The sequence below is a fragment of the Xenopus laevis genome, chromosome 3L (assembly GCF_017654675.1).
Source record: "Xenopus laevis strain J_2021 chromosome 3L, Xenopus_laevis_v10.1, whole genome shotgun sequence".
NCBI lineage: Eukaryota > Metazoa > Chordata > Amphibia > Anura > Pipidae > Xenopus > Xenopus laevis.
This window is the reverse complement of record NC_054375.1, coordinates 19867361-20155718: the sequence shown is the minus strand read 5'-3', so window position 1 is coordinate 20155718 and position 288358 is coordinate 19867361. Positions and strand designations below refer to the sequence as shown.

The 288358-nt window shown below is 40.7% G+C and overlaps 1 protein-coding gene across 1 annotated transcript; it reads right to left on the bottom strand.

The window, feature by feature from the left end:
- Positions 1-50083: 50083 nt before the first annotated feature.
- On the bottom strand, positions 50084-190642 carry tspan9.L (tetraspanin 9 L homeolog). Its single transcript, XM_041586028.1, has 7 exons — positions 189894-190642; positions 88289-88480; positions 81299-81373; positions 73545-73646; positions 61684-61815; positions 61084-61167; positions 50084-53903 (listed from the first exon to the last, which is right to left on the bottom strand). The coding sequence occupies exons 1-7, from the start codon at positions 190215-190217 to the stop codon at positions 53832-53834; spliced, it is 981 nt and encodes a 326-aa protein (XP_041441962.1). The 5' UTR covers positions 190218-190642; the 3' UTR covers positions 50084-53831.
- Positions 190643-288358: the final 97716 nt, after the last annotated feature.

The window sequence follows — 288358 nt, the reverse complement described above, 5'->3', positions numbered from 1 at the left end:
AAAAATTGGTGCCCAGGGCCCCCCCCAAACAACAGGGATCATAAAGGGTTAGCTTTAGGGGGGCCTACCATGTTGCACTTACTTGATTAGTAGGTCCCACCTGCTGTCAGTGAGCTGCCAACTTCAGAAGGGAGGAGGGTAGCACAGCTGGCTGCATCTTCTTCCAGTGACAGCATTCTTCCCTTACTGGTCACAGAATTTTAATTCCCAGTTAAGCTGTATGGCGATTGGATGAGCTGGAGGGGAAGTTCAAACCTCAGCTATCCAATCCCTGAGCAGCTCAACCTGGACTTAAACTCTGTGACCAATAACGGAAAGGAATGGACAGAAGATACCTCCCCCTGTGCTCCCGCCCTCCCTTCCAAAGTTGGCAGCTCTGAGAAAGCAGAGGGGGCCCTGCTAATCAAGTAAGTGCAGCTCTGTCGGGCCCCCTTACCCTACGCCCAGTACAACTCCCCCCTGATGGCCGCCCTGGTCAGGGGGGTAATGCAGGAAGCAGACCCTGTAGCAACAGGAGGGGGCATGATTGTTCTGATTGTCCCAATGTCTCCTGTGCAAGGTCCTGTCACCTGTGTAGTTTGGAATTTTTCTGAAGATCCCAGTGATTTTTTTTCCCTTCTCAATAAGCTTATTACGTGTTCTCTTTAACACAGGATTGTGAGTTGCCTGGCTTTTCATAATCCTGCTTTAAACAAAATTGTCCTTGGTGCACCCTTGAGTCTTGGTCCCGAGCACCCTTACACAACCATAAGAAAAGGTTTTGAAATCCTACAGAAGTCTTCAAAGCTGGACAGCAGAAAAGAGCATAACTCCCTATCCACATAGCCAGCCATGGGCAGAAAATCCTAACCCATGCATTTCTGAATTGTAAATCCTCCTATACCCTTAGACACTGCTTTCCTCTTTCCTTTGCAAAGGCAAAACTATAAATCCTTTACTATATTAGAGTCAGCATTTATATTCAATATAAATGGCTGCAAAATCAGCACAAGAACTAGGAACTCAGAGAATACAGTATTAACTTTTATGCATATCCATCTGTTAACAGAGCATCATAGAGCTTTTCTATGTACAGTATTGACTTATCCGAAATGAAAAGACTCACTGCTCCTTAATGAAAGGTCTATCTATGCACCCTTTGGCCTCCTCTTTCCCTCCCAGGACTATGTGCTCTCTTATTATTTATAAGATATTGACTATAAATGCCAGGGGAGATAAAGGTTAGCCTCCTGGAGTTGTTTCTTCTTTACCATTGGTAATTCAAGGAGTAAAGAAAAAAGAAAATCTCACAATATTTTTTAGTCAAAGGCATGTAGGTCTCAGTATTTGTGTGTATTGATGTTCCTTGAAACAAAAGGTAGAGTTACCTATTTGGTCACCAGGTTAGTCCTTCTCAGATTACCTCCCATGTATAAACCAATTACCGTAAACCATTTGACCCACTCTGTCCCAGTAAGAAATTCTCTGATCGCTATGATAGAGAACAAAATCAAAAACCGAGCCAAACGTGGTGCCATACAACTAGCTGAGCAGGTAAAAGATTCCAATTTATTTCTCTTACTTCAATTATATTACTTTTCCTGTGCATAGGTACTTGTTTATTCAATGTGCAGAAATCAAATTCAATTTCTTTCAGAACAAAAGCGTGCTCAATGAATTCTGTCTATGTTACAGAATGCAAACAAGATACAGGCTAAATTGTGTTAAATTAATACAATAAAATCAAGGGAAGCGCAACAAGAGAACCATGCAAATGCACACAATGATTTTACCATAGTACTGGAAAGAATGAACCCATAATGTGTGATTGAAGGATGGAAAACATCACTGAGGCTGCAGGACAAGCACCACTCATAGGATAATATGCCCCCTACTGTAAATTATAATGATATTAGAAGTCACTGAGAGGGGGTACTATGACCATATAAAGGCACAAGGCTGAGTTATACAGAGAACTCTGAGTATCACTCATGTATTATAAGGAATAATGTACTAAGTTAGCGAGGAGTTCCATGACCATATAAAAGCACGAGCTCATGCAGGTCATGGAACTCTGAGGTGATTTCTAATATCCTTATATTTTGCAGCAGGGGGTACTTTATAATAATACACAAGTCATGTGACATCACTAAGCTCCGATTATAAGCAATGACATCACTAAGCACCATTTATAAGGATATAATTTACAGGATATTCATTCTCTTGTGTATTATAAGAATATTAGAAGTCAATGAAGGGTTATGTGACCTTATAAAGGCATAAGGCTGCAGGCTGAGTTATACAGGGAGCCCTGAATATCATTTATGTATTATAAGGGATAATCTACCCCCTATAGGGATATTAGAAGTCACTGAGGTGTTCTATGATCATATAAAGCCACAAGGTAGCAGGCTGAGTTATACAGGGAATTCTGAGCATCACTCATGTTTTCTAAGGTATAATGTACCTCCTGTTGTAAATTATAAGGATATTTAATGTCACTGAGGGTATATGTGACCATATAAAGGCACAAGGCTGCAGGCTGAGTTATACAGGGAACTTTGAATATCACTTATGTATTAAAAGGGATAATGTACTCCCTACTGTAAATTATAAGGATATTAGAAAAGAAGTCCCGCTTAATTACACTATAAGAATCAGACTTTGAGACTACATTGTAGTGGTTGAGGAATTTTATTTATACAGTAAATATTTTCCTTCTAGACCTCAAAATTAACCATTGCCTTTTCTTACAATAACACTCGCATATGTTTTCTCTCCCTACCGTCTGTGGCTTTTATCATGTGAAAAACAAACCTGGTATGGTTGCATAGAGCTGAACACGTGTCAGTTTTATAAAGAACCTTATATGATTGGTTCTATTCTCTGTTCTTGGGCTAGCTGACAGTCAGAGATATTGCGTTTGATGTAAAATCTATTAAGAATCTTGGTTATTCCCTATTGCCCAGGGTTTGATGGCCAATATCAAGTCTGATTTTAAAGGGCATTTAGGCAAAAAGTACTTACTTTCAAACAAATTTAGCCTTACAGTAAATTTTTGCAGTCTTATGTTTAAAATATACAGGCTGATATTTAAAATGTCCTCAAACCTAAGTAAGTGGCCCAAAGCAAGTGCTTACAGAAGGAAACAGAATGGAATGCACAAACATTAGTATGCAGAAACCTGGGTGCTAGTCTGAGAAGTTCAAATTAAAGTAAAGATTTATTGGTGATCCAACGTTTCAGCTCCGCACAGGAGCCTTCTTCAGGGAAAGAAAAACTTTCTTTCCCTGACGAAGGCTCCTTTGCAGAGCCAAAGGTATTTATAATTTTCTTGTATAAATTTGCCTTAATAGTATTTGAGGCACTGTTCAAGAACAGGTGTAACGCTTTCTTGGCCTATCCCGCCAATTAGGGGTTAAGGGGTCCAGCTAGTGTATGAGCATGGGTTACACTATGATACTACACTCAGGGCGGAGCCTTCGCTAAATGGAAGCTTCCCCTTTAAGATGGTGTAAAACTACAACCCACAGGCTAATTAGTGTGAAAGATAGAATAATGGACGCCAGGAGGTTCTTAGATAGTGAAAACAAGTGAGATGGTTTATTAGCACACAAATATGCAAAGGCAATTGACCACAGGTTTACTCACGCAGGAGTTGTAGTAGGAGTTAGCATATCACAGAGGAGAAAGGATAGCATGATGATGATGCAGTATGTACAGATGTCACTCCTCAAGTCAAACAATAGGAAGAATATCTCACTCTCAAAGACCAGCGACCAATGTGAAACAGGATCGATCAAGTAGGGGTCAGGCAGTGCTCTGCTAAACTGAATTCCCTATCACTGAGTTCCCTACACTAAAGGCACCGTAGAAGCCTTTGGGAGGCTACCCCCTGCTATTCTTCTTGATGGAGCATACAACTGCTCATACTACATAAATCTGGCTCTCTCTCCTAGAGAGACTATTACAGAATCTTCCCTAATGATAACTAATCCTCGTTCACGGGATTGCCTGGTTCCTGACTTCAGCACCAAAGGTACAGGTCCCTTTGGGGTAAATGGCTTACTGGGGCCTTGGTGATCCCAGGCTCAATGGGAAACACCTAGCAGCACAAACACCAGGAGCCAAAGAGGAAGAGGCCACTCCCTACACAGCACTAGCAGTGTGGCAGGGGAGTGGTATTGCACCCTTTGGCCTATAGCTATAACTGTTACACAAACAGGTCATAAAGGCTTTTGCCCAATAAACAACAGCTATAGAGAAAGATACAAGAAAGGTAGGGGATTAACTCTATAGGAGCCTAATAGATCCTATAGGTCCCTACACAGGTTTCCTATATACAGTATACAGTGAACCAGTCTTTTCTGGTTTTAAATAATGAACTTTTCATTTATTTTTTGCACATGTTATATAAAATTAAAGGAGCCATTTTATATAACCTTCATATTCAGATATATTACTCATCCTTCCTCAAAACATGTAATGATGCTGAGTTGCAGAAAGATGTTTACAGGTCACAAGCTAGGCTGAAATGAAGAGTGGCAGTGTCTTTTCATTCTCCCACAATAAGTGGTCACAATACTGACTGACAGGCTGAAATCAGTAGCAGACAAACTCCTCCCCTACCACCCTCTCTCCTGTGTGTTTCCAGCCTGCACTTAGCCGTCTTATGCTGCTGCTGCCTGATCATTCACTTATAACAACATACCTTAAATGTTCAACACAAAGCAATAAATGTGAAGACTAATGCAAACTGTAATATTTATTTTAAAGTACAGCAGTATGCTCCTGAGTTGCAAGGTAAAAATGCAGCTGTTATGGAACAATATATGTTTAGGTGCATGGAGTTGCAAGGGAATACATTTAGCTGATGTTCTGGAATTGTATAACACACTATAATAACAGATGTAGGAAAACCGAAAAGATGTTGATTGCTTTTTTTATACAACATAATATTGTGTAGAAAATGACTATGGTATTTACACTAACTGCTGATACACATTGCCCCCAGAAAAGAATAAAATACTTTTAGTAGCAGATTATGTTTTATTTATACAGAAGTTTGCTGCAGAAGTTTGCTTTTCTTTTTTCCCCCAGTTATTGCAGGGCAAGGGAAAGGAACAAGCAGTGAAGGGAGGGGGGAGGAGAGAGGAAAACTAACAGGGCAGAGAGGGGGTTAAGTCCAGGGCCGGGCCAAGCCGACCAGGTGCCCTAGGCAACCTGGCCAGCCAGCCTGCTACCCACTCTGCGAGCACCCAAATGCACCAGAAAAAGGCGCAAATTCACTAAAGCGTGAATCAGCTAACGGTAGCGCAAATTCGCCAGCGTGACGTCATTTCGTTACTTCGCCGATTTACTAACGGGTGCTACCTTTCGCCTTCCTGAGCGCAACTTTGGATTTTAGTGAATTAGCGGCGCCCTGGCGAAGTGCGACGGTGTGGTGAAGCCAACGCTGGCGCAACTTCGGAGGAGGTAAGTAAATTTGCCCCAAAAAGCGTGCGCATGTGCTGTAACAGAGTGGCTGGTGAGGGAGGGGAGGGAGGGCAAGAGGAAGGAGGGGGAGAAGGTAGGGAAGGAGAGGGGACAAGGGAGGGAAGAGGTAGAGAGGGCAGCGAACCGGACTAGGGATAGGCAGAAGACGCTTAATAGGTACCTGCCAAGTGCCACCCTTATCGCTGCACCCTAGGCAGGTGCCTCTTCTGCCTACCCCTAGTTCCGGCTCTGGTTAAATGAACAGGGTAGAGAGGGAGAGAAAGGAACAGGGCAGGGAAGGGAGAGGGGGGAGGAACAGGGCAGAGAGGGAGAGAAAAGAGCAGTTCAGGGAAGGGAAAAAAAGCAGTAAGGGTTAACAGATGTCTGCAGGGAAGGACTGAGTGTGACATCACAAACACACCCACAAAAGGGGCTTTTGCTCTGTAGCTTAGGTAGAAAGCTGGTGGCTCTACAGTCAGATTGTGGAAAGTCTTGGACAGGAAGTTGCAAAGGGAGAGGGCTGAGCACAGTTTCCAAGCAAATACAGATGTTTTTGCCCCAAAAGGTATTAGAATAAAAACTATTTCTTCTATTTTACATTATTTTACATGGTTTGATTCATTGTAAAAATGTATGTTATATGTCCCCTTGTTTTGTGAAAATCCTTACTGTGAATAAAAGCAAATGCTTGTTTGAAGTTACTGTGGGTGTAGTTGTCTTATTTATTATTACCTCTTTTACCATTATAGTACCGATATGGGAAACCAGTTATTCAGAAAGCTCCAATTTAGGGGATGGCAGTCTCCCATAGACTCCATTGTAATCAAATAACTAAAATTTGTAAAAATGATTTCCCTTTTCTCTGTAATAAAACAGTACATTGTACTTGATCCCAAATAAGATAAAATGATTCATTATTTGCGGCAAAACAATAAGAATATTTGTTAGTAGAATTAAGGTATGGAGATCAAAATTACGGAAAGATCCCTTTTCTGGGAAAACCTAGGTTTCAAGCATTCTGGATAGCAGGTCCCATACCTGTTACACTTTATTTTTAATTATTGTACCAGAAACTAAAGCAACGCCCAGGAAGGCTTCTTTTGCCAACAAAATGGTATGGTAATGTAACAAATGTTATTATATTCTTATATTGTTTACTTTTTTTTCATCTATGAGTTAACTTTTAGTATGGTGTAGAGAGTGATATTCTGAGACAATTTGTAATTGGTTTTAATTTTTTATTATTCGTTGTTTTTGAGTTATTTAGTTTTTTATTTAGCAGCTCTTCAGTTTGCAATTTCAGCAGTTTGGTTGCTATGGTCCAAATTCCCCTAGCAACCATGCACTGATTTGAATAAGAGACTGAAATATGAATAGAAGATGGTCTAAAGACACAAATTTAAATTTAAATTAAAAAGTAGCAACAATAGATTTGTAAAATAAATACTTATGCTACCTCAGTTTATGGGATCTCTCTGTACAGGCTATGAGCAAACTTAGGGGCTAATGTCACTATGGGAAGAACAAGCCAAATCCAGGGGAGTGGAAGTGCATTGTAAAAATGTCAGGAAGAACAAGTAATAAAAACAGATGTAGAAGTCCTTACCAGTATTCTACCTGCGCTGAGACATTGGGGGGGGGGGGAATTGAAAAGTAGCCATCAACTTGCCTTGCCTTCAGCTGAAATTCTTTCCTGTCCCTCATGAAAAGGAGCCATAGTGTGGGAGGGAAGTTCAAAGTACTGTCAGGGCCAGAGAGCAGGGACTGACCACTGTTGCTGCTGGCTGTCGACGCAGCCTGGAGACAGGAGATCACAAGCAGGAGCTGAAGATCGGAGCCACTATCTGGTGGAGTAGGAACAACAGAGCTTCCTGGTTCCTTCCTTGTCATGCAGAATTGCTGGGGTCCCTTTGGGAGTGGTCTCACTCTGCATCTCTCCAGTTCTTGTTGAACTACTGAGGTTCTTCGCACAACTGCTAATATATACCTGGCTGTTATACTACTGTATATAATACGTCCCCTCTAATCTAAAGCCGCCTCGGTACAAATCAAGCAGATACAGACCCACACTTGTCTCACCTGGCAGAGCTAAGCACCTCACTGCCCACACTCATTCACTAAAAGCACTTGCTTCTTGCTAACATATCTGTATACTGGCCTTTACTGGTGCAGACTTGTTTCCAAACTCATGCTCTCAGACGTTGTATGTGAGTGACAATGTCGGGGTCCAAGAACAGAGCATGGCTGCTATGGTTGTGTATGTATGTGTGGTTGTGTGTGGGTGGGTGTGTATGACAGGCACAAGGAACTGTGCACCACTCCACTCCCCCTTTCCCTGTACTTCCTCTCTTGTGTTTCCGGAGGTTACCGCTGACCTGTCATAGTGTAGGCCCAGCCCACATACAATGTAACTTTATTAAACATTATTGCTGGGTTCCTTTCTTTCGTTACAGTGTCAGCACAACCAGGTCATGTGAATTGCTGGTTACCATTTCTTTCCTGGGACAGCGGGCCCCACAAAGGGTGCACGGCCATGGACCCTGGTGCAGCTGCAGCCCTAGTAGTTCCACCACTGGAAGATCATATATCCTCCTATGTCTTTGGACAAGATTAATTAAGACCATTGTAATATAATGTGGTGCACACTTGGTATCACTATACCATGATACTACTTTATACATAAAAGAGTGTAACTTGTTGATGTGGGAGGTCCTGCAGCCATATTGAAGTGTGCTTGAATGATAGAAATGCAGATCGCTTACAGCAAGAATATCTCCTGTGTTTTTATGAATAGTTTAAACCTCACAGTCAGAAACATTATATGGTGTCAGAAGCTGGTGATTTTACAGACCACGGCACTGAACACTGAGCAGGGAGAAGACTGCAATAAAGAGAAGAATGGAGTTTACAGGTATGCAGCCACTCAGCATGGACTGGAACAGCATTAATCTCTCAAAGGAATGGAAAAGGTTTAAACAGCATGCAGAACTAGTATTTAAGGGTCCTCTCAAGGCAAAAGAAGAGGAAGACAAATGCTGTTATTTGTTGTTGTGGGTTGGAGAGAAAGGAAGGGACATATACAACTCATGGGGAGACATGTCTGCAGAGGAGAACAAACAGCTCAGAGCTTATTATAAAATATACAGTGATTATATAACCCCAAAAGCAAACCCAATCTTTGCAAGATATAGATTTCTATAAGAGGGTTCAAGATGCAAATGAACTTGTGGGACAATTTGTCACAGATCTGAAATTGCTAGCCAGGGACTGTGCATTCACTGATGCTGATGAAATGAACAAATTCTCCAAAAGTGCAAGAGAAATTAATAAATCAAGATGCTGATCTTAATATAAGCAAAGCAATTGATATTGCAAGATCTTATGAAGCAGCTCAGGCACAACTAAAAGTAATGGCAGCCTCAGATAAAGTACAAAACTCTCACTCCCTGCAAAAAGTCACATACAAATAAAAGTGCAGAAAAACCCCCACAAAATAAATGCAGCAGATGTGGGAGATCATACACAGTGTAAAACTGTCCTGCAAAAGACCAAACATGTCACAAATGTAAAAAGAACTTTGCCAGAATGTGTAAAACACAGGATGTGCAGAATATTGATGTAGTTTTAAATGAGGATGCATGTGACTTATCCATAGAAATGGTAACTACAACTAGCCGATCTGCACTCATAAATGCAATTGCAAAATTGACCAGGTTTTCACTGAAATAGGAATAGGAAGCAAACATTCACTGGTAAAATTCAAACTGGCTACAGGTGCACAAGTAAATGTGATACCTTTGAATATATTTGAACAGAAAAGGTTTTCAGAACCACTCAGAGAAACCAATCACAAGCTGTGTGGAGAACAACTAGATGTGAAAGGTATTTGCACTTTATACTGTACCTATGAAGATAATAAACAGAAGCTGCAATTTTTAAGTTATCAAGACTATGACTAATCCTGTTTTGGGGCTCAGGGCCTGTCTAGATTTAAGCTAATTCAGCTGGTAATGTCTGTGGTAGATTCACAGAATACAGGGACACCTGCTAAAAATTGTTGTGATATTCTTAACAAATACAAAAATGTCTTCCATGGACTTGGACATTTTCCTAGGGAGTACAAAATTCAGGTGGATAAAACAATCAGTCCAACTGTACATGCTCCTTTGCAGAGTCCCAGTAGCTCTTAAGGAAAGACTTTCCAAAGAGACTGACAGAATGCAAAAACTGGGTGTCATTGTTGAAGTTGATGAGCCCACTGAATGTGTAAATTCAATGGTCATTGTAGAAAAACCTCACATGGGAGAGCTATGGATTTGTCTAGACCCCAAGACCTAAATAAAGCAGTGAAACAAGAGCACTATAAAATGCCTACCCTAGAAGACATTACTACTAGACTAGCAGGAGCAAAGTATTTCAGTGTCCTAAATGCCAGGTCAGTGTACTGGCAAATAAAAATAAGACCAGAATAGCTCTATGTTAACAACATTTAACACACCACAAGGAAGGTACCGCTTTACACATCTTTCTTTTGGTATTCACTCTGCTTAGGAAGTTTTCCAAAGAAAAGTTGATGAAACATATGCAGGTCTTCAGGGTGTTGCTGCTTATGTGGATGACCGTCTGGTTTATGGTAAAACTCTGGAAGAACATGATTCCAACTTAGAAGCCATGCTTCAGAGGTCCAGGGAAAAAGGAGTTAAATTCAATGTGGACAAATGTACTCTGAGAAAAGAGGAAGTAAAATACTTTGGCTATTTCCTGTAAGCGGAAGGCCTAAAACCTGATCCAAACAAAATTGCAGCAATTGCTAATATGAGACCACCTAACAGTCAGTCAAAGCTTGAAACGGTTTTAGGACTGGCTAATTACCTGGCAACATATATTCCACATCTTGCTGATGTTCTGTCACCCCTAAGAGAACTTTTGAAGGAACACTCTGATTTTCAATGGGTATCTCAGCAGAATGAGGCATTTAACAACATGAAACAGGTCATTTCCACTTTAACATATTATGACACTAAAAAAGAGGGAACAATTCAAGTGGATGCATCCAAACAAGGCCTTGAGCAGTACTGCCGCAGGAAGGGAAACCTGTTGTCTATGCATCCAAGTCACTCACAGACGTGAATTCTGCCCAAATAGAAATGGAGATGTATGCAATTGGTCGGAAAGTGAACGTGGAATCAGATCACAAGCCTTTGGAAATAATCATGGAAAAGAGCCTGGCATCTGCCCCAGCCAGGCTACAAAGGACGATGTTGCGTCTGCAAAAATATAAAATTCAGGTGATATACAAACCAAGAAACATGATTCCTGTGGCAGATACTGTAAGCAGATTGCCCCTTCTAGAAAAAAGTACTACAGAAGAGGTTTGTGAAACACAAGTACATTCAGTTATGTCAAGCCTTCCCATTTCATACCAGAAAATGAAACAGCTCATAAGAGCAACTGCGGAGGACCCTCAACTAGCAACAGTGAGGAAAGTCATATTAAATGGATGGCCAAGGTCAAAACATGCCTGTCCTCCAGCAGCAGCAGAGTTTTGGAATTTCCGCAAAAAACTGGTTCTTATGGACAACATCATTTGCAAAAGGTAGTACCAAAATCCATGAGAACAGAATTGATAAAACAAATACATCAAGGACACATGGGAGCTGAAAAATTTAAAAACAGAGAACTGGATATATTCTACTGGCCAGGTATGAATGCACAAATAGAGAATATTGTACTCACATGTCCACTTTGTTTACGGTGCAGCAAACGGCAAAGAACCAATGATTCCGTATGGTGTACCATCAAGACCATGGCAAAAAGATCTATTTCTGTTAGACAATGTAAACTATATTCTTTTGGTGGATTATTACAGTTGATTCTTTGAACTAGAATGTTTGAAAAACACTTATAATTCTAATGTCATAGAAGAACTAAAAGCAATATTTGCTAGACATGGAATTCCAGATGAGTTTGTGTCAGATAATGGCCCTCAGTTTGCATCAGCAGAGTTTGCATGGTTCACTAAAGCCTATGACTTTCACCACACGACTTCTAGTTCAAATTGAGAAAACAGTTCAGACTGTTAAGCATCTGCTCTCAAAGGCAAAAAAAGTGGTGGGGATCCCTACATCGCCATACTGGAATACAGAAACATACCAATTGATGGAATTGGGTCACCAGCTGAACTGCTCATGAGCCGCTGTCTGCACTCCACACACCATCAGATCTTGTGAGCATAAAACTGCAGAATAAACAACAAAGACAATCCATATACGTACTACAACAGAGGTGCCAGGCCATTATCTGTCCTGCAGGAGGGAGATCAGGTCATGAAACAAAAGCCTGTAGGATAATGGCAACCAGGACATGTGACTTCTAAGTTACAAATTCCAAGATCATACCTGGTAGAAACTGATGATGGTGGTATATACAGAAGGAACCGTAGACATTTGATCAAAAAATTCGCACCACTGTCTACAAACATTTTAGATGAGGATTTTGAAGGGTCATAGGTTGCAAGTTCCTTCATCAGACACTGAGTCGACAAATACTGGTGCAGGAGCACTGCCACAGAACAGAAACATCAAAACTATAAGATGTTGTCGAAAGGTGAAGCCATCCCAACGACTGAACTTATAAATATGCTTATTTACATTTTCATTAATGTTTCTCTATGCTTTAATACTTCCATGGTTATGCTTTTTTAAAAGAAGGGAGATATAATATAATGTGGCGCACACTAGGGGGCAGATTTATCAAGGGTCGAATTTCGAAGTACAAAAAACTTCGAAATTCAACCATCGAATTGAAAAACGTTGAATTCTAATATCGAATTCAAAGTTTTTTCACTGAATTTGGCAATCCTACGATCGAATAAAAATTGCTCGATCGAACGATTACCTCGTACGATCTAAGGATTTTTATTTGATGTGTAAAGAAAGCGTTTGTAGAAGTTTAGCAAAAAAAAAGTTTGTAGGCTAACATAGCAATTCGGCAGGTTTAATTTGGCGAAGTATTGAAGTCGAAGTTTTTTTAAAGGACATTATCGAATGGTCGAATATTCGAACGATTTTTACTTCGAATCGAAGTCAAAGTAAATTCTTAGTATCCTATTCGATGGTCAAAGTATCCAAAAAATTACACTGAATTTCAAACTTTTTGTACTTCGAAAATTCACTCGAACCTTAGTAAATCTGCCCCTAGATGTCGCTATAATATGATAATGCTTTATACATAAAAGAGTGTAACTTGTTGATGTGGGAGGTCCTGCAGCCATCTTGAAGTTTGCTTGACTGATAGAAATAAAACCTCACAGTCAGAAACATTACAACCATGTCCATCTAAAACACTCCACGTCAATGTTTTATTAAGAACTGTCCTGTCTATCTTATTTTGCACTAACAGTTTGAACATCACACAGTAAATCAATGTGTTGCTCTTATCAGTGTACAACTACAATTACAACTCAATTACATTGATCATTCAGGCTCAGATTGGTAATTAAGTGATATATCACGGTGAAGGGGGTCCTGGTCACATTAGTCGGTAAATAGCAGGGATGAAATAAAATTAAGAGATTCTATAATAGATAGCTTGATTACCATGTATTTACAGGTATCATGCTCTTATTTAACATAGGGAGAATACTGCTCAATTTTCTCAGACATCAGGAGGACAGTCTGACTGGTAAAATGGGAGAGCTGGAGCTGCTGGTGTTGGAAGGAAAATATGATGTGATTAGTGTGGCCGAAACATGGCTGAATGAGTTGCATGACTGGGCAGTAAATATCAGTGGCTATACTTTGTTTCGGAGGGATAGAGGCAATAGAAAAGGAGGAGGGGTATGTCTGTATGTTAGGCAGGATTTAAAAGCTCATATAAAGGAGGAGGTTATGTTAGAAAATGAGGGGGCAGAAATCGTATGGGTGGAGTTCTTCACCAATTGTAAAAGGATCCAGCAAATTAATCGTAGGAGTATGCTATAGACCCCCTAATGTAAGTGAGGAGGAAGAGACAAAGCTCCTAATGCAAATAGAAAAGGCTGCTAGTTTAGGTAAAGTAATGATAATGGGGGATTTTAATTACCCAGATATTGACTGGAGCAACGGTACTGCTAGATCAGTTAATGGGAACAAGTTAATGGGAACTTATTGCACGACAATTTTTTAGCCCAGGTTGTTGAGGAGCCTACCAGAAAAAATGCTATTCTTGATTTAGTGATCTCAAATGACCCAGAACTTATAGCAAATGGGCAAGTCATTGAACCCCTGGGTAATAGTGACCATAATGTTGTATCTTTTAATGTCTGGTGCAAAAAACAAAAATATACTGGCGCAACAAAAACCATGAATTTTGGAAAAGCTCATTTTAGTGCCTTGAGGGCTGTCCTACAGAGTATTGATTGGGGGCGGGGCATTAGGTTTTCAGCTAAAAACACAGAACAGAAATGGTTGTCCTTTAAAATGATATTACCAGGGGCGGATTTTCATTAAGGCTTGGGGAGGCTAAGCCTCCCCAAACCTATTGGTTAAAAAAATAATAATAAAGGGTTTTAAAAAGAGAAAGAAATCCTCAGCTAACGAGTGAATGCAGTGACGTCATTGCGAGATTTCGCACTGAAAATCTTGCGAGATTTCAGATGAGAAGCTCAGGAGCAGGTTTAACACACCAAGCACTGTATGCAGGAGTAGGTGAGAGTGAGCAGTATCTAGGCTAGTTGTTTGTGCTGATGATTAGGGCTAAAAGACACAGAAGCTGCTGATCCGACTTGTTTGGTATGTGGAGTTTGATTTTTACACTACATCTTCTGACACAGTAGTATCTGAACTTCTGGATAGGTGGTTTGGGCTTTTTAGTTTCAAGGAATTATTGGCACCAAAACAAATATGGGGGCTCCTAATGTAAAATAGTACAGCAGCCAACAGTGTATTTGGGAGTGTGTATTTGGGAGTTTTGGGGGTTTTATTATTAAAAGTAGCAGCAAAAAATCAGGTTGAAAGGGATATAGCAACAGGCAGTATGTGTGAAGCCCTTGTTAAAGTTGCCATCAAAGGTGCCTGTCATAATATTGCATATAGCAGTCCCTGTGGTAATGTAGATGGGATGAAAAAACAAAAATTATAATGGGATGAAAATAGCAGGCAGTTTGTGTGGGTTTGCCTATTTTAAATGGAAGGCACTAGCCGCCAGTGTCTACAGGTCCCTTATTTTGGTAGCATCAGGCAGTATGTGGCAGCATAAAACAAAAAGCAAAAACAGAATGTGTATGTGTGTCCTACAGTGTCAGACAAACTGAGCCCTTAAAAATAACTATATATCAAGATTTTCATTAATCCAGGTCATGATGTAAATTTCTAGTAGAAATAAATCTGAATTAGGGTCTCCTTCAGTTTAACTAAATGGTAGGTATTAGCTGAAACTCAGAGGTGTGAAAGTGTGACCAAGTGACATTGTTACCTTAGTGAATGGATCACACCTTTAACCTCAGAGTTTCAGCTAACACCTACCAATAAATTTAACCATAACCATTGTTCTTGAACGTTTGTAACTGTAATACCCTTAAAGGTTTAAAGGCATTGTATTATTGGCGTCCCGCTAAATAAACATGCAGTTTATTCTTATTGAAGTGCTTGCTTTAATTAGTATATTTGTATTCCCTAACGCTGAGTTGGTTAAACTGAAGAAGCCACAAGATGAGGGTGGCACCCTTGCACAGTTTAGCTTGCAGCATATGTGTACTTTGATTCAGGAGTTGTTCTAATTACTCTCTTGGAGTCAGGAAGGGATTTTTCGCTATATAGGGCGATTTTAGCAGATCAGGGCAGATTTACTAAGCTCGAGTAAATTATTCGAATGCAAAAATATTCGAATTTCGAAGGTTTTTTTGGGTACTTCGACCATCGAATTGGTCAAATTCGAAACGATTCGAAGTAAAAATCATTCGACCATTCGTTAATCGAAGTACTGTCTCTTTAAAAAAAACTTAGACTTCATACTTCGCCACTTTAAACCTACCGAAGTTCAATGTTAGCCTTTGGGGACCTTCCCCAGCACTTTTCTAATCGTTAGTTTAGAAGGATTTTATCGAACAATTTTTATTCGATTGTTCGACCGAATGTTTTGCGCCAAAATCCTTCTAATTCTTCAAATTCGATATTGAGGGTCGAATTTGAGGGTTTTTTAACCCTCGACATTCGACCCTTGATAAATCTGCCCCTTAGACTAACTTCAGTTGGACAAAAATTTTAATTTAAGGTTGGACGCATGTCTGTTTTCAAACTCATCTATGATTATATGTATTACTTTGAAACTTCAGTAAAAAGGCAGCTACTGTGTTTTTTTTGTTAATGAGACGTTTTTCTGCCAATGGAAATCACTGTGGAAGAAACTGTTCATGTGACATTAGCCTACCCAAATTAAAAAATCACCCTCCGCCTATGCATATTACATCATTACTGTTCTCAATTTATTCCCTTAAAGGCTAAACGTAGAAGCTCTAAGAATCATCCTGTGTGGCTTAATACAGAAGTAAAGAAGTTAATGGGAAAGAAAAGAAAGGCATTTAAAAACTACAAATCTGTAGGGACAGAAGCTGCATTTAATGAATATAAACACTTTAATAAATGTTGTAAATCAGCAATCCGGAATGCTAAGAAAAGAAATGAAGAGTTAATTGCGGTGGAGGTGAAATCTAACCCTATAAAGTTTTTTAAATATATTAATAGTAAAAAGATGCAGGTTGAGAGTGTTGCTCCATTAAATAATGGTACCAGTATGGTTTTAATAGCTACAGATAAGGCAAATGTGTTAAATCAGTTCTTTTCTTCAGTGTATACAATAGAGGAGTCTGGGTTCATAGGCTCACTTAATAACTGCACAAATGGTTCAGCTCAATCTAGTCAGTGGCTGACTCAGGATATGATTCAAAAAGCTTTAATACAAATTAATGTAAACAAGGCTCCAGGGCCTGATGGCATACACCCCCGGGTTCTAAGAGAGCTTAGTTCAGTTTAAGACCAGCCCTTATTTCTGATTTTCTCAGATTCACTGTCATCTGGTATGGTTACATAGTTAAATTGGGTTGAAAAAAGACAAAGTCCATCAAGTTCAACCCCTCCAAATGAAAACCCAGCATCCATACACACACCCCTCCCTACTTTTAATTAAAATTCTATATACCCATACCTATACTAACTATAGAGTTTAGTATCACAATAGCCTTTGATATTATGTCTGTCCAAAAAATCATCCAAGCCATTCTTAAAGGCATTAACTGAATCAGCCATCACAACATCACCCGGCAGTGCATTCCACAACCTCACTGTCCTGACTGTGAAGAACCCTCTACGTTGCTTCAAATGAAAGTTCTTTTCTTCTAGTCTAAAGGGGTGGCCTCTGGTACGGTTATCCTCTTTATGGGTAAAAAGGTCCCCTGCCATTTGTCTATAATGTCCTCTAATGTACTTGTAAAGTGTAATCATGTCCCCTCGCAAGCGCCTTTTTTCCAGAGAAAACAACCCCAATCTTGACAGTCTACCCTCATAATTTAAGTCTTCCGTCCCTCTAACCAATTTAGTTGCACGTCTCTGCACTCTCTCCAGCTCATTTATATCCCTCTTAAGGGACTGGAGTCCAAAACTGAACTGCATACTCCAGATGAGGCCTTACCAGGGACCTATAAAGAGGCATAATTATGTTTTCATCCCTTGAGTTAATGCCCTTTTTTATGCAAGACAGAACTTTATTTGCTTTAGTAGCCACAGAATGACACTGCCCAGAATTAGACAACGTGTTATCTACAAAGACCCCTAGATCCTTTTCATTTAAGGAAACTCCCAACACATTGCCATTTAGTGTATAACTTGCATTTATATTATTTTTGCCAAAGTGCATAACCTTGCATTTATCAACATTGAACCTCATTTTCCAGTTTGCTGCCCAGTTTTCCAGTTTAGACAAATCACTTTGCAAAGTGGCAGCATCCTGCATGGAACCTATAGTTCTGCACAATTTAGTATCATCTGCAAAAATAGAAACAGTACTTTCAATGCCCACCTCCAGGTCATTAATAAACAAGTTGAAAAGCAAGGGACCTAGTACAGAGCCCTGCGGTACTCCACTAACAACACTGGTCCAATTAGAAAATGTTCCATTTACCACCACTCTTTGTAGTCTATCTTTTAGCCAGTTCTCTATCCAGGTACAAATACTATGTTCCAGGCCAACATTCCTTAATTTAACCAGTAACCTTTTGTGTGGCACTGTATCAAATGCTTTAGCAAAGTCTAAGTAAATCACATCCACTGCCATCCCAGAATCGAGGTCTCTACTGGATTGGAGAAAAGCTGATGTTATTCCAATATTTAAAAAGGGATTACGATCTCAGCCTGGCAATTATAGGCCAGTAAGCTTGACATCTGTGGTAGGCAAATTATTTAAAGGCTTGTTAAGGGATCACATTCAAAATTTTGTCCTAATGAATGGCATTATGAGCAACAATCAGCATGGCTTTATGAAGGATAGGTCATGTCAGATGAATTTGATTGCATTTTATGATGTGGTAAGTAAGATTCTGGACAGTGGGGGGGGCAGTAGATGTGATCTATTTGGATTTTGCCAAAGCGTTTGATACTGTGCCCCACAAACGACTGCTTTCTAAACTAAGGTCCGTTGGGCTTAATGAAGGCGTTTGCACGTGGATAGGAAACTGGCTACAGGATCGGGTACAGAGGGTGGTTGTTAATGGGACATTCTCTACTTGGAGTAAGGTCCTTAGTGGGGTCCCCCAGGGCTCAGTATTGGGTCCACTTTTACTTAACTTGTTCATTAATGACTTAGGGGAGGGTGTTGTAAGTAATGTATCAGTGTTTGCAGATGACACAAAATTATCCAGCCCAATTAATTCCATCCAGGATGTGGAATCCTTGCAACATGATCTTGACAAACTGGCAATCTGGGCAGCTAAGTGGCAAATGAGATTCAATGTTGATAAATGTAAAGTCATGCACCTGGGATGTAAAAATATCCAAGCCACTTATACCCTTAATGGGACTGCACTAGGCAAATCCATTATGGAAAAGGACCTTGGAGTCCTTGTAGATGATAAACTTGGCTGTAGCAAGCAATGCCAGTCGGCAGCATCAAGGGCAAATAAGGTCTTGAGCTGTATTAAAAGGGGCATAGAGTCAAGGGAGGAGGGGGTCATTCTTCCACTGTATAGAGCACTTGTAAGGCCCCATCTAGAATATGCCGTACAGTTTTGGTCTCCATCACTCAAACAGGACATTATTGTATTAGAGAGGGTACAGAGAAGGGCAACTAAGCTGGTAAAAGGTATTGAAAATCTTAGCTATGAGGAAAGACTGGTCAAATTGGGGATGTTCACGCTGGAGAAGAGGCACTTAAGGGGTGATATGATGACTATGTATAAATATATAAGGGGATCATATAATAATCTCTCTAATGCTTTATTTACCAGTAGGTCTTTCCATCTGACACGAGGTCACCCATTCCGATTAGAAGAAAAGAGGTTCCGCCTAAATATTCGGAAGGGGTTTTTTACAGTGAGAGCTGTGAAGATGTGGAATTCTCTCCCTGAATCAGTTGTACAGGCTGATATATTAGATAGCTTTAAGAAGGGGTTGGATAGCTTTTTAGCAAGTAAGGGAATACAGGGTTATGGGAAATAGCTCATAGTCCAAGTTGATCCAGGGACTAGTCCGATTGCCATTTTGGAGTCAGGAAGGAATTTTTCCCCCTCTAAGGCAAATTGGAGAGGCTTCAGATGGGTTTTTTTGCCTTCCTCTGGATCAACTGGCAGATAGGTAGTTAATAAAAAAAAAAAAAAAAAAAAAAAGGTTGAACTCGATGGACATGTGTCTTTTTTCAACCTTACTTACTATGTTACTATGTTACTATGAGGACAGATATAGTGATTTTCAGGCATTCTGTTTATAGGAGTATGTTTAATACCTTTACCTCCAGGTGCAGAAAAAGGAACAGGGAGCTGGGTGTACAAGTGGCCAGGTAGGATTCTTATTGGTGGAGACTTTTGAATGAATTAGTCCTGAAAAGCTGCAACTTGCTGCTAACCTGTATTCACTTTGATGTAGTGGGTGCAATTCTAGCTATGGCCACAATTAACCTGAAATGATGGTAAAAAAAGTAATTTCGCCCCCTGTATGGCTCATCCATGTAGCTACAAAACATAATTCATAAAACAATTTAGGTGATATATGTAGGTATATTAATATATTTATTGAATTACTGTATACATTTCAAAATGTTAATTTAAAAAAAAAAAAAGAGAGAGACCCTCTAGTTTTTTTCCTTTCCTTCCGAGTGGGCTGGGGGGTGCTTGTTTGATTTAAATACCATTGGCGAGTGTGTTCTCTGTTTTTTGATGCTGGAATCCTTTCCTGTAAAGGTTAAGTTCTGTATCTCTGCAGTGATTTACATAGAAATCTGCCTTTGCAAAACTTTAAGTGAGAAATTAAGGCTCCTTCAGGCAGTAAACATACACCTGTTAAAATGGATTTGCATAGAGCTGGGAGACATTCTGCTTGTTTGTTACTATATTGTGACCTAATTATTCTGTTCAGATTCCTTTTTTCGTTCACTTCATTACAATAGATATTGCTTTTCCCTATAAATACATAACAGGGGACATATCGTTCTGATAGCACTATTGCTCCACAAAAAAGTACAGTAGTACCGTCTGTACTGCTCTGGTCACACATTACTCAGTTGTTGCTGGACTATAGCTCCCAGCATACTTTTTACATATTGTCAAGGGCAAGGAATGCTGGTAGCTACAGTCCAGCAACATTAAGTTTGTATTCATACGCCGATATTGCTCACTTAAAAGTGCCCCAAGCTCTCCAGGGCAAGCGGCTGCATGAAAATGCAAAGTAATCCTCTAACAAGAATCCCAGCTGATCTGTGTAAATCTTGCTCCCTGTTCATTGTTCCTGCAACTGGAAATGGAAGCATTGAGCACAGTTTCCCAGAAATAAACAAGTCTGTCATTTATCCCCATGTTTGATTTTAGCAGGGTTGGACTGGGCTGGCGGAACACCGGGGAAAAACTGGGTGGGCCCCATCGACCCAGGTAGCAGCTAGGCTGGGGGGTCTATGTGGGCTGGGGGTAAGGGTTTTTTTTAATAAGGGGTTTGTTTCTCCTTTAATGATCATTCTCTACAGTTGCCAGACAACTGCTCCCATCGTGCTTTTACTCTTCATTATTAGCAGTAGAATGCTGCTATGGAAGGTATATGTCCCCCTTTAATGAAAGAGAATCCTATAATAAGAAGCCCTCCCCAGCTCTATGCTCTTTGCATTTGTGATCAGTTCTTCTATCACCATACACATATGTGGCTTTTTGCATATAGCAGCACAAATAGCCAGGACTTTCATTGGAGAAGAATGATTGGCACTTATTACATGAAACTTTTGAAGAATTATTATGATACTGTATTATAACTATGAGACAGGACCTGTCTATGATGTTAAATATTCTGAATTCACAATATGCAATACATTATTCTCTATCTAGGAGAGAATATTTTTCCTTTAATCTTACCTGGTTCATGGACACTTTGCCTATGGGCTTGCTAATTACCCAGGGAAAATTTCCAGGGAAAATGTGACGTTTAGAACAAGTCCCGTCCTTTATAATAATCAAAAGAAAAAAAAAATTAATTTTGAGCATCTGCAAATTAAAAGGGACATGTACCTTATTTATATACAAAACCTGACTCCAATCCCAAAAAGTGAAAAGCTGACCAATTTAAATTTTTAGCATGGAAACATAAAAACTCAGAGCATTAAATATAGAACAGCAAAATAAGTTTGACTGCAGCTCACCAATGGAGAGCACTACCTGGGTGTATAAACCCCAGGTCCGTCACCTTTGGACACAGTTTAAACAGTGAAATGAATTTAGGTAAAATCAGCTTTTTTCGCACTCACCAATAACAACAGGTGGCGCATGAATGATATAAGCATCAATTCTGCAACACATTTAACATAACATAGCTGCCAAACAAATAAAACCTCCACCGTCCAAGATCAAAAGTTCTTTGGTATCAAGTCCATTATGAAAATAGCATACCCCTCATATTTACAACTGTGATATGGTAAAAGGAAAATGCATGTTAGTTCAGGGGTTAAGGGCCCTGGATGAAGGATATGGCAGTTAAGAAACTGCATTATTATTCTTCTTTAGGGTATCCAGGGCTGGAATGGAGGGAAGGATCTGGACGGCCTTCCATTCCACTCCAGACTGACCTGGGTGTGGTGTTAGCTACCTGCTCATAAATTAATCAGGTGTCTAATTTCAGTGTGTGTGAGGGGCTGAGGAGCCTGCTGTGAACTCAAGCTGAGAGTGACACAGAGATCATTACAGATTTGCCTGTTTAAAACTACAAGCCTGTAGCCATTGCTTTGCACACCAGACACTGAGGAAACTGAGCTGAATCAGTAAGTGCTGGACTGTGATACATTTTATTTGCTTTATTTCAACCTGCTGAAACCTTCTGTTTATGCTGTCTGTGTGAATGGCTTCAAATAAAGCAGCCCAGGCTGAATTGGACTGAACTAAGGCTCTGTGTGCTGATTCTGTGCTACAAAAGTGCCGTGGTCAAGATTCCTGCTACCTGAAATCTCACACAACATATACATAATATTTACATAGATTACAAAATATTGCAAAAACACATTATAATTTGGCTTGAAATACACCACACATCAAGTTAAATATAGATAATCAATTGCAAATAGAAAAAGAATAACAACCATTTATCAAATAAAGAATTTCTTTTTATTAAGGCACAAGCCTAGGACTGCGCCGTTCAAGTAGAAGATCTAGTCACTGCTTTTATGAGCGACGACAAACTTTTCATCTATAACCATTTCTCATGGCATATTTTTCATAATCACTTGACTTTTTTCTTTTTTTCTTTGTTTTTTGCCACTTTTACAGGCCACTACACCTACTGTACAGTATTGCCACTTTTACAGGCAATAAAGTATACAAAACTCCCCATAAAATAAAATAGAATAAAAATAAAAGACAAGAAGACAAAGGATTGGGCTACTCACCTATAACTGCATGAGCCCAATAATAAAAAAGGTTCTACAGAAAAATCTAAGGGGGTGAAAGAAAACATCAGCCCACCACCTGAGAAACATCAGAAAAAGCAAGATGACTATGGAGGTTCGAAGCAAATGCCTCGTCACAAAAAACTCCACTTTGCTTCTTCCATCCTCTGCTTCTCTAGAGAGCATATTTTCATGCCTAATGGTAGCCTGGCACCGTGCACTCCAAGTGTAAAAGCGGACAACAGCACTAGAACTAGAGAAAAAGAGTGCCCAAATTAAGACTCCTATGCCCTTTAAATGCCCAGTAGGCGCACTCTTGGTAATTACAACCAGAAAGGCAGGAAATCTTCAAAGCGCTGGATACCTGCTTATATACATCTACATTAAAGGGGCAATGAAGTAAGAAGTGGTCCATGGTCTCCACCTCCCATGCGCATTCCTCACGTGGGCAACCACAATCATCAGCACACCTATACTTCAAATTCCCGTTAACGTCGAGTTTCCCGTGAAAGGAGCGCCAAAGGGGGACATCAGTCCCTGGACTTATTGGAACCCTTTGGGAATTAACTAGGGATAGCCCTGCTCTCATAAGCTCTTTTGGGCAATCCCTCAGGGCCAGTGGTACCTGAAAGTAAGTAGACAAGAGCCTCCTGTCCATCACCCTCCTAGGAGCTGTTGCACACCACCGCCTCAACACTTTTAGGCCCATCATAACATAAGGCGGTAGAGCACCATGAGGAGCACGCAATCTCTTTACCAAGCTGCCTCTTAGCCAGTCTTTTAGGTAAGGAGAGACCCATACCCCCCACAAGGAGGCTTCTCTGCTAGGATGTTCTAAAAGTTGTACTTAACAAATGTGTTCACAAAGAACACCACAGGGTTTATCATACTAAGACCCCCCTCCCGCTCCCTTTGTAAGTAGGTAACATTGTTCTTGATGAGGTTGGTTCTGTTCCCCCATAACAGTTGAAAGAACAGACCACTGATCGTACCATAGAAAGCCTCTGGCAGAAGGCACACATATGACATATAAAAATATTGGAACCAGGTCTTGATAAAGTCAACTCTTTCTCTGAGGGTATATTTTAACCCCTTCCACTGGTTGTCCAGGACAGTAGCAGCCTCCAACTTGTCTTCCCAATTTTGCTTGGCATAATCGCCCTGGCCCAATTTAATTCCAAGAATTTTTATTTTGGATTGGGCCACTGGGAAGACATCGGGGAGATTGTATGCTGGATCTCCCTTCCCTATCCAGAAAGTTTCACACTTGCTCTGATTTTTTAAAGACCCTGAGGCCCTTGAATAATCCTGTAGCATAAGAGAAGCACAATCTCTGCTTCTCCACCGCTGGAGACGACAACTGTGACATCGTCTGTGTAGGCAGCAACCCTTAAAACCCTCTCTGGAGACAGGAGAACCCTCACCAACACGTCGCCATCTAGCCGCCTCAAGAGGGGGTCAATGACAAACACATAAAGCAAGGGGCTTAAAGGACACCCCTGCCTGACCCGGGAAGAAACCCAAAGGACTCCCCGGACCAACCATTCACAAGCGGGAAACTCTCGACCCCTCTGTACAATACTTTTAGCCAATCAATGAATTTACCCGGGATACTGGACCTGCCAAGGAGCAACCAGAGATCTACCCTATCAAAGGCCTTCAACTGGTCCAAAGCCAGCAAGTACTTACCCCACTCACAGGCACTGCACCGCTCCAGAACCTCCTGGATGCCAAGGACAGCTGAAAATGTGCTGCAGACCTTCACAGTGCAGTGCTGGGAAGGGGAAAGCGGTCTTTCTGCAAATGGAAAAAAGACAATTAAATATGACCTTTGCCAGAATCTTTCTATCTGTATTAAGAAAGGCAATGGGACGCCAGTTCTTAGCCTTAGTTGGATCTAACCCTTGGGACAGTAAGTTAAGTGTTTCAAGGAGGGAGGGAGTAGGCCATCTTCCAGGGTGCTTTTGAATGAGATGAGGAGCCAGGAGGTCACAAAATTCCATTAAGCCGTCAAGCCCTGGAGTCTTTTTCAGGCCTAAGCTTTCAATTGCGATCATGACCTCATCAACCGTTATCTCACCCTCCAACTCGTCAAAAGAGATGCTCTCATCTTGTTGGATAGGGGTCTCCTCTAAGAAAGAAGACATACTGGCCTGGGAGAGCCCCTGCCCCTGCAAGAGTTCACCATAATAATCTTTAACAACGCAGAGAATCCCAGGGACCGAAGTCTCCAGAACCCTGTCCTTATTTGCAAGCCATGTAAAGTCTTCTGGACAGCCGATTCTTGGCAATTTTGGTAAGGGTCGGGCGAGTGGTATTTTCCGTAACACCTTTCCAAAACCAAAGAAGAGTACCTGTCGTACTGATACTCTTTCAGTAAGAGAAATTAGGCACAGTCTTTATGAATTTGCTAGGCCTCGAAAGAATCTCGCTGCCCTCTTTTTTACAATCTCCCACCACTCCCCCTTAGTGCTGCAGAAATGGAATAAAGTCTCTGAGCCTGAAAAAAATCCCTGAAGCATTGTTTTACACACTCCTCCCCCAGGAGGGCCGAATTAAGGTGCCAGAGACCCCACCCCCTCTGAGTGGATTGTGAGACATTTAAAGTCACCCACACCATACAGTGTGCAAAGTCCTTCTTAACAAAAAACCTGTCTATCCTACTCTTACAAACTCCTCTAAAGAAGTTGAAACCCGTGCAGTTAAGGAAGTGGCGAATGTGCACATCCGCCAGACTGGCCTGGCTAACTAGGCTATTAAGGAAGATTTGCCTCAGTTGTATCCAAGCCCTGTGCCCCCCCCCCCAGCCTCCTCACTATCTGCACAGAGCTCCTCCTCACACAACACCACATAACCATTTGTCACCCCACCTTTGGTTACAACACCCCCCGGCCCCCACACACTTTCAACAGCTTTCACTTTCAGGGACCCCCCATGCACCATGGCAGACACAAGTATGCTTCTACTGGCTTCTGCTTTATTCAGGATGGGCTCAGACTTTCCAGCCTCCTCCACTCCACATACTTTCTCCTCTGTAGCAGGGCAAACACCCACTCCAATCTCCGCACACACACCCTGATCACTATGTAAGTTTTGATCACTGTTTTTGGCCTGAGAAGTTATACTCACCATCCGTGCGCCGTAACTTCTTGAACTGTCTCTGGTGATTGCCTGCGATTTCATGTCCCTGATGCCACACCCCTGCTGTGCTGGCTGCTTTTGACAAGGCTGGAAAATCACTTTCAATAAAAACAAATTGAACCTCTGGCTCTGTCTGTTTTGCCCTTTGGTTATGAAGCTTCACCTTCTTCTTCTGTTCGATCTCATCAAGCTCCGCTGTGGAGAAAACAAAATGTTCTTAAGGCTCCCAGGCCTTTGTAAAGGAGTTCCAACTCAGACTCCGGTGAGCTGAGCTTAACAAGCAAGCCTTCAATTTCCTTTTCTTAGGTCTTGCTAGGCTGTTTGAATAGTTGCACATATACCGCTTGTTTTTAATTACAGATTTTAGTTTTGCAATTTCTGCTTTCTTGAGGTTTACCAGCTGTACACCTTTAACCATGTTAAGTGCAAAGCCTCCACCTTATGGCTCTCTCCTGGGATCCTCCTCGGCACTTTTCTGGGAAGGACCCTCTCCTCCTGGGCTACTGGAGGCCATAGTCAGGGCTTGTACTATGGCCTCCGGTGAGCTGAGCTTAACAAGCAAGCCTTCAATTTCCTTTTCTTAAGTCTTGCTAGGCTGTTTGAATAGTTGCACATATACCGCTTGTTTTTAATTACAGATTTTAGTTTTGCAATTTCTGCTTTCTTGAGGTTTACCAGCTGTACCCCTTTAACCATGTTAAGTGCAAAGCCTCCCACGTTATGGCTCTCTCCTGGGATCCTCCTCGGGCACTTTTCTGGGAAGGACCTCTCCTCCAGGGCTACTGGAGGCCAGAGTCAGGGCTTGTACTAGCTGGAAGTTGCAGAGCTCCTCATACATGGCCACAACTGCTAGCACCTAAGCAGAACAGGAACCGCCTCGAGTAGTGTTGCCACATGGCCAGTATTTTACAGACCTGGCCGGTAAAGGTTGATCCCAATGTTATTAATAGGGGAAAAAGATAAATATATAGGAAGGCTGGTATTTTTTTCCAGAAAAGGTGGCAACCCTAGCCCCGAGTCATAGCCTTTACAGAGAGGTCCCATAAAACTATGGCAGCATAAGTATTCCCTGTACTAAGCACAATTCAGCAGGAACAGCCCCCTCAGTTTGCTCATAGCCTGTACAATAGAAGGAATGAAGCCTGTTTAGGGCTGACATGGGTTAGGCGTGGCCCCCTTCCCCCTAGGAGTAGCTTAGCCTTCCTCTCCCCAGCCCCCAGGTAAGAACAATGGAGGGGGCTAACAGTGGAGGGAAAAAGAGGGGTGGGCTGGGGGAGGAGGCAAGGGGAGGAGTGCCGGTTTGGAAGGGTTTTTAAGATGATGTACAGTAAAGGAATTCAGACTTACTTTTGTTTTTTGTTTTGCTCCCCAAGATCGTCGGTGAAGGATTCAGCAGCAGCAGCGGTGGTGGACCGAAGCCAGCAATGGAAGTCGGCGGAGCAGTGAAAGAGGCACCCAGGAGGAAGATTCAGATTCAGGTTCAGAGTGGGAGCAGGAGTCAGTGAGGATGGAAGGTCCCTGGCGATATCCAGAAGATGATCGGCCAGGAGAAGAAGCAGTGGAACAATGAGAGAGGAAGGCGAGGCATCGCCAGATTTCGATTGGGATGACGTCCTCAGAGGTATGGAAGGGCGAAGCTATCACTGAGAGTCTGGTAAGCATTGTAGGGCAAGGAAGGGAGGTTGTTGGAGGCTCACAAAGGGGGGAAGGGGGCCTGGCCAGGGCTTCCATTGCCACCAATACAATTAAGGGGCACTTTGGAGGAAGGGGCCCATGAAGGGGGGCCAAGACAGGTTTGCCACTGACACCAATGGAGGTCGGGGGAAGCTGGGAAGAGCTGGGGGGGAAGCTGGGAAGAGCTGGGTGGATAAAGGGGGGGGCGGGGGAGAGAGGAGCAGTCAGGCAGGTGTGGGGGGAGAAGAGCCCAGGGGGAAGGCTATTGACACCAATGATAGTGCAGGGTGTGAACCTGGAGCTGAATGGGGAGGGATGATCAAGGACGCATCAGATGAGGGTGAGTGGGGCATGGAGGCTGCCCCCTCACCCGGGGGAGGGGTTTTGGGCAAACTAGAGCAAGGGAGGGTTGCAATGTTAGGCTGAGGGGAAATGAGCAGGATTTATGGAGGCCTAGGCATGGAGGCCGAGGCCTGCAATATTGGGAACAAGATGGTTATGAGGATTATTTTGATGATGATTATTTAGATGAGGACATTTATGAGGTGGATGCTGGTTTTGGCTATGATGATGTGCAAGCCCAGAGGCCATGGCAATATGCAAGGAGGCCTAGGAGGGCGGAGCAGCAAGGTAATATGTACAGTGGTAGTAAATGCGGCCCAAGTTTCTTTTTCAGGAATAAGGAAGAGGAGGAGAACTGGAGACAATGGAGGAGCAGATGGGACATGCAATGCCGATAAAAAAAAATGATGCCTTTAAGGATTTGTTGACAATTTTGAGGGAGCTTTACAGAGAGGAAAAAGCAAAGGCGGTGGCAGCTACTACATTAGCGGCAATATCACATTTTTTTCTTTAGCAGAAGGTAAGACTGATTTTATGCACAGCCCCATCATAAGGAAAGAGATGAAAGGTTGGGGAAGATTGGAGGTCCCTAAAGTGGAAAAAAGGGAGCCCATAGTTAAGACTAGGTTACAAACAGATATTTACATCCCTGGGTGGTATTTGCTTTGATCAGTTTGAATGTGTTTTGCTTTCACTGTCATTTGGAGGATCCTTTCATATAAACGAGCTGGTGCCACCTTCTAAACAAACAATAGGAAAGGGGTTATGGCAGAGCCGGGTCAACCCAGCCAACCTGGCCGGCATCGGCGACAGCTGAGTGCGCGCTCGATTGCGCATGTGCAAAACTACGCTCGATTGCGCATGCACAAAACTACGCTCAAGCGTGCATGTGTGAAATTATATGTGCGCATGCGCAAAACGACATGTGCGCATGAGCAGAATTGCATTTACGCAAAGGATACAAGTTGCAGTCGGGGAGAGACGGGACCGGACATGGGATAGGTGACAGAGCAGGTACATGCCTGGAGTCCCCCCAGCTTTGTGCCCTAGGCACGTGCCTACTCTGCCTACCCCTAGTTCCGGCCCTGGGTTATGGTACAAACGTGTTGATACAGGAAGGGAAGCTTTTGATTTATATTAGTAGTTCTAAAATGGATCAGATGGGTAAAGGGAAATGGGAAAGCATACGGGAAACAGTGGACATGTCATGCCCCGTTAAGTTAGTAAGGGAATATATGGCGGTGCAACCATCAGCAGTGACTGGGCCGACGGGCCCCCAGGAAAAAACCCAGAGGACCCCAGGCTCTTGTGGGCCCCGCCGGGCCAGATCCGCTTCTCAGTGGCTCGACTCCCCTTTGTCAGGGGTTGTAGTACAATCGAAATTTAGCACATGCGCACTGACGGGGCGCTGCATGCGTGCGCACTGACGCGCATATTTACGCGCGCACCGGAGCGGCAGGGGGGGCTGGGGCCAGTAGCACCGATGGGCCCCAAGCCCCCCAGTCTGACCCTGACCATCAGGAGGACAGCTATTGTTATTGCATGAAGAGGGATCCGAATCTTTCAGCCTTTCAGTTTAGGCAGGTACTGAAGAAGGCAGTGATAGATAATGGAGGGTCCACAGAGGTTTGGACCACATTCTTTCTTAATAAGTGAGACAACTGAGGCAGCAATGGGTGGGGAAAGTAGTGAAACGATAAAATCACTGGGAAGAGGTAAGTCAACGGTATATGGGAGATACATAAGGCCCATAACTGATGCAGGAGAGGTGTCAAATCATGTTCTGTCTTTATCGCAGCATGAGGTGTGACAGATTGCAAGTTTTGATATTAGGGCATTCATTTATTCTCTGGGCGATGAAGCATGCAGGGTCAACAGATGGGTTTGCCAAAGGAACACATGAAGATCTCTAACAAATATGTTAAGGAGTGGAAGAGTCAGGTGTATAGCATAGGCAGATATAATACAAAGGAGCAATTGGCATGGCGTGGCGTGGCGTGGGTGTGATAAAGAATAAAGTATAAAATGTAAGCAGACACAGCTGTATAGGGAAGTCTGAGTGCATTTATCAGAGGAAGGTTTTGGGTTTGTTCATTGGGAACATCAAGGTGTTCCTTGAGGATTGGTGGAGGTCACGGGCCAGGTAAATGGGCCACTGGAAAAGGATAGGTGTCACCCCTCCCCTTTTTCCATTGGGTGGCATCAGTGCGGCTCTAGGAGTACGAGCTGGTTACGGTGCAGGCCTACCTTTATTGAGTCGCTCCTGTGCATCAGATTTTAACTGCACGGTCTTGTCTGAGGCATGCAAGAGACTGGGTTATCGCCATTTATGCACAAGGGATGAAAACATAATTATGCCTCTTTATAGGTCCCTGATAAGGCCTCATCTGGAGTATGCAGTTCAGTTTTGGACTCCAGTCCTTAAGAGGGATATAAATGAGCTGGAGAGAGTGCAGAGACGTGCAACTAAATTGGTTAGAGGGACGGAAGACTTAAATTATGAGGGTAGACTGTCAAGGTTGGGGTTGTTTTCTCTGGAAAAAAGGCGCTTGCGAGAGGACATGATTACACTTTACAAGTACATTAGAGGACATTATAGACAAATGGCAGGGGACCTTTTTACCCATAAAGTGGATCACCGTACCAGAGGCCACCCCTTTAGACTAGAAGAAAAGAACTTTCATTTGAAGCAACGTAGAGGGTTCTTCACAGTCAGGACAGTGAGGTTGTGGAATGCACTGCCGGGTGATGTTGTGATGGCTGATTCAGTTAATGCCTTTAAGAATGGCTTGGATGATTTTTTGGACAGACATAATATCAAAGGCTATTGTGATACTAAACTCTATAGTTAGTATAGGTATGGGTATATAGAATTTTAATTAAAAGTAGGGAGGGGTGTGTGTATGGATGCTGGGTTTTCATTTGGAGAGATTGAACTTGATGGACTTTGTCTTTTTTCAACCCAATTTAACTATGTAACTATGTAACAATATGGGAGCAGGGGGATGGGCTAAAAAGCGGTTACTGAGGGCGCTCGGCCCCATGATCCCTGCTCCGCGTTTGACCAAACTATGGGCAGTGAGCCCACGTTTTTTGAGAATAAATTTTTTTGTATACTGGACTTCATAACTGGACTTCATAACACAAAATGATGGCTTTTATTTTGTAAGCTTTTGAATGTTACTGTGCCATAAGGCATATGGCATGTGTTTTTTATGCAGGTCATAAATGGATGATGAAGTAATAAAATAGTGCTCAGGATAAATAAGTATAAATAAATAAGTACATACAGGTACAGCAGAAATATTGGAAGGAAGTACTTAATTAGAAGTCCATATTAGATCTGCTTATATCTTCTCTTTAGTTGAGTATATAGTTATTTCCCATTTTGCTTTAACACCATTATGGTGTTATTGACATTAACATATACATTAAAAAAATGGGTCGGACTGGGGGACCCGGGGCCCACCAGGAATTCTGTTCAGGGCCCCCCTCCGAACACCCCTGTGTGCTGCCGTGCAGGCGATCGTGTGTGCACTGCCCTGCCTCCCGCCACTGAGCGTGTGTGCTTGTGTGCAGGTGCACACATGCACTTAATTTTTCATGCGGTCGGGGCAGGAAGCTATCTGAAGATAGCAGATCTGGGTTGGCGGAGCCTCACCGGGTTTTTATCCCGGTGTTCCGCCGCCAGAGTCCGACCCTGTTGATGGGGCACATCAACAATATTGGAAGGAAGTACATTTCTGACTGACTGTCAGCTTCACTGCCTCTTGCAATTCTGCAAGGATTATTTACCAGCAAATGTACAACATGCAGTTTGAGATGCAAGTTTTCTTTAAAGGGGAAGTAAAGTCTAAAATAAAATAATGCTAGAAATGCTGTATTTTGTATACTAAAGATAAACATGAACTTACTGCACCAGAAGCCTAATAAAGCAAATGATGTATGCTTTCAAAGTTGGCCACAGGGGTTCACCATATTGTAACTTTGTTAAACATCTTTTCAAGGCCAAGACTATGCACATGCTCAGTGTGGTCCGGCCTGCTTAGGGATTGTTGTAAATGATCAAAACAGCGCAAGTCAAATAATATCTGCCAGAAGCTGATACAGCAAGACTGATTAATAATCAGAATATGCAGACTGCACTGGGTCCTGTGTTGCCATGTAATCCTATGTGGATTTTAAAGTTTTTGTATTGTTTAATACAATAAAAACAGGCTGGTGACTGGAAAATGCAACTAAAAGCAAACAAATCAACTGAAAAGGATAAGGATTTGTTATTTACTTTTATTTTATAGTAAGGTTATAGTAAGGTATTTAAATACGGTGGTTTGATTTTTATAGTTTTTTCTGTTTTGGGTGCTAAATAGCAAAGTTTGGTGTGCTATAGTGCTTACAGCAAGTTGGTCACAACCTGCTTTACTTTGCAGTTAGTTTTCCCTCAGTTTGAGGGGGAAGGGTTTGATTAGTTGCACCTGAACAGACTGTATAAATAGAACCCCTGGGACTCCAGTGGAGCTTGCTCTAGTGTTTAGCTGCTCTCAGGGGCGATCCTGGCCCCTCCGCCGCCTGAGGCAGCAGCAATTGCTGCTGCCCCCCCCTCCCCCGGAAATTCGCTCTTAAAGTACCAGGAGCAGCATTTTTGCTGCCCCTGGTACCTAGTGGGGCGCTGCTGCCTGAGGCGACAGCCTCAACTCGCCTCATTTGCGAAGCACCCCTGGCTGCTCTTAAGTGTTTGCTCTTTAAGTGGGTGCTTTGTAAGTGGAGTTACAAACACAGGAGATAGTGGGTGCTTTGTAAGTGGATTTACAAACACAGGAGTAAGTGGGTGCTTTGTAAGTGGAGTTTCAAACACAGGAGTTTCAAACTAAAGGAGCTTCAAACTAGGTCAAAAGTTTGTTCTAAACCCTAATTTTTTTATTCCTGTTTTGATCTGTAACTGGGATAATGAGTGCTAGCAAGATTGAAGGTCTGACCCAGTGCACAGTCTGCCATATGTATGCAGATTTGGAACAAGAGATCCAAATCCTCTGTGGTGGTTGTGAGCAAATTGCCACTTTGGAGGCTCGAGTTAGAGCACTACAGCAACAAATTGCAACACTGCGGTCGATTGACAATCTTGAAAGGAGTCTCTTGCTCACTGAGCAGGACCTAGCAGGGTCAGATAGCTTGGGGGGGACAGGACAGCAGCAGGATGTTGAGGCAGATAGCTGGGTGACAGTTAGAAAATCTAAGGTGGGCAAAAGGAAAATGGAGGCTGATCCAGAGTTTACACAGCTCATCAAATTTGCCAGATAGTGTGAAGAAGATGCAGAGTGAACTCTGGATTGTCAATTCTGGATGTGGCTGATCTCTCTAACAGCCGGGAGACCAGTTTCTCTAGTAGTGGTGGGGAGGAGAGCAGAGTCAGGCCTAAGAAGATTGTGGTTGTAGGGGACTCAATTATTTGGAAAGTGGATAGGGTAATCTGTCATCCGAATAACTACAACCAAACAGTTTTCTGTCTACCTGGTGCCAGGGTTCGGCATGTGGTTAATCGGGTAGACAAATTATTGGGTGGGGCTGGGCATGACCCAACTGTCTTAGTGCATATTGGTACTATGACAAAATAAATGGTAGATGGAAGACCGTAAAGAGTGATTTGAGGGATCTAGGCTCTAAGATCAAGGGAAGGTTTTTCTGAAATTTTGCCTGTGCCACGTGCAAGTTTAGGAAGACAGCGGGAGCTTAGGGAGCTAAATGCGTGGCTCAAGTCTTGGTGTAGGAAGGAAGGGTTTGGGTTCCTAGAGCACCAGGCTGATTTTTCCTTGGGATACAAACTATACAGTCGTGACGGTTTGCACCTCAATCGAAGGGGGTCCACTGTGCTAGGGGAAAGAATGGCTAAGAGGTTGGAGGAGTGTTTAAACTAGGCAAGAGGGGGTGGGTGAGATAAAGAATTATGGGGAAGCTAGGGTAGACGGGACAGTGGGATTAGTAAGGGGTCATTAGGGAGGAGTGAAAGGGGCATACAGTTTACCAGCTAAGGCGGTCCCTCTGTTACAGGTAACACAGAATAATACTAACTTAACATATAATTCTCCACTAAGTAATGCAAATTTCAAAAGTAATAGTAGTAACCTCTGCTGTATGCTGGCAAATGCACGGAGTTTGTCAGGTAAAATGGGAGACCTAGAATTAATTGCATGCTCTAAAATTATGATATAATTGGTATCACTGAAACCTGGTGAGAGGAAACGTGAGTGGACTGTGAATTTAAATGGTTACACCCTTTTAGGAGGGGCAGAGGGATTAAAAAGGGTGGAGGAGTGTGTTTGTATGTAAAGCCTGAATTAAAGCCATGCACTAAAGAATTAACCTTGCTGGCACTGGTGAGGGAGTGGAATCCCTCTGGGTAGAGATTTTGACTGGGTAAAAGGTTACAAAGAAAATTATCATTGGTGTATGCTATAAACCACCTTGTATAAGTGACGAGTATGAAGCCCAGCTACTCTTGCAGATAGAAGCGACTTCACAGCTGGGTCAAGTTGTTGCCCAATTGTGACTTCAATTATCCAGACATTGACTGGGGTTATGGGGTTGCCAAGACAGAAAAAGCTAATAGGTTTGTAAATATGCTGAATGACAACTTTGTATTCCAGCTAGTTCAAGAACCTACTAGGAATAACTCTCTTTGAACCTTGTAATAACTAATAATACTGAACTCATGTCTAGCATTTGTGTGGGTGAGCATTTAGGGAATAGTGATCATAACATGGTCTCCTTTGAGATTCTGTTGCAGAAGCAATTCTATAAGGGAGTAACTAAAACACTAAATTTCAGACTTGCAAACAGAATAAGGGCATCTCTGCAACATATTAAGTGGGAAATTCTTTTCACAGGGTTAAACACAGAACAAAAATGGGAAGTCTTTTTTTTAATAAATATACGTCAGTATAGAAAGCAAAATCTTTTTGATTCAATAGAAGTTTTGGTGTTGAGGTGGGTAAGAAAATATGTGCTTTTAAAGCTTTCAAGTTAGCTGGGCAGCCAAATCATTTATTAGGTACAAGGAGGCCAATAAATCATGAAAAAAAGCTATAAGGCAAGCTAAAATTGATATGGAAAAGGATTTTGCAGCAAGCAGTAAAAAGATTTCAAAATTATGGAAAAATTAAACTGGAAGGGGTGGGACATTTAATATCAGAGGGGGGTCAGCTGGTTGATGAAAACAAACAAAAAGTGCAGATTCTGAACACATGTTTGGTCTGTCTACACAAATGAGGAATCAGTTAATGACGGTTTCCTTCTTGATAGTCCCAATTCTAGTAATACAACTAATGATGCATGGTTCACACATGAGGAAATTCAAAAGAGACTAGAACATGTTAAGATAAATGTCCAGGGCCAGATGGTATTCATACCAGGGTATGTAGCAAACTTAACTTTGTGATTGCCAAACCCCTTTACTTAATTTTTCAGGATTCTTTGAGGTCCGGCACAGTGCCGAGAGACTGGCGAATTGCTAATGTGGTGCCGTTATTCAAAAAGGGATCCCGTTCTCAGCCTCAAAACTATGGGCCAGTTAGTCTGATGTCAGTGGTAGGAAAGCTTTTCGATGGGTTAATAAAGAATAAGATATTGGATTTCATAGCAAATCATAATACTATGAGTTTGTGCCAGCATGGTTTTATGCATAATATATCTTGCCAGGCTATCTTAATTTCTTTTTATGAGAAGGTAAGTAGGGACCTCGATTCTGGGATGGCAGTGGATTTGATTTACTTAGACTTTGCTAAAGCATTTGATACAGTGCCACACAGAAGGTTACTGGTTAAATTAAGGAATGTTGGAACATAGTATTTGTACCTGGATAGAGAACTGGCTAAAAGATAGACTACAAAGAGTGGTGGTAAATGGAACATTTTCTAATTGGACCAATGTTGTTAGTGGAGTACCGCAGGGCTCTGTCCCAGGTCCCTTGCTTTTCAACTTGTTTATTAAAGACCTAGAGGTGAGCATTGAAAGCACTGTTTCTACTTTTGCAGATGATACTAAATTGTGAAGAACTATAGGTTCCATGCAGGATGCTGCCACTTTGCAGAGTGATTTGTCTAAGTTGGAAAACTGGGCAGCAAACAGAAAAAAGTGGTTCAATGTTGATAAATGCAAGGTTATGCACTTTGGCAAAAATAATATAAATGCAAGTTATACACTAAATGGCAGTGTGTTGGGAGTTTCCTTACTAATAGTCAGAGGATGAAAGCTCCCCTTTCACCTATACATCTTGGGTTTATGTTATTTAAAATATAATTACTATAGTAGCAGCTAAAGAAATTGACACAAAGCACCAGGGATAACCCCCAGGTGCCTGTTTACCTGCCAAAATATTAAGTATTTCTTCTCATAAACTCTTATGAAGAGTCACAGAGCCAAGCTGAGGTTATTATTGTGAGAACCAACCCAAGGATTTGCCACAAGAAAAACTGACATTTGTAAGATTCATTTTTCAAATAACCTGATGTACCCAGTGCGTGGGCAAATGAGTTCATGGGCTGCATGCTGTCCAATTTGATGGTCCCTTGCTAAGGCTGATTAACTGCCAATTATGATACTTTCTTTAAATGAGCAGAAGAAATGGGTGACAATAAATTCAGGAAGAAAATGCTGTTATCTACACCCAAGTGGATATCAAGGGCTGGTATAGCAACAAACTCTGCTTAGGGAGCATATGCTAGGACAAATTTCTAAATTTCTGGGAAACGGATCCAACAATTAGCAAATGGCGGCGCACTAGGTTGCAGCAGCTACAACGGGTCCCTCCTGGTGCATTTCCAATAGTTTTAAATATGTTTTAATAGTTTTATATACGTTTTTTAAATAGTTAAATACTTGAGTAAAGAATTAAAAAGAAAAGAAGAGTAAAGAATTAAAAATTAAAAAGAAAAAGAAGGAAGTTATTGAAGAAGCTGAAAGAGCCCAGGCATCCGCAGATGAATGACAATCATTCGAGTCAAGAGCTTTACTGAAGAAAGCTTGCAAACAAGGACAAAAACACCTGGGACTTCATAGGCAGAGATCTAGCTCTAACACTAACATTCTGTGTTACAGAGACATGTTGACTACCATCTCCGTGTCACCACAAAGTTTTTTTTTTTGGGTGAAAAGCCTCGAATTGAATTTGAACTTGATTCAAATTTGCAGCTCAATCCTATTCACCCATTTTTTAAAAAAAGATTATTTTTAATAAATTTCAATTGGTCATTTTTTTCAAATTTCGAGTTTATGGGAGTTGATGGGAGTTTTTAGAAACTCCCATAAACTCGAAATTCGACCCTTGATAAATCTGACCCTAAACTTCATTATAACATTGTTTCATTGCTTAAAATACACATGTTGTTGCTAAAACCCACTTTCTTCCTTAAATCGGAGATTCTTAAGGAGGAGTTCATCCCAAAGTAAGGACTTTTTTCTCCCATTCACATTTAAAAACATGTCATCGCACAGATTACTCATATGTTGTTCTCCACCATATGATCATAAGTCTACCAACTGCAGGGATGGATTCTTAAAGCAACACTGGTCAACAATTCTACATAAAGCAAAATGTTCTTTCAGTGAGAAGCCTTGATACTGTGCAATGGAAACTCCCTGTTCCTAGGATCATTTATGGTATTGAATTCGACCAAAAGTAGCCATAAGCCTTAACTTTTGAGCACCCAGATCTCTTAAGAAGCATTTCAACCTTAATTGCTTAAGCATAAAAATTTCCAGTGAAAACCTGATACCATATTGAGTGATCTAGTGGTGATAAATAATAGGAGCCAGGTGCACAGTGGGTTTTACAGGGTATGTCTGCAGCCCACCATCTACCCACTCTAAAGGCAACAGACCATTCTAGGAACACTAGCTGCACCTCTAAGCACAACCCATGAGGCCAAAGTGCAAAATATTGGGTTAACATTGAGTCGATTGAACTAGTCTAAATAGGATCAGCCAGTTGGTTGGTTTCCATCAATAAGAATCTGGAAATTTCATAAATCCTTATTGCAGTTCAAGGCTAAAAATAGGACTGTCAAAACCAGGGCTGACTTTGACTTGAAAGCTTAAATATATTAGCTATCATGCTTAAAAATAAGCAACTAATACATGGGCCAACACCCAATTTTATCTGACTAGTCAGACAACAGAACTAGCTGGCCAAGTAGTATTCATTTTCCATATGGGTGGAAATCAGCAGACCTGACAATGCCTTCCCTTAGGAAATGTGATCCCCTGCTATCTGTCCTCTAATGTACTTGTCAAGAGTAATCATGTGCCTTCACAAGTGGCTTTTCTCCTAAGAAAACAACCCCAACCCTTAACAGAATACCCTCATACTTTAATTCTTCAATCCCTTTCACCAGTTTAGTTGCACATCTCTGAACTCTATCTAGCTCATTTATATCTTCTTAAGGACTGGAGTCCATAAACACACTGCATACTTCAGATGAGGCCTGATTCAATACCTTGTCTATGGCAATTCTAGTAGACAACACCAGTAACCATTCTTCTAATATTAATACAGTATATTGGATGCTAACTATTTTTTTTGAAACACAAGACCCAAAAAAATCACTCAAACACCCACATTGGATTTTATAGCTAATTTTATTTTCTGTATGCTTACCATAATTACTAATACAAAATAACGTAAGTATTGCATAGAAGGAACAATGGAGTGGCATATAAGGGTCTAAGATCTACCACTCTAAGATGTTTGCCAGACTGCTTTTATAAAAATATTTCAGTTTTATTCTGCAAGAGAAATTATATCACCTAAGAGTGTAGGCTGCAGCATGCAGAACCACATATCTCATTGAGATGATTTCGGAAGTACTGGTTCATAGAATGTCTGGTCTGATAATATCAGAGGTAATCTTGTGCATTATTGTGACAGATCTGCTGGGTCTCTGTTAACAGTAATCATCACCAATCAAGGTCTATGATGCCTTTTTGAATATATTCACACCCTGTACTTTTTAACCTGGAAAGTGACTATAAATGTATATGTAAAGGGAAAGTAAACATCCATTAACCACTCCCCAGCTCTCCAATAAGATGGCCCAAATAAATGCAAGACAAGTGTTGCTATGTGTATGCCACCTACTAGGGTTATGTCATAGGGATATTACTGTGCCTATCTGGCTTGATGTTACTGTATTGTATTCAACAATTAGAAGGGTAAACATGCAAAGTGAAGCCTTCTGAAATCATAAGGTATTTACTTGTCTCATGCCATACACACAGCACTGCCTAGTTACCAAAAATGAGAGTTTTAATTCTCCTATAAGGCATCGTGGGTGGAGACATACAAATCACTCCTTTATGTCCGCTGGTTTATAGCACAGATACAGCCTAATGGTTCGGAGCCATATATCCAAACTTACAGACAGCCTGTTTCAATCTTGTTAGATCTCATCAATGCAAGATATTGGAACATGGCTTCTGAGAGTATAGGACTTGAAGAGTAGCGAAATTGCAAACCAAACATGGTTAGGGTGAGAAGGACTAAAAGGAGCCAAAAAGCAATTCACAAGCAATTACATGCAAAGTGAAGCCTTCTAATATCAGAAGTTATTTACTTGTTGCATGCCATACACACAGCACTGCCTAGATACCAAAAATGAGTGTTTTAATTCTCCCATAAGGCATCACGGGTGGAGACATGCAAATCACTCCTTTATGTCCCTTTGGCCAACTCTGCATCCAGAACCGCTGGTTTATAGCATAGTTACAGCCTATAATGGTTCAGAGCCATATATCCAAACATGCAGATATCCTGTTTCAATCTTGTTAGATCTCATCAGTGCAAGATATTAGAACATGGCTTCTGAGAGGGTAGGACTTGGGAGAGTAGAAAAATGGGAAACCGAACCCAAGGAAACTGAAGGGTAAACATGGTCATTTTAAGTGTTTATAGGTATTATGTCTTAACAGGAACAAACAAACAAAGAACCAGTTATACAAGGACCAGGCAGGATTCGGATTGGAGAATTTATTGCATTTATTGGACCACTTGTCTAAGAAAGCTGGGAAATTATTAAAACAACATTGCTTTTAGAATCCCAGTGTGAGGTCAATGGATTCTGGCCCTTGATGTCAGACTAAGATGAAAATGATAATTGAATATATGACTTCAATAAGCCATAGTCCAGAAACTGTGTTTATATCCCCTTTACATATACAAGTCGTATTAGCAAAATGGACAAATAACAGAACCATTTTTCAAAAAACGGAATAACTTTTTAATGAGGCGTCTCCTAAAAACCTTTTACGAATACTTTGCCAAATCGCTTGATGTCAATTTATATAAAAACAACAGTATTTTTTTTTTAAAGAATGCTTTTTATTGAATTTTAACAACACATAGAAATTAGGGGGGGGAGAAAGGGTAGAAAAGAGAGAAGAAAGAAAAGAGAAAAAAAAAAAAAAAGACAATAAATAGCAATAATTTGGCTGGAGGCACAAATGACAGCTACAGTGAGGTCGCTAGTGATTCAGTCCATGGAGACCAGACATCATCAAATTTCCCTGGACACCCTCTCGCCACATAGGTAAGTTTGTAAAGTTCCAATTGAGAGTTGACAAGGGCGATCCAGTGCTGCAAAGTCGGGGGTGATGGTCCCATCCAGTGAAGAGCAACAGTCTTTTTACCGTAGAACAAAAGCAGTCTCATTAAGGTTCTAGTTCGGGCTCTGGATACCATGGAGTCCACTAATCCCAATAGACAAGTGGCAGGGTTAAGTACCTGGGGCAGGGCTAGTTCCGTTCCCATAAATTGAGTGACCTGGTGCCAAAACCTGTTCACAGCAGGACAATGCCACATCATATGAAGAAAATCGGCTAGCTGTTCACTACACCTCGGACACTTAGGTAGATCACGTTTACCCATAGCATGCAATTTTTGAGGGGTGAGATAGGTCTGATGCACAATTTTAAACTGAACCAGTTTGTCCCTAGTGCTGACCAGGGGTTTGTACAAGGAACCAATGATTTCGTCCCAGTCATCTTGGGCTAGCTGAATCCCACTGGCTTCCCATTTATATTTAACTCTAGGGCGTGGATCATATTTCCGAGATAGGAGCAGCTTGTAGGACTTAGAAAGGAGCTTCACCTTAAGTGGGCGGGAGATCAGGTCCTCAATGTCAGGGGACTGCACAAGTGGGGGCGTGGGGAACTGGGCAGTGCACAAGTGAGCAATCTGCAGGTATCTGAACTCAGAAAGGTTAGGATGGGAGGTGGCCTGTTGCAGGAGGGGAAGGGTGTTCAAAACATTGTCAGTGTACAGGTGTTTGACATGTTTAACTCCAAGTCTAGCCCACGTCCCCGCCTCCGAAAAAGTAGAAAAGTGCACTAAGTTACTATTGCCCCACAGGGGCGTTTCGGGAGAAATACTCCCTGTCTTGTCCGTTAGTAGTAGCATGACATCCCAAGCCCTTTTAGTAGCATCAAGCACCGGTGGTAAGGGGCTGATATCCTTCCTGCACCTATACAAAGCATTCTTAAGAGTTTCTATAGAGGTAAAGTAAAGGGCTTCCAAGGTCGATGCAGGATTTTCAGTATCAAAGCATCGCCAATTAGCTATATGAGTACTCTGTGAGGCTAAATAATACAACTCATAGTTAGGGGATGCAAGACCTAGATTTTCAGGCAAGGCATTCAGAGTTGCGCGGGAGAGTGTTGGGGTCTTGTTCCCCCAGATGAATGCGGACTGGATACGATCAATCTCCTGTAGAGATTTTTTCGGGATATGACACGGAGTGTTACCCAGAACATACAAAAATTTCGGCAGGAAAACCATCTTGCAGATGTTGATTCTGCCAATAAGAGTAAGGGGGAGGTTAGCCCAATGGTCCAGGGTCAATTTGAATCGGTGTAAAAGTGGCTGGAGATTGTGTAATAGAAACGTGGAGGGATGCCTATGAATGTGTAACCCTAAGTATTTGAAAGAGTGGACTACTTGCAGTTCACATTGAGGGTCCAGCATATCTGGGGACAGACTGTCTAAAGGAAAGATCATAGACTTATCCCAATTTATTTGGAGGCCTGAGAAGTTCCCAAAACGCTTGACAATACCCAAGGAGGACTGCAAAGAGTTGTGGTGATCAGCAAGATAAAGTAGTGTGTCGTCTGCATACATTGAAATCTTTTCCTCAACTGTTTTATAGCGAAGGCCTCGGACTAGGGGGGACTGCCGAATCTCAATGGCCATAGGCTCGATGGCCAGGGCGAAAAGGAGGGGAGAGAGAGGGCAGCCCTGTCGGGTGCCCCGGGATAAGCTAAAGGCAGGTGAAAGTATCCCATTAACCCTGATGGCTGCTTGGGGCTCCTTGTACAGTAATTGGACCCATTTTATGAAAGCAGGGCCGAATCCCATTCTAGACAAGACTTCCCAGAGGTAAGGCCACTCAATGGAATCGAAAGCCTTGGCCGTATCGAGGGAAACCACCAATCTGGATCCTACATTCTCATGAGGCAATTGTAAATTAAGAAATAGCCTTCTAAGGTTAAATGAGGTAGATTTGGTAGGCATGAATCCAGATTGGTCAGGTTCAACCAAAGTCGACACCACCTTGTACAATCGATTGGCCAACACTTTAGCAAGGATTTTAACCTCCATATTCAGAAGGGAGATGGGGCGATAGGAGGAGCATAGTAGTTCATCCTTCCCGGGTTTCGGAATAAGGACAATAGTCGCTTCAGCAAAAGATTTTGGAAAGGAGAAGTCCCGAAAGGCAGAGGATAGTGTTTCATGGAGAATGGGGACAAGTTCCCTGACATGAATCTTGTACCAGTCTATAGGAAACCCGTCCGGCCCGGGGGCCTTCCCTGAGGGAAAGGATAAAATGGCTTCAGCTAGCTCAAATTGGGAAATGGGGGCATCTATAAACGTAGCCTGGGCATGAGAGAGCTTTGGAATGGGTACAGTGTCAAGATATTCGTGCAGTTCTGCTGCAGAGTAGTGGGCGGTAGAGGCATACAAAGCTTTATAAAACTCACTAAACGCCAAGGAAATATCCTTAGGAGAGGTAAGGACAGCCCCAGAGCACGTTTTGATTTTGGGAATGGCAGTGGAGGTCTCCTGTGCCTTGGCTAAAAACGCCAGCGGTTTTCCATTTTTGTCCCCTAGGGCAAACATCGTGCTAGTGGCATGGAGCATTTTTTTCTTAGTTAGTTCTAACCTGTATAGATTTAGGCGTCGAAGAGCCGACGCAAATTCGGCATGATTGCCCAATGACGGGTCTAGTATGTAAGCAGATTCGGATTCCCTCACAGCCAATTCCAAAGTCTCCAAAGCATCCTTACCATGTGCCCGCACCGCAGCTATAGATGCAATTAAATTACCTCTCAGAACAGCTTTGAGGGCATCCCACGTAATTTGAGGGGAACCAGACAATCGGTTATCCTGCCAATAATGTGTAATGGCGGTCGTGGAGTTGGTTACCACAGTCTCATTTTTTAACCAGAAGGGGCTAAGTCTCCACTGCCTAGAGGTAGGGTCTGGAATCAAGGCTAGCGAGAGGAGTAAGGGAGCATGGTCGGAGATAGCTCTGGGTAGGTATCGGATCTCACGTACTGTAGGCAAGAGATCGGGGGAGAGCAGTGCCAAGTCTATTCTAGAAAGAGAGTGGTGAGTGGCCGAATAGCAGGAGAACTCTTGTCTCTCGGGGAATTTCCACCTCCAAACATCAGTCAAGCCATAAGCCATTGCCCAATCTGCAAGTTTCGAGGTGGTGGGGGCCGTTGTAGAAAGTCTGTCCATAGCAGGATTGAAGCAGGCATTAAAATCTCCCATAATGCAAAGGGGGGCCGGGGGAAGTTGTACTATACCCTGATATATCTCCTTAAGCACCACATCAGTGAAAGGGGGGGGAATGTATACATTCACCAATAAAAGAGGGCTCCCAGCTATGGTACATGCCAATATCTGGTAACGGCCTAATCTATCAGAGCGAATATCAAGAAAGTCTAAAGGGAGGCCCTTACGGATAATGAGAGACGTACCCCTAGCATAAGAAGAAAACGTGGTATGATACGTATGGGACGCCCAGGGTTTGCGCAAAGCCAGGACCCTATTCCCTGTCAAATGCGTTTCTTGAAGCAAAAGAATGTGAGGGTTGTACGATTTGAGATAGTTAAAAACCAATGCACGTTTAACCTTATCGTTCAAACCTCTCACATTCCAAGATACAATAGTTACTACAGACATGGCAACCCACAGAGACAATATATACTCACAATCCCCAATTCGACTCCATGGCACCCAAGCGACACCCCGATCCTCAAGGTAAGTTGAGAGCAGATATTCCAGCCAAAACCAAAAAAAAAACTAAAAAGACAGAAGGACAGAGAGAAGAGAGGGAGAAAGAACACAACACAAACCCATACATACCCCAAAAATACCCCCCACCCTGCCCAGTCCTGAAAGTACAGCGGGCTTAATATCCCAAACGTCATGGAACTGGAGAAAGTGGTTGCCCATAGCTCAGTCGCTGCCAGCAGAGAGATCTGTGAAAGCGAGCCGTGGGCTGGAAATCAGCAGGACCAAAAGACAGCTGATGGACAAAAAATTGTAGGACAACAGAACCTGGCAAACACGTTGCCACTGTGCATATACGGATCTTGAGAGGGTCCCAAACCAAACATAACTCTTGGCCGAAGGGTGGTCAGAACCTGTGGAGAGGAGTTAGCCACATGGTAAGTTGTATAAGGCGTACGGCAATGCCGGACTCCGTGTGGGAGGCTAAAACGGACAGGAATAAGGCAACTGTCATGCCGAACAGGCGTGGAGACAGGGGCATCCTCAGACTCGGGAGCAGGGTAGCCATAAGTCGGGTCGGTACAGGGCACAGAGCCACGCTCAGCCATGCGAAATGAGGAAACTTCCACCCAGAGGGAGGCAATCAAGGCACACAACGGTGGCCAACTATAGTCATTTGTAAACCAGAAAGGGTAACTCGACACAAAGGACAAGCCACACGCCCAAAAGTTGTATAACTGCATAGCGTCCGTGTGGGAAAAAATACAGTAACAGCTTAGTAGCCCGTAAACGATGCAACAAGTAAGTACCTGTAGGCCCACAGGAGCCAGGCCAAGCGGCCGCACCCAATTAGTGGAGGAGCCAGGGGAGCCCCAAACGAGTCCAGGTTAGGGAGGGTTCCTGAAGCAACACTGTGGGTCATGGCCTAGGGCTTCGTCTAGGCCTTGCTTCTAGCCACTCCAGGGCGTCTTCCGGAACGGAAAAGAAATGAGCCTTGTTGCCCTCCACGACTTTGAGTCGCGCTGGGTACAGCATGGAGTAAATAAGATTACGATCCCGCAACCTTTTCTTGACTTCAGTAAAAGTGCTGCGTAATTTCTGCAGGTGCGTAGAATAATCCGGGTACAAGGAGATTGTGGCACCGTTAAACTCAAGCTTCCCCATCGACCGAGCTGCGGTCAAAGCAGTGTCCCTGTCCCTGAAGTGCAAAAGTCGGATAAGGAACGGGCGTGGTGGGGCTCCTGGTGGTCTGGGCCTCCCTGGGACGCGGTGCGCCCTCTCCACTGTGAAGTGCGCTGTGAAAGTGGCCTGTGGCAATAGGGTTTGAAGCCATGATTCGGCAAAGTCCACCGCATGCTCACCTTCCGAGCCCTCTGGGAGACCCACCACGCGGACATTGTTCCGTCGCTGACGGTTCTCATAATCGTCTAGTTGCGCAGCCTGTAGCTTGAGCTGATGGCGCAGGTCGTCCAACCGCTCCGGGAGCGGCCGATAGGAGTCTTCGAGATTGCTCACTCTAGCCTCAACCTCCGCTGTGCGTTCCCGGATAGTCTGCAGGTCGACCTTAATGAGAGATAAATCAACCTTCACCTCGTCAATTCGGGCAGTCAGAGCAGCCTGACAGGTTGCAATGGCGGCCAAAACAGGAGCCATGGTTGTATCAGGCCCAGGCCCCTCCGACGACTCAGGTGGAGAAGGGCCGTCGGCGCCATCTTGGGCGGGTCGCCTTACGTATTGGTCCATCTTTTGCGACATATCAGCCGTTTTTTTCGGACCCTTAGAGCCACCCATGTTCACCAGGTAAGGCACAGTAACAAAGGGGTATAGAGTCCCAAAAATTGCCTCGGTCAGGGTAGAATCAGGATCAATGTGCCCACGGAGCTCACCGCTGTGCGACCAGTTACTTCGGCATTCGGCCACGCCCCCCCAAAAACAACAGTATTTAGGTGATACATTCTTTTCATATCAGGTAATAAAATAGTGTATTCTTTACAGAATTGCATTTCTTTACAAAAACAATAGCGAAAGAAACTGCTTTCAAATTTTGGAGGGAATTGCTTAGCACCATTCAAGCAGCATGGAATGGTACATGTGTGATGTGTGAAACTATTTTAAATACATTTTACCCAAGTCCATGAAACATATTTTGTCAATTTCACATCTTACAGAATTCTTCATTTTATCATTGTATGTGCTTTCCAAAGAAGGCACAGTAAATTTTGGAGCAAAATAAAAAACAAGTTTGTTCAAAGGCATAATATTTCTCAACTTTTAAATTTGTTAATTCTATACATAATAAAAAGAATTACAAAGATTTGCAGAGTCTTAATCCGAAGCAAAAAAAAAACCCAAAATGAGTTTGCCCTGTTTTTTAATGACAAGGAAGGAAAGAAATTACATGAATTTCATCTTTAAAAAAAATATTCTAAACATTAAATTTGATTTGTATCCCTTTTAATTTCATAGTTGGGCTGATTACTATATTGCTTCCATTCTTGTGAATTAAAGAGTTCATTTATAAAAATGTAATTTATTCAAAACTGAAGTGTAGATTTTTCTATATTACAATATAGTTTTCTATTTCTATTTCAATTTCATACTGATCATTACACTGTTCTTATAACAGAAAAAACAATTAAAGCAGCAATATAAATGTTTAATACAACAAAAACAAAAAAATAGAATATACAATAAATCAAATAAAAATATATATCTTAAAGGGGCAATATACACTTTCTGTATTAAATGATTTTTGTATTTTGCCATGCTTGATGTATTAAAATATGTATTTGTATGGCAGGAAGTATATACAAACATGGTTCATTCTCCATTTGCATTAAAATTGTGGTCAAAATAAAATTTTAAACCATATATTCATCTTCTGCATGCTAAATTCAGGTGTATAATTCTCCTTTACGATATCAGGAGTATCTCTTGGTGTTAATATTTTATGATATTGTTCTACGGTACATTTTCCCATCATAAATCTCATTTTACTAGGGATGTTTTCATCAGCTGATGCATTGAATGCTACATGAACTATTCATCTAATATACTGAAATTTCTAAGTGTGAAAGTGCAGACAGCACAATGAAATATTAAGTACCATAAAAAAATAAACCGTAATAGTATCTAACAGAAAATAGATCTTGTTGAAATATAAATACAAAAAAAGAACATAGATGTGCTCTAAAAATACACTGACTTGCTTAAAAACATGCTAGAAAAACAAAATCGATCATTTAAACAAAAAAGCTAATTCTAGGAAAAAATAGTACAGACAACCAAACCCACCATAAAAAAAAACAAAAAAAGGTGCAATTAAAATATTTTCTAACAAATAAACTAAATTTTATATAGTATATGCAAAAGCATATATACTTAATTGTGTTTTTTTAATGTAAAATACCAATTTATAAAATGACAGATTTTTTTAAAGACTGTACAATAGTAAAAGGAGCAACATTTTACAAACAAAACTAAAAGAAAATTTCAAATGAAAATGATGTAATTTTACATTGCATTATTTTTTTTAGATTTAAATTTCCTACATAAATATGTAACTTTACAAAAACCAACCACAGATTAAAATTAAGATTCATATATTATTCTGCGTGAACTTTAAAAAGGATGAACTTTAAAGAAGAAAACAAAATTAAATTGACTTATTTTTTTGGCTGGCATGCAAAAGACTCTACCAGAATTAGCAGTAATTGTGGTAATTTAATACCAGCTGCAATTGCTACTTATAGAAACCAATAAGATGTTTCCAAAAATACTACTTGCTGATTGTTTACCCTGGTGTAAATTTGATGATTTTTATTACATTTTCTTATGGTGCAGCTGCAGAGAGAGACTACAGCCCTACATGCAGATGTAATGAATGGGAAAGGTTGGCTCTAAAAGAAACACAAGTTCTAATCAATCAAGAACCAGACTCCACTCACAACAAGTTACCATGTTGTGGGAGCAAGAATAAAAAATACAACAAATTTCCCAGATCTGTATAGCACAGCCAAGCTCAACCCATAGGTTGGTATATGCATTGCATGAAGCAGGTTTATCAAAATTTGAATTAAAAAAAGAACCTCAAAAAAAATGAATGTGTGTATGTAAAAAATAAAAAACTCAGTCACTTAAAAAAGGGAAAAACAACTCAACCACAGCAAACCACCATATCAAATTAATCTCAAAAGCTCAAATTGAAAAATTGTTTGTATAATTCCCAGCGCTGTTTCAGACAAAGGACGTCTGAGTCGGCTCCTGCAATGCCGCGCCCCCCGCCGACTTACCTGTCGGGAGGGGAGGCAGGGACACTACTGCAGAGAGCGCAATTGCACTCTCTCGCAATAGTACAGCCGAATTTCCCGTTTAAAAAACAGAAATTTGACTCTTAAAGGTGCAGGAGCAGCTTTTTTCCACCCCTGGAATCCTCTCTGGCGCTGTGGCCTGAGGTGAGCGGCTCAGCTCTCCTTATTGGCGCAGCGCCCCTGACAATTCCTATTGACTTTCATCGACTCATCAGCTATATAGATGCTGAATTTTTTTCACTTACGTTTTATTTGCTTAATACATTTCTGTAACTTGAATTTGAGATCTTTGCCGCAAGAAACTTAAATAGCTGTAAAAATTTGAATTTTGATAAATCTACTCCTATAAGTCAGCTGATTCATTGTTGGTTTCCAGATCTGTATATTGGAAAAAAAACTCTCCCAAAGAAAGTTTCAGGAATTTACTATTTATGGAACTTTTTTTGCAGCAGCTTATTTTCAGAATTCTTTTTTCACTTGTAAAAATAAAACATGAACTCTGACGTGCATGGTCCCAATTCCTATCAGTAAACCAGTATTTCCAATGTTCAAAGATATAACATCAACAGATAAACAGAGTGCATTTTGTTGTGAGTCCACCATAGAACTTCATAAAATTAAGTAAATATGGTTTGAGCTACAGTGTTGAAAAATCCTTTAATGCTTAAAGGCTGGCAGAGAGATCACATTAGGTTTTCTTTTGTAAGATAAACCAAAGCACTATATGCATATATTTGATAAGAATAGTACTATTTTATTTTGTGGGCTAATCGTGTACAAGAATGGCATATAGTAATGCTGATATATGCAGTTTGCTTTCTTGCTTTTACATGGACACAACTATTAAATATCCCCATCTCTTGCTCTTTGCAGTAGTCATGGATTCATATGAAAATATTTCCCAACTTTGACTGAAATGAAGATATATGATATAACATATGTGTTGTCCCTGCAATTTTGGCACAATTTCTTCACCGTACATCACTTTCAATCTTTAATGTTTTTCTGCAGTGTTGCACTTTATAGTGTGATTTCTATGGCATTTCTAATTTATATATTATTTCTATGGGATTTCTACTTTATATATTATTATGAATCTTATTCTCAAGCACACAATTCTTTTCTTTCAAACCTCAACAAATTTACTTGGCATAGTGTGGCATTTTGCATCATATTTTTGTACAATATACATCAAAATTGATGGCTAAGTCACCTGAGCATAACTACCTGAATAATTAGTAGGCCAATTTGAAGTTCTGTTTAATCAGTTATAGATTCCCAGAACTCAGTTCACTAGTGAAATGTTGAAGGTAAATCCATACTCTTCTCTATTAAAGAAGTGAGCTAAGGGGATGATACAGGGGATGATTGGCCAAACTGCCAACAACTACTGTATCTCTGGCTCCATTGCCCAACTATTATTCTGTGGCAGCTCCATAACAGTCAATTTTAATACACCATCTCTCAATCCCATGGATTGCAGAAAGTCTATTGAGACAGCGAAATCTGAAAGGTTGATGCCTTTCATTACCCAGTTCACATTATAGCTGCATAGCTTAGAAAAAAGATGGTACCTCTGCAACTAGAATAGCAGGGGGCTAAATCAGATGACAACTGCACAATTAAAAACTAGTCAGAAAAGGTACATGGGCTCTTATTTTTGTTGGCTAAAGAAGTGAAGTGATTGTGTTAAAAAAAGACTTTAGTTCCTCACATTTTTATGCAATCTTTTTGTTCAACCCACTGAATTAAAGCTGAAACTCTGCAGTTCAACTGCATCTGAGTTGTTTCATTTAAAATTCATTGTGGTTATGTACAGAACCAAAACTAGAATAAAGTTGTCTCTGTCCAAAGATTTGTAGTTATAGTTGGAAAATCATTACCGCTATCTGCTAAATATGTAAATCCATATGATAGAATTACAACTGGGCTCTATAAACTTTAACATATGGATCCGTGAACCATACAACAGTAACAAGGTTAACATTAGCGTTAGCACTACAACTCAATTTAAAAATACCTCCTTTAATTGAAGGATGCTGTCCCATACAAACATACTTTGAATTTTTGTTGAATATGTATATATGTTTTAACATATATAATGGTAGCCTCTTTGCTGTAGAAAGAGGCAGCAACAAGGCAACACTCATAACAGCTTTAAAATAAAATTCAAATAAATCTATCTAAACAATGCATGGAATTGAGTGATAAACCATTTTAGCTCATCTCGCTTTCTTCAAAACATAATACTCTAGGATACATAGGAATGCTAGAATAATGTATACCATTGTTAAAGGAAACAAACATACACACATAAAAATAAAACCGTCCAATAACACAAAAAAGCAGGCCAAGCTTACATCTGTTTATATTTTTCCAACCTGAAATTGCAAGGTTCTTTTCAAATCAACCCTTAGTGCCACTGGTCTAACAGTTAAGGGTTTTGTATTATAGGATGGATCTTAAGGAACTCTTAAAATCAGTAGAGAAGTCAATTCATATGGATTTTTTTCAAGTTTTTGTTAAAATTTGTAGTAGACTTCTAACCAATCTATTTATGAGTATTTATGGATTGGATCACAGTTGCCCCACAGATTTGCAGCAAAATGCAAATGCCCATTAACAGAAGAACACTGAGTTTCCTTTGTACATTCTCCCAGTAGTCTACTGGAAGTCATTTTGTACTTGAGACTGCCATGGTTTATTAGCCTTTATAAGGTCCAGATGTCTAGTTGGTTCTAATCTGATGCAGCAGACATACTGAAACCCAATCATTTTAGGGGCCTGTCGTTTAAAATATAAGGGTATAATGTGATTTTTCTTGCAATTAAACTTACTCTTGGACCCATAAATGTGTCTGCTGAGAGTTTTTACTTGGGAGGTGAATAGGAATTTAAGCCAGAACAAGAGCCATATCGCTCTTTTTGAAGATATTTTAGGATCTTCCGCTGAACAAGGTACAGTATAAAGTTTAAGTAAATACTGTTGCTTCCTATTACTAATTCTCAAATAATGTAATTGCACAAAACTCATTAATTGGTTTAACAATTTGGATAAGAAGGCCTGGATTTGTGGCGAGCCACAAAGGCCTGGGCCTAGGATGGTATGATCTTAGGGGCAGTGACCTAGGGGCACCCAAGCCTAAAATCTGAGCCTGTGGATTCGTACAATTTATTACCATTGCATTTGATGTCGGCAGGTTGCCAAATCAATATGATAAAATCCTCAGTACTATGCATTACCTATTTCCCTTTTCATTATGTGCATACGTTATGCCCTTGACGGATAGTAAACAGTGGGCACTGTCAAAATAAGCAGCATTGAAACTAGAGGTATGTAATTAAGCAATTAGAAGGAATGTCCATAAAACATACTGTATGTGGTTTTGTAAGAATGATATATGTGCAAAGATACAGGTTTGTTCATTGCTCTGTTAACGTTTCACATTGCTAAAAGAAAAAAAAATCACACATATATGTTGCCACTATGCAAAAAAGTTGTTTTTTAGATTTAAAAAATATGTTGTCCTAAGTTTCAATTGATTACAATCCTTCTAATCTTCACATCAACATAGCCAACTGATATTTCTGATTTATAAAAAGAATAACGTGATGTAACTTTATGGTGGTGGTTCCACTGGAACACTCTTGGCTCTTCAGATATGTACTTATAGGGACTATCTTGCAGTCTTAATTGAAAACAAAACTGTGGAAAGGTTAGACAGATTTCTTTCTCATTGCATGCAACACCTACTCAACTAGGTATAAAGTAAAATTACTCTCTGTGCAATATTACTTAATTTTCAGTTTCATATTGTAAGGTCTAGTGAAAAAACTTTGTTACATATTCATGACGGGTAATTTTGTTTCCAATTTCCAAAATTACACAACTGGTAATGCCTAAAAGCCTAACCTTTGGTGGAAATCAGAACTGTATATTTTGGATCAAATGGAGCTGAATCAAATTGTGAACCTGAACAAGTTTTCTTGAAATAAAACAAGACAATTCAATATTTTAGGCCAGTAAAGTGATATTGGGCATGCATGTCCATGATCCCTTAGGTGGAAGGAGATGTTACCCACTGAATTTTATCTCAAGAGAGCTCAAAGACTAGAAATACATTTATGGAATTATAAGCATTCTAAAAGCAATGACATAAAATAAGCCCTAGTTTTTAGGCATTACCTACTCAACAACCAATTCTATCAGCTTGCATCCAATGAATTCCAAGTAGGCAGACTTTACAGTTTCCAATCATCATACTTTTAGTTTAAATCATCAAATTAAAAACTTCAGATCAAGTATTTTGTTCTTCCAAAACACTTAAAATTCTAACTTGCATTTCAGCTTTAAGCTTGAGTTTTTCTCCATATGATGCAACCAACACCGACAGAAGATCCTTTTAAAGAATTTTAAACGTTTCATGTTAGGGTGCATCTACTCATTAAACTCCCTACTCTTCAGCAGTCAATGGTGGATCCTCATGCATTCAAGGTTATGTGCCTTGGAGAGTTGGGGAACAGTCTTATCATATAGTGTAGGGTTAAAAATCCATCCGTGATATCTCATGGCTACAGCATCCAGCACCCTTTTGATGCTGGAATATGTTGAGCATGTAGTCAAGTGACTTTTGTGTACCTCATGGTTGAGCAGTTGCATATACATCTCCTTAAAAAAATACAAATGCATTGCTGCGTGAAAATGCAGAACATACAGTATTTCAAAATTATGTATTTGCTCCAGTTTAGTCACAGATAAGAAAAATATAATATTTGTGTATGTATACTTTCCATGGCCTTAAAACAATAGTAGGCTTTCTGTGCAAACACAATACTGAAGAAGAACACAGATATGGAGCAGAATCATGAGAAAATAGTTTATCAATAGCTCTTTATCCTCTCTTTGCATTATATAGTATGTCCTAAGATCTATCATTTTCAGGTTTTATATCCCAATACATCCTTTAAAGATCACACAGTTTTTTGGGGGGGAAGATTTGAAAAAATGTGTGGAAAATGAAACCTAAACTTTAAAAACATGGAAAGGAAAATACTAATTCTAGTCTAAGTCGGTGACCAAAGAGTTTCAACAAAGTACAAAGATGTCATTAATTCCATGCAGACTGGCTTGTCTTCTGCTTTCTCCTAGGCTCCCTGTGAATTCTCAGCAGTTCCAACATGTCTTTGTCTTTAGAAGACCTTTTGCTAAAACCCATTCCAGAAACGTCCTGCAAGCACAAGCTCATTTGTTCTGTATTGGTAGGAGTCTTAAGTATATCAGTAAGCGAAGCACTTCCATTTGAGTCAGAGAAGGGTTGTTAGGGTGCATCTATGTAGAATGCAGATTCTTCTTTGGCAAATTAATAGAAAAATGCAATATGTGAAAAAAGATAATTCAAGGAACAAGTTCAGACTGTAGACATGTTACAGTGAAGCAGAAAAAGTGGGGTGGTGGTTTTATGCCTAATTTTTAGTTTTTTTTGTCTTCCTTTATGGCAAGGTATGTGTTGATACAAATGTCCTATTATTGTTTTAGGCATCATATTTTTTACCAGTCCTGTGTATTTGCTGGAAGAGTGTCATGGAGAAGGCCATGCCCAGTATCTGAAAAGAAATTCCAACAAATGTTGTTAGTAAACCACTTACTTAATAAAATTTCATATTGATATGTCATCTATCTCATTATTTCATTATCTCATTATAATACAATAGATAGTATTGCTCTGGGCCTTATTGTAACTAAAATAAAGTATCCAGCATAACAGCATAATATAGAGGTGAAGATAAGTTGCAGAGTTGTCAAGTAAACCTGAATCCAGCAAACTGAATCTACTACATTTGCCTGAATCATGAGACAAACTCTCTTTTGCATGTAGATTATCAAAATAAAAATTGTCACAAGGTCTAATGTTTGGTTTGGCCAGGACTAAGATTCTGCAGAAACCAAATACTGCAAAGCAAGAAGAAAAAAACCCAATTTGGCTAATTGGCTACATCTGAGATTCAGTGTATCCCTAATTTCAGAACAGTCAAGACAAATAAACCAAAATCCTCTCCTAAATAGCAATGATCCGTTGCTATGAATAATATACATTTTTTGATTCCCATTTTCCTTTAAAAGAGTAGTAGCTAAATGAAGAAGAACCTCATAATCACATAAGAAATGAGAATGTAATGGTAAAGGGGTGATAAAAGAAATTATGAAAAAGGGGTGGTATGATGAGAAAACAGAGTAAAGGACCAGTGATCTGTATATAAAAGGTTCCAGTGTGAACACTGGGGACCTTTTTAAGATTGTCCTTGCCTGACTATTTTAGCAAAATAAAAAATTTCAGCAGCTTTAAGGCCTCCAAGTTCATTCCAAAAGTCAGTTTGGTTAAAATTACTAAGATTGACAAGCTTTTTTGGCAAAAAACCCAGTGTTAAATAAGAAACGCAAGCAGTGTGTCGAAGGGCATGAGCAATCTTAAATAGGCCCCTTAGTACCGCCACAAGAGGAACACCTTCTACAAAGATTTCTTCTATCCTCTTGGATAACAGTGAGTCGATATATACAGTTTTGCAATCTAATTCATTGTGTAATAATATTTTTAAGTGTCAGAAGATGGGCTTGGCTATCCAAATTGCAATTTTTATATTATTACACAAGTCAGTTAGAGACTTGACCCGAGGGGATTTAAAGGGGTGGTTCACCTTTAAGTTAATTTTTACTATGTTAAAGGACCAGTAACATCAAAAATTTATTTTACAGAATTCATTACAATACCAAGAAAAAAAAACACCAAGACAAAAAAAAATTTAAAATAGCAAAGCCTTTATTAAGAAATAACTTACAGAAATTCCACTTCCTGTCCTCTACAGAAACGGCGACCATCCATACTGCGGCGTTTGATTTCTCCTCCCTGGCTATTCTAGTGACACTGTGTTCTCTGCCCCCATCTCCTTCTCCACCTCTGTGCAAATACCTCTTCCTGTGCTGCCAGTGCCTGTGCTATCCGTCCTTCGCTACAGATAGTTGTCGGTGCCTGTTCCACTCCTGTTCTATATCCAGATGGGCACAGTACAGCACGGAGTACTTCGCAATTACCAAATCCCCGAGGTCCCAGAATGTCAGCGCTTCTCATCCCAGGCAGCAGTAAACACAATCCCAGCTGAACTGTGAAGTGGCAGTATAGTCAGCGGAAGCGAGTTCCAGTGCTAGGACAGCGCAAAGTAGCTTCAGCTGCGCGTGCCATTGCCCCAGTCGAATTGCTCGCCCCTCTCTAGCAGTGCCTATGGGAAAGCAGAGGGTACTCACTGTGCCCATGATTCTTCGCCCAGCAGTCAGTGTTTGGCTACAGACAACAGCTCTCAGGCACTTGTGCGCCGGTTGGATCGCTCATTCCGGCAGAGTGAAGGCTGCAGCGCTTATCCCATACACTTCTAGAGTAAGTGGCCGGTGCCGGCATTTTCTTTGCCAAACACCGAATGGAGTGCTCAGTGCAGAGACTAACGATTTGCTCAGACAGCAGCGGTGCACGAGTGCCTGAGAGCTGTTGTCTGTAGTCTTCAGTCCGGCGCCGGGAGAGCCCAGGGGAAGGCAGGAGTTACACGCTCCTATGAAACCAGCAAGTGAGAAGCGCCTTTCTGTTCTGCCTGGTTATTAATCACGACACGCCGCATCTCTGCTTAGGGGAGGAGGGAAGATAGAGAGAAAGGTGGAGAGCGTAGGAGGGAAGCCGATGCACGGGAAAGGAGAGACACTGCTGCTGCTGGACGTCGCGAGGAGGATGCCTTTCAGTGAATTTCCAGGGAGGAGAAATCGATTGCTGCAGTGTGGATGGTCGCCTTTTCGCCGTTGCTGAAGAGGACAGGAAGTGGATTTTCTGTAAGTTATTTCTTAATAAAGGCTTTGCTTTTTAAAAGTTTTATTTGTCTTGGTGTTTATTTTTTGTTGTGCACTAACGAATTTTTAAACATTTTTTTTTGATGTTACTGGTCCTTTAAAAAATGGCAAATTCCAACGGATGCTGAAAAAGCGTTTGACAGGGTCAGCTGGGCCTTCTTACGGGAATCTCTGATTCAAATTGGCTTGGGTCAGAATGCTTTAAAACGTATAATGGCTTTATACACTAACCCACAAGCGAGATTAAAAATCAATGGGCAACTTTCAGACCCTATAATGATAAACAATGGGACCCGACAAGGGTGCCCCCTTTCCCCCCTGTTGTATGCCTTGGTTATGGAACATTTAGCTATAGCGATTAGAGACAACCCAAATATTTCAGGTTTACTCATCAAAGGGGTTAATCATAAACTGGCATTATATGCTGATGACCTTTTAGCATTCGTTACCCAACCACATATTTCCCTTCCATCCTTAATGCAAGAATTTAAAGAATTTGGTCTTTTTAGCAATTATAAGATAAATTTGGATAAGTCTGAGGCCTTGAATGTATCACTCCCACACCAAACACAGTTATCCTTACAGGCTAACTACCCTTTTAAATGGAAGAATGAATCCATAAAATATTTGGGGATTCAGATCCCGTCAGATCTTTCTAAACTCTCTATGTTGAATCATATGGTTCTGTTGGGGCAAATACAGTCAGATCTTAAGTGGTGGCAGCCTCTCACGCTATCTTGGTTTGGTCGCATTAGCTTGATAAAAATGAATGTCCTCCCGCGAATTTTATATTAGTTCCAAACAATTCCGATAGCGCCCCCATGACGTTTTTTTGATGTCTTACAATCTGCTTTCTGTACTTTTATTTGGAATGGCTCACAGCCTAGAATAAGCAAACTTATTTTGTCCAAGCCCAAAGTGCAGGGGGGTTTAGGTATGCCTAACTTGAAAGATTATTTACAAGCCTCCTTATTAAGCAGAATTTTAGAATGGTTTCATAACTCTGAGAATAAGAAATGGATCCTAATTGAACAATCTTTTGTGGATAGACCTCTGCGAGCACTTTGGTGGTTATACCCGATACTTAGACCTCCTTCCTCCGCCTTGCCAAAAATCTGTAGAGAAATACTATCCTGTGCTGACCATTATTTACGCTTGAACCCAAATATGATCTCCCGGGAAGGTCCTCTTACCCCAATTGTGGGGAACCCTGGTTTCCCTCCGGGAATGGCCAATGCAGGCTTTCTGGATAGGGGGCACACTGAGCATTTTGCATGTTTCCATGTAATAGAGAAAAATACTTTACTGCCGCTTTCTACGATATGCCCGGGGAACTCGGACTCCTTTTTGGCTAAGTTTAAATATAACCAACTTCAACACTGGTTGTGTTCCCCCCAAAATAAAAAATTGAGATTTACACCTTCTACACCATTTGAGGAACTGTGTTTAGCAAAAGTTCCACTGAAACACCTTATCTCCACGCTTTATAAGCTTATAGAGTCTACTGGCAGACTAGAACTACCTACAATTTACTAAAAAATGGGAACGTGAATTACAGGTGGAGTTTACTCGAGATCAATGGAATACAAGTTTCCTTTTAACACATAAATTTTCAGTTGCTTGCAGAACACAAGAAACTAATTACAAAATCCTCTCTAGATGGTATAAATGCCCAAATGTTTTACATAAAATTTTCCCGTCGGTATCAGAGCTTTGTTGGAGGTGTGCTGAGGCGGTTGGCACCCCTTTGCACATCTGGTGGCAATGCCGCTTACTTGTTCCTTTCTGGAAGATGGTGTTTCAGGTTATTAAAAAGGTGGAAGGTGTTGATCTCCCATTTGACCCTGCTATTGGACTTTTGTCAATGCTGCCTGGTCCTGTGACTCCATATAAGAGATCTCTTGCAGGATATTGTTTGAGTGCGGCCAGAACGGTGATACCCCGTCATTGGCGATCGGCAATCACACATACGCTTGCAGAATGGTATACAGAAATGGGCTCAATTATGCGCATGGAGGAACTCTTATGTTTTGCACAAGGACGACAGGATAGTTTTGTGCGGACATGGTCCACTTGGGTAACATTTATGGCGGCCATGCCTCCGATATAATCCCACCCGGACAGGGGGCTACTTTTCCCACCATAACCTCGCTGGTACCTGCATAGATACATATTCGGTATTATGACAGACGTGTTTTGGTAAGTTGTAGTCTGATGAATATATGTGGTGTTGTAAATGGGAAATTTTCCGTAAGTTTTGTTTGAGAAAGCACTAAGCAGTTGTCGTCTAATATATCATTAAGGTTTTGTAATCCTTTGTTCCTCCATAAGGTAAGTATTGGGTTTCGTATGCCTATTAATTTTTTTTATTTCCAATAATATAGAAGTTTGGAAAATATGACTATTTTAATTAAATGAATTCTGCCCATAAACGATAAGCTTATGTTTCCAATTAATGCATATATATATTTATATATGTATATATATATATATATATATTTGTAACGTGAGGGTATTTTGATTCCTAAATATTTTATGTGTTGTGTCGTTTTTTTGAAAGGAAAATGTGGAAGCAAGTCCGTGGGTTCTGAATGATGGAGTTGGAGAGCTTCTGATTAATTCAAATTTATATGAAATCCGACTATTTTCCCAAATCTATGTATGATCTTTAGTAATATAGGTATTTCTGTTTTGGGTTGGCCTAAGAATAGGAGGATGTCATCTGCAAAAGCCTTCACCTTGTTTTATTAGTGGGTGATTGGCTATGTTAAAGAGAATTGGTGATAATGGCCAGCCTTGACGTGTACCTCTTTTAATTATGAAACTGTCTGTGTTAAGGTTGTTAAATATCATGAATTTTGTGGGGGTGAGGTATAGATTGTTATATAAATTAAATATACGGTTCCAAAGTATTGGAATTTGAGTATGCGTCTTAAGTGTGTGTGTGTGATATTGTGTCAAAGGCTTTATCTGCGTCTATATTTATTAACATGCTGTGTTTCCTTTTCTCTAGGTTGCTGTAATATAGTGTAGGTAGGATGGGTGTTATGTCTGATGATAGTTGCATGAAAAACTCTGCAGAGAGGCCATTTCCCATTTTTTAATTGTTTAATTGTATCTATTATCTCTTTTTCTGTTAAAGGTGTGTCTAAGATTTCCCTGTCTTTGACTGTGAATTTCTGGAGGCCAGCTTCTCATAAGAATTACAGGCCATCATATGGTTCATCTTCTGAGACGTTTTGTAGACATAATTTGTTTAAGGTCTCGTGTCCATTCATCAGATGTTTTTATTTTTAGTATAAACGTGTTGCAATGCTGTCTTTTAGATATCTGTAAAATCTTTTTGTTGTGTGACTTATTATTTTATATGCTTTTTCTTTTAATAAAGTGTCAAATGAGTATTTTGTTTCCTTGTATTTATTTTTATCTTCCTGTGTGTTGGTTTTTTTTGAAAGCTATGAAGTGTTTTGTTAATTGTTTTTTTAAGTTATTGTATTTTTCATTATAGCACTTCCTTAGTTTGATTAAGTATAAGGTTATCTGTCCCCTTAATACTGGTTTTGCTGCTGCCCATATTAGTTGTGGGTTATCCCAATGGTCAAGTTGACATCCATATAATTTGCCCAGCTAGATTTTAGAAATAGTTGGAAATCCTCATTAGCACTTAGATAGGCTGGGAACCTCCAAGTATAAGATTTGAGTTGGGGCACTTTCAATCTCAAGTTTGCTGAGATTGGAGCATGGTCGGATATATCTATATTGCCCAGTTTTGGATTTTTGATGTTATACTGCAATCAAACAACAGAAGAGCAGATAAAGTGCTGTTTAGGTGCTTGATGCTGGAAACTTGGGTTCATCCAAATAACCCAGGGAACCATGACAAAGTAAATGGAACATGGTGCACACAGGGAGGATTCTTAATGAAGGATCATTTTTCATTAAGAAGGTTGGTGGCCCTGGAGAGGCAGGAAAAAGTTGTACTGAGAATTGTTAATCTATCCATGATGCTGATGGACTTCAGCTCCCAGCTAGGTTATGCTGAGAATGTGCAGCAACTTTTGATTCAGCATGGTTGAGTCGACCATCACCCCTTATTATAAGTAGTAAGATACTGTACAGGGCTAAAAGTATGTGGACACCTGCCCGTCCAACTTCTCATTGCAAAACCAAGGGTACTAATATGAAGCCAGTCCTCCATCTTCCCTTTACTACCTCTAGTGTTCTGTGAAAGCTTTTCACTACATATTGGAACATTATTGGTGTGTTTTACTTCTCCTTAAAAAGAGGCATGGCTTGCAGTTGGCATTATAATTTATCTCAAAGGGGTACAGTTAGGTTGAAGTCAGGGCTCCATGTAGGCCAGTCAAATACTTCCACTCCTATCTTCTGTAAGGACCTTATATAAGGTCCATAAGGGACTATAAGGGAAAGAATACAGTTGTTGCAGCGCTGCATTATATTTCTCTAGCCTCTTTTCTAGCAATAATAAAAAATTTTAAACAAACATCTATAAAAGGATCTATGATAGCTTATTCTTAAAAGCTTGAAGTCTAATAAATATTGTGCTGGTTATTCTCTAAAAAGAACATGACAGGCCTGGAGGCATGAAACAGTTTAGTAATTAAATTCCTATGTGCCAAGAGACCAGTGGCCTATTTTGAGAAAGACAAAAGATCTTAATAGTTTTAGAAAAGAAGTAGAGAATCTGTGAATATATTAGTACTACTTTGAACTGAGGTTACTAAAGGTAGCAGAGACATACTACACATAACTGAGCACCAAGAATTAAAGTGGCTATTGGGCTTATATGGGTTTATGGTTCATAAGAGCAAGAATCTCATTTTTATATATGTATAGCATATCTAATACAATGTCATACGAAACATAGCAAATAAATACCTGGATTATGAGGATGCACACCCCAATGGTGCCAAGAACATGCTTGTTATCATCAAACCACATTTTCACTTTCTCATAACAACCCTAGAAAAGAGACAATAGCATGACTATAGTGTATGGCAGAATGGTGCCTTTAGAGCCAGTGAAAGCTTTGTGCCTTGAAATATGCCCATAATCTGAACAGAGATATGCCACCATACTACAGGTTTGGAATCTTTTATCCAGAATGCTTGGGACCTGGGTTTTCTGGATAACAGATTTTTCTGTAATTTGCATCTTCATACCATAAGTCTACTAGAAAATAAACCAGACTGGGTATGCTTCTAATACGTATTAATTATATCTTGGTTGGGATCAAGCACAAGGTATTGTTTTATTATTACAGAGTAAAAGGAAATCATTTGGATTATTTGGATAAAATGGAGTTTATGAGAGACAGCCGTTCTGCAATTCGGAGCTTTCTGGATAACAGGTTTCCAGATGATGGATCCCATTTTCCATGATAGGCATTCCCTTGTAGTAACCATTATAAAAAACCTATCATTTACAAAGTACAAAGAAACAAATGCATATTTTAAAGACAGAGTGACTCACACTCACCGTTTTCCAAACTAAACTGGTAGAATTATGGCCACAGTCCTGGGAATTTTCCATACAACATCGGTCAGGAACTGTATTTTCCCCTAACACTAGGTACCAATCTGTATAATCTGTAACACCACAGCAGTGCATCTATAATAAACAGACATAACAGTGATAAATATCTCTCAGCAAATGCACACCAACATTTGCAACTGTCTTCATTATGGAATGTGTAATTACATGCTGCATCCCAGGGTTTTAATCTAATTATTTAGTGTTAGGAGACAAATGAGAGAAAACTGCAGTCATTATGGAGCAACATTTTGGAACCTCTGTGATCAACTTGTCCTCATCCGTTAATGTTTTAATTCGTGTTTTTAGGTCAATAGTTTGTTTAAAATATACACAGTGAAGAACAGTATAGCCAATTAATGCCTTAGTCACTTCAGTGCTACACAGGAATGCTAGGGACCTTTGATTTTCTGGATGATAGTATTTACATCACCATAGGTTAACAATGCTAAAAGCATTTTAACATTAAAAACCTCAATAAGCAGTATTGCAAAGCTGGAACTAGCATGAAAATCCAACCTTAACAGGCAAAAATCCGGAAAAATCTGGCTTTTTCAGGGTTTTCACCTGATTTTATCGAGTTTTTACCCAAACCGATTCAATAATTAAGGTCAAATCATGGATTCTAGTTTGGTCTGACTTTTTTTATTTAAATAATCAAAAACATTTGGATTTTGATAAATAATTTTGATACATAAGTTTGCACTAGGAACTACATGCATGTTCCTATTATTATTCATAACATCATTTGGGACACTAGGGGGCAGATTTATCAAGGGTTTAATAGTAAATTCTGATATTCGAGTTTCAAAAATATTTCACACATTCAAATTTTAAACCCCCTGTTCAAATGTAACTTCAAATGTGAGATTTATCACATCTCGACCATGCAAACAGTCCTTATTCAATTATTCGCCACTTAAAACCTGCAGAGTTTAGGTACAAGTCAATGGCTGAGCTCCGTTAAGCCATTAGGACATTAATAGCCTTCCTGAAATTTTTAATAGCCTTCCTGAAGTTTTTTTTCAGGAGAAAATCTTGATCTGTACGAATTGAATACAATCGAATACTATTCAAATTTTCAGGGTTGGAACCTTTCAATCGAATATTAGACAATCAAAAATTTTCTTAAAAGACCACCTAGACCACCTAGACCACCTAAATTAGAATTATATATTTATATGAATTCGAAATTCTACCTTTGATAAATGGGCCCAAGAATGCAGTTTTTTTGCCATATTATTTTGATTGTCGGCCCAATGGTGCAGCACTTCCTTTACCTGCAATTCAGACAAGCAAAACTTTTCTGATCCTTCTGCACCATCTGTAGCTTTTAAGTAGCCTAAAACTGACTTTGTATAGCTTTTCATATTAGAGGGACTTAGAATTCTCGATAAAGCTGGCCATACATATGAAGATCAACTCGTTTGGCGAGGTCGCCAAAACAAGTGGATCTCTCCCTGATGTCGCCCCCTTGAGATCTGATCGTGGACTTAATCTGTCAACTCGAAGAGCCCCCAGATTAATATGTTCCAAAAATTAGTACAAGCAGATATAGAGAAGTTGGGTGACACAACCAGGAAATATAAATGTGAATATAAATCAGAAGAATACAGGGCTCTTATGAATTTGAGTTGGAATAAGAGTGTGGTCATAACATGGACCACAAAAAAAACACCAAGACACATTTAAATTTAAATTCGCAGAGAAGCACAAGTGGAGTACAAGTATGTTGTTTCTCAATAAAGGGTCCTTGGAGGAAGGGCTGTCGTGCTATATCGATAAGCTATTGAGACCACTGGTTGAGCAACTTCCAACGTATTTTAGGGATCCTACTATGTGTATAAATAAGGTACAGGGTATCGAGTGGAGATCTACATATAGATGGTTCACAAAGGATGTTGTGGCACTGTATTCATCTATTGACCATAATAATGGCATTGAAGCGGTTTGATTCTGGCTAAACGCAGAACATATGTTCACTGAGGCACAGTCTATATTTTTGTTACAGTCCATAGAGTTTTTACTTAGAACAAATTATTTTCTGTTTGATGAACATTATTATTTACAGAAATGTGGGGCCGCGATGGGGGCCTCGTTTGCCCCCACTTATGCCATCCTGTATATGGGATGTTTGAGCGGCTCCAAATTTTTGATGCGGCTAATCCACATAGAGGCAGGATAGTTCGATTTTTCAGCTATATTGATAACTGCATAAGTGTGTGGGATGGAGATGAACTCTCCTGGAATGTACTGTAATAACCAAGTGGAGGGACTAGCCTTTACAATAGATACACATATTCATGGTTAGGGACGGAAACCAATCACCCAGAACACTTTATTACACTCTACGAGTGCACACCCAGCCAGTTGTCTGAGAGGGGCCCGGAGGGCAGTTCATAGGTTGAGGAGGATCTGTTCTCCCTGGGATGACTTTCATTCTCAAGCTATGCAGCTATGGGATTGGTTCATTGAGAGGGGTTATGACATGAATGTAGTGAGGTTGGCCTATGAGAAAGCAGTAGCAATGGATAAGAATAGATCGATGTCCATAATAACAGTAAACGGAAGAAAATAGCCACGGAAGTGAAAAACAACGACCCCTGTACGTTTTTGTACAACTTATGGCAAGGAGGTGTGGTCTATACAACGCAGTATAAGGCAATATTGGGGGGTGTTGCTCCAGGATCCCATGGTCATGGATACGCGACGTATGTCCTCATGAGTATCTAGGAGTTTATACAGCTTAAAGAATTTGGGGGCTGCTAATTCTTGGCTCAGAAATAAAGGCAACTATAAGTATGGAAGATCAAGATGTAAATCATGGCAACTTTTAAAAGTATCCAAGGAATTTAAGGCCACAAACACAGGGAAAATCTATATGATTACAAAATATTTTAACTGTACATCTAAGGGAGTGGTCTATCTGGTGGCATGTTTGCATGGCTCCCAATACGTGAGAAAAGTAGGGACACGTATTTTGGAACATATTTGGAACATATTTCCACAGTGGCTAGACATTAGGGATGTCGCGGACTGTTCGCCGGCGAACTTGTTCGCGCGAACATCGACTGTTCGCGCTCGCTGAATGTTCGCGAACGTCGCCATTTTGGGTTCGCCTTACCTGGCGCTTTTTTTTGCCCTCTCACCCCAGACCAGCAGATACATGGCAGCCAATCAGGAAGCTCTCCCTCCTGGACCACCCCCACACCCCCTGGACCACTCCCCTTCCATATATAAACTGAAGCCCTGCAGCGTTTTTTCATTCTGCCTGTGTGTGCTTGGAAGAGCTAGTGTAGGGAGAGAGCTGTTAGTGATTTCACTGATTTGAGGGACAGTTGATAGTAAGTTTGCTGGCTAGTAATCTACTTGATACTGCTCTGTATTGGAGGGACAGAAGTCTGCAGGGATTTGAGGGACATTTTAGGTTAGGTAGCTTTGCTGGCTAGTAATCTACCTTCTACTGCAGTGCTCTGTATGTAGCTGCCTGCTGTGGGCACTGATCTCTTCTGATCTCATCTGCTGACTGCTGTAATAACCCAATAGTCCTTGTAAGGACTGCTTTTATTTTCTTTTTTGTTTTTTTACTTTGCTAGTTGCTACTATAAGAGCCCAGTGCTATTAGTCTAGCAGTGTTGGGGAGTGGGACTGGTGTGCTACTGTGCTGCTCCTAGTAGTTCAGCAGCACCAACCCGAGAATTTTTTTTTTTTTTAATATACATATAATTTTTATTTTATTTTACTTATCTTACTGTTCTTTAATGTGTACAGTGCTGTTTGCTGTTCTTCATAGTAGTGCACCAATAGTAGTGCACTTGTAGGCATTATTTGCCCAGTGTGTTCTTCATTTTCAAACAACTGCCATCTAGCTGTGTAAGCTTGTTCACATTCTGTCTAAATATCAATAATAATACCGTCTCCAGAAACAGCACCTGAGTGACGTTTTTCAAGCAGCAATAATATATTCCGTATCCACCACTGCTGTAGTGTATACGTTGACCTTGCAGGCATTATTTGCCCAGTGTGTTCTTCAAACCACTGCCACTTAGCTGTGTGAGCTTGTTCACATTCTGTCTAAATATCAATAATAATACCGTCTCCAGAAACAGCACCTGAGTGACGTTTTTCAAGCAGCAATAATATATTCCGTATCCACCACTGCTGTAGTGTATACGTTGACCTTGCAGGCATTATTTGCCCAGTGTGTTCTTCAAACCACTGCCACTTAGCTGTGTGAGCTTGTTCACATTCTGTCTAAATATCAATAATAATACCGTCTCCAGAAACAGCACCTGAGTGACGTTTTTCAAGCAGCAATAATATATTCCGTATCCACCACTGCTGTAGTGTATACGTTGACCTTGCAGGCATTATTTGCCCAGTGTGTTCTTCAAACCACTGCCACTTAGCTGTGTGAGCTTGTTCACATTCTGTCTAAATATCAATAATAATACCGTCTCCAGAAACAGCACCTGAGTGACGTTTTTCAAGCAGCAATAATATATTCCGTATCCACCACTGCTGTAGTGTATACGTTGACCTTGCAGGCATTATTTGCCCAGTGTGTTCTTCAAACCACTGCCACTTAGCTGTGTGAGCTTGTTCACATTCCGTCTAAATATCAATAATAATACCGTCTCCAGAAACAGCACCTGAGTGACGTTTTTCAAGCAGCAATAATATATTCCGTATCCACCACTGCTGTAGTGTATACGTTGACATTGCAGGCATTATTTGCCCAGTGTGTTCTTCAAACCACTGCCACTTAGCTGTGCGAGCTTGTTCACATTCCGTCTAAATATCAATAATAATACAGTCTCCAGAAACACCACCTGAGTTGTTGTTGTTGTTTTTGTTTTAAAAATAATGCCAGGCAAAGGCAGGCCGCCACGCAGAGGCACTAGGGGCCGTGCTGCTATGCTATCCTGTGGCCCTAGGAAATTGCCCAGTTTTAAAAAGGCAATGACCCTGAACTCCCAAAATGCTGAAGAGGTAGTTGACTGGCTTACACAGCACACCCCATCCTCTACCGTTTCTAACTTTACCACAACATCCTCATCCTCCACTGCTATGGCCACCCCACGTAACACTTCCTCCACCACCGGCGCCCCTTCTTCACTGGAGTCAGAGGAGTTATTTTCACATGAGTTTCTTGAACTGAGTGATGCGCAACCATTATTGGCAGAAGAAGATGAAGGAGATGAGGACGTTACACCAGATTTAATTCTGGCAGAGAACACAACAGAGATGGACATAATGAGTGATGAGGAGGTCCCCGCTGCTGCTTCCTTCTGTGAGCTGTCAGAAGAAATTGATGCATCTGAGGAGAATGATGATGAGGAGATTGATGTTTTGTGGGTGCCCAGTAGAAGAGAGCAAGAGGAGGATAGTTCAGATGGAGAGACGGAGAGTCAGAGAGGCAGGAGGAGAATAAGACTTGGAAGAAGCAGGGAGGACAGCTCGCAGGGAACAGTAGGGCAACAACATGTATCGGCACCTGTGGTCAGCCGGCCAACGCGCCCGCCATTGCCGCCAACGCCGCCAACTTCTACTGTTACCGCCAGATTGCCAGCTTCAAAAAGGTCAGCAGTGTGGGATTTTTTTAATGTGTGTGCCTCTGACAAAAGCGTTGTAATTTGCAATGAGTGCAGTCAGAAACTGAGTCTTGGGAAGCCCAACAGCCACATAGGTACAACTTCTATGCGAAGGCACATGAACGGCAAGCACAAAGCACTTTGGGAGCAACACCTCAAAGGCAACAGGCAAACTAAAAGCCACCCTCCTTCTGGTCCAGCATCTTACTGCTCTACCTCTGCTGTCCTTGACCCGTCTGAACCACCCTCCACTCCGCCTTCCACCTTGACCACCAGTTCCCATTCCCAGTCATCTGCCCCCAGCCAAGTTTCTGTGAGGGCCATGTTTGAGTGTAAGAAGCCAATGTCTGCGAGTCACCCCCTTGCCCGGCGTCTGACAGCTGGCTTGTCTGCACTCTTAGCCCGCCAGCTTTTACCATACCAGCTGGAAGGTACCCAGCCGCAATTTTTTTTCAAAAAAGGGAATACCACACCTGTACCACCATGTGCAGAGCCAAGTCACCGCATCTCTGTCACTTAGTGTTGGGCCAAAGGTCCATATGACTACTGACGCATGGTCCTCCAAGCATGGTCAGGGCAGGTATGTCACCTACACTGCCCACTGGGTGAACTTGGTAATGGCTGGGAAGCAGGGAATGTGTGGCTCAACAACGACAGTGGAGTTGGTGTCACCGCCACGGATTGCACGCGGTTCTGCCACCACCTCTACTCCTCCTTCGCTCTCTACCTCGTCTTCTTCCTCTTCTTCCTCCTCTGCTGCTGGGTCCTCCTCCTCCACACCTGTGCACCCCCAGCTCCCCCTAGGCTATTCGACGTGCCAGGTACGCCGTTGTCATGCTGTCTTGGGGATGACGTGCCTGGAAAGCAGAAACCATACCGGATCTGTACTCCTGTCATCTCTGCAGTCACAGGCCGATCGGTGGCTGACCCCACACCAACTGAAGATCGGAAAAGTGGTGTGTGACAATGGAAGCAATCTGTTGGCAGCACTGAGACTGGGCAATTTAACACATGTGCCCTGCATGGCACATGTTCTGAATTTAATAGTCCAACGTTTTGTCTCAAAGTACCCAGGATTCCAGGACGTTCTCAGGCAGTCCAGGAAGGTGTCGGCCCATTTCAGACGTTCCTATACAGCCATGGCACGCCTTGCTGACATTCAGCAGCGGTACAACATGCCAGTCAGGCGTTTGATTTGCGACAGCCAGACTCGCTGGAATTCAACGCTCCTCATGTTGTCTGCTGCAACAACAAAGAGCCGTCAACGAATACCTGTTTGAACTGGGTGGTAGGACTGGATCTGCAGAGCTGGGGATTTTTTTCCCCCGTTACTGGGTGCTTATGCGCGATGTCTGCAGGCTCATGCGCCCTTTTGAAGAGGTTACAAACATGGTCAGTCGCACCGAAGGCACCATCAGCGACCTAATACCCTTTGCTTTCTTCCTGGAGCGTGCTGTGCGACGAGTGACAGATGAGGCTGTAGACCAGCCTGACGAGGAGCAGGAAGCGCACGATTTCTGGTCGGAATCACCAGAACGAACCCAGGCACCTGCTGCAACGCAGGGAGAGGTGTCAGAAGTGGATTCAGAGGAGGAAGGTGGCTTTGTGGAGGAGGAGGACCAACAGGAGCAGGCTTCACAGGGGGCTAGTGGTGACCTTTTGGGGACCCCTGGTCTTGTACGTGGCTGGGGGGAGGAGACCGTGGATGATGCAGTCCTTGATAACGAGGAAGCGGAGATGGATACCTCTGCATCCAACCTTGTGAGAATGGGGTCTTTCATGCTGTCATGCCTGTTGAAGGACCCCCGTATCAAGAGGCTTAAGGAGAAGGACCTGTACTGGGTCGCGACTCTACTAGACCCTCGGTACAAGCATAAAGTGGCAGAAATGTTACCAACATACCACAAGTCTGAAAGGATGCTGCATTTACAAACCAGCCTGCAAAACATGTTGTACAATGCTTTTAAGGGTGATGTCACTTCAGGAACTCATCAACATTCCAGGGGCAGAGGTGCCAGTAATCCTGCCACGAGCGCACCTGCAAGGACAAAGCACTTTGGCCACTCTGTAACGTCAGACATGCAAATGTTTTTTTGTCCAAGGCAGCGCCAGAACCCTTCTGGATCCACCCTCAAAGAACGCCTCAACCGGCAGGTAGCGGACTACCTGGCATTAACTGCAGATATCGACACTCTGAGGAGCGATGAACCCCTGGACTACTGGGTGCGCAGGCTTGATCTGTGGCCAGAGCTGTCACAATTTGCCATGAACCTCTTGTCTTGCTCCGCCTCAAGTGTCCTCTCAGAAAGGACCTTCAGTGCAGCAGGAGGGATTGTAACTGACAAGAGAACTCGCCTAGGTCACAAAAGTGTGGATTACCTGACCTTTATTAAAATGAATGAGGGGTGGATCTCGGAGGGTTACTGCACGCCGGAAGACTTGTTCTGAGTTTCTGACTCCCCATGCAGCTGTCCTTCTCTGCACGCCTCATGACTCCACACACAGCTGTCCTTTAGCGTCCTCCTCCCTCCACCACCGTTACAAACTAGGGTGCAAACCCTACTGGTTTAATTTGAATCCAGGTAAATCCTGAGTTTTTCTGGCCCCTGTGCTTCAGTGGCTGCGACAAAAAAAAAATGAATATTTTCAGCATTTATATGGCATATTGTTTCTGGCCTCTGTGCTTCAGTGGCTGCGACAAAAATAAATGAATATTTTCATCATTTGTATGGCATATTTTTTCTGGCCTCTGTGCTGCAGTGGCTGTGACAAAAAAAAATGAATATTTTCAGCATTTATATGGCATATTGTTTCTGGCCTCTGTGCTTTTAGTGGCTGCAACAAAAAAAAATGAATATTTTCAGCATTTATATGGCATATTGTTTCTGGCCTCTGTGCTTCAGTGGCTGCGACAAAAATAAATGAATATTTTCATCATTTGTATGGCATATTTTTTCTGGCCTCTGTGCTGCAGTGGCTGTGACAAAAAAAAAAGAATATTTTCAGCATTTATATGGCATATTGTTTCTGGCCTCTGTGCTTCAGTGGCTGCGACAAAAATAAATGAATATTTTCAGCATTTATATGGCATATTTTTTCTGGCCTCTGTGCTTCAGTGGCTGTGACAAAAAAAATTAATATTTTCAGCATTTATATGGCATATTGTTTCTGGCCTCTGTGCTTCAGTGGCTGCGACAAAAATAAATGAATATTTTCAGCATTTATATGGCATATTTTTCCTGGCCTCTGTGCTGCAGTGGCTGCGACAAAAATAAATGAATATTTTCAGCATTTATATGGCATATTTTTTCTGGCCTCTGTGCTGCAGTGGCTGCGACCAAAAAAAATGAATATTGTTTGCATTTATATGGCATATTTTTTCTGGCCTCTGTGCTGCAGTGGCTGCGACAAAAAAAAATTAATATTGTTTGCATTTATATGGCATATTTTTCCTGGCCTCTGTGCTGCAGTGGCTGTGACAAAAAAAAATTAATATTGTTTGCATTTATATGGCATATTTTTTCTGGCCTCTGTGCTGCAGTGGCTGCGACAAAAAAAAATGAATATTTTCAGCATTTATATGGCATATTGTTTCTGGCCTTCTGGTTCAGTGGCTGCAACAAAAAAAACATAATTTTTCAAGAAAGTACACATGCCTAATTTTTCAGGGTTCGGCAACAGTGGCAAAATCGCATCTTTTATGGTCACCGCAGGTGATCAATAAAGTAGACCAAAACTGGGCCCACACTGCAGAATCAGTGTTTTTTGGTTCACTTCACTGTACATTGAATTACCTCTGCCTGACCGTGCACGTGCGCACAAGCACGGTGACTGCTAAACACACCACTACAGAAATATTGCCACCAACAGGAGGAACATCCTGGAGGTGACAAGCTCAACTAGTAATTAACAACTATCATTTGCTCACTTGACGGTATCATTCATTAAAGCTCTTTGCGTTTTTTTGCGTTGCAGTAAGCGCCGCGTTTCGTCTTTGCGTGTGAACAGGCTGTAACCTTTACATGTAGACGCCGGACGTTTTAAAGCATTTTATTACACAGGTTTAGAAATGTAGTGTGATTTCTGCCCTTTACAGCACAAAACGCAGCGCTGTGTCAACAATGTATTTTTCCGATACATTTTTGCCCTTGATCCCCCTCTGGCATGCCACTGTCCAGGTCGTTGCACCCTTTAAACAACTTTAAAATCATTTTTCTGGCCAGAAATGTCTTTTCTAGCTTTTAAAATTCGCCTTCCCATTGAAGTCTATGGGGTTCGCGACGTTCGCATTTTTGACGCAAGTTCGCGAATATGTTCGCGAACTTTTTTTCCGACGTTCGCTACATCCCTACTAGACATATCCAGGAAAAACATGAGGGAGCTATGAATGTATGATTTCAAATTATAGATAAGTCAAAGTTTGATATAAGCAGAGGAGATGTAAATAGAAAATTAATGTTGAGAGAAGCATATTGGATTCATCAGTGGAAAACTACGGAAATACATGGGGGTATGAACAGGAAGTGGGAGATATGTTTTTATTATGTATTATTATCTGCCATCTACATTTGTATGTTAGGTTTAATGTAGTATTTCCCTCCTTCTGGGTTTTGGTTTTTGTTATGTGTCAATTGGATCTGATTTATGGATGCCAATTCTGTCCTGGAGCGTGTAATCAGAGAGGGATCATGGGGTGATTCACATTACTGCTGTAATTTATATGTAACAATGCCATGCTTTATTACTAGGAGGATGTGACATGGTGATAATGTTTCTAGTTTAAAGGATACTTTAGTCGCTCCATTGTATTGATATTTGTTACACTACTTGTTGATCGATGGTATTATGTGCTTCTTAAAAAGGTAACACTGTGCCAGCTTGAAGGGTTACTGCTTTTGGTTTGTGTGTATAATATGATCTCACTCTAAAAGGTTAATATTTTTGGGGGGTGGGTTGTACACATTTACGGAAGGTGAAGTTAGGCTGCCAACATCATCTGATGAAGTGGAGGGGAGCCACGAAACGCTTTAAGCAGGCAGCCAAAACCTGAGATATGCTGCTGTAATTTGTAGTTTTTAATGTTCACCAAATACATTTTTACTTTTTTTTTTATATATATATTGGCTTCCTCTGTGCTCTGTTTTTTGCACTTATTTGGATATGAACTGACTGCATGGGATGGCGGGGGACGTTTACCACTCTGGAGTGAAGTGATGTTTGGTAAGTGCTCTCACTGAAACATTTGTGCTGGACATAATCTGTCGCCATTTTATATCTTTCCCATGCATGGGGGCCTTAAGAGGAATATAGGGAGTTTTTTTTTTAAAAAAATGATGGGTACTGGCACATGTTAACTGCCCCAAAATGCACTGAGAATAGTTCCCAGCCTTGATTGAGAAAAAAAGCTTCCAGCAGAGTTTCCTCTTACTGTCTTAAAGGGGATCTATGGTCGAAATCTATTCCCCCATAATCTGCTCAATTCACTTGTCAAGAAAACCTCACGGCCAGCGGCCGTCTCATCTGCCTAACCCACCCACCAGTGAAAAAACGGTAGGCGGTTATTTTTACAGATAAAATTTTCAGAAGCACACACAACTTAAGGGAGACTCGGGAGAGGGGGAAGTCTAGCACAAGCAATGAAATAACCTTACAGTGACATTACAGCACAAAACAGCACATTACTCGTTTTTTATTCCCACTACACTGTTACCAAATCAGTGCAATCTCCTTGTGCTCACTGCAATGCTTCCTGCTTTTTCTGACGGTGCCTGTCCTAGCATTGCAACAAGCGCAAGGAGATTGCACTGATTCGGTAACAATTTCTGCAATGCTTCCTGTTTTTTCTGACGGTGCCCATCCTAGCATTGCAGCAAGGACTGCCTCCTGTTTTTTCATTGGACAGATGAGACGGCCGCTGGTCGTAAGGTTTTTTTTACAAGTGAACTGAGCAGATTGTGGGGGAATACACTGACATGCAAGGTAACAGCTATTATAGCATCAAAAACGTAAAAAAAAAAAACAACCTTATAATCATTCCCCAAAGCCTAGGAAAGATTATAGATTTCGACCATAGATCCCCTTTAAGGGAAAGGATGAGTGGAAAACAAACCTTATATATTAACCTTATTTTTAAAACAATTTTATCAAAATACTCCACTTTTAAATTATATTGTTGTAGTTGCGCGGTGTGCATATAATAGGAAACAAGCCTACTTCTGCCTGAATTATGTTCCACGCGTTCTTCAGCCCCACATTATTTTCTGTATTGTAAAGCAATAAGCCGTCTTTCAAATCCTGCTTGGCATTCTCATTGACCTAGAAGAAAAAAAAGAAAGGAAAGCAAATTAAGTGATGCGGTAGAGAAAGAGAAGACAAATAATCTTGGTGGATACAAGAAGTACAAAAGATATAACATAACAGTATTGTATAATGCCTTGAAAGCAATAAGTTCTTCCATTGCACCACTCAGCTTTCAAAGCAGTTGCTTCAGGAGTCTCCAATCAGAATCTGGCCTACCAGAACTAAAGCCATCATGCTGTTATCTTACATAGGGTGAATACTGATATTACACTGTAGCCAAACAACAGAAGGTCAGACATAGTGCTTGGATTAGGTGTATCCAAGGCAAAATACATTTAATGCCTTCAGGAATTAAACAAGGAAGGGAGCTGGGGTTACACAGTACAGGCCGTTCCTTCCCTGCAGATCAGGGCACATGCAAGATAGTCTGCACATCCAACAATTGCATAAGAAAAGGGTACCACCCCTTCTGCGTAAGATGTAGCGCAAGTGTCCAGCGGTGGGCTGGGGGAATTTTTATTTTATTTGTGTATAGGCACCCAAGGGGGCAGACATGTTTGTTCTAATGAGATAATCACTTCAAAGGCCTTCTAGTGGATAATTTAGCAGAAATGTGAAATACCTTTCTAACCAAGCCTCTCTCTAACTTGGGCACAACCTCAGAAAGAAAATTAGAAATGCAAGAGCACTATGGGGTACAAGACTGTGTCCATTGGTGTTCATGGAGAGAGCATTTCATTCCGAACTGAATACGACATCTGGTGCAAGGTGCAAAGTACAATGTGGAAGTCAGCTTTGTTCTTATCAGGGTTGGACTGGGCAGGTGGGGCAGTGGGAAAAAACCCTGTGGGCCTTGGCCCTCATGGGACCCACCAACCCAGACCCAATCCCCCTCTACCCTCCACCATTGCTTCCCGCTGCCCTCCCTCCCCTGATTGAGGCGTGTATGATCCTTGCGGAGGAAGGAGCCTGTGGTGGGTGAGTGGGAGGGCTGCGGGTGGCCCTGCGGTAGCAGCCCTTGTGGAGTTTGTGCACCCTAGTGTGACCCTGGTTCTTATCCCCATAAATACAGGGCCCTAATGCAACCGGCATCTGCTCCCAAACTTGCTCTTTTGAATTATATGTAATTTAGGCGGCATTATGGGGGCCTCCTATTTGCCTCTCTCATAAATAAAGCCACGTCTCTGTGCTCCAAAACAGAGTGAGACATGTGCCTGTTTGTTTGGGTTAGAAGGCAGGGTGCAACGGTATTTTTAATATAAAATGCATGAATTGATATATAACTAAATATGCTGGGATTTGTAGTTTATCACAGCTGTAAAGGAAAACATTTATCTATTGCTGGTATCTGTTATTTACCAAGACAATGAAACAAACCTTTCAAGCTAATTTATGAGGTTCCTCATGATTTACAGAAGCCTTTAATTACAATTCAATAAAATCTACAGCCTGGAAAAGTGAATTAATAGGAACAATGACCTATAACCCCTCAATAATTCTCTGAAGGTGCAGGTCAGGTATATAACTTATGGAAAAGGGTGACGTTCCCACTGACCTTTGCAATAACTTGGCAAAGGCAAGTATATGAGCTATGAATGCAAGAATACTTTCAGGGATGGCTTTGTAAAATAACTGGTTGCTTCAAAGAGGGCAGCGGTTCATGACAAATCATATGTAAGCTACCCATCTTTATTGCTAATACATTTTAAAATGGTCTCAATTGCAGTGCAGTGAGAGGAGTGCTTCTCAATTAATGTTCAGTGGAGCGTGCTTAATGCAAGGTCTGTGAACCGAAAGCTACAGGATGAAGTAACATACAGTAGAACTGCATTCTGGACCTTAATACAATCATAGCTTTAGTTTATTTTTGGGGGATGACAAAAAATATCCTTTTAGGGGCTGCTGTCTCCTTAGGGTGTGAGGTGGTGCCTATAGTAGCATTAGGATAATAGCCTCAGGGAAGGGGCTGTGGGATAGCAGGTATAGTAGGGAGGGATGGTGCCTATTGTAGCAGTAGGATAATAGTCTCTGTGAAGGGACTATGGCTGTGGGATAGCAGGTATAGTCGAGAGAGATGGTGCTTATAGTAACAGTGGGGATAATAGTCTCTGGGAAGGGACTGTTGCTGTGGGATAGCAGGTATTGTAGGGAGGGATGGTGCCTATTGTAGCAGTAGGATAATAGTCTCTCTGAAGGGACTATGACTGTGGGATAGCACGTATAGTAGGGAGAGATGGTGCCTATAGTAACAGTGGGATAATAGTCCCTTGGGAAGAGACTGTGGCTGTGGGATAGCAGGTATAGTAGTGAGAGATGGTGCCTATAGTAACAGTGGGATAATAGTCTCTGGGAAGGGAATGTGGTTGTGGGATAGCAGGTATAGTAGGGAGGGATGGTACCTATAGTAGCATGGTAGGTATAGTACTAGTACAGTAGGGACAGAACTAGTGAGGGATAGGCTAGACAGTCCAAGTTTTAAGTGTTTGCCCAGTGGGCACTAATAAAGATAGCCCTGCATATAATGTCTTTCATCTCTGCTTGGGATTATATTTTCATATTTTGTCCTCTAACGCAGAAGGCACTTGTAAGTAAAAAAAACTATTAAGTTCTTACAATTATATTTCATCTGTCCACTAAACAATTTTTGATCATCATTCTGAGAAATATCACTTTTGTGCCTGTGAGATTTCCACTGTGTATTGTATTCTATAGCCAGGCTATTATGGGCTTATTCATTGAGCACATTTCAATGTAAGTATATTTTTATAATGCCCCTTGGTATATGCAGAATGTTAAAAGTTTTACAGCGATTACATGTGTCGAATGTCTTATTCAAATATCCTGCTTTACACACAGACCAGCTTTAAAGGGGAAATGCTGCAAATATCCTACTTTACACAGAGACCAGCTTTAAAGGGGAAGTGCTTTTTTTTCTCTTAACGGGACAGGCAGTGAAACATTCTCTTTTGGGTGCTATAGACTGGTGCCTCTAATGTACTCAACGCACCCCAATATGAGTTCTGACACAAAATTATGTGTCCAACTCCCTTTCTTCCGGTAATATAAAGCTTTCTAGATAACAAGTTTCTGGATAACAGACCCCATACCTGTACTTGTTTCCAAAATTGGTCATTGCACTTGTGTGTGTTGGGCACCCCACAAGCCTTTTGAGATGAACACACATGCACAGTTAACACTAGGCTACCTTCAATGGCTTATTATTTAAAGGCTGGGGTCCCCCAAAAAAATTCCAAAAAGGGGGTTTGCATGTGCAGTCCCTTCAGACACCCATTCACCCCACCTGATCACTCGTTTGCAGCAAAGTTAATATGACAGAAGGGGCTACTATACAAGCCCCCACCCCCACAGTCAAGGGGTCTGTATTATGGTTGTTACACCTCTGGGAACCCTGGAGCTTCTTTCACATCAAAGGTGGAAGTTAGAAATGGTACATTCCAGTATCCTTATCATATTTGTAGCTAATTTGCAGCAATGCAAATGCACAGTTGCCTTTAGATGCATTGCACAGAACTGCACCAAGTGCAACTCTCTCTGGCACCTGCAATTACTTTTAAAATTATGGGAAATACATGGTGCATTGTGGGTAAAAATCATGTTGATATGTGTCCGAAATAGCACATTTCTTGGGTAAGTAATAATCCCCAATAATCCTTGGATATGGAGGGCAGAGTATTCATATTATAGCATTGTTCCTCTTCCCATTTGCCAATACAAAGGCAGATGTGAGGCTCCGTATATTGCGTTAAACTGGTAGCCAGTCCACTTGTGTAAAAACTGATATATTTCTATATATTCTTTTTATATATCAGGCTCTCAGAGAGAAGTCCGTGAGTTGAAGATGAACATAGTATGCAAGACTGACTTATATAAAAGCACAGTCACACTGTAGGCAAGGGGAAGGGGTGAGGGAGTTTTGACTGTGTTAGAAACTACCCAATTTGCACCCCAGTGTGCTTATCACCCACCCAACCCCTATCTAATTAAAGCCACGCAGAGCCTTCATATTACTAATGTTTATTGATTCCCATTTGCCAATACAACGGCAGAAATAGGGCTCCATATCTGTCATTTGTGCTAAACTGGTAAACCATCTGATTGTGTAATAACTGATTTATTTCCTAAATATACTTGCTTATAAATAGTTTTGCTTAATAAGTGGCTAGTCTTATGCATGGATCTTCGTGAGGTTCCCTGGGAATTGGTACAGTCGCTTTCCCTGCACCCAATATAGTAATGTCCTGGTCACAGAATATTGCTGTAAAATTTCTATGGCTATAATTTTAACCTCATTTCCCTTTTCAATTAGTAAAACATTCAATCTGCTTCTTTCTGCTTTATTTACTAATCTCCCGCAAACCTCTGAAGTCTTTTCCTAACATCATTTCATCCTGCAACGCTTCTTAGACATTGTTCTGCAAAGTCAGCTTCTAAATAGGAGGCCAAATCATTAGTGTAATACTCCTTCCCTTTAATATGCAAATACCAATGTGACACAACAAAGACCTTCTTAGGTAATGGCACTTGTTAGAGAATGGCAAACAAGTGTCACAATTGGCAATGATTTCAAATGAAGGCTGTTTATAGGGTACATGAAAACTGGTATGGGACCTGTAATCCAGAATGCTTGGGTCCTGTTGCTTAATTCTGTCATTTGGATCTTTATACCTTAAGTCTGCTAAAACATAATTTAAACATTACTCAAAGGAGAAGGAAAGACTTGGTGCACTTGGGGGTGCCAAATGTTAGGCACCCCCAAGTGATTGTATTGACTTACCTGAAACCCCGGGCCGGGGATCAGAAGAAAACTGCACCGGTCCAGGGATATACCAGTGAGCACCACGGAGGGATCCACTTCCGTCTTCTTCTTTCTTCAAATTTCCTGGGGCAAACTCATGCGCAGTTGAACAAAATAGCCGACTTTTTAGTTTAAATTCGGCTTTTGTTCTATTGCGCATGCACAGCCGCGCGAGGAAGGATGAAGATGGAAAAAGAACACTCCAAGGTGCTCACTGGTATAAGCCCGGTGATAGCAGCACTGTTTCAGGTAAGTCAATAAATCACTTGGGGGTGGCTAACATTTGGTACCCTAGTGCACCAAGCCTTTCCTTTTCCTTTAAGCTCAATAGGATATTTTTTCCTCCAATAAGGATTCATTATATCTTAGTTAGGATGATATTATTACACGGAAAATGGAAATCGTTTTTAATCATTTGATTAAAATGGAGTCTATGAGAGATGGTGGTCCTGTAACTCAGAGCTTTCTGGATAATGGGTTTCAGGGTAACAGATCCTATACCTGTAGCTAGCTGGGCTTGGCAGTCTAAAATCCTATTACATTTCTAATAATGGACAATAGGGCATTAAGGAAATGTTGACCAAAGCAGCTCTTTCTTTTGCATGTAGTGAAATGGTTAAACTGGCCTTACAAGGGTTTTGCAGGCCTGTGTAGTGGGCCTGTCTGATATATTTTGGGCTAGCCCAACAGGCTTGCATAGGCCAACATTATGATTCACGAGAGGTCAAATGAACAGCCTGATTTGGCCCAGCATGTGAGTGGTAAAATGTGATGTGTAAGTTATTGTAGGGCAACAACACAGGGCTTTGTATTATAGGTTTCTCTGCCATTTTCTGTAGTAAAGCAGGCTTTAGGGTTGTCATCAGTTATTTGGGTGGTGGGTCATAAAGGACCTAAGGACATAGAGGGGTCAGGTGATGATAAAAGGGGAAATCAAGATTACATACTGGGGAGGCCAGGGGCAGATTATAACTGGAAATGAGCAGAAGCTAAAAAAAAAAATTAAAAAAAAATCAGATTGCACCATAATAAGGCTGACTCACAAATCAAAGGACTCCTATAGCAATGAAGTTAAACCTTAATTTTAATACTAAAATTAATTAAAATGTATATTTGTGCTAAAAACAACACCAAAGTAGATAATCAAAGTATGGCAACCTAAACCAGAGAGTGAAACCTCACCAATCTCACTATGTGTACAGCATGCCTCACTTACACCAGTAGTCCCGGTCACAAATATTTGTGTGTTTAGTTAGCCTATATTTCTGCATCTAAGAGTATATCAAAGTGAATTCCAGAAGCCAGGTCTTCAAAGTTTCCCAATTGCAGATAGGCAAACTAACTTGAATGGCTACACAAATGAGAGGCATGTCAATTCAATAAAAAGATAGGCAGGCTACCACGGAAAACTGTAAACAGATCACAAGAATGTATCACATCAAAATCAGAGAAGCGTTGGTAACGAGTGAAAGCTATGGTTAACGGGAGATCCCAAAAATGATTATTTTGCTTAATAAATTAGAAAAAGGAGCTTAACATACAGGTATGGGACCTGTTATCCAGAATGCTCGGCCCTGGTGTTTTCTGGATAAGGGGTTTACATAATTTAGATCTCAATACTTTCAGTCTGCGAAAAAATCATTTAAGTGTTAAATAAACCAAACAGGATTGTTTTGTCTCCAGTAGTTGGGATCAAGTAAAAGGTGCTGTTTTATTATTACAGACCAAAAGTCAATCATTCATAAATGTAAATAATTTGATTAAAATTAGGTATATGGGAGAGGGCCTTCCCATAATTCAGAGCTTTCTGGTTAACAGATTCCATTTGTATACAGGTATTACAAACTTATCAGCCAGTACCATGTATGCACTTGACCATATACAGGTACTGGACCGGTTTTCCAGAATGTTTGGGACCTGGATTTTTACGGATAACGGATCTTTGCGTAATTTGCATGTTTATGCCTAAAGTATACTAGAAAATCATGTGTTGGTGCACACGAAACAAAAAAGGCAACTGCCTTGGTGGCGGTTAAAGTTATCAAACCAAATATAAACCACACTCACAGGATTTTTAGTGAAAGCAACAACAAAAGTTGTGATTTATTTCAATGTTTCGGCTACTACACTCGAGCCATCTTCAGGAAGTGAAAAAAAAATTTTTTTTTGACGCCCATAGACTTTAATGGGCGTCGACAACATTTCGCCGGCGGCAAATTTTTGGCAAAACGAAAAGGGTCAAATTCGCGCATCCCTATTCAATATTACCAAACTGGAGGTCCAAAAAGCAATTTTATAACTCTCAGATTAACTGTCTGGTAGCATAGACTTTTTTGAACATCATCGTTTTAATATAATACTATACTTCCTGCACTCTTTTACCTGAAGGCTGGCAGGGGATACTGGAAGGGTTATAGGTATAGGTGACACCCATAATTCCCCCCTCCCCCTGGACTTCAGTCATTTTTCTGGGCTTCAATGTTCATCATTTCCCCAGGTCTGGTTTGTTTTATCCACTCAAAGGAAAAAAAATCCCTGTAACAGCTGTTTCCTATTTCCAATTTGTTCAAATTTCTATAGAAAAATAAATTGTTCCAGTTTTTCAGATGCAAACACTGAGCAAGAATCTAACATCTGTGCCTGCACAATATAATGAATGTGTGTTCTCTGTTGCATTTGTCTCACTTAAAGAACAAGAACTTGTTTAATATCTTTTTGAGAAATGTTTAAAATCAGATACTGCAACTATTCTCTTTAAGCAAAAAGGGGGAAGCCTGCACAAGTGATTGGTCAAGAAACGCAGCCAATGAAAAATCATCTTACAGGGCTAAGATAAAATGGATAAGCTTACCTTGTCCATATACACAAAGAACAGGATCAGTAGGATCAGCTCTGCTAAAAGAATGACCAGCAGGATGATGAAAAACTGAAATACAGAATAGTTTGTTTTACTTCTAAACAGTAAACAAATGCATAAATATTGATATTGAACCTGTCCACAATTCTTCATTGAATAGGCAATAATATCTGTTCTTTGCTCGTTGCACATTTTACATAATTTTACTGTGGGGCCATTATCTTCTAATAACACCACTGCCCTCATTCCCATCCAATCAACTTCACTTTTTTTCTGGACTGCCCCATCTAAACCAGAAGGGTGTAGACAAACATGTCCCCTATGCCAATCACGTGGCTGCCTGTGGTTTAAAATAGACTAGTGATAATTCTATCATGGCTACAGAGATCGCTAGGATTCAGGAAGGTATTAGCTGCACCTATAGAATTCTAGGTTGAGGTCAAATAGGCTTTACATGCTGGTTTATGACCCAAGCTTTAAGGTACCGATACTTTCCAGAAACTTGGCTTCATTACATCATATGTCTACATGCCCTCTCAATTATTCTTGCCCCAATCTTTGTGCTCTCCCCACATTATCCATGACATCATGCTGCTTCTGCTGCAAACTATATGTGACACCCCTACCTCATCAACAATTTTAAAGTTCCTAATCCAATTTCTTTGCACTCTCTCTACCTAACTGATCTCCATACCCTCTTATGGCTACTTCCCAGATCTCCATGCTCTTGCTGTATCCTTCTCTTATCTGTAAGCTCTACAGTACCTCACTCCCCCCCCACTCACAAGTCCTCATGCCCTCTCTCTCTGCACTTAAGGGAAAGGAAAATATTTCTAGTTAAATAAGTAATATACAGAACTTAATCTGCATAAAACACATGCAGGCATTTCTTCTATATTCTTGTTTTTAGCCGAAGTTCACTTGGAATAAAACCCCAATTGCATTCAGTTCCTGGCAACCCTTGCATGTATGTAGTACAATTTGGGTGGGGGTATTTGGGGCTGTTGCTGGGACACATAACCAAGCACATGCCTCTATTGAAACAAAGGGGCAAATTCACTAAGAATCGAAGTTGCGCCAGGCGCAACTTCGCCGCTCTTCGCCGCACTTCGCCGCACTTCGCCAGGCGAATTTTCGCCAGCGCTACGCAAATCCACTAAAATGCGAAGTTGCGCACAGGGGTAGCGAAAGGTTGCAGAGTTGCGCTAGCGTTGTTTCGCTATATAAAGCGAAGTTGCGCTAGCGAAGGCTAATTTGCATACGGCGCGAAATTCAAATTTCAATGGAGGAACACGTATCTGCACTACAAATGCCTAGAAAACCTTCAAATCTGCAAATAAAAATTTTATTTTGCCCTACACATGTGCCCACTGTCTAGGTAAGTTGCCATGAGTCAGGAAAAGTAGGGGGGAGGAAGGGGAGCCCCAAAAAATTTCCGATCTTTTTCAGCCTATCAGCCATCATGTAGAAAACACGCCAGCGTTTTTTGGGACTTAGAAAAATTTTTGACTTTTTTTGAAACAATCCCTATCTACTCTATTGCGCTTCGCCAGGTCTGAGGTGGCGAAGGAAGTCTAGCGTAAAAGGTAGCATTCGCTACACTGCGCAAGTTAGTGAATTTGCGTAGTTTCGTCGCTAGCGAAGATTCGCCTGGCGTAAGGTTGCGAAGTAACACTAGCGAAACTACGCCAGCGTTCGTTAGTGAATTTTCGCAGTAGCGAAAAATGCCAAACGCTAGCGAAATAACGCTAGCGTTCGGCGCTTTGCGCCTTAGTTAATTTGCCCTAAAGTTCTTATGTTGTTTCATATTTTTAAATAACAGTTACTGTTCTGTTGGTGGTTAGTGAAATACATTTACAGTCTCCTTGCTGGAGGGCAACTTAAACATAGTGAGCTGTACGAGTTAAAGGTCACAGCAAATTTTGCCACAGCAGCATGAATTATTTCACCTGTCATGTAGCTTTTGCTTACCTAAGGCTCTTCGTATCTACACTGATGCACATGTCTCATTAAATTATTGCCAAGCCAAAATATATGTCTTTAAGAAGCTGGCTGCCCAGTGGGGATCTCTTTCTCAATGGAAAGGCAACGATGATGCACATTCTTCAACACAGAGGCCTGAGTCATGACTAGGATTGCCACCTGGCCAGTATTTTACCGGCCTGGCCGGTAAAAATGATTCTTAATGCCAATGCTATTAATAGGAAAAATTGCCAAGAATATAGGAAGGCTGGTATTTTTTCCAGAAAAGGTGGTAAACCCAGTCATGACTAATCCTTAAATTTTCTCTGTATTTTAGTATGTCTATATGGGTTTGATGGCTTCTGGTGTACTGCACATTCACACTATATCATACGTTTTCATATGTCCTCTAGCTGAGAATGTTGTACAGCCTCAGGCTGAGTTCTACCACAATCAGTACCATGTTATTACTCAGCATGGGTTCCAATGTATGCCCCACTTGCCTACTCAGTGATTTCTGGTATTACACTGACAAAATTTACCCTAACCTCTAAACCTAACCTACTAAACCTACAGACCAGTAGCTCATGTAATTTTCCAACACTGTCCAACATAGCTAAAAATATGACCAGACGGGGCATGTCCTGGATGAAGACTGAGTAGGACGCACACTAGCTGAGCTCTGTACTGGGGGCCTAAAATACTGCCATAACCCTGTTGCACCAAGACCCAACAGCTGCCAAAAGGGAACCAGGAAGCAGTCACAACACCGCTTTCCCTGCCCAACAGGATGGGATGGACCAGAACCGCCACAAAAAGTGTACAAAAACCAGACTGTGATGTCCCAATATGCCACTGAGGCAAACAAAGTGCGCACTGAAATAGTGCCACCCGTGATCGCTGGTGACATGGCAGCCCGTAGGTTGGAGCAATATACAAGATACACCCTGCCCAACAATCTCCTAGAGGGGGGTCACCGGTACCCACAACATCTCCAGCTCAAGTAAGCGGCCCTGGGAAACCATCTGAGCTAACGGACCCGCTACAGCAGGCCTCACCTCCCAACACTATTACCTCAAATCAAGCTGCACTCATACACAGAATAGACACTCTGAAAACAGATTTTGCAATCCTTAAGCAAGATGTGCACAAAATAAGGGAGAGAACAGGGGAGGGAGAGCGCAGAGTAGGAGAACTGGAGGACAGTGTAAATCCTCTACCAGGTAACCTAAATACCACTGAAAGACAAATACAGGCCCTGGAAGCCAAAGCTTGATGATATGGAAAATCGTCTACATCGCAATAATATTCGTATACTTGGCATTCCAGAAAGAGCCAGGGGCACTACTAAAGAGAAATTTGTGGAGCAGTGGCTCATAAACACTTTTGGCCAATCGGCCTTTTCTTCTGTCTACACAGTGGAACGAGCACACAGAATCCCAGGCAAACCTCCTCCACCAGGTGCACCACCAAGGCCCCTGATTGCCTGGCTTCTCAACTAGAAAGATAGGGATGCAGCCCTAGCCCAAGCAAGGAAAATGGGTGAAATTACTTTTGAAAACCAATGGATATCAGTCTACCCTGACTTCTCAATAGAAGTGAGGAAAATGAGAGCAAAATTCACTGAGGCCAAACAGCAACTACGTCAAAGGAAACTTCCATATGCCTTGATGTATCCAGCTCGTATGAACGCTACCCATGATGGGAGGGCACACTTCTTCAGTTCCCCAGAGGAAATAATCTCCTGGCTAGAGAGGAGGCCGCGCAATTCATCTGAAAGGTTATAAAGCCAACAAGCAGTAAGTCTTTAATTCAACTCAAGGGACAAGTAACCAGTATAAATGCAGAAAATCTGGAATGACCCCACATTGGCATCGCCAGCAGCGACAATGTGGAGAACTTAAATTGTTAAACTTTTTTTTACAACAATGCCAAGAAGCCCTCAACCTAGCACTGCTAGAACTCACTAAAAAACATATGCTTTTCCAGAAAGTAAATATATTTGAGCATGGGGATAAAATGGGCAAACTCTTGGCAATCCTCTATAACAATGAGGCGACACACATATCTATACCAGCTATTAAATTGCTTAACGGAGAGCTCACCTCATTTCTATGTAATTTCAGGCTACTCCAGGGGACCTTCAGACTTACTTAGAATCCAAACAATGCCAGAATAATCAATTTTGGCAATTGATTTTTTGTGTATTTCAATGTGCTTTCTACACAGGACATGAAGGGCATTTTAACACTCCATACAAATGGATGATGTAAGTATTTTCTACAGTTGTAGCTCAGATTCTGAACTGTCCTGGTCCAATGAGTGCAAGCTCTGAGAGGCATGCCAATGTCTCTTCTAGACGGATGTCTACTTTTGTGACCTGAGGTTATGTACAATTATCACACACACTCTTTTCTGTGCTCAAAAGCCAAAATTATTATCAACAAACTGGTAACTTGTGAACTTAGTATCACATTATACAATAAAAAATTACAGTCTGACAGCTTGCTCTTTTATAGTTCCATAGTTAATGACATCTACATTTTTAAGACACCTTTGTGCCTTTTTTTCATTTTTATAGACAGACGTCTTCTAGACGGATGTCTACTTTTGTGACCTGAGGTTATGTACAATTATCACACACACTCTTTTCTGTGCTCAAAAGCCAAAATTATTATCAACAAACTGGTAACTTGTAAACTTAGTATCACATTATACAATAAAAAATTACAGTCTGACAGCTTGCTCTTTTATAGTTCTATAGTTAAAGGAACAGTAACACCAAAAAATGAAAGTGCTTTAAAGTAATGAAAATATCATGTAGCGTTGCCCTGCATTGGTAAAACTGATCTGTTTGCTTCAGAAACACTACTATAGTTCATATAAACAAGCTGCTGTGTAGCAATGGCAGAAATTGACCGCTATATGGCACAGGTTAACTAATGGATAACAGATAACACCATTAGACTGACAGAGCTTATTTGCTATCTGCTGTGTAACCTGAGCCTTTTCTCCTTTGAATGGCTGCCCCCATGGCTACACAGCAGCTTATTTATATAAACAATAGTAGTGTTTCTTAAGCAAACACAACAGTTTTACCAGTGCAGGGAAACACTGCATTATATTTTCATTATGTTAAATAACTTTTATTTTTTGACGTTACTGTTCCTTTAATGACATCTACATTTTTAAGACACCTTTGTGCCTTTTTTTCATTTTTATAGACAGACGGTGGATATACCGACGGTCATTAACTCTGGCCAGAATCCTAACCCAAAAAAAGCTGTTTCTGGAGGAAGACTAAAACAAAAACTGTGGTACCATGTTAGCCAGTAGCAAAAATAACAAATAAAAAAACAAACAAATAAATACAAAAAGTATTGTAGAAGTGATACATATATTGGCTAACAATAAAAATACATTGCAATGTATTTTTATTGTTAGCCAATATACTGTAGGTATCACTTCTACAATACTTTTTTTTGTTTGTTTTTTTATTTGTTATTATTGGAGGAAGACTGAATATATCACCTGCTGTAAATACCTTTCTCGCTGAAATATGTGCCCTTCATGGGTAGATGGAAGAACACACGCACAGCTAAAGGTCTGCATTGTTCAGTATGGTATATTTTGTTTCAGTATGTTACCACTTTATTTACAAGTTATCTAGATGCAGGGTGGTACAAATAAAGATGCCATCTGGTATAATTTACACTCAGGTGGTATGCTCCATGCAACTGGAGTCAGAAGGGAAATTTGACTCAACTTATTTCACCTGTACTGAAAAAAGGGAATCAGTTGACCAAGTAAGATGCAAGTTAAGTGTGCAACTGTATCTGCACCTTGTGGTTTGACATTTCAAACTGTTAGATGACATCATACACAAAAGCATTACATCTAATGACAATGGAAGAGATGCCAATTCTCACTGAAATACATTTGGACATTATTTTCCAAGCAAGCTCCCAAACTCAACCGCAAATATTTGTAGGATGCCAATGTGCATGAAGCCTTTAGCTGGTGTCCCGTAAGCGACATCAAAATAAAAATGGTCACCATAGGCTGCTTTTTGGGTTACTCTATGGCTTGGCCCAGATCTGCAGCCAGATCCCAGTTCCAGTTGCTTCTTTCCTGCCGCGACCTTCCTTTTTTCGGGCAGTCGTGGCAAAAAATAGTGTGTGCGCTATTAAATGCAATGGGTTCACTGAGTGTGGTAAATTGTTCACGTTTGGTGCGTTCTATATTTTAATTAATATTTCTATTAAAAGTTATGTTTTAAGGTATCGTACTGGGTCAGACTTCGAAGTTGTCACATAAACAGGCGTTCTGAACTGGGTTGCTGGGAGTTAAAGAACCTACGCTAAGACTATTTGAGTGTTTAATTCTAACTCGAGTTGTTTCCATGTAGACGGGTGATCAGATACTACTAATTCTACTGATCAGCCCACAGCTAATTAGTAAGATTGCTATTGCGCTATAGCACCGCCTTCATCCCATACCAGGGGCGTAACTACAGAGGAAGCAGACTCTGTGGCTGCAGGAAGGCCCAGGAGGTATAGGAGGCTCCATGAGGCACTAATTAATGAACAATTTCAACATATATTGGTAAAAAAGAACAACTTCTGGATATGTTAGGGGCTCTAAAATGTATTTGCTCCGGGGCATACTGGAGTACAACAATTTTTCCAATACCTAATATTTAACACCCTGTCCTATACACATGCCAGTTGTGGGCATCTTTCAACCAAAAACTGGTTTAGGGATAAATTATAGAAAATATTATCAGCCATTCAAAATACAACTCACATACTCCAATGGACAACATGCTATAAGATATTAAAAACATTTTGAGAAACGTTCAGAACATAAATATAAGATGTGATAAAATTAGTTTTGAGAAACGTTTTGAATACTTGTTATACAGATAAATGGACAATGGATAGACACTCTACAGACACCCCCACAACAACTACAGGTTGACTAGAAGCCAAAATTATATGAGAGTAAATATGAGTAACTTACACTTAAAAGGAGGCACTTGTTTTCCTTGATAGCGCCTAAACAGCCAAGAAAGCCAGTTACCATTACAATTGTTCCGATGGCAATGACCAAATTAGCAGCTGAGAGCGATGGGAAGCTGGGTGAAAATGTTGCAAAATTTCCTTGTGAAACAGACAGCCATATTCCCACTCCTAATAATCCACAGCCGCACAGCTACAAAAGAAGAGACATGGAAGTTATAATGATGCAGTATAATCTCAGGAAAAGCACAGAAGATTATATTTAATTTTTGATCTCTGAACTGCAACTGTAAAGTTCCTGCTGACTGACTCCCCTGTCTCACTGTCATTTGATGGCCAAAAGTGTTATGGGTGAAATGAGCAGGTTTAGAACAAAAGATTTCCAGGTCTCAGGCATTGTAGCTACTAGCATCCCCAACCCATTGGATGTTGGTCTTGGTGGCTTTAAAGCAGGGGCTTATTTTCCTAGAGTTTGATAGATAGTACAGATAGAGCAGAGGTAGCTATGAAAATTTTAATTTGTGAGTGAGATGAAACAGAGGATTAAATGTGTGCATATGAGCAAATGGGCTTGTAGAAGGAAAAACTGGAGATACACAGTGAGTTGAAGGCACAATAATTCAGTACAACTGGTAGCAAACAATGGTTGCAAACAATTATACATAGATGATAGCTTCTGGCTAATAACAAACCTTGTTCGGCCAATAACAAGGTAGACATAGCACACACATTCTATATAGCAGCAATATATATATATATATATATATATATATATATATATATATATATATATATATATATATATATATATATAAATACAAAACAGGAAGACAACATTTATATTATATATATTATAAAGCAAGTATGAAATACAGATCTCTTTTTTCATTTATCATTGACAAAGGCTCCCGAAGACTTCAGTTGTTAAGTACTGAAGCACGGGCCCCCATAGGAATTCTGCTAGAACTGCTTGCTAATTCTGCATGCACATTTAAAATTCTGAGAATGATTCCACAGGTTGAGCAGAGAACCATATAAACTGGAGCCTAGCTGTCTGCATGTTGTATCATAAAGATTAGTTTTCAGATCACAGTGTGAAGAGTCATTAAACATTGACTGAATTATGACATTAAGCCTGAGCAGAACGTTTGTACTTTAATGCACATATTGCCATTATTGCCACTTTATATACCTTGCTAAATGGAGCTTCTCTTCCAGTGAGAAGTTTTTATAAAGGACAGCTCCAAAAGCCCACAAAGAAAATGAGAAGCCATAGATGATATTAATGCATTCTTGGCCAGAACTGGCTAAACTATGACATATTATAGAATGGTTTGTTTAGACTGGGAAACAGATTATTCTGCTATTTAGGGGGCAACTATCAGGAGCATTTCACTCAGATACCAATCTCATATTGAATGTGACAAGCATGTCCTGTCAAGTAGAACTCAAAATCCCTACTCTACAGAAGGCGTTTATAATGGCCAGGTGGTTACTAGCGATGGATTACCATAGAGAAGTCACTCATCATATAATAATGGCTGCCTAAGCAGCTAGCTCATTGGATACATTTTGCCCTAACAATCATATCTCTACAACAGTTAGGTCACCACTGGGCAATTTGGATTCAGCAGTCATGTCCTTTTGGCTTGCCTGTTGGCCTGCCATCCATCACCCTGCAGAATCCAATAGGTAAATTCTGAAAGCCAATCTGATAAAGAACAAGTGTAATGATTTTGCTAGTGCATATTAATTATGGGATGCAGTAGGGTTATGTTTGGCATGATGAGAGAGGTCAACCAAGTCAAAGATAGGCCTAGAGAATGGTGGTTCAATCAACATTCCATATATAGATGCTACTTCTGCAGGGAAGGCACCATTGGTGGGAGGCCACTTAGAGAGGGAACAATCTAAGAGGACAACAGCAGTGGGGAAAGGTTTGGTGTGCGGACTGATGGGGAGGTAGTGAGTGCACAGCAGGAAGGGCAAAAGATTAATTAGTGTTTGCATAGGATGACAAGCACAGCATTAATGGAAACCATTAAGCGACATATCAAGCTATTTGCATTGAGAGAGAATAATAAAACACAACCAGATCTATAGACACAGAGATATTACGCTGAATGCCTGTAAATTTGAAACACAGAAAAATTAAATATGTCATTAGTAGAGAGCTGAACCTGTGCCATTTATTATCATCGTCATCATAACTGCTGATCACTGTGATAGAATACCTATAAACCCAACCGTTATCTCTAGGGTTTCATATTACATTAGAGGACATTATAGACAAATGGCAGGGGACCTTTTTACCCATAAAGTGGATCACCGTACCAGAGGCCACCCCTTTAGACTAGAAGAAAAGAACTTTCATTTGAAGCAACGTAGAGGGTTCTTCACAGTCAGGACAGTGAGGTTGTGGAATGCACTGCCGGGTGATGTTGTGATGGCTGATTCAGTTAATGCCTTTAAGAATGGCTTGGATGATTTTTTGGACAGACATAATATTAAAGGCTATTGTGATACTAAACTCTATAGTTAATATAGGTATGGGTATATAGAATTTTAATTAAAAGTAGGGAGGGGTGTGTGTATGGATGCTGGGTTTTCATTTGGAGGGGTTGAACTTGATGGACTTTGTCTTTTTTCAACCCAATTTAACTATGTAACTATGTAACTATGTAACTATATTCAAGTGAACTTGAAGAAACCCACACAAAAAATTTAAAACCCAACAATATCATGCTTTTGCAGTTCTAGTCAATTTTCACCTGCCTCCTCAATGCAGCTCCTATTAATCAAAAAGGCAGACAGAGAACACCCACAGTGGGCACATGCCAGAAAATAAATGTTTCCGACACACACAATGGAATAAGCCTGTGCTATAAATTCTGCTGCAGGACTGGCCAGCGTATCAATACAAAGGCAATTTTGCTACTGTACTGTACAATTTGCAGTAAATTAGAGGGCTGAAATTAAAATTGAGGTTGGAAGATATTTACAGCTAAGGGGGGGGGGTGTACAGGTGCTTGTTATTTGTATAATTTATTTAGATTAGTTCCATTCCTGTCTTGTTGACATAGGCAGTAATTTGTTTGGATAATAATATCTGGCCTTTAAAATGGCATTCATTTTTATGTTGGAGGTTGTAATAATGACTAAAGAAGGAACCGGTAAGCAGACTTGTTCAGGTTTTCCCTTACAAAACTATTAAACTTTGCTATTTAAAGGAGATGTAAACCCAAAAATAAAAATCAGTAGGTAGCATGTACCTTAACAGTTTGAAAAGAAAGCCCTGGAGCTATAAGCGCAGGGGCTGCATGACAAGCAATCCGAATGACCAGCAGCCAAATTATACTGGTCTGGGTGTAATGAAAAAAACTAACCCTGGTGTGCTAGTGGTGCGACGGGGACGCCCGCCGCGCCATCAACGGGGATGCCCGCCACACCGCTCCTCTTCTCCTGCACAGCTCCTTCTTAGTTCGCTCAGGGCGTGATAACATCAGCGCGCGATGGCGCGAAATTTAAAATTTAAGATTTCCTATCATTGACACACTGCAAATGCAGGTCTGGCAGCAGGGCTGCTGAACTTCTTTCATGTTGGCGGCACAGCATAGTAGCGATCACTTGTTAAATGCTGGCTTTAGAATATTGGCTTGGGTTAAGCTGGCAAGGTCCTATTTATTTGACAAAATGTGAATAAATGCTGTGGCCATTTTACACCCATCTCTGTCTCCTGGTTTCATTAAAGTATGTAATAATGTGGTCCAGTGGGATAGCTGAAGGCGAAGGGTCAAACTCAGTCCCCTTGTCAAGCAAATATCTCATTGGTTGCTATGGGAAAACAAGAAGATTAAATGGGTATTTCCTTAGAAATCTAATGTCTAAATGTCTATATAGTTTTTAAATATTACTTTCCCTTTATCCTAAACCTATCCTAGGTTTAAGACATGTATCCTGTAAAAAAGGCACTTGCTACATGAAAGAAAAATAGCTGCTGAATTGCATCCTAGGTTTTTAATAGTCTGACAAAAAATCTGATGTATTAGAAAGGCAATATTAAAAAATATCTTAGCTCTACTAGATTAATCAAGACCTCTCTGGTGAATACACTGCTTTACTGTCCTGATCTGCAAGACATTATTTAATAGGCTTGTTCTTCTTCATTCTGATCAAGTGAGGATAAAGCAGGGTCTGTTAGCAGAAGAGCTTCCATTCAGGCAAGAAACACAATTATACAGAAAACTTTATACAATGTCTGAAAAGTGTGTTTTTCTTTTAACATAATGATCCCAAGGGAGAAACCCATCTTCCAACCTTATTAATTGTTCATACCAGTTATTTGATTAGAGCCGGATTATATAGCCAGATCAGAACAGATGGCTAAAGGAACTCCGTCCTGCTATATAGTACATGAAAGAAGACTCTGGAGAAGAAATATTTATACTGCAAATAAAAATAAGCACATAGTTTAACTATTGCACCACATTAATGTTTCCGGCATAAGCAATGGAATGTATTGGATCAATTTACTTACTGGCTGTTACTTTGCCATAGGAGAACTCATTTAAGTTAATACCGGTCTCTATTGCACCCTGCACCTGCTGGTGCTACCAACCTCTGAATGCCTGTGCAAGGTTCTGAATGCTTGTTTCCATGGTTAGGAGGCAGAAGCAGCAACCTCAAAGTGCCACCTCCAGTCTACCCACTCAGGCCACACTGTATTCATGAGAAAAAGTGCAGGTCCTTACACTCAAGGTCCTCCACCCACAGACAATGTCAGAGGCGAAGCTGCAAAGTGTGAAAAACATAGTTGCACTTTGCATTCTGCCCCATCATCATTAAATGAGCTATGTGATAATCCCCACCAGATACCAGTGTCCAAAATCTGTGTTTGTTAACTTTGACTACTAAAAAATTATAGATCAATGCAAAGTTTGTCTCCCTGGAAGTCAAACCTTTGGCGAGGGCCCAGATTGCTCACAGCAAAGTTATAGGTATATGAAAACACTGCTGTATCAGCTTTGTGACCATAGTCTAAATGAGTTTAATCTTCATGCTAAGCTTTAAGGAGTATCTAGAGGAGAAAATAGGCAGTCTTCCTCAAATCTCACACCCGGGCACTACTCCAGCCCCCCTAAAGTTGGGGAGCCTCACAGTTTGGGAACCACTGTGCTTATGGACCACAGTAATAAAACAACAACTTTCCTCATTCAAAGTAAGGTCCTGGTCACTGACAAACTAACATTGTAACATAAGCCTGTATTGATATATTTGTGCTAATTTCATTCTATAATCTTCATACATGTCAACAATAGGCTTAGTCCTGCACTACTGATGGTACTTGATGGCCATAACTTTTCATGCTCAATGTCTATTCTACTGTGCCTCCAAAGTTCCTACTCATGCACATATCAATCGAGAGACCACAAGCTGAATGTCAAGGTGAATTATACATATGCAAGTCTTGTTATAGATACAAACATATACATTCTTATATTGTGTACCACACAAAGCCTGTTGCTAGGTTATCTCCATTATTATACACATTGCTGTCTTTAACCAGTTAATGAATTGTGAGGTCAAAACTCCTCAAAATATGTTGCATCTGTCCCAAAGAATTCCTTTTATACTGACACACTGAATGCTGGGGAATTATTGCAGTGCTGTTCCAGGGTATTCATTACCCAGTAGCCTATTTGTGTTGGCTGATTTGGCGTCTGACACAAGGTCATTCCATTCATGATGCATTTACTGTATGCCAACCATAAAAGAAAGATTGTCATGTTAATATACTGTAAATATGCCCAAATAGTAGTAGCTATTTAGTAAATCTATTTGGCTAATATGTTTTATAATATACCCTATACTTTATTATTTCTTTCATTTTACAACATTTTCTGCTGCCAACAACATGCTGTTAAGCTGAGCCAGCATTTGACAATGAATGAGTCCCATAGTCGTCTGACCTATTGATTTCATGAGTCAGCAGTTTTAATGTCATACTGCTAAACAGTAGGACTGAATTGTTAACAAAGGATAAAATACTAGGTTGAGGAACATATGGAAGAATGTACTAAAAGGTGCAAAATTTACCTAGAACTGCTACTGATCTGGCCAAATTAACTACAAATATAGAGAAAAAGAAGGGGGATTGATAAATGCACAATCCCTGCATTTGATGTGGTATGGAGGCTTATCAATTTTATGATCATAACTTTGAAACTAAAAACCCCAGTTTTTGTAAATACATGTACTTGCATAGATACTAGATTACTTACGAGACAGGGGACCAGGGAATGTGCATTAGGGTTGCTATGGCCTAGCAGGCCTAGCCAAGGTTGGGGCTGGTATTACAAATTTACCAGCAATGTACATGCCAGTAATTTTGTAATCAACTCCTGGCCTGGCCTGATCCATCCTAATTCCCTCTTCCAGACCATCTATATACCCTATTAGGGTGTAGGGGTCCCAATTCTAAGAGGGGGAAGCGAGGGGGCAAGCAATTGGTGGGGTAAGTAAAGTAGGGATGCACCGAATCCACTATTTAGGATTTGGCCGAACCCCTGAATCCTTCACTTAAGATTCGGCGAATACCGAACCGAATCCAAACCCTAATTTGCATATGCAAATTAGGATTCGGTTTGGCCGGGCAGAAGGATTCGGCCGAATCCGAATCCTGCTGAAAAAGGCCGAATCCTGACCAAATCCCAAACAGAATCCTGGGTTCGGTGCATCCCTAAAGTAACACAAGCAACTGGCAGGATAAAGATGAGGGATCAAGCTTGCAGCAAAGAGGTGTTCTGGCTGAGTATCGGCCAAGTAGTATTGCCTTGGGGGCTGATATTACATGGCCTGGCTCTGCCAATGCAGTGCTATAACTCTGGAGGGGCAATTGCAACTGCCCAACTGGAAATCATGCAAACAACAAAACAATTGCAACATTTTGGGTGCATTTTTATAGCACAGCTATTTTAAACAAGTGAATGAAAGACAATTACATAAGCAGTCACGAGGTACCACAGAGCACTTGACTTTTACATGCAGCTCCTGTAATTAGCCACAGAAGCTTTGGCTTGTTACCTGAGTTACCTATAATGAAAGTTCTCGATTTGATAGTTCAACACAGAATGTTCTTCAGAATTGTGGAATTGATTAACGGGTCTTGGAGACTGAATAGTTTAGTTTCTGATTTTAAAATATTGAGTTAGCGATGTGTCATTTGCAAAGTTCAGACTAATTAATTCAACAGTCAGACAGCCTTAATATAGTGCTCTGCTGGGCAATAAATCATAGAATACATAAATTATAAATATCCTATTCATGAGCAATGGAAGGGAATATACCCATGCAAAAGATAGGTACAAATGAGATATTAATTGTTAGCAATATAAGGTTTTTAAACAATGGATACACAGTGTCTCAAGTGGCGTCTCTTACTGTCAAGAGCCCACGGGCCAATTTTCAGCTTTTTTACATGTTTGGGATCAGGATTGTTGTTAAACAATTATGCCATATAAAGAGAGCCTATGGAGATCTTGGGCACCCTGGAGGCAACATCCAGGCCACATCATTGTCCTAATTGAACCTTGTACACTGACCACCCCACCATGGGGACTTGTGTTCTGACCCCCATGCTCCTCCTGAATACAGAAAAATTTCCTTCTATAATAGGAAATAGTCATTAAGACAAGGTGCATACCTAGTTCTATACCAATATTTGGGTTGCAAACCCATGAATGCCTAAAATGACAATAATAAAGGTTATTTATGGCCGCAAAGTGCAATTTTCAGAAGCAATACAGGAAATGCATGTTTTGAGAAATCGGACATAACTTTGTCAGGAATGCATCATTTCAAAATTAGCCACACTATGGACCACCGGACAACGTTTTATGAAATTTTTAGGAGTTTTGTCAATATCCTGAAGAAAGGCATTGTGTGAAGTTATGTTAAGTGAATACATTAAATTAATATTTTTATACCAGTACATTACATATATTTTAGTATTTGCTTTAGAAAACCAACAAAAGTATTATAAAAAATTCATTGTAAAATATCAGTAGGACCCACTGTCTATTTGTGCCTAAAGCTGAAGCTATTGCTTATACAAGGTAAAATACAGTTGCAGTGATGTCTAATTAAGAAACAAAATATCTCAATGCACTTGGGATCAGAAGAAATGTAATTATAGCAACACCAGAGGGAAGAAACGGGAAGTGTTCCCAAAAATGAATTGGATTTAATTAATTTCCAAAATGATACTGTTTTATAATCTGCACTGATTTTTGCCATATGTGGCAAAAACATAAATACAAGGTATTATAACTGGAAACAACAACTTTAATAACCTTAATTAGCTCTGTTAACCATATATGTTTAAGGCAAATAGATGCAATTTCTCATCAGTTTCTCCTTATTGTGAAGGATATGTCTCATCAGTTCCTCCTTATTTTAAAGCATATTTTGGCTATAAAGCATTTATTTTTTTGGATGTCTAGGACTAGATATAACAAAGCAGAGAATTATGAAAAAGAGGTCAAATGTTCTAAGTTCTATCCAACATGGTAGTGTCGAATATGTACCAGGGGTGCACCACATCCAGTATTCCAGCAATGGCTGAAGACTTTGGATTCGGTGGAGTCCTAGGTCAAAATTAATCATTTACAGATCTGGACCTATACAGTTTAAGTAATAGCGCTTTTTGGGAGCTTGTTTAATTTCAATTATGCAAGCAATGGTTCAGCTTTAGTAAAGGATTTGGTATTTGTCCAAGTTCAAATATTATGGATTTGGAGCACCACTAATATCTGCTATTTCCCCATGGCCATCTTATACTAGCCATGAACCTGACCATGATATACAGCTGCCTTACAGGCACAATCTGTGACTTGTTCTCAATAAGAGCTGTATTCAGCTATTTTGTAGCCCCATGTGGACATCAAACATTCAGAAGGCTCTGTTTGGCAGTCAACATGTATCTTTATGCATCTAACCTGCCATGAATTTTAAAATAGACACATTCTTTGAGGGTACTGGGAGCAACATGTTGCTCATGAGCCACTGCTTGTTATTATTATTATTATTATTATTATTATTATTAACATGTATTTATAGCGCCAACATGGTAATCACTGCTCTTTATGATGAGTAAGGTGTTGGTCTACCCACCATTACACCCTTATGGTGGGTAGAAGCATACTTTGAGAATTCATTGAGAAAGAAGCACTGGTGCCTACAAAGGAAGCCTTAAGACTAAGTAGGGGGTCCAATAAAGGAACCATCTAGTTTACAGTTTACAGCTTTTTGTATATTATAGTGCCTTATATTGTATCCTCCTTAAATGTGAGCCTTTTAGAAATTAAATTTTTGCTTTCAAAAAATTTGCTTGGGTGGCTAATGCACAGAATAGGCTATTTATTGCCCGTAGACGGTGCTCTTAAGGAACTGTCATGTTGGTATATGCTACACCGAGGTGCTTGGCGGTATCAGTCAGGGACGAACAAGACAGCAGAAAGCACAAATAGCTCGATGTATACACTGTCTTCAAAAACAATTTGGTTAAAACCTCTTCATGCTACAAGAGTTATTGGATCGTCACAACTAAGAGCTTTCTTTTGTGCAGGTCACGGGCTGACTGCGGCGTTCTATAAATTCCTGGCAACGGCCATAGCAGTTCCTAATGAAATAAGAAATGCTTTTTTTAATGTAGCAATGTACAGTATTAAAGTAGATCCCTTATTTCAGATTAAGCTACCGCTCTATCTCTCTATAATTGTTTTCCTAATATCTAAACCCATAAGCATATAAAAATAAATATAGAAAATATAGTGTTTCCTTCAAAAACAAATGCTAGTAGAATTGCTTAAAAGCAAATGAAAGTATCATGGACACACAGAATACTAAATCATTATTTCCATAAACTTCCTACAGTGAATTAGTCTGACTGTAAAAAAAAATGTGTTCGCTTTAAATGGAGCCAAAATAAATCCATCTCATAAAAACATATTATCTGGCAGTTAACAATAGATATAATAAAAAAGACAGCAAAAAATAGATGACCGATAATTCATTTACAATTTTATTTATTATTAAAGCCTTCCTGGGAGATTTTATGACAGCATTAAATTTTAATGATGCAAGATGATAACACTAAATAAGAACTATTAATGTATTTTCCAATTAATCTCAACTGCACGTGGAATATTTAATGGCCGTATAAACAGGCCACATCACCGGACATTACACTGTGCTTCAGTTTTATGAGCCAGTTCATATGTTTGTGAAAGACAAACAGTTTAACAAGGTCAGTTGATGAGGGTAGGGAAAATGGGAGGTTTAAAGGGGAATTGTCACAAATCCAAAAATATTTTTAAGCTGTGGAGGATGTATAATAGATATGTATTTTTTCCTCTAAAAACTGTAATAACTTTAGCTCAATGGAACTGTGAGAAACAGCATCAGTCAGCTGGTGGCTCTAGGGAACTTGATTTATGGATTCAAAACACAATCATTGTTTAATTATATAGCAAGTTATGCAGCACTTTACATTAATCTATAATAAATAGGGGTATTACAATAATGAAAAAAACAAGATTTACAGAATAAAAATGGGATCAGCAGGCAGACATTTCTGTCCCCACTGGGACATAATAATTTACCTAAAGGTCTATCAAGCTACCCATTGCTCATAAAGTTACAGATATACCGTTCATCCTGCTTTTGGTCATGAAGATAACTGTAGGACAGTAAAAATGTGGACAGCAGGTAAGCATTCCCCCCTCAAATCTTTACATCATGTTTTTAATACTTCCCACAGTTATTCCCCCCAGGGCCAACAGCCCCACTGTTAGAAACCACTGCCCAAGAGCTCAGGTTCTCAAACTGTGGAGCTGACTGACCTAATCTCCCATATTCAGACTGTGTGCCTCTACCCTAAATGTAGGGCTTGAGCTAAAAAACCTTGTTATGATAAATGAAGATTTGGATCGTCAATGTGTGGCTTGAACTGAAACAGTTTTTATTAACAATTTTAAGGGTGTAACAAATCATGAATATGAGTCAGCTGTGTTCCTTTTACCAGGCTGGATAACCATTAAGGGGCCATGTTTATGTCTGACAGATGGTTATCATTCTGTTGGTTAGCCCAGGGGAAAATGTTGGGTTGAGGAAGCATACTAAAATATCATTAAATATCTCTGTACTGTAACAAAAAGCGTTATTATTTAGGTGACATTTAATAACTGTAAAGGGTATTAAAATTGCAATGAGCACCATATAAAATGGATCTGCAGGAGAATAAATCTTCAGAATAATATTTAAGCGACTACATTTGCAGAAGCCAGAGGACAATAGTAAGGGCAAAGGTTGCTTCTCTGACCTCAAGTCATTCATTGATTTGTAGTTCATGCAGGTTGTCATGCGGGTCTTGGAATTTCTTATTATATTTGTTTTTTACTGTTTCACCGATTAATGTTTCCTGACATTTGCTTCAAAATGCCTCTTAGGATCTCACAGAGCAGCTCATATCTCCAAATGTTGGCTCATTCCATTCTTCAAAGCAAACATGCTTATCAATGTTTTTTAGCTGACCATCAAAGAAGCTGAATGGCTCAAATCCTACATTGTATGCAGTTATAAATAATATATGTAATGGCTACACAATATACGATCACTGTTATTAAATTCTGAATAAAATCAGATCGTCAGACTTGCCCAATGAAAATGTATTTGCCATCATTTAGACACAATTAAAACGATGGCTTTAAAGACTGATAATTGCTCAACACAGCTTGGTAACATCTACAGACTATTTGGTACAATTCACAAATATATGATCCAAATTTTTCTTAAAAAAAACCACATAATACTGTATTATACTAATATCATCTTGACCAGCTATTACTTCTATGCTTTTGCAGGGCCGGATTTACATAGTGGGCGCCCCTAGGCCCACTGCTGTTCGTCGCCCCTGTCCCCTCCCCTTTATTCGTGCAAATTTTCATAATCTGGACTGGAGCAATGGGGATTGTCGCACTGGAAATTTAAAAAATTATTGTACCAAGTGTTTTTGAACCAATGTGGGTGTGGTTGGGCAACATGCCGCCCCCCTAAAATCCTGCCACCCTAGGCCCGGGCCTAGGTGGCCTTTCCACAAATCCGGGCCTGTGCTTTTGTCTAAGGAGAGGTGGGAGGAACCAAAACAGTAAGTAGGCTGATATTACGCAGTAAAGATGAGTTGGTTGATGGGCCCAAGAAGGTGAAGGAGACTAGAAGATCACACTCATAAGCCCCCCTTTGGTGATGTTATAGTGCTGACACCACCCTTTGGTGACTAATCCCACCCATATATCAGTCATTTGATACAAGTTGGATTGGGTGCAGGTTATAAGGCAGAAGAAGACTTCAGATTGGTTGAATGCAGGTTGGGAAGTAGTGGGTTATGGTCATGTTTAGGTTGAAAATATTTTTTGAGTTAGGAAGGCATGGATTGATGGCATCTAACAAAAAGGGAGTTTTTCTTATAGAGGCTGTTCAGATGTTGCTTCTTCAAAAATTACATTTTCTTGTCCTTTAAGAAAGGACTAGTTTGACATATACACAGAGCAAAGGTTTCTTATATACTTTAAGGTTCACTCCATCGATATTGTTTAAACATTTTCGTACGGTAATAATAAATATTTAATGGGTAATCACACTGGTTTCTGATAACAATGACCCAGGCAGCATGGTCTGACCTCCCTGAGGTTTGTGGTGTGCATCACAATGTCCTGCATAGCATGATTCATTCTCATAAATGATATGCTCACAGCCTATGCTGATAGATATCATAAAACTGTCATGATGCTGAAGCTAATTTCCTATACTAAACCCAGTTTAGCAAGAAAAATGTTAGTGCATAATAACTCTCTAAGACACATAAGATGAATAAAGTAATTGGCTACTATGTATTGCATATAGCAAGCACAGAGGAACAAGAAATAGTGAATACAGCAATTGTAGTTTATGCATTGACCTTTGGTAGCTATAGTCAGGTGATATGATGTCATAGGTACTGCTTTATTTTAGTCCATATGCCTAACCTGCAGTGAAATACTATTAAATGGCCCTTTAAAACATGCTCTTCTGGAACTTCACTTGGCTTTTGCCATCTGTTTCTTACTTTAGACCTTGCATTGGCATCTTGGTCAATATAGGCTTTTCTGCTGCCTGCACCTACTCCCCCATGCAGGTCAATGAACCTCTCTCATGCTGACCTAAGCCTCCTTTGAAGCAATAATAAAACTCTCATCATTAAACAGTTGCTGTGAAAAACATTGTTCTGTTAACAGATGAGCCAGGAGGTGGACAGGATTTGATCATCCTGATCAATAGGGAAAAATCTAAACTGATACAAACAGAAAAGAGATGTCGGTTTAAACAAGTCTCTCTTGCACTGCATGGGACTGGAATCAATGAAGACTCTGCTGACAGAAGAAACATCAAAAGCAGGTAGAAAATGTATACGAGGTAATAACTATCGCCATGTTTACGGTGACATACTATTGATATCTCTGGAGGAATTTGGAATCTTTACAACCCCACCACTGCCTTGTCTGTTGATGAGAACTGAAAAAAATTCAGCAGCCACCAGGATTTTGACAGGTGAGAGATTGACTCCAGTGTCCCAACCAGACAGACAGAAGAAACATCAAAAGCAGATAGAATTTTTTTTGATACTCATCGTTAAATCCGTTTCTCTGTAGTCGATAGGGGGACACAGGGACTCTAGGGGTTAAGCTCCACCCTCTAGGAGGCAGGACACTTAGAAATGATTTGCAGGGGGGCGTGTCCGGGACTCCGTCTTAACCCCACACTGCCATAATCCCTCAATTTGTACCAAAGAGACTGCTGAAAAAAGGGATTATCATAACTAAACAACTAGCATAAGGTAAAACAGGAAAATGTTTCCCATGGACAAAGGTCAACTTTCGCTCAGGGTAGGGAAGCCCTGTGTCCCCCCTATCGACTACAGAGAAACAGATTTAACGGTGAGTATCAAAAATCCCGTTTTCTCTGTCGTCTCAGGGGGACACAGGGACTCTAGGGGACTTAACAAAGCAGTCCCAGAACAGCAGGGCAGGAGCGAATTGGAATCTGACACGTTACTGCACTACAGTGTGCAGAACCTTGCGGCCAAAAGCGGCCTCAGCTGAGGAGAACGTGTCAAGGGTGTAAAATTTTGTAAATGTATGAACAGAGGACCAGGTGGCCGCTCTGCAAATCTGATCCAAGGAGGCAGAGTTACGCCACGCCCAAGATGGTCCCAGGGACCTTGTTGAATGTGAACGAACATTCTCTGGCGGTGGCCTGCCCTTGGATAGGTAGGCTTGACGAATTGTCTCTCTGATCCACCTTGCAATCGATGCCTTGGAGGCTGCCATGCCTTTTCTCAATCCAGAAGGCACGATAAACAGGGTTTAAGAATGTCTGAATGATTTGGAACGTTCCAGATACCAGCGGAGTGCAATCGTCGCTCCTTTTCATTCTTGGGGTCCGGACAAAGAGATGGGACCACTATCTCCTGGTTGATGTGGAAGGAAGATACGACCTTAGATAGAAAGGATGGCATGGTTCGCAGTACTGCCTTGTCCTTATGGAAGACCAAAAGGGAGGGGTTGCATAATAAGGCAGAAGTTCTGACACTCTTCTGGCTGAAGAAATTGCTACGAGGAAAACCACCTTCCAGGTAAGCCACTTTTCAGATACAACCCCTAAGGGTTCGAATGGAGGGTCTAGCAGAGACTCTAGGAAGCGGTGGACAGAAGGGAGGAACGATGCGTGCTACTCCTTGTAAGAAGGTACGGACAGAATTGTCTAGTACCAGACGTGATTGCAGTTAGACGGACAGAGCTGATACTTGCACCTTCAGGGAACTTAGCTTCAATCCCAACTGAAGTCCCCTCTGGAGAAAGGATAAAATCCTTGGAACGTTGAGGTCCAAAAACGGTAGATCTGCGTCTTTGCACCAGTTCCAGTAACTCCGCCAGACTCTGTGGTAAGCTCTGGAAGAAGTAGGTTTTCGTGATTTGAGCATAGTAGTGATGACTTCTTCTGCTATACCGAAAGCAAAGAGCAGCCATCCCGTCAAAGCAAAGAGACCCGGATTGTGATGGACTGTGGGACCCTGCTGCAGTAGATCGTGTCTGGGAGTGAGACGAATTGGTTCATCTATGGTCATCTCCTGAAGATCGGAGAACCAGGTTCTCCTGGGCCAATATGGTGCTATCACGATGACTGTGATTTGCAACAGTCTGATCTTCTTCAACACTCGAGGTAGCATGGGGAGAGGAGGAAAGAGGTAGGCCAGGTTGAAGCGCCAAGTCTGAGTCATGGCATCCACTCCCATCACTATCGGGTCCCGAGAACGAGCAAAGAACTTGGGTACCTTGCAGTTGGTTCTGGATGCCATCAGGTCGATTTGAGGTAGGCCCCATACTTCTACCAACTCTGCGAATGCTTCCGGATGGAGTTCCCATTCGCTCAGATCCAGCTGGTTTCGGGTGAGGAAATCTGCTTGTGTGTTGAACACCCCTGGGATGTGAATGGTGGATAGTCTCACCGACATAACTCCACCCAAGTCAGAATTTGCTGTACCTCCGCTAAGGCTGCTCTGCTGTGGGTTCCTCCTTGTCTGTTTATGTACGCGACTGTGGTTGAGTTGTCGCTTTGTACGCGTACAGACTTGGTTTGAAGCTGGTGTGACCAGTGATTGAGGGCTAGAATACCGCCCGAAGTTCTAGTATGTTTATGGACAGCTTGGCTTCTTCGAGGGACCATGGACCTTGTACCGATAGATTGTTCCATGTTGCTCCCCAACCTATAAGACTTGCGTCTGTGGTGAACAGTCCAGTCTGGTATTGCCCAGGATTGACCCATGGCTAGGTTGTCTCTTCTTTGCCACCAGGTGAGAGACTCTCTTGTCGTGTTTAATAGGGTGAAAATTTGTGAGAGAGGGCCTCCCTTCCACATTGAGAGAACGTTGGCTTGTAGTGGGCGAAGATGGATCTGTGCGAAGGGAACGCCTCGATGGATGAGACCATCAGTCCTAGCACTCTCATTGCTAAGTGAAGCGTAGGTCGTTGGTTGAGAAGAAGGCTGATCTGGTCTTTGATCCTTAACTGCTTGTCTCGAGGCAAGGTTACCCGTTGAGTCAAGGCGTTGAACTCGAGACCCAGAAATATCATTTGGTGATTGGGCCGCAGGTTGGATTTTTCCCAATTGATGGTCCATCCGAAGCTCTGAAGTAGCTCTATCGCCTGTTGAAGATTTTGTCTGCTTTGATCTTCTGTCCTGGCCTTGAGGAGAAGATCGTCACTGAAATTCCCTGGAGTCTCAATGTTGCCGCGGAAACTGTCATTAGTTTGGTGAAAACTCTGGGAGCCAAGGACAGTCTGAACGGTAATGCTATAAATTGGTAGTGTTGGTTCTTGAATGCAAACCTCAGGAAGTGATAATGTGGAGGCCAGATCGGAACATGGAGGTAGGCATCCTTGATATCTAGGGACATCAGGAAGAGTCCTGGATCCATCCCCCAGATGACAGAGCGCAGAGTTTCCATCTTGAAACGTACAGACCAAATGTGTTTTTTGAGAAACTTGAGATCCAGGACTGGTCTGAATGATCCATCCTTCTTGGGGACTAGAAACAGATTGGAGTAAAACCCCAAGAATGTCTCTGACTGAGGCACTGGAACGATTACTCAGTTTCGCTCCATGTTGACAATGCAGTTGTAAAAGGCTTGAGCTTTCTTGGAATTGAAAGGAACCCGAGACATAATGAACTATCTGGGCGGGGGGGAAGAGAAGTCGAGATGGTAACCTTCGGCTATGATCGCGTTGACCGAGGCGTCTGATGGGTGCTGGGATTCCGGAGGGAGGGTGACCCGTCATGCAGAGGTAGATTTATCCGCCGGGGACTTGCTGTGGAACTTGTTGGACTTCCACGTGGGTCGACCCTTGTCGTTTGTCTTTGATCGAAAATGGGAACGTTGTGGAGAATTTTTTCGTCTTGTAAAACGTCCACCTTGGGGATAAAAAAATTTTTCTCGTCTTGCAGAAGGCATGGATCTACTTTTGTTTTGAGGAAGAAATGTGCTCTTTCCCCCTGTGGCTTGCGAAATTATCTTTTCTAGCTCCTCGCCAAACAGACGTTGTCCTTTAAAGGGAAGTGAAGTTAGGGATTTTTTGGAACTGAGATCGGCTGTCCAGTTCTTAAGCCACAGTGTTCTGCGTGCTGCCACCGAGAGGGCTGACGTGCGGGCTGTAATCTGTGCGGTGTCTAGAGTGGCGTCGCACAGGTAAGCTGATGCTTCCGCAATGGATTGTATTGATTACATGAGATCCACTCTCGGTACTCCTTCTTGTACATCCTTTATCAGGGATTCAGACCATGCCTGAATGGATGTGGCTACCCAGGCCAAAGCTAAGGCTGGGCGAAGGGTAGATCCAGCTGATGAGTAAGTAGCTCTCAAAAAACCCTCAAGACGTCTGTCACTTGGATCCTTGAAGGCTGCGGCATCAGTGACAGGCAGGGTTGTGGACTTAGACAATCTGGACTGTAGGAGGCAATGACCATTTGTCCACTAAGTCTTTGGGAAAGGGATAGGACTTTGAAAATTTTCGTGTAGCTTGAAATTTTCGTTCAGGGAAACTCCATTCCTCTTGTATGATGTTGAGTAATTGTTTGTGTGAGGGAAAGCATGCAGAAGACTTGTGTTGTCGTTTAAACAGGCATGTAGATGAAGACTGTTGGTCCGCAGTTGGGGTGATCTTCAGTATTTCTGTAACTCCCTTGATAATACTGTCGGTGTCATGTTGAACATCTCTGACTTTGGAATCATTTTCCTGATCCTCTTCTTCACCTGAAGAGAAATCCGATGGGAGAAGTTCACCCTTGGAATGAGAATCTTCTCCACCCAGAGAAGAAACATCAGAGTTGGAATGACCGGTGTCCCCCTTGGGGCTGACAGGTCTTTTGCGTTTCCCGCTGGACTTTTGGCCTAACTTAGCTAGGGCTTGGCCTAAATTATCTGCAATGGAAGGTAGGCTCTGTAGCGAAGCCAGTGATTGAGATAGTTGGATTGCCCATAGGGGAGCAGGGGGTTCTGAAGATGTGCCCGCTGCTGAATCCTGATCCGTGGTGTCTTAATGGGGGTTCCCTGCAGGAAATGTCATTAGAAGAGTAGTTCCTAGGGAAGGTGTAGTCCCCTGCTGTGCAAGACCTGCAGATAGGCTCCCCCTGGCCCCCTGGTATTTTGGAATGGCAAGTTGTGCAAGAAAAATAAGTACTTGCGCTGCTGTTGCGGGAGCTCCTTCCCCCCTGGGGAAAAGTCACCCTGACTTACCTTCTGCCATGCTAGTACCCTTTTGCAGTGTCTTCGGCACCTGCTGAGGGATTATGTGTGTGTGGCCCAATGGGTAATGCGGAGCTGAAGTGTCCCTTAATGCCTGTCTATGAGAACCAGGATAGGGCAAGGGATCTGTGATTCATTCGCTATGATTGCGAAGGAAGAGAGAGAGAGGGAGAGTGAGCGCTCCCTGCGCTGTTTAACAGTAGCGCAGCAGGGGAAAATGGCGCCCGTGACGTCAGCGCGATCTGTAATCTCGCGCCGAATAGTAGCAAACAAAATGGCTGCTTTGGAACGCATCACAGAGGATGCGTTCCACAGGGTGCGCAAGGAGCCGAAGCATGTCATGGCGCTCCCGCCTTCCTCGAGCAGGCAGCAGAGAAGGCAGGAGACTCCCCGTGAGGTAAGAAGACATGCCTCACATTTAAAGCACAGATCTGCGCTGCCACTCAACAAAAAACTCCTGCCCCATGTATTTCCTGAGTGTGTTCAGGGAGAAAGGGCACAGCTTAGCATGGCAGCAGGAGAGCTCCGCGGGCCTCAGTGAGTGAGCAGAAATACTCACATAGGGTTTTCCCCCCACCGGTGGGACCGTCTGTCACCCCTATGGACGGGGAGCAAGAATAGTCCCTATGGTCGGTGTAGCCCCTCAGGCTATGTAATGACCCGGGTGTTGTCCCTCGAAGGGGGTCCAAACTCCAGGGGTACAGGTATTCCTGGCCCTTGAGTACCCCATTTCTGTCTTGAATCTTCTTGTCTCAGGGGGACAAGGATTGTCCCTCCTCCTAGTAAGCAGGACACTTAAAAACTGAGGGATTATGGCAGTGTGGGGTTAAGACGGAGTCCCGGACACGCTCCCCTGCAAATCAGTTCTAAGTGTCCTGCCTCCTAGAGGGTGGAGCTTAACCCCTAGAGTCCCTGTGTACCCCTGAGATGACAGAGAAAATGTATACGAGGTAATAACTATCGCCATGTTTACGGTGACATACTATTGATATCGCTGGAGGAATTCGGAATCTTTACAACCCCACCACTGCCTTGTCTGTTGATGAGAACTGAAAAAAATTCAGCAGCCACCAGGATTTTGACAGGTGAGAGATTGACTCCAGTGTCCCATCCAATGGGAAAATCATTGACACAATGAAACAGTTGACCATTTGGATAATTGAGGAAACAACAACATTACGACTGACATTACTACTGGAAGTGCAGTGCAAAGTGCATTTTTTTTACCCTTCATGCATTTTTTACACCCAGAATTCCATCTTAACTGTAAAGGAGATGGAGAGTGGTGCTTGGTTATGTGTTTAAACATGCAGATGTGTAATTTCTCATATTTTTGCATGTTGTTCTATCAGTGCCTATTGACACTGGCCTTTGTGGGAACCCTGATGTACAAACATAAAAACGATGGCCCAAATCAGGCAGATCCAGTTCCCATGGAGGGGCCAGTGTCGACCATGAAGCATTAAGTACGGCTGCAATAAAAATGCACTCCATTCATGCCCAACTGTAGTTATGTCTTTGTATACAACTGTATAAATTGGAAATACATGAAAATATACAAAGAGTATATATTTGTAATGCACATCAGGTATAGATAGAAATAGAAAAAAATCATCAGATAACTAAAATAAACACTAATATAAACACAAAAATAATTGGCAATCAGTAGCTAGTTTTGGTATTAAAGAACCAGAGAAGTGAGTCCCTGCAAAACAATGACACCAAAAAAAAAAGCTTATTACTCTGGTACCAACTGGATCCTATATATATTTATATATTCCAGAAACATTGCTTGAACAATGGTTGCTGAGAGAAAATTGCCATTGGAATTAAGACCCAATTCAATTAAGTCCCATTCTAATACACAAATATCCACATCCTAACTGATCTCGTACCCAAAAACTTTTCCAAAAGAAACAGCACAATTTTCAAATAAAGTTTCTCTGTACAATGGTGCAAAAAATGCATTGAATTATTCTAGAGATGCACCCAAATCACCTGTTTTGCATACATACTTGTGTTAGTGTTATAATTTTAAGGATTTGGATTCAGTTCTGCCAGGATTTGGATTTGGCTGAATCTGAATCCTGCTGAGAAAGGCTGAATCCTGGCCTAATCCTGAACCCAATTCTGGATTTGGAGTATCCAGCATCCCTAAATTGTTCACAACTAAACAAAACAGAATCTTTTGTTGGTTACCAGTGCTTACCAAATGTGCATTTTGATTACTGATGACATCCTCTTTGCTGATACAGAGCAGTTTATAGTTATGTCATGTGACATTAAAGGAGCCTCCAATATTGAAAAACGATGTGTAATAAGTATACTGATGAATTATATTAACCCTATTTTTCATTTAAAGACCATATAGTGTGAAAAGTCTGGGAAAAAAAGTCAATAAGGTCAAAAACGCGCCTTTACGTTCTTTATGTGAAGTCCTGCCAATCAAAGAAAATGTTCTGAAATCTGACAAACCGGTTTAACAAAAGCCCTGACAGTTTTCCATTTGCAACAAAAGATTGCAAGGGTTTCAATTTAACATCCACAATTCTTTCCAATGAGCAGCTGTATTTGCTATGCATAATCCTACCTTAAATACTACTTAATAACTATGTCACAAGCGATCAGTCAAGCCATTTAGGTACAAACATATACACTGAGCAGGAACAGCCCTTTCTGTAATTATATAATCTAATTTATCTTAATTTCACCTGCAGTGCAGATTCCAATATACTTTCCAATATATATTATTAACAAGATTTTCAATGGGGTTCAATGAGTTCTTTGTAAATGCAATTACAGCTGAAAGCAGCATTTACTTCTGAGGTGAATACAGTAGAACCCCCATTTTAAGTCCCCTGATTTTAAGTTTCCCCTCATTTTACATTGTTTATTTGTGGTCCCTTCTGTATATTATGCATAATACATTTCCCTGATTTTACATTTTCCTGGATTTTACACCAATTTTTTTCTGGTCCCCTGAAAAATGTAAAATGGGGGTTCTACTGTAGTTGGTCCTAGTCCTGCTGGCCTACCTGCCACCAGTCCTTTCTTCCCATAAAGCTATAAGGGGTGTAGTGATCTGCAGAAAAGTTGCCCATACTTAGTGAACTTAGTTCCTGTGCCTGAGCCACCCATCTTTGACATCACCAGAGGGTAGGCACACATGAGCAGGGCTTTAAATAGGGGCAAGCAGTACCTTTTCAACCTGCCTACCCCGGGTCCAACACACAGAAACTTGGCAAATCTGAGCCAAGGTGACCAGCGGGTGGGGGGGGCATTCATTGGGGAACCATGACTTTTAGTAGATGATGGCCCTCGCATCACTGGAGAGGGGACAGCCCTATAGGTCAGCTTCTCTGGTAAACCCCAGGTACCCCAGTCACTCACTGGCTTCTGATGCAAAGTTTCCAAGGTCAGAACCACCAGTGCAGAGTATATACAAACGTAGGGGCAAGCAGAGGAGGTCCTGTACCTTTTCAACCTGCCTACCCCGGGTCCAGCACACAGAATCTTGGCAAATCTGAGCCAAGGTGACCAGCGGGTGGGGGGGCATTCATTGGGGAACCATGACTTTTAGTATATAAATAAGCTGTTTCCAGCAGAGGAATTGGGACCATGCTAACATTGTGCGTGGGGTAGGTTGTGAGCAGATTCCAGAACACCACCCATCTTCTATTTGCTAAAGATGATGGCCCTCACATCACTGGAAAGGGGACAGCCCTAGAGGTCAGCTTCTCTGGTGAACCCCAGACACTCACTGGCTCCTGATGCAAGCAGATGAGGCACTTGCCCAGGGGCTGCTTGTCCTGTACCTTTTCAACCTGCCTACCCAGGGTCCAGCACACAGAATCTTGGCAAATCTGAGCCAAGGTGACTAGTGAGTGGGTGGGGGAATTCATTTGGGAACCATCACTTTTAGTATAAAAAATAAGCTGTTTCCAGCAGAGGAATTGGAGCCATGCTAACATTGTGCGTGGGGTAGGTTGTGAGCAGATTCCAGAACACCACCCACCTTCTATCTGCCAAAGATGATGGCCCTCGCATCACTGGAGAGGGGACAGCCCTAGAGGTCAGCTTCTCTGGTAAACCCCAGGTACCCCAGTCACTCACTGGCTTCTGATGCAAAGTTTCCAAGGTCAGAACCACCAGTGCAGAGTATATAAAACTGTTTACATTTACAAATACCTTTATACATTATAACTGATGCATATTGGAATGTAAAAGTCATTCTGGTTATTACTCTGATCAATCACATGCAAAAAATCAAATACACACACAAAAACCTATAAAACTGTTGCTATTAAGCCCAATAAATGCCTGTGTGCACTATAAAGACTGATTAATTTTTTTTCTATCACCTTCTAATAATTAAAAATCCCATTGTCTCCCATATTGTGACTAACAGATAATGATTTGTTACTGACCCTTGTTACAGTGGAGATTGTATAAGGAGAGACTCTTGGTTTAGTCATTGCTCAAGAGACTCCTGCTGTGTCTATGGCAATGTTCCAGAGGTTTTAAATCTGAGCATAATGTGATTGAGATTGATTTTTCCCCCTTCTTCATTTAATATATATATTTTTTTTAAACATTGCACATTTTCAATTACCGAGACTTTAACGAGTAGCAATGAACAAGGAGCCCAACCAGGACTAAGCAGTGCACATACACTCGCCTGGGGAACACAATGCTTTGGGTATTAATAAAACATTAGATTTGTCACTTGGAAACTGGTAATTACAATCATTCTTTCTGCGCTGCAGTGATGGCAAAGGTTAGAAAGCGTGATCAATTGATACCTCGCCAAACATCTCAAAGAGTCTAACGAGATCCAACTGCTAAATAAAGAGGCTCTTTTGTTAAATTTAGAATAGAATTTCATGATCACTTGTTATTTTGGGACTGAGATGGCTCGCGATGACTGGCCTAGTGCAAAAGTTTAATCTCTTTAGTGGGTTATTCCCTTACCCCTCCAAGAGGAACCCTCTTATCTACTGTAGCTTCACAGAAATATTCAAGGCTTAGCCTCCTTCACAGTAACCAACTAATCTGCACTGCTGTAAAATCCAAAGAGAATAATCCAAAATGTATCCCCTTTACCATGTGAAGTGGTAACTCCCAGATCCATGAAATAAAACAATACATTGTGCTTGATTCTAAGATATAATGAATCCTTAATGGAAGCAAAATAATTTAATGTTTAATGATTTTTTAGTAGACTTAACAAAAAAAACAAGGTCCTAAGCATTCTGGGTATATCTAAAATACAGCATTTCTAGCCATATTCTTTATTAGTTGTTAGTTCATCTTTAAAAACTCCTCACACTACTGCATTCTGCCATCACATTGCTCACCATGCTTTAGCCAACTCTCTGAGTCTCTATGTTGCCCCCAGCACCCAAGTGGCACTGTGCCCTGTATTTTGCCATATTTTGGGTACAGCCTGTCTTTATGGAGTGATGGAAGTTGAGCTGCTTCCTTATCTGAGTGCACAGTAACCCAGTTTCCAAAGAAGGGTCCTCCCTAGGATATTGGGTTGCAGGGACATGGCTACTAAGGTACTGATGTAGGTGCTAGACGTAGGCAGCAGAGGCCTGTGCCTCACGCACATCTTTGGGTGGGCACAGATTCAAGTGAGCAAGGTGAAGGAGAGAAAGTGCACGGGTGGTCAAGGGTGAGCAAGTAGGTATGGGAGGCTCAACAGGCAGGCCAATAGCATTTAGAACGTGCCGATATCTACCCAAGTAGGTGCTCCTCTGGGTTAATTTACTGGTTATGTTCTATTCCCTACTCATCTTTCAACTATTTAAACCACTGCCTTAGCAATCAGATAAATATTACTGAAAAGATTCAAAACTCCTCATAATTTAAGTTACTACTGATGTATTCTTCAAACTTTACACCTTACATACTGTAGCTGCCCGCCCAAGCCAATCTAACATTTGAACTGCATAATTCATTGTGACTGTTAATATAAGAGAAGTTTATAGCAAGTTAGCGCTAGTTTGCAGTACAGAACAATAAATATACCTTTATACGCTCTGTTGTATGGCAAGCAGAAAAGTTATTCCTGCTGTTAAAGTTCATTTGTGTGTAGCGTAACAGCCAGCAGCTATAATATAGCCAGCTAAGCACAGGACATTACAGGGTTAATTTGAGTACTCCAGCCACCTGACAGTCTAGTCCAATCAGAACCCAGCCTCACTCTCTGAGATCTTCTAGAATCTAGCCAGAGATGCCAGCAGCCATCTTAGAGACAGAATCTTCAGAGAGCATGCCAGAGTAGAGAAACTGCCCTTAAGATCCTATGAGGCGAAAATAGGTGAGCTATCTTTGTTTATGTGTACTGATTAATGCTGCTAATGACAATGTTAGTGATTATATGTTAGAATATATACTGAATGCTCCTTTTGTATGTTTGCCCCTAGTTCTACCGCATTTACGCGTACTTACTGCACTTATATCGCACCAATATTGCTAAAACTCATCATCTTTGTTCCTGATTCCCTATCCTGATGATGTTACCAATAAAGAAAGTTATTTTCGTACCAGTGGTATGTTCTTAAAGTCTTTCAAGGATCCGAAGACAGTTACACATACACCTTAATCTTATTCAGCGGAACATTTCTCAAATACTTTATCCGTGTCAGGGCCATTCCCCATGCTATGACTGTCAGAGTCAGATCTTTGTTTTGAGATATATAGTTTGGGATTTTAGCCAGGCTGTATCCTTGTTAAGTAGGTCAGTCTATTCAATGATTTATGGGCCTATGAGGATGCTGCATCTTCTTTCCATCAGTGCAGATTCCACGGGACCCATTTACTTAGCTCGAGTGAAGGAATAGAATAGAAAAAACTTCGAATTTCGAATGTTTTTTTTGGCTATTTCGACCATTGAATGGGCTACTTCGACCTTCGACTAAGACTTCGAATTGAACGATTCAAACTAAAAATCGTTCGACTATTCGACCATTCGATAGTTGAAGTACTGTCTCTTTAAAAAAAAACTTCGACCCCCTAGTTCGCCACCTAAAACCTACCGAAGTCAATGTTAGCCTATGGGGAAGGTCCCCATAGGCTTTGCAATCTTGTTTGGGTCGAAGAAAAATCGTTCGATCGATGGATTCAAATCCTTTGAATCGAACGATTTTTCGTTCGATCGAACGAATTGCGGTTAATACTTCGACTTCGATAATCTTAGTCGAAGGATTTCCATTCGGCACTCGAATATCGAGGGTTAATAAACCCTCGATATTCGACCATAAGTAAATTTGCCCCCACATGTAGCAACTGTCCAATTCGAGGTAACGTGATATTAGATCTCTGCATTTTGGGTTTACATCAGCCAAAGTGACAGTTTTATAGCAATTGTGAAGGATCTATATCAGATGGCAAGTATTAAAATGTATTGTATTAAATATAATTCACACACAAACATAAAGGAGTTGTTAACCTTTAAATGATCTATTATGATGATGCAGACAGTGATATTCTGAGACTATCTGCAGTTGGTCTTAATTTTTTTTATTTTTTGTGCTTTTGTTTTTTTAATAATTTAGCTTTGTGATCAGAATCTCTCAAGTTTGGTATTTCAGCAGCTATGTGGCAGCTAGGGTCCAATTTACCCCAGATCAGAAAGAACAGAAAAGTAAGTACAGTATTCAAAAGTAACATTAAGAATAAGATTGTAGGCTTACAGAGCAACAGGATTTTGGCTGCCTGGATCAGTAACCCCCAATGCAAAGATGGTAAGAGGCAGAACAGGAAAGCAGAGAGTTAAATTAAAATTTTAAAAAACTTTAAAAAACACAGTCCATTTATACTGTGTATATACATATATATATATATATATATATATATATATATATATATATATATATATATATATATATATATATATATATATATATATATATATATATATATATATATATATATATACATACAGTATATTGGATTCGGCCGAACCCCCGAATCCTTTGTGAAAGATTCGGCCGAATACCGAACCGAATCCAAACCCTAATTTGCATATGCAAATTAGGGGTGGGAAGGGGAAAAAAATTACTTCCTTGTTTTGTTACAAAAAGTCACGTGATTTCCCTCCCCATCCCTAATTTGCATATGCAAATTAGGATTCGGATTCGGTTCGGCCGGGCAGAAGGATTCGGCCGAATCCTGCTGAAAAAGACTTCAAAGGAGGATCATGCCCTGGTGCCAACAGAATATGTATATATAGAATCTGTAGAAAGAAAGCTGTTGCACGCAAGGGACTTTTGTCTGAAGGTAAAAATTTAAGTTTTATTTAGATCGACGTTTCGACCCTCACGGGGCCCCGTGAGGGTCGAAACGTCGATCTAAATAAAACTTAAATTTTTACCTTCAGACAAAAGTCCCTTGCGTGCAACAGCTTTCTTTCTACAGATTATATATATATATATATATATATATATATATATATATATATATATATATATATATATATATATATATATATATATATATATATATATATATATATATATATTGCAAAATTGTATTTCTGGGTTTGCTTGCCACTTAAGCAGCTGTTTTAACAGAATGATTGCCAGATTAGAAGACCCTTTTGTTACAATCTCACACGGTGTTCTGGCTCTTATCCTTGTTCTGACTTCAAACGCCTTCTGCGATTAGTTGTCTTTTCCTTGAGCTATACAGGCCAAGCCTGGCTAATCTTTCACAAGTCAGGCTCCACGAATAGGCTGCTGCTCACTCACAACCTACATTTTAATTCCATCTTTTTGTTCTGTTTTTCTATGGAATGTCTTACACTGCTGAGTATAACGCAGAAATGAATGTAAGCAGAATGAATGCATTGCCCCAGAAAATATAGACTTACTGTATATTATAAGAGACAATGCTCAGGGCTGCTGTATAGAATTCCAGGCACAGCAGCACTAGGCAGGATATGTCAGTCTCCAATCTCCTCCCCAAGAACATGTAGTTAAAGTCTGTCTCTTCCCTTGCACCTGGATAAAGTGTCTGTGAAATGGGCTGCCTGAGACTGCAGGCCAGTCCAGTTGGAGGAGGAAGACAGATGAACTGGCATTAGGGTGCTGGCACACAGGGTGCTTTGTAACCCATGCAAAACCATAACCCGTGCAGGGTAGGGGTCAGCGGTGTGCCAGGAAAAGTAGTATTGCTTTGGGCACAAATAATATTCAGCCCAGCTGTTACCAGCACATATTTCAGCGAACAGGAGGACAAATCTAAAAACAATAAGAGCAGTGTCAGGCCAAGCTGCCCAGGCATCCTAAGCAACGAGGAGCAAGGTGACAATAGGGCTGCACGCGCACATGCAGTGACAGAGTGCCAGGTGACGAGGTTAAATGACGAGTGGGCAGTGGGGAAATGAGGGCCCGGACTAGGGGTAGATAGACAGAGGATGTAAGCGCCTAGCACCCCCCAACGTTGCTCCCTCGGCACGTGCTTCTTTCTACTTCCAGCCCTGATTTAGCTTCAATAACAAATAAATGCAAAAACCACAAGAAAGAATCTCAAACCTGATCATTTTCCCCATATATCCAATTTCCTGCTGACAGCTGGTTTATATTATTACCCCCCCCCCTTGGATAGCTGGGATCTGTGACTTCACTTCATACCTAAAAATAATGTTTTGACGAGAGAGTAAAGAAAATATATGGACGGGTTTATGGGAGGAACAGTCGGATTTTCATACTTGACAAAAAAGATTAGACGGATAGTTTAAGCCTGGCCAGGACAAATACTCAGTACATCAGTACAACATTGGTGTTATCTAACATAAGGAGACTACTCACACTCCTTCCGAAATGAGGAAAACTGTCACTACCAGGAGAGTTTGGTCAAACTGTAACAATATAATCTTTGATACTGCTAAACCTCAAATCCCATCATGCCTAACCCCTTGATAATATGAATAAATATATGCTGGGAAATGAAGCCCTGCTATATTAAGGTAGATCATGTTTTAGCATTACTATATGTAACCTTGTCATGAACTAAGGGGAAACCCTGACCTAAGGTTGGACCTCCAAGTTAAGCTTGTACCCGGAAAATCCCAACAACCACAGGTTTCCATTTAAATTGGGATAGGTTGATGGATTTTACTATGAAGCTCATTTCTATTTCATCTAAAATGTGTTTCCCCACAAATTTCTCAACCCTAAATAGTTTTTTCTGGTCCACTGGTGCCAAGGCATGTGCAGTCATAAATGAATTCCATATAAAAAGATTGTTTCACTCAAGGAACAAGATAACTGTGTAAGAATGGCCTTTTCTGCTGTAGAACTGAGATAGCCAACCGACTATTGGTGGAAAAGAATTGAATACATGACGCTGATAGTTATCTTTGTCTTACCACCATCATTTTATACATCTATTCAGCTATAAATCTGCACTTCTTGGCTAGAAATGTTTTTTTCGGAGGGGCGTGGCTAGCTGGCCAACGAGGCAGACATCTGATATTGGCACTCCCGGGGCCCTCACCTTTTTCCCACCATCCATGGGTCAAAACTCTCCCCACTGCCCACCACTGTCTCTCCAGCAGTGGATGAAGGGATCCACATTGTTTCCGGACCGAAACGAGATCCCCAGCTCTCCCTAGACTGGAGATAAAGCTGAGGCCTAGCAACTGAGCAAAGCCGGGGACTCGAGTAACGGCAGGACCAGGCCACAACCAACCAGAAGCGCGGTTCTCCCCAGCGCTCGCTCTGCTTCCTGCTGCGGGTCCAGGACTGACTCCAAGGAGGGGGGGTGACCACTGTGACCCCGGGAGTGCCCCCCAATTGCACTCATAGCATCAGACCCGCAGCCCTGTTGTCCATAAGGCTCCCAACCCTTACACTGCAGACTCAGCAGCACACCTCTCAGGGCCACAGAGGCCGCTCAAAATAAATAAATAATGTGCTGCTCGCTACAGGCCTCTCTAACACTCTGGACTGCATTTATATTCTCCCAACAGATACCCCAACAGTCATTAACCCTCTCACAGGGTACTAAACCTCCTCTCACCTGGACACTCTGCTCTATACAGGGTTCATGGACAAACTTACTCTGACACTTTGAACACCCTGTAATAACAGATAAGGTGGCTGTCCAGGGGGGAATGCAACCTGCATGGAGTATGGATAGGATGCACTAGTTCCGTGCTCCGTATAGGGACCTAATATACTGCATATATCCTGCACAACCGGGCGATATCTGGTACCGTTGGGCACAACAAAACGTCTTTTTGGCGAGTCAAGGCTCTGATGGTGAGAAGAAGCCGCCAAAAGTACTCATTGAGCTCTCCTCCTTCCACGAGCACCATGAAAAAACAAAATGGCGCAGAGTCTCAGGAGAGGCACTCCAGCCAGGAGGAGATGTCGGATCCAGGGGAAACTGCTGTTGGGAAGTTGGCGCGATTTGCCAGAGACCCCCTACCTCAGCGCAAGAAAGATGACATGTCCCCTGTTTTACAAGGGCCCTCAAATCAGCTCACAGTGGCACTAGATGGGACACTGCCTCCAGCAATAGAGCCTCCAAAATTACTCCCAGAATCCACTCTGTCTGAAGTGCTGCAGGCTATAACATCAAATCACACCACTTTAGTGGGGAAAATTGACGAATTAAGAACAGACTTTGCCATATTAAAGCATGATGTGCAAAAATTGAGAGAGAGAACGGGAGAGGTGGAGAGGAGAGTCAGTGATATGGAAGACTACACAGCACCACTTCCAAACCGTATCACGGCTACTGAAAAACAACTGGCACTGCTCGAAAACAAGGCGGATGATCTAGAGAACCGCTTACGTCGAAACAACATCAGGATACTGGGTCTCCCCGAGAGGGCAGAAGGAACAGACACAGAAAAATTTGTGGAACAATGGCTAACCAAAACGTTTAACCAAACAACTTTCTCCACTGCCTTCACGGTGGAGAGAGCTCACAGAGTGCCGGGCAGACCCCCACCAGGTGTACCCCCACGCCCAATAATAGCCCGCCTTCTAAACTATAGGGACAGAGATGCAGCTCTGGCGGCGGCACGCAGGGCAGGTGAGCTACAATTTGAAAACCAGCGGATTTCTATTTATCCAGATTTTTCCACTGAGGTACGGAAACAAAGAGCAAAATTTACGGTGGCCAATCAACAACTGAGACAACGTCAAATCCCCTACGCCATGATGTTTCCGGCGAGACTTCAGGTTACAGAAAATGGTAAAGCTTATTTCTTCGCCACGCCGGAGGAGGCCATAAGATGGATGGAGGAGAGGCCTAGGCAGTCACCAAGAAGAGTCTAGTTATTTCATCTGTTCAACACTGTTCTGGAATCGCACAGTTTCTTTTGTGGGACCTATACAACTGAGGTCAAGCAGTCAGAAGTTCATTTTGCCATTTTCTACACAATACCGTCTCAGGTAACAAGCTTGCCCTTATTATACAGCAGGACAATACTTTAAAATAAATCCCTATTGATGCGGAAGCAGCAGGAACAATAAGTGCGCCTGAGTGCGAACACTAACTCCAATCACTGGTTATCTTATTATAGTTATGGGAGTAAACTCACCCCAAATGGTTATGGTGTGGGTGGGGAGGGAGCGGGAATGGGTTAATGTTGTGGGAATTCTTATAATGGTGTCTTGATAAATACAAATGCATATGGGTCTGATATGAGAGTAGGGCTCCCCCCCCTACATGGTCTCTCCAGGTCTCAGCTAATTACCCCCCCCCCCAGTGCTACAATGGCTACAACTAGTATAATGTCATGGAATGTGAGAGGAATGGGGGACGCGATAAAACGTAGGCTAGTATTTGATTTTATCCGTAGGTACAGACCCCAAATAATCTTTCTACAGGAAACACATCTAATAGGCAACAAAACGCTAGCACTTAAAAGACCCTGGATTGGCTCAATGTGCCACTCCCTTTTTTCCAGCTACTCCAGGGGGGTATCTATCTATACTATTAGCAATATCCTGCCCATTTACAGTGGAAAGGATGATTTCAGATAAAAACGGTAGATATGTTTTCTTGCATGGTACATTGTTGGGTAAAAAACTTACTATGGGAAGTTCACCTACAGAATACTTTGTGGAAATAATGGGTAAAGCATTAAGCCTACCAGCAGCACCCCTTCTTCTTATGGGTGACTTTAATGCAGTTGCTGACGCAGATTTGGATAAACTTCATCCCCAAAGGTCTTCCACAGCACTCTTTAATAAGTGGGTGGCTACCTTCAATCTAGTAGATCTTTGGAGAGTGAGAAATCCAGGGGTAAAACAATTTACGTGCTACTCTTCTGGACACAATAACATGTCCAGAATCGATTTAGCAATAGGTTGTGATGAAGTGAATAAATGGATACAAAAAATGACACTATTGATAGTAGTATTAAAAACTCTATGGAGCTGAACGGTGAAGAGACCTCTACAAACACTAAGCATTTAAAGCTTATTTTAGGGGGGAGTTCATCAGTAACATTAAGGCATTCACAAGGGCCTCATAGTTAGACATGTCCATAAAAACACAAAAAGCACAGGAGTCTGAAGCAGCCTATATTCAACACCCTACGAACCAAACGCTTCAACAATGGCAAGATACCCAACACGCTTTAAAGCTGACTCAAATTGAGCTTACAAAAAAACACATTCTCTTCCAAAAAACCAACATTTTTGAGCATGGGGACAAGAATGGGAAACTGCTAGCAATGTTAGCAAAGGAAGATGCAGCTAGTATAGCAATCCCAGCTGTAAAATTATCAAACGGGGAAACGGTTTCCACCCCGACAGAAATAAATCAGCGATTTGCAGATTTTTATTCAAATTGATACAGCACTAAGCTGAGCACCACACCAGCGGAGATGCAGGAATATCTGGGTAGCATAGACATGCCAGTACTAGAGGAACAGTCCATCACTGAACTTGCCAGGGAAATTACTCAATTAGAGGTGGAAAAGGCCATAGCTGCTTTCCCAGCAGGGAAGACCCCAGGCACAGACAGTCTGCCGATGGAGTGGTACAAGCAGCATGTCAAGTTGTTAGCACCTATGTTGATAAAATTATACAATGGGGTATTGGAGGGGTCACCACTACCACCTTCTATGAGAGAAACACGAATTATTTTAATATTAAAACCTGCGAAAGATCCTCTAGAATGCACCTCATATAGACCTATTGCACTCATTAATGCAGACGCCAAGATCTTGGCAAAAGTTCTGGCAACACATCTGGCCCCACTTCTTTCTACTATAATCTCCCCAGATCAAACTGGCTTTATGCCCGGACATACCACAGACATTAATATTAGAAGGCTGTTTACAAATATTTCCATAATGCACGATAATCAGGGCAGTAGAGTGATTGCCTCCTTGGATAATGAGAAGGCCTTTGACTCTGTGGAATGGGAGTACCTGTGGGCCACGTTGGTGAGAGTGGGCATTCCTTCACAGTACATTAGGTTGATACGTGCACTTTACCAGTCCCCAGTAGCTAAATTACGCACAAATACAAAACTTTCGCACCTTTTCAATTAATAGAGGTACCAGGCAGGGTTGCCCTCTGTCTCCTTTGTTATTTGCAATAGCCATGGAGCCTATGGCGTGCCGTATCAGGGCCTCAAGGGCAATAGCAGGGTTTAAACTAGGTGACCTAATTGAGGTTATCTCCATGTATGCAGATGACACCCTCCTCTACCTGTCTAACCCAAATCAGGAGCTGGAAAATGCGTTAGATATTATTAACAACCACATAAAGTACTCTGGTCTTAAAATAAACTGGTCCAAATCAGTACTTTTTCCCATAGACACCCTCCCACCCAACGCTCCCCAACAAACTTTAGGCCTAAAATGGGTAGACACCTTCAAATAACTGGGGATATGGATACACGTGGACCTTTCCAAATATACTGAGCTCAATATTCTCCCCAGTTGAGATTTCTAGAAGCCAAGAAGGAAGTGTGGGCCAATTTACCACTCTCTCTGATAGGGCGGATAAATTTAGTGAAGATGATGGTATTACCAAAACTAAATTACGCATTTAGACAGTCCCCTTTACAAATCCGAAATCAGATATTCTCCAAACTTAAAACTCTTACACTTGCACTGTACTGGAACGGGGCTAATCCCAGGCTCGCCCTTGACACTTTGCAGTTACCTGTGCATAAAGGTGGTCTGGCAGCCCCCAATCTTTTCTTATACTATCTGGCATCGCAACTGGTGACCGTGAGGAACTGGGTTACCTCAGATAACACTAATGCAGCAACAATCTTAGAGGCAAAGCTGGTGGGATCCTTTGAAGGTCTGACAAACCTTCCTTATAGAGGGTGTAACTATGTGACCAAACTGTCCCCACTGATGAAAGCCACAGTAACAATTTGGCAATCTGCGCTGAGGTTTTTTCCCAAACTACAAAATCATTGCTCTGGCTTTACCCCACTATGGTGTAACCCTCACCTGAAACACCTAGAGGGAATCCCAGAACCACAAATTTGTGCAAGGTACAATATAAAATATATAGCGGATGTTTTTGCAGATGGCAAACTATTAGGGTTTCAAGAATTAAAACAAAAGTATGCACTTCCAAATGTAATGCTATTTAGGTTTCTACAACTTAGACATGCCTTAGAGACTCAATTTAGATGTGAATCACTAGACATCACACCAAACAGTCTAGAAGAGGGGGTATATAGACTAATACTACATAAATCGTTGTCACACGTCTATGCACTGTTGTTGCAAGCCTGTAGCACTTCATTGAATAAACTACAAGCTAAGTGGCAACAGGACATTCCCGACGTTACGGCAGAAAGTTGGGTTGATATTCTAGACTCCACTTTTGATGGAATAATGAGTAGCAATGATGGGATGACGCAAATAAATTATCTGCATAGAGTATATCTCACTCCACAGCAGCTGCATAGCATACACGCTACAATCAGCCCTCAGTGCCCTAGGTGCCAACACTCCCTGGCTGGGTTTTTTCACATGGTTTGGGAATGCCCACTTGTATACTCATTTTGGAGGGAAGTCACACGCCTCAATCAGGTAAAAACAGACCTCTTCCTTCCAATGGAGCCAAATGTACTGTTATTGAACCAGGTAGAGGAAGTGGCCCCAAGAAGGGCACAGCGTACACTGTTGTCAATACTATGTATGTATGCAAAGAAACTGATTGCTATGAACTGGAAGCCAAGTCAGGGGCCCACAGTGCAGAAGTGGGAACAGTTAATAGAAAAGTACATCCCGCTTTACAAACTCACATACATGAGAAGGGGTTGCCCTGAGAAATTTAATAAGGTATGGGGCCTGTGGACGGATGATGACCCGGACATAGATGCAACTGTGAATTTCTGAATAACTAGGAAACATAAGACTGGTGCTCTCCCCCCCATCTCATATAATAAAAGACACTGCGTAAGTTAGAAGGTTCACTATGGCTGCATTGGGTTTTGTAGGATTAGATACTGTGTAAATATAAGCATAGGATGTTGAGGGTAAAGGTGGTACTGCTCTCTAGAAAAGAATTGCAACACCAAGACACCAATTTTGATTGTTTAGATGTTTTGTTTAATAAAATTTGACAATCCTGTTTGACATGAAGCAATGTAAATTGTAACAGCAATGTTATTTTGTTGACTGCTTGTACAATAAAAGAATTGTTAAAAAAAGAAATGTTTTTTTCCTACAAGAAAACGTTGATTTACCTGCCACCCCCTTTCACCATATATTTTTTATAGATTTAAGAATTATAGGGTTGTTGCCTGGCAACCGACTTGCTCATAACATAATCTCTTACTGTAAATATTTTATAGATGTCCCTGCCTACATCTCCAATTTCACAATACAATCAGATTGTCAGCAATTATTTGACTCAGGATAACATAATTGCTTCTCCCAGACAGAAATGCATTATTTGTCCCAAGGTATAGCCAACGTTATATAGTGAATAAAGTACCCCCTTTTGTAAAATATAAGGATATTATAAGTTACCGAGGAGTTTCATGACCATATAAAAACACGAGGCCGAAGGCCGAGTGTTTTTATACAGGTCATGGAACTCCGAGGTAACTTCTAATATCCTCATATTTTGCAACTGGGGGTACTTTATTATAATACACAAGTTTCGGTGAGTCATGTGACAGAAATGACATCAGAACTCACCGTTTATAACTGATGACATCAGAACTCACCGTTTATAAGGATATAATTTACAGGATATTCATGGCTTTTGTGTATTATATCTAGATTAGCATGGTTAATACTATTCAGGCAGGCTAATTTACAGTATCTATATGTATATGCATTTGTGCTACTATAACATAAGGTCACTCTAGGGGACATTTATAAACGCACCTACAAGTGCAATGGTGAGTGCATATTGATTCAATTCATTAAGTTATTTGTGTCCAAACTTCATCATGGAGTCCACCCTGACTCTTCGGATGAACTGTATACAAGGGCGCCTTTTGACATTGAGTTCCCTGGAGCTACTGCCACCCTGGACCTGGCAGTAGCTGTAGATCCACTACACTCGCAGCCTGTGAATTTATACAAATGCCCTTTTGAATGCACACCCATCCTTGAAGGATATCTGTTTGGGGTTAATTCAGATATTGATTAAACCAGGTGGAAAAACTCGAGGATGGAGAAACCTACTGCCTTAGGACAGCCATAGGCTACAGATGAAGTCTGTTGTAGAAAGCTCTGTATGGATCACCCATATGATCTCACTGATAGCCTTAGGCCTAAAAATTTGAAAAACCTGAACTTGGCCAGCCACTACCCCGTTTTGATCACCTGGTCAAAAGTACACTTTTTTTTTACCTTTCACTTTATTGTCCATCAAATACAAAATAAAGAAAACAGGCACAACAGGAAGAATGATGTCATGACACACACAACTGGAACTATCACAGAAGGCTTCCTGATATCTCTACATTGAACAGAACGACTTGTCTAAAGATTCCAGAATAGAAATGCGAGGCACGATATGGGACTACTGGCAGAAGCACAACATGCCTCAACTCAACATACCCTCTGCCAAAATCTCAGAACAGCTGACTATTACTGCAGAAACGTTATGACTTCAGATTTGGCTGCCAATCCCCAGCCATAATGATGCAGTTCTAATACCGCTTTCATGTAGTTAAACCTTGAAGTTTAGTGTACAGTATCTAACATACCCTACTTAAAAAGTTCATGCAGAGTCCAGCCAACCCCCTCTTCTGACATTGAGGAGATCCCGACACATAAGTCACTGTACTATACTGTATATGTTTAATCATCCTACTGACTATGAAGATGATGAGACTTTTTCCTTGATTTGGGCATTACTATCTTATATTTCCTTTACTTAGCTACATAAGATCTACTCCATTCAAGGGTTTAACATGGAAATTCATGACAAGTGTAATATGTAGGCCAGCGATTAAAATATGACCAATGCTGTGTCAACATTAGGAATGTTAATACACAAGCAGATATAAAATACATATCTCTGGTTTCAAAAAACCTACAATGCATTTGATGTCGCCGTACAGTGAAAAAGTCTCTTCGTTGACAACTCATTTTAAATGACTAGATGTGTCTTCAATTAGTTGAAGAAGAATGAAAAGCTAACAGAAAGCATTATATTTATGCACAACATAAGGATGTTAATCACGATAATTAAAACATAAAATTAAACAACTAATGAAATTTAAGAGGTCAATATACTGTCTGTGTAAAAGAGTTTTGTTTGTTTTCTACTAAATACATAAATTATACAGTTTTCTGTTCACACAAAATATAAGGGGTAATTTAATATGATCTCCAAGTGCTGGAGAACTAAGGGGTGCAAAGAGTGTGGTTGGGGGTGTCCACGTGAAAAAGTGCCTTTTATAATATGTCCTTTATACAGTAAAAGTTCTACATTAACTCCATCTCAATGGAATGAAAATTATATATTAAGCATAATGATTTAAGTCCAATGGATGGTTCTTTGGAAGGAAGAACCTTTCTTATATAGTCCCCATGCACCCCACACACTCTATAAATGGAAGCGATTATAGAAGATCCCAACCCTCTAAATGGCTCACTGTAGTTTATAAGCTGATTGCACAGGTTTCCGTGCTTTTAGACATCATCTTAACAGAGCGGTCAGTTTATTGCTTGGTGGTAGAACTTGTTCTGTTGACATTTTTAAAAATACCAACCATATACTTCTAAGTATCAGGTCACAGATAGGACTACATTCCTACTAGGTGTAAACATATCACAGAGCAGTGGCGGACTGGCCCACCAGAATCCAGGAAAACTCCCGGTGGGTCCAGGTGTCAGTGGGTACTCTTGATTCTAACCTTTTGGCTTATTTCATGGTCATTCCAAATTTCTTTAAGAGGCTTAATAATGGAAGAATAGAGTATAGTATGTGGAAATAAAAGCCTAGAAAAATAAAGAAGTTGAGTGAGGAGAGTAAGACTAATAGTTTGGAAAGTGGGCTTAGGATCTAAGGTTTTCTGGTGGGCCACTGGCATCCCAGTCCGACACTGTCACAAGGAAAAAAGTATAGACTGAACCTGAACCAACAGAGCTTGATAAACTCTCTCCTTATTTCTACAGGGCCTAATTAATGCATTATAATTTGCCAGTGAAAATCCTGCCTGCTCTGCATATACATTGCTCCCTACTCTTTGTTCCCAGGGTCATCAATCACCTAAAAAACATTATGCCTATCCTGCTGGTATTTGGCTTGCTTTGTTTAGCAATAGTCTCTCTGTTAGATAACAGCAAAAATGGCAGGATTCCCATTGGTGTGTCTTGTTTCATCTGTATTTAAGCTTACCAATGGACTTTAAAGAGCTGTGGAGAGCAATAGGAGTGTTTTATGAAAGGTTATAAGCCCTTGAAATATTTAGTTATATGTATTAGCCATTTTAGGGCAGATAAGGGGTTTATCCTACTACATAATGCTGATAGACAGGGTAAGTTATGGCAGGTAAGCGTGAGCTGAGGGAAGTGGGCTGGTGGCAGTGCTCAGTAATACAATTCCAGGTCAGCTGAGTGTACATAAATCCCTCAGTATATAAATAAATCAAAGATGAGCCAAAGCCTCAGCAAGGGCAGATCAGCTGTATAGCTAGCAGCATTTAAGGTTAGCATGTGACTGAAACCAATAACTAATACGATACTCTGCAGAGGTGAGCTTTGAAGGAGCAGTGAAAAATTAGAAAGAGGACTGTTGGCATGGGTAGCTGTCGTGCAGTGTAATGCGGACTTCTGAGAAGGGCATGCCACATCCAAACGGCAGCAACCCTAATAAACCACATTCCAGAAGTGCCGTCTGTCTGTCTGAGTTATATATGCCTACAGTGGGGACACTGTCGACTGAGCACTTGGAGGAAGGGAGGTCTGGTGAGCTGAAGCGGTCTTGATTTTTATTTTTGTCTTATGCCACATCCAAAGCCTTGCCAACATGATAACCGCATACAAGCCAATAGGGCAGCATAGTAGGCCTGCCAACACTGAAGGTTTATGTATCTCTGAGATTCCCATGACACCAGAAATACATCTAGGCTGATGGGTTGGACATATGTGCAGAGAAGTACTAAAAAGGAGCCAACTCCAAGGTAACTTCTAATATCCTCATATTTTGCAACTGGGGGTACTTTATTTATTATAATACACAAGTTTCAGTGAGTCATGTGACAGAAATGACATCAGAACTCACCGTTTACAACTGATAACATCAGAACTCACCGTTTATAAGGATATAATTTACAGGATATTCATGGCTTTTGTGTATTTTTATATATATATATATATATATATATATATACATATATATATATATATATATATATATATATATAATACACAAAAGCCATGAATATATATATATATATATATATATTGCAAACAGAAAGAGGGACAAAAATATTTGCCACGCGGATCGCAGTGAATTTTCACACCACGTCCATTTTTGTGGTCACACCCCCTAATTACTATGTCCATTTTACAAAATTTGGCAGGTTATGATAGTTTGAACGCATTTCTATGTTTTTTATATGTTATTACAGTTTTGCTAATGAAGGTGAATTGCCCTTTAAGATGTGAGTCTTTGTTCTTATCTTATCTAAAACTGTTACAAAAGTATCTTAAGTATGTGTTTTGTGTTCTGCCAAGAGCCAATTAACTTAGAAACTTTGTATCTTTTTCTGGTTGTTCAGTGTAGTAGACCAAAGAGAAACTCAGGAAATATCAGTACAAATCTGGGACTGCAGGTTGAGCTGTCAAAAGCATAACTGTCCCTCACAAAACGGGACAGTTGGGAGAAATGTATATAAACAACCCCAATGTAGGGGGTTTACCTGTACTGAGCACAATGCTAAAGGAATATTTAAAATGTGCAGTGACACTTCAAGTGTTTTTTTTCTGGAGGGATGATTCACTTTGCCAGGAAGAGGCATATTAAAGTTTAATCCAGGGAAAGCCAAATACCAGAGAATCTGCATTAGCTGTGTACTTGTTTCATTACATTTCATCCCAGCGTAAATTGCGTTATAATTATTAATATATAAAGGGAAACAGTTTGCGCTGAATATTAATATGCCACATATTGAAAAATGCAACTCTACCATACAATTTTATGTTTGGGTTAATGAACGATGGGACCATACAAGCTCAATATATAAAAATGGCAATAATTAATTGTATTTAGGCTTATCTTGTAAATTGGTACATAAAAATGTGGTTGAACCTATAAAATGCATCTCATGTTGGACATTAATAGCAAATTAAATCTAGAAGATGTACAAGTTACATTACCATATATAAATGACATTTCTCCATTTATTCTTGGATGTGATGCTCAGTTGGTGCCAGAAGAACAACATGAATTTTATAAAGCAAATGTTATGTCTTAATTACAGGCAGGGATGGGCTCAACTAATGTCAAGTTGAACAACTTAAAAAGTTTAGTTTAACGAATGACCAAGTCTTCTATAAAATACATTGCATGGCCATCCAAAAGATGTTCCTTCTCATCTCCACCACTTCATAATATCTGTGGTTCTTAAACTCTTCCAGTTGCAGAACCCCTCGGGGGTCCAACCTTTGTTCAGTGTCTCCTCTTAGCTCATAACAAGGCTACAGATATGTATCAGTCATACAGCCATAATTCCAAAAATATATAGGACAGATAGACAAAGCTCAACATATACTATATTGGATTTCATGTGAATCTAGGACAGCAAACAGGCCCTCTCCCAAAATCTCATCATGAGATTCTGGTCTGAGTCTTCCTTGACTCTGCTTCAGATTCCCCACAGGGATATAGCTAAGGTTCCCACTTGACCAATATCTTACCAGCCTAGACAGTAAATCACTAGTTAAAGCTGGGGCAGTATTACAAATTTATTGGCAATGTGCCGGCAAACTTCCATCTTTCCCACAGTGCACTGCTTTATACTCCTGATTTGGAGATTTAAGACCTCAGTCTACACCAAACATTCCCCCTTCCATCATAGCCAGCTCCCTGAGACTCTTGATCCACCAAGCTCATTAATATTGCCACCAAAAGGCACAAAATAGGGGCAGGCAAGCAAGGAATGTATATTGGGAATGTATAAGGGGACACAACTGGAGAACCAGTAAATGTGCTGTGGAGGTGGGTTGGCAAGTGGGGTGGTTTTCAAAAAGGAATTCATATTGGAGGCCATTCTGTATCTGTTGACACATAACTTTTTTATGTTTGGTGATACTTTCTACCTTCAGGTGCGTGGGACTGCGATGGGGGCGCGGTTTGCGCCCACCTACGCCAATCTCTTCATGGGATGGTGGGAGGAGACCCACGTACTTGAAGGTGAGAATCCCTTGCTAGAACTCGTCATTTTATACAGACGTTTTATCGACGACCTGCTGTTTGTATGGGCCGGCGATGGTGAATTATTTAACAGATTCATAGGAGGCCTGAATAACGAAGCCCTAAACCTGAAATTTACTGGTATGTTCAATAGAGAGATCATTACCTTTTTGGATTTACTGATGTGCATCAAGGAGGGTGAGATTGTCACCACTGTATACACAAAACCATGTGCAGGGAACTCTCTATTGAGAGCAGATTCATGCCATCTGAAGCACTTTAATATGGGGATCCCAAAGGGGCAGTTTCTGCGTTTACGCAGGAACTGCAGCACTGAAGAGAAGTATATAGAAGAATCCTGCAAATTACGCGATAGATTCATATGTAAAGGGTATGACATGAGGACGTTACAAAGTGCCTTCCTGTCAGCCCTCAACATGGAGAGAAGGGATTTGATCATGGGTAGTAGGAATAAAAAGTTGAGAGACCAGAGACAAGTGGGGAAGGCGGCAGATGTGATCCCACACAAACAAGAACAGAAAGTTACCATGAGTATGACATACAGTGCCCAATACAATCAAATTAGGAGTATATTTCTCAGACATTTACCTGTATTATATGGCGACAAAATGTTTAAGAAAATATTGGAACCAGGAGTTCGGGTTGTGGCACGGAAAGCTCCCACTCTTGGGATGGCCTTAGCGCCAAGTCTATTCAAGCCAGAAACCAAGCCGAAAACTTGGTTACATAGTCAAGAGATGTACGGGTGTGGATCAAAACGCTGCTTGACCTGTGGGGTTATTCAGGTGTCAAATGTTTTTGAATGTAGTGTCACGAGCGAAATTTTTCAGATAAGGAACTATATTAATTGCAATACTAGAGGAGTTGTGTACCTAATTACCTGTAAGAAATGCCGAATCCAGTACGTTGGATGTACTATAAGGAGCTTGAAATGTCGAATTAGAGAACATCTCAACACCATAAAGTCGGGGAGTGATACTACCCCAGTCTCTAGACACTTTAAGAGCTGCAATAATGGGGATCTGCGGTTTGTTTCAGTTCAGGGTATAGAGAGAGTAATTTTGGGCCCAAGAGGTGGGGATTTACAGGCTAGATTACTGAAAGCAGAGGCCAAATGGATTTTTAAGATGTGTACGAGACAACCGAGGGGCCTGAACTCCATCTTTGATATCAGCTGTTTTTTCTGATTATTAAATGTGAGCATAAAATAAAATGTATTGTATGGAATCGCTATATATTTAAAGTTATGAAATCTAAGGAAATGAATTGATTCTTTGTAATAAGTAATTGTGTCCATTCTGGCATTGAATAGTGTAACAATTCTTTTACTGCGATGTATGTATAATAATATACATTTAAACGGTAGTACTGTAACGAAAGGGATTTAATGTAATCATAGTGAGCCTTTGAGATACAGAATTTTGGACATTTATATTCGTTTTGCAAGAGATAAGTTTATATGGAGAGAGATTTAAAATTTAAAATTTAAAGTTTATAACATAAAATGTATAAAATAAGATACAAAATATATTACTTATACTCAATGAACTGTAATACAATTAATGAACTGTTTGGTTTTAAGGGCACATTTGGATTGCATTTTAATGTGTTTAAAGGGTTAACTATGAAAATAATTGGGGAGGGGTTAAAAGAGGGATTTGCCAGGAGGAAGTGAGGTCTCTGATGAAGTGCAGTGACACGAAACGCGCCAGACCTCATGGCGCAGGGTTATACAGCTTGTTAATATGTTGAATATTTAATATTTTTTACCAATGAATTGATGACCAGGCGATTCCTTGAGTGATCCGAAGAGTGCACTGTCCAGGATTTTGGTGTGTGGTTTTGGGATGTAGACAGGGGCAACAGGGAAAGTGCTAGGTCAAGTAGTATTTGCTTTAGCGCCAAAAAGTACTTGTGCCGACTTTGCCCTAGAGTGCAAGCCATCAAAGGTGGCAAACAAACTTTGCTTGGTGCTGTCAGGCTCCATTTCCAGTAAAGTACTGCAGTACTGTACTGGAAATGGAGGCTGACAGCACCAAGCTATCTCTCCGCCAGCACAGAAAACATTTACAAACATCTTTTTTTTATAACAGAAATTCGATTTAACTTAAAAAGCTGCTCATAAGTAATAAAATTATATCAGGTCTGGCAAGAAAATTAGGCATTACTCCAAATGTTGAAAAAATCACATTACCCTGCTGTTTAAAAACAAATATATATGGAAATTAAAACCGCATTTGGCAACCATACCAATTACAAGCAGCCCTAGTGAAAGTGGCTGTTTTTTTTATGATACTGTTATAAAGTGATTCAACATAGGGATATAATTAGTATTACAAAAACAAAGGGCTTCAATAAATTGCTGTTTGGCAGAGGGTAAAACATCTACTCACTAATCTTTGGCCATGCCTAGAACTGTATTTTGGTTCAGTGCTGTCCTAGATAAAAAAAAACCTCCGACTGGCTCTTCCTACTAGTAGTCTGCACAATTGTTGATTACAAAAGAGAAGGGTGCCCCGCCACTCCTTCATTGGATTTTGAGGCAGTGCCTAGACTCAGGGGATAATTGTTTTTTCCTATATAGGCACCTCAGGGCCCACTAGTTAATCTTTATAGAATAGTTTGGGTTCTGACTTTAAACCCAGAGATGCTAACCCAGGTCTACAGAGATCAGGGTGCTTCTGGCCACTTTGTTCCACCCCATATGCACCCTAAAGCATGCCCCAATCCACACCACCCTTGCATGCCTTCCTCTGACTGCTATTGAAGATTTTGGGTGCAAATTTCTGACACTGGTTGACTGTGCTGTTACCGTGGATGACTGGAGTTGGACAGTTAAGGGTGACACCCAAAAATTCTGCTTGAGTTGACATGTCTGCCAACAAATACTGCACTACTGCACATACATTGGGCTTCAAATCCAGCAGCCAATAGTCAGGTTAACATACTAACATGGGCCATATCGCCACTGTTATAATAAACCATTGGAAATTATCAGAAAGTACTTTTCATTATTCTGTTTGTGGTAGACTAATATTGCTACTTTCTCTTTGATATCTGTTATTGCTTAGGTGTGACAGGATGACAGGATGTATTACGGTAAATCATATATCTATATCAAGATTTCATGTGTCCTGTAATTTCACTGGGTATATTTGCACCTGAGCAATAACACATATCAAAGAGCAAGTAGCAATTTTAATCTACCACAAACAGAATATTGAAAAATACTTTTCTGATAATGGATGAATAGCCTTTCTGCTAACAGAAGCATTGATCGATTTAGAAGGTAGGACCAAAAATATTTATTAAGACTTGTTATCTTAAAATAACAAAATCTTATTTTTCCTGCAGGATTCCAGTCTTCAGGGGCCAACCTTTAGTACTAGCCAACCTGGAAGTGAATGAATGCAGGGAATATTAAAGTTTAATATATAACCCAATAAGGTAGAGCAGGCCGGTCAGGCCGCCTGGTGACAAATCTCCTCTTCTTCCGGGCCACTAATCTCCCCGAACTGCCTTCCTTTGCCTTCCCACCAGTGTCGAACTGGGATACCAGGGGCCCACCAGAAAACCTTAGACCGTGAGCCCACTTTCCAAACTATTATTCCTCCTCTACTCACTTAACCTCTTTATTCTCCAAGTCTTATATCTATTTACTATACTCTATTGTTCCATAATTAAGCCTCCTTTTTTCCTAAAAAGAAATAGGGAATGACCATGAAATATGTCAAATGGTTAGAAGCAAGAGGGCCCACTGACACCTGGGCCCACCAGGAGTTTTCCTGGTATCCCGGTGGGCCAGTCCGACACGTCTTCCTGCTGGCTAGAATGTAAATCGCCGGCAGGATGGCACTCAGAGTGCTTCGTTTTCCGAAGACGCATGAAGTTTGCTCGTGCATGCAGAATGGAAACACTAGTCTGTCTGTATGCTGATTTGAAGGCTTGTTAAGGGATCACATTCAAAATGTTGTTTTGTCAAAGCATTTGATACCGTGCACCACAAATGACTGCTTTCTAAACTAAGGTCTGTTGGGCTTAATGGAGTCGTTTCCACATGGATAGGAAACTGGCTACAGGATCGGGTACAGAGGGTGGTTGTTAATGGTACATTCTCTACTTGGAGTAAGGTTCTTAGTGGTGTCCCTCCAGGGGCTGTAGCAAGCAATGCCAGTCAGCAGCATCAAGGGCAAATAAGGTCTTGAAGGTGCATTGAATCACAGCAGGAAGCGGTCATTCTTCCACTTTATAGAGCACTGGTAAGGCCCCTAAAATATGCTGTACAGTTTTTGTCTCCATCACTCAAGCAGGACATAATTGTATTAGGGAGGGTACAGAGAAGGGCAACTAAGCTTATAAAAGGAATGAAAAATCTTAGCTATGAAGAAAGACTGGCCAAATTGGGGATGTTCACGCTGGAGAAGAGCCGTTTAAGGGGTGATATGATAACTATGTATAAATATATAAGGTTATCATACAATAATCTCCAGGGCTGGATTTACATAGCGGTCACCCCTAGGCCTACTGCCTTTCGTCGCCCCTGTCCCCTCCCCTCCCCTTTATTTTCATCATCTGTACCGGAACAATGGGGATTGGCGCACAGGAAATTCAAATAATGATTGTATCTCCAGCGCATCCCGAGTGTTTTTGAACCAATGTGGGTGTGGTTGGACAGCATGCCGTCCCCTAAAATTCTGTCACCCTAGGTCCGGGCCTTGGTGGCCTTTCCACAAATCCAGGCCTGATAATCTTATCTAATGCTTTATTTACCAGTAGGTCTTTCCAGCTGACACAAGGTCACCCATTCCGTTTAGAAGAAAAGAGATTCCGCCTAACTATTCGAAAGGGTTTTTTTACAGTGAGAGCTGTGAAGATGTGGAATTCTCTCCCTGAATCAGTTGTACAGGCTGATACATTAGATAGCATTACGAAGGGGTTGGACAGCTTTTTAGCAAGTGAGGGAATACAGGGTTGCCATTACTAGTCTGATTGCTTTTTTGAAGTCAGAAAGGTTTTTTCCCCCTCTGAGGCAAATTGGAGAGGCTTTAGATGGGGGGTTTTGCCTTCCTCTGGATCAACTTGCAGTTAGGCAGGGTAAAAAAAAGTGAAAAGGTTGAACTTGATGGACACTTTTTTCAACCTAACTTACTATGTTACTATGCTTCTACAGGCACCATCTCACCCTACTATACCTGCTATTCCACAACCACAGTCCCTTCCCAGAGACCTGCAATTTCACAGTCCCTTCTCAGAGTCTATTAACTGCTTCTCCTTTAGGCCCAAGGCAGTCTCCCCTTATCTGTGCAGGGGTATTATAGTCAATGCAAACATAATCTTACATTTTAACAGAAAAAAACACATCTATAACTAGGTCACTATTTTAGGAACAAACCAGTAAATGTTATTTGAGTTCAGAGCTTGAGCTATTTGTGCCGTAAGCTTCTCGGCTTGTGCTGCTGACATAATCACTGCTCAGAGAGGTTACTTACTGCAGAAAAGGTATCTGTTATGAGAAACCAAGAATTTCTTATGACAAGATGTCAAGGCCATCAGCTAGCTGCCGGCTCCAAGTCTTGTTTCACTTTAGGGTTGTGACCACACACTGGATTCTATTCTGAGTAAGGGACATAAACTGCGGCATGGGTCTGGACAGAATCTTAGACTCCCAAAGTACTTAAAGATCAAAGAACTAACAGGACAGGAACGAGCCCTGACAGCACTCTGGGTGCTGAATGAGCTTCATTCTAAATCCAAAAAGCCAACGGCTCCTCTGACTTCTGCCCCTTCCTTATTTGTTAATGGGAACTTTCATTAACAGTCAGCTGTTTGCCTAGGGAACTGTGGCAAAGGGCAAAAAGCCTATTACAGGGAAAATCCCCTTTATAAGAACGGTTGGCTTTGATTTATTTTCTCTTGAGGTTAAATCATAAGGGGGTCCCATTCCATGAGTATAGAATATTGCTCATCTTTGTATTTGAATTTGACCCTGCAACTGAAGGGGCCCAGAGGAGAGGGGCCCTGGACAGTTGTGGGGCCTGCTGTAGGGATACAGCTCCCCTGTCTTTTGTCTTCAGGTCCAGACTGGGATACATAATACTGGGATACATTTCAGTGATACCAGACAGGCCTCCACCAGTCCACTAAATAGTGACTGTCATCTTACAGCAGCCCCTGTGGCATTTTCCACAGTCTATGCATTGCCAGTCTGGGCCTTTTTGTCACCAACCCCTGCGAGCTGCATGGGAACCGGCTTCCTAACGTTATCCAACTTTTAAAAATGTTTCTTCCACTGGACCAGAGGGGAGGCAAATTTTGCCGTAATAAAAGAGCTTTCTACAGAGCTGGGTCCACACAGGGCTCCTTTTCCCCTGTATCTGCTTCTTCTAGAATAAGCCACTGGGAGCTGCCATATTAAGTTATCTAGTGTCTGACTTAATCCCCTTCAATGTACCTTATAAGTATATATGTATGACACTGTCCCCAGAAATTATAACATAATCACCCCTTACAACACAAAATGTACAACAAAACCTACAAATGACAGATACTGAGCCCAAGCTTTAAAAGCAAAAGTTGGGGCTACAACAGGACTATAAAACACATCAGTATAAAAGACCCTGCCGCGCTGCTGTGATTCACCACTGCTGCCTGCGGTGTGGATATTATTTATGAGTTTTCCAATGAAGAGCAGAATGAGGCTCCTATCAGGAAAACTGTGTTATCCCTATGCAAAACAAATCTGCCTAAAGTCTGTTATTAGGGTAATTTATTGAGATTACACACAAATAGTTCCTTCTTCTCCCTGTAAGAAATCACTGCCTGCGAGTAACTGCAGAAAGCAATTAGGGACGGCAAACATATGCACACTGCTGATTCCCACTGCATAAAGCATGCAGGTTATTGACAATATAATTATTAATTAGATGCTAGCCAAAAGAGTGTCTTACCCCCTCCCACACACTGGTCTGAAGTAGCTACAAAATGCTGCTGCATCCGAAACAGAGAGGAGGAACATAACCAGCGGTGATTTGTAAAATCTCCCCCAGTGGCTCTGAATTATTGGCAACAGTTACCCCTGATCCTCTCCTACTTGTTAACACAGAGACAGAGATCGACCTCTCGCAGTTCAGTGCAGGGAAAAATGCGTATTTGGATGCTGATGTGAAAAGAATAATGGGGGTTCTGTCTAGATTAGCGGCATGGGGCACAAGATTGAAACATGCTTATAATGGAGAACATTGATCTGTTCACTGGTACAATAAAGATCCGCCAGGGATGTCCCACCGATGGGCACAGGGAAAAATGTTTTATTGCTAGGTCATATTTTAAATGGGTTAAATTACATTTTAGTATGATGTAGAGAGTGATATTCTGAGACAATCTGCAATTGGTTTTAATTTTTGATTATTTGCTTTTTTTCATAGCATAGTTTGCAATTTATGCAATCTGGTTGCTAGGGTCCAAATTACCTTAGCAACCATGCACTGATTTGAATAAGAGACTGGAATATGAATATGAGAAGGCCTGAATAGAAGGATGCGTAATAAAAAGCAGCAATAAGAATACAGTTTTAACCTTACAGAGCATTTGTTTTTTTGTGATGAGGAAAGTGACCCCCCCCATTTGAAGAAGAGGAAAACAAATAATTCAAAATCTATAAAAAAAAAAAAAAAAAAAAATGAAGGCCAATTGAAAAGTTGCTTAAAATTAGCCATTCTATAACATACTAAAAGTTACCATAGATGTATTTTACCTTAAACCTTCCATAGCAGTGTTGCTTCCTTAAACATATCCCCTTTATGTGCTGCAGGTGTGGTGTTTATACAAATGGCCTGTAGATGTCACTGTGCCCAGGCTTATACTGTGCATAATTCCTGACAGCTTGAAACTGAAAGTGAAAGTTACTGTTATGTGTAAGGGTAATGTATATTCTATACATTACCCTTACCTGATGATACTTATGAAACTACTCTTACTGCTATAAAGAACTTTTTCGTGCCAAGAGTAAATGTGGTTGCTGAAAGATATAAATTCCGCCAACGTGGACAACTTAATGGCGAATCCACAGAACAGTTTGTAGCAGCTTTGAGAGAGCTGGTTTTTACCTGTGACTTTGGGAATATAACAGATGAAATGCTAAGAGGCCAAATAGTGGAAAAAACAAACTCACCTCGCATTAGAGAGAGACTGCTCCTAGATTTAACCCTTGCAAAGGCTATTACAGTTGCTAGCCAAATTGAAACAGCAGTGGTAGAGGCTAAAACTCTGCTGGGAATGTAAAAATACAGTGCATAGGCAAGGGATTCACCTACACTGCAAAACCGTCCAGCAATACAAATAGAAAATATTGCTTTCGCTGTGGTTCAACACAACACACTGCAAATCATGTTACATGTCCTGCAAAAGCTAAACGGTGCCGCAGATGCACAAAAGTAGGATATTTTGCTAAGATCTGCGTAGTTCTGCTATAGATGTTTATGAAGTCACTACCACAAATTTTACAGTGTTAAGTGTGGATAAAGCTGGTACATTTATTCCAGACAAGTTTATATGCACTGTGTCAGTACTGCTTCTGCTGACAAGGGACACTCCATTAACCTGATGCTTGATACAGGTTCAGCTGTTTCTATACTACCAATGGATATTTTCTTGAAATACTTTGCAAAATATCCGCATGTTGCACCTGCCCTGAAACTGGTCAGTTACTTAAAGGATCCAATCCTTGTGCTTGGTTGCTTGCCATTGACTGTACAAATACTGCAAAATGTGACTTTTACATTGTGAATAAGGGTACTGCTATACTTGGAAGGGATCTCTTTGTTGCATTAAATCTAGTAGAGTTGATGGTCTTATTACTACAGCTACAGTGCCTGCCACACAGTTAGTGTCTAAAATTTCACCACAAAGCAACACTTCACTGGGTTGTGCAAAGAACCTTGTACACAAAGTTAAGTTGAGACCAGATGTAAAACCAGTACCATTTCCTGATTCAGGAAAAACTTGCTATTGATTTTGTCGGTCCTTTTACAGATGCTCCTATAGACTGCACATTTGCTATACCCTTGATAGACTATTACAGTAAATGGCCTGAAATTGCATTTGTTTCTCATATAACATCAGCTACATTAATAACATTTCTACAGTCCTCAGCAGAGAAGGTAATCCAAAGGAGTTAATATTAGACAACGGACCACAGTTTGTCTCATATGAGTTTGAATCCTTTCTGAGAGAGAGGAATATTGTGCATAGGAAATCTTCAGTGTATTACCTACAAGCAAATGGAGAAATCAAGCGATTCAACAGAAGTCTGAAAGAAGCACTACAGACAGCAAATCTTACTGGGAAATCTTGGAAAGTATTTACAACAGAGTTCCTACATAACTTCAGAGCAACGTGCCATGCAACAACCCGATCATCTCCTGCTTGTCACGGCCGGCACCCAATACTAGAACAGGTGCCAAGTACCCTGGTCTCGGCTCGGCTTCACCAGTAGTGTGACCACCGTTGGGCTTCGGGAGGAGCCCTCAGCTTACTTGGGTGCCACCTAGACTTAACGAGGGGTACAAAGCAAGATGTTCTGGCTAGCAGAGGGGCACGGCAGGTAGATAGTCTTTTGGGCCGAAGGTCACGGTACAAATGGAGCAGGCAAGAGAATCGTCAGACAGGCTGGGTTGAGGCAGGCAGATATAAAGAATTGTCAGGCAGGCAAGGGTCAAACCGGGTAGTCAATTAAAGGGTTAATCAGAAGAGGTAGTGGGTAATCAGGCAATGGTCAGGATCCAGAAGTCAGAATAGTCAAAAGCCAGGCAGGGGTCACAACAGGAATCACAAATAGGTTCAGACAAAAATAGCTTAAGCTCAGAAGCACCAGGAACAAATCCTATCACGGGCAAGGTGCTGTGGAAAAAATGGCCTTAAATACTTTTTGAATTTCGCGCCTTTGCTTGCTGACGTCATACGTCAGCGCGCATGCGCCTTTAAATACAAGGGAACGTGCCGCGAGCGCCCTTAGGGAAGAGCCAGCGCATACACGCTGGCGCAGCTAGAGGACAGAATGGTGCGGCGGGCGTCCCCGCCGATGGCGTGGCGGACGACCCCGCCGCACAGGTATTATTACACTGCTGAATTATTAAATGGCAGACAGATGCGCACTTAGTTACATGTTGCAGACATCAAACTTCCACAAAATACTGTGCCTACAAAATATACTGCTGACATTGCGAAACGGCAACAAGCCAAATGCAAGGCTTATACTGATAGAAAATGTGGTGCAAGAGAAGTACACTTTCAGCCTGGATCTTTAGTCAGAATTAAGAAACCAGGAATACTGAAACAAGGACAATCTAAATTTACTACACCACTTGAAGTTAGACGCCAGCGAGGACCATACACATATGAACTGTCTGATGGACGCATATGGAATGCAAGTCGTCTTGCTCCTGTAAGATATGACTTTGGAGAAGCTTCATTTGATGAAGGACATTTTCCTACTCCTGATGTCAACTGCAATAGACCTGAAGAAAGTGAACCTATAAGGCGTACTGAGAGAATCCGAAAACTACCTGCATGGACCCAGGACTATGTGATGTGAATAATGTAAATTATTGCTTTAAGATGCATTGTTGTTGTTTATTACATTTGCCCAAATGCTTTCCTACTATAGGGGAAATATGTGGTGTTTATATAAATGGCCTGTAGATGTCACTGTGCCCAGACTCATACTGCGCATACTTCCTGACAGCTTGAAAGTGAAAGTTACTGTTGTGTAATGGCTGCATGAGTCTCTCCTAATAAAGCACTGTTATACTCTACTCATCCTCGGCTACCCAAAACCTAACAGCAGGTAGTTGCCATATGCAAGTTGCAGGTCCAGGTTTGGACCAGTTCAGAAATCTACTGCATAGCCAAAGTCCTAATGAAACACTTTGTAACTAAAATCATACTACTACAATGCTTTAATTTTTTCTATGAAATGGAAGCAGTACTTTTGTAGTAAACTTTCTTTATTTTAATAACAGGAACCAGCCCAGGAGAGGTTTGGTGCCTTTCTTATTTCATTGCAGCTCCAATGTGTCTCTTGAATGCAGAGAGGGTTGTATATTAAATTACAAGTGGGTTTCTGGTAGGGAACAAGCAATGTGGTGTCAGAGATTTGCGTCTGATTGGATCCACGCTTGCTTGGCTATCCGATACGGGGTCTGACGGCAGGGCTGCAAATGTGCAGTGGGACATTGTTTAAAAAGGAGCTGCATTATTCTGCATCATCTGTGTGATTTATTGCACGTCAACATAAATTTTTATTATCCAAACAGATAGATATATAGATAGACAGACAGACACTCACCTGAGTGAGTATGATATATACACTCATCTACATGTGTATCACTAATACGTTTCCTACCAGATGTGCAAGTATAACAAGGTGCTGTGCCTTTATGAACGGTACGGCAGCGCTGTTTAATGCCATGTTGCTTCGCCATAAAGCAGAGAGAAGAAAGGTGGATCGAAAGGCATTGAAAGCATCAGCCTGGCTGTAATTATTTAATTTTACAAATTAAGTGCCCTCTGCATAAAAAATGCGCATATATTTTGATTCCCTATAATTACTGTAAAACTGTTTTATTATATTCTTCAACACATTTAACAAGTGCAAATCAGTTCTTATTTTTCTTTCTTTTTTTTTCTTAACGGCAAGCAATGAAACTTAATCGCTTAAAATAATCTTTCATGACATTGCTTAGGATGAGGCTGACATGCCATAAATTATAGTTTTGCCAAGTGCCTTGCACGCATTCTGTTGGGGGGCATAGTCGCGTGCAGACTAGGGTGCAGAAAGGAACAGTGGGTATTTTTGCCATATGTGCTTGGTAGGGTGCATACAGAGCACAAACCATCCCATCAACCCTAAATCTAAAATCAATGACTTAATTAACTTATTGTAGTGACCTGCTGATGTCCAACTTCTTGGGTGAGGGATACTGTCACCATCAGCATTCCTTCTGCCCTCAATGGGTACTAAACACACTAGCAGAGGCAGCAGGTTTTTTTCTCTGTGTCCCACAGGCCCAGTCGGACCCCGAATCTCCCTATGTAACACATGAGCAAGATGGCTGACATGTTGATACGGATGATTCTTACTGGACCATCCTTGTGCATCTGTAATTGCTAGGGAGTGCAATGCAAGCTCTTGAAATCCCTAGAGCTACAAAATAAGCCCCCAATAATATCAGCATATAGAAATACCCTATACAAGAGAATTTTAGGGAGAGAGTAAAGTGACAGGTGTCAGCAACCACTTTTATTAGATTTCTGGCTGTATAAGCACACACCCACCTCCAACAGCCCATAAACAAGATAAAAAAGGTTTTTTTTCAGAAATGTGGAATGAGTTACATAGGGAGACAATCCAAACCCAGTCCTGCAGGAACAGCTTCTTGTTTGAACTGCTTGCAGCTGGAAACATACGACTTGCAACATGATCTTGACAAACTGGCAATCTAAGCTAAGTGGCAAATGAGATTCAATGTTGATAAATGTAAAGTCATGCACCTGGGATGTAAAAATATCCAAGCCACTTATACCCTTAATGGGACTGCACTAGGCAAATCCATTATGGAAAAGGACCTTGGAGTCCTTGTAGATGATAAACTTGGCTGTAGCAAGCAATGCCAGTCGGCAGCATCAAGGGCAAATAAGGTCTTGAGCTGTATTAAAAGGGGCATAGAGCCAAGGGAGGAGGGGGTCATTCTTCCACTGTATAGAGCACTTGTAAGGCCCCATCTAGAATATACCGTACAGTTTTGGTCTCCATCACTGAAACAGGACATAATTGTATTAGAGAGGGTACAGAGAAGGGCAACTAAGCTGGTAAAAGGTATTGAAAATCTTAGCTATGAGGAAAGACTGGCCAAATTGGGGATGTTCACGCTGGAGAAGAGGCGCTTAAGGGGTGATATGATGACTGTGTATAAATATATAAGGGGATCATATAATAATCTGTCTAATGCTTTATTTACCAGTAGGTCTTTCCAGCTGACACAAGGTCACCCATTCCGATTAGAAGAAAAGAGGTTCCGCCTAAATATTCGGAAGGGGTTTTTTTACAGTGAGAGCTGTGAAGATGTGGAATTCTCTCCCTGAATCAGTTGTACGGGCTGATACATTAGATAGCTTTAAGAAGGGGTTGGATAGCTTTTTCGCAAGTACGGGAATACAGGGTTATGGGAAATAGCTCATGGTCCAAGTTGATCCAGGGACTAGTCCGATTGCTATTTTGGAGTCAGGAAGGAATTTTTCCCCCTCTAAGGCAAATTGAAGAGGCTTCAGATGGGTTTTTTTTTTGCCTTCCTCTGGATCAACTGGCAGATAGGTAGTTAAAAAAAAAAAAAAAAGGTTGAACTCGATTGAGACGTGTCTTTTTTCAACCTTACTATGTTACTTACTATGTGACTTCCATGGTAAATGAAGTAAGGAAATCCAAGCGTGTCCGGACTTCTGCTCTATTCCTTTTACTGTATGCGGTGATAAAATCTTTCATTGGGTGAGCAGTATTTCAGCATTTAGGCCATATTGACAATAAACGTGCAAAAATTATTTAAACCGTGTTTCCATAATGCTTTGCTATTTTGTATTTTATGGTAATCAATAACCATCAACGATGCCAACTCAGATCCAAAGTGATCTGGGGGCATCTTAGCTGTGCTAGTTGTGCCCTAGTCCCACCCCATCCCACCTGCTGTGCTCCCTGCTCTGCTGCTTTGGACAATATTGGAGGATTTTGGGTGACAAGTCTATGCACTTTAAAGGGGTGGTTCACCTTTAAGTTAACTTTTAGTATATTATAGAATAGGCAATTCTAAGCAACTTTTGAACTGGTCTTCATAATTTTTTTTTCCTATTGGTGTCCCTGAACCCAGCTGAAGAAAAAAATACTCTGTACGGCTACAAATCTATTGGTATTGCTACTTTGTATTGCTATCATTTTATTCAGGCCTCTCCTATTCATATTCCAGTCTCTAATTAAACTCAATGCATGGTTGCTAGGGTCATTTGAATCCTAGCAACTAGACTGCTGAAATTGCAAACTGGGGAACTGCTGAATAAAAAGCTCAAAGAACACAAATAATAAAAAAATAAGCAATTGCAAATTATCTCAGAATATAACTACATCATACTAAAATTTAATTTAAAGGTGAACAGCCTAGCAAGCAAGTTAGGTTTTAGTTAGAAATGACAGCAGGAGATAGCCCTGTGTACTGCAGGATGTAAATAAATATATCTATGGATTGCACACTCAGACTTATGTAAAAAAGGTCAACATTTTTTGTATCATATTAATAAAAACTTAGACATCACAGAAAAACCCGACGCGTTTCGACCACCACAGTGGTCTTCATAAGGGGCAAAAAACTTCTCATTATAGTTTTTTGAAGACCACTGTGGTGGTCGAAACGCGTCGTGTTTTTCTGTGATGTCTGTAAGTTTTTATCAATATGATACAATAAATTTTGACTTTTTTACATGTCTGAGTGTGCAATCCATAGATATATTTATTTACATGATACTTATCAGGAGGCTATGATTGGGCAGCCCCCCTTGGATTAGCACCTCAGCATGCTAATGGGTGTGCGCCTTCCAAATTCTACTATGTACTGCAGGAGACCGGGGCTTAAATAAGACTCCCAACAAAAAGTTTTGAAAAATAAATTCTTGCCTGTAATTGTAATAAGCTCATGATTCCAATTTCTGGCAAGAAATGCTGAAGCACCAAGTTACAAAAATAGTAACTGCAGAGAATTGCTTGGGTGCATATGCATGGAGCCTCTGCACTGATAAATAAAAAAAGGAGTAAGGGAAAAACACAAAAATACGGTATAAAAGTTTAAAATTGGCAAAAATATCCCAAATGTGAATCATCTCTGAGGGAAATAACAAGTGTCTGCCTGCAAAATATTGGCTATTTTATAACTTCTATTAATAATTTAATATTGTAAATATTATCCCCGCATAGTAGCATTACTATTTTCCCTACAAGGAATTACATTACAAGTCTGATTGTCCTTAAAGTAAAGGAGATTTTTCTTTGCTGATGGTGAAACCTCCTTTCACCAATTTCAATGGACACCCTCAGTTAACCTTGAGCCCCTATGTAAGTCCAGGGCCAAAGCTGCTATTATCTGCCCCATGGACAGTGGTATACACATAGGTTAAAGTGCACTTCATTAGGATAAGCACATTAGTAAAGGTACTTAACTTTACTGTCTGACAATAAAGCAGCAGTCCCATTATGCTTTATGGCAGGGATATGAGATAAAGATGCAGGATCAGAAAACACTGTAAAATCTATACTTGTTTATCCAAAAGTCACATCGGAGGTGCCCAATCTGTCCTGCTGAGCCCCCGAAGCACTGGATAAGGAAGGGGATGTGTGTGTGTATATATATATATATATATATATATATATATATATATATATATATATATATATAACAAAAAAGTCCAGACCAATTCAAGGTAAAGAAAAAATGAATTTTACCAGTATACAGGTAGTCATGCAAACATGCAACGTTTCGGAGCTCCCGCCCTTTGTCAAGCATCTATTCTCACAATGACATCATATCCTATTTAACATGTCCCATAACATAGACACACCTACTTCTTACATGGTATTAGTTATTTAACATACACAAATAATAGTTCAATAGTTTCACTCCTGGCATATTATATCAATACTACATAGGTATCACATAATTATAGTCATTACGCATAATGTGTCTAATTCTCATAGTATAGTACTGTCTTACTTCTACACCATTTACATAAACGCATAAAGATCATACTCTCTGTTGAGTCCTTTTGGATACAGTGTCTGCAGGGTATGGATCCAAAATTTCTCCTTCTTTTGGAGTTGTAGGAGTCTGTTGCCCCCCCGTCGTGGGGGGGCAACAGACTCCAATACAAGAAATCTGAGGGATGCAGCGGTATGTCTCGCCAATTTAAAATGAGCTGGGACTGGTAATTTAACCACTTCCTTCCTGATTGTAGATTTATGTTGGCTTATTCGATCTCTGATCGGCTGTATTGTTTCCCCTATGTACGCTAGCCCACATGGGCATTTGATCATATATATCACGTATCCTGAATCACACGTATAGTGACCACGAATATCAAATTTTTTTCCTGAGTGCGGGTGTGTGAAAACATTAGTGCGTATTACGCTCGAACACTGATTACATTTCCCACACGGATACATGCCATCTTTAAGCGGAGCTAACACTCTCTGTGTGGTAATACGTGAGGTGCCTAAATCGGCCTTCACCAATCTATCCCTCAAGTTTTGTGGTCGTTTATAAGATAATAGTGGAGGTTCCTCAAATTCTCTAATCCCTGGGTAAGCTTTGCGTAAAAGTGGCCAATGCTTATATATAATCTGATGGACTTTACGTGCGCAGGGATGATACGTATGTACAAACGGAATTCTGGTTTGCCTCTCTGACCTCTGTGCTTTTTTTTGGATACTAGATTGTCGATCTAGATCTCTCACTCTGCACACTTTTCTCTTCAATATCTCACCAGGGTAACCCCTCTGTTCAAATTTAGTAGTCATTTCCTCCAGCCATGTGTTTAATCTTTCTTCCTCTGTTACTATGCGCCTCACCCTTAGCAACTGGGATCTAGGGAGAGAAGAAATATAAGCCCTCGGGTGTGCGCTCTCATATCTTAACAAATTATTACGGTCTGTAGGCTTAACAAATAGATCAGTACATAATTGTGTTCCCTTACGGTATACCTTAGTATCCAAAAATACCACCATTTCATGGCTATGTACTAATGTAAATTTAATAGTTGAAACACAATTATCAAGATATGTCTTGAATTCCAGCAGGGATTGAACGTCACCCCTCCAGATGACCATTAGATCATCTATGAAACGCCACCACTTTACACAATGTTTGTCAAACAGGTCATGTGTATATACATAATGATTCTCAAACTGACTCATGAACAAATTGGCGTAGGTAGGGGCGACGTTCGATCCCATCGCTGTACCCTGTAACTGAAGGAAGAAAGTGTCCTGGAACAGAAAATAGTTCTTATGTAATATCAGTGCTAATAGTTCCATGAAAAACCTTCTCTGCATCTCATCATATTCGGAAGCCTCTAACACTGCCTGTATGGCCTCCATTCCTAGATCATGAGGTATTGATGTATAGAGGCTACACACATCTAAGGCAGCCAATATAATCTCCCCCTCACCTAGATCTACATTCTGTAAAGAATGCAAGAAATGTGAAGTATCCTTAACATACGATTTACCCAATGGTACAAAGGGGGCCAAAACCTTATCCAGAAATATGGCCAACGGAGCCAATACTGAGTTTACCCCTGCAACTATAGGGCGCCCTGGGGGAGACTGTTGATCCTTATGTACTTTGGGGAGGGTATAAAAAACCGGTATACAGGGAAATTGTTGTATCAAATACTCCTTCAAATCCTCATTTATCACCCCTTCCATATGATAACGTGTTACCAAATCTTGGATCAAACTTGCAATTTCACTAGTAGGATCTCTCTGTAAGCGTACATAAGTATGTTCATCACTTAACTGTCCCAAAATTTCTCTTGTATAATAACTTTTGTCCATAATAACCAGGGCCCCACCTTTGTCCGCAGGTTTATAAACCACAGTTTTGTCTTTCATCAGAATGTCCAAAGACTTACGTTCTGCATTGGTCATATTGTTAGTATACCTCATAGTCCGCAGGCCCTTAGAGTCCTGCATCCAATGATTAATATCCCTAGATATGAAATTAATGACAGTCTCCACGGGATGGGAAGAAGTGGGAGGTAAATACTGGCTCTTTTTCCTTAAGCCGAACTGTTTCATAGACAGAGAATGAGTCTGCACCTCCCCCTCAACCCTTTTATCCGCAAAATGTACCTTCAGTCTTATTAACCTGAAAAAACGCTGCAAATCAATATCTAGGGCAAAGGTATCAAACTTAGTGCTCGGGCAAAATGATAAGCCCTTCTGCAACACATGTAAATCAGATTCAGAGAGTACCTTGTTTGAAATATTGATCACTAGCGAGGTGCCTTCTTTGGTTTCACTGCGCCCGCTGTGCGTGTCTGCCGTGGTCTGGCTGCTGCGGCTATATCCACTTCTGTGCCGTGTTCCTCGCGCTCCCCGCCGCTTGAGGGAACGCTGTCCTCCCCTAAAAAAGAGGATCCCGAGGAATCCATAGACTTCTGTGAGGTGCTTTCAGCCGATCCACTCAGCGGTACCTCCTGGCGTCCCTTACGCTGTGAACCACGCGCTGGTCGGCATCTCGCAGGCTGATTGCGGAAGTAGGATGGGGTCACATGGGGTCGTCCTGGTATCCACCGGTAAATGTTTCCCCCAGCATAATCCTCTGCATCCCCTAGGAACTTGAATCTTTTACGATCCTCTGTTTCCTGTCGGTACTTCTGAATGGATTTTTCAATTAGTGCCTTAGTTGTTGCAAAATCTTCCTGACTTCCCGCTTGTGACAATTGTAACTCTATGTTACGAGCTTGTTCAGTTACTGTTGCCAACTTTCTGTATTGTTTCAATAGTAAGAGTTATAATGTCTAAAGAGCTGTCAGTCCCTTGGTACTGGCTTGCGCCCCGGCAAGAGATCGCGGCGTGTGTTTTTGACGCATGCGCACGGTGCGTAAAAGGACGCCGAGGCCTGCAAGTCACTGCGAAGTGATCTTGCCTCTGACACTAAGCGTTTTTGAATTCCACATTGCTGATCCACTGGTTTCCTGATTATTGGCCTGTTTTTGACTCTTCTCTTGGATTTCCCCTGGTACCGCTGATTCCGTTCCTGACCCACGCCTGGCTTTGACTACGTTTTCGCTTATCCCTGTTTGGCTACCTCGACTAGACTTTTTACAATTGCCTACCCAACATCTATTACCGGCACCTCTGTTACTCTCCATCTGGACTTATTCCTGTCTCCACCCAGGCTCTAAGTTCCAGTGAGAGGCATAGGGGAGGCTATTATTTCGTCGGACCCATTACGGAGCCTGATAGTATCACTTCGCCAAGCTTGAACGATATCTCGTGATTTTTGAAAGTACTTTCAGATCTTATCTTTATCACATCACCTGCCTTGGAGATGATAACATCAGGTTTTAAGTTGCATGCTGCTTTCCTCGTTAGGAAAGGAACATCCACTTCCACCATGTACTTCTCAAAGTTGCAGCTGTCCGGCTCTATCAGCGCCCAAGTGGCACACAACTGTTCCATGCCTGCGCAAGTCGCTAGTAGATCAGTATGCCTCCAAAATCAGCGCAAAGTGACAGCCGATGGTTCATCGCTCTCTTCCGGGCCTGTGACGCATGAGACGATTCCTTTGAAGGTTATGATAAACTCCTGCCATTCTGAGTCTATTGTTTTCAATGTGATTTTTTCTCCCCTTTTCCCTGTTATTTTTGGCTTACCTTGGTTAAAACGTCACAATCCTTCAATAAATTGGTGCACTGGTACCCTGCAATTCGACTCCGAAGTCAGTATTTCTCATTCAGTTACAGAAAATAAAGAGGTTTCCATGGCTCTGTGTCCCTCCTCTGACGATCGTTTAACAAAAATACCATACTTTTTACACGAATTCTTGGATGTCTTTGATGAGAAGGGAGCTGACAAACTTCCCCCTCACCGTGTTTACGATTGTCCTGTCGACCTTCTACCTGGAGCAGCCATTCCTTTTGGGCGAATTTACCCTCTTTCGGAACCTGAACTGTCTGTATTAAAGAACTATATCGACGATAATTTAAAGAAGGGTTTTATTCGTCCTTCCACTTCACCAGCTGGGGCAGGCATATTCTTTGTCGAAAAGAAGGACCACTCTTTACGACCATGTATTGATTATAGGCAATTGAATCATATAACTGTCAAGAATCGTTACCCTCTTCCTCTTATTCATGAACTTTTCCAGAGTCTTCGAGGGGCAAAGATATTTTCAAAACTTGACCTACGAGGTGCTTATAATTTGGTGAGGATCCAAGAGGGCGATGAATGGAAGACAGCTTTCAGATCCCGCTATGGACATTTTGAATATTTAGTCATGCCGTTTGGCCTATGCAACGCCCCCCGCAACTTTTCAGCATTTCGTCAATGATATTTTTAGAGACATCCTCGATCAATTCGTTATCGTTTATTTGGACGACATACTTATTTTCTCCACATCCTATGAAGAACATGTTACACACATGAAGAGAGTTTTCAATAGGCTCCGTACTCATGGTCTCTTTGCTAAGCTAGAGAAATGCGAGTTTAATAAATCTTCCATCGAATTTTTGGGTTTCATCATTTCCGATCAAGGGATATGCATGGATAAGAAGAAGGTTTCTACAATTCTTGAATGGCCAGTTCCTGATAATCGTAAAGCTGTTCAGAGATTTGTTGGTTTCGCCAATTTCTACAGAAAATTTATTAAAGACTTTTCCAAGATCATCGCCCCCATCACAGATTTGACCAGTTCTTCTAAACCCTTTGTCTGGACTCCTCAGGCTCAATCTGCATTTCAGAAACTTAAAGAGTTATTCGTTTCTGCACAGATTCTCAAACACCCAAATCCAACTTTGCCGTTTGTCCTTGAAGTCGATGCCTCTGAGGTTGCAGTCGGTGCCATTCTTTCTCAAAGGTTTGGAGCCCAAGGTTCTCTTTTTCCTGTAGCTTTTTTTTCTAAAAAGCTCTCAAATTCAGAAAAGAACTATGACGTTTCCGACAGGGAACTCCTTGCAATTAAAGCTGCGTTTGAAGAATGGAGACATTTGTTGGAGGGGGCTTTACATCCTATTTTAATTTTTTCTGATCATAAGAATTTAGAATACCTATGTACAGCTAAACGTCTCAAGCCTCGACAGGCTAGGTAGGCTTTATTCTTCTCCCGTTTTAACTTCCATATTACCTATAGACCAGGAGCAAAGAATGGTAAAGCCGATGCTCTTTCCCGTATATTTTCTGAAGATGATAAAATTCCTGAACAGATCCATACCATTCTCCAACCTCAGAACTTCCTTTTATTACAGTCTGAACTTATGTCCAGAGTTAAAGAAGCTTCTTTTTCCACTAATATCTCCCCAAATCTGGAACCAAAGGATGGTTTTCTTTTTTTTTTGTCCCTGAGAAACTTCGTGTGGACGTTCTTCAGTTTTTTCATAGTCATCCTCTGTCTGGACATTTAGGTACAAAAAAAACTATTAATTTAGCCAAAAGACTTTTTTTCTGGCCCAGTGTCAAGACCGCCGGGAGCGCGAGGAGTCGCGTCCGCTCCCGGCGGCGAAGAATCCAAGATGGCGGCGCCCAGGGAACCCACGTGGGTTCCGACGCCGGCGTTGTGACGCCAGCACGGCGCGACGGTCGCAGGCGCGCTGACGCTGGCGCAAGGGCGCCAAATTCAAAGATAAAAGGACGCCTGAGGCGCCAAGATGGCGCCCGAAAATAGGATCCTGTTCCCTGAGAGATTCCTGGGTTCCCTTGCTGTTTCCCCTGCTTATATCTTCCTGATTCCTTGTTGTGACCCCTTGCCTGGACTTGGACTTCGCTGATACTCTGCCTGCCATTTGACCCCCTGCCTGGCCCTGGACTTTGTTTGTATTCCGCCTGTCTTTTGACCTGTGCTTGGACTTTGTTTATTCTCCTGCCTTACCCTTGGATACCACGACCCTGATCCCTCCTGAGGGGCTTCCTCCTAGATCCGGACTACTCCCCAGAGGGGGCTCCCGGCTCCCTGACACCCAGGATGAGTAAGGACTGTAGGCTGTTTGTCAGTTCTTGTGAGACGTGTGCTCGTTTTAAATCTTCTCATTGTCGACCCATGGGGCTTCTTCATCCGTTACCAGTCCCTGACAGGTTTTGGGGATCACTTTCAGTGGATTTTATTGTGGAATTACCTCCTTCTCAAGGCTTTAATACAATCTTTGTTGTGGTCGATCGTCTATCCAAGATGGCACACTTCATTCCCATGATTGGTACTCCTTCGGCTGCTTCTACTGCTGAGGTCTTTATTAAAGAGGTTATCAGACTATATGGGGTTCCGGATGAGATTGTTTCCGACAGAGGGGTACAATTTACGTCCAAGTTCTGGAAAGCACTCTGCCAGTCTCTGAAGATTAAACTACTTTTTTCCACAGCCTTTCACCCTGAAACTAACGGACAAACAGAAAGAACGAATCAAACCCTTGAACAATATCTTCGTTGTTTCACTTCCTTCCTACAAGATGATTGGTATCAACTTCTCCCATTTGCCGAATTCTCTTACAATAACTCCGTGCACTCATCAACTAAGGAGACTCCTTTTTTCGCCAATTATGGTTTTCATCCTCAAGTTTTACCTAACCTTCCTAGAGAGGTGACACTGCCCGTACTTCAAGACCGACTTACATTTTTATCCAGTAACCTTCAAAAGATCCGACAAGCTATGACTGTGTCACAAAGAAATTATAAATTTTTTGCCGACAAGAAGAGAAGAGGGAGTCCAGGTTTTAAAGTGGGGGAACAAGTGTGGTTATCCACCCAACATGTTAAATTAGACTGTCCTTCCAAGAAGTTGGGGCAAAAATTTCTTGGTCCGTTCCCCATCATGCAACAAATCAATAATGTGGCTTTTAAGCTGAAGTTACCTGCATCTTTCAAGATCCACCCAGTATTTCATGTATCTCTTCTCAAACCGGTTGTCAAGAACACGTTTCCTGGTCGTTCTTCTTCTCCTCCAATACCAGTAACCATTCAAGGAGTAGAAGAATTCGAAGTAGGTGCAATTTTGGATTCCAGGTATCACAGAGGTCAGTTACAATATCTAATACATTGGAAGGGTTATTCTCCTGAAGAGAGGTCTTGGGAACCAGCAAACCATATTCATTCTCCTCGGTTTATTAAAATGTTTCACAAACGCTATCCTGCTAAGCCTGGGCCCGTCCAGAGGCCGCGCCTCGGGGGGGCAATGTCGGTGGTTGCGTCGAGTTGTGCGCGCGTGCGTGGACGGAGGTTCGCGGGCGCGCGCACATCTTTGACGCGCACGTTTTGACGCGTGCGCACGTTTTTGACGCGCGCGCACGTTTTTGACGCATGCGCACGGTGCGTAAAAGGACGCCGAGGCCTGCAAGTCACTGCGAAGTGATCTTGCCTCTGACACTAAGCGTTTTTGAATTCCACATTGCTGATCCACTGGTTTCCTGATTATTGGCCTGTTTTTGACTCTTCTCTTGGATTTCCCCTGGTACCGCTGATTCCGTTCCTGACCCACGCCTGGCTTTGACTACGTTTCCGCTTATCCCTGTTTGGCTACCTCGACTAGACTTTTTACAAGTGCCTACCCAACATCTATTACCGGCACCTCTGTTACTCTCCATCTGGACTTATTCCTGTCTCCACCCAGGCTCTAAGTTCCAGTGAGAGGCATAGGGGAGGCTATTATTTCGTCGGACCCATTACGGAGCCTGATAAGAGCACTTATTCAATATGCCCTCAAATTTCTTGCAATACTCCAAATTTTGGGAGAATATAGTTGGTCTCAAGTGCACTCTTAGGCCTCTTGGAATACGCTTCAATCTGTAATATTCCGCAAGTGTGCAGCCATGTAATTCAAGTGCCACAGATTTCTTAAGTGCACGTTCCAAATCTCGTCTCCGTGTTTCCGGATGGGATGCATGTAAAAAATCCCTTGATCCTTTAGCCAAAGTAGCTATACTCGCTGCTTCCACCTCTGTATAAGCAAATATCTCCGCTTGGGAGCTCAATGGTGGAGTAGACTGGGACATGGGTTATGTCTCAACACTCAAAATTATATAATATATCTGTACAAAAGTAGAGTGGAGCACTTAACCCGTCTGTGACTTAGTCCACTTGCATGGACAAATCATAAATATATAACAAAAAAGTCCAGACCAATTCAAGGTAAAGAAAAAATGAATTTTACCAGTATACAGGTAGTCATGCAAACATGCAACGTTTCGGAGCTCCCGCCCCTTTGTCAAGCATCTATTCTCACAATGACATCATATCCTATTTCACATGTCCCATAACATAGACACACCTACTTCTTACATGGTATTAGTTATTTAACATACACAAATAATAGTTCAATAGTTTCACTCCTGGCATATTATATCAATACTACATAGGTATCACATACCTATATTTTTGCTTATACAGAGGTGGAAGCAGCGAGTATAGCTACTTTGGCTAAAGGATCAAGGGATTTTTTACATGCATCCCATCCGGAAACACGGAGACGAGATTTGGAACGTGCACTTAAGAAATCTGTGGCACTTGAATTACATGGCTGCACACTTGCGGAATATTACAGATTGAAGCGTATTCCAAGAGGCCTAAGAGTGCACTTGAGACCAACTATATTCTCCGAAAATTTGGAGTATTGCAAGAAATTTGAGGGCATATTGAATAAGTGCTCTTTAGACATTATAACTCTTACTATTGAAACAATACAGAAAGAGTTGGCAACAGTAACTGAACAAGCTCGTAACATAGAGTTACAATTGTCACAAGCGGGAAGTCAGGAAGATTTTGCAACAACTAAGGCACTAATTGAAAAATCCATTCAGCAGTACCGACAGGAAACAGAGGATTGTAAAAGATTCAAGTGCCTAAGGGATGCAGAGGATTATGCTGGGGGAAACATTTACCGGTGGATACCAGGACGACCCCATGTGACCCCATCCTACTTCCGCAATCAGCCTGCGAGATTCCGACCAGCGCGTGGTTCACAGCGTAAGGGACGCCAGGAGGTACCGCTGAGTGGATCGGCTGAAAGCACCTCACAGAAGTCTACGGATTCCTCGGGATCCTCTTTTTTAGGGGAGGACAGCGTTCCCTCAAGCGGCGGGGAGCGCGAGGAACGCGGCACAGAAGTGGATATAGCCGCAGCAGCCAGACCACGGCAGACACGCACAGCGGGCGCAGTGAAACCAAAGAAGGCACCTCGCTAGTGATCAATATTTCAAACTAGGTACTCTCTGAATCTGATTTACATGTGTTGCAGAAGGGCTTATCATTTTGCCCGAGCACTAAGTTTGATACCTTTGCCCTAGATATTGATTTGCAGCGTTTTTTCAGGTTAATAAGACTGAAGGTACATTTTGCGGATAAAAGGGTCGAGGGGGAGGTGCAGACTCATTCTCTGTCTATGAAACAGTTCGGCTTAAGGAAAAAGAGCCAGTATTTACCTCCCACTTCTTCCCATCCCGTGGAGACTGTCATTAATTTCATATCTAGGGATATTAATCATTGGATGCAGGACTCTAAGGGCCTGCGGACTATGAGGTATACTAACAATATGACCAATGCAGAATGTAAGTCTTTGGACATTCTGATGAAAGACAAAACTGTGGTTTATAAACCTGCGGACAAAGGTGGGGCCCTGGTTATTATGGACAAAAGTTATTATACAAGAGAAATTTTGGGACAGTTAAGTGATGAACATACTTATGTACGCTTACAGAGAGATCCTACTAGTGAAATTGCAAGTTTGATCCAAGATTTGGTAACACGTTATCATATGGAAGGGTGATAAATGAGGATTTGAAGGAGTATTTGATACAACAATTTCCCTGTATACCGGTTTTTTATACCCTCCCCAAAGTACATAAGGATCAACAGTCTCCCCCAGGGCGCCCTATAGTTGCAGGGGTAAACTCAGTATTGGCTCCGTTGGCCATATTTCTGGATAAGGTTTTGGCCCCCTTTGTACCATTGGGTAAATCGTATGTTAAGGATACTTCACATTTCTTGCGTTCTTTACAGAATGTAGATCTAGGTGAGGGGGAGATTATATTGGCTGCCTTAGATGTGTGTAGCCTCTATACATCAATACCTCATGATCTAGGAATGGAGGCCATACAGGCGGTGTTAGAGGCTTCCGAATATGATGAGATGCAGAGAAGGTTTTTCATGGAACTATTAGCACTGATATTACATAAGAACTATTTTCTGTTCCAGGACACTTTCTTCCTTCAGTTACAGGGTACAACGATGGGATCGAACGTCGCCCCTACCTACGCCAATTTGTTCATGAGTCAGTTTGAGAATCATTATGTATATACACATGACCTGTTTGACAAACATTGTGTAAAGTGGTGGCGTTTCATAGATGATCTAATGGTCATCTGGAGGGGTGACGTTCAATCCCTGCTGGAATTCAAGACATATCTTGATAATTGTGTTTCAACTATTAAATTTACATTAGTACATAGCCATGAAATGGTGGTATTTTTGGATACTAAGGTATACCGTAAGGGAACACAATTATGTACTGATCTATTTGTTAAGCCTACAGACCGTAATAATTTGTTAAGATATGAGAGCGCACACCCGAGGGCTAATATTTCTTCTCTCCCTAGATCCCAGTTGCTAAGGGTGAGGCGCATAGTAACAGAGGAAGAAAGATTAAACACACGGCTGGAGGAAATGACTACTAAATTTGAACAGAGGGGTTACCCTGGTGAGATATTGAAGAGAGAAGTGTGCAGAGTGAGAGATCTAGATCGACAATCTAGTATCCAAGAAAAAGCACAGAGGTCAGAGAGGCAAACCAGAATTCCGTTTGTACATACGTATCATCCCTGCGCACATAAAGTCCATCAGATTATATATAAGCATTGGCCACTTTTACGCAAAGCTTACCCAGGGATTAGAGAATTTGAGGAACCTCCACTATTATCTTATAAACGACCACAAAACTTGAGGGATAGATTGGTGAAGGCCGATTTAGGCACCTCACGTATTACCACACAGAGAGTGATAGCTCCGCTTAAAGATGGCATGTATCCGTGTGGGAAATGTAATCAGTGTTCGAGCGTAATACGCACTAATGTTTTCACACACCCGCACTCAGGAAAAAAATTTGATATTCGTGGTCACTATACGTGTGATTCAGGATACGTGATATATATGATCAAATGCCCATGTGGGCTAGCGTACATAGGGGAAACAATACAGCCGATCAGAGATCGAATAAGCCAACATAAATCTACAATCAGGAAGGAAGTGGTTAAATTACCAGTCCCAGCTCATTTTAAATTGGCGAGACATACCGCTGCATCCCTCAGATTTCTTGTATTGGAGTCTGTTGCCCCCCCACGACGGGGGGGCAACAGACTCCTACAACTCCAAAAGAAGGAGAAATTTTGGATCCATACCCTGCAGACACTGTATCCAAAAGGACTCAACAGAGAGTATGATCTTTATGCGTTTATGTAAATGGTGTAGAAGTAAGACAGTACTATACTATACTATGAGAATTAGACACATTATGCGTAATGACTATAATTATGTGATACCTATGTAGTATTGATATAATATGCCAGGAGTGAAACTATTGAACTATTATTTGTGTATGTTAAATAACTAATACCATGTAAGAAGTAGGTGTGTCTATGTTATGGGACATGTTAAATAGGATATGATGTCATTGTGAGAATAGATGCTTGACAAAGGGGCGGGAGCTCCGAAACGTTGCATGTTTGCATGACTACCTGTATACTGGTAAAATTCATTTTTTCCTTACCTTGAATTGGTCTGGACTTTTTTGTTATATATATATGATTTGTCCATGCAAGTGGACTAAGTCACGGACGGGTTAAGTGCTCCCACTCTACTTTTGTACAGATATATATATATATATATATATATATATATATATATATATATATATATATATATATATATATATATATATATATATATATATATATATATATATATATATATATATATATATATATATATATATATATATATATATATATATATAGAAAATTATACAATGGGTGCCCCAGCACTCTTAGAAGTATACTTGCTGTGTTGGTCGGTGCTCGCTCCAATAGGAGACGCCGTCACATCCCCACATCAAATAGAATATGTAAAGAAGAAGCAGCACTCGTCAATTGCAAAAAAGTGTATTAAAAGATCAGAGCATCACTCAAGGCATATATTTTAGCAGTGAAAACATTATACACTTGACTGAAACTTGATAAATTCTGCTGGTGTTGCAAAAAAAGCTGAGCTAGGTATGACTTGCTATATATATAGAGAAATAAAGTATGTATACTGAGTGAGAAAAGTCTACCACTTGGTTTCCTTGAAGCTCAGTGGACTCAACTATTTCAACTTCTACTCACATCTGCTGGAGAATTCACAAAAGATATATGCACACTTTGCATCGGCTACTCATACTGACATGTCGAACAGAACAAAAACACTACTTTATGGCTGCCATATAGTGAAAAAGGGGCATAATCCATAAGGTTAAAGGAATGCTGAAACTGGGATAAATGTAGTACAATAATAAAATTATTAATCAAATAGTGCTAATATATTCTGCAGTGCGTGGACAAGATTATACCTCAGTCCCTGAACCAGGGGAGCTTACAGTCTAAAGTCCCTATCACATTCACACACACTAAAGCCACTTCTATCAGGAACCAATTAACCTGCCTGTATGTATTTGTAATATTGGCAGAAACCAGAGGACCCAGAGTAAAACACTGTTACCCAAACTACTGCCCAGGGGCCACATGTTGCCCTTTACAGTCAGGGGCGCTCTGCCAATAAGGCAAATTGAGAAACTCGCCCTAGGCCGCAGGGCAAAAAATGCCGCTCCTGGTAACTAAGAGCCGAATTTCCATTTTTTCATCCTGGAAATTAGGCTCTTCTAGTGCAGAGAGCGCAATTGCAACAGCTGCAGAAGGAAACAGGGGCCACAAAGTCAGGGAGCAATGGTCACATGCAGCCCACAAAATAGTGCATACAGCACAGAGTTCTCTGGCACAAAGAGTGATGCGTTCTGCACCAGATTCACTATTAAAAGTGTAATCGAGGTGCTGCTGTAGGTTGGTGGGGGCTGTTTTAGCCTCTGTATAGTTGAAATGCCAGGGCCTATACCAGTCAGTGATGGATGTAGCTGTTAATTGTGACAGACGGGAGAGCCCTTACTTATAACAAGGATGGAACCCTGGGACGAAATACTGTATATAAGGAGACACTTATTATTACATGACATAATTTACACGGAGCCGAATACAAAGTAATAAATGACACTGCACATTGTTAAGCAAGTTTATATGTTTATTGATATGAATATTTCATTATGTTTATTTACATGTCAATGTGGCACTGTAGCTTTCTGTAATATGTTTTCATATAATGTAATAATTCTCCTCTGTGTGGGAGAACATATGCATTTTATACAGAAAAATTGCAATGGCTTGTCAATATTGATTGATAATAAAAAAAAAGTTTTTAAAGAAATGCCAGGGCCTATTGTGAATTTCGGACCTCAATGCAAACAAAGTTGCAGAGTGCAGGAGCTCCACATCTTTACTGTATTTTGCACTTATGGGGCAATATTGTGCCCAAAACCATGCATAGAGCTTGCAGCCTTATATAATGAATCATCCCTTTTACCCTATTTTAACCAAGCTCAACGTTATGTAACAGAAAACTAAAATTCCCATAATAATTGAAGTATAGTAAATAAAGGGAATATCCGTGTAGAAAGGACTGTGTGCACAGCTCCGAGCACAGTGCTTATCTGGAACAAGAATCCCAGTTGCCATTCAAAAGGCCCCAAATTAACCATGACAATACATAACTAAACAGCTCTGAATGTGAGGAATGCACCCAGTCTGGGAAAGTGCTTGAGCTGTGTGCCAGGGTTAGGTGGAACTGAAAAGAATGTGCTCAACACGCTGTCTTCACCAAGTGCCAAGGTTAGGTGGAACTGAAAGGAATGATCCAAGTGGGCATGCTACTTGCAACTGAGTGCCAAGGTTGGGTGGAACTGGGAAGGAATGTGCCAAGTGGGCATACTTCTTGCACTGTGCACCAGGGTCATGCAGGTTTTGAATGAATATGCCTCAGCTGGCATGTCATTTGCACTCTTTGCCAAGGTTATACGGGTCTGTAAGGAATATGCTCCTGTTGGCACAGTCATTAGACTGCATACCAGAGAAAGCAGAAGCCATACTTTTAATTGTGTGTTCATCTTCCAAAGCATTGCTTTGACTGAGCACTGCATTAACTGTGTCCAGTGTACGTGCTGTGTGGCCTCAGCGGCCTTACAGACATGGGGAGCATGAAAGGCAATACAAGAGGCATCTGGTGCAGAACACATTTAACTCTGTAACATTTGACAAAGAGAAACATTCAGTTCAGAACCTCTAGTCTGTCTCAAAGGCAGTGACCTGGACAGTGGGTGCTGCCTGACCCCCATGAGGAATTCCTGAAATTAGCCAGGGAGCCACCTACCTCTTCTCCTAATACTTTGATGACACATGAGATACTTTATAAGCACAAGTCTGTCAGTTGAAATTGTTTGAAATGGTTTGGAATTTTGAATTGCCTGTCAAAGCACTTAATAATGACTTGATTATATTAAATACTTGGTACAGTCCTTCATACCTGGAAGCTGAAAAGAGCCAGAAGAAGAAGGCAAATAATGACAAAAACTATAAACAATATGATAAAAAATAAAGACTAGTTGAATAGAATGTGGGAACCATCAACTGGATCATACAGAGGGTCAACAGGCCAGTCAGATGAAAAATGAATGCAACATGCCTTGTTTCACAGGTATATCAAACCTGCCCTATTGATATCTGGCCGATTTTCAGAAGGACAAAGTCGGCAGGTTAAAGGGGTTGTTCATCTTTAACTTTAATGTAGAGAGTGATATTCTGAGGCAATTTGCAATTGGTTTTCATTTTTTTATATGTGGTTTTTGAGTTATGTAGCTTTTTATTTATATGATAGGGTCTGAATCAAAAGTTGAGTAATAAAAAGTAGCAATAACAATACATTTTTTTGCCTTACAGAGCTTTTTGAAAGCTGGAAGGAGTCAGAAGAAAAAGACAAAGAATTCTATGGGGCTTACTCATTAATCTGTGGGGGGGGGGCAAGGACTGCAGAACAGTGGGGTCTGTTATCATATTATCAGGCAGTTAGAACAGCTGCACTGCTAATGATTATTTCAAGGATTCAGGGGAAGCAGAAGTTCACCCCTTTATCCCTAGAGAACATCCCATAATTTCTGATAACATGGCAAGGACCTACCTATGGGGTTTGTGTTGCGGAACAGAATATATATATATATATATATATATATATATATATATATATATATATATACATGGTATATTTCCCTTAGAATCCCAGTCACTACTGCATTTTTATTTATTATTATTTTTAAAGCACCAACAACAGAAACCAGCTATCCCTTATCAAGGGGAATATTCATACATTTATTATTAAGTGCAATATTCATGATTGTTTATGGAATCATATACACAGAAATTGATCCAATGAGACATGATGAAACACGTCACAAAGTAGAAACCCATAAATCTCACCTTGTCCGCTGATGCCGCTGGTGACAAATGCAATTTCAGCTTTAATGTAATATATGATTATAACAACAGAGAATTATCATTATGGCAGCAGTAAATAAGACAACACATAAGTTCCCTAACGCACACATACATACATACACGGGCATGCAGGAAATTGCAAGATATAAATTTCATTTGAGACAAATTCACATTGGGGAACTAGGGCAAAGGTGAGGGAAATAGAATGTGACAGCTGTTATGTTGTGAGGCCTGTGGAAGTGCACGCTGGGTGACGGGCAGGAGGGTTGGCAACATCACTTCTAAATAAAGAGAAGTACAGAGAATATGTATAAGATAGGGGAGATGCTTATGCTGCCAATTAAAGCTGTACCTGTAGGCAGGTCAGTGGCACTCGCCATGGAAATGCATGTCAAGCGCTGGATAACAATAATAATGAATATGTAGGGTATAATGCGCTATTACCTTGCATGGCATTACAGCTTTAAAGGGCATACAATATTGGCTATGCTGACTATTCCGTCTGTGTGTATATATATATATATATATATATATATATATATATATATATATATATATATATATATATATATATATATAGCTGGAGACTTGGAAAAAGTGGCCACAGGGTGAGCACTGCTACCCAGCTAGGCTGTGTGTTCCAAGATCCAGTGATGTGGCCAATTTGTCCCTGTGCGATGCCTTGGCATGGTGTTGCTGCTGGAAAGACAGGCTTTCTGACATTTACCTTTAGAGAATATCACTATAATCATTTAACCAACTCCATCCATTACATATGTTATGAGACAAACGGATCTGTGTCTGCGCTTCCCAAGAGATGACCCTGGATAATAGGTGGCAGTCAAGCAATACTCAACATGAAGTGCAAGACTGCAAGTTCCAGATCATTTAAGGGGATACAGGGAATGCACAATGCAGCCCCTGGTAAATCACTGTAACTGGTAAAACAGGTCAGGATAGTGGCCTTTTAAGACTCTAAATGCCACCATTCCCCAAGGGGAGTGAAATCTCACTGTTGCCCAACTTTGATGGATGATTATTAAGGCTGTTCTGGAAAGACCATAAATTGTCTCAAGATGTATAGCTAAAGCTCTGCACGTGGGTTTCGGCTGCAGAATACCAAGCACTTTATGCAGATTGAGATCCTTTTGTTCCTTCCAGGACTACAGTCTGTTGCACTTTCCTATAAAGGGAGAGAGAGACTCCCAGTAGAGCTCTACGGCGGCGGAGAAATGTTTAACTACAGACACTGCAATCTGCCCAGTTTTCTGGAAAGTTTCAAGTCGAATCTTTTTTTGCTATAATTTAAAAGGGAAGAAAAAGAAAAATCACAGGGGCTGCCAATATTATAGGCACCCTATATGTTCTTCCCTAGGCTGTTACTCCACGTCTTTAAAAAAAATGCACTGGTCAGGGGTTCTTTTGTGCAAAGTGCACCACCATCTTCTGTCTCATTCTTGCATCCATGTCCAGTAGAGAACTTTTTGGAAGATGGGACTTGCATGATCTGCTCAAAAGTACCCCAGTATGGTGCATTTTCTTTTTTTAAAGAAAATAAGCACTATCAGACCCAATTGTTTCTGATTGCAAATGCAAGAAAGAGTTCCTCCCTTTGCATCTGCTATGATTTGTTTACATCAATCTCTAAAGTAATTAAAAGTGTGCTTTGTTAACTAACAGCAAAATTGTTCTGAATTATGTTATGATAACAACAAACGTTGTTTCCCCTTCAAGCAAAGCCTCACATGGTGTATTCTTTTATATTCCAAGATGCTGAATAATATAACCCTTTAGCATTTTTCTTTTATACACATTTTTAATTTCAAACATATTTTGCCCAAAAAACGAAAAACTGCATTAACGATTTAATCTCTCCAGCTCGGGTGAGACGGTCTGAATCACCAGACTGAAGCATTTACCTCCTTACACCAAACATAATTAAGTCTGGATGAGCTTCATATTAAACCTTCACGTATATCAAATACCTGTCCCATCTGGCAAAATAAATGTATTTTGAGAGAGGGGGAGAAAGAGAGAGAGAGAGAGAGAGAGAGGGAGAGAGAGAGATTGAGAACAGAATGGGAAAACATTTGGCACTAACAGGTGTGGAATTAGGTAAATTACTTATTGCTGCAAAAAGCAGCAAAGGACATCGTAAATAGGATGCTGACCCTCCCACTGTGACCCCCAGCTTTACAAAATGGGCAGCCCTAACTTAAAGCAGTTGTTCACCTTTGAGTTAACTTTTAATATGATGTTCAGATTGATATTAAGACAATCTGCAATTGGTTTTCATTTTTTATTGTTTGTGGTTTATGAGTTATTTAGCAGCTCTCCAGCTTGCAATTTCAGCAATCTAGATGCTAGGGTCCAAATTACCCTAGCAGCCATGCACTGATTTGCATGAGAGACTGAAAAGAGATGAGTACTAAAAAGGTAGAAATAGCAATAAATGCGTTACAGAACATTTGTTTTTTTTAGATGGGATCACTGAGCCTCACTTGAAAGCTGGAAAGAGTCAGAAGAAGGAGGCAAGTAATACAAAAAACATAAAAAATAAATAATGAAGACCAAATTAAAAGTTGCTTAGAATTAGCCATTCTATAACGTACAAAATTTTTCTTTTTTTGAAAAGCTGTGCTTTCCTGGTGAGTCCTACCCGAAGGCATGGGCCAATTCTCAAGTGCCCCAGGCCAGGCCAAAGAACAACATCATTAGATGGGCTCATCTCCGCCGAGGCTAGGGTGAGACCCATCTTCCCCGACCCCCCCCTGCACACAAGGCACAGGCAGGGGGCCAGGGTCTTTGGATTCCCCTTCGCCTTGCAGCTAGGGAGAGTCCCGTCTACCATTGGTTCTGCCGAAGCTCCCCCCAATGCACAAGTCTTGGCCTGGGGTCAAGCCCAAAGTACTTAGAAGATATTACACTTGATCTTAGCCAAAAGGCAGAGAAGTGATAACGTACTAAAAGTTAACTTAAAGGTGGCCAACCCCTTGCACATGCAAGAGGATTTCCCAGTGGGATTCTTGCCATCCAATGCTATATTAGTCATCTAATATAGGGAGTAGCATGTATCAAATGTAATAGAAATATTATTGGCAGGGCCGCCATCAGGGGGGGGGGACAAGTGTCCCAGGCCTGGACATGAAGGGGGGCCCAGAAGTGCTGCAGTTTTGAAAAGAGCCGGGCCCCCCTTGAGAGCACCGAAGCTTGCGGCCATCCCGAACAGCCGAAATGCGTTACAGCCGAAGGACCGGAAGCCACGAAAACAGCCAAAGCTGAACTCCCGAAGCAGTAAAAAGACCCGAAGTCACGAAAATAGCATAAGCCGAAGTTCTACTGAACACCAATGTGGGTTTTATTTGGGTTTTTCTTAATCCCCTGGCCACCAATGTATTATTTTAATATTCTATATAGGCCCCTGCCACCAATGTTTTTTTTTTTTACAAAAATTTTTGGGGCCCCAAAATTTTTTTAACTTTTAAGGGGGCCAAGGCACCAATGTTTTTTTAAAAAATATTTTTTGAGGCCCCAATTTTTTTTTACTTGTAAGGGGGGGCCGTAGCACCAATGTTTTTTTTAACTTTTAAGGGGGCCCTGACCACATCAATAGCTTTTTATAACGTGTGTGGGGAGGTTACTTTTTTAGCGCTGATGTCTGTGTGGTCTTTGGGCGGGATGGAGTGGGGCTTGGGTGGAGTAGGCGGGATCTGGCGTGGTGCTTGGACGCTAGTGTGGGCGGGGCCCCAAAAAAATTTGTTGTACGGGGCCCCGTGATTTCTAATGGAGGCCCTGATTATTGGTGCATAGTTGTACAAGTAGAAAATCTCACCAGTTTACATGTGGGTCTGGTTAGCTCATGGTGAAGGTATCAGACCAAGGAGAGAAACAGCAGGCACTCACAGATCCCACAGACAGGCAACGTAAAGGAACTGGCTTTATTTAGGCAAATAATACATTTACACAAAGCTTTACTCGCTTCATGCACTTAGGTCTTCTAGGTTCTTATTGTTTAGAGTTTCCACCAGCCTAGTATATCTCATGCGTACTTAATAAAATATGTACTATTTACCAACTATTAACTGGACTATGACATGGAGGTCCAAAATTCCCAAGAACATCTAGAACAGCAAATTTTCACCCCAAATCTCAACCTAGCTGCCATTCAAGCTGGGCTTTCATGTGTATCTAGGAGAGCAGATCAACACTCTAGTGGTTAAAAATAACTATTGCTCTTCTCTCTGTGCAGCATTTTCAAAAATCCAATATATATATTATATATGCATAACAGGGTTGTTTTTTTTATTTTTTAAAACATAGCTACATAGTTAAATCGGGTTGAAAAAAGACAAAGGCCATCAAGTTCAACTCCTCCAAATGAAACCAGCATCCATACAAACACCCTTCCATATCCTCACATAAATTGTATATACCCATACCTATACTAACTAGAGAATTTAGATAGTAAGTTAGGTTGAAAAAAGACACACGCACATCACTTTTTTTTAACCTGCCTACCAGTTGATCCAGAGGAAGGCAAAAAAAAAACCATCTGAAGCTTCTCCAATTTGCCTCAGAGGAGGAAAAATTCCTTCCTGACTCCAAAATGGCAATTGGACTAGTCCCTGGATTGTACTATGAACTATCTTCCATAACCCTGTTTTCCCTCACTTGCTAAAAAGCCATCCAACCCCTTCTTAAAGCTATCTAATGTACAGCTCTCACTGTAAAAAACCATTCTGAATATTTAGGCAGAACCTCTTTTCTTCTAAATGGAATGGGTGACCTTGTGTCAGCTGGAAAGACCTAATTTAGTATCACAATAGCCTTGGATATTATGTTTGTCCAAGAAATCATTCAAGCCACTCTTAATTGCATTAACAGAATCAGCCATCACAACATCAACCGGCAGTGCATTCCACAACCTCACTGTCCTTACTGTGAAGAACCACTTACGTTGATCAAATGAAAGTTATTTTCCTCTAGTCTGAAGGGGTGGCCTCTGGTACAATGATCCACTTTATGGGTAAAAGGGTCCCTGCTATTTGTCTATAATGTCCTCTAATGTACTTGTAAAGTGTAATCATGTCCCCTCGCAATCGCCTTTTTTTGCAGAGAAAACAACCCCAACCAGGGGCGTAACTACAGAGGAAGCAGACCCTGCGGCTGCAGGGGGGCCCAAGAGGCATAGAGGGCCCCATAAGGCTCTAATTAATTAGGAATTTTAATATATATTGTTAATACAGGGCAACCACTGGATATTTTGGGAGCCCTAAAATTATTTTGCTGTGGGGCCCAGTAACATCTCGTTACGCCACTGACCCCAACCTTGACAGTCTACCCTCATAATTTAAGTCCTCCACCCCTCCAACCAATTTAGTTGCACATCTCTGCACTCTCTCCAGCTCATTTATATCCCTCTTAAGGACTGGAGTCCAAAACTGCACTGCATACTCCAGATGAGGCCTTACCAGGGACCTATAAAGAGGCATAATTATGTTTTCATCCCTTGAGTTAATGCCCTTTTTTATGCAAGACAGAACTTTATTTGCTTTAGTGGCCACAGAATGACACTGCCCAGAATTAGACAACTTGTTATCTACAAAAACCCCTAAATCCTTCTCATTTAAGGAAACTCCCAACATTGCAGCACAAATGTTTTATCTCACAGACAATAACGTCTCTGCACTATTTTGGGAGACGTCTTGCTTCTAATATTAAAATTTTTATTCAATGGTGACTTTTAGATCCTTTTTTTTTCAGTATAGTCAGGGATTTTATTCAACATTTAAAAAAATGACCTACATTCTCTTCATTCAGCTGGTGATTGTTGCGGAGAAGTCACCATTTAATGCCACTCTAGGAATGCAGGGCTTTGTTAAAAGGAGATTTGCAGAGAACTTCCAGGGTTTTTTTTTGGGGGGGGGGAGGCTTAGGTTCAGTCCCTTGGGTTTCCTGGCTCACATAGAAAATTATAGTGGTGGGTGAACACTATAAAGAAGACCTGTGCTACGTATTGGTAATAGGAGATGAGCCCTAGACATCTGGTCTGCCCAGCAGTTAACTCCTCAGAAGTGTAAATCTTATTCATTTCCTGAGAAAAGCTGAGATTCTGGTCAGCCTGGGAAATTGATGGAATCAAGTTTAGTTGTCATTGGCCCAACAGTTGTCGTGAAGGAAATCGGAACTTTTCTTTCCGATCTCCATAGAAATGGAGAAACTAACCGAATGTAGGTGTTATATTCTTGCCTGTAAGAATAACCACATTCTGTAGGAAATTCTCTATCCCGAACAATTGCTAATCCTTAGCCAGTTCTGTCCAGAAAGATCCAATGATAGAGTAAAAGACAGTTGAAGGGGTAAAAAGCTTCTATACAATGCTAACATTTGATGTCCAAAGTAGGTGTTGCAAATATTATTACATATGCAGTAGGATTCTCCAATCAAAATCTTGGCTACAAAAAAACCTCTTATATTTCGCTTATCTGCATAGGGAGAGAACCCTATAGCTCATATTACACTGTAATGAGAATGCTGGACATAGTGTTATTTAGGCATTCAATACTAGAAAAATGTTTTAACACCTACATAAAAATAGTAAGCTGGCTATACACAAAGCAGGCAGGATTCTTATTGATGGATTTTCTTGCATGAATTGGGCCACTGGCCTTAAAGAGGTGCAAGAAAGATGTTTCTAAGAGTACGGATTTTAGATTATATCCTTGATGTTGCTCTTGGCACTCTTAAACCTATGGTAATATATTGGAAGTGTAATGTTTAAACAATGTTGGGATGATGTCCCCTTTAAAACAATAAGAAAACAGCAGATATTCATGCAAAGACCTTGCAACTGTAACACCTATTGGGTTAGTTCTTTGCAGGCAGTTTCAGGACAGTTGAATACATTCCTATATGTTCCTGTATGTGTGCATAGCAATGCCAATGCTATCAATAAATTGCCTACATAACCCTATGTATGGGTTGTGTCTCTCTCTCTCTCTCTCTCCAGTGGTAGCTGTATTTTTTAATTGAAAATATCTTTCTAATGCTCTTTTATTGTTTTATTCTGTGCTGAGGGATTCCTTCAACATTTTTAAATCAATAATAAGATCAAATCAATGAAAGAGATTTGAGTTCCTATGCTTGGGTATATGAGCTGCTCATTAAGGTAATTCCATCTTGACTGACAGTGAATACTCTTAGGCTTCCTTATCCAGTACCTAATTTATTTATGCAGTCTTCATTATTAACATTAGCCTCTGGAAGCAAGCATCCAGGGCAGATGGAAGGAAACATTTTGCTTTTGGCAGTTCTTTCAGCTCACTTCTTTGATCGGCACAAAGTTTAAGGGCTGGTGCGGCTCTGTTCAGGCTTCAGATTGCTGTATTACTTAATACACAAATAGCTGACGCTGGGAACTGAACATGCCTGTCTGATGAAGCAGAAATGTTATTACAAGCAGTCGCAAAATAAACAAGCTAGCTGTTTTGATTTTAGAGGGAAATTAATACAGGTTGGTATTATCTGAAAAACAAACTCAGGGCCTGGGATACAATTAGCCATGATGTAATAACAAGATCAAAGCAACCAACAAAGAAATCAGATGTTTGTGATATTAACAAACATGTAGTAGACAGCTGGACACTTGTCCAAGTACAGATCCTAATGCCGCAGATTTTGATCCAGAGGAAAATTATGCCTGTTATTACTTCACCTAAAATATATTTTGGTATATTGGTAAGACCAAGTGTAGAGCAGTGGTTCCTAGATTGGATGGGATGACCCCTCTTTGGCGGACTGGAGGGTGGAGCCTGAATGCTGATTTGGGTAGAAAATCTGTTTGTGCTTGAAGATGCAACTGTAAGCCCAGACTGAAGGTCAATTAGGGTGAAATATGGGGTAAATATAAATTTGCTGTTTTTCATTATTTGGGTACAGGGTGGTTCAAACCCTGTCCACTACACAACTGGTTCATCCAGACATGTTATGTTAGCTATGGCTAACATAGCAATTCGGCAGGTTTAAGATGGCGAAGTGTCGACGTTTTTTAAAGAGACAGTACTTCGATTTTCGAATGGACGAATTTGTGATGTATTTTCACTTCGAAGTCAAAGCGGTCTATTGGATGGTCGAAGTACCCAAAAATTACTTCGAAATTCAAAGTTTTTAAATTCGAAAATTCACTTCGACCCTTAGTAAATGGGCCCCAATGTGTTATATATGGAGCTATAAAAACCTGCATAAAAGCACTCTAAGCTCGCTGGACAAAAGATTTACAGGTCCAGAAATGGCTGACCATGACCTTGAGCAAGTTACTTTAATCCTCTCCAACTAGAAACAATTTCAATCCAGAGATCAACAACATATGCCTTGCTCAGCCTCGCAAACATCCGATGGCACAAACATTCACCGGAGATAGTTACAATTTAAAATTTAAAACCAAAAATCTATCTCCAAAGCACAATTTTGCAATGTGAAAGAAATGCACCCAGTCTTTCAGATGACTTCTCAAAATTCATGGTCAGCTGTTCAGCAGTTATTCTGGGAGCACAGGATCATAAAAAGTAATCAATTCTCAATTAGAAGACTCTTAGGTAATTATCCAACCATGTCTTTCAAAGGCTACTCCGTCACCGAGCTCAATGTTACTTTATTTTCAAAATCTCCAAAGTCTCATTAAAGAAGAAGGCGTCTGCAAGTAATGCTATAGGAATGGTATCAATCAAGTATTTACAATGGGATGGCGAGATTCAAGTTCCTTTGTTAATTTAAGATTTAATGCAACTTTTACCATAAACTAACATCGATGAAGTCTATTCTACTGTATAGCCCTACAAGTCCCTTTGGTAATCTAAGATTTAGGGCTCTAGTTTATAAACCACTGAAAAAAATCTTTCCCAGTGCAATTCAACATTTTTGAGTGAAATAAAAATTCTACTTACAAATTACAATAGAAATTCCTTTATAACAACACCTGAAATAATTGTTCCTTTAATATTGAAGGAGAGTGAAATAGTTGTCAAAAAAGATATGGAAATCAAAATAGCCAATTTCAATGATTTCAAAAAATTTTTTATACAGTGATCATTATTCAGCCTCCCAAAGAGGAAAATCAAATTTGATGACATCATTGGACTGAAGTTATAAAAAAAAAAAAAAATAAGCTTGATGAGCTTTTTGGTACATGATGGTCAGGATGAAAAAGAAGTGACATTTTTATCTATTTTTATACCCATGTAACAGTTTTTGTGGGAAGAGGAATCAAAATGTCATACCTGCTAAGCAAATCAATAGTGGGTGAAAAAAAGTAATATTTATTAGGTTTATTAGGTTTATTTATGTAATTCCAGAGCATTCTATACCTGTAGCTTCATTAATAAATTCAACACTGTAAATTTGAATTTTATTATGAGTGTAACTATATTTTTTTTTTAAAAGTTTTTATTTTTGCATTTTGCTTTTAACAGGAAAGGAAAGAAAGGAAAGAAGAAGACATTGCATTGTTTTTGCCAGTGGAGCCAAATAATAAAAATACAACTTTATCTATTGTAATATCATTGTCATACCTTTGTTATACATTGCTGTACATTCCATATATCAAAATTGGGAATCCACCTCTGATTTACATCTGGTGAAGCCTTAGGTACTCGCCCCAGTTCACAGGCGACACATATATCAAAATTCCTTGTATCCAAAAGATAGCTGTCCCAAAGGCTTACTTTTCAGTAAAAAATTTCTTTATTTAAATTATCATTAAAAATATTTGGTTACATTCAGTCCCCCCAGGCCCACCTTACGCGTTTCGCACCTTCCGGCGCTTAGTCATAGGTGTATCTGTAGACCACACAACCTCTGCGGGATTTATACCCTATCAGTCCCTCCCACTTTGTTTAAAACCAATCAAAATCTTTGAGGGATTAACCCTATTGTGTTAATTACTCTTCAACCATGCCCATATGGGGTTTAATTTCTTAATATTTTTCTTGCGTGAATATTTATAAATCCAATTGTTAAGTATATATAATAGTCACTATTTATAAATTCAATCCTTAGGTATGTATAATAGTATATTTCACAAAATTAGTATAATAACCAAACATCAGTACCACTCACTTCCTTTGCATTTGTTGTTCCTAGACCGTCAATTGCTCCCTTTTTAATCTAGATAACAGTATTAGCCTTTTCACGTATAGCAAGTAACATCAAATTCATGATTAAGTCCTAAGGGCAAGCGCGTGCTCAGATGGAATATCCAGAATACTTCTCTCCTCTCCAAGAGGCTCAACTGATCTCCTCCTCTTTCCCCCAATCTGACTCTCTCTATCCCCTGAATACTAAAAGATTCTAGGGAGTTTCCATTACATGTATTAAAGTGCCTAGTGACATTGCTCTTTTCAGCCATTCGCGGGTTCTTTATCTGACTCAAATGTTCCCTGGCTCTTTCCTTCAGTTTCCTAGTCGTACAGCCTACATATTGTATTTGGCATTTAAGGCAAGTTATCAAATATATTACATAGGTAGTATTGCAATTAATATAGCCCTTAATGTCAAATTCCCTCCCTGTTACCGTTGATTTAAATTTCTTTGATACTTTCATGTGCCTACACGTTATGCATCTCTGACTCCCACACCTATAGTTCCCAATTGATGTAAGTGGCCCCAGATCTCGTCCCTGGTCTCTCTTTTTGAAATGACTAGGTGATAACATATCTTTCAGAGTGTGGGCTCCCTTGGGAATCACATTAATCCCTGGATTCAACACTCTGAAAAAGTGCTCATCCCCATAGAGAATAGGTAAAAATTTCTTAACAATCCTCGAAATTTCAAAAAATTGCTTACTGTACCTAGTAGTAAGTACTACTTTGTCTGACCAATTAGAGCTTTTATCTTGTTTCGTTTTCGTACTTAACAGATCTTCTCTAACACTTCCTTTTGCCCTCAATAGAGCTTTCTGTATAGTTTTATGTTTGTAGCCTCTCTCCGCAAATCTCTGCTGCATGTCCTGTGCCTGGTTCCCAAAATCCTTACCCGTGGAGCAGTTTCTTCGGAGCCTCAGAAACTGTCCCACCGGTATTCCTTCTATTAGTTTCTTTGGGTGACAGGAAGAGGCATGCAAAAGAGTGTTGCCACTACACGGTTTACGATAAATACTCGTGTTTATTACCTGATCCTCTGCTGTTAGCTTTACATCCAAAAATTCTATCTGATTTGGGCTAAATTGGCTAGTAAAACCAAGGTTTAAGTCATTCTCATTGATGTCCTTCACAAAATTACTAAACTCCTCCTCAGTCCCTTGCCATATACACAAGAGATCGTCTATATAACGCATATACAGTTTTAGATGTTCCTTCTGTTTCACATTAATATGGGTTTCCTCCCACCACCCCATATATACTAGCCAATTTAGCCCAAATCAGATAGAATTTTTGGATGTAAAGCTAACAGCAGAGGATCAGGTAATAAACACGAGTATTTATCGTAAACCGTGTAGTGGCAACACTCTTTTGCATGCCTCTTCCTGTCACCCAAAGAAACTAATAGAAGGAATACCGGTGGGACAGTTTCTGAGGCTCCGAAGAAACTGCTCCACGGGTAAGGATTTTGGGAACCAGGCACAGGACATGCAGCAGAGATTTGCGGAGAGAGGCTACAAACATAAAACTATACAGAAAGCTCTATTGAGGGCAAAAGGAAGTGTTAGAGAAGATCTGTTAAGTACGAAAACGAAACAAGATAAAAGCTCTAATTGGTCAGACAAAGTAGTACTTACTACTAGGTACAGTAAGCAATTTTTTGAAATTTCGAGGATTGTTAAGAAATTTTTACCTATTCTCTATGGGGATGAGCACTTTTTCAGAGTGTTGAATCCAGGGATTAATGTGATTCCCAAGCGAGCCCACACTCTGAAAGATATGTTATCACCTAGTCATTTCAAAAAGAGAGACCAGGGACGAGATCTGGGGCCACTTACATCAATTGGGAACTATAGGTGTGGGAGTCAGAGATGCATAACGTGTAGGCACATGAAAGTATCAAAGAAATTTAAATCAACGGTAACAGGGAGGGAATTTGACATTAAGGGCTATATTAATTGCAATACTACCTATGTAATATATTTGATAACTTGCCTTAAATGCCAAATACAATATGTAGGCTGTACGACTAGGAAACTGAAGGAAAGAGCCAGGGAACATTTGAGTCAGATAAAGAACCCGCGAATGGCTGAAAAGAGCAATGTCACTAGGCACTTTAATACATGTAATGGAAACTCCCTAGAATCTTTTAGTATTCAGGGGATAGAGAGAGTCAGATTGGGGGAAAGAGGAGGAGATCAGTTGAGCCTCTTGGAGAGGAGAGAAGTATTCTGGATATTCCATCTGAGCACGCGCTTGCCCTTAGGACTTAATCATGAATTTGATGTTACTTGCTATACGTGAAAAGGCTAATACTGTTATCTAGATTAAAAAGGGAGCAATTGACGGTCTAGGAACAACAAATGCAAAGGAAGTGAGTGGTACTGATGTTTGGTTATTATACTAATTTTGTGAAATATACTATTATACATACCTAAGGATTGAATTTATAAATAGTGACTATTATATATACTTAACAATTGGATTTATAAATATTCACGCAAGAAAAATATTAAGAAATTAAACCCCATATGGGCATGGTTGAAGAGTAATTAACACAATAGGGTTAATCCCTCAAAGATTTTGATTTTAAACAAAGTGGGAGGGACTGATAGGGTATAAATCCCGCAGAGGTTGTGTGGTCTACAGATACACCTATGACTAAGCGCCGGAAGGTGCGAAACGCGTAAGGTGGGCCTGGGGGGACTGAATGTAACCAAATATTTTTAATGATAATTTAAATAAAGAAATTTTTTACTGAAAAGTAAGCCTTTGGGACAGCTATCTTTTGGATACAAGGAATTTTCATTGCTGTACATTGACATGTCTCTATTCAAATCAGGATTATTGTATATTATTATCTGAACGGGTGCCCTCCATTTCTAGCCACATGCCCCAGATTGTATCAAATTTTTTTGGACAACCTCGGGCTATATTGGTCAGTTTTTGGCTAGGGAGGGTGTCATTTACCAATGCACGCCAAAAGGCAAGGGTTGGAGGAGCAGTGGATTTCCACTGTAGCAGAATGGCCTTTTTCGCATAGTAGAGTAGTTGGAGGTAGCAGAGCTTCACACCGGACCGAAGACCTAAGTCATCAGCTATTCCTAAGAGACATACCAGTGGAGTCTTAATGCACGGGACAGATAGAGTGCTGGAATTTTAGTGCAGAACTTCTCCCCAAAATCTCTGGATAAGCGGGCAACTCCAAAACACATGCATAAATGAACCAACCTCATGATTACATTTCACACACTGGTCCAAAGTCATTGGGTATATCTTTTGCAAGTCTATACGGAGTAAGGTATACTCTGTTCAAAAATTTTATTTGTATGTATCTGTCCCTGATTGACATTGTGATGTCAGGAACCTGTTTGAGTGTGTCTACCCACATTTCCTCCTCAAGTTCTGGGATATCTCTAACCCATTTCACTCTCACTTTGGCCAAGGGGTCTGGGCAAGCCTGACACAAAATGTTGTAGAACCAAGACGTTGCTTTAGTGTAACTATATTTTTTAAAAGCCACTGTGGATTTGATTTTTTACTAACTAAATTCAAATGCCCCCTTGAGGTCCAACATTTGCCAGCTTTGTTGGCAAAGACAACACCATGTGAAATCAAACTAACAGGTCATGCCAAATCATAAACTGTGAACAGCAAATGGCAACTTGATAATTAAGCTGATAATTAAAATTTATCCTCCTGTAATAACTTCTGTAAAAATATAACGGCTGATTGACATACACAATAGGAATGAATTAGCAATCACACCACCAAGTGTGATTATTCTATGAATTAACCTTTTTGTTCTTCCAGTGCAAGAGTAATTTATCATCATTCAGAGAACAGAATTGAAATATGAACCACTTAAAGAATTACAAAAAATGTAGATATCATCAGCATGTCTTCCGAATTGCATTTATGGAAACATTTTTCATCAAAAAATATCTTTTTATATGTAATGTAGGGTATTTGGGAGGGGAAGTTGTTCCCACAATAATCTTTTGCAAGACTATTGGGTTTAGATTTTAGTTGGCTTTCTCCTCAATCTGACTACACTATATTAATTGCCAGTCTGAAAAGGGAAACTATGAACAGATCCTAAACTGTTCCATTTAAAAAGAGGAGATTTATATCTAGCTGGTAGTTTCCTGTTAAGAAGTTCAGTTTTAGAAGTGGTTTCCTTCAAGTGGATGAAAATGCAGCCATGGGTAATTCAATACTAAGTAGCATCAGCAGCTGGATAAATGGAACTGGCTTATGGTCAGTTCCATTTATCTGCCCCAGCAATCACTGAATATAATGCACTACTAGGCTAGGAAAAGGACCTAGTAAGCTTCTTTATAGCACAAACAAGTAGGATGGTATGGAAATTAACATGGATCCCTGGGCGCTAATAATGAATTCCACCACCAAGTTCCAGGCTTGACCACCTCCCCCTGAGCCAATTCTCCTGTCACATTTATAAATGTGTCAGTCAACAGGTAATAACTTCGAACTATCCATGGCAATACCATGTGACACAAGAAGCAGAGCAAACATCACCCTCCTACCACACTTGATGACCCAAGGTTCTTCATCAGATCTTATTTGGGATCTAATCTAATTGGGTTCTGTGAACAAAACTCAGCCCCAAGGTGGCCCTACAAGGGATGACAGTTGCATACAGTACAATTCTTCCAAGCTGTAGGATCAGTTTGGCCTGTGTGGGTGTGCCCTGTTCAATAATTGTCCAACAATCAAACTCTGATGGTATCACACCAGTAATGATCAACCAAGCATCATATAAGTTCACATGACTACGTAGGGCAGCAACACACCACCACTACATTCAGTCCTCCCCATTCCTTTCTTAGTATGTTTAAGAGAAATATACAGAATTTATTACTCACCTGCATGGGTATGGTCTCCGTTCGTGTGGTACAGTATACAAAACTAGTATGTTTGTAGCTCTTTAATGATCACCACCTAAAATGATGAGCAAACAACATGTTCTGCGCTAGTAATGTCCTATCTGTATATTATAACAAGAACCCACAAAAGTTTAATTTAAGGAACAAGCCAATATCAAATAAAGGGTTGTCTGTGCAATTTTGAGACTATTAAAATCATCTTTTCTATCATTTCTATCCTTTTATAGCCGACTGCCAGCTCAAACAAATAGATTTTGGTTACTCATTATATCATCCACTGAGAGACTAGTCTGAGAGAATGGCACTGGCACTGTGAATCAATCAGACAGCACATAGCTATTCTCTTGAGCCTGCATTATTCAGCTCGACAAGCTGTCACTAAGGATTGGGTCATTTTCACAAAACAATATCCCAATAAGAATGAAAGACTGCTAAAGCAAGAACAGTTCCACCACACTAACTTGTCCCCAGAGGCTTTTGTCAACCACTTACAGCTCACGTGGATAAACCTTTTGCAAGACACTCCTGCATGCTTTGTCTTTGGTAAATATACAAGTTTAATGGAGGAACACTGGGGAAATTAACTGAGAGGTAGAAGTTTGGCTGAGTTAGTCAAGAAGTGGGTCCCCAAAGCACTTCAAGAACTGCAGCTCTCATCCAGTTGCATCTCTTTGTCTGTTAATAATAGGACTTTGGAGTTCTACAACAGTCAGAGGGTTTAAAGAATGTTGTATCTATATTATAACTGGTTAGCAGAATACTCAAGGATGTAATTTCCAGAGCAGCAGTGGCCATAATCATCGACCTGTCTTAAAAGCTACATAAAGGAGACTAGTCATAGCCTTCAGCTGTGGGGGGTGGGTGATAGAAGGCATTGCATTGGCAAGATGAAGACAGGGAAGTAATATAGCAATGGTAGAGTCAGCAGGGCAAAATGGAGATAGTGGGACAAGACACTGGCAGTAGAACAAGAAGAAGATGGTAGTACAGTATCACTTTATAACACTATATATCATATCATGTCCTTCAGTTGTTGTTAAAAGGCTCTCTCAGCACCCATTGACAGCCAAAGGCTATTTAGTGACATATAGGTCACACAGTACTAAGTAATATACTAGGGCCACACAAAGTATATTGGGGAGCAGCACTACTGCTGGCCATGAGATCTACCAATCCCAACTTATATAGCAGTACAACCAATGCTTTGCCTCCCAGGTCACATGATCAGACTGATGTGGCTAGCCATGGATGGCATGTTTCTTGACCTGTAGTCAAAATAATAAAATTATTTTAAAAAGGGCCCATGTGTAGCAAGCTTTATATAGTAGTGAACAGTTTTCATTAAAATATAGATCTGCTTGGGTCTAAATCTCTGATCTACACCCAGACCTGAAACCAGCATTTATACCCCCATCTGATCCATAAACCAACTTGCAATGCCCAATTAAAATTCAAGTGATATTATCCTAGACTGGAAGTGCCATTATGTTTCATCCCACTAATCTTAACCCTTACCCACGTCTGTCCACAACCTTCAAAATACCCAACCCACTGAAGCACTCTACACTTTTAAATCAAAGGAAAAGCCAAATTGTTGTTGGTACAGGTATGGCACCTGTCATCCAAAATGCTCAGGACCTTGGATTTTCCAGATAACAGATCCTTAATTTGGATATTCATACCTTAAATCTAATACAAAATAATTTAAATATTAAATAAATACACTAGGCTTGTTTTGCCCCCTGTTTTATTATTACAGAGAAAAAAGAAAGACATTGAAAATTTTTTAATTATTTGGATAAAATGGAGCCTATTGGAAACTGCCTTCCCGTAATTAGGAGCTTTCTGTATAAATGGTTTCCAGATAACAGATCCTAAACCTGTACTACAAATATATTTCCTCAAAATAACAAAATATTACTAAAATCCCTATACATTCTTAATAGGAAGTAGGAAATTAGGAATATAATGGCGAATGCTGCAATTGAAAGCAATAAACTATTTCCCATACAGTATATATTTTTTTAAATGGAAAACAGCAGAACATAATACTGTATATATGTACATATGGTAAGGGGTCTAAAAAAACAACAAAACAGGTACTGTATATTAATATAGCCATTTGACATACAAAAGCAATTAAACAAAAGAAGGGGGGTGCCTTTAAATGTTGAATTATCCTTTACTAAATGCAGTAGAACAATATAGGTTATGAAAACTCATTATATTACCTAGCTATATTATATATATAGTCTCACAGGACCTTATTCGCCCAATTCTGTAGCTTACAAGTTCAATATATTATGCTATATAAAGCATACATACCTTATATGTTGCATTTACATTGGAGATAAATATTTCAATTGTCTCTGTTCCTGGATACTGATTTGTATTTCATTAGATTTGATTTATATTCTGATTTTATTACAAAACTGTCATGTTTTTTAATCCTGATCTTCCCGACTTTAAAAAATGCGCCTTTGGAGTTGGTGTACTGGTTAATGCACATCAGCACAGCGTATATATATGACTGTTTAGTCACAGATAGTGGGTGAGCCAATAGCAGGTTGTTGGCAATCAGCAATATTTCTTCCTATTGTAGCATGGGAATGATGGGATCTGAGCAAGAGAGAATTAAGGGGGAAAAGAAAAATGGACTAGATACAGTATGTATGTTCTCCCAGAGTTTGCATGGGTTTCCTCCCAGACTCCAACAATATACAGGCAGGTTAAATGGCTCCTGATCAAACTGACCCTAGTGTGTGTGAATGTGCTGGGGCCTTAGATTGTAAGCTCCACTGGGGCAGTGATTGATGGGAAGGATGTATAATCTCTGCTGCATAATTATATATCAGCATGGTAGAACAACAATATGCAACAAGCTGCAGTGTAATTATGTTATACTTTAGGATACTTATTCCACGAATGCTACAGCTGCTCTCGCACATTTTTCTCTGAACTCAATCTGTTTGCAGGTAGTTTTCTATTTAAAGGCAATCATTTAGAAGACTAAAGAAAGCTATCTTATTTTTATCAGACTACAGAATACACCCACGGTGTCTTTATGATTCTGTGCAGGTGCCTGCGTATGTGACAGACTTGAGAGCAGATGAGTTGGTGCTGAAGTGGGCAGCCATGTTTTGGAGCTTGGCATATTAGTGTGTGGATTATCTTGTGAGCTGTCACTGATACTCCCACATTGAAACACTGCCATTTTAAGCACAAAAGCTTTCTACTTATGAATTGAATGAGACACTGTTCTCCCACACAAACCACATACATGCTAGGTTACATCAGCCAATGAATGCAAAGGGCTAAAGCTAATTGCAAATTGTCTACGTCATAGTAAAAGCAAATTGAAAGAAAAACAACCCCTTTTAACCCCTGTATGACCCTAATGGTAGCTATGTATGTGTGTTTTAAAGTCAGTGGGGCTTATAGATGGCCATATTTTGTACCAGTGCCCATAGATATTCCACTTACCATAGGAAGAAATTAAGAAATATTCTATATTAATAAAGATCTATGCCAGAGATAGCCTCCTCTTTCTTATGCCCAAATAATGCCTTCATATTTTACTGTTTCCTGATAAACAATAGACCTCATGTAAACATGGTATATAGTTTACCTTTAAAAAAAGCAATAGAAAAAGCAGACACCGCTGAAGAAACTCTGATGCTGTAATGGAATTATACAGCAATAAACAGGCAACTTCCAGGGCCCATGGAACTGAGGCACAAGGGTATTCGGATGGGGAACTGACATACGCTGGGAAGCGTTTTAGGTGGTGGGTTAAATTATGACAAAGCAACAGCACAGAAAACAAATGTTTGTATTCCTGGAGCACTATCTAAATGCCAGAAAGTCGGCTTCACCTGAATGAAGACATAATCGTTTGGAGGGTGGCCACGGCTGCTGTTAACAGGGAAAAGCATTGCGGCGATGCTAAGGAACTGAACCCTGACACATTAGTAGTACAGCAGTGTTTAAGGTGCATTAATTTGACAAAGAAATCCAACAACACTGCCAGGTGTGCAGATAAATACAATTTAAAGGGACAGGGAACTTCTCAGGGACTTCTCAGTTTCAGATTCTCCAAAACTATAGTAAAGGTCATTCTATGTAACTTTCCAATAGACATGGCTATTCTCTGAACTGCTGGTTCTGAGTACAAGTACTACTGAAATAAAGCTGGCACATATAGCCAGAACCAACAGTGCAAAGAACAATAAAGAAGGTTGCTTTCCATAGAAATAACATTTACAAACAACTCGTATCATGTCAATCATATTGTCACTATGTAACATAAGGAGATTACTGTAAAATGGGCTATTTCTGCCACCCAACAAATAACCGAGAGCAAGAGAGGGCAGGATTCTCAACGGGGGGATTGAATTCACTGGCCTGGAGCTGGGAAATGTTATTAAGCTGTGTTGCTTTAAGAATCAACCCCTGATGTTGCTGGACTACAGTTCCCAACTTGATTTAACCCTTGGCATCAGGCATGGTGAAATCAAAGAGAAGGTGGCACTTAACGGTTCTATAACAGGAGTTGGACATTGTAATAAAGGGTGCACAGTGCCAATGCTGTCTTAAGGCTCATCACCAGCGTGCCACTTCCAGAATGTAATTAATTCCTTTTTTCTCATTATGGTAAAGAACTGAAGATTTGACATGAGATATTTATCTAAACTGATTCCACGTTGATGCGCTTCTTAGCACTTTTAAATTGCTTTCGGGGTGATGTGTTTACATTTTACTGCATTCGGCATTTAAATGATTAATTGAAACACAATCTTTTAAATGCTTGTATCACGTGTATCACAAACGATTGTGCAAGTCAGCAGGAAGAGCAGGTTGCAGATGCAAGGATACTAGACTCAACTCTCTGGCACAGAGTGACTAGGAAAAGGATTTTTTTTCAATGAGCCCTACACTAAAGAGCTCATTTACCATGGCAGCCACAAGTACAGTCCCAATTGTTGGATCCAATTGCTGCTCGTAGCAATACTCTATTAAAGTTACTTTGTGTACAAACATGCTACTTACACTTCCATATGGCTGCACCACTGCTACCAGCGCCAGACTGGTCCCCTGCCCCAGCTGCAACCCCTTGGCACCTGCGTCCGCTACAAGCTCGCCCCAGCCACAAGCTATCCAGCTCCAAGCTATCCAACCCCTGTCCAACCGCAATCCCCCTCTGGCCCCAATGGAGTTAGGGTTACCACCTGGCCAATCTTTTACTGTGTTTGAGATCCAAATAAAACACTTGTGTTTTAGCACAATTGCAACAGTGTGGGCCTAGCCGCTAAAAAGATGGTTGTTATTAATAGGGAAAAAAGATAAATATAATTTAATTTTTTCCAGAAAAGGTGGCAACCCTACCAATGGTGCATATCTTACTTCTTTTTCTCGGGGCATGAAGGAGGTAAGGGGGCAGTGCACACAAGTTCAGAAGGGGTCAGGGTCAGCTGGGCCCCACAAGAGCCGGGCCTACCAGGTTTTCTCCCGGTGTGCCTGCCAGCCTTAACTGTGACTGCCCAGAATCTTCTGATAAACCGCAAGCAGGTGTAAATTTTGAGACAGGGAAGCCCTATTGCCACAATCTTGGTGGTTATTCAAGGATTCCCACTGTGGGCTGAATCAATAGGTACAACTATATGGGGTATCAGTATGTCATAGGGGACCCTAAATACCTGCACTAAGTCTGTTTCTGGTAATGGACCCACACACTTATGTTCCTGCTAATTTCACTACCATGAACAAGCAAATTCAAGATGCAGCAAAGTCATGGTTCATTGGCACATCTCATTCTAGATGATAGATATTTCCTGGCAAGAATACCAATTAGATATAATCTTGCAATGCTTAAGATTGGAACATTTCTAGAGGCTTTGGTACCAGTCACCTTTATTATTGCACATGGCCAATGGCCCAGTCTGTGTCTATTCTGGCCCATACAAAAACTGGATTTGATCGAAAGGAGAGTGTTATTGAGCAACAGGGGAACAAGAATATACAGTGTGAAAGCTGGTTAATGGTCCATTCCCCTCTACACGAGCAGTTGTTCAATCTGAATTTATGAGGCTACGGGCCAACTGTCATATGAAATGCTACTGAGATTTCTCCCCGTCTGCACAAAAATCCAAACAGAGGCTCATCTCAAGGCTGTTCCCTGATTTCATACGGAACACCACCATGTGCCCTAGATATGTTTTGTTGTCTGAATCATTTAATTTTCATGGTGGTTTCTGATTTACCTCTCTCCTTTTTTTCACTATTTTTTCACCATTTACCCTTAACTTGATTTTACTTACACTGATTAAATAATAGTTTACTATTGTTATAGGTTGTTAGCACTGGTCATGTCGGGGATGGATGTATATATCATATAACAGCGGGATTGCTTGCTGTGGCTATAATGAGCTACTAATGTGCCAGCTACAAGGTAACCAGTGCCAATATGGAAAATATAAAAAGGCTATAATACTAATTCAAATGGGATAATTTGTATAAGGACTTCACTGCACAGCCCATCAGCTGCTTGAGAAGGCATGAAATTGGCTTCCAACATGGCTGACAAGAGAACAACCATGAAAGGGATCTTTCTTATTAGATGACACACTCTCTTACGGATATTTGAGAATAAATATGGCAGCCTGGGGTAGTATGTCTTGTATACCAAGCTCTGATGGTAAGAATAAATGGAAGGCATATATCTTAAATTCGCCCATAGGCTGTACCTGATTTTTCAGAATAGGCAAGAGGAAGTCCTCCTGGTGTCCTAGATGCCAAACACCATATATTGACTGGAACTGTCCAAATTTATATTCATTCTGGGAATATCTGGGTATATATACTGCAATTTTTGCAAATAATCAAGACAAGTCCATGCTACCAAATGTCCTATCCTCAAAGTTCTGCCTTCACTGCATTACAGATGATAACAGCACTTTTCCTTACTCTGGATATAGTTCTGGATGTAAGGAAGGGTTTTTTACTCCATAGGATAGCCCACAATTTTTCCTATGCTGCAAAATCAGCTTTGTGACCTATAAAATAGTTTGGAATCATTTATCACACCTTGCTTTAATCAATATGTTTAATTGTAGGGAAACCTTTCACATAATTTAGGTGGATCATGAAGACCAAACATCAGCATGTGGACCCATTGGTTAAGGGTAGGACACATGGGCAGATTCGGGAAGATTAGCCGCCCCAGTGAAAAAATAGCCTCTTCTTCGGGACGACATTCCCCGCAAACTGCCTTCCCCTACCTTCCAGCTGGCTATAATGAAAAATCGCCAGCGGGATGGCACTCGTTGCCATGTACATTAAGATATCTGCTAGTACTTAGTGATCTTTCAATGATGGCTCAAGTTAGGCCTTGACAGCTCACAATGAGTCTTCCATTCAATGGCCACTCAAGAATATTCCTCTTCTGCAATTGATTACAATAAAGGGCTGGAAGAATGCAGAACCTCACTGTTTGAGATATGTCACTGCTTCTTTCTATAATAATAACCTTTCACATAATTTAGCTGGATCATGGAGACCAAACATCAGCATGTGGACCCATTGGTTAAGAGTCCCTGCTCTAAATGGTTATCTATAACCAATGCTTTGGCCCATCTTACCTATGTAGCCAGTGTGACAGTTGATTATAATAAAGGGCTGAAGGAATGCAGAATCCCACTATTTGAGATACGTCACTGTTGATTCTGACTTTTTTGCTTCTTTCTATAATAAATAATGTAGCGGCTGAGTTTACACGGTATAACAGAGACAAGGACACAATGCAAGTAAATATGCAAGCATTATGCTTGGACAAGCACATCTCACTCTGTATCCTCAGCAGACATTTATGAGCCATTGTTCAGTTTAACAAGGAAGGTTGAATGCGTTGCCACTTAGGTTTGAACATTTTCTCAAGCAAATGGGATAAGCCTTAGGGCTTCTTAAGCAAGGGATGAGGTGTATGGCAGATTTATAACAGGAAACATGTACTGTATTTTATTACCCTTACAGCTTAGGAAAGATGCAGGACAAGGACAATAAAATGTGATCGGATACAAAATTACAAGCATTACAAATAATAGCAGAAATAATAAATGCTTATTATCTTTTAAGCTTCCAAACTCACTGTCATTAGCACATGTCAAGCCATACATTAACCGCACAAGGGGATTCTGGGTAATGCCCAGAAGGCTTCTGAACTAGCACTAATGAATTCAACAACCGTATTGCTGTTGTAATTAAATAAAAGGATATCCTGTGTATATGCATTTACCATCTATAGAATATTCATAAAGAGTATGCTTTCTGCATGTTTAAACAAGGAACCATACCATGGAGAGGTTCGCTTGGTTAAGAACAAGCCAAATATGTCGATATAGCCACATCTACTGGTCATCAAAGGGATGTCACAGCATGTCATGTTAGAAAATGTTCTACTGATGAAGAGGGTTCACTTTACCTTTATTGCTTAAATAGATCCTGCAGATGTTAGTAGATTTCACAGTTGGGAAACAAAATATTTGTATTGCTTTTAGCTATATTTTTTGAGCTGCAATGATTTTATCTTACAGCTGGCCCTGGTTTCTAGCTTTGGCTGGCAGTTACTAGGCATGCACCTGAGAACATCCCTGTACCCCTGTACAAGAACTCCTAAGGCAAAGCTTTGCAGCACAATTGGAAGCCACCATGTCTGGCAACTTGTCTTCATGTCCCAGGTATCTTTTATAAAGGGCAATACAGATGAAGGAAAAGATTTACCTTGTTTTAAGGATCTATCCCTAGGGTTGGTGGTTCTGACTTTGAAACAATGTAGAACCATGTAAGGCTGACTTTTGCTACAATGTTGCAAGAGACAGTACCTGCATTGCTAGCTATTATATATATATATATATATATAATATATATATATATATATATATATATATATATATATATATATATATATATATATATATATATATATATATATATATATATATATATGAGAAAGTTTGCTTAGAATGACACTTTCTTCCATTAGGCAAATATTTGTTTTCAGGTTTACATCCTGATTTAGATCACAAATGCCACTAAAGTTGCCAGAAGCAGAATCATTTGTGATATTGGGAAAGCTGGCATGCTTGCAGATCTAAAGTGACTGATAGAAAAGTGAATGGGTGAAACATGATTCAGCCCATAGAGTTAATCTCAGAGCTTACAATCATTAATAAATGAAGTATTTAACAACATGAAGTACCTGGTAAACGTTTGCTGAATAATACATGAATTTTGTGCAACCTCGTTCTTCTGAAATCTCTGGCCCATTATTGCCTTTAGAATGTCAGAGGATTAAATTACAAATCCATGCCTCTAATGAGTACTGTACTTAAAGGAACAGTAACACCAAAAAATGTAAGTGTTTTAAAGTAATGAAAATATCATGTACTGTTGCCCTGCACTGGTAAAACTGATCTGTTTGCTTCAGATACACTACTATAGTTCATATAAACAGGCTGCTGTGGAGCAATGGTGGAAATTGAACAGCTATATGGCACAGGTTAACTTAAGGATAACAGATAACACCATTAGACAGACGGAGCTTATCTGCTATTTGCTTTGTAACTTGAGCTTTTTCTCCTTTGAATGGCTGCCCCCATTGCTACACAGCAGCTTATTTATATAAATAATAGTAGTGTTTCTTAACATTGTGTAATGTCATTTGATGCATTGTAATCTGGAACCTGTATTGTCTGGGTCACATAATCAGTACTAAGTGCAAGAAATAAGTTTTAAAGGCATATAATACATCCATAACTGCACTCCTTGGCTCACCAAAATAAGTGGGTTAAACATAATATCATATGAGATCATTTTAAAGGAGAAGTAAACTATCAATACATTAGCAGAGGGGTCCCCAACCTTTTTCAACCTTGAGAAACACTCAGATGTAAAAAGAATTGGGGAGCAACACAAGCATGTAAAATGTTCCTGAGAGGTGCCAAATAAGGGCTGTGATTGGCTATTGGTAGCCCCTAAATGGACTGGCAGTCTACAGGAGGCTCCATTTGGCAGTACATCTTTTTTTTTATGCAACCAAAACTTGCCTCAAGCCTAGAATTAACAAATCACCTGCTTTGAGGCCACTGAGAGCAACATCCAATGGGTTGGAGAACAACATCCAATGGGTTGGGGAGCAACATGTTGCTCACGAGCTACTGCGATTAGCAGAAAGTAGTATTGTCAAGGATACTGATGCTACAGGATTGATTATTGATTATCATTGGACAATGCGGGTATCTGAGCTTCCAGGTAATATGAATTGGAATGAATTTCTAATCTGCCTGTATTGTGACTTTTACATCATATACATATAAGTTCCGGTAAGCAACAGCATTTTCAGGGGATCTTCTGTTTGTGGATCAATGGAGTCTAAATAGTTGAAGAGAGACAGACAAATCATTACTTCTAGAGATGCATATTACACAACTGGTGGCAATGATATTGATTGAAATCACTGCAGTATTTTTGGTTCTTCTTTGGCAACACAAACACAGCTCACTAATGCTTGTTGTATTAGAGCAATGGCACACAATTTCTATTCTGGACACCTATTTGCAGAGAACTGAAAATGACTTCCCTTTCACTTGTAGAGCAATTAGGTGGATCTGCTTGTCGTCTGTGTTTCCAAGCAACAATTACAATCTAAGTAAGGGGGGGCACTAGCATTTTACCACTAGCCAGGGACGGCCTGGGGCTGGCGGGACACTGAGAAAACCTGATGTGCCCCTTCAACTCAGACCCGCTCCTCATCTGGCATCCCGATTGCAGCCACAAATGAAAATTTCATGGTATGAGCAGAGGGAGAGGCAGTGAGGTGGCAGCTCTGGTGGACCCTTGACCCCCCCAGTCCAATGCTGCCCCCAGCACACACAGCTGCTAATTGCTGCAAGAATAGATTGCTCTAGATTACCCTATGGGTCAATTTGTAAAAGTGGAGTAAAGTAAAACTCAATGCATAGCTGCTCAGTGGGGTGTGTGGCCGCTGCATCCCTCCTGTTGGGACCCCTCAGCTGTGACTGCCAACCAGGAGCATACGCAGTGAAAGGTGGCCAGGGTCCTGGATTTAAGTGAGCATGCTCTGTCTCAGCATGCACAGCAGTGGAAGCTGGGCAAACATGGAGGCCATCTGCTCCGCTAACATTGGTTCCTGAAATACTGAGGGTATAGGGAACCCTTTATGAGTTCAAACTTGCAGTTACTAAAATGAAATGCCAATTCAGTCTTAATGCTACCTTTGTGATCCCTCCTTCAATCCGTATTTGAATGTAATTTGGGTGCTAACAATAAACATACAAATTTTTCTACCACAAGACAAATAGGCATCACAACCTAGAATAATCTCCACTTTGGATACTGAAGAGGAAAATCCCGGCTTTGCAATTAACCGCTGTGCACCCTTAGTTCAGACATCTAATCTCTGTAAGGAGCAACACCAGATGGCCTTCATCATCCTCACACAAACCAGCTGCATACCGCAAAATGGGACGGAGATGGCAGCAGGAACCAAATCCATTTGGTTACAGTATTTCTGCAGCAGGTGGCACTTAAGGCAACACATAGACACACGCACAATTTGGGGCATCCTGCTGAGAGCTGCAGTTCAGCAACATCTAGCCATTTCATATTCCATGGCTTTATCAGTACATAAACTAGACATGGATAAAAGTAGCCTATGGGGGTTTCGACACTTTACATACCAGAATAAATCATAAAAAGTCAGAATGGGAGATTTAGGTAACAGATGAAATAAACTAGGATATTACTCAGGGGAATTAGCGTTACCCACCACCCCTTACTGCTCTTCCCATGAAACCCCTTGTGTGTGTACAGCAAAACAAATGGAGAATGACAAACTATGCTCAATGGATCATTTGCAACCCAAAACGATCAAGCACTTGCGGCGCAGTGAGGAATGATCCTCTAAACTTGCCTCCCAACCTCTTCTTCCCTCGCAGAGACATATTACAGAGCTGAGCTAATAGAATATATTACAGTGAGTGCAGAGCTTGCACATCAGAGAGCGCAACACTCACTTAGGAGCCTCTCGCTAACTGATAATGCAGCACACTACACTCAATCTCCTCATTTGCCAGCACTTAGATCCATTACATGAATTAATTTCCTCGTTTTTTTATATAAATAAATTTGGATTTGGTGTTTTCCTATTCGTTAATGAAAAAATTTTTTTGCCCCGATTTCTGTTCCTTTTCTCTGATGGAGAATATATATATATATATATATATATATATATATATATATATATATATATATATATATATATATATATATATATATATATATATATATATATATATATATATATATACATACTTATATATACAGTGATTTTATTTTTACCCAGTGGCTAAAACAGAGCTGGTAGGTGTAACTATTTCACTACTGAGCTACACTACTGAGTAAAATTCAATATCTTCCGCCTTGATCATCCCTTTCCATTGAAAAATGTGAAGTATGAAATTCTATGGCTGTTCTACCACTGTTGGGTTCTGCCTATTTTTTATGTTAGGTTTCTGCCACTGCAAATAAAGAGCAGAACAGGTACAAGAGCAATTATGCAGAAACCCATTAATTAGAAAGCTTAACAATACAGCAGTACCAATACGTTGAATTTTCAAATAATCCTATATCTGACATACTTCCTCCATTATACCCATGAGAAAAGTAGTGCATTATTTTATCTGTAGTCCAGACACACACTTTTCTGCATTGCTTTAAGCCCCTCCATCTCTTTCTCTCAGTAAAGTTGGGAGTCCCGGCACATTCTTCCTATACGGCATTATTTTAATATAAATGCATTCTGTGTTATTAACCAGGCATGGCGAGTGTGGAGTTGAATCAGAATTAAGGGGAACAATACCCAAAACATTAAAGAGATTGCCTTGCTCCCAGCAACTGCTAGTGGGAATCTGGAATTCATAACCTGCCCGGCTGTCACTTGTGCAACTGAATTACTTTGACATAAACACACATACCAAATAATCATGGCAATTCCGAATTTAAGTGCAAAAAATACAACTGCAGAACTGCATATACAGTTCAATAAATAAGAAACACAGTAACGGTAGCAATGCTTATGTTGTGCTGAATAACTGTGGCAAAAATCCAACAAATCCCCCCCTCCACTGGAGTAGAAGAAAATTAACCCTTCTAACACTAGAGGTCCTTCAAGAGTATTGTTGGATACACTCTAGTGCTCAAGCAGATTCACAAAGGCAGTAGCAGACATGGCACATAGCAGTTGTAATTTTAAGACATGGTATAGTTATATGGGATGAGGACCCCTCAGTTGGAGGGTGTTATGAGGGAAAGCCATATATTTCCCTATCACCCGAAGGGGGATGATTGGGCTCACAAATTCACTTTACTGGGGGGGCCTAGGCATGCAACATTAAGCTGGTGTGTAGACGCAATGTACAAAAACTCAATTGCACACAAAGTAATATCTCCCTTTAGCAAGGAACATGCTTCAAAGGTTGTATAGTGAGGCAAGATAATGCCACAGGAAGACTACATGTGCATAATACTGCAGTAAGGTGTTGGGAGAAGAGACTGTACCTATGGGACAGTGTGAATAATTAACCAATAAGACTTTATATCACTTTCAGCCTCTACCAGCTATTGAACTTCAACTTCTAGGTTTCACAGATAACCTACGGCTGCCGTGGATGCTGCGAGTTTTAGTTCAGCAGCAGCAGGAGAGGCACAGGTTGCCAAATAAATAAGGCGGTCCTATCATGAAAAGGACCACAACACTATTAAAGCTTAGAATCAGGATAAAATCATGGGTATCAAGACAGTAAATGAGAAAATAAAGGCTACTTACCCAAAAAATCAAGTTAAAGAGGAACATCATGTATTTCAAGCAGCAGAGACAGCCTCGCGCCATGTTGCACTTCTTAAACTCTAGAAGGAAAACAAACGATAGATCCAGGTAAAACACCACATACTTCCCACCCTTGGGTGCAGAGTACTTGTCCCTTTTGCCACCGGCCTGGCCCTGGCTGCGGGATCCAGCAGTACCATAAAACGCTCCGGCGGTGAACCCCCTCCCAAAGTCCCTGGCTGAAGTGGAAGGCTTAGCCGAGTCTCTGCTGTCTACAGACGGACTTCTGTGGATGGAGGAATCTTCACTACTTGACTTTTCCATGGTCTTTCTTTGCACAGTGCCCGCAGCTATTGTCTAGCATCTCTCAGCATGCAGTTGGGCTCACAGCAAAGGAGAACTAGCGCTCTAGAACATAGATCCTTTTCCAGTAAGAAGCTTATATATACATAGATTCACCTCCTAGGCATTGGCAAGGTCCATTGAGTTATCCTGCTAATTATGGCACTTCCAATCCTTGCTACGGTTACCTTGTCACATCCTAAAACACTAGAATCCTGTTAGGCTGGTATATAAGAGTGCTTTTCCATATCCCACTCTGTGTAAGAGTCCCCCTGAAGCACTTGCAAGTATCCTTCTCCCAGTGATCTCTGGCAGCTGCCTGTGCTGTTGTATGAAAGCATCAGCAGCTGCAACTGTACCGGGCAATCCCACCGAAAATCCCCCAGACACTTCTCTAGTCATACAGCTTTAGCCTCCCCCCCACCCAACCTCCAGCCTCCCAATTAGCCAATGGAGAGGAACACTGCCTCCCAGGCACACGCCTCCTTGACATAATACCTTTAAAAAGCCTTATTGCTCCACTGTCTGTCTCTTGCAAGTGCACACAGTGAATATATTCCCCCTTTAAAGTCAAGAAAAAAATCAGATAACGACTAGGATATTAAATCCCGCCAATGTACGACTCCACATCAGCAAACAGGAGCTCATCTCTTTTAAAGGGGAACTGATTTTTACCCAATGAAAGAAATTTCCCCAATAAACATAAAAAGTTTCAGTGCTTGCAAATGTAATTGCTATTGAAAGCATGATCCCTTTCTGTTTTCTGGTTCTGACTCTTGAAAAAATATATTCTCCCAGTTTGATCATCATCTGACAACGGCTCCATTATTTCAGGAGTCAGAGCCAGCAGTGCAGAGAATGTAATCAGACTACCTATCTAAACAATTATACGATAATGAACGATGAAGTGAGTCAGAGTTGCCATATTGTTTCCCTTTGTTAGTGCATGTTCAGATCATGGATATATCCAGCAATTAAACTTTAAATATATAAGATAAAAAATTACATTTATTTGGATATATAAAAATGCATTAATCCCCACAAAAAAAGCATTTTATGTTTACCCTGCACTTAATCATAGGTATCCAAAAACATATCCATGAGGGATCACAGAGATATCTGTCATAATTATAAGTTTGTCACAGGCTGCTTTCATTTGCCATTAGAACTCTAATGACCTTGGGACACTACAGGGTCAATGAGAGGGTCAATAGGGTAAAGAGGAGGACTATTTGTAATGGAAATGTGATTAGGGGGCCCTGCTTGACCCACCAATCAGCAATAATAAATCATCACTAGAATGAGATGCTCACTCCTGTATAGGAATGATATGGGAGGGGTCTCTTTATAAATGGCTATACCAGAGTGTATTTGTATGGGGGGGGGGTTGGATTTAGGGTAGAGAATAAAGGGTATGTGCTTAACCCCAGAACTTTGGTGGGGGGGGGAGAAAGATGAAATTGGGGTCAAAGATATCACCTTTACTGGCATTTTTATAGGATTTACATGGGGTAATTAAAATGGGGTAATTAAAAAGTTGATTTGGGGTATTTTGATACCATTTTTTAACCCCTATGTTAAAAACGCTATGTTGTTAGCAAAGTGACAGCCTGTCAATAGCATTCAAAGTCACGCTATGGGAAACCACATTGCTTAATTTTCCCAAATTGCACTTCACCTGGCAGGTAAAGAGTACTGCGATGAAATGGCAAAACACATAAACCCATTCAAACATACATCAGGATTTCCAGATATTGTTGAAATATAATTCCCAGAATCCCACTGCCATACTACATTCAATGCTTGGGACATTCAATAAAGACATGAATAGAACTGTACAATGTGTTGACCACTAGAGGGCAGTGTTTTAATATTTTTTTAACCATCTACAGATATATGTAAGAAAGACAAAATATACTAAAACACAGCATCAGGGGTTGATTTCCCTATGAAAGAGGCAGCACACATTTAAATACTTTCAATTAAATAATGGAACTTTCAGACAATTACAATACAATGAACAGACCGAACCAAGGCCACCCACTGCTCCTCCCTAAACCACACCCACTCCCTAATAGGCCTTGCATTTTTTTCAGACACTTTTTAGACCAACACCAACAAAATCAGGGAGAGTTGTAGTAATCAGTGCACTTTTTACAAAATAATTAGTTCCTACTTTAATATTTATGGATGGACAGCAGCATGGAAGGGATGTCAAGAGGTCATTATAAACATAAAGTGAATTAGCTGTATAGACACTGTACCAAGACCAGTAAAGTTTATCCTTTAAGATACATAAATGTTGAGTATATTTTGCTTAAATGGGACAGCACATTTGGTGCACTGGGAGTTAATGGTATCAGGTTGGGCTACAAGCCAATAAAGCTGAGTCACTCTGGTTTGGTTCATACTGGGTCAGTCACAGGAGATTGAATGATCCATTTTAGTTAATCAAGTATGCCGAGCGTGAAAACAAATAATGTTCTTTTAGATATTACTGTATATTGATGTGGCTGAACTAAAGGGAGCAAAAATTACATTCACAAATTCCGAATACAGTACTGGGGACTTTGTAGGAAGTACAACAATGGAAGTACTGTTAAAGGAACAAATGGATTGTTATTGCTGGAGAGACATATGGAGAGTTGGAGATGAAGAGACATATTTAATGCTGTGGCTGGAGGGACTCAGTATAGACTGTTAACAGGGCCATTCCTGCCATGAGGCAAGGTGAGCATCTTGCCTCAGGTGGCAGTGAACGGCCAGTTACAAGGGGCGGCAAAAAGCCGCCTCCTGTAACTTTAAGAGCCGAATTGCTGTTTTATTAAACCGGAAATTCGGCTCTGCTAGTGCAGAAAGCACAGTATGCGCTCATTGCACTAGCGATAACGCCCCTTTTGACCCGCTCCGACGCTAAACCTTTAACCGCAGAGCGGCATCGGGGTTGCTGCCTCGGGCGGCGGCAGCCCACAGATCGCACCTGACTGTTAAAGATGAAGGGATATAGCCTGTTGGGGCTGAAGGGGCATATGGAATATTGAGGCTGGAGGGACATACAGTATGTAGTGTGGGGGGCCGGAGGGACACATGGACTATTAAAGATGGAAGGATGTATGTACAGTATTGTTGGACCTGGAAGGCGATATGTAGTGTTGGGGCTGAAGGACATATGTAGTACTGGAGATGGAGGGACATAAGTTGGCGGAGGAAATGGTGGCACATATGTAGTGCTGGTGATGGAGGAACTAAGTAGGGTGGGAGATGTAAAAAGTTTAAAGTGTTCAATCTGGAAGGACACGTAGTGTTGAAGCTGGAGGACATATGTAGTGTTTGAGATGGAGGGACATATGTAGTCTTGAAGCTGGAGGACATATGTAGTGATGGAGATGGAGTGACTAAGTAGGGCTGGAGATGGAGGCATATGTGAAGTGTTAGACCTGAAATTGAAACTGGAGGAACATATGTGGTGTAGGAAATGGTGGTACATACATAGTTTTGAGGTGGAGGGACTTATGTAGTGCTGGAGATGGAGGGACTAAATAGGTTTCGAAGGACACTTGAAGTGTTAGATCCAGAAGGACATATGTAGTATTGAAGCTGGAGAACATATGTAGTGTTGGGGCTGGAGGGACTTATGTAGAATTGAGGCAGGAAGGTCATATATAGTTTTAAAGCTGGATGGACATATGTAGCCTTGGGACTAGAGTATTTATGTACTGCTGGAGGTAAAATGAAACACAGACAGTTGGCGCTGGAAGTTGACAAAGCTAATTATAGGGAAAAAGAGTGGTGGCCAGAAGTGACATTGGACTTTAACTTGGCAATAAAATCAGCATGGCCGCTCACTCAGATTAACAAACATATAGTACAGATAAGATAAATATGGCTTCCTTTGCAGAATAACACATGCCTGTTTAGCACCAACCATCAACTTTAACAAAGGTTATATGTTTTGTTACAATCCAGTTGCAAAAAGCCTTCAAAAGAAGTGTGACCTAGCAGTTCAGGAAGTGGTATTGCTCAACAATTCTCTAAATAGTACTTTCTATGGCAAGAACACCACCCTAGACTAGCTTTATCATAGAATCTAGCAGGAACAGCCCTTTAAATTTCACATAGCTACAAAGCCAATGAAGAGGGAAACTATAAAACTGTAGGTATATATCTGGCACAGTTTTTCAGGACAGTTTAAGGGTACAGTTGCCCTTTAATAACATTATTTGTTTTCAGGAAGGGCAAGGTTATTTTTCCACTTCTGGTTACATTAAACTATATGCTGCTTTTTACATTGCCATCACACGGCTATACTTTTGGGACAGCAAATATATTCGAACAATGGCAAAGTTGCCTTACAGGACTAGTAAAATTCTGGGACAGCCATATTACAATCTTCCTACCTTTAATAACCAAAACGAAGGGAAAAATGCAAATGGTGTGCGGCTCGCAATAAACAAACTAATAAAACTCTGTCATTAAGAAGTCGGATTTTTCTCTCTACGGCTGTTTTGATTTGAGAAGCTTAAGAAGAAATATGATTTTCATAATCCCTCCAATTTACTACTCTACAGGTTATAATCAGAAATGTTTAAATTTCATGGAGCGCTGTTTCCTGCCCATGACTTGCAGCTATATCTATACCGTTATAACATCTCCGAGATGGAGCCGATGTCACTGGCTTTAATATTCAGATGTTTTGCTTCTCTGTCTATACAAACTCAGCTGATCTGTATGCTCCATCCAAACTGAATTAACATTGATGGGGTAATGTAATAAAAAGTCTAAAGTTTGCTTAAGTCTAGGAATCCATGACAACCAATAGCTGACCAGCTGACAAGCAGCTGACTAGTAAATGCTACCTGCTGATTGGTTGTTATGAGTTACTAGACAAATAGCAAACACATTTGCAATGGAGTTATTTTTACCAAGTGTGTCACCTTTCCCAGAAAGTTTTACCAGGCTGTGACTTCTAATGTATGTGGCAAGAATTGGGCAAATCTGGGGTTTTGTTATGGGGTAGGGTTAGTACCCTGCTGGTATTATCACCAGCTAAGGCCAGAGAATTGCTGGTAAATTTGGACCAACCTTAGAACTTTGACCATCCTTGTCTGCCAATTCTCGCTCCCACAATAGCTACAGTAGCTCATCTTGACCCACTACACCCCATCCTCCCAGTCCCTGCCCTATGACATTGCATCCCATTGCACAGCCAAGTATTATATATTTGGAAGGTTGGGAACCCTAATTATAGCCGCAGGGATTAGGGATGGATAAGGCATAACTGGTGGACCAGGGGTAGAAGAATGGGGGAAGACTCAATTATTTATTGTTTGTGGTCCCTGTTCATTATCTAATGTGAAGCACTGCATAACTTGTTGGCACTATATAAATAAATGATGAAGATGATGATGAACTAACAAGTAAATTACTGGAAAATTTTTCATACTCTACCCAGCCTTAGCTTCTTAGCTCACAATTCAGTGAGGAGGGATAGCCATAATGCAGTTGTAATGACCCAAACAAAATGAAGGATTTTTGGGGAGACCTGGCTCTCCTCTGCCATCACATTCAATATGTGTATGACACCCTGGGACCTCATTATAAAGTGTGATGTTGAAAGGCACGATTGTAATTTGGATTAATATCCCCTTCAGGAAGGGTTGAGTAGGTTAAACTTAACAAACTGTTTAGAATGAAATGGTAAACAAAATAGGGTACAAATAACAGAATAAAATAAACAAAAAGAAAATAATAAAAAGAAAAAATTATTTACAAAATAAAAGAATTAATAAACGAAAAAAATAAAAGATAAATCAAAATAACAAATAAAAAATAACCATAAAATAAAAAATATGTAAAAAAATAACAAATTAATGAAAAATGAATCATCTAACAATAGCATTTTCGGCGACATGGAAGAATGGAACCAAGTGTCGCAACACTGAGCAAACTGGTTGATGTGAAACACTGCATTTCATATATTATATGATGATATTAATCTACAAAAACAGTTCTGAAAAATATATCACTCTCCTGACTCCAGAAAAAAATATCTGCAAATACTGTTTGTGCTGGTTTCTCCCTTGCTATTCCTCTGTTATAGTGCTATAAATGCAAAGTATGACAGATCTGAGCTGGTATCCCAGGTATTGCCTGACCTTTAGCAGACAGTTACTGTGCCACGCCTAGGCATTTTTCATGCTTGACACTATAGCGAGAATAACAGACCAATTTCACGACAATTTCAACACAAATCAATTGAAACGTACACCATACATAGTACTAGATAGCCTGTCCCGAAGGGTGCTGCTAAATTGATTTCTCTCATCTCCAAAGTTCAGCAGGTTATGCAATGGATCACAGAACACATGCACAAATGTGCGGCACTTTGGTCTCAGAGGCATTTACCCTACAAGCAATATCAATATATTAGGGCCCATATTTATCAACTTTTTCCAAATCAAGTGTCAAATACCATTTATTTTATGCCATTATAGAATAGATCATATAGCAGTGAAAAAAGAACAATTTTTACCTGAAAATGGTTAATATATATAGCCCTGCAGACACACACAAAGATGGGTATACTTTGTAATATTCACTCATTTAAGGCACAAGTTTTTATCAATTTAATGAGCGCCTATAAATGAAAAAAAACATTTTGGTCTTACTAGTCCTTTTGGAATCCCCCTATTTATTATTTATTCAACTGCATGCACCCATAAGTGTACTCATGGGTCAGATGAAAATCCAATACCCCATAGCACCTGTGGCTAGGGACAACTTCTATGGAGGGTGATCATGAGCATTTTGTTACCCACCTGTAGAATTGTAATTAACTTGGGTGGTACTGCCCCTGGAAAGGGCAGTTTCAATGGCCAAGTTAAACTGTGTCATTGCCCTTGAAATGAACAACTGGAAAGTAGAGTAAGAAAGTGGCTCCAACTAATAGAAAGTCAGAAGGGGAACAAAGGATTTCCACCTGACTGGTATAATTGTTAATAGAGAAGATAACACCAATAAGAATGAAATATGGCAACCATATATACTCGAAGTGTAACAGAAACCGGGAGTCTTCAAATGTGAATGAATTTTATTAGAGCACTACATGTTTCGGACCTCTGGGGTCCTTCCTCTGGTGCAAGTTGCACCAGAGGAAGGACCCCAGAGGTCCGAAACATGTAGTGCTCTAATAAAATTCATTCACATTTGAAGACTCTCCGGTTTCTGTTACACTTCATGTTACTGCAGTGGAGATGGCTACTCCACCAACCTGTTGAAGAGTCAGACTACAAAGTTATTTGGAGGATCTAGAGGGAATAATAACTTGTATCAACCATATATACTCCTATGACTGATTTAATAATCAAAGTTCATAGTATTACAGAGCTCATATAGATCCCTCTGTGCTGCAGGCAGTTAAGATTTGTGCACGTTACATGATATGAGCAGATGAGACTGTGCAACGATCTCCTGCAATGTCCTTACAGCAAAGGCTGGGACTTCTCACTATGTCCAGCTGAGACATACCTACTGGGGGGATTTCTGCACTCAGCAAGCACCAGGCACTGGTGCAAGAAACCATGCGTTTTTTATGCTGGTCCATAAAAGTTACAGAAGGGCATGTATCTGTGTTCTCTAGTCCTAGTCTAGTTAGTAGTTGTGGGTGTTATTCTTGTGCAGGGCAATTTGGGCATAGCTGTTACTTTTTCGGTTGTATGGAGATATGCTAGCCTCTGAGCATCTAATTTCTCATACAGAAGGCAAACAATAGGTACAGATCAATTTAGTAGCTCCAGTAGACTATTCAACAGACAAAGAAATTCCATTGAAAATCTACATTCAACGTGTGGCAATTTCCTTTGGAGGGATAATGGAGTAATTGGAGAGCATTGATGGTGTATGGTTGACCCGTGGAAACCAGTAGTCAGACTGATGTTGTATAAGGGTAAATTATTCACAAGTCCCCTCCTTGGGGGTACCAAAATGACATGTATGTTATAGAGCTAAACCTAAGAAGAGTTTGAGAAGGGACATGAAAATCCAAAACCACATGCCCTTCAGCTTATGTCAGAGATAATGTAAAGAAGGGAAGGGCTCTGAAAACAATATCCCACCAATGAAGGGGTAAGCTATCAGGAGCATACAAATCAAGTTCTGCAAACTGTGGTAGGCAATGGTGACCCACACTCAAGACACACCCAAAGTAGTAGCCCATTTTTGTCCCAGACCTGCTTAACCAAAGAGTCTTAAGGGTTTTGGACCAGCTTGTACTTTACAATTCCTGTTCCACTGTCTAAACCACCAGAAAGACCACCCCTCTATCATCTCTGGCATTATAGAGAGACATGTGTCACCATTGGTTCCTTCTCAACCTATGCAACGTCAGGCCCGGGTGGAGAAAGGAGGGTTATCACTAGAGACCACTGATATTCACAATGTAACAGAAATGCTGGGAAATTGGTTGAAGTGGTGTATGTATCATCCAGATTTCTGTCATACTGTTTTTAACCAACCAAGTAAATGTACATTTTTTCACGGGTCTGTGGCTAGCTGTAATAGCCGGAAAAAGGACCCGGTTTACAAGAGTGTTGAGAGTTGGGGGTGATCCGATTCCAGATGGACGGTCCAGGTTTTGCCCAACACCTGAGAGAGGAACAGGTGTTCTCTCTCCTTAATTAGGGAAGGGATTGTGTGTGTGTCTCTCTCTCAATCCTGGGGAAAAGAGCAGGCAGTGCAGGCCTGTGAGAGAGCCAGATTCATGTGAGTACGTGCTGTGCCACAAATACTGTTTTCTGTTAGGTGCTGGATGTTAGATCCTCACCTAGTTAGTTAGGAGCTGATTGTTAAGTTAGTGCCGGACAGGCAAAGTTTTATTTTTTCATTTTTGTTTGTTTTGATTCCTGTCTTCCTGCCAACCAGACAAATAAAACTGGTTGCGGCCAGTTGCACATTACCAACCGGTTTTTGTGTTGTTTAGCGTGGACTCCAATACTGCTGTGCACCCATCTACCCCCAGGAGACGACGACCCTGTTACCTCAAACGGTTACAACAACAATGGAGAAGACAACAGTGGGGGTGGTAGCACCTAGGTGCCCACTAGGGATACCAAAGCGTGGTCATAGGGCCCATTCAGTTAAGGAGGAGAGTGTTTGGGCAAGTTTCCATGAGACTTTAGCTAGGTTAATGTCTTGGACAGCACTTCGATTATCCCTGATATAGAAGCACTGTTAAACAACCTTCAATTTCTCTCAAATATTTTTAGTATCTATTCTTTTATGAAATAGAACAGAAACATAAAATTGGCGACTGACATCCAGCCCATAATAATCTGTCTTCGTGAGTAATTATATGCAGGTGTTCACTGCATGACATTTCATTTTAGAAAAAGTAGGCGGCTGGACAATACATTTTTTCATATGTATAATGTCTGTGGTTATTATTCACTCTTTGAGCCTCTCTATACATCCATTAGGAAAAGTTATTAAGGGGATCGAGGAATGTCTGCTGTTCAAAAGCAGACAGAAAAACATAGAATCGGAGGGGGGGGGTAAAAAACCATGAACTCTCCAGGTTCATTGTCTAGCAATATAAATTTATTATATACATTAAATTTGTCATTTGTCCCGATGAAGGTGTTCATACAGTCCGGTAATGTAATGTGCATGGTAATTTAATATCTCCTTTCTGGCAAGATGTATTAGCAAGAGATTTGTGCTCTCTTAAACATAACTTACATGTATTTGAGCTTCCCGAGTAAGGCCGCTGGGCCAATGATAAATTCTAGTAGAAGACATTCCGTACGTGTGTTTTTTAGAATTTATTTAAGGCTACAGCTTTCCACATTTCATAAAAACCAGAAACATAATATGAATTTAAACATGTTTTTTCCATATTATTACGCATGTTAAAGGGCGAATAAATTACACAGGGCTGTACAATATTATGACATAAAGAGGCCTTCAAGAAGATTTACAGACATGGGTCACAATGAAAAATAAAATAAGGGGAGTAAATCTGTGTTTTTGGGTCATTTGTGTTCAACCCCACCACCATCTTTGCTGTACAACATTGGGCTAAGTTACTGATATATGAAGAATAATTCTCATATCCGTCATCCATTACAAATCTTACAGTAACTGAGCTTCCAGGTAAGCTGTGTGCAATATCTAAGTGACCAAATATGGAATAACCCCAAATATGGGACCACTTGAGGAGCAACCCCACAAATTCAAAACCTCCAAAATGTTCTCTTTGGGAACAATGTAAACAGCTGAAGTGTGTTAATTATTACTTGTAGACTTGAGAGAAGAGATTTGGTTAGTTGAGCCTCCGACCGGTGTTTCAAAGTTAGTAGGCAAGAGGAGAGTATCAGGAGTCATTGCAGAAGATTTCAGAGATACACATTTTGTCTTTTAGAAGAGATGGCATCTCAGAAATAATCTCAATAAAGTTTTTGAGATCTTCAGAAAAAAATCAAACTTGAAATCAGTACATTAGCCGTCCTGTCTATGGCACAATCGTGTTTTGAGTAAATTCCTATAGTTGGGAGGTTGTGTACACAGTTTGGAATCAATAAAAGCAGTCAACTCTAGCAAAATAAAGATGATGGCTTGGGTGCTACTGAGCAGAAGGGAGAATGTTATACCCCAACGTCACTATCAAATATTATAATTGTGCCAATCAGGGCATCACATCTACAGCAAAATTACCCACAGTGTAATACCAAAATATTTTAATGTAAACTCACATCTCTGTTAATTCTACAATCCTAAATGTTGGGATGGCCCCACTTTATGTACTAACCAACTATTCTGTTCACGATTTTTACAAACTTCGTGGAGTATATGGAGTTTAATGGAGTATATGGTATGATTAACACCTTAAAAGGAGTTGTTCACCTTTGAGATAACTTTTAATATTATGTATTCTGAGAAAATTTGCCATTCGTTTTTATTTTTTATTATTGAAGGTTTTTGAGTTATTTAGCTTTTTATTCAGCAGCTCTTCAATTTGCATTTCAAGCAATCTGGTAACCAGGGTCCAAATTACCCTAGCAATCATGCATTGATTTGAATAAGAGGCTGGAATATGAATAGGAGAGGGTCTGGATAGAAGGAATAGTAATAAAAAGTAGCAAAAGCAATACATTTGTAGCCTTACAGAGCATTTGTTCTTTAGAAGGGGTCAGCAACGCCCCTTTTGAAAGCTACGAAGAGTCCAAAGAAAAGGGCAAATAACTATAAAACTATAAAAAATAAATAATGAAAACCAATTAAAACATTGCTTAGAATTGGCTGTTCTATAACATAATAAAATGTACTTAAAAATTTATTTAAAGGTGAACCACCCCTTTAAAAGATCTCGGTCAGAAAACTGCTAATTCACTAAAAGTATGGAACTTGTTTAAACAGCAGTGATGGCAATCGTTAGCAGTCCTTGAATTACATAGACAACAGCTCCAGCAGCTGATGGGTATCCTGCAGAGTGCCACTGTAGAGATACACAGAAGTTCTCATGAATATTTAATACTGTTTTTTCCAAATAACCAGAAAAAAATCACTAAAATTAGCAACTTGTTCCATAAAATAAACCCTAGCTATCTGAGAGAGGCAGGCTATTCATTTCTTGATCTGTAGACCATGGGGAGTCGGTTACATGTTAACACAAAGTTGTTAGAAAAATCTGCCAATGACCATTCAGGGTTCAGAGGAATGTGATAAGTTTTATACTCGCTGCGAGGGGACAAGCAATACAGAAGTAAGCTGCAGGTTGACCAGCTAATACAGAAAGTAGCTGGCTTTTATAGATACTGTAAAATGTTACAATCTTTCTGCAGCTGATCTGGCCCCACGTTCATGTCATTTATTCAGGGGACAGTTAGCTGTGTACAAATGCACAAATTATTTTTCAAATTATCACAAAGACTTGTTATTGTTAAAGAAGCTACAATTATCACAAGGACATGTTATTGGTAAAAGAAGCTACATTTCACATATCATGCGTTTCAAGTATTAACTCAAGAATTTCCTTACATTTCCACCCTTTTTATACTTGTAAATGCATTATGTGTGACAGAAAAACATCAGTGATCAGGACTAGCATAGCTTTTCATCCTTCGTGTCATATATCTGTGTTATAATTATCCACATAGTCATAAGAGCAGAGTGAAGCTGCAGTATACATGGTTTTAGTAAAAGTAGTATCGATAAGATGTTGCAATAAGCCACGAATACAAGGGATGCAACAGCACCCACAGGTTACCAAAATAGCTGCAAGTATAGCAGTTGAAATTATCACGCTGGATACAAGTCCGCTCCATTTCCTGAACCAAGTCTTAAGAAAGTCGGTGAAATTGTTGGATATCCCAGAGTTTTCCGCCAGTTCATTAGATAACATAGCCAGTCCTTCCAAGGCCTTAGTGATACTCCCATCAGGAGCCGTGTTATTTGGGATGAAGGTGCAACACATATCACCGAAGATTTTGCACATGCCACCTCTCTCGGCAAGAAGCATGTCCAAGGCTAAACGATCTTGCCAGGCAACCGAGGTGGCTTCCAGTTGACTTGCTAAACCTTTGAATCCATCATGGGTAAAGTTGACAAATCTGTGTTGGTTGTAGTAGATGTAGTTGATCCAATCGACGTTCTTGTTTATAGTTGCCCACCAGGCGAGGAAGGATTCAAAACCAGCGGTGATTTGATTTCTGGCCTTATATTCATCTGGGACTCCTCAGGGTACTCCTATATCATCAATGTATACATGATTGTTGAAAGACCCTTTAAGACGGACTTCTCATTTGGAGCGGTGAATCATTTCCAATCTTGGTACCTGCGGAATGGAGGTTATGGGAAAAGCATAGAAAGGCAATATCAGTTGTACTAAACAGCAGCTCCCACTCCAGAGACTTGGAAGTAAGGGGCGCAATTTTGTGTCTCCACATAACCACCATATATCTGCCCACACACTACGGTGGTCCTGGAACCATTGTTTTTAAATGTGGTGTCATTCTGTGTCAGAACTTTATTTCGGGCACAAAAGGAGGCTGGCAGTGCCAGTAATTTCTGACCACGCCCTTGACTATGGAAACAGGTGTGGTTACCTGCATATACTGTAATGGAAGGTGGCAAATCTAGCAGGGCAGAGAAAGGACAGGGTGGTACCGTTTGCGGGTTGCTTTTGAGTATATAACTTAAGCACACACTACAACCCTTCTAAGTCATTTATCAGGGTTTAGCGGGAATGGCACCGTACCAATGGCTGGCCGTGCTTTTGCGTAAGCGAATCAGTTATCTTTCCCTGAGCGGGGGGACATGTTTGGGACATATTTTAACCATTTGTTCCCCTCGGGGACACCTGTCTCTATTTCAAAAGCTTTTTCAAGGGTGAGATTGGGTAAGTAAGTAAGTCACCCTCCCTTCAGAGCCTGGGCTCAGAAAACCAGAGATAGAGATCTTTTCTTTGAGGAATGGGGTTGTGGAATCTCTCTTTATGGCCTTTGCCCTATCTATGGTTACATTAATTAATCCCATGGGGTCTGTTCCTGTGATGGTAATCCCGAGACCAAAAAGTTTTTGGTCTCTGGGATGTGGATTTTTAATTGTTTGGAGCAGTGGGTTACATGACTTGATCGTGCAGTAAGCAGATGGGGCTTTCTTTATTATGGAAATCTGCTGCTGCATGAATTTCTTTAAGTCTCCTACCCATGGTGCTATCTCCCACCCTTGTGGATCTGTACTCCACCAGACTGTGGGCCAATCTGGGCAGGGCTTTAGTCCGTGGTTGGGGGGTACAATGATGCACATATACTTATTTTCCCAGGCAAAGGACCTAGCAGTCTCTAAGGAATCACTCTGAATTCACTGGCATCAAATTCAACTGTGGTAGTGGTTCTTTCGATAATGGTAATGTCTAAAGGTTTGCTCCATGGTGGATATGAATAATCCTTGGGAGGTAGTCCCCAATCCTGTCTGCCTGTTGTACCTACACTCTGGGGAGTCCTATTTCTTGGGAATGAGGGATGCTCCCCAACAGGTGTATTATTGTGGTTGGTGGCATTATGTTATAAGGGGAAGAAAAGCCAAGGGAATAAGATGAAAAACATTATTAGTTCTAACATGCCTGCACAACCCCACCTTGAGAATGGTGTCCAGGTATCATATTGTTCTACTCTTTCCCTACTTCTGCTGCTGCTCCCAAATAGTCCCATGGTTCTTCACTGACGTTGAGACGACCCCCTCCCTAGTGGAGAGAACCCCCTTTGTAGTCAGACTGTATCTAAAGGACTATTTGGGTTCCCTAGCTACTTGCCCTAGTTCTTTTACTAGTTTACAATGACTGGAGTGTACCCAGGACACTCTTTCTGCGATTTCACCTGATAAGGCCCTTCCCACAATGGAGTCGACCAATTCTTCATTTTTATTACCTTTACCCACATGTAGCCTCCAGGCTTCACAAGTTCTATTGGGATGGGCTCTCCAGTATCTGGAAGAGAATTTGGAGTAAGCTCTTGTTTATTTAATATTCTGCACATGTTCCGCCAAACTTTGGTCTGCCTCTTCCTCGATGATCTGAAAAAGGCATTTATAATTACAAGGCAACATTTCTTGTTCTCCCATCTATTGAGTTTGATAAAATCCATGCAGATCTAAAATCTAAAATGAGTATGTTATTTACCATCCCTCCTGTTGAGACATGGCTTTGCCCATGACTCAAAATGGCAGCATAGTGAAAGAGTGTAGTAGGAAGGATTGGTTTTCCTTTTGGGGCAATAATATATGCCCTGTTTAAGTTGGGCCCCTTTAGAAACCTATTTGTGGCATTCTGCTTCACTGACATTATTTTGCACGTCTTTGAGTAACCCTTGATCTTAAAAGTTTGTGTCTGGTGATGCAGCTAAAGCTTGAATGTGAATGTGCTTTAGCAGCCGCATCAGCTTTGGCATTTCCTAATGAGATCTTGGAAAACGGCCTGATTTACTGCTTGTAGGTCCTAAACCATGCAACAACTCCCATCAGGTTTTCCTCATCTGTTAGGACAGCAGGTCCACCACAGGCATTGACCCTCTCTTTAAATCTGGTTGCATACTGGACAACAGACTCTTGAGCATCATGGTTAAATTTGAAAACTGTTTCCCAATAAACTTCTGGAAAAATGGTGCCTTTGGTACCTTCCAGAGCACGTAAGCGGAACCCTACTTGGGCTGGGTCAGCAGGATTAGTGTCCCAATTCATTTTGACCAACAAATGTTGGTAAGCCCCTGGACCACACACATGTTTGAGTACAACTAACATCAGTCCAATTAGGGTTGGACAAACATGAGTTCCTGTACAAATTTGTGTGGATTGGTGCGGGGATGTGGAACGTCTTGAAAAATCCTTCTAAGATCTGATGCTGCCCATGGAATGTACTCTGTGTGTGTAATGTGACGTGTTGAAGCAGCAGCCCCCGCTTCTACCCCTCTTCTCTAGTTTGTATTTACAGGCGGGGTAGAACTTGGCTGGGGGGCTGGGAACTGCTTGTTCCTCAGTATCAGAGCTGCTATTTTCAGCACTGAAAGATAAATTGTCTCTAAGGTGTTTTTCCTTTTGGTGTTGTTTCTCACTGTTCACTATTTTCTGACTTAACTCCTTGCTAGCAGCTTTATCTCTCCCTCTAGCTTTCTAGCTTCCTCATCTTTTGTGATTGTGTAAGAGGTTTGATTGGTATTTGATTCGGGTTGGCTGCTATTCTATTAAGCGGATGGTCGCCAAAGGCAATTAACCATCCGGGTGGTTATAAGGCACTTTCCTGATCTCACCAACATGTCCCTTCCCAGTAAGTTGAATGGACAATGGGAAGAGAGAATGAACTGATTAAGAATAGTCTGTTGAATGTCAGGGTCAGTTACGGCTAATAGTGGGGACAAGTATACTTTATCTAATTGTCCCCCTGCTATTCTTAGAAAAGTAAATTCCTCAGTTCTTTGGATAGTTGGCACATCAGGGGGGTGTATAAGGAATCTACATGCCCCAGTGTCACATAGGAAGGTAATGGATTTTCCCCCAACTTCAAGTGTGAGTTGGGGTTTCGACTTACATAAGAGACTACATTCTATGTCTTCTATATTAAGAATTATCCTCAGTTATTTATAGGGGAATGTATACTCTCAGATAGTCATGCCTCCCCAAGGGGGCTCCTGTCATCCCCATTGCTCAATTCTGCTCGGCATTCTCTAGGAAAATGCCCCGGTTTCTCACAATGAAAAAATCTAATTTCTCCTACGTCTTTTACTTACAGTATTTCCCTTTCTCGCTTGTCATCTCAATGGGGTCTGAACCCCCCCTTCTCTCTGCCTATCTCGTCCTCTATCCTGCTTTACCACATACACATCTTCCTCTACTAAAACACATAGTTTAACCCTCGGTTTTTTTTTTGTTTTGTTTTTTGGAGATGTCTTTCAGCATGTCTGGCATACTCAAGGACTGCTTGCAAACTGGCTACCCGGTGGTCTACCATATGCTGACTCACAAAACTGCTAAGACATCCTCATAGGAATGCATTTTTTAGTTGTAGCTCATAAGGACTATCATTAACCATGCCCTGATCTGGTATAGGCACACCACTATATGTGTCAAAGACTTCCTTCAGTTTACAATAATATCAATCCACAATCCCTTCATTATCTTATTACCTGACATATAGTTGATCTTGTACCTTGCCTTTCTTGGCATTCCTTTCTTTATTTTCCCTCCTATTACATTCCTCATAATATTGCATTGGAAAGAAACTTATAACTTCACAATAACGTATTTGCACAATGCTTTTACATTACCTGTCTGATGCCCAATGCTCCTGTATGAGGAGGCTGCCATATTTGTGCAGCAGGAGGCCGTTAGCATTAGAATCTCTATCTGACAGGCTGACAAAACAGTCAGGTTTAGAAACTTCATCTAATAATTACTTACAAAAACAAACCTCCCAGGAAAGAAAAAAACAAAAAAACAATTAACGTGACCTATAGGTAACTTTTGATGTACATTTTTTATCGTCAGTACCTCTCCAACAAGCAATCTATACTGTTCCTTGTCTAATATAGGGTTAAAATTAGAATACTCTTTCTACCTTTTAAGAACCTGATATTATTTGGATTCTGATCACGCATGAACTGAGCGTCCTCAGTTAGATCATTGATACTTTTACAGCATTTATTTCCCATGGTTAGTAGGTATAGATGACAAACAATTGACAAACAATTTTGTGGAGTCAAACGCCTGGTGAAGCAGTACTCACGGATATGGCCTCACAAGCTTGGAGCTCGGCCAAGTAAAACCTGAGGAGCAAGGTAGTCCATTTGCCGAAAACGTTCACCGGTCAGTGTATCGCCCTTTACGGCCTGTCTGAGGGGTTGACCATTCCCTCTTTGACTCCCAAACACTCTCTTTCACACACTTTCAAACACAAATTCAGCGGTCCCCGGAGTACTCTTTATCTTTAACGTGCACACGGAGTTAGTTATTCCTGTAGTCTTCTCACACAGACTATGGACTCGTCCGCTTGTCACTCTGTTTCTTTATCAAAGGCGGGCGATTATGCCACTTAACACCTTAATATCAACAGTCTAGGTGACCGGACCCACTATCACTCCCTGTCTCTTTATCAAAGGCGGGCGATTACGCCACTTAACACCTTAATATCAACAGTCTAGTGATGGGACCTCTACGTAGACAACTAGTAACAACAACAACAAAAAGAAAACATATACGTTATCAGATTCCAGTGACCCTGGTCGCTGTGTTCTTTGGAAACCGTCACTGTTCCCCCAAATGAGTGCGACTGGCCTCTCTTTACGACAGCTGTCGGAGGTCTTTCGGTTCAGTCCGCAGAGAGAATAGGATTAACCCTCTGCAGTGACCACAGTCACTTTTCCCGTTTGAGAAGACAGATGTTGGTTTCCGGCTCGAAGGACCAAGTTGTTAGAAAAATCTGCCAATGACCATTCAGGGTTCAGAGGAATGTGATAAGTTTTATACTCGCTGCGAGGGGACAAGCAATACAGAAGTAAGCTGCAGGTTGACCAGCTAATACAGAAAGTAGCTGGCTTTTATAGATACTGTAAAATGTTACAATCTTTCTGCAGCTGATCTGGCCCCACGTTCATATCATTTATTCAGGGGACAGTTAGCTGCGTACAAATGCACTGTTTCAAATTATCACAAAGACTTGTTATTGTTAAAGAAGCTACAATTATCACAAGGACATGTTATTGGTAAAAGAAGCTACATTTCACATATCATGCGTTTCAATTATTAACTCAAGAATTTCCTTACAAAGGTATATCACTGAGAGATGCAAAAATCATTTTTTCTACAGTGAAATATGAGACATTAAGCAACATCATAAAATAAAAACCCACTCAGTATGCAGAAATTTCTGTGAATATAAAGTAGTATATTGCTATCTCGAGGTCCAAGGCCATGGGTGTTTATGTTTGTTAATGAGTGCCTCATCCTTGACAACTGGAGAGAAAATATACAAAGTTGGTTGGTGCATCCCGTTCTGTCATAAATCTATTTGCTCATATGCATAAAGATATTCCAAAGCAACATGAGGACAAAGGAAATGGTATTTTAGATTTGAAATTAGATAGCGAGCTTAATGTGCTTAAAGAAAAATTAATTATAACAGAAAGCCCCTTCCTGAAAGGAAACTTGGTGGCCAACTGTTGTGCCAAGGACTGGATGCCTATAACGCATAAGACCTCCCACAAGAGAGATTACAGATTCTTAAACTATTAGTCAGGACCCAAAGCTGGGTTCCCAAACTATTTAACAGAATATTCAAGTAAATACATTGTACCACTAATTTTCCAAAAATATTTAATTAAGTGAATGGTATGTTCCTATAATTTTCCCAAAATATTTGAGTAAACAATATGCATGTACCAGTAATTTTTCAAAATATTCGAGAAAATGAATGGAATATACCAAAAAATTTCAAAAATTATATGCTCAAAAGAATAGTATGTACTAGTAATTTCCCCAAAATATTTGAGTACATGAATGGCATGTACTGGTGATTATCTAAAAATATTTGAGTAAATGGATCGTATGAACCAGCAATTTTCCAAAAATGTTTGAGTAAATGAATCGCATGTACCAGCAATTTTCGAAAAATATTTGTGTAAATGAATGGCATGTACCAGCAATTTTTTAAAAACAAAAAAAGTAAATGGCCATATGAACCAGCAATTTTCCAAAAAAATTCAAGAAAATGGATAGAATCAGCAATTTTAGAAAAATATTCGAGCAATATTCGAGCAAATGAATGGTATGTACCAGTAATTTCTCCCAAATAGATTAAATTAATGTAAGGGTATACACCAGCAATTTACCAAAAATGTTTAAGTAAATGAATATGTACTGGCAATTTTATAAAAATTTTCAAGTAAATGGGTAGTATGTATCAGACATTTTCCCAAAAAACTAAGTAGTAAATAAGTAAATATATGGCATGTGCATGAATTTTGCAAAACTATTTGGTCACGTTTTGATACCACCATCAACACTATGACCATTTTATCGTAGCTTTGTGTATCAATCGACTGATTTGGAGCAAGCTTCTGCCCACTGGATACAATGGATAACGAAAGGTTTTGCTCGTTAAAAACAATTGACAAATTCAGACAACTATTTAATGGTGCTGATATTGTCCTGGAACATTAACAACTTTGATAAATGTAAGAAAATAATGATCTGCTTGGAAAGTAGTACAGGTATGGGATCTGTTATCCAGAAACCAATTATCCAGAAAACTCTGAATTACGGAAAGGATGTCTCCCATAGACTCCATTTTATCCAAATAATCCAAATTTTTAAAAATAAATTTCTTTTTCTCTGGAATAATAAAACAGTACCTTTTACTTGATCCCAACTACAATATAATTAATCATTATAAGAAGCAAACCCAGCCTTTTTGGTTTATTTAATGTTTACATGATTTTCTAGTAGACCTAAGGTATGAAGAAAAAAAAGGTTTATAGATCCATTATCCAGAAAACCCCTGGTCCCGAGTATTCTGCATAACAGGTCCTAGATCTGTAGATGTATAGGTTCTAATTTCAAGACCTGGGTTTATCCAGATAAGGAATGTTTCTGTCATTTGGATCACCATACATTTAAGCCTTATAAAAATAAATTAAGCATTAAATAAACCCAATATGACTGTTTTGCCTGCAATAAGAATTAATTGTATCTTATTTGGGATCAAGTCCAAGGGTTTGTTTATTACAGAGAAAAAGAAAATCAATTAAAAAATTTTAATTATTTGATTAATTATTTGATTTAATTATTTGATAATGGAGATGGCCTTTCAGTAATTCAGGGCTTTCTGGATATTGGCTTTTCAGATAAGAAATCCTATACCTGTACAACTTAACACATTTCCATCAGAAAAAAAAATGATCTGTAATATACCCCTATAGTTTGTAATGGGGCTAAATGTTATGGTTAGCTCTAATTTTAAACAGCATTCCTGACAATTACAAACAAGGCCAGGGATTCCTTATACAGGTATGGGACCTGTTATCCAGAATGCTCGGGACCTGAAGTTTTCTGGATAAGGGATCTTTCCGTAATTTGAATCTCCATGCCTTTACTCAAAAATCATTTAAACATTATTTAAACCAAATAGGATTATTTTGCTTTCAATAAGGATTACTTATATCTTAGTAGGGTTTACGTAATTTGGAGCTTTCTGGATAACGGAATTTCAGAAAACAGATACCACACCTGTATGAACTTATAGCCGTGTAATGAGTGAGCAATGACCCTCCAAACTGAACTTTCTTTTCCTGCTGCAAACAACTCAGCTGTGCTGGTAGGCAAGCTACGGGAACTCACTAACGAGACTGGTAGGCATTGGGACAAATGATTCTCATTATTCTCTATGGGAGCAACCCACTTCTACACAATGCATGAGTAAGCAAAGGGCACAGGAGACCCTTTTACCATGTATTTTAACAATGTTGATTCTATGTTGTGGCAAGGGGTTAACATCCTGCCAGAAGCACAGTTTCATGGTCACTTAGAAGTCATTGTCAAAAGGCATTGCTACTACCAAATAAAAGATTTTAAGGGCATTTCAAGAGCTCTGCTGTTAGAAAACATTGTATATCAAAACACAAGGTCTATATACGTGACAGGTTGCGCTATTAACCCCTTTCCAGCGCCCAAGGGCTTTCAATTTTCCTATCTAATAAGGGAATGAAAGGAGCTACATGATTTATACCCAATTCACACTTCCCTGGTTATGGGGAGCTCTCGCTGTTATGGATTACACAGAAATGTCTGGGGACGTTTCTCCGTCTATGTGCATATTTTAAAAGTAATTTAATACATCCCATAAATTCAAATTCATCGGAATTGACCATTTTCTTCCCCTTTGGAATGCTGATCTTGGGATTCACACCCTGCCACCCAATGTGCTATATATATATATATATATATATTTTTTTTTTATTCCGATTTATTTGAAATTTCAAAAGGGTTACAGAAAAAAGAAAAGGGTATTACACTCCAGGGAGTCAGATAAGAGAATAAGATGTCTATTTGGTCATACATTATACAATATCACAGTATCATCGAAGGAGCAACATTTCGTCCCCGAGTGTAATGGAAACCACTAAGACAGAGAAAAAGAGAAGGAAAAAATATGAGAAAATGAAAAGGAAAGAGATAGAAGTCTTCTAGCAGATATAGATATCACTCACACAGGATGCATCACGGATGGGTGTCTTGAAGTCCGAAAGCTAATTCCACCATATTATTTCCCACAGAAACTATATCATCTATACAATGTGTACATTAACAATGAAGCACCTACCCTGTTACCGTGAGGTATGTACTGGGTTCCTCCAGATGAGAGAAGTCGGCTCCCACCACATCCACATGTAAAACCTATAATATATCAGCTATTGCATGGAAATCGATCTGTACCAAAATCCCTGTATCTCTGCTTTCCCATAAGTGTCAGGCCAAATCAGGAAACATATCCCCTCTCCGAATTAACTTCTAGAGTCGTGGCTGCTTAAATCTGCGTCAACATTTCATACTTAGCTGTATTTTTAAACTGTACCCAATAAAACAGTTGTATTTCTCTATGTCTTGTGTGGTTAATGCTTTGTATTCCTCGAACCTCTTAATCTCTGTAATCTTTCGTAACCAGTCTCGCAACCTGGGGTGTGTGCGTTGTTTCCATTTTATGGGAATAAGTAGTTTAGCTGTATCTAGCAGAATTGGCACAAGAGATTTGCGATAAGCCCGAATTGAGGTGGGAGTGTGGTGGAGAACTATCTCCAGGGGTGCATTAGGGATGTCCACGTCCGTGAGCTCTTTAATGACATCTCTTATCTGACACGAAGTTGAGTGCGCTAAACGAACAATCTTTTCCCAATCAGTCTCCTCAAGTCGTACTCCCAGCTCTGCTCGGTGGATTTTTAATACTTAGGATGCATTGATATAGGTAAGAAATCGTCCTGTGTGGAATATCTTTCAATTCCCAAAGATTTTCTACCTGTGTAGGAATCTCATTAGCCGTGAGGTTCAGGCGTCGGAATATTATAAAATGTCTCACCTGTTCCAGCCTAAACTTATCCATTGGAGATGGGGGGACATTAGGGAATAGAACTTCCCATTGGGGGACAGTCATGTTGAAAAGTAGAGAGTGAATCCCTAAGTGTCTCCTCAAGTTCCATCCGATATAAGGGTGTGAATTTAATCCCGGAGGGAAATTAGGATTGCTGAATATAGGTGTGTATCTTGAGGTGTATGTATCCATTTTCCTGTCATGACTAATTTATCCCAGATTTGAAGGGTATAAAGGAGCTTAGAGTCAGTTTTGTCAGTTTTGCGTCTCTCTGCCAATGTTAACCAAGGTAAAGCCATCAGTGGAGTCAGTGAGGATTCTTGTTCTATACCTACCCAGAGTTTGCTAGTGTGGTGAAAGGCCCAATCAAGACATCTATTAATTTGTGCAGCTTTTAAATATGCCTCCCAATCTGGAAGTCCTACACCTCCGTTCCGCTTTAGTGCCGACAGTTTAGAAGCAGCTATTCTGGGGTTTTTATGATTCCAGATATAATTGATAATTAGGCTTTTCAATATCCGTAGAATATGTTTGGGAGGTGGATAAGGTATGGTCTGGAATAAATATAGAAATCTCGGTAAGATGTTAATTTTAGTCACATTTATTCTGTCAAACCACGATAATGAGGGTTTTTCCCAGGCCTTTAAATCTAGTCTCACTTTATCTAGTAATTTCTCATAATTCGTTTTTACAGTTTGAGTAATGGAAGGGAATATCGTCAACCCCAGGTAAGTAATATGTGTTTGGGTGTATTTAAAGGGAAAATTCGTCATAAGATCGGAATATTCCTGTTTGGGTAAGGATATGTTCAACGCCTCCGATTTAGTCAAGTTTATTTTAAAATTGCTAAGTTTATTAAACCGGTCAAATTCCTTCAATAAATTAGGTAGAGATATACGTGGATTTCGGAGCAATGTGCTATTGTAAAGGGGTTGTTCACCTTTAAGATAACTTTTAGTATGATGTATAAACTGTAAATAGTGATATTCTGAGACAATTTGCAATTGGTTTTAATTTTTTTTATTATTGAAGGTTTTTGAGTTATTTAGCTTTTTATTCAGCAGCTCTTCAATTTGTATCTTAAGCAATCTGGTAACTAGGGTCCAAATTACCCTATCAACCATGCATTGATTTGAATAGAAAGATCAGTAATAAAAGTAACAATAACAATACATTTGTAGCCTTACACAGCATTGCACAGCGGGCCGCCATTTGGACAGCCCTGATGTAGAGGGTGATATGCTGTGAGAATCTGCAATAGGTTTTCACTTTTTATTATCTGTGTATTTTTTATTCAGCAGCTCTGCAGTTTGCAATTACAGCAGTCTCGTTAATATGAATAGGAAAGGCCTAAATAGAATGATGAGTGATAAAAAGAAGCTATAACATTACATTGGTAGCCTTACTAGCATTTGGTTTTAGATGGGGTTAGTGACCCCCATTTGAAAGCTGGAAAGAGTCAGAAGAAAAAGGTAAATAATTAAAAAAACTATAAAAAATACATAATGAAGACCAACTGATCATTCTAATATAATAAAAGTTCTAACAGAATAAAAGTTAAGTTTAAAGGAGAAGGAAAGGTTAAAACTAAGTAAGCCTTATCAGAAAGGTCCGTCTAAATATACCAGTAAACCCCCCAAGTAATGTTGCTCTGAGTCCCCTGTCAAAAGAAATACTGCATTTCTTTCCTTCTATTGTGTACACATGGGCTTCTGTATCAGACTTCCTGCCTTCAGCTTGCCCTGGGCAAGAGCATGCTCAGTTTGCTCCTCTCCCCCCACCCTCCCTTCTCTACTGTAATCTGAGCCCAGAGCAGGGAGAGAATCAGGCAGGAAGTGATGTCACACCACATTAATACTGCAGCTCCTAGTCTAAACAAACAGAGAGTTTCTAGAGCTTTTTACTCAGGTATGGTAAAACATTCTACAGAATAAATATAGTATTCTAGCTTGCACTATTGCAGCTAATCTATTGGCAATTAAAATGCCTCCGTAGCTTTCCTTCTCCTTTAAGAGTCGTTCATTACAGGGATATTTCTGTGCTAGTCTTGAATAAATAAGAATAAAAATTTAAAAAAAAATTAAAAGTTACTTAAAATTAGCCATTCTATAACATACTAAAACTAACTTAAAGGTGAACCATCTCCTTAATCCAGCACCCATTTTAGGCATTTTACCCTTTTCCACTGCTCTGATCCATCCAATCTTTTACCAACTACTCCTATCTACATCATTAAGCCGCAGAGATCATGTAACAGGGCATTGCACTGCTCTGTTAGATCATATGCTCCCCAGTACATCCTGGCCGTTTTTATTTTTATTGAATAAATGTCATAAATGTTAAAAAAAATATAAAAATAATTTAAATGTAGTATCCTTCTTTTATCAGTAATTACACTGTGAATATTGGAGAGCTTGATCACCATTAAATTAACTTCTTAGCATGATATAGTCAGGGATATTCTGAGACAATCTTTAGTTTTTTACATTTTTGTGTCTTGAATTATTTAGCTTTTTGTTCAGCTGCTCTCCAGTTTCAAATTTCTGTAATTATATGTTGATAGAGTTCAATTTACCCTAGCAACCTGCCAGTGATGTAAGGAAAGACTGGAAGATGAATAGGAGAGGGCCCTGAATTAAAAGTAAATATAAAAACAACAATTGTAGCCTCACAGAGGAATAGCTTTTGGCTGGTGGGGTCAGCGACCCGTATATGAAAGCTAGAAAGAGCCTCTATTGAATTATGTGTACAGTTATTCAGTGTATAGGCCCAGGCTACTGTTAGCACACATCCTGTTGTCTCTCCTTGCCATTAATTACTGCTTACGGAACTCTACAATGCCCAATCCGCTTGCCCAGCTAACATATGCATTATGCATATATGAGAATACCCCCCTGATTTGCGAGTAATGGGATCTGGGCAGCACATTTCCATCTATTAAAGGGTAAACCAGGGAAGTACACTCTCATCACTTTCCCCAAGAAGGAATGAAGAACAGAAACAGACAACTGTAGAAATCGATAGCCCTTTCATCATCTGCTGAATCCCCTCATTGTGTTTGGCACATGGCAGCTTCCAGCTATGAATGCTCTGTAAAATGATAGTGATCAATGATTGTTTAAAGGGGCACTAAGGGCTGAAGCTTTTTTCCCCTGTAAGTAAAGTTAAGTACAAAGTGCATTCAATTAATTTGTCAATAAGTGTTCGGAAAATTAAACCGGCTTAGGTTACTGCCTTGCATTATCTCTGTGAGAGGGAGCTGCCATGCTGTTCTTTAGAAGAGCCTGTAACGTATCATGAATGAACCACACCACATCATCCAGTCTGCTGATTTCTGAGCCAATTGGACTGCCATGACTGGCAGTGTGCGGGTCCATAATTAGGAATATTTAAAAATGTATCCCTGGTACCATTGCTCCTGGTTGAAAACATAAAATGTCCTCCCAAACACTCTAACAGTAGTGCAGGTATGGAACCTGTTATCTAGAATGTTTGGGACCTGGGCTTTTCTGGATAATAGGTATTTCTGTAATTTGGAGCTCCATACCCAGACTGTTTTGCCTCCAATAAGGTTTAATTATGTCTTAGTTTGGATCAGGTACAAGGTACTAATCTATATAGAGAAAGGGAAATGTTTTAACATTTTGAATTATTTGGTTTAAATGGAATATATGGAGGATGACTGTCCTGTAATTCAGAGCTTTCTGGATATCTGGACATGCAGAGCCTTAAATACATGATGAATGTATGAATAGCCTTATTTTGCTTAGAAACCGGAGGGGGAATGGTGTACAGACCAACCAAAGCTGGGTGGGAGAGCAGACAGGGTGGCGGGTCAATCAGTATTGCCCTGAGTGACAATACTACTCGATCTGACTTTGATATAAGGAGAGCTTACTTTCTTTCTGTGCTGCCTGTATTTCAAGTATAAGAAGAAACTTGTTTTAAGATATAGGATAAGCACTGACATTTAGTCTAAAACATTCCCCTCTTGCCCACCAATAAAACACATATGGAGTAATTTACTGCCACAGTTGTGGTCATGCAAATAGGGACGCAGTTATAACGTTGATTTGCGCCATTCATTAAAGGTACTTGCATCCATGTCACTGCCACTGAGCACCAGAAATCACGCCATCCTGATTCTGCACCATGCACACTGCATTGTGATCCCAATTAAAATGGAAATGTGGGGAAACTGATGCATTCTGGGTAGAAAAAGTGAATTGTTTCATAAATTGCACTATAAGACACTTTACTTGCATGATTAAGGGGGTTATTTATTAAAATCTGAATTTGAGCGATTCAGGGTTTCTCTCAATTTTATCGAGTTTTTAGGCAATCTACTGTAAATAAAGTTAAAAGCGAGAAATAATCCCCTAAATGTCCCTTATAACTATTCTATACCTATAGAAACTTATTTTGTTTGATACCTTGAAATTCATTTCTTTTTCTTCAGTATGAAAAATAGAATTCTAAAACTACAGGTATAGGATCTGTTATCCGCAAACCTGTTATCCAGAAATCTCTGAATTATGGAAAGGCCACCTCCCATAGACTCCATTTTATCCAAATAATCCAAATTTTTAAAAATTATTTCCTTTTTCTCTCAAATAATAAAACATTACCTTGTACTTGATCCAAACTAATATATAATGAATCCTTATTGGAAGCAAACCAGCCTATTGCGTTTATTTAATGTAGACTTAAGGAATGAAGATCCAATTTATGGAAAGATCCGTTATCCAGCATACCCCAGGTCCTGATCATTCTGGATAACAGGTCCCACACCTTTATATGCAAATATATTATCGGAAATGTAACTATGTAACTGTGTGGCACACCGTGCTTAATGTTAGGTTTAAGGGGAATTTTCCCAATAAAAGACATATTTTCAGCATCAAATCATGTTTCTAAGCCTTTCTATATTGTACATTGCATATACAAACAAGGACAGTGTTTCCTGCTTTGTTTGCTTGCACCTGTGCTCCAAACCTTTGCTTCATGCTTTGCATTCCTCTCTCTTTAAACAACATTTGCCCCAGCTGCTAACATGCAGCCAATTCACCCTTAAAGCGATTGCTGGGGATTCATGTGTATTTTATCACTAGCGCTGCTACAAATCCATCGGGAAAATATGCTTGCAAAATACTCAAATAAGCTAAATGGTTAAAGTCGTCCAGTTTTTCGCACTTTGATCAATCAAGGAGGTAATGTGTCCATACAGCTTGCAACCCCTTTCCCACAGAAACAGATTGATAAAAACAGCTGGGGCTTATTTCTCACTGAGCACAGAGGCAAGTTTAGGGAACTGATATAAAAGCTGCCATGCTGATCACAAGCAGCGCATCAAGACTTAAGTAGTTGTTTACGGACATGGGAATTCTGACTGATAATTGACTTATGGGGCTTTGTGATTTTTTTCTTTTTTTTTATGGGAAAATCCAGTAATGGGGCTGTGAACCTAAATGTTGACATCATACATGAAAATTGAATATAGTTCTAAGCAGTTTTCCAATATATTTTCTGAGATTTTAAAAATATTTGTAAATCTGTTTGCTTTTCCTATCCCCTGAGCTGCTGGTTCTGACTATATGTACCACTGGAACAATGCTTCTCTCCAAACAAGACTCCAGTTCCCATAATGCTTTTGGTATTATGTACAGGGTCAGTCTTGGCCGGCAGAACAATGATTAAAAACCCGGTGGCCCTGAAGACCCAGACCTTTCTGTGACCCCATGCTGCCCCCCCTGCCTGTTCACGGCCACTACTAAAGAACAGGTACACATGGGGTAATAATAATTCTCAATGATACATCTATGGTGCTAGGGTCGGTTACTCACCACATAAGGGAAGTGGCCCAGGTGCACCACCCTGTGCCCTCAGCACAGGGAGGGGACAAACCGAAAACCAATTAGGAGCAGGCACTCAATGAAGGCAAACTTCCACCAGGACAGCAGTTCAAAGTGAAGAAAGTGTATTGTGTCCACAGCCTTACGCATTTTGTGCCTATGATTAAGTGGTTTTTGACACGAAACGCGTAAGGCTGTGGACACAATAAACTTTCTTCACTTTGAACTGCTGTCCTGGTGGAAGTTTGTCTTCATTGAGTGCCTGCTCCTAATTGGTTTTCGCTTAATAATAATTCTCAGACCTACCCCATAAATTATTAGCTAAGGTATTACAAATTTACCAGAAGTGCACATGCATGCACTTCTGCCCCTGGTTAGCTCCTTGTCCTCCTCTGATTTTCCCCAAGGAATAATTCCAATATAGCCTGAGCTCCCACCCAAAAGGCCTTCCCCTGATCTGTCCAATGTTTCCCTCAATTACATCAACACTCTACCCCTTATGGCATCACCAACCCCCTTCATATCCAGGCACTAAAGGACAATACTAAAAGTCACAACATAGTTGGAGATAGATTCCTGCATTGGGTCAGGTTCTAATGGGTTACACAATAAGTCTGCAATTTGTAGGTATTAAATAGTGTCTCTTTCGAATTGTCTCTTCTGGTTTCATGGTGGGCAGTGGCCAGCCAGTCGTGTTGCAGAAAAGGCAGCTCCAGGTAGTAGGTACAAGCCAAAATTTTTGGACATGTGCAGAAATGTATCTGGAGGAGAGCTTACAATTGGTATTAGTGGTACAAAGTAAGTACCAACAGTGGCAATAATAGCAAAGGACAGCCACATGCCATTTTTCACTAGCAATTAATTTTTGTAGGAATTTTTCCCACAAAAAAAACTGTCTTTCATTATATAAAACTTTACATCCCCTATGATGCACTGTAGAGTATTTTTGGATGTAGAATTGACCTGAAGGTCTCTATTTGGGCATGAAAACTGCAGCCAAACAAATAATGAAAATGTTATTATTTTTTAAATTAATTTTAAAATTTCATCTTCCCCTTTAAATATTACTATTTTACTATGCTATTGTAATCATTATGACATGCATCAGTAGCTAAGAGCATGTGGGGATCACCATTTAGTAACATAATATGGCCGTGCCTGGCTGAAATCCCGTCCTCATAAGGAAGCAACCCCCCCCCCCCACACTGCCATGAGTGGTTCATAAGATACCCATGATAAAGATATTGTATAATGAAATTAATTCCATCTCCTCCATCTGACCGGTAGCATTTGTTGCTGCTAAACTTACTGGATTAGGTCTAATCATAAAACCCAAATGGATGAGACAAAAGGTGAAAGCCAGTATTATAAATGCTGTTGTCAGGAGACACAAGCCTTATCTTTACACTGCTCCGTGGGTTAAGGATATGTAATATTTAATCAAAGTAGACATGTGTGGGGCGTGGTCTGCATGGCTAGCTGAACGGACGTGTGATCCAGAGCTCCGCGCCATTTATCCTGAAAGATCCTAAGGAAATCTTTGGGGAGTCCCTAAAACATCTACCAGGGTTAGCCCCACATACAGCACCCATGATGGGAGGCAACAGAACCCAGAAAGCGCGCTCTGAGGCAGCTGCGAGGTTGGAGCAGTATGCAAGGAATGCTCCTCAAGATGGCGGAGCCTCCCCTCCTCGTGAGGAAGCCACAGCGCCAGCAACATCACTCCAGGATCAATCAGTACAACTCCTGCTTAACGCAATCACTGACTGTAGAGCGGCCTTATCCTCCAAAATAGAAGAGGTTAAAACAGACCTGTCTCTCCTGAGAGCTGATCTTCAAACGCTGAGGGAAAGAACAACCGAAGCTGAGCAACGGATATCCAGATTGGAGGATATACGTAATCCCCTGACGCAGCAAATACAAGAACTAAGGGCCCAAAACATCGGGCTCAGCTCCAAGCTGGATGATTATGAGAACAGGCAGCGCAGAAACAACATCAGGGTGATCGGTCTCCCAGAGAAAGTAGAGGGGGAAGACCCTGCGCACTTTATGGAGCAATGGATCCTGGAGCATCTCCCTGGGGCAGCACTCTCACCTCAGTTTGTCGTGGAGCGTGCTCACCGAGTGCCTGCTCGGCCGCTGCCCCCTGGGGCCCCGCCGCGGCCCTTCCTCTTCAAACTCCTGAATTACAGAGATCGGGACGAAGTCTTGCGAGCCACTCGCCAACAACCTCAGCTAACCTACCAGAACAACCGGATTCACCTATTCCCTGATTATTCTGCGGAGCTCCAGAAAGTACGCGCAGCATTTATCGGTGTCAATCGCAGGCTGAGGGAAGCAAACTTGACATACGCAATGTTATACCTGGCCAAATTGCGAGTGCAAGCTGATGGCAAAGCGCAATTCTTTACAACGCCACAGGCGGCATCGGAGTGGCTGGACACTCGGGGACTTCGCAATTTGCAGGTGGAGGACCGCCATTAGGGAGACGTGAGTACATTATCTTGCCCAACCCAGGACAGAGCCCCCTAAGGTCATAGCCTTACATTTGGCATGCGCCCTTCCTCCAGTCTAGCGTTGTACGTTGACCTCTGTACCTACCGCTAACGCCTACGTGTAAGCCAAGGCTATAGAGACTGGAATAATGCACTAGCCAGAACTGGGGTGGAGGAGTATTAGGTGCCGGCCTGATATCCTCCCTCAACCTACCCTATCACTCCTACTTCCTTCTCCGTGCTCAGAGGACTATGGGTATGTGGGACTGCCAGGACCTCTAACTTTTGCGGGGTGGGCCAAAAGCATAGAGATCTGGATTGTATCATGGGGCCTATGAGCGCAAAGGAGAGGGCGGGGGGCGATGCATTGGCCCTCGAGGGTTGTGACCAAGCCCGTAAAGCCACCCGGTCCCCCAGGACCCGCAATTGCCTTAGGACTTTTGCAGACCTCAGAAACATAAGCAGACGGTCTCCAGGAGCGGGTGTGATGAAAGTTATGATTGGTTTTTGCTGTTGTTCATACTATTTCTATGCTACTGTTTGCTCGGATTGCTGTTTGGGTGCTGTGCAGGGTGACCCGTATATTACTGCGATATACAAAAGGAATCCTTGACACCCGGGTGGGTTGGAGGTTTCGTTAAGACCCCTTCACACAGGCTTTTGCCTCCCCGCAGGCGGGCAGCCCTTGTATATAGTGCCAAGGGGGCTGTCCTCTTAACCCAAAGATGACCTATCAAAATAGCAGAGGCTGGTTGGAGCCAACTGACCACTCCCTGTAACCAAGTTAGGTGCACAAGTTATGGGATCAGAGACCTGCCAAGTTGTCCGGCAGGTAGGGAAGTTCAACGGGAATGTAAGTAGTTTTTACTTAAGTTACCCCCCAACCCCATCCCCATCCCCACTCACAGGTACATGGACTCCTTTCGGTACATTATTCATCAGCGTCACTGATTCCAATACAGTTTGCAATGGAGTCACTTAGTATTATGACTTGGAATGTTAGGGGTTTAAATACGAGGTTTAAACATGCCCTGGTTTTTGATTACGTAAGGAAACACTCACCCCATATCTTAATGATGCAGGAGACGCACTTGGTAGGACAGCGGTTGATGGCACTAAAAAGGCCCTGGGTAGCGCACATGTATAACTCCACCTTTTCCACACATGCTCGGGGCACCTCAATCCTAATCAGGAAGAATCTGCCAGCTGAGCTAATTCATCTAACGACGGACCAGTATGGTAGATTTGTTGTACTGTCCCTACTCATAGCAAACAAGCCTCTTAACCTAATTAGCTTCTATGCCCCTCCACCTTTGACATCCTCACTGCTAGACCTAGTGATTAATACCCTGGCCAGACACCCAATAGCGCCCATATGTATAATGGGAGATTTTAATGCAACAATGGAGGCGGATAAGGACAGACTCAACATCATCTCACCACATAATAGCAAGCTGTCGCAATGGGCAGAGGCCATGCAACTAACTGACATATGGCGTTGGAAAAACCCAGATGAGAGAGTGTTCTCATGCTATTCTGCTACACATAACACCATGTCCAGAATAGACCTGGCCCTTGCTTCCAGTGACTTACTACCATATGTGCGAACAGCGCAATATTTACCCCGTGGTGTCTCTGATCACGCTCCCCTGTTTGTCACGTTAGGATTACTCTCACCTAGAGAAGCCAAACCTTGGAGATTATCCCCACTGTGGCTGGCCAATGATACAGTGGCGGAGGCATCAGCTAAGGCTGTAGTGGAATACTGGGCCCTAAACACTGCGACTGCAGCCCCTCCTGTGGTGTGGGATGCTTTTAAGGCCACCATGAGAGGCACCCTTATCAGTGCCATAGCGGGAGCTAGAGCCACAGCTGCTGAAGAAATCCAAGCAACACAAAATACCTCCTCTAGGGCAGAGGCCCAGTATATAGCAGACCCCTCCACTCCCAACCTCCAGGTGTATAAAGCAGCACAGGCTGAACTGGAAAGAGCTAGAATTAAAGCGACTAGGAAGAAATTGTTGTATGCCACCCAACACACCTTTGACAAAGGGGAAAAAATGGGAAATTACTGGCCTATCTGGCAAACATGCACTCTGTCTCTATGGCAGTACCCACAGGGGACATAGCCACAGATCCCAATAGCATTGCTGAAGTGTTCTCCACCTATTATCAGAACATTTATACCACGCAAACTACTAACGACCATTCCCAACTAAGTAGGTACCTTGACAGTATACCCATTCCTAGACTCTCAAACGATCTAAGAGAGGTAATGAATGCCCCGATCACTGTGAGTGAGGTCTCACTAGCCATTAACTCTATGCCTGCAAACAAGGCACCAGGACCCGATGGCTACCCGGCCGAGTGGTACAAACTTAATGCAGATGTAATAATTCCGCATATGCACAGAACCATTAGTGATGCGATGGACCAGGGTTCCCTCCCACACTAGTAGTCATCCATAAGGAGGACAAAGACCCACTGCTGCCCGGATCATACAGGCCGATTTCCCTACTAAACGTAGACACTAAAATCATGGCCAAAATACTGGCTAATAGGCTGAAACTTGTCATAGCTGAGATAATACACTCAGATCAATCTGGATTTATGCCAGAGAAATCGACAGATATTAATATTAGGAGACTTTACACTAATATACTAGCAACGCATAGGGAAGTAGGCTCTAGGGTGGTGGTCTCTTTAGATGCGACCAAGGCCTTCGACTCGGTCGAATGGTCGTACCTGTGGGAAGTAATGGCAAGGTTTGGCCTAGGTGACCAGTTCATCGCATGGGTGCGACTCCTGTATCAAAACCCCCAGGCCCGCATTAGTGTCAATAAGGTACTGTCACGCGCTTTTCACCTAAGCCGTGGTACTCGCCAGGGATGCCCCCTCTCGCCATTACTCTTCGCCTTGGCGATAGAACCAATGGCTATTTTAATACGCACTGCTCACAATATTGTATCTCTTTATATGCTGATGATGTGCTATTGTACTTACGTGACCCTGGCCCTTCGCTACAGTCAACGTTAGCAATTATAGATGAATTTGGAGGATTCTCGGGTCTGCGCATGAACTGGGAGAAATCCAGCATCTTCCCGATAGATGAAGGCATAGACCCCACTAGCTACCCCCCATCCCCCCTGAGATGGGTAAGCTCCTTCAAGTATTTGGGCATTATGATTACGAGGGATATCGCTAAATATACAGAGTTCAACCTTACCCCGGTCACAGACAATATGGCGATCAAACTTAAGCAATGGGGGACCCTTCCTCTGACTACATGGGGGAGGATCAACTTGATAAAAATTATATACCTGCCAAAATTTTTGTACATCCTTCACAATTCTCCTATGTACATCCCTAAAACTGTATTCCAACATATTGAGCAACTGCAGTCCTCGTTCATTTGGGGAAACAAATCTCCGAGATTTGCTAAATACAAGATAAAGGCCCCAATTAATGAAGGGGGGCTGGGCTTCCCAGACCTACAATTTTATTTTTAGCCTCTCAATTATACTATGTAGGGTGGTGGCTCATGCCAGACCCCAATAATCCTAACTTTCAATTACAAGCTACTTTGGCAGGCTCGATTGAATCCTTAAAATATATAATTTATAGGAGAACAGCAGACCTGAAGGTGCGACACCCAATTCTCACCACTCCCCACAAGGTTTGGACTGTGATTCTACGGCTCGCTCGCCTGAAAAACCCAATACTCACACTTGATCTACCCCTTTGGGGAAACTCACACCTCCCCCACTTCCAACAACTCTTACCATATATGTGTTGGCCAAAAGCCGGGATCAAGACTTTGGGCGATGCAGCACCAGAAGGGCAGCTGCTCACCAGAGAGTAATTGCTACTGGCTAATCCTGGAGTCCAAATTCACCCCCTAGTGAACCAACAATTTAGGCATGCCTTTGTAACGCAATTTGCGTCATCCAGAGTGACCTTGGTCACATCACCCTTCTTAGAGGCCCTTAGATCGCCAACCCAAAAGAAAATGGTTGCTAATCTATATGGGAAATTGCTCTCTACAATTCCCTCACCATTCGCCAAGGCATATGTGGCTTGGCATGTGGATATCCCCACTTTGACAGCGGAAGAGTGGGAGGAGAGCAAGGATAAGGCGTATCAGTATCTTATTGCCACTAGAGACAGACTTATCCAATTCAAAATATTACATAGGATCCATATCACACCATTACGCCTAAGCCGCATGGGAGAGGTGGCTAAGTCATATTGCCCAAAGTGTCGCCAGCATGAAGCTGACTATATTCATATGGTGTGGAGCTTCCCTCAAATCAATAAATACTGGGATAGAGTTATGTCCCACATACAAGACAAAACTACCTTCCCCAAGATAATGTCTCCACAAGTCTGTATACTGGGGGTGATAGATGAGATTGTCCCGCTAAATGCCAAAAGAGATCTATGGCGCTCCCTACTGTTCTATGCGAGAAAAGCTTTACTTATGAAATGGTTGGACCCTAAGCCACCTTCCCTTCGGTTTTGGCTGGACTTAATAAACAAAAATCTCCCACTCATACAACTGACGTATCTAGCTAGAGGGTGCCCGAACAAATATGGGAAGATCTGGGATGGACTGCGGCCAAGTACCAAGGTTTGCTAGGGAATCACTGATTATATCCAACCCCGCCTCTAATACACTGATGTGAACTGCAATTTGACTGTAAGTACTGTTGTATGCTGTGACATTTAATGTGCTCTGATTGTACCTGAAACCCCCCCTCTTTCCTTCTGTACCCCCCTCCCCCCTTTTTTTGAAAATTGAAAAATTAACACTGTTAAAAAAAAAAGTAGACATGTGTTTTCCACTGCTCTGCTGGAGACCAGAGTATACTTATATAGATCATCCCATTGTTATAGACAGAGACACTATCATATAACTGAAAAAACCCAATGAAAAAGAATGCCAATACCTATATCTTAATAGCACCTTTGGGGTTACTAACTGACTCCTGCAACTGCCTATTGACTTCACTATGTGGCCAAAAGTATGCCAACAACCCTATTCCATTATTGGAGCTGACTATTTAAGCACACCCATCATGATGCCATTACTTCATAAATTCTTGAAAATTGTTTGCTTCCTAACTGTATGGGAAAGGTTTTAGAAGTACACATGCACATGGACAACCTTATGTACACGATAAGGTCCACACAGACAACCCTATGTACACGGTAATGTCCACAGCTGTAAATGGAAGAACTTGACTGGCCTGCATTCAACCCAACTAAATCCCTGTTTAATCATTTGGAACACCATTGTGAGCCAGGTCTGATCCTCAACCTTTTGGAAGTACAAAACCCCTATGCACATGGTCCACAATTGTCCTGTAGAGCTGGGAGTGGAATAACTTGACTTGGCCTGCATTCAACTCAACTGAAATCCTGAGGAATGAATTGGTACACCGTTGGGAGTCAGATCTGATCCTCAACCTTTTATGTATAATTAGAAGAAAATCCCACCATCAATGTTCCAACATCTACTGAAAAGCCTTTTCAGATGAGTAGAGGGTAAAGGCTGGAGTAGCAGCAAAGAGAAGACCAATGTCATCCTATGGTTTTGAAATGAGATGAGGGACAAGCAGGTGTCCACATACTTTTGGTCATATAGTTTGCTTCCATGAGTATTATTCAAACAAATCTACAGAGGACAGTTGTGTGGAGTCCAGATTATTATAGATCAGTATTTTGGTCAATGATTTAAGTATGCAGCCCCAAGTGATAGTTGTAAGAATGGAGAGTCGAAAATCTGTCCATTGCATCAACTGATGACCATTGGATCATGAACCAAGCCAAAGGGTGCTCTCTTGTAATCTTTTTATTCAAAGCCAAGAACTGCCTAACTTTATTAGGCCTATGGCACACATGCAGCACAAGCACTATGTCTATACAACAAACATCAAAATTGCTCCAGCCACCTCTTGAAAGTGCCAATACTGGCCCATGTCGGCTATGGCTTGAAAAACAAGCTCTTCTTCAATCAGATGCATCATGTCAGTTCCTTGGAAGTTGATATAATTGGTATCACTAAGACCTGGTGTGATGAAACATGTGACTGGACTGTGAATTTAAATAGTTATACCCTTTTTAGGAGGGACATTCATCCAGACATTGACTGGGTTTAATGGGGTTGCCAAGACAGAAAAAGCTAGTTGGTAGTAGGTTGTAAATATGCTGAATGACAACTTTTTATTCCAGCTCGTTCAAGAACCTACTATGAATAACTCTCTTTTGGACCTTGCAATAACTAATAATACTGAACTCATCTCTAGCATTTGTGTGGGTGAACATTTAGGGAATAGTGATCATAACATGGTCTCCTGTGAGATTCTGTTGCAGAAGCAATTCTATAAGGGGGTAACTAAAACACAACATTTCAGACGTGCAAACTTTGACAGGGAGGCATCATTGCAACATATTAAGTGGGAAATGCTTTTTACAGGGTTAAACACAGAACAAAAATGGGAAGTCTTTAAAATGCTGCTTAAAGTAGAAGGAAAGCTACCGAGGCAGTTTATTGCCAATAGATTAGACACAATAGTGCAAGCTGTAACACTATATTTATTCCGTAGAATGCTTTACCATACCCGAGTAAACAGCTCTAGAAACTCTTTGCTTGTTTAAGATAGCAGCTGCCATATTGGCTTGGTGTGACATCACTTCCTGCTTGAGTCTCTCCCTGCTCACTTATAGCTCTGGGCTCAGATTACAGCAGGGAGGGAAGAGGGAGGGCGAGAGGAGCCCTAGCCCTGGAGGTTTAAGCTGAAAACAGGAAGTCTGATACAGAAGCCCATGAGTACACAATAGAAGGAAAGAAATGTGGTGTTTCTTTTGACAGAGGACTCAGAGCAGCATTACTTTGAGAGTTTACTGGTGTATTTATATAGACCTTTCTAATAAAGCTTAGTTAGCCTTTCCTTCTCCTTTAATAAATACACGTCAGTATATTCCCCTTGTAAGCAAGGAACATCGTTGCAAAGCAAAACCTTTTTGGTTCAATAGAAGTGTTGGTGTTGAGGTGGGTAAGAAGAGGCGTGCTTTTAAGGCTTTCAAGTTAGCTGGGACAGCCGAATCATTTATAACTTACAAGGAGGCCAATAAATCATGCAAAAAAGCTATACGCAAGCTAAAATTTATATGAAAAAGGATATTGCAGCAAGCAGTAAAAAGAATCCATAATTATTTTTTAAATATGTTAATAGTAAAAACATGAAAGCAGGAAGGGGTGGGACCTTTAATATCAGAGGGGGTCAGCTGGTTGATGAAAACAAAAAAAAAGCACAGATTATGAACTCATATTTTTCTTCTGTCTACACAAATGAGGAACCAGTTAATGAAGGTTTCCTTCTTAATAGTCCCAATCCTAGTAATACAACTAATGATGCATGGTTCACAAATGAGGAAATTCAAAAGTGACTAGAACATGTTAGCGAGCTTAGCTCTGTGATGCCAAACCTCTACTTAATTTTTCAGGATTCATTGAGGTCTGGCATAGTGCAGAGAGACTGGCAAATTGCCAATGTGACTCCTCTATTCAAAAGGAATCCCGTTCTCAGCCTCAAAACCAAAGGCCAGTTAGTCTGACGTCAGTGGTAGGAAAGCTCTTCAAAGGGTTAATAAAGGATAAGAAACTAGACTTCATAGCAAATCATAATAATATGAGTTTGTGCCAGCATGGTTTTATGTGCAATAGATCTTGCCAGACTAACTTAAAGGGATACTGTCATGGGAAAAATTTTTTTTTTTCAAAATTAATCAGTTAATAGTGCTGCTCCAGCAGAATTCTGCACTGAAATCCATTTCTCAAAAGAGAAAACAGATTTTTTTATATTCGATTTTGAAATCTGACGTGGGGCTAGACATATTGTCAATTTCCCAGCTGCCCCAAGTCATGTGACTTGTGCTCTGATAAACTTCAATCACTCTTTACTGCTGTACTGAAAGTTAGAGTGATATCCCCCCCCTCCCTTTTTACCCCCAGCAGCCAAACAAAAGAACAATGGAAAGATAACCAGATAGCAGTTCCCTAACACAAGATAACAGCTGCCTGGTAGATCTAAGAACAGCACAAAATAGTAAAAACCCATGTCCCACTGAGACACATTCAGTTACATTGAGAAGGAAAAACAGCAGCCTGCCAGAAAGCATTTCTCTCCTAAAGTGCAGGCACAAGTCACATGACTGGGGGCAGCTGGGAAATGTCAAAATGTCTAGCCCCATGTCAGATTTCAAAATTGAATATATAAAAATCTGTTTGCTCTTTTGAGAAATGGATTTCAGTGCAGAATTCTGCTGGAGTAACACTATTAACTGATGCGTTTTGAAAAAAAACCTTTTTGGTTCAATAGAAGCGTTGGTGTTGAGGTGGGTAAGAAAAGACGTGCTTTTAAGGCTTTCAAGTTAGCTGGTACAGCCGAAACATTTATAAGGTACAAGGAGGCCAATAAATCATGCAAAGAAGCTATAAGGCAAGCTAAAATTGCTATAGAAAAGGATATTGCAGCAAGCAGTAAAAAAAATCCCAAATTATTTTTTAAATATGTCAATAGTAAAAAAATGAAGCAGGAAGGGGTGGGACCCTTACTATCAGAGGGGGATCAGCTGGTTGATGAAAACAAAATAAAAGCGCAGATTCTGAACTCGTATTTTTCATCTGTTTACACAAATGAAGAACCAGTAAGTGAAGGTTTCCTTCTTAACACTCCCAATTCTAGTAATACAACTAATGATGCATGGTTCACACAAGAAGAAATTCAAAAGAGACTTGAACAGGTTAAGATTAACAAAGGTCCAGGGCCAGATGGTATTCATCCCAGGGTAATTAGCGAGCTTAGCTCTGTGATTGCCAAACCTCTTTACTTAATTTTTCAGGATTCATTGAGATCTGGTATTGTACCAAGAGACTGGCGAATTGCTAATGTGGTGCCTCTATTCAATAAAGGATCCGTTCTCAGCCTCAAAACTATAGGCCAGTTAGTCTGACGTCAGTATTAGGAAAGCTTTTCGAAGGGTTAATAAAGGATAAGATACTGGACTTCATAGCAAATCATAATACTATGAGTTTGTGCCAGCATGGTTTTATGCGTAATAGATCTTGCCAGTACTAACTTAATTTCTTTTTACGAAGAATGTAAGTAGAGACCTCGATTCTGGGATGGCAGTGGATGTGATTTACTTAGACTTTGCTAAAGCATTTGATACAGTGCCACACAAAAGGTTACTGGTTAAATTAAGGAATGTTGGCCTGGAACATAGTATTTGTACCTGGATAGCGAACTGGCTAAAAGATAGACTACAAAGAGTGGTGGTAAATGGAACATTTTCTAATTGGACCAGTGTTGTTAGTGGAGTACCGCAGGGCTCTGTACTAGGTCCCTTGCTTTTCAACTTGTTTATTAATGACCTGGAGGTGGGCATTGAAAGTACTGTTTCTATTTTTGCAGATGATACTAAATTGTGCAGAACTATAGGTTCCATGCAGGATGCTGCCACTTTGCAAAGTGATCTGTCTAAACTGGAAAACTGGGCAGCAAACTGGAAAATGAGGTTCAATGTTGATAAATGCAAGGTTATGCACTTTGGCAAAAATAATATAAATGCAAGTTATACACTAAATGGCAATGTGTTGGGAGTTTCCTTAAATGAAAAGGATCTAGGGGTCTTTGTAGATAACACGTTGTCTAATTCTGGCAGTGTCATTCTGTGGCTACTAAAGCAAATAAAGTTCTGTCTTGCATAAAAAAGGGCATTAACTCAAGGGATGAAAACATAATTATGCCTCTTTATAGGTCCCTGGTAAGGCCTCATCTGGAGTATGCAGTTCAGTTTTGGACTCCAGTCCTTAAGAGGGATATAAATGAGCTGGAGAGAGTGCAGAGACGTGCAACTAAATTGGTTAGAGGGACGGAAGACTTAAATTATGAGGGTAGACTGTCAAGGTTGGGGGTTGTTTTCTCTGGAAAAAAGGCGCTTGCGAGGGGACATGATTACACTTTACAAGTACATTAGAGGACATTATAGACAAATGGCAGGGGACCTTTTTACCCATAAAGTGGATCACCGTACCAGAGGCCACCCCTTTAGACTAGAAGAAAAGAACTTTCATTTGAAGCAACGTAGAGGGTTCTTCACAGTCAGGACAGTGAGGTTGTGGAATGCACTGCCGGGTGATGTTGTGATGGCTGATTCAGTTAATGCCTTTAAGAATGGCTTGGATGATTTTTTGGACAGACATAATATTAAAGGCTATTGTGATACTAAACTCTATAGTTAATATAGGTATGGGTATATAGAATTTTAATTAAAAGTAGGGAGGGGTGTGTGTAGGGATGCTGGGTTTTCATTTGGAGGGGTTGAACTTGATGGACTTTGTCTTTTTTCAACCCAATTTAACTATGTAACTAACTATGTAACTATGTTTTCCAATGACAGGATCCTTTTAATTTATTTTTATGAGAAGGTAAGCAGGGACTTTGCTAAAGCAGACAGTGCCAAAAAAAAAGGTTACTGGCTAAATTAAGGAATGTTGGCCTCTAAAATAGTATTTGTACCTGGATTGAGAACTGGCTAAAAGATAGACTACAAAGAGTCGTGGTAAATGGAACATTTTCTATTTGGAGCAGTGTTGTTAGCGGAGTACCACAGGGCTCTGTACTTGGTCCCTTGCTTTTCAACTTATTTATTAATGACCTGGAGGTGGCATTGAAAGTACTGTTTCTATTTTTGCAGATGATACTAAATTGTACAGAACTATAGGTTCCATGCAGTATGCTGCCACTTTGCAGAGTGATTTGTTTTAGTTGGAAAACTGGGCGGCAAACTGGAAAATGAGGTTTAATGTTGATATGCACTTTGGCAAAAATAATATAAATGCAAGTTATACACTATGGGGCACATTTACTTAGCTCGAGTGAAGGATTAGAATAAAAAATACTTTGAATTTCGAAGTATTTTTTTGGCTACTTCGACCATCGAATTGGCTACTTCAACTATGACTTTGAATCGAACGATTCGAACTAAAAATCGTTCCACTATTCGACCATTCGATAGTCGAAGTACTGTCTCTTTAAATAAAACCTACCGAGCACCAATGTTAGCCTATGGGGAAGGTCCCCACAGGCTTTCCTAGCAATTTGTGATCGAAGGAAAATCGTTCGATCAATGAATTAAAATCCTTCGTATCTAACTATTCGAAGGATTTAATCGTTTGATCGAAACGATTTTTCCTTCGATCGTTCAAATGAACGAATTGCGGTAAATCCTTTGACTTTGATATTCGAAGTCGAAGGATTTAACTTTGATGGTCGAATATTGAGGGTTAATTAACCCTCGATATTCAACCCATAGTAAATGTGCCCCTAAATGGCAGTGTGTTGGGAGTTTCCTTAAATGAGAAGGATCTTGCGGTTTTTGTAGATAACAATTTGTCTAATTCTGGGCAGTGTCATTCTGTGGCTACTAAAGGAAATAAAGTTCTGTCTTGCATAAAAAAGGGCATTAACTTGATGAAATCATAATTATGCCCCTTTATATGTCCCTGGTAAGGCCTCATCTGGAGTATGCAGTGCAGTTTTGGACTCCAGTCCTTAAGAGGGATATAAATGAGCTGTAGAGACGTGCAACTGAACTGGTTAGAGGGATGGAAGACTTAAATTATGAGGGTAGACTGTCAAGGCTGGGGCTATTTTCTCTGGAAAAAAGGTGCTAGCAGGAGACATGATTACATTTTACCAGTACATTAGAGGACATTATAGACAAATAGCAGGGGATCTTTTTACCTATAAAGAGGATTACCGTACCAGAGGCCACCCCTTCAGACTAGAAGAAAAGAACTTTCATTTGAAGCAATGTAGGTGGTTCTTTACAGTGAGGACAGTAAGTTTGTGGAATGCACTGCCGGATGATGTTGTGTTGGCTGATTCTGTTAATGCATTTAAGAGTGGCTTGGATGATTTCTTGGACAGACATAATAGCAAAGGCTATTGTGATATTAAACTCTATAGTTAGCATGAAAAAGTGGTGACAGCCCTTTTCCGCATTGTCTTTTGCCTCTTCAGCAGAGCTGACATCTAATTTGGCTGTTGCTATGAACCCACCACCTATGTGTATTAACCGTAAGTTTTAAAATAGATGTGACATTAAATTCTAATTAGCTGCCTGACCAAATGTTTTTTCTCATTTTGGCCTGGCCTCAAATTAACGATTACTCAAACACTGTCTAAAGCAGTGGCTTTCTCCTACATACACACTGTCTCTGAGCCTTCGAGCTAATGAGTAGGTCACACACTATCCAAATATCAATTGAATTTAAATGTTCCTTTTAAGGCACATCAATAAATGGCAACCCGAGAACTGTTCTAATGGGTAACCTTGAAATAAACGCTTCCATATATCTTTATTTGACCTAACCAAAAGCGATTTCCTTGCAAAGCAGTGTGCTCACATAATTACTTTTCAATTAAATGGCTCAATGTTTTTCAACAATTAAATCGTGTAATGGGTGAAACGTATCTTCCACTAAGCAGCATAACGCAGTGGAATTTGTACAGATATTTTCCGTGTCATTTAATTTTGCTTAGACATCAAGATTCAAAGGTTGAAAGCAAGAGAATACTTAAAGGGGCATGTGTGAAATGAGATCTAATTGGCTTATTTGTCCATAGGAAGGCCTTATAGGACGCCATTGCAACTGAAGCTTGCTATATATAATGTAAATATACTATTGAATTACTCTAAAACATTTATCAATAAAGTGAAACATAACTCTGTTAAAGTGGACCTGTCACCTAGACATAAAAAGCTGTATAATAAATGTCCTTTTCAAATTAAACATGAAACCCAAATATTTTTTTTTTTATTTAAGTGTTCATAGCTGTAAATTTTTTAGCTGTCATCAAATATTGCTGGCCCCTCCTCTATGCCTTAGGCATAAAGGCGGGGCAGGCAATTACTTTCACTTTCCATTCAGCACTTACAAGATGTAACTGCTCTCCCCACATTCCCCCATTGTTTTCACCAAATAGTGTAGTCAGTGTATGGGAATGGACATCAGGTTCCCCGTTCTGGTGCACAAACAAGATTTTGAGATGATGCAAGGCTCTAGCCTGCATCCTGACTATGCTTCCTATTTAACAGTTTGTATACCATGTATTGGACTTCCAGCTGAGTGTTTTGGGCCATGGACCCCACTGAGGCAACTCCACAAGATGTGGAAAGGGCTTGACGGGGTTTGGCGTCTCGCATGGAAGCCTACAAAGCCCAGCAGACTCGTATAAGGCAGTCCCGAAGGCCCTTCTTTCCTGTATGCCTTCCGTCTCTCCAGCCTCAGGAAATCCACATCCTCCTCCAGCGTCGGCCTCCCCTTCCAAGGCTTCTTTGGCTGGTAAGCCTGCAGAGGCTTTGTTAACTAGTGCACCCTCACAGTACACATCGAACAGGCCAAGGTGGGGTGTGTGATTTTCCTCGAGTGGGCAACACCCTTTTGGGAGAAGAATTCCCCGCTGACCTATGACGTCAAGGCCTTTATCCTTTGTTCCATGTTTGATGCCCCTGGTCGAGTCGCAAATGCCTCATCTCGGCTCCTGCAAATCCGGCAGGTAAATCGCAGTGCTAAGGAGTACGCTTAAGACTTTAGAACTTTGATAACTGAAACTAACTGAAGCAACGAGGCTTATGCTGCGGTCTTCTAGCAAGGCCTGATGAGCAGACTCAAAGATGATCTAGTCTCTAGGAATCTCCCAGAGCAATTGGAAGACTTGATTGCTCTAGCTATCAAGGTAGATACACGGCTCAGGGAGCATAAGGAGCGTGGCTGGAAACTCCAACCCGTACTAGCACCACGGTTTCAAAGACTTCTTCTGCCTGCTCTTCCTTCACAACTGTCAGTTACTCCTCCGGAGAAACCTATGTAGTTCGGGAGGACGCACCTCTCAGAGCAAGAGAAACTTCGGAGACGCTCGGCTGACTGAAAAAAGATGGCGTCCGTGAACTCCCGAGGCCAGATCGGCATGGAAAGGCAAGTTAAAAATTAGGTGCATTTGCCCATGGGCAGTTAGGCTGTGGGGGAGAAGGGAGGTTGATTTACGCAGGGTAGGGTTTTTTTCTAGTACGGGTTTGTTTATCCTTTAAAATAAGGAAGATCTACATTCTTAGGTAAGAGAGAGGTTGATGATAGGACATTGATCATAGGACATTAACTACTGAAATCATTTCTGAAACGACAGGTTGAATTACCTCTGATGGTTGGAGCTCTACATAAAGAAAGACGAATTTCTTAATTATTGACTTAATTATTAACTGTCCTTCAGCTCCTGTGGTCCTGGGCTTACCCTGGCTCCGCCATCATAATCCCTCAATTGACTGGGCAGACAATCAAATCTTTTCTGTCAAAAGAACTGTCAATCCTATACACCGGTGTTTATCTCTTCTGCTGATGTTCAGTCCCTGCCAGCTGTTTACAAGGACTTCTCCGATGTTTTCTGCAAGAAATCAGCAAAATTCCCTCTGCCGCACCGATCCTACGACTGTCCCTCGATCTTATATCTGGCACTATGCCTCCCAGAGGTCTCACTTATCCTTTGTCTCCTGCCAGGACCTCCACGATGAAGGAGTATATCCAGAGTGGATTTATTAGCCCCAAATGAAACCAGTGTTCTCATTGCTGACAGACCATAATTCACTATATGACCAAAAGTATGTGGGCACCTTCCTGTCCAATTATCTCATTCCCAAACCAAAGGCATTTATATGAAGTTGGCCCTCACTTTGCTGTTAAACCAGCCTTTTCCATATGCTTTAGAATGGCTTTCCACTAGATGCTGGAACATTATTATTGGAATTTGCTTCCAACTATACTTCCTTGGTTGGCACTGAGTTCATATTGGCGTTCCCAAAATCCTAGAGGCATTCAGATTGAGACCAGGACATTGTTCTGGTCAGTCAGGATTTTCTGCAAACCAATTCTGTATGGACCTTACTTTGTGCATGGGGCATTATTCCTGCGGAAAAAGGAAAGGGCTTTGCCCAAACTGTTGCCACAATGTAAGAAACACAGAATTGTCAAGAATGTTATTGTATGATGCAGTGTCACCGGTGTCATCAATGATGGGCAAAAAGTTTGTGTGGTGTCCACATACTTTTGGCTATGTAGTGCATATGTAACCTTTCTTGCTGGAAATACATCCCAACATTTTAAGTTCCACCCATGAGACAGGAGAGAAAGCCTCTCCTAGTAGGGCATTTGATAATATAATTTTCCAGTAGACATGATTCCTATGCTGATGGTAGCCCACTGAGGACCAGAAATCATTGCATGTACTCAGAAGCTTCCTTTACTTTGTAATAACGGATGGAACCACATGACACCTCAATACAACTCCAGTCGTAGGTGCATGGCTTATGCTATCAGAAGAAGAACAAGCCTTTCTTTGATGGAACTTACTTCTTAAAGAGGATACTGACACCAGAAATTAAACTCTATTTTTACATCTATCATAATATTGCCTTTGAAAGCAACATATAACTTTGCTATAAAGTATTTGCACAATGCTTTAACATTGTCTGTCTGATGCTGCATGTTCCTGTATGAAGGGGCTGCCATATTTGTGCACCAGGAGTCTGTTAGCATTAGAAACTTTAACTGACAGGCTGAGATGGGACACATCAGGTTGGCAAAACAGTCAGGTTTAGAAACTTCAATCAACAATTGCTTACAAAAACAAACCTCTCAAAAAACAATCAATTATAGGTAACTTTAAGGGGCCGATTCACCAAGGGTCGAATATCGAGGGTTAATTAACCATCGATATTCGACTGGGAATTAAAATCCTTCGACTTCGAATATCGAAGTCAAAGGATTTAGCGCAAATAGTTCGATCGAACGATCGAAGGAATAATCCTTCGATCGAACGATTAAATCCTTCGAATCGAACGATTCAAAGGATTTTAATTCAACGATCGAAGGATTATCCTTCGACCAAAAAAATTTAGGAAAGCCTATGGGGACCTTTTAGATGGCGAACTAGGGGGTCGAAGTTTTTTCTTAAAGAGACAGTACTTCGACTATCGAATAGTCGAAAGATTTTTAGTTTGAATCCTTCGATTCAAAGTCGAAGTCGTAGTCGAAGGTCGAAGTAGCCCATTCGATGGTCGAAGTAGCCCAAAAAACACTTCAAAATTCGAAGTTTTTTTACTTCGAATCCTTCACTCGAAGTTAGTGAATCGGCCCCTAAATGTACATTCATATTTTAAAAAGTCGTTTTTTAGTGTCAGTATTACTTTAAGTATACAGATAATAATTACAGAAGCATGTTCACCCTGGAATTTTTCCAAGTAAAACTACAAATTATATACAAACTAACCCTGAATATAAATGTAATTATTGTAATCTGGATGCACTAGATTTTTCCCAGCAGTCATCTTCTTCCTGATATCTGATAAATGAATACTTAAGACACTAAATTGAATGTAATTGTGGGGCTGGGTTCACGGTTTATTGCCACTTATTGATTTCCTGAAACTCTTTGACATTACAGCGCAAGACATTTGGATCTGAGTCGATGTTTTATTAACAATTTGTACTAAAAAGGGGCTGCCCTCTTCAATGTTCCTGGGGACTAATTGTGTTAAATGGGTTTATAGAAGAGATGTAAAGCTCAGATCTACCAACAAGCCATATATTGCCTGCGTTCACTACCCTGACAGCTCTGCATTAGACTAAGTTTGATTTGTCATTAACTTAAGTGAACCAGGTCAAAATAAATGAGGCATTGATGAATCTTTCTACACTAATGCTAGATAAAGATAATCTGCAAAATATACTAATGATAAAAAATGACCACTATATAATTGAGCGTGTAATGTAATATACTTTAATCGGGATGGGATAATGCAACCTCTTGTAGCATGAGTTCTGTTTGCTCATTTATTGTGTTTCAGCAGAACTCATGCTGTCAGTTTGTCACATTGTTGCCTTTAAAGGACTCTAGCTTGTTAAAGAAGAACTAAAGGTTAGAAATGCTACACTTTAGGGGGGTTATTTACTAAATAAAGCCAGAATCCGAAAATCTGCCATCTCAGACCTACTGAGGCTGTATAAGTCAATGCCAAACGTCCTGATTTTGACGTTTCTGTGATCTGCGCTGAAATTAGCCTGAAAATGTGACCACTTCGGGCTTTTCAGGCAAAAATCCGAAAAATTCAGGATTTTCAGGAAAGAGCCCGAAAAAAATCAGGCAATTCAAGAAAAAACACGAAAACATCATACGATTTGTGTTTTCACTCAGTTTTATTGAGTTTTTACCTTAACTGTCATGTCTCGAGCATAAGCTGTCATCATGCCTTCATATTTCACAATCCATTTGCTCGGAGCTCCCTCCGTTGGACACTTGCTGTAAGTGCACAACGTCACTTCCTGTATTGAATTTACACCTCCATAAGGCTTATTGCAGAATGTGAACTCAGGCTACCATACTCCCACTATGTAACCTAGAGCAATGCCTTGTGGGAGCCAGGACTCCATTTCACAGACAATGCTGCTGGAAGAAGCACAGAGTTCTGCATCTCCCTTTATGATAGAATCGCTGGTAACAAATAGTTACACCAAAACACCTCCACAGCTGCCAGCACCCCCAGAGACATTGCTGCATATACATTTGTGCCAGTATATATATTTTATGCTGCAGTTATATGTTCATTTTCATGTTTTTATATAGTTCATTGCAAGCATACTTATTATATTTCTGCTGTTTGTAATACAGTTTCACCTCTATTCCACTTGCTTATCCAGTAAAATCTACAGACTCCAAGCTTAGTCTCTTTATTGGATTGTGTTGAGGTTTAGCTGCATGTCGAACTACACACTACCCCAGGGTAACACGTAGGAAGGACAGAACAGTGGAACATCCCTACCACAAAGGTGGAATTGAACTATAACTCACTGCATTCGCAGTAAAACAGCAGCTGCCACACAAGTGATTAAAGGAATTGTTCAGTGTAAAAATAAAAACTGGGTAAATAGATAGGCTGTGCAAAATAAAAAATGTTTCTAATATAGTTAGTTAGCCAAAAATGTAATGTATAAAGGCTGGAGTGATTTGATGTATAACATGTCAGTCAGAACACTACTTCCTGCTTTTCAGCTCTCTTGGTTTACACTGACTGGTTACCCTGGCTACCAGGCAGTAACCAATCAGAGACTTGAGGGGGGGCACATGGGTCATATCTGTTGCTTTTGAATCTGAGCTGAATGCTGTAGATCAATTACAAACTCACTTAACAGAAATGTACCATGTGGCCCCCCTTCAAATTGCTGACTAACTCAGAGTTATAGAGCTGAAAAGCAAGAAGTTGGATTCTGGCTGTTTTATTAGACATCTGTTCACTCCAGCCTTTATACATTACTTTTTTGGCTAACTAACTAAATTAGAAACATTTTTTATTTTGCACAGTCTATCTATTTACACTGTTTTTATTTTCACACTGAACTGTTCCTTTAAACCAGCTAAGCTGCAAGCGCAGACAACAGCATATTATAGTGATCCAAAAACAGACAATGCTATTAAGTAATTACAGCACAGAGCAGCCACTACCAAGGCTTATCCAGTGTTGCATAATGTCACAGAAAATGACATCTTCATTAGTGACCAGATCCCAGGTCTTGGGCCCCAAGACCAGCCGCCATTGCCCGTGCAAAAGCAGAAGCAGCAAAGGTCTGTGCCGCCTTCGCAGAGAGGGAAATGGAAGCAAAAGTAAAGAGTGCACCCTTAGAAGCAGAAAGGGAAGCAGAGAAAGCCCGCTTGAAAGCAGAGAGTGCACGCTTAGAAGTAGAGAATGCACGCCTAGCAGTAGAGGCAAAGCTGGAAAGTGTTCGCTTAGAAGCATCCCTAGAAAAACTGGACAGAGAAAGAGAAGCTGCAGCAACTTTAGCAGAAGCTCTAGAGATGATTGTGTATCCTAACAGCGAAAGACACAGCGAGGTACCTGATCTTGAGACTGAACCCCATGACCCACTACAACGCACTAGAGAGTATGTCTACCAGCACTCCAAGCAGGACACAGATTCTCTTTCAGCACAACAACCAGGCCAACATGTTGCCCCTGAGCCAAACCAAGGATGCCATACACCTTCCAAAGGCCATCAGCAAGCTGCAATTGCATCAAAGAGGCCAAGCTGAACAAGACGACCCCGCTTACAGCACCTACTTCAGCCAGGCGCCCAAGCCTAGGGTTAACCCTGCACCTGCCTCCTCAGTTATGTTACAGCGGTATGATTAGCCCAAAAGAGAACCTCCAGACAGGTATGATTACACTATACCTTCTCAATATTACACTCATCCACCTACCTATCCTGATACCAACCAAGTCACAATGAACTTTGCCAAGTTCTTTGCACGGCGCAAGCTAATCACAAAAGGACTTGAAAAGTTCAACGACCGCCCAGAAGGCTTCAGAGCCTGGCGATCCTCCTTCCAAAACACTATCAAAGGCTTAGACCTTTCATACAGCAAGGAAATAGACCTCCTAATCAAATACCTAGGTACTGAGTCTGCAGAGCATGCCAAAAGGATCAGGGTGATCAACATAAATCACCCAGAGACTGGTCTCAGGATGATCTGGCACAGACTTAACGAGTGCTATGGCTCAGCGGAGGTAGTAGAGAATGCACTTTTCAAAAGAATTGACGACTTCCCTAAAATATTTAATAAAGGTTTCCAAAAACTTAGGGAATTAAGTGACCTGTTAATGGAGCTACAGGTAGCCAAAGCTGAAAGGGGCTTACCTGGACTTGCATTTCTTGACACAGCCAGAGGTGTTAACCCCATAGTGCAAAAGTTGCCCTACAACTTACAAGAGCGGTGCATGGTACATGGGTCAAAATTCAAAGAAGTGCACAATGTCCCATTTCCTCCCTTCACTGTATTCGTGGACTTTGTATACCAACAAGCCAAGATGAGAAATGACCCCAGTTTTGATTTTGCCACATGCCACCCGGTGCATACCTCCCAACTGTCCCTTTTTCGGAGGGACAGTCCCTCTTTTGACAGCTCAACCTGCAGTCCCTCATTTGTACTGGAAAGTCCCTTTTTTCTCTGCACTGAACAGTCAGAAAAAGAAACAAAGTTTCTCACTTAATTGGCTTTTAGCAGAGAGCCCAGAACAGCTAACAGGTGCAAATAAGATACTTTGTAACAATTTTGAGACACAAAAACACAGTTTAGATAAGGAGAAATATTTTCAAACTTTCATAACCTGCCAAATTTTGTAAAACAAACATGGTAATTGGGGGTGTAGCCACAGAAAGGGGTGTGGTCAAAAAAATTGCTGCGCTATGTGCGGAAAAAAATTTTTTGTCCCTCTTTTTACTTCCAAAATGTTTGGAGGTATGCCACCCTTTCAGTACCTAATACTTGCAAAGCAGCAGTAACATACCTCCCAACATTTTGTGTCTCAAAATTGTTACAAAATATCTTATTTGCACCTGTTAGCTATTCTGGGCTCTCTGCTAAAAGCCAATTAAGTGAGAAACTTTGTTTCTTTTTCTGGCTGTTCAGCGCAGAGAAAAGAGGGACTTTCCAGTGCAAATGAGGGACTGTGGGTTGAGCTGTCAAAAGAGGGACTGTCCCTCCGAATACACCAAATGCCTCACCCTCTTCTGAAATGCAGAGCCTTCAGAGAGAAGTCCATAGAAGACCGCAAAGCCTACCTGAAGGAAAACAACATCTGCTACAAGTGCTGTTCATCAAAGTCACATCTTGCCAAGGACTGTCAGGTCAGTGTAAAATGCACAGAATGTGACAGCACACATCACAACACAGCTTTTTACACCCTGGGCCAGCCCCATGGACTGTACCTTACACCAAGAGAGCCAGCAAGCATGGCGGACAGGAAGATGACACTGCCACAAACATACTAGAAGTCAGTTCTCAATGCACAGAAATCTGCAATGGTGCCATAGGTGGCAGATCCTGCTCCAAAATTTGCCTGGTCAAAGTATACCCGACAGGCCAAACAGAGAAAGGCATTAAGCTCTATTCAATCCTGGATGACCAGAGCAATAGATCTTTAGCCTGCCCAGCTTTCTTTGAAGCATTTAATGTCAAGGGCCCAAACACCCCTTACTCTCTAAAAACATGTGCAGGAGTTATTGAGACAGCAGGAAGAAGGGCATCCGACTACCGTGTAGAGTCCATAGATGGAAAGGTATGTCTACCCTTGCCAACTACAGTATAATTGAATGCAACCAGATCCCCGATAATAGATCTGAAATCCCTACACAGGACGTAGCTAAGTACCAGGTACACTTGAAACGTATAATGCACTTAATCCCCGAACTTGACCCCAAGGCTCAGATAATGCTTCTCCTTGGAAGAGATATGCTACTGGTCCACAAAGCAAGGGACCAGATAAATGGCCCTCACAATGCACCTTATGCCCAGAAGCTAGATCTCGGATGGGTCATAATAGGAGACGCTTGCCTGGGAAGTGTACAGGAACCAGTCTGCGTAAACAGCATGCTGACAAACACACTAGAAAATGGACACCCCTCCATTTCTCCACCATGCCACAACCAGTTCCTAATAAAAGAAAAACCTTACAGCACCAGCCTGATACCCCAAACATTTCCGATGATAATCTCACCTGTGATCAAGATCATTTGGGATGCACAGTGTTCCAGAGAACAAAAGAAGATAACTAATTGGCAAAGTCTATTGAGGATAAACTCTTTCCAAAAGTAATGAAACAAGAACTAGTTAAAAACGATTCAAACAGTTGGGTCGCCCCTCTACCTTTAAGGTTCAGAGATAACAACCCTTCCAAGGACATCACAGAGTACCGTACGAGAGTGCCCATCTTTGGCAACAGTCCTTCGCCTGCAGTTGCGATCCACGGACTCAGACACTCTGCCCAAGAAAGTGAGGTAGAGTATGCCTTGTGGGAGCCAGTCTTCACAGACCATGCTGCTGGAAGAAGCACACAGTTCTGCATATCCCTTTATGATAGAATCGCTGGTAAGTTACACCAAAACACCTCCACAGCTGCCATATACATTTGACATTGCTGCATATACATTTGTGCCAGTATATATATATTTTATGCTGCAGTTATGCTGCAGTTATATGTTCATTTTCATGTTTTTATATAGTTCATTGCAAGCATACTTATTATAATTCTGCTGTTTGTATTACAGTTTCACCTCTATTCAACTTGTTTATCCAGTAAAATCTACAGACTCCAAGCTTAGTCTCTTTATTGGATTGTGGGGAGGTTTAGCTGCATGTCGAACTACACACTACCCCAGGGTAACACGTAGGAAGGACAGAAAAGGAACCCATTAAATCTAGCTTTTGTTTAATAATAAATAAGGTAAAATCAGGTATTGAAGTTTGATCATGATTTTTATTTAGAAATTAGATCAATTTGGATTTTAGTAAATAACCCTCCTAGTGTTGGGCTTCTGTGCCAGCCCAAGGCCCCCAGAGCTTTTTATTCAGTGCCCCTAAAGATGCCCCAGTAGTTCACTATATTCTTTTCTGCTGATTCCCAGCACAAGCTCTGAGCTGCTGTCACCTACCTGAGCTCAGAACTGACAATACACGGTATATATTAGTAATTAACTCAGATTCACATTACATGGCATTATAAATGATTAATAAGCAGCCCTGTAGCATCAGCTTCTATGATAGATGAAGCTTATTTTTTGCTTGATGATTCCTTCAACCCCTAAGCTTAGCAAGTGCAGTGCCACTGACACTTAAAAGATGATCTAATAGATAAGGCTGTTGAACCTCTGGGCTGGTGCAGTAAATTCAGTATAGGTATGGGACCTGTTTTATTATTACAGAGAAAATGGGAAGCATTTCTAAAAATTTGTATTATTTGAATAAAATGGAATCTATGGGAGATGGCCTTTCCGTAATTCCGAGCTTTCTGGGTAACGGGTTTCCACATAATGGATCCCATACCGGTATATAAAATACAGCATTTCTAGGCTTTAATTTTTATAAGCTAAGCTGCTCTGTTAATGGAAACACTATACCCTGACATTAAGCCTGTGACTCTCATCTGTGGGCTGAACTACATAAAGAAACAGAATATGTCATATAAATAGAAATCATAAGTTAATTTACCCTTTAAAGGAGAAGGAAAGGTTAAAACTAAGTAAGCCTTATCAGAAAGGTCCATCTAAATATACCAGTAAACCCCCAAAGTAATTTTGCTCTGAGTCCCCTGTCAAAAGAAACACTGCATTTCTTTCCTTCTATTGTGTACTCATGGGCTTCTGTATCAGACTTCCTGCCTTCAGCTTAAACCTCATTGCCCTGGGCAAGAGCATGCTCAGTTTGCTCCTCTTCCCTCCCCCCTCCCTTCTCTACTGTAATCTGAGCTCAGAGCAGGGAGAGACTCAGGCAGGAAGTGATGTCACACCATGTTACTACTGCAGCTCCTATCCTAAACAAACAGAGAGTTTCTAAGGATTTTTACTCAGGTATGGTAAAACATTCTACAGAATAAATATAGCATTCTAGCTTCCACTATTGCAGCTAATCTATTGGCAATAAAATGCCTCCATAGCTTTCCTTCTCCTTTAAGTAATCCAAAGAATTTACATTGGCTGTTACAGCCTGTTAAATAGACTTAGCTCTTTTACATCTCATCATATTCTCCTTCTTACAGAAGCAACCTCACCAGTCATGAATATCATTTCTCTCCGTTTTATATATTCCAATATGTGTGGCAGATTCATCACAGGGAAGATATTACTTACAAAACAGTCAACACATCAGGAACATAAGTCTATATATTGATTTTGTGGGAGTTACTCACTTAGCACTGACAGCTGCTAGAAATGGTTAACAACCTTTCTCACTGTTCCTATGGTGCGTAATGTAAATGTAAAGTTTTATTTCATACACGTCAGGTAAAGGGTTGGATGCCTCTAAAACCTTCTTCGATAAATTGATGTATGATCAGATAGGATATTCACAGTCACAACAGAGACATTAAGCAATACTCCAGGGGCTTCAAAATATGTCACTTCCATTCAAGTCTCCATAATTTGTTATAAAGTTACAACCTAAGCCTCCAAAAAGTTCCTGGGGTGCCAAAATGGGTTCTGCTTGACTATTGATAGCTATGTGGACTTACAGTCTACAGGAGATTCTGTTTGGCAGTACTAAACTAAAGCTTGCCTTTAAGCCAGCAATTAAAAAGAGCACCTCTTTGAGGCCACTGGGAGATACACACATGGGGTCGGAGAGCAAGATGTTACTCGTGAGCCACTAGTTAGGGATCACTGCTCAAGGTGTTTATGGCCGATACAACTACATTTTAATATATCTTTTACCGTGTTATGGCTCTAAGCTATGCCCCTTGCTGTTTTTCACATTGACCAGCAGATGGCATTATGTTAGGATATAAAAGGCTCTGAAGCCATGCTTTCAGTGTCCATTTTGTGCTGGCTCTGACCTGAACAGGCAGGTAGAGCTCTGTGGAACCTAGACAGGTCAGGTCTAGTAAGAATAGGCTACTCACCCTTATGGGTCACTCTAGCAGTGACAGACAGACAGGTTATTTAGCTGAGCAGCTCAAGGCTCTGACGAGGAGAGTCAGAGGGATTAAGATCCCGGGTACTAATAGCCCAGAAGTAGGGACTAAGTGTATAGGAATAGGGTAGATAGATTCCCCTCAGGTTCCACTTAGAGAAAAGGCTGAAAGCTGGGTGTCCCTATATTGCTGCTGAGCACGTCCTCTTGTCTGTGGGGACTAATACTGACCAAATGGTGCTGTGAGTATTGCCTATTCAATGTGATGCCAAATCCTGTCTGCTCTATTGTATACTCCACTGAGGATTGTATATGTTCAATAAATATGTTCATGGTTAAGTTATAAGAACCACTTGTGCCCAATTATTATACCCTGTATCCAGTTACAGTTGCACTACACCCTGCCTCCACACCGTTGCGAGATTATAGGTCTCATCCGGAGCACATTTATTGGGAGTGGAGCTAAATAGTAGTGTACCACACACACAATTTACTATAGCGCTACACATATAATTGCTATGGTTTTACACATAATATGCTATTCACATATACTGTCTGATCCTTTGTTAGTCAGCTTTGTTAATTGAGCTGCCTTTCCTGCCTTTGGTGCACAATCCCGATTGAAGGCGACCTCACAGATGGTTTTACACTCCAAGGATCTCTCTATCCCTGAGCTTAACCACTGGGCCCCTAACCTGGTTGCAATGTCACCGCAGGGTGCTAACCCTTCACTAACTCCTCATTGGAGCCATAGCTGCTCACTAATGTTCCTGAACTTATCTGTCACTCCTATAGTGACCTATTACATTTTCTGACCTGACACTTACTTGTTTCTATACTGAGGCCTACCTCCACCTCAGGCCTCAAGAGAGGGAACGCATGGCAACATCACATTTTATAACCTCTAGGGAACTACTCCCCCTGCCCTATGGGAAAAATGACCCATCCTAGCTGGCTAATACATTTCCTGGGGTATAGGAAAATTTTACAATCCTACAAGCATATTCAGAAAAAAATCATAAATGAAAAAATCACAATTGCACAAGATGGCAGCAAAAAATATTGAGGGGAAAAATCTAAAATCTTATTTAATTAGAAGCTAATGGTGCAAAATAACAACAAATACAATTATCAACTTGCTTGAATACTGAGGGTTTTAGGTGGCATAATTTTAGTTTCGTTTTTAATAAATCAAACAAAATCACAAAAAAGTGACTTTCCTTGATTTTAACTGAAATTGCAACCAGATAATCCACCCCTGGCTAATTTAAAAAGTACTACAATGTTCTTTATAAACAGTGAAAGAACATTTTCTGTTAAAAAAAGGGCTTCTATGATTAAAAAAAGTAGCATCAAATGTAATTCAAATTACCAAACTGGATTAGTTTTACTGCCCAATACCTACCCATAAAATAATTACTTTTTTTTGGCTTAAACAAATATACATATGGATTTTCCAGCCGCCACTAAGCAGTTCTGAGAAATAATATACATCTTCCTGTAAATGTAGTGGGGGCATTGATGGGGTGAGCTAAAACCCTGCCGGCATACATTTCATCTAATCTAGATTATCTCTGCCTGGGGAAAGCCGGCAAACAGACATCCAGGGACTGACCTATCCATAACCTAGCCTATATACGTATATCTCATTTATCAGTAATACACAAATGTACCACTATAAATACATTGCTCCTTAATATACTAGAGAAATGTGATGCTTATAATGCCTCCAGTCTGGTGTGCACAAATGTGGCCGACATTCTCAAGGTATATGCAACAGCTCCATACAGCAGAAAAAGGGAAAACATTATGCTCCTGAGCCAATTTACTGCTAATTAATACTGGGTTCTGTATTGGACACACAAAAGTAGAAGAAGCAAACCCTTAAGTTAAAAAAAACCCTACTCCCCTACCCTACATAGACCCCCCTCCCTCCAGCCTAGCTGCTACACCGGGCAAATGCCCCTAAGTCTTTACTTACCCCTTGGTGCAGATTCTGTCCAGCAGAGTTCACAGGCACCATCTTCTTCTCTTCGGTAATCTTTGGGAAGTGCCATATCGGCGCATGCGCAGTTGCATGCGCAATTTTCTGTTTCGTGACAACTGCACATGCACCGAAACTCACGGAAATTGGCACCGGGAGAAGACCGGAAGATTACCGAAGCGGCTGAAGATGGCGTGATATCTGGCCAATCCCTTGTCTATTATGCAGTTATTCACCTCAACAGCCAATGGCAAGAATGAGAGAGAGGCTAGCCGGGCTGCAAATAGTCACAGCACTGTGCTTATCTTAAGAAAAATGTATTTATATTTTTATCTTCAGCGAAACAGGGAAACTGACGCTACTTCATGTTTGGGCCTTGCAAGGTAGATAAGTAGATTACCGGTACACAGAAAACCCCCTGCATAATGTACTCCTGCTTAATTGTAAGCCCAGACAGACATAATAAAGGATGAAGGGGACGAGGGCTTGTTTATCCAGAGATTTATTAAAACAAATTAAAACTATTATCAGAGAGGTAATAGTAGTAGACACAAAGTCATTGAAGCTGAAGGGAGCTAAAGCCACCAAAGAAGAAGCCATCAAAGTTCCACTGAACACCAATGGATTTATTTTTTTATTTTTAACCACTTTTTTTAAAAAAATAAATAAAAATAAAATATCAATTTAGATAGAAGATAGATGAAAATAATAGATGGACAGACAGACACAGATGATAGATAGATTGATGACAGATAATAGATATATACATACATACTGTACATAGATACATGAAACCTTAACCTTGTGAATTCAAAGCGAGTGTGGGAGCTGCTAAGCGAGTGTTGCACGTGATCTAAGTGTTGCATGTGAATTAAGTGTTAAGCAGTGTTAAAAACCTTAAGGCGTTGGTGTTTGCTGTGCATGCTGGGAGTGCTGGGTGCAAGAAGGGAGTAAGTGCAAATAACTGACTGCTGTGTGTTCTGTGAGTTATCTGACTGAGACAAACAGCTTTTTCTTTTCTCTGTTTGGGGTAAACTCTTAGATACATTGAGTGCATTTATTTTCTTTTTGTGTTTTAGCTTTAGACTATGAAAGCTAGGTCATGGTATATCTACTATATCTAGTATAGGTAAATCTAAAAATAACTGGACTTGCTGAGTAATCAATGAAGACGTTTCACTACTCATCCGAGCAGCTTCTTCAGTTCTACTGACTGGTGTGGGAAGTTCTCGTATATAAACTCTTCCACTAATGATCAGGTAAATTCTGATCAGGCTTTGTGTGCTCTGGTTGAAACCTTAACTTTGTGAATTCAAAGCGAGTGTGGGAGCTGATAAGCGATTGTTGCATGATCTAAGTGCTGCATGTATACATACACCCCCGGGTTCAGGCTCGGTATTAGGTCCACTTTTATTTAACTTGTTCATTAATGACTTAGGGGAGGGTGTTGTAAGTAATGGATCAGTTTTTGCAGATGACACAAAACTATCCAGCCCAATTAATTCCATCCAGGATGAGGCATCCTTGCAACACGATCTTGACAAACTGGCAATCTGGACAGCTAAGTGGCAAATGAGATTCAATGTTGATAAATGTAAAGTCATGCACCTGGGATGTAAAAATATCTAAGCCACTTATACCCTTAATGGTACTGCACTAGGCAAATCCATTATGGAAAAGGACCTTGGAGTCCTTGTAGATGATAAACTTGGCTGTAGCAAGCAATGCCAGTCAGCAGCATCAAGAGCAAATAAGGTATTGAGCTGTATTAAAAGGGGCATAGAGTCACGGGAGGAGGGGATCATTCTTCCACTGTATAGAGCACTTGTAAGGCCCCATCTAGAATATGCTGTACAGTTTTGGTCTCCATCACTCAAACATGACATTATTTTATTAGAGAGGGTACAGAGAAGGGCAACTAAGCTGGTGAAAGGTATGTAAAATCTTAGCTATGAGGAAAGACTGGCCAAATTGTATATGTTCACGCTGGAGAAGATGTGCTTAAGGGGTGATGTGATAACTATGTATAAATATAAAAGGGGATCATATAATAATCTCTCTAATGCTTTATTTACCAGTAGGTCTTCCAGCTGACACAAGGTCACCCATTCCAATTAGAAGAAAAGAGGTTCCGCCTAAATATTCGGAAGGGGTTTTTTACAGTGAGAGCTGTGAAGATGTGGAATTCTCTACCTGAATCAGTTGTACAGGCTGATACATTAGATAGCTTTAAGAAGGGGTTGGATGGCTTTTTAGCAAGTGAGGGAATACAGGGTTATGGAAGATAGCTCATTATACAAGTTGATCCAGGGACTAGTCCGATTGCCATTTTGGAGTCAGGAAGGAATTTCCCCCCTCCCCCCTCTGAGGCAAATTGGTGAGGCTTCAGATGGTTTTTTTTTGCCTTCCTCTGGATCAACTGGCAGTCAGGCAGATATAATAAAAAAAAAGGTTGAACTTGATGGATGTGTGTCTTTTTTCAACCTTACTTACTATGTTACTATGTTACATGCATACATAGACTGCAGATAGACATGTAGATAGCTACAGTATGTGTCTGTCCCTTTCTGCACTGCTGGTTCTGTCTCTTAAAACACTGCAGTAGAAGTCATCCTTGTTTGCTTCTTCCCAGGTATCTGCAATATTGTTCCACAAGGCAGAACCAGCAGGGAAGAGAAGAGGAAGGGACAGATACTGCTTTATATTTAAGACAACATTAATGAATGTATATTAAAAAGTTGCTTATGAATGATAATTTCTATGATCAGGTATGTTATTTTTGCAGTTATGTCCCCTTTAAACATATTGGTATTTTTTTTTTCTATCATGCTAACAGTTCACCTTTAAGTGCTTGTATTATTGGAACGGTGAATTATTAAAAGCTACGTTTCACTGCTGTGACAGGCTGAGAGTTATATTGTTTTATTAAGATGAGCAATGTAGAATTCAACAGCAGGGCTCTCCAGAAAGTGGTGCAGAGTATTTATATCAGGTCAGAGGCTTATGAAGTAACCAGAGACACACACTGACTATTCCAGCATCTGAACTTGTACCTGAGCATATTGAGTATTGCCCAAAACTGCAATTTGTATAATATTTTCTCTGGACTTTCTTAAATCTACACTGTTGGTTCTGACTCGTGAAAACAATACATCAGAAGCCAGCTGATTAACAGACTTCTGAATAAACTAAAACTGGAATCTTGGCTAAGAGGAAACTGGCTTCTGATACACTGATTCAAGAATCAGAACCAATAATGCAGAAAGGGTCAAACAGACACTGCTGTTAATTGCATTTGCATTTACATTTACAAATAACTTTAACACCACTGGACATTTTTAAAGAATATATATGGAAAAGTTGCTTAGAATTCCATTTTCCTGTATTAGATGCTTCAGCATTAAACATTGTTCCCTTCAAAGTCAGACATTTCCAGCTATTTATGGGGAGGCCAGCATCATGTGACTTTCTCTTTTCCATACTACTGTGTTATGAAAATATATATATATCGTGAGCAGGATCAGACAAACAGACAGTTCTTGAACAGGGTAAAGACCATTTATTGTTCACATATAAAGACTTTGAGAGCAAAGCAGCATAAAACAAAACAAAATCCTGGCCACACTTGGGCTCTAACTAATACACAGGGTAGTTTCCCTCTCTACTAACCGGTCCCCTACTGGGATTCCCGGTCAAACAAGAAAACAGTACAACTCCCCAGAGTCACAGTACCTTTATAAAGTCCTTTCCCTTTGGGGGAAAATAAACAGCCTCTTTCAATGGCCACACTCAGCTCCCAGCTATTCTCAGTGTGTGTCTCAATCTTTCGCTCTCAGAGACCCAACCCTCTCTAGCAGCTAGCTGATCTAGCCTGCTAATTATTCCCCAGGTGAGACTTTCTAGGGTCAATCCATAGAAATCCAAGTGCAGGACAAATCCGCAGCAGTTTTCTTTGACTGCAAAATCTTTTATTGGGAATGTACAAAACACAACATGTTTCGGGCTAGGCCCTTTGCACTTGATAAAGGGCCTAGCCCGAAACATGTTGTGTTTTGTACATTCCCAATAAAAGATTTTGCAGTCAAAGCAAACTGCTGTGGATTTGTCCTGCACTTGGATTTCTATGGATTGACTCTATTGGGGGATCGACACAGGATACCCCGCAGGATAACCATTCAAGCAATTAACAGTGAGCTGCAGTCCATCTCTATACGTAAGAGACTTTCTAGGGGAATTAACCCACTCAGAACTGCTGTACATATGGGAGTAAGACATGAAATATATCTCCTTGCTCCAGTTACCGGTTCACATATCCCCCCCTATGCTTCAGCCCGTAGGGCTGAGCATACTGCGCCACCTGGCAATGAACCCTTGAGAGGGCATCGGCATTCCCTTACAGTGCCCCAGATCTATGTTCCACTGTAAACTTAAAGTTTTGCAGGGCCAGGAACCATCTGGTGACTCGAGCATTCTTTTCTTTATTTTCAGACATCCACCTAAGGGGAGCATGATCTGTGACCAATCTAAACTTTCAGCCCAGCAGATAGTATTTGAGGGCCTCTAATGCCCACTTAATGGCTAGGCACTCCCTTTCTACAATAGAGTACCTACTCTCAGCCGGTGTAAGCTTTCTGCTTAAGTACACTACTGGGTGTTCCTCACCATTTACCATTTGGGAGAGGACAGCCCCCAAACCCACATCTGAGGCATCAGTTTGCACAATGAACTCTTTCTGAAAAACTGGTGTTAACACTGGTTGCCTACAGAGGGAATTTTTAAGTTCTATGAAAGCCTTTTCAGCCTCAGCTGACCACTTAACCATTACCGAGCTCTTCCCTTTAGTAAGATCTGTAAGGGGAGCTGCAATAGAAGCAAAGTTAGGCACAAACCTACGATAGTAGCCTACTATCCCAAGGAAGGCTCTGACTTGTTTCTTTGTGACAGTTTGGGGCCACTTTTGTATTGCCTCCACTTTATTTATTTGAGGCTGTACTGCACCTCTCCCAATTACATAACCTAAGTATTTGGCTTCTTCCATTTCAACCGCACACTTTTTAGGATTTGCAGTAAGCCCTGCCTCACATATAGAGACTAGCACTGCCTGTACCTTTGATAAGTGAGACTCCCAATCAGAGCTGAAGATAACCACATCATCCAAATAGGCTGAGGCATAGGGATTATGTGGTTTAAGAATACGGTCCATTAGTCTTTGAAAAGTAGCTGGGGCCCCGTGTAAACCAAAAGGTAGTACATTGTATTGGAAAAGACCCTCAGGAGTAGAAAAGACTGTCTTTTCCTTAGCCCCTTCTGCTAGTGGTACCTGCCAATACCCTTTTGTGAGATCTAGAGTTGTGAGGTACCTCGCATGGCCTAGCCTTTCGATGAGTTCATCTACCCTAGGCATGGGATAGGCATCAAATTTTGAGACTTCATTCAGTTTTCGGAAGTCATTACAAAACCTTAGAGTCCCATCAGGTTTAGGGATCAAAAAAATTGGGCTAGACCAATCACTGTGGGACTCCTCAATTACTCCTTGATCCAACATTTTCCTTACCTCCTCAGCGACCGCCTGTCTCCGTGCCTCAGGTATTCTATATGGCTTCACCTTGACTTTTACCTGAGGGCCCGTAACCACATCATGTTCAATTAGCTTAGTCCTTCCAGGAAGATCAGAGAAAACATCCCTATTTCTCATCAAGAATTCTTTCACTTCTTGTTTCTGTGATAACTTCTGGAATAAGACTAGCAGAATGGACCAGTGGGCCCGGTTCTGATACCAGGACCGCCTGAGGTCTCCAGGGCTTCAATAAATTCACATGATAAAGTTGCACCTGTTTTCTCTTATCAGGTTGCCGTACCTTATAGTTCACCTCACCAACTTTTTCAATTATTTCGTAAGGCCCCTGCCACTTGGCCAAGAACTTACTTTCAACTGTGGGGATAAGTACCAAGACTCTATCCCCAGGATTAAAGTTCCTTACTTTTGCAGACCTATTATAAATCCTGCTTTGGGCCTCTTGTGCATGGGCCATGTGCTCCTTTACAATAGGTAACACCGTTGTAATCCGCTCCTGCATTTGAGCAATGTGTTCTACCACTGTCTTATAGGGGGTAGCCTCCTGTTCCCAAGTTTCCTTAGCTACATCTAGCAGACCCCTGGGGTGTCTATCATAGAGTAACTCAAATGGGGCGAACCCAGTAGAAGCTTGTGGGACCTCCCTGATTGAGAACAACACAAACGGCAATAAGCAGTCCCAATTTTTCCCATCTTTATCTACCACCTTTTTCAACATGGCTTTCAGGGTCTTATTAAACCTTTCCACCAAGCCATCAGTTTGAGGGTGGTACACTGAGGTATGTAAGTGTTTGATACCTAAGAGGCGACACAACTCTTTGGTTACTTTGGACATAAAGGGTGTGCCTTGATCTGTCAGTATTTCTTTAGGTATTCCCACCCTATAAAGCAAATGGACCAGCTCTTTGGCTATACATTTTGCTGAAGTATTCCTTAAAGGTACTGCTTCGGGATATCTGGTTGCATAATCCAAGGATATGTTGGTGCCCTCTAGCGGATTTTGGCAGGGGACCAACCAAATCCATGGCAACCCTCTCAAATGGGACCTCAATGATTGGAAGGGGAATCAAGGGACCTCTGTAATGGGGTCTTGGTGCTGCTAACTGACAATCTGGGCAGGAGTTACAATATCGCTTTACATCTCCAACCACCCCAGGCCAAAAGAACCTCTGAAGAATTCTTTCTGTAGTTTTATCGACTCCCAGGTGCCCGCCAAGTACATGTCTATGTGCCATATCTAATACCACCTTTCTATATTGCTGGGGTACCACCAGCTGTTCTATCATTTCACCCCTTATTTTGCTCACATGATATAACAGATCCTGATTCAGGGCCATGTGGGGAAACACTGTTTCTGCCCCTGGACATTGAGGTTCCCCATTTATAACTGTTATATTTTCTCTAGCATGGTTCAGGGTGGGGTCCCTCATTTGGGCAGTTCCAAAGTTCTCTTTGGAGACCTCTAAATCAGGTACCATGTCACCTTCCTCTACCCCCTCTTCAAGGCCTGCCAACGCTTCTAGGGGTGAGGGAACATCAGGGGTCACCCCTACTTTATCATCATTCTCAGGGTGTGTAAAGGGTTCTGGGGACAAGCATGTTTCCTCTGCCTTGCATGAGGAACCCTTTTCAGAATTACTCTCCCCACCCCACAGTTGCCAGAACAAGGGAAAATCTCTTCCCAATATAACAGCATGCATTAAGGTTTTTACAACCCCCACTTGATACTTTACAGTCCCAGACTGAGTATCAATCAGAACCAAAGCAGTTGGGTAGTCTTTAGTGTCCCCATGAATGCACACTACCCCGACCCGTGGGTGGGTAGAGTCAACGATGTCCACCAAACTAGCGTGAACTAATGTTACCAAACTCCCCGAATCCAGGAGAGCTGTCACCCGGTGTCCTTCTATGACTACTGGGCAAAACTGTTTACCAGTCTCTTCTTGAAGAGAGGCCAGACATGCTGGCAGAGCATAAAGGGATTCTTGTTTCCCCCAACTACAATCCATAGGCTCTGACGTTAGGGGGCAGTTAGCAGCGAAATGGCCAAACACTCTACACCTCCAGCATTGTAACCCCCTTTTATCTCTGTCAGAGGCCTCTTGACCCTGACTGGTGGCCACCCTATCTTTGGCTCCTGTACTCAGTCCCAAAGTCATATCAGAGGTTTTGTCCCGGTTACCTTGGGAAACCACCCCTTTAACAAATGGAACAGTCTTACCAGGATTTCCTTGCAATCTCTGAGGCTTTAATGGGGCACTGGACAGAGGTTCCCTCTCCTAGGTAGCGCTCAGTAGTCATGTACCTCTCCACAAGTTCCACCATCTGGGTCATATCTTGGGGGTCTGCCTGTCCAACCCATCGCTGTATATCCCGGGGAAGACCTTTCCGGTACCGGTCTACAACGATCCTTTCCACCACTTGATCAGCTGTGTTGACATCTGGTTGCAGCCACTTTCTTGTGAGACCCAGGAGGTCATGCATTTGCGCACGTGCAGGCTTGCCTTTGCTGTAAACCCAGTCATTGAACTTTTTGGCGTGAACCGCCGAAGTGATTCCAAGGTGGGCCAGGATTTCCTCTTTTAACTTATTATAGTTATGAGAGTCCTGTTCTTTTAGGTCAAAGTACACCCTTTGGGGTTCCCCTGTTAAGTAAGGTGTTATTACTTCAGCCCAGTCCTCTGGGGATAACTTTTCCCGTGTTGCCACTCTTTCAAATACTGCCAGGTATGCTTCAACATCATCTGCTGGAGTCATCTTTTGCAGACTTTTTTGTCCAGCTTTGCGGATATTTATAGGTACTTGCCCCAGGGCCCCACTACCCTGTAATTTCTCAGCCAGTGCTTGGATCTCCTACTGCAAATGCATGGTAACACTATGTTGTTGTGCTAAGGTAACTTTACTGACTTCCGCTTGGGCATTAATTTGTGTAATCAGCAGCTGATTGGTTTCCTGTTGGGCCCTTAAGGACTCCTGGTGACTTGCATGCATCACCTTCAATATCTCCTCCATTTTAATATTTGTTGACGTCTTCCCCTTTAAACTGTCTGTACCTTTAAATTTTGGTCTTCGCTATTTTCAAATGAAAGTTCTGCCCATTGCATACCTCCACCAATTGTGAGCAGGATCAGACGAACAGACAGTTCTTGAACAGGGTAAAGTCCATTTATTGTTCACATATAAAGACTTTGGGAGCAAAGCAGCATAAAACAAAATAAAACAAAACAAAATCCTGGCCACACTTGGGCTCTAACTAATACACAGGGTAGTTTCCCTCTCTACTAACCGATCCCCTACTGGGATTCCTGGTCAAACAAGAAAACAGTACAACTCCCCAGAGTCACAGTACCTTTATAAAGTCCTTTCCCTTTGGGGGAAAATTAACAGCCTCTTTCAATGGCCACACTCAGCTCCCAGCTCTCCTCAGTGTGTCTCAATCTTTCACTCACAGAGACCCAACCCTCTCTAGCAGCTAGCTGATCTAGCCTGCTAATTATTCCCCAGGTGAGACATATGGCGGGAGATACCCACTGGGAAAGTACGATTTGTCCCCAGGAATTCTTTTGTTCCTTGTTTTTTAGACTCACTAATCACACAGGGGCGCCTCTCGTCCATGTCATTCTGACTCCACATCATATAGCGAGGTCTGTTGTCAACTCCTTCTGGGCTTCATTCTGTTGTTAATTCAGCCTGCAGTCTTGTACATTTATGTGGTCACAGAACTTCTCAGTAACTTCTAATAGCCTTATATAATACAGTAGGGTGTACATTATCTCTTATAATACACTAGAGTTCCCTGTATAACTCAGCCTGCAGGCATGTGCCTTTATATAGTCACAGAACCCCTCCTTGATTTCTGATATCCTTATATTTACAGTAGGGGAGCATTCATTTACAATAGGGGCACAATTCCTTATAATACGAGTGATACTCAGAGTTCCCTGTATAACTCAGCCTGCAGCCTTGTGCCTTTGTAGAAGTTTACAGAACGTCTCAGTGAATCATCCCAGTAAATTATTAACAAGGACAATCATGTTGCTATGTGGCTGAAGCCCTGCAGTCTCGTTACTTATTGTCTGATTGGATCAGTATAACTTTATGAAAAAAGAGAGAAGCACCCCTCTTTTATCAGGTACCCTAATGGTCTGTTGCAATTAATCAATTCCCAACTTTTAGCAATCAAACTTCAATATCCTCATTAAATTAATCTATATTCCAACCAACCAAACTAAAACTATTGTTTATAAATTCCAGTGCAAATTCATTAAGTTATAAGACAAATTAATTAAATTCTAGTTAATTAACTACCCACCATTAATTAGAATAAAAGTGATAGACTCCCTAAAGTGCTTTCGTGTTAGGTTTCAATAAATAAATTTAAAAAACATAAAGTGCAAGTGCATTTGTCCACCGTTTGATGTTCGATAGAAATTGATAAGTGACCAACTTAATTATCAGGATAAATCAATTCTCCAACAGCTCAAACCAGATATAATGCAATGAAAATTGATATAAGAGGGGGTGGAGTTGTCCCAACACTTTCTACCTAATATTTTTCTATCCCTGGGACACCACAAAGCAAAGAAAGGCAGGAAAACCAGGACTGTGGTCTCAATTTGTAACACTAGCCCTATGTATTAAGAGACTATCTAGACCTCAAAAAACCACAAATCCTGTCCCCCCTTGGGAATCCCAGTGCGGGATTGCAATAGAAAGAGAAGAGTGAGATTTGAGCACGAGAATTCCAAACAAACAAGCAGCCACCCCCCTTGAACAATTCAGATTGTTTAGATGATAAAAAGCTTAAAGCTAAAGTTTTAAAAAGTAGCAGAGTTCGCCAACGCGCGTTTTGCAGTAAGGCTTTCTCATGAAGATACCACAAACTTTATTAATAAATGAATAGCAATTGATGAGGTTCCTACCAATGTATTTCGGTGCACGATAGATGTATCATCATTATACACATCAATTCCCCATGATCAAGGGATAGAAACAGTGATGGCTGAACTAAAACTTCCAGATGGTGTATCAGAAATGCTATTACAGTTTTTAGAATGGGTTTTGAAGTGGAACTACTTTATTTTTGAGGGCAAATATTACAAACAGAGCCACGGCATGTCGATGGGCTCAAATGTAGCCCCTGCATATGCCAATCTATATATGGCCCGTTTTGAAGAAGATTTTGTATATCAGAAAAGTGAGTTTTGGCCCTCTATTGTTATGTGGTTTCGCTACATAGATGACCTGTTCTTTGTTTGGCAGGGTTCAGAAAACCATTTGCATGCCTTCAGGGAATAACCCAATTCCAGAATTCCGACCATACAGTTCACCCTAGAATTTGACAGAAAACAGGTACACTTTTTGGATGTCCTTGTTGAAGGTTGAGATGTTATGTTTTGGGTAGCCGAGGATGACACCACATATTCCCCCTATAGTAGGAAAACATTTGGGCAAATGTAATAAATAACAACAATGCATCTTAAAGCAATAATATTCATTATTCACATCACATAGTCCTGGGTCCATGCAGGTAATTTTCTGATTTTCTCAGTACGCCTTATAGGTTCACTTTCTTCAGGCCTATTGTAGTGGAAATCAGGAGTAGGAAAATGTCCTTCATCAAATGGAGCTTCTCCAAAGTCATATCTAACAGGAGCAAGACGACTTGCATTCCATATGCGTCCATCAGACAGTTCATATGTGTGTGGTCCTCGCTGGCGTCTCACTTCAAGTGGTGTAGTAAATTTAGATTGTCCTTGTTTCAGTATTCCTAGTTACTTAATTCTGACTAAAGATCCAGGCTGAAAGTGTACTTCTCTTGCACCACGTTTTCTGTCAGTATAAGTCTTGCATTTGGCTTGTTGATGTTTCACAAGGTCAGCAGTAGATGATTATGTAGGCACAGTATTTTGTGGAAGTTTGATGTCTGCAACATGTAACTTAGTGCGCATCTCTCTGCCATGTAATAATTCAGCAGGAGATGATTGGGTTGTTGCATGGCACATTGCTCTGTAGTTATGAAACTACTTTCCAAGATTTCCCAGTAAGATTTGCTGTCTGTAGTGCTTCTTTCAAACTTCTGTTGAATCGCTCGATTTCTCTATTTGCTTGTGGGTAATACACTGAAGATTTCCTATGCACAATATTCCTCTCTCTCAGAAAGGATTCAAATTCATATGAGAAAATCCAAGCACTGGCAAGCAACCACGCACAGGGATTGGAAGGAAAGCTAAGGAGGCATTTTATTGCCAATAGATTAGCTGCAACAGTGCAAGATAGAATGCTACATTTATTCTATAGAATGTTTTACCATACCTGAGTAAAAAGCTCTAGAAACTCTCTGTTTGTTTAGGATAGGAGCTGCAGTATTGTACATGTGTGACATCACTTCCTGCCTGAGTCTCTCCCTGCTCTGGGCTCAGATTACAGCAGAGAAGGGAGGGAGGGGGGAAGAGGAGCAAACTGAGCATGCATAAACTGAAGACAGGAAGTCTGATACAGAAGCCCATGTATACACAATAGAAGGAAAGAAATGCTGTGGTTTTTTTTTATAGGGGACTCAGAGCAGCACTACTTTGGGGGTTTACTGGTATATTTTGATGGACCTTGCTGATAAGGCTTACTTCGTTTTAACCTTTCCTTCTCCTTTAAGTAAGTGACCAGTTTCAGGGCAGGTGCAACAAGCAGATCTTTTGCAAAGTATTTCAAGAAAATATCCTTTAGTAGTATAGAAACAGCTGAACCTGTATCACGCATCAGGTTAATGGAGTGTTACGTGTCAGCCAAAGCAGTACTGACAGTGCATATAAACTTGTCTGGAATAAATGTACCAGCTTTATCCACACTTAATACTGTGACATTTGTAGTAATGACTTCATGAACATCTTTAGCATAACTACGGCAGATCTTAGCAAAATGTCCACTCTTTTTGCAGTTGCTGCACTGTAAAGCTTTTGCAGGACATGTAACATGATTTGCAGTGTGTTGCATTGAACCACAGCAAAAGCAGTATTTTCTATTTGTATTTGCTGAACGGTTTTGCAGTGTAGGTGAATCCCTTTTCTTAGCACTGCATTTTGCCTGTGAATGTGCATTATTAGGCCACAGTGCTGAATTCACAATCTGTACATTCCCAGCAGTTCCCTGACAGTTTTAGCCTCTGCTACTGCTGTTTCAAATTGGCTAGCAACTGTAATAGTCTTTGCAAGGGTTAAATCCTGCTCTAGGAGCAGTCCCTCTCTAATGTGAGGTGAGTTTGTTTTTTCCACTATTTGGTCTCTTAGCATTTCATCTGTTAGATTCCCAAACTCACAGGTAACAACCAGCTCTCTCAAAGCTGCTACAAATTGTTCTGTGGATTCGCCATTACGTTGCCCACGTTGGAGGAATTTATATCTTTCAGCAACCACATTTACTCTTGGCACAAAAAAGTTCTTTATAGCAGTAAGAGCAGTTTCATAAGTATCATCAGGTAATGGTAATGTATAGAATATACGCTGTCCCTCTGCTCTCAGGCAGTGAATAAGTAAAGCACGCTTTCTAGCAGCAGAAATCTCCCCTTGGTCAGCAGCAATAATGTAATTTTCCAACATACGAATCCAAGCAGTAAAAGGTATGCTAGGCTCACCAGGATTTGGAAGAAAAGGTGCAGGCTGCTGCAGAGGTAGAAGAGCCATCCTTGTCGCCATTTGTATAAACACCACATGAGGGAAGGCCATTTTGAGACAGATATATATAGAAAACCAACAATGAAATAATGGACCATATTAACTGTCAATCTGATTTTATGACATTTTAGGATGTCCTTGTGGCAAATTCTATATAGGAGAAACAATAAGACCCTTGACAGTTAGGATTGAAGAAAATAGAAGCAATGTTAGACTGAGTAAGATCAAGTCTCTGATAGCAAGGCATTTTGCACAAGAAAAGCATCAAGTGATTCAATTAAGATTTATGGGAATATATGGACTATGCACGAATATTAGAGGACACTACAGTGGATAAGATTGCACAGTCACTTTAATTGATAAAACTGCACAGTCACTTTATTGCATTGACAATTTTTAATCATGTTGTTGGGTTTTTAAATACATCTTTATGACATGCATTTGGGACACTATGCATGTTTTTTGCAATATATATCTGACTATGAGATCTAGTATAATGCACAGCCATTTTAAGGTTTTCCACTACTACTACTAATGTCATATATGGGATTCAATGTAGACACCATAGTGATGTTAGCTTTAAGAAAGAAATGGTGGCTAAGTATATTACTAAGAGTAACTGACAGCGTCCAAGGTATTGTATATATGTCCATTACGGGAAGGTTACTAGGCTGCAGCATGCACAGAGGTGCAGTATAATATATGCACATTGCCAGCAACTTGCATTGCTCTGCTGGATATATGGTCCGCAGAAGTGACGCATGTGGATGTGACGTCGCATACCCAGAAGCCAATTGCGTGTGTGAAACCGGAGACAGTGGCGGAACTACCAGGAGAGCAGGGCCCCATGGCAGCCCGCGTGCCACTGAAATGCGGGCCATACGGAGGGGGGCAGGAGCCCAGCTGCGCGTCACGCACCAGGGCCCGGTCCCCTCTAGTTACGACACTGACCGGAGAGGTTGGCGTTCAGCTCAATAAGGTATTTATGCTGCTAGCAAACGGTAATACACCAGAATTCCCCTTGATAAAGGCTTTAATGCCGAAACGTCAGTGTAATTCTCATTCTCTGACAAGGGTGTCTGCTCACATGTTGTTCTTGGCTTTCGTGTTACAGATTGGTGGTATGTAAATTCAAAATACTGTAAACAATATGTTATATGCTTGAATTACCCTGCTTGTAGAGAAAAAATGTTTTTGTATGCATTGACAACATATTATATATAAATAATCTTTTTTACAAATACCACTGTGTGAATCCTAAAATTATTTAAGGAGTGTGCAAGTACAAAATATTTACAATATTGTTTCTGTGATATTTACAATATTGTTTCCCACCTTATGGGAGTGGTTGGGGACTTGTATATGCACCTCTTTAGTCTTCTAACTTACTAACTCTTACTTATTTGTATTTCTACTAACTAATAATAAAAGGTCATCCCATCCCAGTAAAGGACAATCATGTTGTCGTATGGCTGAAACCCTACAGTCTCATTACCTATTGTGCCTTATGGAACACAACAACCATTGAAACTAGGGATGCACCGAATCCAGGATTCCTTCTGCCCGGCCAAATCTAATCCGAATCCTAATTAAAATATGCAAATTAGGGGCAGGAGGGAAATCGAGTGACTTTTTGTCACAAAACAAGGAGGTAAAAAATGTTTCCCCCTTCCCACCCTTAATTTGCATATGCAAATTATGATTCGGATTGGCATTCGCCCGACAATTTTTATACACGCGACTATTTGGTCCAAATGCATTAAGTCAATGGGCGCCCAAAATATTTTGGGCTACTTGTCGCCGTGGTTTTGCATATTGATTTGCTTGTGGCGTAATGTGGAAATTTGCAACTAATTAGTGTGCGGCAAATGTATTTGCCCTTCACTGGCTATAATAAAAATATGGGGAGGAGGTGCACTCAAAAGCTATACATTACAGTAAATAAACATGTTAATCTTTCTAGATTAAGGGTGGTAGAAAGTATCCAGCATGCGGTTTCGTTATGTGGCTTGGAGAGTGAGATTCCCTCCACACACCATGTGCAATAAATGACTTGTATAGAGAGATTGGCTCTAGAGAATAGTCCTGGATAAAACAGTAAAAAAAATTTTAATAGGCAAAAATGGGAAGAATTCAGGGCTGTTCTTACTGAATTATAACTCCTATAGACAGAATATATCTGCAGTGGGGTGTCATCTATATTAATGAGGCTGCAACATCATGAGGCAATATATATATATATATATATATATATATATATATATATATATATATATATATATATATATATATATATATATATATATATATATATATAGATCCACACTGGTGCACTCCACAGTAAAACAGGTTGTCGTCTTGGTGCTGGTAAGAAAATTACATGTAATAAATAAAAAAAGACCGCACTCACAGGACTTTCACAAGAAAACAAGCCCCCACGGGCTGTGACGTTTATTCCTCAACGTTTCAGCCCGTGGGGGCTTGTTTTCTTGTGCATGTCACTACTTTGAAAGCAGCTAGTAAGTTGCAGGTAAAACTTAGTCCCTTTGTAAAATGTATAATTAAGCAATTGAATTCTTATTGAATCAGATGAAAATTAAGCGTAGGACTGGCCAGATATGGGATGACTTTGACGTAGTTGGCCAGCTTAAATATATTGCAATATATGGACAAACAATCCCTGTGTTGTTTAAAGGGTAAGGCATTTTTTAGTAGCAGTATGCACAAAATGTCTCTGTCTTAAATATATTGATAATGGGTTGAGTGCAGAGGACCTCTTGTAGTTGACTATATGTATTTTGTGGTCACACCCTCATTGCACCCCCGCCTAATGGTTTTAAAAATAGTGGTGAGCACAACTTTCCCTTGTTTGTTATAGTTATACAGGAGAAGTGACTAGCTCCATGTTGTAGCTCCCACCCTTCCCAGGTATAGTCAGGTGATCCCACTGGTGTCTAATAAAAGGGCAGCCAAGTTTGGGAGTTTTACTTTGAAAGCAGCTAGTAAGTTGCAGGTAAAACTTAGTCCCTTTGTAAAATGTATAATTAAGCAATTGAATTCTTATTGAATCAGATGAAAATTAAGCGTAGGACTGGCCAGATATGGGATGACTTTGACGTAGTTGGCCAGCTTAAATATATTGCAATATATGGACAAACAATCCCTGTGTTGTTTAAAGGGTAAGGCATTTTTTAGTAGCAGTATGCACAAAATGTCTCTGTCTTAAATATATTGATAATGGGTTGAGTGCAGAGGACCTCTTGTAGTTGACTATATATATATATATATATATATATATATATATATATATATATATATATATATATATATATATATATATATATATATATATATAGGTTTGCTGAAGGGTCTGTAAGAGGGGCCCTATGCATCAATGTGCCCACCCTGTAGGTTTAAATAATTATTAATATTTTATTAATTATTTGTAATAATAATTCACTGAAATTGCCTATATAGCTTTAGGTGCATTCTATCACACAGTAACCTACACAATATCAAGCCTTGTGATGGTGACTCATATCTTTCCTTATATCATTCATTAAATGGCTTTGTTTGATAGAGGGTCCATTGGGTAGATCCTAGGACAATCACATTGGGCTTCTAAGTCTACAGAAGGTGAACACTACAGGTGCAAGTGTTTCCTTCTGCACAGAAAGGCAGCATGTTCCACTACGGAAAGACTTTGTATATGGGGGAATGTTTATTTAATGTCTACCATGGAATTACAAGTGTGTGAATGCTATTATTTAGCATTAGCACCATTAATGGGGTTGGACAGATATCTGACCACAAACGTGCTACTTTCAGTACATGTACACATAATGGTGAAAGTGTAATTATGTGAAGAAATCTGTCATCAGACTCCCCTCTCATAAATGACTATAGTGCACTCCTTCCAGGTCTGGTTCCTTTCCTCTTAGCTCTTATGTCACTATCCATTCTATTTTCTGTAGAACAAACACTACAAAAGAAATCTCCCAAGCTTATAGCATGGCTGAAGTCCAGTGCCTCTATCTCAAGATGGGGGGAGGGGGGATCACTGCTGCAAAGGAAACCATTCATGTTAGGCATTACCGCTAAGGGGCAGATTTATTCAAAAGCTGAAGTTGGAAATACTCAGAGGTTTACATTTTTTAATTAGGGTTTGTGGTATAAGTGCTATATTGGTCTACGGCTAAAAGAAAAGGCTCATGGGAACTGTCCTTGGCTGGGGTCCACAAGTTCCTAGCACCACCTTTGGTACTGTAGCAGCTCAGTCCTCACTATTTAACACTTACTAGTAGGGATGGGCGAATTTTTTTGCCTTGTTTTGCCAAAAAAATGACGCTCATAGACTTGTATGGCATCGTGCATCAAAATAAAAAGACGCACGTCAACAAGATTTTGCCATGCGACAATTTTTTTGATGCCCATAGACTTTAATGGGCGTTGGCGACATTTCGCTGGCAGCGAATTTTTGGCGAAAACGAAACAGGTCGAATTTGCCCATCCCTACTTACTAGGCTGCCAGCAATCATTCTGTTTAATAGGGTGTTAAAACTTGGTGGAAGTGCTGAACTCTAGCACCCCTCCGAACTATTACAAATGCTACAAATATCCTTACCCCAAATGATTTCTATTCTTGTTTATGAGACACACTCTGCATATTTCTAGCATTGTCTGAGCAGGGATAATACAAACACACCACCAGCGAGTCACTATTATATTTTTGCCAGCCTGGGATTGGCTCCAAATACAAAAGGAGGGGGGAAACCCAAGAGGAGGGTGTTCCCCTGTGAAGTCATGGTGGCAGCTGTTTGTAGGAGTACCCAGATCATGTGCCGATAACAAGTGTCCAGTTGAATCAAGTGGTTAAATCTTAAACCAAACATTCGCCACTATAGAACCTCTTTGTAGATTCTACTACAACGTACAAACAGCATAGGATAGTTTGCCCCTTTCTGTAATATTTTGCCCCTTTCTGAAAATAATATTTTTGAGGATCCTAATTGAATTAATGAATTAAAAAGTAACGAAGCCAGATAAGAGGAAAGGGTCTGATTGAGGCAAACATAAATGGCAGATACATTCATTAAGGGCAATAATAACATTCTTAGTGTAATTACTGCCGGCTGCTGCAATTAGTGCAGATAACTGGACTGAAAAGATTCTGAATTTTCCCAAGTCGTTAAATGAGTATATTGATAAATATAGGGGTGACCAAGCCTGGAAGGCAGTTGCTTTTGCTCAGACTCTGTTGCAGTCTGCCCCATAATTGTTCACTGATGTGACTGAACATAATTAGTATTCCATTGTTTCAGTTTCTCATCGTTCAATCATGTCACCCCTTTTATACTGGGTGGGTAATAAGGAAGTGCTTTCAAATTAGAACTTGCCTTTCCCTAGTGGATATTGTGCATAGAATTCAAAGACATAAGTAAGAATATAAACACCCACATATGACAGAACTGTACAAAAATTAATATCATTGTGTAATGCCCTCCACATTCTAACATTTTCATTATGATCTTTAATAGGCTTCCTAACAATACCCCAACGTGTCCTCTGAGAGTCTGCAGTCAGATGGGACCATTCAGAATTATCCATGACCCCTTTTCTTATCCTGAGTCACTCATTCATGAGCTGCTTTGGCTACATTATGTAAAATAAGCACTAGGCAAATTAAAGAGGATGTGTAACAAACTTTTCTCATAACCTTCGATAAGCCACAATGATGGAGGAAATGGCTTTGCCCCTTTTATGGGGTCATGCACAAAAACACAAAAGGCCCACAACCAATCACATGCTTACTTTCACTGCTCTAATTAGAAGACCAGACGATAATTACGGCTTACTAGTTGCTAAGGGTTACAAGGCTTAAGCACATGTTAATGAGCATCTGTGCAGGGTGCAAATGGAAATCACCATGTTTTCAACCACAATACATCTGTGTCCAACTCTTTAGGTGCAAGTACGCTTTGGGTTTTGACTTTGGCCACAGTGAAAACTTCCTAAAGAATAGGACACTGATATAATTTTGATGCTGAAAATTTTTCAGCACAAGTACATCCTATATGTTCATGTATACATTAGAAAAACTACATTGTAAGCTCCTCTGGGGTGGGGACTGGTGTGAATGACCAATCATGAACTGCTAATTACTAGGAGGCCTATATTTAAATAAAGAATAATTACAATTTATTTAATTTGCTTCATAAATGTTCACAAATTTACATACTGGCATACGTTATCATGAGTAGCGCATACATCTATTGATTCTGGATGGTAGGTCAACAACTGGCCTCAATCAAGCAAGTATAATACAAATATAAGGATATTAGAAGTCATGTCAGAGTCCCATAAACTGTATAAACTTAGGGGCTGATGAAATTGCCCCTAGTTTATGCATGTACCTCTGTAGAACAATTTGATTGTATGCTCCTCTGGGGAAGAGACTGGTGTATATGACCAATCATGCGCTGCCAATTACTATGTAAAAGGAAGGCAGTATATACATTTAGAAATTACCCAAGAGTCCCATAAGCTTTATAAACTTAGACTGGGCTGATGAAATTGAACCTAGTGTGTGCATATAAGCATGTATTAGGAAATACCTAAAAGTTAGACTGTATGCTCCTTAGGAGCAGGGACTGTTATGAATTACAAACCATCAGTGGCGTAACTACCGGGGGTGCAGGGGTGCAATTGGGCCAGGGCCCGCACCCCCTCAGGGCCCCCAGCAGCTTGCGCGCCACTGGAATCCAGCCAGGAAATTGCGTAAGGAGGGGCGGGGGGGCCCGGATGAGCGTCCCATGCCAGGGCCCACTCCCCTCTAGTTACGTTTCTGCAAACCATGCAGTATAAATGACTATGTAGTTGGATGGTAGAATTTAAAAGGGGGTGGTTTGCCTTTGAAGTAAGTTTTTGTATATTATAGAATGACCAGTTCTAAGCAGCTTGTTTGTTTTACATTATTTATTTATTAATTTTTTGATTGTTTTCTACTTCTTCTGACTCTAAAAAGAAACTCTGTAAGGCTACAAAGTATTGTTATTGCTACTTTTTATTACTCGTGTTTCTAAAAAATTAAACTTTAATAATTCATTAAATGACACCTGGGGGGTTGCAAGTGCAAGAGTGCTAAGAGGAGCATGAGTGTGCCCCTTAGTCCTCATTTCCTAAGCCACTGCGCCCAGGGTCGGACTGGGTCAGCGGGACGCTCTCGTGGGCCCCACCGGCCCAGATCCACACCCTATGGTTCCTCTTCTTGCCACGAATGGCCTGAAGAAGGGCCCGGGTCCCGAAGAACACAATTCAGCAAAGCACAGTCCGACCCTGACTGCACCCCATTGGACATCACACTCAGACTGCAGAGGCCTACAGATATATGCACAATGCCCAATGCAGTGGGCAAAGTGCCCATTGTCAAAAGTGACATTGGACACGGCTGGATCTGCTGGGTAAAAGTGCCAGGTCTGTAGCTACACCAGCAAAAGTGGGAAATTTCAGGGATAAGTGTAATATTTTATTCTCAAAAGAGGGAGTAAAGGAACAAACTGCTGTATTTTTAATAATCCTCTCCTGGTATCTACTTCTCCATGATTACTCTGGGCCTGAGTGAACATTTTGGTTGTCATCGCTAGTTCCGAAATTGCACGCGGAGGTTACCGCAAAGGGTTTAATTATACCGTCCGTGCGGCTTCTGCTCACTAACTGAAAAAAATGTCTGAAAGATCTGCCCAGTGATTTGTTCCCTGAAAGCCTTCACCATCGAGATATTTATTCTGCAGTCGCATCCTGCCTTGGTTTATTACCCAGCTGAGGTTTACTCATTCTACTCAAAGAAAGACATCATGGTGTGGAGTTGGAAGATAAACTACATCGCTCCTCGCTACGGACAAGATGCAGCCGCTCTGTCACTTAAGCAAAACAGCTGTGAATTTTATTTTTTCACCTTTGAAATAAAAATGGCAGGCAACAAATTTGCTTTTAATTACTTTGGAATTTAAGATGAGGCGACCTTTGCATATAAATGGGGGGGGGGAATGAATTGATTCAGCTTCCAAACAAATACAATTAGAAATAAAAATGCAGAGCTGTTCTGTCACAATTTTAATCTGCTTTTAAACATCGGCACATTGTAAGGAAACGGCATGTCTAGCGCCTCTAGAGGGGGGGGGCGGCCCAGGCCCAGAAGCAGTTAGTTACGTTACCGATTGTGATACAGGTAAGGGATCCACTATCTGGAAAAGAAACCCGTTATCCAGAAAAGCTCCAAATTATGGGAAGGCCATCTTCCATAGACTCAATTTTAATAAAATAATTACAATTTTAAAAAATTATCTTTTTCTCTGTAATAATGAAACATTATATTTTATTTGATCCCAACTAAGTTAGAATTCTTCCTTATTGGAAGCAAAGCCATTGAATCAGGTTTGATTAATGTTTAAATATTTTTTTTAGCAGGCTTAAGGTATGGAGATCCAAATTATGGAAAGATACCTTTATCCAGAAAAACCAAGGTCCCGTGCATTCTGGATAACAGATCTCATACCTATATATTGAAAAGCCTTATTGGCTAAAGGAGTGCGACGTATAAAAAATAATCTAGATGCTTCACTATGTTGTAACCTACAACGCAAGATTTCTTCCCAGAATTCCAGTGTAATTGCACCCACCGCAGGCACAACTACACTGTTGGGGTCATTAACTTTGACCCTGGGCCCAAAAGCAAGAGCACTAAAGGCCACAAAATCAATTTTTACTGTGTGTAATGCAATTGTCTCTGTCTAAAATATAGAAGGGACGGGGCCTGTTAGTCATGGGGAGTGGCTTTTCAGAAATTGAAGATGAGACAGTAAAACACTCCTATATTTTCTCATTGCTTGTAAAGAGAGATACCAAAAATGTATGGTGTCATTATACGTATTCCTTTGCACAATGCACATTTGCGCAGAAAATATGTAAAAACATAGCTGTCCTTTAACAGAAAGTATAAAAATGCAAAAACATGAAAAAAATGTAAAATAGGATTATTTTTTAAAAACTATGCATTTTCATTGCACCCAACTTAAAGTAAATATACGGCAACTACAACTAGAACACCCCCCGCCAGGATGTCCCTTTGGCATGAACCAGGGCCGGAATGTGGTTCCTTCTACACAGAACAGGACTCATGATTCAGGAGCGTGGGACAGCTAAAGCCATTAGAGGGGTGGAAGATATATTGCTCTTCTGTACTTGTTGTAAGCAGCAGGGATCACGGAGCATCAACAAAACAGCATTTGATTTGAACGCTTTCCTTCTAGAATGAAAAATATTGCCCATATTCAATAAATAAGGATGGAATTGTATACCAGGTTTTTTTTGGGGGGGGGGACAATATCCTTTCAGCACCTGGACAATGTAATGTCACTAAGCAACATCTCAAGCAAGGACAGGGCTTTTAACCATGAGAAGGATGGGCACTTTAGTCAACTACAGGGATGAAAGAATAATTGGTTAATATTGTATTACATGAGAAAACGGGAAAACAGGATTGTCACGTCACATTGTAGTTTCAAGAATTGGAATAATGAAGCTTGTCTTCTCAGTTTTCATTCCTACAGTGAGACATTGCCGTTAAATTTATACTGACATGTCCTCGGAGTTCCATGACCTGTATAAAAGGCCTTCGGCCTCGTATTTTTATATGGTCATGAAACTCCTCGGTAACTTATAATATCGTTATCATTTACAAGAGGGGGTACTTTATTCACTATATAAATCATACCCATATACTTTACATTCTGCACTTTCTTAATTTTTTTTTAAATTAAAGGGGGTAGTTCATCTTTGAATTAACTTTTAGTATGTTATAAAATGGCTAATTCTAAGCAACCTCATAACTGGCCTTCATTTTTGCTTTTTATATAGTTTTTGAATTAATTGCCTTCTTCCTCTTTCCAGCTTTCAAATGGGGGGGGGTCACTGACCCCAATTAAAAAAAAAACCAATGCTCTGTAACAATACAAATGTATTGTTATTGCTACTTTATATTATTCATCTTTCTATTCAGGCCCTCTACTATTTATATTCCGGTCTCTTATTCAAATAAAAGCGTGGTTGCTAAGGTAATTTGGACCCTCGGAACCAGACTGCTGAAATTACAAACTGGAGAACTTCTGAACAAAAAATAACTCAAAAACCACAAATAGGCCAGTCTGACCTTGTCCCTAAGGGCTGAACTCCGCGGTGTGTCAATGTCCGATCCGCCGCCATGCGATAAAACACATGCGACGTGTCAGATGTGGAGAAGATAAAAAACACAGGTACAAACTACACGTATCCAATTGGATGAAGACGCATTCACATCAGACAGTCGGATACATGTAGTTTGCACCTGCGATTTCACATTTAGTTCCATTATCTTTTGCACATCCGGCACAATGCATGCGTGTCAACACATGGCGACGAATCAGCAACGCGCCATGGAGTTCAGCCCTAAGACCTGATTGGGTTAGCTGTTTAAACTTTGTTTGCCTTTACCCTGTTATACAGCTGTTATGATCAAGGCTCTATTTAGCAGTGTATGGAAGGCAGGCTGCTGGGTGCAGCCAGTCAAATCCTGTACCATATATAAGGCACTATAGGTCACATTATTAGAATTCTTCCTATTGGGAGGTGCAGCTATTGTGGAATGGTGTGGCTGAACTGATTCTCTACGGAGTAGGTAAGATCACTATGTTGGATTATGGCCCTTCTCTTTTATCATGCATGTTTTGTGAATGCTAATGGCCAATTCAGGCTGAAGTGCATTAGCACTATATCAAATATCTAATAGATTCCAGTTGATTTGACTGAAAAAAAAAAGCAAACAATTGGTGGATTTTGATTAAGAGACTGCAGACGCTTTGTCAGTTGAACTGAATAAGCCTGCATATCTCTTTAAATGGGGATCAAGGGATATGGGGCCATATTTTATTCTCCCCTGTCACAGAGAACATACTATTTACAGTATCTAAAAGTGCATATTTGGTGAGATGAGAGGATTAATGCTATTTCTGCTCACAGACCGCAAGCTTACAAGAGGTTTTTTTTTTTTAATTAAGCTTTATCCTGCCATCTGATTCAACTCCTCCTGGGACAAATTTAATCATATATATTATATATAGGGTAAAGACGGCACTTTACAAGAAAAAAAAAGAGTTTTTATTACATAAGAAGCAAATATTTATGAGAAAAAGGGGAAAGGATTTGTTACATAAATCTCACAATAAGAATTGTATGGACTATTTCCCCTTTAATCGGAAAAGATACCCTGCACTAACAATGATGGTTCTGGAAAACACAAAGTTTCTTTGTACTGATTTTCGAGGGTATCATTGACTAACACTGAGAAATGGAAAAAGTCCAAATTTAATTTTTTTTTTCCTTTTGAATTTGAGAGCTAGAGGAGAGAGAACCAAAAGAGTCAATTCTAGAGAAATTGTATGTCCCCCCTAAAAAACCCAGCAAAAAGTTCACCATTTTCCTAGATGAGCTGGCCGCCAGGGGGCTCCATCTACAGCAGCATTTTCTGCTCCTCATAGCAATAATGGTTGCTTCCTCTGATGTTAACTTATATAAAGCTACTTGCATACACAGAACTGTACATCTTTACACTACATACATAATAGAGAGAGAGCGGGAACAAACACTGCAATAAATCTTTTCCATACAATAAATACAATTACAAAGATTAAGTGGCAAGTACTGAAAACCCAGTAGGAAGGAGGTCCCTGCTGATTTGAATAAACATCAATAAACAACAAAGGATCCCCATGCAGTAAAACCAACACTACAATGTTTTACTAAACACAAGTGAATGCCAAATCAATTTAAAAATAAGGTATATTTCCCCTTTAATCCAATTTAATAAATTATAAAAAAAAACAAAAAAACCTATATTACATGGTCAATTTAAAAAAAAGGAATTTCTATTTATACCATGGGGTCCCAGGGCAGATGACTGACACAAAGCTATGAGATGCCGTTCCCTGGGTGTAGAAAGTTCGCACTAACATGTGGCCATTTGTCATTCCGACTTGTCACGGTGACAGAGTGCTATTCCATTCATTCCAGCTATGCCATTACATTATGACGCAAGACCGTCCTATTCATGGGTGTCCCAATTTAAATAACATAAGGGAATAGCTTTCCTCAGATGGCTGCTACGGCCTTTACTATCCTTAAAAATGGGTTTCAAGGTGGCACAGCCGCTGTTGAACTACATCGCTCAACACACCCCCAACTGTATTTCACTGTATTTTACTGTATTTCACTGTATCTACAGAAATACTCTTACTTTCATCAGTGGCTGAACAATCACCCTCAACTCCCATCACCCTAGCAGCAAAAAAACACTTTCCCATGCAATGATTGATCAGTCTTAGCAGCAAAGCTCTGCCAACGCATTTAACTGCAATCAGCAGCCTTTCCTGGACCAGCTTGAAGAATCCCTTCCATGAAATGCATTTGTATCTTATTTCCAGTTTCACTTTACCTTAAATACTTCAGTATATTTAACTATCGTTCTATCTATGCTTAGTCTACCATGAGTACTGTATTGGAGACCAATGCTATCCTAGGCACCAGACCTTCAGCAATGGGCAAATGCAAGTACATGTACCTACCCTTCCCCTCAGTTCAAAGTCAGAGGTATCTATAGAGGTATTTATATGAACCATATTAATACCATACAGGTAATGAATCTATTACATGGCAACCCATAATCCAGAAAACTCCAAAATACTAGAATGCCATTCTCTAATTCACTGGACCTCTATGAAGCCACCCCCAAAGAATAAGAAACATTGATATTAAGCCATACCTGCCAAGGTCTTTTATTTAAACAGTAGGGTTACAAACCCAGCTTTTTCAACTACACAGTCTTGGCCAAGCCCTGTAAGGACCCAGTCGCAACCATGATTAATAAACGCCTAGGTTTCCTCTATGAATATACATTCAAGTGAGCTAAATAGAGCCCTCAATGGAGGTTTCAAAAACAATATTCCATTATACGGTTTACTCCCTGGGCTGGAAAATACCCCATCATACCTCTCAACTGTCCCGTTTTTCACTGGACAGTCCCGATTTTGACAGCTCATCCCGCAGTCCCGGGTTTGTTTCTGAAATGTCCCTAAATTCTCTTTGATCTCCTTCACTGAATAGCCAGAAAAAGATAAAAAGTTTATAACTTAATTGGCTTTTGGCAGAGAACCCTGAATAGATACTTAGATACTTTTGTAACAATTTCAGATAAGCAAAGAAACAATTGTAACAATTTAGGATAGGCAGGTCTCTTGGGGAAATTGTGATTTGCATCTGTGATACAAATGTGACATGGCAGGCCATGTATGAATGTGAGTGAGATCAAGTGCATTCAATATGGCTCCTTAGTTGTAAAATGGATGTACTGATATTAGCAGGAGACCAAGGAACAGCCGGAGTAGTATTAATAGGAGACCAGGGAACAACTGGAGTTAAATTATTCAGTCATTAGCAGGAGAACAGGGAATAGTAGGAGTTAAGGTAATAGACTCATAAACATATAAATATGTTTATTAAGGAGGAAGTTCATATCTTATTCACATAGTTATAATCAAAATACACAGCAATTATACACAGCAATTATTTTCATTCACATGGTTATTTCCATTGTTATGGTCATTCTCATGGCCATGTCCTGGGCATGTAGCCATTATTATTATTATATATGTCTATGTGTAATGATCTATTACTTTGTTATTGTACCAATATAAAAAGGAGCTCAGCTGGGGGGCTTCGGGACTTCATCTACAAGCAGACGTGTTGTGTAGAATAATTGGTCTTGTAAGGACCATTGGCCGATTGATGTGCTCTGGGAGTCGCTGTATTTGATTTGGGCCCGGGGCCCCCCAGCTGATGTTCCTCTCAGAAGTCTGCCAAGGGAAGCTCGGCTAGACGTTGCGTTGTCTTCAATCGGTATTGTATTACTTTTCTTACAATATATTATTCTTCTCTAATGATGATCAATGTGTGTGTGTTTTATTTCCACCCCTATATTTGATAAGTCTGCTGGGGAAAGTGCTCAGTTAGACATTTAGTTTGTGATAAGTCTGCCAAGGGAACTTGTAGCAAGACATTTTGGTACCAGGAGTGGGGTTCGAGAATAAGATAAAATTTTTAAGAGAAAGAATAATAGCATTGTGGGGAAAGCTGTAAATATTGTAGATATCCCTGGTTGGGATGATACTTCATGTAACATTATTGCCACTGAGTGGTCTAAAGGTGCAGGATTGTGTGAGGATTGGGTGCATCAATTGAAAGATGCTAGTCCAATTAACGTAGTTACATGTTTAGACAAAGTACCCTTTGAAAAAGGACAGGAGTTGTGTGCGTTAGGAAGACGGGGGTGGATTTTGTTGTCTGCGTATCGCAAGCAGCATAGTGATTGTTAACAGCACGTATTTCTCAGTTTGAAAAAGAAATACTTGACTTACAGAGTCGGGTTACAATGTTGCAGTGCCAAAATAGATTATTAATGGATAAAGCTGACACGTATCAGCAAGTTGCCGAAACGGCCGCTGTGCGATGTGCAAATATATATAAATATCGAAAGCGTAAAGGAAAAATTAATATGAAGAAAGTATCCAAACTAATTGCTAAGGCAGGAGTTGATTGTTATCCAGATGAGTGGGATGGCAATATTTGGGATACTAGTGATGAATCAGAGGATGATAGGGAAACCCTGTGTGAAAACAGACAACAATACTCAAATGAGTTTCATGCTGTAGCCAAACCAATTGAGCGGAGAAAAGCAGTAAATGCGCCAGGTGGGGTTGTAAATACTACCACCTTAGAAGATTTTACACAGCAAGAAGTAACAGATTTACATGATAGGTTTAAACAAAGATTATCAGAGCCCCTCATATCCTGGCTAGTGCGGTTATATGAGGGAGCGGCTGCTGGAGTTAATTTGGATAATGGAGACTCACGTAAGTTCTGTTTATTGTCTAATGAGGCAACTGTGCAGGATGAATTTCGTAATTTTCAGGATGCAAATATGTCCTCGATGCATTAGCATTGGCTGCTATCAGGTCAAGCTCCAGTAATAGGGCGTATACAGCATGTAGATGACCGCCCGTACGTTAATTTAGATATATATTGGAAAAATGGAAATATACAAAAAGTACAAGCCCTAGTTGATACGGGAGCGGAGGCCACTATAATTGCTGGGAATCCAAAATATTATAAAGGGCAACAAGTCACTATTACTGGATTGGGGGGAAAACAGACCCTTGGTGTACAGGCTACGGTTGAATTAAAAATTGTTGATTGTACCTATTAAAGAACACATAATAGGTATAGATATTTTAAAAGGAATGCAATTAGATTTGCCTGATGGCCGATACCAGTTTGGTGTTCGTCATTGTAAATATGTAAATACTGTTATAGTTGGTCAGTTAAAAATGCCTCCCGTGGAATTACCTCCAGCTGTTAAGACTGTGAGAATGAAACAATACTGAATTCCGGGAGGGCATAAAGAGATAACTGATACAATACAAGAGTTAGTCAAAGCAGTCAGTATGCAGAATTATATGCTGTTTTTCAAACTTTAAAGCAAGAAAATTTAGGAGAGTGTTATCTATACACAGACTCGTGGTCGGTAGCTAATGGGTTAACTACCTTGTTGCCTACTTGGCAAAAACATCAATGGAAAGTTCACGCAAAAGAAATCTGGGGTAAGGATTTATGGCAGGAGATATGGGATATTGTATTTAAAACAAATGTTACTGTATTTCATGTTGATGCGCATTGTCCTATTGATTAATTAGAACGTTTATTCAACTCTATTACAGATGAAAAAGCAAAAGTTGCTGAAGCAGAGACCCAGCCCATTGATGATATAGACCTTAAAGCTTTGGCTTCCTGGGCACATCAGAAAAGTGGACACTTAGGAGAAAAAGCCACGTATAGATGGGCGCAATCACGGGGAATACGTATCCCATATGATATAATTAGAACAGTGATTTCAGAATGTCCCATATGCCAACATACACAGCATAGACCAATACCACATATTATGAAAGGACAGATTGCAAGCTGTAAATTACCTGGTCAAATATGGCAAATAGATTACATTGGTCCATTGCCAAATAGTAGAGGATGTGAGTATGTATGTACGGCTGTAGATACATTTTCAGGTTATTTAATAGGTTTTCCTTGCAAAAGAGCTATCCAGATAAATACAATCAAGACTCTGGAATTGATAATACAATATTATGGTTTGCCTTTACAAATAGAAAGTGATAACGGATCACATTTTAAATGAAAAATGATAGAAGAGTATTGTTATAACAACAACATTGATTGGATATATCACATACCATATTATCCACAAGCCGCTGGGTTAATAGAAAGGATGAATGGTTTGTTAAAAGAGCAATTGAGGAAACAAGGTCATGGCACTTACAAAAATTGGAGATAATTTACAGGGTTCTTTGCAAATATTAAATAACAGACGAATTACTGAGAACGAAACTCCTTTAATGCGTATGTTAACCCCATATTTGCAAGTAAAGCCATTACAGGTTCATGCTACTGTCAGTTATTGGGAAATTAAAGAAGGAGCATTGGCCCCTTACAGAGCAACGCCAGATGCTGCAGGTTTAGATTTGCATGCTTATGCAGCAAATACAGTTGCTCCACAACAAGTGGGAAGGAATAGGAATTCAAATTCCTCAAAAACATTTTGGATTAATTTGTGCCAGATCAGGATTAGCTATTAATGGTATTCAAGTATTAGGAGGAGTTATTGATGCAGATTATCAAGGAGAAATCAAAGTTATTTTACTGAATTCAAGTGATGCTGATTTACTTATACAAGCAAAAGACTGTATTGCTCAAATAATCATTATGCCAGTCTATCATGGGCCAATAAATAAAGGAAATCTTCCAACTGTGTTAACAATAAGAGGTGATAAAAGTTTTGGAGCTACGGGAATTCAAAGTGGTGCAAACATTTGCATACAGCACCCAAATAAACAACCAGAACTTGCTGAAGTAATTGCAGCAGGAAAAGATAATGTTGTATTAGTAATCAGACCAGGTCAAGAGAAATGGGATTATGTCCCAATAGAAAAATGTTATTTACGAGAATAATAAACTGTATCTCTTTATAGATCAACATTAAAGGAAAAAGAAGTCTTACCTATGAGGACTGAAAAACTCTTTCCCAAAATGGTGGTTGGATTCCCAGGACGATCAACTATCTTGTGGCCCTACCCAATCTTTGCTCCAGGAAATGGAGGTCGGGTTTGTCAAATTCTTATTTTGGCAGGACTTGAGTTCCTGATTGTCATGCTGACTACTACCTGTGTGTATCAACCACAGGATTTGCCATGGTGTAAACAATCATCAGATCAAATCAATGGGAGCAGAGAGAGAGATCTAAAAGGGCACTGTCTTTGCAAGGGGACAATTTGTGGGAGTATATGGCTAAAGATGTATTGAACACTAACTACATGTGCTTAAAGGATGTCCTAAGTGCTGGTGAACTAATTGAGACTTGTTTTATTGTCATCCCCACACCCACAACAGTTTTGACAGCAACATTTCAAAGAAAATATAATGACTCAAATGTTGAGGACTCAGATACTGAAACTTATATACCTGTTTATGCATGTTGCAGATCAGAATGCTACAAGAAAAATGAAAAAAAGTTTTCTTTCTTTGATCACTCACCATATAACTGCAGCAGATGTGTATTATAATATGACTTGTGATAGTGAAAAGATTCATGCATGGTCAGGCAAAGATTGATACTAAAAGACCCAAACCACCAGTATGTTCTAGAACTATGTAGGAATGTTATATTATTACTACTAATATGTTGTGTAATCATAGGATCCTCTCTCCCAGTCTAGATAGGCATGTCCCATTGCCAAAAGGATGGTTCTTTTCTTGTGGAAACATTTCCTTTACTTATATTCCAGCCAATATTTCTGGAGGGCCTTGTGCACTTACCAGACTTAGTTTAACTATCCCTACAAGCCATATATTACAAGATCAGACCATACATCGCTATAAAAGAAAGGCATCATATGAGCAACTCCCATCTGAATCAGACTTACATTTGTTTGATAAATCACAAATTATAGCTTTAGGTGCTTCACTAGTTGCAATACCTGGGTTGACCATATATCAAGGCTGTCAAATTAATAAGATTGCTTGTATTATGGTCAAGAGTATAAATGCTACCAGTAAAGCGATTACTAGTCTGGAGATATTAAAAATGCAGTACTACAAAATAGGGCTGCCATTGATTATTTACTTTTTAAGCATAACCATGGTTGTCAATATTTTAAGGGTATGTGTTGTTTTAACCTTTCTGACCATTCTCATGCCATCAACCAACAATTAGGTATTCACTATATATATACATAGTTTAGTCACTAACATTACTGAACATAAGGATGAAGGTTGGTGGGACTGGCTTACTAGTTGGATCCCTGATGTGGGAGGTTGGGTTCAAACAGTTATAGAAGTAGTTTTGGTTGTGATATTTTGTCTGATCATAATTCAATGCTTACCCTCACTAATATCTATGTGTACCCCAAAGCAACAAAAAAGTATAACCTTTTAAGTATATACTTATAGGTATACTATATAATCCAATTATTTAGTGGTATAGTTAAAGTTACCATAATCTTCGATAGTAGGAAAGTAGGAAATATAATTTAGTAGTACATCCAATATTGATATCATTAATTTTCATATGTTGTGAAGTCTCTCGCTTGTATTGCAAACAACCGAGGGTCGTGTGAGATTCTATTGAATGCAATTGATCAAGGGTCGAATGTGATACAAATGTGACATGGCAGGCCATGTATGAATGTGAGTGTGATCAAGTGCATTCAATATGGCTCCTTAGTTGTAAAATGGATGTACTGATATTAGCAGGAGACCAAGGAACAGCCGGAGTAGTATTAATAGGAGACCAGGGAACAACTGGAGTTAAGTTATTCAGTCATTAGCAGGAGAACAGGGAATAGTAGGAGTTAAGGTAATAGGCTCATAAACATATAAATATGTTTATTAAGGAGGAAGCTCATATCTTATTCACATAGTTATAATCAAAATACACAGCAATTATACACAGCAATTATTTTCATTCACATGGTTATTTCCATTTTCATGGTCATTCTCATGGCCATGTCCTGGGCATGTAGCCATTATTATTATTATATATGTCTATGTGTAATGATCTATTACTTTGTTATTGTACCAATATAAAAAGGAGCTCAGCTGGGGGGGCTTCGGGACTTCATCTACAAGCAGACGTGTTGTATAGAATAGTTGGTCTTGTAAGGACCATTGGCCGATTGATGTGCTCTGGGAGTCGCTGTATTTGATTTGGGCCCGGGGTCCCCCAGCTGATGTTCCACTCAGAAGTCTGCCAAGGGAAGCTCGGCTAGACGTTGCGTTGTCTTCAATCGGTATTGTATTACTTTTCTTACAATATATTATTCTTCTCTAATGATGATCAATGTGTGTGTGTTTTATTTCCACCCCTATATTTGATAAGTCTGCTGGGGGAAGTGCTCAGTAAGACATTTAGTTTGTGATAAGTCTGCCAAGGGAACTTGTAGCAAGACAGCATCTTAAAGGATAATTCCCCTTCATTAGATTAGAAAAACAGTAATAACACATAAAAACAATAGAAATGTGTTCAAACTGTCATAACCTACTAAATTTTGTAAAATTGACATGTAATTAGGGGGTGTGGCCACCAAATTAGCATGATCGAAAAATGTTGCCGTGCTATGTGCGGCAAATCTTTTTGTCCCTCTTTCTATTTCTAAAATTTTGGGAGGTATCTGCCCCACTAGTATGTTACGTAGAGTAGGAAGTAAGAAATGCAAAAGAGAACTTGCATAAAATATGCTTGCTATGGGTATATCACATAATACACAATATATGCTGCAAGGAATATAGTTAATCTGATGGAAATTCCTATTAGACCTATTAATTACATAATTTAGAACTGGTCTATTTTTATTTTTCCTTGTAAGGGCCTTTGTGTTAGCCTTTAAATATTCATTAAGACCTTAATTTCTGGAGATGCAATGGTTGGTTTCAAAAATTTTACTTTTAAGGAATGGCTCTGCCAAATGTGCAGATAGTGTGAGCAGTGCTGAGTAAGAAGCCCCTAGCAAACAGCTGTCCTCTCCATATTAAGGTTCACAGATGGGGATTAGGTTTCTGTACATAGGATTCTATTAGCGAGTGGTTTTACAAAAAATTATTTTGGAGTAGGGGGAGAAACCCAATCCATGACAATGGACCTGGGGTTCACTAGAGAACCTGAACTCAATCCCTCCACCCCTTATACTCAGTTTTGCCAATGATCCGTCATACGCCTATCCTACCACAAGAAGGAATCAGCCAGCCAGTGGTGTAAAGGATGACATTATAGTGGTCACAATAGACCCATCCAGGTCCCAGCCCGCATTCTTGTTGCTGATTCACAATTGGCATTGTGGACATTTGAACCAAGAACAGTTTAATATACATAGTAAGTTAGGTTTAAAAAAGACACATGCCTATCAAGTTAAACCTTAGGTCTGTATATAACTTGCCTAACAGCTAGATGATCCAGAGGAAGGCAAAAAAAAAAAACCATTTGAAGCCTCTCCAATTTGCCTCAGAGGGGGGAAAAATTTCTTTGTGACTCCAAGATGGCAATCGGACCAGTTGTATCAACTTGTACTATAAGTTAACTTCCATTACCTTGTATTCCCTCACTTACTTAAAAGAAATGTTCTGGAGGTTGTCTATTGGGTTTTTATAGCCCTGTCTACCTTGAACATTTAATGGCAATGTTTATATTACAGATATATACATAAAAGATTAGACTCCACCTATATTTCATGACAACACCATGGTGGAGCAAGCTTGATGTTTTACACAAATGATTAGGCTCCACTTTCACTATTGATGTTGCCATGATAACATCATTATGGTGCAAGCTTAATGTTTAAGACATAAGATGTGTGCTTCAGGTAGCAAAACCCAAGGCCCTGGCACAGTTTTCAGCATAGAGAATGGAGACTGACATTGCCTTTAAGTTTAAATGCAGCTTTGCTGACTTTTATTTGGCACAAACAAAAATCTTCAGCCCACTGGCTTCACATTGGGGATAACATTAGCTTCAAATAAGCATTAACAGTCTTAATTCACACCCTCACTGGTGTTAACTTTAACTCACGGTTTCCTTAGCCCTCACTGGCTTTTGGTGGACCGCAAATCCCAGAATTCTCTCTGGGGCACACTCGAGACACACGTCTCCTGGGAGGGGTTTCTCTTTTACTCTCCAGTCCTTTAGAGCTCTCTCTCCAACTCAGGTCAGCGGGGAATCACTCTCCTTCCCAGCTACACACAGGCACCTACTTCACTCAAGAAGGTCCTCACGTGGCCCCTCACCCTCCTCCAGCTCCAGGAGATATCCAGGGGAAGAAGCCTTAGCAGCCCTGAGGTGTTGCCCCACACTTCCCTTTAACTACCAAATACCTGTAGTTAATTAACTCTAACTGCCTTTAGCTGCAAAACCCTTACATGGAGCAAGGGATGGAAGCCCACCCTGCTCTCTTCCATCCTCCAGGGACCCATAATCCATCTTTTACTAAGCTGGTTCACCACTTAAACAGCTTAACTAGCTGCAGCAATACACATTTCCCTGGAGTTTCTTATTTCACTAGCCTAATGCTGGTGAAATACACTTGATATTGTGCACTTTTGACACACATATCTTACAGGTGCGACTTCATCATTCTGTACTCTTTACTCAGATACAAGAGCTAAAATGCTCACATTTACATTCTTGAAATAAGAAAACTTCTTCTTCAACAATGTATTCAGGAGGCTTTATACAAATGTCACACTGAAGTGTGCAAATACTGGAAGCTAAACAAAAGCTCCATGGTGGTAACAGTTCTTATGGTGATCCTCAACCAGTCAAGGCGATCAAGGCAATCAGCGAACAGAAGCCCAATTGCCAAGTAAATTCTGAAAATACAGAGTTCACACCCAAGCATTGCCTGAAGAGATGCACAAAAAGAAAAATCAGCAAGCAGCCAAGTGATACAATATGCTTCAAATTCCAGAAACTTGGCTTGTTAAATTTAAATGCATTCTTCTAAATTTGGTGACTGTGATATTCTTCAGTATCCTTGCATTATGGTACTGAGGACTTTATAGTCCGTTATTTCCTTTTTTTTTTACTTTCTATTTAAAGTACAGTGACAACTATGAACTTAGTAAGCTGGCAGACAATTCAAAGAGCACTAAAGAAACAATTACAGACCTTGATGAAATGGCAGATGTGGGACTTAAAGAGGAATTTGGCTGTGCAGAGGAAAGATCTATGTAGTTGGGTACTTCTTGATCACATAGTACTTCAAGAAGAACGCACTGGAGAATAAGCTATCATAGCTCTTACATCAATATTAAATTCCCATTCCCTCTTTACCTTTAAAGGCAAAAGTCATGATTAAAAATCAATATTTCCCTGGTTAATATGGCATCACTTTACAAGAGGGTAATTCCCGCCCCCACATCTGACTGGACAGAGCACCTAACACAGCAATTAAAAAACTCACGTGCAGGTTATATAACTGATCCCCTCCCCCTTCCTCCTTGTCTTTTTTCTCTCTGTCACTTATGACTGGCGGAGCAAGATTTTTTTTTTAGCTGCCCACCACAACAATATTACCATCCTGTATAGTTAACAGCCTAGTAATAGAATGCCTGGTGGCCTTCAATGGGCTAGAAGCTGCAAGAGGCCTATACCTGGTGGTTCGGTACGCAACAGAGAGATTGCATGAATCAGACCTGTTGGCTGAAATAGCAGTTTCATTTATGCGCTGATATAGTAGTTTTTTTCTTTAGATGAAACGCAAAGGACCACTACTTCCGTGTTGGCGCACAAGAGTGACGTCATAGATGGGGACGCGAGTTGACACGCATAGTAAGTAAGAAGTTGGCATTGGCCTACACGGACATCAGCGTGTTGAAAAGATTTGCGAGTGAGTGCTATCGGTATGAGGGGTAAGAGGAGAGCCTAAGGGCTAGTCCACACGGGGAGATAGCGACGCGTTTGCGGTCGCGGCGACAAAGCGCCGCGACAGTCGCCGCGACCGGCGCAGGCGACAGTTTTGTATGGGCGCCTATGTAAAAACGCCTGTGCTAACCACACGAGGCGATGCGCTTTTCAACAGTCGCCTGAAAATGCCTCGCCAGGCTTTTTCAGGCGACTGTTGAAAAGCGTCGCTATCTCCCCGTGTGGACTAGCCCTAAGAGGCTTAATTGCTGCATACTTATGTTACATGTCTTTACAGGCAATCAAGATGGAATCTCGTCATTCTCATAGCCCAGAGGCTATGTGCAGAGATGACAGGAGGTGGGAAGTTATGTAGTGATTTTTTCTTTTTTTTTTTTATTAGTGTGTCTTCCCCAATAAGAATAAAAGAGAAGTCAAGATGTGTGGCATGTGAAAATCCGCCGGCAAGACATTCAAAGTTTTGTCCAGCTTGTTCAAAGAAGCTTTCTGGAGAATCGTCAGCAGATTCAGTAGACATTATGTCATGGATTAAGGAGGCAGTGGCACAGGGTATAAAGGAGGCAGCAGTGCCAAGTACTTCAAGACATGCAAGGAAGATAGTTATACAAGAAGAAACATTTGTCAAAGAAGAATCACCTGAAAGAGAAGTATCAGCAGGTGAATTGTCAGACGAAGAAGAAGAGGAATTGCCAGAACAGTTTGCTATGTTCGATTTCAATTTTGTAGAACCACTTATAGGTGCAGTAAGAGAAGAATTGAAGCTACCAGAGATGCAGGATAGCCAACCAGCCACAAACAATCCCTTTAAGATGCTTAAAAGGGAAAAAGTCACTTTTCCAATGCATGATGCTATTAAAGAAATAATTACAGCAGAGTGGGAAAAGGTGGATGCTAGATTCACGGTACAGACTAAAATGCAAAGGTTGTACCCATTTACTGTAGAACAAGAAAAGATTTGGGAAAGACCTCCGAAAGTGGATGCAGCTGTGGCCAGATTGTCAAAGAAGACAGTGCTGCCAGTGAATGATGTATCTTTTTCTAATCCAATGGATAAGAAGATGGAAACAATTCTTAAAAAGAATTATTTGGCCACAGCAGCCTCATGTAGGCCAACCATAGCTTTAACATCAGTGACACATGCCATGCAGTCGTGGATACATAATGTAGAAAGGTCACTTAAACAGGGAGTTGACCGTGAAAGGATTATTAGGTGATTAACAGAATTAAAGATGGCAGCGGATTTTATGGCTGACGCATCGATTGATCTAGTGAAGACATCATCCAGAGCACTAGCCTTATCAGTCTCAACAAGGAGAGCATTGTGGCTTAGGTCCTGGAATGCAGACAGAGCATCCAAGATGAACTTGTGCAATATACCGTTTGAAAGGGATATGCTATTTGGGTCAAAACTAGAGGAACTAATAAAGAAGGTAACAGGAGGTAAGAGTGTATTTTTACCTCAGGAACGTAGACAAGAATTCTTGGGAGAACCAACTACAGATAGACGAAGACAATACTATCAAGACAGAAGATCCTTTCGTGAGCAAAAGACATACAGGCCAGGCAGAGAATACTCTCAAGCACAGAATTGGAGAAGAGGTCAGAATACAACTGCAAGAACAACCAGAGGCAGGAATACGTCTGCCAGAGGCACTAGAAGATATTTCTGAGATGCAGGCAGCTCAGACCTTAAAGATACCCAGAAGATTAAAGGAAGGTTTGGGCAAGGTCAATTTCAGATGTCTGGGTAATAGAAACAGTCAGAAGAGGATATTATTTGGAATTTATAGAGATACCAAGGAGGAATCGTTTCATTGTTTCACAGATTCCTCGGAACAAGGAGAAGAGACAGATTCTTCAAGATTATATGCAACAATTAAGGGCACAGAAGGCAGTGATCGAAGTACCACATTCACAAAGAGAAATAGGGTTCTACTCGCCAATATTCATGTTGAAGAAGAAGACAGGAGATTACAGGCCAGTGCTAGATCTCAGAAAGTTAAATCAACATTTAATAATAAAGAGATTCAAGATGGAGTCATTGTATACAATAATTCCACAGGTGATGCCAGAGGACTGGATGCTGTCGATAGATCTAAAGGACGCATATTTACATATACCAATTGCAAAGGCTCATCAGAGATTTCTTCGATTCACAGTAGGACAACTGCATCATTACCAGTTCACTTCTCTGCCGTTTGGTCTGGCAACATCACCAAGGGTATTTTCAAAGATCCTAGTCACACTTGTAGCAGAATTGAGAAAGAAGGGGATCAACATTTTTTTTTATCTGGACGACATTCTTGTATTGGCGAAAGATCCTCATATTTTGATGAGACTCAGAGATCAGGTAATTACATTCCTTCAAGATCATGGATGGATCATAAATATAGAAAAGAGCCAGCTGTCACCATCCCAAGATTTAATACATCTAGGAGCAAGATTTCAAACAGACAAGGGAATAGTGTCTATGACAGAAGAAAAGAAACAGAAAATAAAAGAAAAGATTCAATGGATAAGAAGAAGGAGTTGTTCAGCAAGGCAGTTCATGAGTCTAATAGGATTGTTAACTTCAGCAATACCGATGACTCAATGGGCCAGATGGAACATGAGAGTTCCACAAAGAGAATTTCTTTCCCAGTGGGACAATATAAAAGAAGATTGGAATCAAGAGATCTTTGTCTCAAGAAAGCTAAAGGCAGGATTAGAATGGTGGTTAGATGTCAGCCACCTGTCAAGAGGAAGGCTGCTGGGAGATGTGAGATGGGAGGTGATGGTCATACCAGAGGACTTGGGGAGTATTTATAAAATATCTGGAAGAGATTGGGATGCAGCTAAAGGATCTCACCATTAAGGAGGTGCTACATTTTTTACAAACAGGTCTAGACAAGGGCCTCAGTATGAGAACCCTAAAGTCTCAGGTCTCAGCCATCTCAGCTTTTTCAGGAAGACCATGGGCACAAGAGCCAGCAATGATGCAGTTTATGGCAGCAGTGCTAAGATTGAGGCCTCCAAGCAAAAATGTTTTGCCGTCTTGGAATTTACCTTTAGTATTGGAGGCTTTAACAGAACAGCCTTTTGAACCTCTAAATGAGGTGTCAGAAACAATACTGACATATAAAACAGTATTATTGACTGCACTAACGTCAGCAAAGAGAGTTAGTGAATTAAAGGCACTATCAATTCAACTGCTTTATATGGTTCTATCGACAGACAAAGTCATTTTAAGAACCAATCCATCTTTTTTACCAAAGGTAGTTACACCTTTTCATATAAATACAGAAATTGTATTACCAGCATTTTTTCCAGAACCTCAGTCTGATCTAGAGAAAAGATGGAGTAAACTCGATCTAGTCAGATGTTTATCTGTATATCTGGAAAGAACAGCTAAGTGGAGAAAGTCGCAGCAGCTATTTGTGATCCCTTCAGGAGCAAGAAGGGGACAGGCAGCGGCAGCATCTACAATTAGCAGATGGATTATTTGTAGTATACAGAAGGCTTATGCTGCAAAAGGGAGACAGATTCCAGTGGGGATTAAGGCACACTCCACTAGAGCTGTAAGTACCTCATGGGCTATTGAGGCAGATGTGGCACCAAACAAAGTATGCAGAGCAGCAACATGGAGCTCTTTCGCAACTTTTCTAAAACATTATCAATTAGATGTGAAGTCAACATCTGAGGCGCAGTTTGGAGAAGGCGTTTTAAGAGCAGTCCAGTTTGCAGGAAAATAAAGATTTTTTTCGGAAAAGCAAAGATAGTTTTATTGTCGATTTTTTGTTTTTAGATATCTGACCCACTCATTATTGCTTGTTAGAACCCTCTTGTAAAGTGATGCCATATTAAAATTAATTTGATACTTACCGAAATTTTCTTTTCCTGGTTAATAGATGGCATCATTTACAAGAGGGTAATTCTCGCCCCCACATCTGACTGGACAGAGCACCTAACACAGCAATTAAAAAACTCACGTGCAGGTTATATAACTGATCCCATCCCCCTTCCTCCTTGTCTTTTATAACTAAGCATCTATCGGGAGGGTCTTGTAAATGATGCCATCTATTAACCAGGAAAAGAAAATTTCGGTAAGTATCAAATTAATTTTAATATGGCATCGCTTTACAAGAGTATGAAATTAATTTTCTCTTTTTTGGTTGTCATTTTAATTAAAGCATGATAGATTTGATTGAAGCTTACCTTCAAGGTTCCATAGATCTTTTTTTGTGGTCAAT

Excerpts from the sequence above, each read along its gene's own strand:
- tspan9.L (XM_041586028.1), bottom strand. The coding sequence starts at position 190,217 with ATGGAAAAGTCAAGTAGTGAAGATTCCTCCATCCACAGAAGTCCGTCT. Across the intron at positions 88,481-189,893 it reads TCTTTAACTTGATTTTTTGG|CTGTGCGGCTGTGGATTATT; the intron begins GTAAGTAGCCTT and ends CTTCTTTTGTAG. Across the intron at positions 73,647-81,298 it reads TCTTTGTGTATATGGACAAG|GTCAATGAGAATGCCAAGCA; the intron begins GTAAGCTTATCC and ends TTTTTCTTCTAG.